Source organism: Scatophagus argus, chromosome 7 (genome assembly GCF_020382885.2).
Source record: "Scatophagus argus isolate fScaArg1 chromosome 7, fScaArg1.pri, whole genome shotgun sequence".
NCBI classification, from domain to species: Eukaryota; Metazoa; Chordata; class Actinopteri; family Scatophagidae; genus Scatophagus; species Scatophagus argus.
The window spans coordinates 24,632,396-24,870,243 of NC_058499.1; the positions used below are offsets into that span (position 1 = coordinate 24,632,396).

Genomic DNA, 237,848 nt, shown 5'->3' on the forward strand with positions numbered 1-237,848 from the left:
TTCTTGGACTTCCACCTAGAGCCTCTGTTAGGACAGAAATTCAGACTGGTCTCTGACAAGTTAACCTGAAAACAATTTTTTTGGATTTACATTAAGTTTATCTGAATGCACTCCAATCTTCACTTTAAAAGAAGTATCACGATCTAATGGACATACCGTAAAAATTTAGTATGCAGAATTCATGCCTTGTTCCAGGGCCATCCTTATGTTAAGTCATCACACTGCAACACAGGCCACCTCAACAGTTAGATTATCATAAAACTTTCAATGCAAATGCATGATGCAACAATTGTATCACACAAGTTCAACCAGCTAGATCACACTTTTGGTAAGACTTTAAGACTAGTGCAATCCTATCCTCAATCCTAATGTAACCACAGAAATTGAAACTCCAGTGATAATTTAAATGTATCTGCTTGTACCTTAATTTGGAGGTACCATTGAACACCGCTACTGAATAAGCCATTAAAAATAATAATAATAAAAATGTTTGTATTTATTGACAACAGTTTTATAAAGTGTTCCTGAGCCAGTGCAGTTATATTCCACACAAAGTGGTACACCTCACCCCGTCCTTGCTCATAAACGACTGAGCCCTTTGAGAATGCTCCTTTCATACCCAACGATGATCCTATCTCCTGTTACGAATGAACCCGTTTACCTGTGGAAAGTTCCAAATGGGTGACACAACATACCCACTCTACTGCTGTTCCTGTCCTAACCTGTTGCTGTCCTCAAATTTCAGAATAAGGATGTATTTGCAAAATCAATGAAGTTGTTGATGTAAAACATTAAATATATTGTTTTTTTGTACTGGCATCTGTTAAATACTTGTCAAAAAAAGATTAGCAAATGATCACATTGTGTTTCATTCATAGTTTATTCATGTTTTACACAGCGTGCCAACCCTTCAGGAATCAGGGTTTTTCAAGCTAAAGTTAAGCTAAATCTTAGTGTGATCAAAGTTTCGCTCTCGTGATCAGTATCAGCACTTGGTGCTCGGTCGCATACAAACATAAAACAGAAACAAACGGTAGAGCGGATATCGCTGACCACTTTGGTGTTTTAATTCCTTTTACGTAGATGAATGACTATCCCGTCTTACAAAACTTCCGCATGCATCAGTTACAAAAGTACAAACTTAAACAGCAGTTTCACTCCCCATCTTTCACAACATGACTCTGGTTAAAACTAGACTTTTTTCAGAATAGACTGCTAGAATTTTCCCTTATGCTGTGTTCCAGTATGTCACAACAGACAGTCATAAGGTGTTCACATGTTAGAACAAGCTCTGTTTAGGACACAGAGATGCTCATTAACTTAACGTATTTACTGTAAATGATGAGACACCATGGAATGTGAAGTGTTCCGCAAAAATAAGGAAGCTGAATATTGTCAGCTGGGCCACAGCAGATTCGTCCTGCAGCTTTGCAGAGCTGTAGGAAATCCTTTTTTAGCTGTTGTGTTATATCACCAGGGAATACACTGCATGTGACTTGTTCTTTTTCTGACACATTTCAGCTGGAGTGTGAAACAGTAGCAAAAGTGAGCCTTTCATTTCTCACATAACATTAAAAAAAATATCTAATTTTGCTGGTTTATCGGCTGAAGTACATGTACAATACATGTATTTACTGTCAAGTTCTCACGTTAAACTGCAGTTTAACACTTCATGTTCCTCTTAGCCATGCTCTGTGCTTAACTCTGCTAGAAGCTATTAGCTTTGTTAGCTCAGCAGGACCTCAGTACAGATGTGTTGTGCCATCTTGGTTTTAGCAGTGCAACATATTGCCAGCAAGATGTTTGCCAGTGACAGTCAACACAGTAACATTTGCTAGTCTGTTAGTTAGCCTGGTCGCTAAGGATTTTGTTGGTGACAATGGGATGCCGTTCAAGCTCTGCAGTCCGCTGTGGCAGTTTAGTGGCGCACAGAGAGCTCTTCTGATTGGTCGTTATAGAGACCACCAATCAAACTATATATTAATATTGAGGGGACTGAGATCAGCTGGGCACACACTCCTTGAATTGGGTTGACTGATGGGCTGAAATTGTACTGTGTGGATTGGGGGGGTATAGATTGTTTTTACGGGGAAAATCTGGCAGCAACTTGGATGACATCAGACAAGCAAAGTTTTGAAAGGAAAACTTGGGGCTGTATCATACCAAAAAAACAAACAAACAAACAAAAAAAACCAAAACTGACATTGTCATATTTTTATTTTCTGTGATATATAGTGCAATTTAAAAAACACAGGAATTTGGCTGACAGTCAGATTCACGTCATGTCACCAAAAATTCTAAAATAAAAATAAAACAGATTTGTTTAGACACTATACAAAGCAAAAACAAATAGTTACAAACAAATCAACCAATCAAAAGCTATATATGACTTGTCCCGCAGTCTCAACCAACGTGGTAAACACACTCTTCATTTTTCTCAACACCCCCAAAACAGCTCAGCTCCAAGCCATTTGACAACCAGAGAAAGAAGCACATCTCAAAAGTCTGCTCAGGGTGTTTCCACATATCCCCACAAACCAGCAACTCCAGAGAAACTCAAACAGGGAAACACACACATCTAATGGATTCCTCCTCTTCCTCCTCATGATTTGCCATGAAGTGGCCACAGAGTTGCGGACTTTACAGTGCGGTCTGATGCTGATGCTAAAGCTGACCTTTTGCTCCTCCACTGACCAAAAAACACAGGCAGCTCTTAGACGCACTCGCTGTGCAGGCAAAGCCAGCACTCACTAGCATCAGAGTTAATGCATCAAGCAGCGCAAAGGTCGTAGCATGAAGTGTTTGAGTGAATTTGACTGACTTGAAATCTCACAATGTGACTACTGCATATGTGCACGTTGCATCAACAACGCTGAGACAACATACTGTGCAGTCCTAATTCATAGTAAAATGTGAGGGCTTTGCAAGAGTTTCTCACCAGCAAAAGAAAAACAAAAGTGTTGGCAGGTAGAGTTTGAGAATTAAACTTTGATGGATAGTTTTGTTTTGACTGGGGTCCCAAGCTGTGTTTACATATTTTCTTGCACAATGATTCAAGAGGTGATAAACTATGCTGATTCCAACAGATTCTACAGTTTTCCCACACAGTACAGTATTTGTTTAGAACTTATTTCAAGCCTACATAAGTGTCTTTGATGTGTGTGTGTGTGTGGTGTGTTTGTATCAACACTCAACAAGCTCCACTGAGTGTGCCTCTGCTTTGCTGCCCCTATGCTGAGGACAGACAGCAGCAGCTGTAACTCACGCAGAACAAATGGGGTCAAGGGATGCCAAAACTGTCCTTACTGGGAAGCCAGGTCAAAGGTCACAAAGGCAGCAAAACATCCAGCCGCTCAAGAGTGTCACTCACAGTGACATTTCTTTCTGAGCAGGCTGGGCCTACACAGCTTTTCAAAGATAAAAACTAATTATCAAGTAAAGCGCTTTAATGTGCAAACATTCAGCGTATGGAGTGCATTCCGGGATTAGTTTGTTTTCTTTTATCACCTACTACTTCAGCTAGTGATTTCTACACTGTCCATGATTAATTTGCTGAGAAACATCTGTAGGCAGAGAGAACAAATGTGTCTGAGTATGAGATATCGTTGTTAAAATTTGTGACAACAGTGAAAAGAAGTGTGGTGAAGCAAAGACATACATATAGCCGTTTACTGATTTGATGCCCCTCTCAGCAAGAACACATGGTCTGTCTGCACCTTCAAAATCATTTTGTAGTCTGATGGTTAAGGTTTGGTTACTTGGTTAGAGTTAGGAAAAGATCATGGTTTGGATTACAGTTACTACTTCGTTAAAGGCCACAGACCTTAATAATCATGGTTACAATGACTGTTTCTTGGTTAAAATTGGGAAATTGTCAAAAGTAACCCTGCAAGAAAATGGTCTCCCAAAGCCTTGCATGTCAAAGGTGACGCACCTGTCCACGCCATCCTCCTCCTTCCTCTGCAGATTTGGCTCTCTAAAAACCTATAAAAACACCACAGGGCTCAACAGAGAAACCAGACTAGCTGCCCAGGGCACATAAACTATCATGGAAGGTCAAAGAACAGTTCAGTTAACTTGGAAACAGCAGTTTAATTTGGAGGTGTTAGAGGATAGGGTGTAGTTTGCCGCAAGTTTGAGAGTAAGGCGGATAAGATTAAATATGACAACTATCTTAAGTCTTTGTACAGTGTTGGTTGAGTCAGAAATTAGGGGACCAAGTTCTCATCATCGGACTACTGCTACAACCCACTCTTTGAATAAAGCTATAAATAAAAAGCAAAGACAGTGCCCACTGATGAGAGAAGGACAGCCGAGAATTTTGCCCTTGCATTATGCCCCTTTCTGGGTGTAAGCAGCATCTCTAATTTGACTGATGGGAAATGCAAATTTAAAGGTCATAGTTTTGCAATTTTAATAACATAAAACAAGGATACTGTATTGATTTTTAGTTTTAGCTGCCCAAATTGTATGATCAGCCAGGTAAAGAATTATGTTATATCCTAAGTTAAGAGAAGGAGAGAGCAAGTCGTCTTAACGCTCACTTCCCACATTTCTTTATGCCGTGCCATGCCATTCGTTATTAGAAGGCTGTTCAGTTCAATTAACTGTGATTTATTACTTTAAAAATACCCTCTGCTGCCAGAGATCTTTCAAGTGGACATACTGTTCAACCAAACTCCATTCTAAATGCAGGTATTTTATGGCAGGGCAATGAATTTTTACAGGAAAAACTTTAGTTACACTATCACATAGACTGCTGTTGATTTCAGTCATATCTACAGGTTCAAACGGTGCACATTTCATTTACTTAGTAACATCATTAACTAACCTGTGATGCAGTGTTTGCCACAGATGTACATGCATTGACCGGCCAAGTCCCAAGTTTACCATTCCTATACTCTCTGTAGATGGCCAGAAGCCTCAGATCTGTTCTTACACAGTCCTTCACTCTATGGGGAAGTAAAGAAAATCATGAACTGTTCTTTTTCTTTTTGGTGTTTATTTGCATGGTACTACTAGTTTTTAAATACAATATCAGCACTTCTACAGTGCTTGTTTTCACAAAATGGGACATTGTCCTTCTCACAACATTGAACTGATGCATGCCGGCTCTCATGTACCCTATCCTATTCCTGTCCCTGTTTTGTTTTTGTTTTTTTATTTCTTTGTTTTGTTGGATATCGAAACTAGAAATTAGAACAGATGGATGGTGTGAGTTGATGTTTCGTTGCTTGCATTTTTCTCTCTTCACACTGCAGCACTACGATTCACCACACATTCATCGCACAAATTGACAGGTCCCAAAATTATACTGTATAGTCTCAAAGAGGATGCGACAGGTTTTACACAGTTATGTGCACTGAGCAATAAGATCACTGTTATTGTCAAAGGCTGACCTATACTGAGGCTAGAAGCAGGAAAGAAAGTTGGTAAGTTGTCTGCCTTGACCAGAAGATTTCTCACTATGTGACTGCTACAAAAGGTCCCCTTGCACTCTGATTCTAAGGGTCAGACACCAAATTCTTGTTTCCCACTGAAGACAACAAAAAGTTTCTTTAGTCTTAACCTCGACTGCAACTGTTCCAAATATCTGGACTAAAGACTTTAGTCCAGACCACATTTGGCCACAGATCTTAAAATGCAAATTGACACACAGCAGTACTTTTAAAATATGTATCATGTCCCTCATGTAACAATACAGTAGTTAACTTGTCAAGTTTTGGTTACAGTTTAAATCCCTCACTAAGCAACAGACCACCAGTAAATATTACAAAAGATTAAGGTCCATGAAGACGAAAAGCAAAAACAATAAAATCCCATGTTGAGGAAAAAAAACCAAAAAAACAAAAACAATTTAGAATTTTTTAAAAAATGCCTGTAAACCTATAGTATTAAAAACATGTTTAGGTCAGCTTTTGTCCGGTCAAGTTATACAGGAAAAGGGTCTCGAGTATTAACCCCTGAACGGAGAGTCACAATCCTCAACAACTAGTGACTATGATACTTTAGTTTTCACAAAATCCCTAAACGCATACCTACAGCAGCTAGAAAGTACCAGTGCGTAAAAGTGGAGTCAGATTCGGATTCGGAACATGCCCTGGCTCAGCTGAAGACGGAAAAGTCGACAGTTAGCGATGCGCAGGGCGGCGCAGGCTGTTTTAGAAAGGTCGTTGGGTAACATATGCTTAGTGCGATGCCACGTCCCGGTGCTGCGGCGAAACTCCCGGATATAGTCGAAGCTTGTTCCTGTACACACGGGAAACAGCAATCTGTCACATTCAAATATTGGCATTGCTGTAACCCCATCAGAACTTTGTTGTTTTGCATGGCTTTCTTTCACTAACCTGTGTCCAGGTCTCCCACGACGTAAATGCTGGCTCCGATGGGCACAGCGCCGTATACGAAGGATGAGCTGGTATGGATACAAAGGTTCTGGTCATCCAAGAACATCCACCTGCACTCATCACAGAACAACAGATATGGACATCAAAACAATGACAATTTTTCTTCACTTTTATTGGCAATCTTCTTTGTGACTTTCTTGATTTCTGTATTCTAAAAAAAATGTTGGACAAGGATGTTGTTCATTTTGACAGCAAAGTACAATTACAGAATGTGCAGACTCAGCTTGTCCTTTATCTACAAAAAGATAAAATTATAAAAATAACATACATATATACATATACATATATATATACGTATATATATATATATATGTATATACAGAGTCAGCCAAAATAATGTATACACACATCAGGAAAAGAAAAGCATGCATAAATATTTAGTACTTCTATACATATAGATACCTCTTTCGAAGTTTTATCAAATTACGATAACGCTGTGTACTGTTGTACGATGTTTTCCCAACAGATGGCATCACCCTTTTTTCCTGTATGTGTATATATTATTTTGGCTGACTCTGTGTATACAAGCTATGAAAAAAAAAAAAAAGAAGATACTTTCAAATTTAGATAATTTCAAAGTTACAAGAATTCGGCCTTCTCCCAATAACTCTATTTTTGGTAGCCTTCAGCCTCCATCTGCTGGAAATTGTCAAAATCAAAATTGTCTGACATGGTTAGAAGCTCCAAGACATCTACTAAATGATCCCTGTGGTTCAACTGTTTGCTCAACTGCTGTTTCCGATGTGGAGAAAGATCTTTAAAACTCAATCCGTAGACCACCTTCAGCAGAAGTATTTCCATACTGACCTCCTCATCTCATCATGGTAGAACTCAGACTTGCAGGTCAACATCTGTCTCTGCTCTGGGTTGTCGTTCTCTTGGCTTCTAACTCCACCGAACACATAGAGCTCTAAGCCAACGCCGCATGCCACTGCACCAAACCTGACCAGAAAAATAACAAAACAGATCAAATCTTCATTCCACATGCATTATCACTCTTTGAAAATTTGGAATCACCTGCAACAAAAGCTTGAATTGGTACAGTCAGACAGCAGAGAGGATTGTCTTTGACTTTTGACTGACTTTTGTATGGAAGGTTTGCAAAAGAAGGGTTAGGGTTAGGGTTAGCAGTATACCAAATGGATGGATGGATGGATGGGTTTGCAAAAGAAGCAATGTTTAGCATGTTGGCGGTTCAACCAGGAAGGGCAAGTAAGAGCCAAAGATATAACAGTTAAATAACATAAGAAACCATAAGTCACTGGCAAAAGAAACTGCAAGCTTATCATCAAGATCTGAGCAGATTTTAACATCCAGTGTGTAGGATTTAACTAAGAACTGTTGTCTTTTCGTTAGCTTAGAATGAGCCTTTTATATCTACAGAGGGAGAAGCTCCTCTTTCACAGTGTCCACCATGTTTCTACAGTAGCCAAAACACCAGAGCAGGCATTTCAGTTCTTTAGTGGCCAGTCAGGAGAGGCTGAGACAAGTGTTGTTCAGTTGGCTGGGTGCAACCTCCCCACTCAATGGCTAAATCCTACACACTGTTTGTTACAGGCACAATAATCCTATCGGTATGACAAACTGGATTAACAGATGTGTTGCTTTAGCAAAGCCATTCTCAAAACTTCTCAAAAGAAATAGAAAGTTAGTCTGGCTAAGCTTGGCTATTTAGGGCTCCTCCTCTGACTATTGCTCACAATTATCTAATACAACCTGAGATATTAATCAGACATCATGGTGTAAATGATATAGCAAAAACTAACCCATATTTTGTGATATTAACAGTTGGGTGTGTTAGATTAGCAATCACAAAGGGGATTAACTAACCATGAAGAGAGACCATCACTGTCACCTTCAGCTTATAATCACAGGTTTCACAGCACAGTGACTAATCCAGGTAAAACAAGGCAAACATGGTCAGACAGAAACAAAATGAATTTTTAATCAAACCAAGTTGACATTTGGGACAAATGGGCCCCACTCAAAAGGTACAGACAGACTGGTTATCGGCCTGGCCGATGATTCATTTCTATCTCTTTCTTTTTGTGCAACTGCCAACAAAATAAATTAATTTTCTTCCCCCTGACAATAGTCACCACTCTGTGGTTGTACTCAGTGTCTCACCCACACTATCTGATTATAGGTTATGAGTAAGGTGTGCCTATGAGCATTGAGTTATGTGAACCTGCAAACTAACTTAAGTTGTCTAATAAATGGGGTGGAGTAAAAAGTACAGTATTTGCCTCCAAAAAGTAGTATAGTGCAGCAGAAAACTGAAATAGTGAAGTACAAGAGTCACAATTTTACTTCAATACAGTACTTGAGAACCCTATACTTACTTACAGCGCACTACATTCTAAATTTTGACTCAGTTTTGAATTTTGATAGATTTTCATTTTTGCAGTTCCAAATATTGGTTATCAGGTCGTCCTGATTACAAATAATGGGCGCCTGTATCAACCCTGAAAAATCAAATAAGTCAGTCCCCTTCAAGAATTCATTTGTAGCTAACCCATGGAGTCTTCAAGATCTTCAACACAGAAATGGCCCAACCAGTGCATGCTGTTTCTTCACACCTTTAGATCACAGGTTCTGTTATGACTACCAAAACGCACGCAGTATGACTCAACGGCCTTAGCTCTAGCCACTGTCCTTGAGAAACATTTATATTCATATGACTGTGGTGTCTTTTGGGAGGTTAAACTGAAACTAAAACTAACAGCTGTGGGAACCTAACAATGACCATGGAGCCACGTTTCATTTCCTGTTGTGCAATACAAACAAGAACAAAGTATAACAGGCTGAAGTTAAATGTACTAAACAGCACGTGAATACAACATGTGACAAAGACATCTTCAAAGGACAGAAAAGAGAAAATGACAAGACAATAACATGAGAAGATAACAGATACTGACTCCATATTGAAACTGCTTGTATGTCAGCTGATCAAATCATACATCCTCTTTCTTTCATCCTGCTCACCACAACAGCTGACACAATCAGACGCTGTTTTTACCTTCTCTCCTTCAGAGGACAGAGGCCTGTCCATTGTTGGGTTTTGGGGTCAAAGCATTCGACAGAGTCAAACAGTTTACCGTAGGAGCCCCCACCCATGGCATAGATCTTCTTATTCATGGAGGCATAGCAGCCGACCTGGAAGAGAAGTCAAAAATGGCTGTGCAAGTCACGGCATGTGAAGAGAGGTTCACTATGGAAAATGAATCACTTACTCAAAGTTCTGTCTAGTTTCTGGACAAGTTTGGACAAGGTCTGTGACAGCCTTGGTCATTTTAGTCACGCTGCTAGGAGTGTACTAAGACAATTGTCTTTTATGGAAAAACCAAAAAATATGCAACACTCAAATAAGAAAGAAGGAGAAATGTATTTTTATGTTGCTGTTATGTATTCCAGTGATTCACAGAGTTTTTCTTACGTCAGGGACCCCTCGACTTACACAAATGAAACCATGGTCCCACACATGATAAGATTGTTAATTTGAGATGTTTTATTACAGGAAGTGTGTGTAACCCATGGGCAAAACAGGATTGTTTATATTGTCGATTATTCCTACGATTGCTTTCATAGCAACTCATCATTGTAAAAAAAAAAAAGTAAAAAAAAGTCCAATCAACAGTTGGAAAGACTCAGTCATTTACAACCATAAATAACATGGAGCAGCAGCAAATCCTTCCATTTAAGAGACTGGAACTGACAAAACATTTCTGTTTTAAAAATGACTGAAATGATTAATCCATTATCAAAATACTTGGTACCTATTTTTTTTTCAACAGACTGAGTTAATCTCCCAATCACTGCAGTTCTAGATGAAAACAGTCATACATCCTGTTACTGTAATGTGCGGTTGTGTGATTGTACAGAGTTAATAGAGGGAGAAAATAAATTATCCCTTCAAGGACCCATTTCAAGGACCAAGTGATCTTAAATGTTTCCAAACTGACCACATTTTATTAGCAATTTGTACATTAAGGAAGGACTGAAGGACTGCCTACTCAACTGACGTCCTCTGAGAAACAAGAAAAAGCCACAACAACAAGTGAAATGGGTCATGCGCTGTCTGATTTCCATTTGGTTCGCTGTGAAGAAAATTACACGTTTGGTAAGCAGCAGATGTTTGTGAACACACTCTCTGTTTCAACTAGCTTCACCAGTGAACTAGTAACTGCAATATCTCCCTAAAACTCCCCAAAAAGCTGCGTAATTTTGAGAGCTGCTGAGTCCAGGGAAAAGGCAAGAAACCTTGTGTCACAGCTACAGCAAATTCTAAATCGATTGTGCTTCTTGTAAATCCAACACACTTCTTGTAAAAGTTCAACACATTAAGCCGTTTCTTTCCTTGTAAAAAGCGTCAGTGTGTTTACGTGTCTGTCTGCTTTGCGTCTAAAGTACATCCTGACTGTAAACATCTAACAGCTGTTTGTACATCACGCTTACATTGATTTCAACAGTACAGGCTACTCTGCCGTCAGTTAAACCCCCTTGAGAGGAATCACTCCAATCACAAGTGGTCACTCAAGACGCACGTGGAGTGTGAACTGAGGGATTGAAAGCTGTCCACCTGTGATCAGATCACTCAGAATGGATGTTAATAACAGGTCTGAACAGGTTCTGTGTCAGATGAAACTACAGACCTGTCCCCGCCACCCAGTATCAGCTGGGATTAGCTCCAGGCCCCGACGACCCTCCAAAGAATAAGCAATTATAGATAAAGAATGGATAAATATTGGCCCCCTCTACTATAGATCTGATATTTGTAAATGGAACTTTTACCGTTTACAACATTACATGTAATGAAGTTTCATGTTTAGTACTGCGCCGTGACAAATATCTGTGAATGTGGGTTGTTACCTTGCGGATCATGGTCATACTGGTCTGCATTTTCCAGGTATTGTAGTGAGGGTCAAACACCTCGACAGTGATCAGCTCTGTTTCTTTGGTCTCTCCTCCGAGAACGTAGATCAGACCATCCAGTTCCACCACACCAAAGTTCTGACGAGCCTACACACATCAAAACAAAGCAACGTCCTGTACATTCAACTACACAAAAGCTCTTTGGATTCAAATTCTCTATTCACATCTTTTGAAAATTCACAATACACTTGAAAGTACAAGTATAAGACCAACGTCCAGTGTTGATCACATCCTGTATTGGGTTTTAACAAACAGTTCCAAAAGGTAAACTACTGACAAAAAAAAATCTGCTGAGGTTCTGATGACGTTTTGCAAGAGTTTTGACTTCCCCTTTTGCTTTACTGTGATGCCTCAGTATTTTTGCATTTTAGGTAGTGGTCTATATGAAGTTATTTTAATCTGGTATTCTTATCTATCAAAATATGAACATTAATCATAATGTATTGAAGTCTGTCTACATTACATAAGTATTATTTAGTGTTCCACAATATAAAATGTCATCTGGTAGCTGTTCAGTCTGTCACATCTGCCTGTTCTGCTAAATGGGATTGAACCTGAGCTTGTACTGCTCCACTGCTGACACCTAGTGGTCATATACAGTGTAACACAGTGGCAGAAAAATGGTGTAAATGATGGGATAATAATTCATCCTGCTTAAATAAACAGCAGCAAATTCCAATTATAGTTTTTCAAACCTTCTCGTTTGTTTGACGGGCTCAACTTTCCCCTAGAATTCAAGAAAAATGGGGACAGAACTTCTGCTGCAAAGATCACTCTCAGCTGCTTATGCTCTTGTAACTGAATTAACTTCTGACACCTAAGGATAAGCAGAGCTACACAAAGGGCTGTGTATACCTGTAGCATGGGAGGTATGGGGCTCCAGCTGTTAGAGTCTGGGTCATATTTCTCTCCACTGTCCAGGACTGTGTTGTGTTCATCTGTGCCACCCATCACAAACAGAAAGCCCTCTAACAGACAGAAAACACAGTTAGTATTATTATTTGCAGGACCTGCCAGTTGCACTGTTATAATACAGACTCTTACATCTTAATTCTGACAAAAGAATCATTCAATGATATGGCTTCCACAGGTGTTTTCTGCATCATTTCACTTGTGGGTGTTATTTTCCTGGCCTAAACCCAGCACTGACCGGCAGCGACCACCCCGTGGCCGAGGCGGGCTACGCTCATTGGCTGCAGCTCGATCCAGGCCTGTCTGTTGGTGTCGTACAGCGGACACATGCAGCGTGTCACAGCACTGGCCTTCCTGCTTCTGTACAGGACAAAGTCCACAAGACCAGACAGGATGTGAGCCGATATAGAAGAACTAAGCACTTATTTAACCGCTTCCTCCTGTTGTGACTACATTTCACTTAATAATAATCAATATTTTCTTTGTCACTGAGGGCCAAAACTGTTCTAATGGTCCTTACGAAAACTGCTTTGATGTTATACATTTTCATGCCAAAGAAATTCTGTATATTTAAGCTGCTTAGTGTTTTCCCCAGTGTTTTATGGAGAAGCCTCTTTGTGGGTCATGACTGGACACTAAAGCTCTCCACTGTACATCATTAAATTATGAATGGTAATGCTGGTGATAAATAATTAAATGAAGTCCAAACAGAACATAAATTATGGTGGAAAGTGACTCACTGGCGATCTTCTCCTCCGGCGACCACGATACATTCTGAATAACCTCTGGGTTTGAAGGTGGCGAGCAGAGCCTCACCATGCAGCTGACCAACCTCCATCACTGGCTGACAATACTCTCTGATCACCTCTCTCATCAGCGGTTCCCCCATGGCCTGATGGGACACCATGTTATTACACTGTTTTGGTAATATTAAATAGCATATACCTACATTTGAAGAGCACTTAAAGGTTTCCATACCTGCTCTCTCAGGTAGCTGACGTCAAGGCCGTGCAGCCACACAGCAGACATCACTTCCTTCATGTGCACCTGCCAGTAGAGATGGATTTGGACTCATTTAAGTTTACAGAAGTTTGCAGTGCATACAGGCAAATTAATTCAAGTTTTTCTCCACTTGGGGGTGTAGGAACAATCTGTAAACACGATAACGACAAGCCATAAAGTCACTTTATTATAAGTTGGGAAGAAGTGGCTTATTTACACATCTGGCAAATGTAAGTCCAGTATTCGCTCTCCTTAAAGCTGTTTTTCAGACACTTTGCTAAAATAGAACTTCAGAACTGATTCTGTTGGAAACAGGCTTGTTGACTGCAGGGAAGTGGCAGGCACTAAAACTGAAATAATGAGCTGGAAGGCACTAAAATGGACCATAGGAGCTGAGGGGGAAGTGAGAAGTTAGTGATGAAACTCCAGGTACAACCGACCGTTAAATCATATTTTCACATTATGACAGTCATTATGACATGAACATGCGTTATCAACTCATTGCAAAAGACTGTCTAATACGACTGCCTATTATTTTTTACATACATCATGCACTTACACTCATGTGTAAACATATAGCTAATCAGATGAAGCGCCTGCAAAGCATCAGCTCCCCTAAGATTAATTTAGGTTAACTTTAGGTTAATTTTATCGGTTTATTCATCGGAAGTGTATCATTTCCCAATGTTGTGCGAGCCTATCACAAAGTCAACTGATCAATACAATAAGTGGGAAAATAAATTATAAAAATGATTAATTAATTGGTTTTTGCAATACCATAATGCAAGGAGTGCTACTTCTAAACTGAAAATATTTCTATGTTTCAACAATGCTCAGGAGGAGTATGACTCAAAGTAATAAATGGGAATCGTAGGACACATAACCTACAAAAAAAACTGCAAAATGAAGGGCTATTTTACTAAAGGGCCGATACACATTCTTTAGGCTTTTAATATAATTCTTTGCCACCTGTTGTTCCACAGAGCCAATGGTTAAGACAAGTTTGAGTTGTGAGTAAGTGAGTCAAGTGCAGTCAGATTTGGAAAGTCTGCACTGCTATGAGTTACATGTCTACAACAAAAAAGTATGTGTGCCCCATGGATTAGCTCTGCTAATAAAAGGCATGTTCTTAATCAGTGATCAGTTATCTTGGTTTTGATGGGAGCTTAGATTGCAAAATGTTTTCTTATGTGAATTTATTTATCATTTAAATGTATCTGTAGCCCATGCAATTATACATTAACAGTGGGATTTCATCTTTGCCATATGTCAGTTGGGTCTGAATGCAGCATAACACATGACTCCTCAACTTCACATCCACTTCATTTATCCACACACACTGAACCTGAAAGCAAGCATCACCCACCCTGCGATCCTCTGGGTCATGTGCAAACCATCGCACCACGGCCTCCAGCACATGCTTTTCATTGCCCACATTCAGCTTCTCCATGGCCAGGACCTCGCAGAGTCGGTCCGGGGGCAGCTCCATGAACTCTTCAGAGCGTGCCACATCACCAAAATGTGTCTGCAAGAACTCAGTGGCAGCGTAGTGTACATGATAAAGGCAGTAGTGCAGAGAGAAGAGCCTGATGCCGATGCAGTTCTCTGCAGCGATGCAGCTCTTTAAGAACTGGCAGCACAGGGACTTGAGGTCAGTCATGAGGAGCAGGTCAGATGCCTGCACCATGTCTTGGATAGTCTCATCACTCAAAGTGATCTGTGCGTAAAGGACAGAGACACAAGCATGCATGTGGTGAGACAGAGAGAACAGGGGGCAATACAGATCAAATGGACACCTACAAGAATATATTAGGATCAGCAGGAAAAAATGTCCCATTCTTACCAAACCCGAACACTTAAGTATGCCAAAGTATGTCACTTTGATTTTAAAATCCTCCACACTCACTTCACCGCTGAAGACATAGTCCAGGATCTGTTTCATGATGGGCATGGAGACCCCCTGCAGCTCAATTCTATATGTAGACCCATCTTCTTTCGGAGGATTGTAGTTCAGCTTGGTCCTAAAAGAAAACCATTAACACAATTAAGCAGGACAAACGTGAAGATAAAAATTAGAATCCTGAAGCAGTGAAAGTGGACACACCCATGTTGCTTTAACACAGTCAACACCAGCCAGCAATAACAAACGCAAGATCGTATCTGGGCTGCTGAAAAATCTGCGCACGCACTCGCTGCCAAATGTTCTGACCTGATATAAGGGCTAGCAGCAGCCAGGATGTTTTTCTGGACAGGGAGCTCCTCTCCATCAACCACCAGCAGGGCATCGTGGAAACTTTGCTCTTGCCAAAACGTGCGAAGGACCCTGAGGAGTTTCTGTGAATGTTGTGGGTCCGAAACCTTTGAACCGGCTTCACTCTCAGAGTGGGGCATGTCAACGCTTGACTTAAAACAAATGGACAGGGAACATGCTTCAATTCGGCTTGCACAAACGGCAACACACAACACTCATTACATATTATTTTTTTTATATAATCTACTCCCCTAATAACACCCACTAAAACACGTCACCGTGCATTGGCGGCTTTACCAATCTTAAACTGTTAGGCTTCTAAATTAAGTTTGGCGAAGCTGCTGAAAAACATGGTACGTAAGAGCTAGGCTAGTAGCAAAACAACCGTGAATACACAGTAGCTCCTGTGCCAACGACGACACAATGTCGCTAGCTATGCTGATTACGTTTCAGCAGTGGGAGACGTAACTTAAGAGCTGAGCTAACGTTAGTCTGCCTGAGTTATCCAAATAACTGGCAAATGTATAAAACTACAGATACGATGCCGTGGACTTGAGCCCTACATTGTATATGCACAATGGTTCAAACTTAATTAGTGCCATTTATTTTAACAGTTCAAAATGTACTCTTTTCATGTGTCTTACCTTAAGACTACGTTATGCTTCTTTCTTTTTATGTGCACGGGGAGTAACTAACTAACCTACATGAGTCACGCCATATAAAAATGTTGGAAGTGGATGTGAAGTCGAGGAGTCATGTATTATGTTGCATTCAAAACCAAACCAAATATGGAAAAGCTGAGATTTTCGTGTAAATATACATGTGAATGGGCTACATATAGAATTAAACGATGAACAAATATATTCACACGAGAAAACATGTGGGATATAAGCTCTCATTAAAAAAACACGATACGTTGATATGTTTATTATAAACATGCCTTTTATTATCACAATCAGTTCGGTTAAAACATTGATGTGGTACTTGAATGCAGCATAAGGAAGGCGGAAAACATGTAAACAAGGTTCCAATACTTTACGATCAACCTGTGTAGCAGCAGATTTGTAGCTATGTTCTGTGCAATAGATATTAGTTCAGTTATATGAATTCATTTGTGTAAGTTATCATTATAAACTACGATAAATAAAACTGCTTCCCGTGTTAATGGTCTACATTTCGAAATGGAGAATACAACCAAACCGAATTTCCGGTGTGAATAAAAATTTCTTGACCAAATAAGATAGTGTTGGTATACTTATTTGCAATATAAACCAATAATAAAAAATAGGAATTAGTAAATCTTATTTTCACAAAATATAATTTCATGGCCATTAGTTACTGTACGAGAGAACATATAGACTAACCTTTCTACTTTTAATTTGAAGGGAACCTCGTGTTCATTGTGTCCGTTGTTAACTCTCGCTAGCTTGGATTAACTGTCGTCGCCATAACTGCATAATCCTAAAATTATTATTCTTTACACAGGATTACATAAAGGTAAGGGTGCGGTCTAGCTTACTGGTGGAGACAAGGTTATTATTACGCGCTGGCAGCTAACTGGGAATCACTCCAACGTTGCTGTAAAACTAGCTTAAATAGAGATGTCTTTGCTGTGCCAGTTCTCGCCCAAGAGTTTCGCGCCTGAGTGATGACTTCTTCAAACGATGTAACCACAGTATGTCGTGTTACTGAAGTAAATTAGCATTTCGTAATGGTTCATGGGTTATGTTTTTTCGCTTTTAGCTCCAGTGATGATGCTCGGATGAAGGAACTACTGGGAATCGTAAATGTGTGCCTGACGGAAGGTAACTGCTGACACACAGTTTGAAACTACAAACATGCCTCGACCTGCTCGGAGCAGATTGTCTCCGTGGATAGAGAATCTGATCCTGAGCTATGGCAGTGACGAGGGGAGCGGCAGCAGCGGGCGGCTGAAGGCTCATGTCATCGGGGTGGGTCAGATGTCTCAGTCCCAGGCTCAGGGTTCCGACAGCCCCACAGGGCTCCTCTTCCTGTCCGATGGGGTGATTCAGATCCCCGCCATTCTCACTGCCTCAGCCTGGGAGCATCTTCAGGATCAGGAGGACCGCGAGAGTTTCACCAGTCTGGTGAACACAACGGTTTGCATTCAGAACTACCAGCTGCAGTTTCACATGGTCCATGAACAGACTAAATGCAGATTCTTCTTGTCAGTTGGAGAGCTGGCAACGACTGCAGCCGGTCCCGTTAAAGACAGCACCCCTTGCTGCACCTCGCTGCCCTCCGTCAGGCTGAAAATCTGTAAGACGTGGAAGGCTTTGCAGCATCAGGAGGTGCTGGATTCTCAGATGAGCCAGTGTGGATTTGATCTGTCAGAGCTGCTGGGAGAGTGGCAGCACGACTGTATGCAGGCTGTTCTGGAGGATGTTAAGGAGAGGCTGATGTTCGTAAGCAGCCGCCCTGTGAGTACGCAGCCTTCCACCTCGACTTCCACCTCATTGCCTACCCACCCAGACACATCCACTGCCACCAGCTGGGATGTTGACAGGGTCAGATATAAGAGAATTGAATGTTTCAGTGTGCCCATAAAGTGTCTTCAGATCCCAGAGGAAGATGCTGAACAGATTCAAACAGCACCGACTGATGGACGCAGGACACAGAATGAGTTTTCTGCTGCCTCTGAAGACAGAAAGAGAGATCTGTCACAAGTCTGTAAGCCTCCAGAGACTGCACAGCCTTCTGTTGACGAAGTAGAGTGGCAACTTACCAAGCAAGTACTTGTAGAGACAGACCAAGATGCCAGTGAGACCTCACCCCCACCTGTGGAGAACAGCATGCTTGAGCACATGATCGCAATTGACAGCGACATCAGACCTTTATCCAACCCCTGGGACATTTTTCCTCCACCATGTGTTAGCTCCTCGCCCTCTGATGTGTCCTCAGAAGCAACACCAACCCACTCACTGCACAGTCCCAGTGCTGGTCAATTCAAGCCTGATCATGCTGCCATGTTAAGCAGCACACAGTTTCCTGTCTTCAGCTCGAAGGAATCCAAGACATCAGAGCACAGTACGGGGGAGCAGAGCTACCTACCACCATACCAGAAACCACCACTCTCAACTAGTTTCGCCACCACTGTCTGCTCTTCAGCTTCAACTTCTGTGAGTCCGCCAGAACCCTTCACCAGACCGTTATTGCCTGCCACAGATGAAGTCCACACTGACACAGTACAACAAACAAGTCAGGCTTTGGACCAAGAAAGAGTGACTCTGGACAAGGCCACGGAGGAGACTGTTGGGAGGAAAGACAGAAAGGCAAAGAGAAAGAGAAGTGAGCCTTCACCAGAAGCACTTAGCACCTTAGTGGATGAGGAGGAGGAGGAGGAGGAAGCTCTGATCAGCGTGAGTCCTCCATCTTGGCTCTTTGACACTCAGGCAGGCTGTGGGACTAAAGACGACCACAGTCAGCAACGAGGTCAGACTGGAGGGACTGTTCTGAGACAGACTCCCACTGTTCACAGCGATGGCAGACCGTTTTCTTACTCTTACCAAGTGTGTGGACAGAATCTGCAGGATTTCAGTCAGTTCAGAGTTGTTGAATCCTGGCTGCACTGGGCTGTGAAGTATCTCGTCGCTCCAAAGCAGACGGATAATCCACACAGCGATCAAACGTCGTCTGACCAGACTGAGGTCACTCCACTGTAGGAACAAATGTTGAATGACAGTTAATCGGGTCTGTTATTGTGTCAGTTGTTTTGACCTTGTTGGATATTGACATTGTGTTGACTCATGTTCATGTTCCACAGCAGGTCTGTATAGCTGAGTTTATTTTTATATGGCACAAGTAAAAAGTAAAATGTTTAAGAGAAAAAAGTGGTACACTGTGAACATTTTAAACTTTTGCTACCAAATAACTTATTAGCAAATAGTTGCCTGCTAACTTTGAGATTCACCGATTGTGAAATTGTAGGCCGATAGCAATGGCTTTCCTGTTGTTGGTTATTCTTTGATTTTGTTCTTGTTTGTTCCCTGTTTTGTGTTGTGGAAACAAAGAGATATTCTTTATGTAAAAATTACCGAATTGAAGTCACTCAGTCTTTATGCTATTGTTTAGGGCTGTCACTGTTATTGCTATTAATCGCTTTAATCTTTTAGTCCATAAAATGTCAAAAATTGTGAAAACATCTGATTACAGTTCCCCAAAGCCCAAAGAAACGTCTTTAAATTATATCTTTGTCCAACCACCAGTCCAAAACCCAAACACTCTTCATTCACAATCATAAATGACAAATCAAAGCACGTCGAAGAAGCTAGAACCAGCTGATGTCTGAGATTTTTCCTTGAAAAATAACTGAAACGATTAAGTGAATAGTTGCCAACTCATTTTCTTTCAGTTAATCAACTGCTAATTGCAGCTGCACTGCCATTTTTGATTGAGCACACAAATTTGATCATACAAAGTTATGAAAAAATCTTAAAAATAATCTTTTGTATAAAAAGTGCCTGCTCAGTGAGAAAAAAATTTCAGTGCTCACACCGCCTTAGAGACAGATGGAGTGGATGTGCCAGTGAAAAATGTATGTGGCACATCAATATGCTATCAGTTAATGTCATCCTATAAGGCTGTCAACAAGGCAAATATGAGCTGATAATCCAGATGGAAACGGGGCTAACGAGGCTGGACGGCTCGCTTTCAGGCTACGAAACCAAAACGCTGATTTAACTTTTATACCGTGTGTGATATGAAGTATGCTAATGTGCTAATCAGTGTACTGAACACTCAGCAGGGCATTTATTCAACTCATGATTTCATGTTACATGTTTAATAGTCTGAAATGATAACTGGAATCTTAAAGTGGCTTGAAATTGATTAAACTTTGATTAAGTTAATGATGCCAAATTCCTGCATGTTGTTTTATTTTTACCTGAACACCTACAGTATGTGTACGTATACTGTACTATAATAATATAAATTCTGAGATTAGAGCAATTTTCAATTTGTCCAGAAGATGTCACTAAACACCACACATTTGAACTTGCATTAGTCTTGGGACGAAGCTGAGAGGTTTAGTGCACTGCGAGGGTTAAATGCAAAAATGTGACAGCTGGTCGTGTATTGGAACCAACATGGATTTTAGATTAAAATACAATATAATACATAAATTCAGCCTGCAGCTATGCTCTTACACAAAGTGATTGATTAAATCAATATTTCTGCCCATAATTTAATCTAATATATGCAAATTGGGTATTGAGACCCCGTCAGAAACTACCAGTGGATATAGAAGTTGCTATGAACTCAGCGGTTAAATGGTTTGTCTGTGTGTGAATGTGTATTCCTGTAGTTGTGGGGACAAAAATCTTCACACAGTCACATTGTGAGGACCCGCCTTACTTATGGTGACAATATTGAAGTCCCCACAAGGGTTAGGATTAGGCAAGTTATGTTTATTGTTATGGTTAGGTGGTGATTAAGCCTCCAGGAAATGAATGGAAGTCTATGCAGTGTCCCCAAAAGTTATGTGTATGTTATGTGTGTAGTCGAGTAATAGAGGGTCTAAGAATTGGCTTCAGTAGATGCTTGCTTACTGATTATTAAAGAGGTTGATTTTTTTTTTTAACCAAAATTAAATTTAACGCTTTCTTAATGATCATTTTACAAGATGCAAGTGCAGAAAGTCAGAGGGAAAAGCAGTTGTTTTCAGCTCAACTTTTTATTTCTTCACACATCGCTTCAGTTCTCATCACATGAAGGACTCCAAAGGCTGACTCTGACTCAACTCATCATGCAGTAGTGGGTGAGTATTTGTAATTAAATGAGTCCTAGTTTTATGGTGGGTTTTGTTTGTTTGTTGTTGTTGTTTTCCGTTTTTCATTATTTATTATTGAATTATTGCATGTAGCTTCAGCCTGTGTGGAGTCCAAAAGGTCCTCTGCTCAAAAAAAAACCCCCCATCTTTTTCTTATTGTTACGTCAGTGGGATGTGTGATCTGTGCACTGTGACTTGTGGGCAGAGATTTTACCCCAGGAGATGTCTGAAATGTCTTTCCTCAGTGTGTGTTTTCACATACCAGACGTTTCTAAACTGACGCAGCATCGTGTTTCTTTTCTGCAGCAGATGAAATGAAAGACTTCAGTGCGATAGTACTATCCTTTCATGTGCCACGTGAACATAATGAAGATCAACAACTGACATCTTCAGAGTAAACCTGACTAAACTCACTAACCTAACAGGAGTAAAGACAACCATAAGATCCTTGGCTTTTCTCTTTCCTGTTTGCCTTGGTCAGTTTAGGGAGAACTTGACGAGCTCACTGCCTTTCATGTCATTTATGTAAGTATAGACAGGTCAGATAACAGGAGAACTAAACCTAAATGCTGGCTTTTGTCGAGATTTATTTGTTATAATGGGTTTGATCAATCCACCAGGTTGGTGAAAAAGCAAAAAAAAAAAAAACAAGCTGTGGCAGTGAGGGTAAATAATAATGCATTTCAAATGAAAACCTATTAACAACATTTTAACATTATTTGACTTTTCCCCTAAACTTCAAGCTTTATATGAAATAAGCCCTCACACTGACCATTTAATGTTAATCATGACGGGCACAAGTAAGTTGTGTTATGTATGGTGCTAAATGATATCAGATCCAGGAATGGTTCTGCAGTTGGGTAAATGAATGCTCCTAAATGTTGAACATTTCTGCAGAGATTATCCATCTTTAAGACTTTAACATTAACATTGGCATGAGCGGTTAACAACCCTCTTACCCGCTCACACAGACTCATGTCTTACACACTGGCTGATGGATATAAAACGCTCATATATATTCCAGAAAAGCCTCCCAGCAGAGACCCTTTGAAAATGTCAAATCCAGCTTTCTGTAGCTTGTACACATCTAATACTTGCATGTTCGTTTAGTTTTATTTGCTAATGAATCACCGTCTGCTGAGAGAGAAACAGAGAAAAGACCAACTTCTGAGTTTATCCAAAGAAAGCTCCAAACCCCTAATGTAAGCAGGAGCCAGCTGTGCGCACTTGTAAAGTTGTTATAATCCTCCTTTGACCTATAAACAGGAAAATACATAATATAAAGCATCATGCTCACATCTACAAATAATACACTGTCTGTGTTGTCCTTGTAAGGTAATACAGTCCTCAGCGCCTGCCTGCACCTTCTCCAAGGACAATTAAAACGTTTCATTTCATTTAGTTCAGCTTTGATATTTTCTGAACAGATATCTGCTAACAGAGCCAGCATCTACACCACGCAACGTCATCCACGCCATCAGGTAGACGGCGGCTCTTTGTGAGTAACTAACAGGTTCATCTATCGTTTTATATTTTGTGTAATCTAATTGTATATTTTCAGGGGCCTCTTGTATTTGTCAGTTTGCTTCTTCCTTCCCATGCAACTATTGTGGTCAATTGGAAACAATCTCTGAACATTTATGTCTCACATATGCAGTAATCATTCTTTGTAAAAAATAAATGACAGTATCTCTATGTTGTCAAAGTGAAGAACATAAATTCTCAGAATTTTGTCTTGATAACTGAATTTTTAAACCCTGATCTGAGATCTGCTTCAACATACAGCATTACCCTGGTGGTTACCTTGGTCATAATGTCAAAGCATGAGGTCTGCGATTCCTCACTTGACACAATCATGACTTGTTCTTGTGGTTCAAAGTTGTGGGTTTGATCCCTGGGTGATGAAGGAAGAATCATACCTAACCAGTCATGACCCCCTGCCCCGCTGGTCTCTTCACAGCACACCTGACTCAAATGATGAGCTTGTCATCAAACTGACTGAGATACACCGGATTAGAGATGCATGATTTTAAGGTTTAATCCATCATAATGTTGGTCCAGACAGTTCTGCTGATGGACCCTCCTGGATGTCTCATTTGTCTTCTTTCTCCTCAAAATGCTCAGACTTCAGCTCACTGCTGAAAAAAACAATAAAAAATCCTCGACTCTTCAACAACTGACTCTACATGTCACTGGCCTTGCTTTGTGTACGAATATTCTTCCTTGTAATTTATCCTGCTGATATGGTGTGTGTGTGTGTGTGTGTGTGTGTGCGTGTGTGTGTGTGTGCGTGTGCGTGTCTGCTCGTGATGGACTGCGTATCCTGTGCTGCTGTGCTCGTCTCCTGTTTGTTCTTCTGTCACTGTGTGTATGTTTAGATTGTGGCTTTGAGCTTATTCTTGTACAATATATATATACAATACAATACATAATACAACTTTGCAAATAAAACACAAATATATGTATACACCAAACAGTACATACAAAGTACACAAATACCAAAAATTAAGAGAGGAGTTGGAGGATGTTAAAATGAAGTGCATTATGAAGGATGGAAACAGGTGGTGGGTGAGGATGTCATAATCACAGTAACAATGAAATAAATTGTTGCCTTTTTAATAGATTTCTTGGTGTTTGAACCAGATGGGAACTGAATGAAAAAGAGATGGTTGAAATGTGACCAGACCACAAAACCACAAAGTAAATCTAAACACAAGGTCCACTGTAACCCCCCCAAATGGAAGCTTTTTAGTCTGATTCTGAATTGTGTCCTTTTGTTTTGACTGTTTTCCGGGGAACTGAACCATTGAATACATTATGTGAAATGTTACAAACTTTATGGTGCATAATCCAACATTTCCTGCTCTTCTTCTTCTTCTTCTTCTTAGCATTATTATTGTTTTGTTGTTGTTGTTACAGGGATGCAAAGTTATAGTGATTATTGTGTATAGATTAGTTACATAGATGGATAGATAGATGCTTTATGGGTGTTACTGTGATGATTAGAATATCCATCATTCTTTATTTAGCGTGTCCTCAGATATTCTTTGAATACAAGTGCTTGGGACACAAAATCAACCCCTCTGCATCCATTTTATCGGTCTGGAGGCAAAGAGGGCCAAACCAGAGTTAAAAGAGATCGTTTCAGTTATTTTCCCTTTTATACACTTTGTTTTCATTCGAGCGGACCAACAGCAACTCCCAGAAAGGACTCGGCAATGTTTGCTTGTTCTCTCTGTGTGAGCAACTCTCAGCGTCAGGGGTGGACGTGATATTTCAAACAGCACATCAGTGCGTTTATGTATTGGGTGCCCGGAAATTTTTCCAAATAAACACAGCTTGATTCAACCTGGGTGGGCAGACTTATCAAGCGACTAATTCTATAAACAGATGAGGGAATAAGCCGGCACCTCATTGGTTGTTGGGCAGAGGGGGGGAGGACATAAGGGAGTTTCAGCGCAATGAAATTTTAATTAATGTGGGTGGGCTGAGAACACCACCGACTGTTTATGATGGACAATTTATTTCCCAGTGCAAAGTCAACATAACATAGCAAACGTACAACAATTATTAACATTTTCTGGGGCCCTCATGAGGCTGGGGAGTCAGTCAGTGGAGGAGAGGAGCTCCGGGAGCAGGCTCAACTTTCCCCGGGACACACTTCGGCGTCATGACTCTCTACCACGGCCGCCTGTCATCGCTCGGAGTGCCGTCCTCGGCTCTGAGCCTCTCCGGTCCCCCGTTGATCTATTTGTACGGAGGGGACAGCGGAGGGGTTGTGCCGGCTGGCTTGAGTTTTGTGCCGGCCCGTCAGGAGCCCCCACAGAAGCCGCCCTACAGCTACATCGCGCTCATCGCAATGGCCATCAAGAGCGCACCGGAGCAGCGCGCAACGCTCAGCGGCATCTACCAGTTCATCATGGACCGGTTCCCCTTTTATCATGATAACAAGCAGGGCTGGCAGAACTCCATCCGCCACAACCTCTCCCTCAATGACTGCTTCATCAAGGTGCCCAGAGAAAAGGGACGGCCCGGCAAAGGCAGCTACTGGACGCTGGACACCAAGTGCCTGGATATGTTCGAGAACGGCAACTACCGCCGAAGGAAGAGGAAGGCGAGGAACCAGCAGGAGGCTGTGGACTCCAAAGCCACTGGACAAAAGCGATTCAAGGGTCCGGGATCATGCAAGGACCCTCGGTCCTCTCCGAAAAATCACACTGACTCGGGGATAGCAGTGGTGTCAGCAAGGCAGAATGAAAGGATGGAGACACAACCAGACGCAAAGGCAGTTCTTGTCGAGTGTAACCACACCGAGCAACCGCAAAATCCCTCCATACAGAGACTGAAGGTGTCCCAAAACCAGGACACGCTGTCGTCCAGCGAGACGAGGCGTGACGCGCCCGAGCCTGATCCATGTCCCGCTCCGAGACACGCTCCGCTGTGGATGGACGGCGTGCATCTCCTCGGCGCGTCCCTCCGCCGGGAGCAAGAAGAGAGAAGGTCAACATTCAGCGGAAGAGAGAGAGGTCCGCTCTGCGCAGTCAGCTGCGCAGGAAACACAAATCTGACTGCACTTGAGCAGGACAGACCCAAAGGAAATGTCCCGAGCAGGGACAAACTGAAAGGGTTTAGCATCGAGAGTATCTTGTCGAAAGGTGAAGACGAAATGCGCAGCAGCATCCTCGGATTGTCAGCCGAGTCCGGCGTAGAGCGCCAAAGTCCCGCTTTCAGTTCGTCTGTGGTCCTCGGGGCTCGGCCTCATCACTTGTACCAGATGGGCTTCCCCTTCTGCTCTTACATGTCACTCACCTACCCCGACAAAGTACTGCATTTTAAATGAGTACAATTCTGAATTTAAAACTCTCCTGAATTTTACGCACAGATTCGTAAAAGTGTAAAGTCTGTTATTAGCTTTGCATGATGTGTTACTATGAGACAGGTTAGTGTTCTGCTCTTTTCAGAATCTCTGCAATCTGCCACATATACAGTAATGTTCAGAGTATGACAAAGAGCACCAGGGAGGCCTTTAGATTCATTTTTACGCATGCGCAATTGTCAGGTTTGTGATTATTTTCCCAAACTGTTGCTCCTCAAACTTTTTTAGTGCTTTATACAACAAATGGTAAAAATATACAAGGATGTTGTGATTATGATGTGAGTATTTAGGGGAAGCTCATATGTAAAGTATTTCTCTCTTCATCCATGATATGAAAACCCTCAGAGAAAGTGTGTTTGAATAATTTAAAGTTGAATTTTGAATGTCATGGCTGGGCCTGTGCAGCCTACACAATAACGTGGAACTCTGGAGATGTGTATAATATGAGAAAAAATGTTTAGTACTCCAAAATGTAACCAAAGGCTATTTTGCATTCCACTCTGCTCTGAATTTCAGAATAAAATTTAGTTTGGTAACAAAATGCCAGCATGAAGAATTTAAAATTGTGAGCCAATATAGAAATACTGACATGTCACCCAAATGTACAGCTTTTTTAGTTCATTAACAAAAAAAGAAAAAAAAAAATCAAAAAACAAAAAACCCAAGAAAGGAGAAAAAAAAACAGTTAACCTATATCACTGCATTTTCTTTTCACTTCTGGGCCTCTTCAGGAGACTTAGACTGAAACAGGAAAATCATTCTTGTGCTGAGCTCATCACAAATTGCTATTATATTTTAAATCCACATACATTTTGTGGTTCCACACATGGGGGTCCTATGATAATAATGATATTGATAAAAGTGATATATTCATTCGCTCATTTTATGATAAGATAATTATGAGGTTGAGGTATTTCATGTTGGTGAACTAAACAAATACAATTAAACAAGTCACTTTGATACTAGAAATACTGACCCTGGATCATTTTGAGAGTAGCAGCATTCTTTGAAATAAGAAGACAAGTTGACAGAATGACTTCATGCTTAGGAGCAAACTTCTAAGTAACATCTTTAAGTAAATTTGTCAAAAAAAGAGAGTGGAATGAAGATCTACTTATTAGCTCTTCACGAGTGTCCAACCAAACCTCAAGGTCTCGCTCAGCATGTGAACTTTGCTCAGCTGCACTCTCCATCTGCACTTCTGTTTTTGTCAAACTTCTATTTCCGTGGTCGAGAATGAGCTTTGATGCTCAAAGTCAGTGAAGTATGAAGAAGCTGCAACATGGATCATCAAACACCCCAGACTAAAAACTTGATCACGTAACCTTAAATGATATGTGAATAACCATAAGACTCCATCAGTGTGGTTCTCTTTTTTCAGTCGTCATATCTAGTAAAATCTGATGGCACTGAGAGTCCTAAATGGGCCTTTCTGAGCTCCAATTTGCTGCAGAATGACACCTGCATGAAATCAAAGAGCTCTGCTGACAGCACCATTACAAACAGAGAGCAACCATGTCTAAATATAGGCCTATAGCTTAGACGCACGCTCGTCTGAGAAAGCCCGACTGTGTGAGGCCAGTGCTTTGCAAATGAGGAATGTTTGTTGAAATAAATAAACTTCCCCACATTTGAGGAGAGGAACTCACAATCACAAGCATTTCCTGTGTATAGGATTCTTTTGGTCAGACGTGTAAATAAAACATGATGAAAACCTCAGAAGGGAAAGAATGGAGGAGAGGATGAGGGAGGAGAGGAGAGGGAAGAAAAGAAGTGAGAATTATCGGCTTAATGTGCCACTTTTTCTCTGTGGGAGCTGGGTGCACTTCATGCTAACACATGGACCACTGCAGCTGGTTTCCACTGGCTCCTCATCCTCAACTAACCTCCAAGGCCTTCGAAAAGCTAAGCGAGTTAATAAATGACGGTCATCTGATGGTGTTTTAACAGTAAAAGATCCTCATGAGAAATCGTCTGAATCGACGGGAAATCCTCCCAGTTTTATTTGTTATCTGAGAAAACAAACTGTGCTGACGGCTTGTGGTCAACCGTCTTTAACATACATCAACCATTAGCACCAGAGTCAGCTCTCCAGCAGGGACAGGGATGTCCTTTTGGCAAGGCAGCAAATATCAAGAGACCCCCCCTTAAATTGATCCAAAAAATGACTATGCTTCAACAAGCAACCACACACCACTGTCCAAAATCATCACTGTTCATCAATCTTAATCATATCTAAACAAATTTCCATCATTATCAGTACCAGTTCTAGCGTTACAATGTAGGCTAACGCAACTCTGTATGTAGTTTGTCCAAGCGGTGTTGCCGTACCCTCAGCAGAAGCAGTTACATGACTCCTGTGAGCAGGAACAATCAGTGTCAAACTCTGTACTGTTTTTGTGTTACTTTCAAACGCATTAAAAAGTATAAGAGGACTGTTCCATTGGCTGTATTACTGTTGATCCAAAGTTATGAAAACGGTGGTTTTATGAATGGGAGACGAGAGAAGAGACGACTGCAGAGGAGACTACAGGACCAGAGGAGAGGAGGACAGAATACGACGAGGAGAGGAAATGAGTGCAGAGCAAACACCCCCCGCTGCCCACCCAAGTTTATTTGTAAATTAAAAAGAAAATTAAAAAACAATAATTTGCTAAACCTTGGCCACAATATCTACACTTTATATAACAACACATACATTTCTGTATATATAATTATGGTTGTGGTTGCACTAATCTCTGCCATTACATTCATGTTATAATCCTGCCACACTGAAAACTTCACGCTTTATGTGTGGTGTGAACACATGGGAATTATTATTCAACAGACCAGAGAGATTTGAATGTCTGACTTATTTTCTATACTCTCATGTTGTATATGACATTGTGGTAATGTGTTACTTAATAATGATATTAATATTATGTAAACCAAAATCCCACTGAGTTGTCATGATACATCATAGGATTAGGATTATTTGAAAATATCATATAGAAATACATGACTTTCTTTCTCATAAATGGCCTTGGCGTGTCATGACATCATCTGCCATCATGCTAAAGTGCTGGATTAGTCACGCAAATCTGAGGTGTTTCAAATTTAAACACAGTTTGGTGTTTACGCCTCCTGATCTCGCTGTGCTTTTGTTTCTAACATCGCTTCATCACAGTGGAGAAAAACTACATGAACCATCTCTAAAGCCACTAGTTGCACCTTTTATAAAGGGTGTCTTGTTTGAACGTGGTACTGATTTATTTATTTTTTGGTCACTTTATCTCAAAGGTCAAAAATGCACTGTCACATTTATGCTCCTTCCTCCCATCAGCCGTCTAGAGATCGCCGCTCAAACCGAGTTCTTCTTCTGTTGAATCAAAACAAAAACAGAAACAGAAAAGGCATCGCTTCCTGTTTGACAGAGGAAAAGACCCCCCAGACTGTTGTAGCAATCACTCATGGCGAGCAGCAAAATGTGTTTATATGAAAATACTGTGGATTACTGCAATCAAAATTTAGTTTTCAGATTGGCTGGGGAAGAAGTCCTCGGAAAAAAAACCAAAAAGAATGTCAATTATTGATTATCATTTTTATTGCAACATTTTTGTTAAGGTAGATATTCAGCTCACACACTGGCTGCAGACTCAGGCTGCGTTCAAACCGACAAGCAGCCACCTCTGGGGCTGAAAAATGAAACCGATGCAGAAGTGCCAAAATCTGCAGTTCCTCCAGTATCCACTAGAGTCTGGCTCCAGAAGACAGTCAGTCACCAGCGACATGATCACAGTGCCCAGCAGCAGAAACAAATCTGCCTACAAGCTGGTACAGAAAAGGTTTTGGTTGCTAAATATAAAATCCTTGTTCATGACATTTGTACAAGGGCTGAATCTTTATATAACTCATTAAAATTATATTAAGGCTTCACGTTATGCACACTTTAAAGGTGTGGCTACATTGAGTGACAGCACTCCACATGCTGTTTGCTAGGCTTCGTTTCTGCTAATTTGACTCACTGAAATGAACCTTTAAGCTGCGGTGCTGGAGAATTTTAATAATTTAGTTCCCTGTGCAATCAATTGTACTAACAGACTGGAGCAGAAGGACAAACGCTGGTATTTTGGACTAAAGAGCAACCCCAGTTGCTGCTCAGACAGCTGCTGCAAGCTGTCTGACCGGCACTGAGCTTCTAGAGAAATAAACACTTCAAATCAAGGAGAGCACAGAGGTTATTTTGTACACTTAAATTAAACGCTTGATTTATCTTCACTCTCGTTTATCAATCTGTGCAGCTGAATTTAGGGGAACTGTACTTGACTTCACAAATGTAAGAGAAGTGGTAATAAGAAGAGGTAATAAAAGGCAGTGTCAGATAACACAAAGAACAGGAAGCTTAGCTAGGTGACAGAGCTTCAGCTACACTTACGCTTCACCAGATTGCCTACTTTTTGGATTACCTGAGGATTACGACTGATGACACGGTGGCACAGATTGGCTACTCTACATTGCCCCTAGGTGTGAGTGTGTGCATGAATCGCTGTATGTCTTTGTGTGTGTCAGCCCTGCGGTTGACTGGCGACCAGTCCAGGGTGTGGATAAGAGGTATAGAAAATGGATGGATGGATGGATGCATTCCTTGATTCTGCTGTATTTACCATCTCCACCAGATGATCCTCAATAGATCACTCCGGGCCAGACTCTGATTTTGAAACCTATTTGGAAGAATTCTTGTATTCTAGCCTTTGTCTCCCTGTGCACAGATACACCTGTACCCGTACACTCGCTCAGCTCATGTTTTCTGCTGCTCTTCTGTTTGGAACGCTTCCCTGCCTGTTTTGATGGCTTTTTGTACTGTTTCCTGACCATGCACACTCACCTGCCATCCGAGCTTATTGGTCCTCTTGGTTTGGTTTTGTGTAATTTGGGAGACCTTTTTCAGTTCTTCAGTTAAGACTTTCTCTTCAACTTGCTGCTTTTGGGTTGCAGTTTTGGACCAGTGTAAACGATCAAGGCCAAAACAGGAGAATGCATCCAGTTTGGCAGCAAGTTTTATCAAAGATCGACCACTATGCATGATCTCTATCACAGCTAGCATGCTACCAGTGTTCCCTGTATGTCAAAAGCAGCCTCCCATTTATTTTAATGAGGGTAGCCTAACAGCGGCGTGGGGGTGCCAACATACACTCAAAGTACAAAACATAAAATGAACCAAAAAAGTTGGATGATACAATTTTGACTCCAGTCGTCAAAGTGCTGCAGCGGCCAATGAAACAAGAGAAAACCCTCATTAGGTTAGCGGTTGGTTAGCCTCAGAAGCCGCAGACTATCGGAGATGTCTGTTTATAGATATGTGTTTTAAGACAGCGTAAATGAGCTCCTGCAGTCTGTATGTGGGGCACTTCTGGGATTTGTTCAGAGCATTTGAGCTACCTTTAAATATCTTCTCCATGACTCATTTTTAGACAGAGCTGACAAGCTTCTATAGTAACAGAGAGAGAGAAATATAGCTGCAACTCTGGAAAGTGTCGCTCCCTTTCGTTTCATGTGCAATCAAGTCCCAGCTCAGTGCTAAATCACAGTTTAAAGCTCGCTGGTTCAAAAGGCCTCCTAATCCAAGTGTTTATTATATTTTTTCACTCTCTACATAAACTGGCTACACTTGTCCAAATACACACTCAGCACTGGGGGAAGGTGGGGCCATGATGAAGATTGATGGGCTTGGTTCAGGCCACATTAGCTGCTAATCAAGTTAGGTTTCCTGGCACAGAGCTCTATGCATCATTATGTGCCTCAAATGTCCTCCAGATCAGGACTGATGCTGTTTACGACCTGGACACAAACTCAGAGAGAGAGAGAGAGGGGACAGCACATGTGGATACACAGTACACCAACATGAGCACCTGTAAGATCTCATGAAATTCAACACAACACACCTGCAATGAATCTTGACTCTGCATTGCTGTGGCAGAGAAGTCCTGTGGTTTGTGCATGGGAGACATGAAGCTCCTGGAGGTGGAAAAGCACCTTCCAAACTTTTTTGCCTTTATCTCTAATTTGTCACCAATCTGTACATATAATTTATTCGCCTACATGAATTTCAGGAAGTCAGAGTTACTTTGGAGAAGGAATTAATGCAGATAAATTCTACCTTAGCGGAACTTATCACCTCAGCTTTTTTACTAAGTGAAGGAGCAATGAAAAAACAAGAGTATTATGCTGAACTAGTTGGCCTGTCTACAGAGGAATCAAAACACAACAGAATGAATAAACATGAAAACATGACTTATTCTTGAACAATGCCGAACCCAAAGAGCAAATTACACAGCTGAGATGAAAGAAACGTGACAAGATGACAAGACAAGACTCAAATGATTTGATAGAATCAAAGGAAACTGTATATGGAGGCTTTGCTTCCTTTAGTATTTTAGTCACTCACACACAGCTGCATATAAAAATAACTCACACTGAACACCTATGACTACAACATCTCTTCCTCTTCATTCTCCTCATTGTCCATCACTCAAGGCTGGACAAAGGAAGGGAGAGCACACATGAGCTGTGAGTAAAAATGCGTTTATTTTACGGGACCAAAAGAGAACTGAAAACAAACTAAACAGGACACCAGCCAAGGGGAGAGATTAAAACGGAATGCGTGCCAGCAGCTCATATAGTCACGCAGACACACAGGTGAGTTAAATCTCCTTGACGACCCATCTGTGTCCATCGGACTCCTGCAGGGAACGTCAACACAGCAACAACGTCACTGATTAAACGGACCACAAAGGGAGGAAACACATCTTAGTCACATACATACCACACGTTTTTGCTTTTTTTTTTTGCAGGTGAAATACTGAAATGAGACAATCCAAGAAATGAAAACTAGTCTTTAGTTGAAATGTTCACGATTCACTTTCATTAGGGGTCATAAGCTGACATCACTTGCTTTTAAAAGGTCACAAGCCAAACAGGTTGAGAGTCAGTGAGTTTTCTTACCTCTGAAACCTTTCTTACCGCTAACATAAAAGTGATACCTGTGTTTCATCAGGGTAAACAGCTCAGTGTCACAGCTGCGAATAAGGAACGTGCAGTTCATGTGTAAATATGTATCAAACTCCTCCATATCACACACAACGCCTCAAAACTGAGTGGTCTGCCCATTCAGAATGTGTGTGATCTCAGTCACAGAGCCCTAACACACAGCACCCACCATGGCCTGGGATCCCACTCACCCACTTAACCCACTTTTCTCCTCGTTCCCATCTGGCTGCAGAAATCAGCCTGTAACTTGGAACAGAGCACGTTTCATAAAAAGCTTCGTCCCTTCAGCCATTGAGGCCGAGTTATTAGTGTTGTTCTGTGTGAGGTGTTTCTGTCAGGTGTGCTGTTACTGCATGTGTGTATCCATGTACTGTATAGCATCTTATGATGCATTAAAGCCTAATGCCATTGTGTTCACTTTCATTGCATGTGTGACTATAAGCCCAAAGAGTTTTCATACGTTTACAGTCATCCAAAAATCAGCCCCAGTGCTCACAACAAGCACATACAGCCCTCTCTAGTTTTATCTTATGATTGATTTTTGGGATTTCCCACCCTAATGGCAAGTCAGCTGAGATCACAATTGAATTACAAAAAAATAAATGATCAAAATATTTAGATTAACAGTATGTTCAGCCTTCGTTATCATTCATACCAGCTGGTTAGCTTAATTGCACTCTGTAAACTGTGATTATTTTTCTCAACCTATTGGATACTCAACTCAAACATTGAGATTATATGATACACAAATACATCCTAGTAGTATAACGCGCAGAAACAAATATTTATTTTATGTTTAACTTTAGTGTGTTGCAGTCAAAGCAGCTTTCTCTAAAAACTCAAAACCTAAAGACAAAACATTTCCAACCCTGCAGATGATGGCGTCATTCCTAACGAGCCGGCTGGCCAGTGAAATACTGCTCTCATCAAAACTTTTCATCATCAACGTCTCTGTAGCTTTGCTTTCATGAACTGTAAATAAATACACACGGTCTCATGAGGACTGTGTGTGTGTGTGTATGTGTGTGTATATGAACACTGGCAGGAGGACTTGTACACAGCAGCAGGATTACCACCCCCAGACTGGGACCACCCTGACTTTAACACTTAATCCAGGAGGAAGTGGAACTGCATCACAAGCTCACTTAGGGCCACCGCCCCCTCTGCGCGCACACACACACACACACACATACACACACACATACACACACGCAAACGTCTTTACAAAGTGGTAATTGTGTTGCAATGAAGTTTAGAGTAATAAAGTTTGTGTCCTCACTTACACACATTTGCAAACATACACACACTTAATTTGAGCACTTAAGCTAAAACAAAACAGTTAAGATTTATACTGCACAGCTGGTCTTCTACAAGCCCAACATGTTTGCTGAATGTGTTATTGTCAGAGTGACTGTGAATGCATCATAGTTATGTTTGTATGTACAGAGTGTTCCTGGAGTGTCAGTGTGTCTGTAAAATACATTAGTAAATCTGCATGTGCTCTCTCTCTCTCTCTCTCTCTCTCTCTCTCTCTGTGTGTGTGTGTGTGTGTGTGTGTGAATACTACATGCACTTACACGAATGTTTTTTTTTTTTATCATCAAGAAGAAAACTGAGGGCAAAACAGAAAGGTTTACTGAAGGGGAATTCAACTTTAATCACCAAAATATGTGCAGCAATATGAAATATATGTGTTGTGTTGAATGTCATACAAAAGCATAACAGATGTGGTCTTAAATACAACATAGAATAGAAGTCGGCCTTCACTTGTGAACCACTTTAAGGGCTTTTCACAGTGTATTCTTAGTCCGGATCTAAAGCTAGCCCTAAAGAGAGTCAGGGTCAGCCCACTTTGGAATGTGCCAGTGTGAATGCTTATGCATTTCATCTGCTTTCACGCACAGCTGAAGTTCCTCATTAATGTCATTAAGAGCGACACAAGATGTGCAACACGTGCATCTTTAACACGCTAACGGCAGTTAAAACCGAACTCGTCTTGCACATTTGCAGAGAACGCGTTGAGATGCTCAAACATGCGCTGAAGAGACTGGATGGAACATATAATTTTACACATGTAACCGCACTTAGAATGTGTGATGGTGGAGTCACATGTGGAGAAAAGGTGACAAAAGGTGACTGGCATTGTTGCAAGAGTGTGCCATGTGTGTTGAGGTCTGGTATTAATTAGATGGAGGAGGGTGTTCATGGTGTGACACTGCTGACTGGCCTTTCACAGCTCATTACATGGTGTCCAATCAGAGCACAGCAAGCGTGACTGCTGTTTATTTATACACAGAGATGGAAATGGCAGAGTGCAGGCAGCTCAGACTTAACCTCAAACACTGGAACACTTCAGCACATTGTACTGATACAGAGGGTCCCAATCAACAGCCTGCTCTTATTGATACAGACATATACAAGCTCTTAGATCAATAAAGTCTGCCAGTCAGACTGGTCCATCGAGGAAGAAATATCATTCTAACCAGGGAATATAACACCTTACATGACACTTTAAATCTCAAATGTTCGGATGTAAAACGAATCACAAAATGTGTTGTTAGCAGCTTCGGCCAAAAATATTACTGGTCTCTCTACACGCTCGCAAAAAGCTTTAGGAAAGCATGTTTCACGATCCAAGAAGAGTTCACAAAAAGTGACATCGAAAAATGACATTTATTACAGTACCAGCAACTTAAATCAACATGATAACAAAATGTCCAAGCAAAGCATAAACCGAAAAACACATCACAGTAAAACAGGCTAACACCTCTGCTGGACACGTCAGATAGAGCAGATAGCAGGATAACACAGGACGTGTGATGCTAAAGATTCCTCAGTCAGTCTGACACACGCACACATCGTTCACCTTGTGTTCCCGGTAAATCAGGGGCTCCGTATGTCACATAGCAGTTGGCCTACGATTTCTAAATGCATCATTTGCTTTCAGTTTCTACCCAGGCAACATTCAGCAGTGTCATTTGTGTTGCGAACACCTCATCACAGCTAAACTAATCCAAGACCTGTTCGCCATGGTAGCAGTTGGCTAGCAATGATGAGGATTTAATGCACATTAAGTGGGTCCCACTGTGGCAATAACATTGATATTGTCACTAGCGCTACTGCCACTTTCACTGGCAAGACCTAAATTACCGCGTCTGCCCAGACTCATATAAGTATTGGTGACTTTGAAAGAATTTAAGGAGAATTGTTATATTTTAAACCCTGGTCGCTATAGTTACATAATTCTGTGTGTGTACCAAAAGTTTTGGAATTAGTCCAGCAGATCAGCTCAGCTGGCAGCCCTAACTGCATTAGCTGCAATGTAATCCTCTGGGACAACTATGACCGTTAAAGTTATGTCCACTAAAATTGCTTTTGGAGCTACTCACAGGCTGACATTATTAATCCAAGTGTCTGACAACCTTACAGAAAGGATCCTTACAGAGAGAGACCTTTTTGTTAAAGAGTAAAATCCCTTTTCTTGTGAAATGGAAGTTATCACAGTATTGACACTTGGACATTATTTGTACAGAGGAGCTTCATCACATGCTGCAACAACAATCACCTGAAGCGCAATAGCAGCAAAGCCAATGAGCTTGTGGTGGACTGCTGCTGCCTTCTACGTGTTCACAGGCTGGGACAATAAAGTTGATTCTGACAGAACACAAATTTGTGGCCATGATGGTCGGCGATGCTTTAAATAAGGATGTTGGTGTTCAATCTAGCAGCACAGGAGATCTATACGATCAGCACAGGAGATCTATACGATCAGCACAGCAGATCTATACGATCAGCACAGGAGATCTATACGAGCAGCACAGTTTCAACGTGGACACCCAAATCTGGTCTCAACAGCTCACTTTGAGTCCAACTGGACAAATTTGGAGAAATTCACTCAGTGTGCTCCTGAGACGTCAATAGGACACTGTCACCAGTTTGGAGGTGTAAAAATGAGACCTTGAAGCTGCTCTGCCTCTGCTAATTTTCAGGCAAAAATTTCTGTTTGTTGTTTTTTTGCAGAAAGTGACAGTGTTAATCTACTCCTAAACACAAGCATGCTCACCTGAAAATGTAAAACATTAACTATGGTGAATTAGGTCCTTCATTTTGTTTCCAGTGAATCGACTGACCATTCATCTACTTTAACAACATGCCTAGAAGAGCTGTTTTTGCTTTAAATCATTCTGGTTAGCTAATATTACTCAGTACAATGTAAGCTGCAACATGACGTGGAACCCCAAAGTAATCAGGAACTGAGAACACAAGGATTTGGAGACTGAATTCTCATTATCACATGAGTTAATCAACAGGGCAAACCCCCAAAAACTTAAAGCGATACTTTAATGCTAAATTTCACTTAGTCGATACTTTACACAAAGTCAATATGATTATCTATGCAACAAAAGAATCTACTGTCAACATTTCACAACCGATATGGTCGATGTCGAGACAGAACACGCACTATAAAACACATCAATGTAACATTTTTCAGAGAAAGATGAGTAGTGTGAGTGTAGAGATAACTGTAGTGCACATGGTTCATGCTGAGCTAACAAGTACAATAAAAAGGTCAATACTCGAATCAAGCCAGAAGGGTACAAAGCTGTAGAGAATGATAACATTTACATTGCATATGCACAACACGATATGCTAATACTTTGAATATCTACGTCAAACAGAGTTGGGGGTGTACGGGAGCACTTCAGGGACATTTATTTTCCTCACGGAAACAAGGCTCACAATGCACTAGTAACACCTACTGTTGATACGCCTGCAATTAAAAGACCCAGAATTCACAAACAGCAGCACGTGATCAATTCTTACAACATAAAGAAACATACAGTATTTACAAAATGTCTTCATCAACACAACAGATTGAAACAGATTATCAATTTGAAATGGGATTCCATCTGACAGAAGGTGCAAACACGAAGATAAGCATATTTTATGATTTGAACATTATTTAAAAAGCACATGTTGATATATACCTGAAACAGCTATTAGGACTTCTTTTGGGATTCAGGAGTCACTCATTGAGAAGTGCTATGAGTGAAGAAACAATGTTACCCCCTAGTGGTAGGATGAAGTAATACAACTAGTGAATGTCACTTCACAGTTTCAGTCACTTGTTTTACGTTTGCTGGATGCTGTTTGCATACACTAGATAGCTAAACAGATAGATACACATGCAGAAGGATGGGAAACAGAGTGTATGGTGGGACAGTCTTTTATCCAGGTGACATGTTTAGCTTTACTGTTGGCATCACAACTACCACTACCACTTAGATCCATCACTGAAAACTCAGACAGCGACACAATGAATTTTATTTGCATGCATAAGTTGTTCATATATCAGGGAATGAGTAAAAGAGTGAACTGTGCAGGCTCTGCATTAGTGTTTGGTTGGGCAGTCAGTCATAGCATCAGAGGATAAAGAAGAGGACACTGACTTTGATGGAAGGCACTTTGGATGGATCAGGAGGCTCCAATGATCTCAGGGTAATAAAGTTTTGAATTAAAAAACATAAAATGAATAAGATTAGATTATAAATATGTGCCAGAGTAAAGGCTGCAAAAATGGGACTAGGATAGGCATTAACATTTCTCTGAGTAACTACTCAAAAGGAAGACTTTGTTCGTTTCTTTCTGGCCCAGATTCCATTGTCTGTTTAACATGAGGCTGTCACAGGCAGACGGTTAGCTTAGCTTAGCTTAGCTCAAAGACTTGAAGCAGGGGAAAACAGTGCGGCCTGTCAAAAGGTAAAATGTCCACCTGCCAACACATGTGATTAAAAGCTGATATCTTTTGTTTAATCCACACAAAACTTGTGTTAAAATGACAAGTCATGGTTTTGCCTCTGAAAGCAACCCACAGAAAACACCTTGTCAGTTTTCCACTTTGCTTTTGTATGGACGGAATAAACAAAATATGTGTTAATTAATAAGCTTAAGAGGTACTGATAGGCAGATTTGTTCACCTTATATGGAGCCAGGTTAACAGTTTCTAGGCTTTATGTTATGCTAAGCTAACCATCTCTTTTCTGTAGCTTCATATTTAGCACAAAGACATGGGAGTGTTAATGTTTTTGTCTAACTCTCTGCAAGATAGTAAGTATACTTCTCTGAATGTTGAACTTGGCGTGGATGGATACTGTTTAGTTATATGTTAAGTAATTATTAAAGCTGCATTTTTTTGTTGTCGTTATTGTTCTCCCTGCATGGATAAAGCGATATAAAAACTGGATGGATGGATGAAAGTTATTGTTTTTGATTCTAAAATGATTCTACAGTTTTATAAAAAGCACAGACAAGCATAAGTTATTATTGCCATGTACTATCACAACCCGGGTCTGGTTTGAAATGCATGTAGACATTTATGTCAAATGGAACAAGGCAGGGAGATACTTCATACAATGGCTGTTAGACTTTACTACACTAACATATAATAAATATAGTTGCCAAGGAAACAGCATAGAGGATAATATAACCTACACACCATGTATATAATGTGTAAATCCTCAGAGTGTGTCATGATACAGATCCTGTTCAGATTTTACACTGAATGAGAGATATTCGGGTATACGCCAGCTGATGATTATGTATTATTGCTGATACAGGACTGGGTGCAGAGGAGCACTACCACTGGATAAACTGGGTTTGCTACAATATGGCACAGTTCAGTGCAGCAGGTTATATTTTTCAGCAGTGTACCACACAAACACAACATCAGTCAGAAGGAGAGTTGATCACTGCGATGTTGAGTTGGAAAGAAGTTGCTGTTGTGTGTGTTCTGTCTGCCTTCGTCCTGTTGTCTTCAGACTCACTCTGCTGCCATTTTCTCTATATGGTCAGTCAGCAACTTGTACTGTTCTGTAAATGGGTAAAACAAAGACATGCTGTAAAGTGGCATTAGCATTACTGTTATGTAATGAGGCCAAGACTCTATTTCGACCTTGCATTAACTTGCAATTTGTAACTGGATTCATTATGATTGAATCACAATATGCAAATTAGGTAGATGGAGCTGACAGGCTTGTAGACGAACATCCTTGGGTGAAGGCTTTAGACTAATTCAGATAAAAGATCCAGATGAAGACCATATGTTAACACCAGATTTGGCTGAAAGTAGATAGGATGGGTAAAGTATCAAGTTTTACTTTTACTGAACTTTACTTTACTTTGATGCTCTTCTTCTTTTGCAGCTCATTCCATGCCTGCAGATGGCAAACATTTCATATGGCAACAAATTTTACTGCCTTTGCCAGTAGGAGGCGACATTGACATGTCTATATTTCTGTAGATCTAAACAACTGTGGCTGTTATTTTCCTTCTCTAAAGGAAGCTCAGACTTCTGTGTGTAGAGACTGAACGGCAGAGAGCGTGCAGCTTGAAAAATGCATGTGGGTTCATGAGTTCCAGTGTTTTACTCTTGTGCTTTACCTTCATTCAGGTTCCCAATGACTGCTTGCTTCTTCAGGAAATCATTGCAGAGCTTCTTACTGAGCCCAAACGCCAGCATGTTATGAGTGAACGTCCTGAAAATACAGACACACACCTCCTGTAACAGCTTCATCCTTCCCCAGATGGTGAGATACTTTACAAAACCCTGCGGTGGCTCCCTCACCCCAGCTGGCCGAAGGCAATGTTCTCATCGATTTTGGAGCTGTCGTCTCTCTCCTCCTGGGTCATGTGACACCACTTCTCCCTGTAGAACGGACACAGTCAGAGTCAGGCATTAATAACAGTTTCCTTTTGACCTTCAGCTTCTCCACAGAAACAGGCCAGAGATGGGTGTCAGAAAAAATGTTACCTGTCAACATCAGGCTGACTTATCAGCTATACTACAAACAGCAGTGGTAGAATAACTGTTGGCAATGTACGTTTCTGCAAAGGCACATGCGGCAGGTGTCACTGAGCAAAAAGGGGAGGTGCACCAGATATAGTATAGGAGGGAGGCAGTTCGCAGTGCTGGTTTAGGTCTTTAGCTGATGTCTCAGTTGAAGTGGTCTCAAACAGCGGCCTCTAGCTCTGCACGCCACCACTGTCCTGAGTCAAGTAGTTTGAAAGCAAGATGATATCTATTGTAGAAATGTTGTTCACAGAAATGCACAGTGCCGACATAGCCACTGGGCTTAGTGTCCACATAAATCTTCAAAATGTTGTACGGCGGCTTCTCTCACATTTTTTTTTTGTGAGCTAAAAGAACATCTCTATAAACCTCTATAACGCGACATCCATCCCTGTAACTGCTGCGTAATGGGATGCAAAAAGAGAGATTCCATTACTCAGCAAATACATCCAATCATACCAAAGGGCACATTAACCAGCCATCAGCAAAATAATAAAAACAATGATTCATTCACAAAAAATTATTGTCATTAACAAGCAGATGAACGCCGTAGATTTGCACAGTGTACTCACTGTAAAGCAAATATTTAGTAATAACCATATTTAGCAATGTTTTCATGCCTGAATTCACCAACGCCACTGAAGTCAAAGCAAACTGAGTAAAGTGAGGATGTTGCTGCGCTGCACATGACTATTCTTCTTTTTGCAATGTGTCACTGAGGTATGATCTGACTGAAGTACTTTCCTTTGGTCTCTGGAACTGTCCTGAACATTGAAAAAAAAAACAGATTACATATTGATGAAATCATAAAATAAGAAGACAGTATTAACCAGCATCCCTTTCTTGCCTAATCCAGTGGGGGTTCTTTAAAACTCAGTATCAACAAACAGAAATCCTCTCTCAGATTGTTGGACATAATCAACCTGTGATGTTTGCTGCATTCCAAACTTCATTCGGTGATTCTGTTCACCCCAGCGGACAAGTGGACATGTTAAAGTTGCACTAATCAATACTTTCAACTTTGTGTGCAGGGGGCTTCTTACAGTGATGAACCCACAGAGGATTATCACACAACACAACAGCTCCAGTGATCTCAGTCTCTGTTCTTGCATGTAATCCATCTCATTTTCAGCAGCAGCAGGCTACTGATTCAGAAAGAAAAAAAAAACCTCCAATAAACTCATTGTAAAGGTCCAAAACTAAATGCTACACAAAGTTAGCGACTAGCTGGTGAAAACGGGGGAAAAAAATTAGCATGCTAAATGAACGCTAACATTGCTCTGTGCCTGCTGGATATTTAAATATGCAACTGTATATTAACACATTCACTCCAGCACATTTATATGTTAGTGCTGTAATTTCAGTTTGGTCAGTGCTACTCCTGAAACAAAACTGTAGCTGTGACATAAGTAAAAGAATGGGGTCACTGTAACTATTTTGCCCCCCCCAAAAATGGAGAAAACTGTATTGATACATTTAAAATCAACCATAAACACACTGATTTTAGAAAGCTGTGTTGACCGTCTTACAAAGAAATATCGCAGATACAGATAGAGATATTTTTGGCTCTACAAAACCATTACTCGTCTATGGGAGTACTCTGAATACCTCAACGTGACATCACCAACAGTATGTTTGGCAATGTATAGGAAGGAGCACATTTTCAAACTTGAGAACTGACCAAAATGCAATGTAATACAAAGGCAATTACAGTTCTTGACTGTTCCAACGTGGATATTTCTAATTACGCATGTTTGTTCATCTGTTTTTTGTGGCATGTTGAATTTTCACGACTGGGCAACAAAGTATTCATACTCATACTCCTATATGTATTTGTATTATGGCATGTACAGCGTATCAATGCAATCAATCCGCAGTAGAAACACAGAAGCAGGCAGATAGAAAGAAGTCAGAGACAGCAAAGGCAACATGCAAATAGAGGGAGAGAAAAAATATCACATGCAAGAGATAAACGGTAAGAACATGCAGCGAGCTGCGAAGAGGAAGAGAACACCTTCAGACTCTGTTTCATGCTCTAGACATAAACACCATCCCAGACGTTATGCAAGTCTACACTTTCAGGATTGAAATGTGGCCGTGATGCTTTCACTTGTCAAAGAAAAAAAAAATCATTTCAACAGCAGCATGACAAAATACCTAACCACAGCAGCATGCCGACAGAAACCAGATGAAGACAGGTGAAAGTCACAGAAATATGTAACTGAATCTGGTGATGAGCCCACATAAAGCTTTAAAACAAAACGGGGTGCACCATAAAAAACCAACATTTACTCACAGTAACAACACACAAAGTAATCCAATCATAATTACAAACAAACCACTTCCAATTTCCAATTGTGGTTGATGTGGACATAATTGTCCTGCTGTGATTAAACAGATTCTATCTTTCAGTTTACACACAACACAGTCTCACCCTGGGTTCCTGTTGTCCAGTCTGATGAGTTACCATCACAGACTATGCTATCACTGCTCACTAGAGCGCATCTGACAAGCTGCAGATTAGAACCAGGGCAGACTCCCAGCCCTTGAGCCTGGTCCCTCAGCACAGGGCTACACACCATGCTGCTCTCACATCAACCCTGTTTCTGCAGATGTCTCACTGTGTCCCTCAGCTTTTCATGGTTCTCTTACTGCTTACTTTTATGAGTCTCACGTCAGAGCTGATGAGGAGAATGTGGGTTATCATTATGGAGGTCATCGATCTTGGCAACAATGGAGTCCTGAGTGTGCCATGAGAATAATTATAGACTTTTACCGTACTTGATTATACTCAGCTACAAATAGATTAATCAGATTTTCCTTTAGTAAACTCAAAGTGCATAAACAAGTAAAATGAATCAACTAACCCTTCTGAATCTGATGAAAGTATTCCATCACATTATGAATATGCTTGTGAAACTGTTGGTATTCATCTTATCAACGCTCTACAAAGTGGTACATGAGCTAGCTGGTTAGGATGCTAACTTCGGTAGACATCTAGTTAATGTCTTCTTTGATGTTACATTAATACTGTTGTTCCTGGTGACAGCATTAGTTCTTTCTTAATGTTTTAAACTAAAATTCCTAGTATATTTAACAAATTTGCACCTTTAAATATGCTCATGAGCTGGCGGTTACGTTTGTAACGTTTACGTTTGGCTTGCTGATAACATTGTAAATGCTGCTACTGCGTCCAAAAGACTCAAAAATATTTTATGTTTTGTGCACACACTACAAGCAGTCACTGTCTTCTAAGACTGGTGGCTAGTTAGTCCTCAGAGTCAACGAGCTACCCATCTGGCTGGGTGTACAGCCTAACCTCTAAACACAATTCATTGTGTTCAGACTATGAACAAATGGGAAAATGTAAAGTAACCAATTTGCATCACCAAACAGAAATGTTTAATACTGTCATTATCATTATTATTACTATCATTATTATTATTATTTTAGCTAGCTTTCTTTCTAGTTAGCCTTGCCATTATTTCAGAACAACTGAACCCCCATGACAGGTACCAGACGCTGTTTCTAGAAAATCTATGATACAACTGCAAAGCCTCTCCCCTTCTTTGCCCCCTCTGCCTGGGTTCTTTATGTTTTGCTTGTTTCTGTTTTAGGGCTGCGGACAAATAGAAGGACAGACCTCTCGACCTTCTCTTCATCCTTCGTTCCCCTGCCCGGCAGCAAGGCACAAGGAGACAAAGGGTTAAAGTCAACATGCAGAAAGAAGGAGAACAACAACAGCAGTGTTTAGACAGGAAGAGAAGAGAAGAGAAGAGAAGAGAAGAGAAGAGAAGAGAAGAGAAGAGAAGAGAAGAGAAGAGAAGAGAAGAGAAGAGAAGAGAAGAGACAGTGTGGGGCATCAGAAGATATCAGCAGTAGTGTTAGGCTGAGGCATACTGAGCACTGTGTGATTGTCTTTAGATTCTGCAGTACATCACTCACACCTTTGTTTCAGTTTCAGCAGACAGGTTCAGTGACACACCAACACACACAGAACAACAGCCCACTTTTGTTTTAAAAAGATACTACATGTTTTCCATAATCAGTGCCACTGTTTATTATGTGACTAAACTGTTTCATGTAACTGACTAGATTTGAATTCAGACTCACCTTGTAGTTGGTGATCTTTTTTTCCTCTCACAGTGGACAGCATCAAAAAATGCAGCATTCCAAAATCTTAGTGTATGCCTGACACAGAGAGAGCAGAGGTGACATTTAATTCCTGTCTAATCTACTTCACAAAACCAAATGACAGACAGTGATTACCAAAAAATCAAATGATATAATTATCGGCTTGGTCAAACCTGTCATATTTTATAATATCGCTGGGCAAAACATGGAGGCACGTGGTCACTAAGCCGTGCTATGATTCATTCTACAATGTTTTGATGCATGAACCCAACAAGATGATGTCCTAAGATAAATTTGGGGACAACAGAGGTAAGAAAAGAAAAAAAAACAACAAAACACGCCTCTCCTACACTGACTTTTCCCTAATTCTTGAATTTTTCCTCTTGTGAAATACTTCACACTTTTACCCAATAAAGCCACTAACTCATAACCACACAATGGCCTCAACCTGTGATCTGACTCAAGTAGTCACTACTTTTTTGTAAGTGGTCACAAGCCAAAAAGGTTGTCCACTACCGTTCCAGTTAAAAAAAAGTAATAGAATAAAAAGCAATTACATTGAATTCCTATAGTGACAGAGAGTGGAAAGACATGTCACAGTGTGTCAAAACATATCCTAAGGTGTATTCCAAAAATGACAAAACTGGGAGCATTCCTCACCAAAGCAAGGGCAGAGATTTGCATATGGATGACATCCCTACCAGTATTCGACATTAGATAATTCCAGTATGCCCTCACAGACACAGTAACTATAAGTTATGCATGAATCAGCTCTGAGTTCAACCAAATCTGCATGTACACATAACCATCCACCCGCCACCCACCCATACTGGATTTTGAGATAAACACCTACATGGACATTTCTTTGCACTCTTTAATGACTGGAGGGGCTGCTTTCAGTAATTGAAAATGTATGTGTGCAGCACTGCAGCAAATATCACTGGACATTTCAGCAGAAAAACCAAAAGCTGTGGTTTTAAACTTGACAAGACAGAGAAAGTCTCCAGAAGAAACACAGTTAAACTTTGAGCTTCTGAAATAAACATTTCAGTTCTGTAGCTCAGGATGACAGAGAGAGAGAGAGAGAGAGAGAGAGAGAGAGAGAGAGAGAGAGAGAGAGAGAGAGAGAGAAGTTCATAAATTCAGAAACAACAGTACTACTCGGCCAGTGCTCTTGTGTGAGCATTCTGATTAATAAATGTATTCTTTTCTCTTTATGTAAATCATTTGGTAATCATGGTAACACATGCATGTCAGCACAGATACTTCCCCTGATTAATAGTTGAATAGCTGTTGAAATTTAGGTAAAAAAAAAAAAAAATTGCTAAAAAATATCCTACTTTGTACTGTTGGTCCATTAAACAGCATGACAGAGCAATCCCACAGCAATAATCCCTGAATCTGTCTCCTTTTCATCCTGTCTCTACCTGTTCCCACCCATAAAACCAAGTCAAATTAGACAGTGTCACTCACCACCCTTTTTGTTATGTCGAATAATTAATTAAAACCAAACTTAAACTCAATAAAATGAGCATGTCAAATTATTTGATGTGTACTTAAACCACCACCATCTGCTAACAGATGCTGGTGGTTTATGAACTATACTGCAGTCAGCCACCAGGGGGCGATCAAGATATCTTGGCCTCATTTTTGGGGGTCAGTCAATATTGTATATACAGAGCGAGCCAAAATAATGTATACACACATCAGGAAAAAAAGGGTGATGCCATCTGTTTGGAGAACATCGTACAACAGTACACAGTGTTATCGTAATTTGATCAAACTTCAAAAGAGGTATCTATATGTATAGAAGTACTTATACAAATTAAATATTTACGCATGTTTTTCTTTTTCTGATGCGTGTATACATTATTTTGGCTGACTCTGTATATATATTTACTGAATAGTAAATGGGTAAAATTTCTAACCTATCTGTTCAGGAGCTGCAGATGTAAAGGTTTCTTACATACTTTTTGGACACAAGAAGAGGAGGAAGAGGAAGTCATTCAGACTATTCCTTCTTTGCTGGTTTTCATAAAAACTCAACAAGAAATCTACAGCTAGTTCAGAAGGCTGGAGTCTTAACTAAAGCAACACAAATGGGTCATATTACTCTTCTGCTTAAGACACTGCAGTGACTTCCTGTATCTTTCAGAAATCATTTTAATTCTTTTATTCTTTTATAAAGTTTTGAATGACCTGCTCCTCCTCCCTGCATTCTGTCCCTAAACTATGAAACTCACTGCCTCTGGATATAAAAGGAAATTTAAGACCTATATTTTCAATCTGTCTTTTAATTTTAACTTAGAGTAATGGTACAGCCTTTGTTTTGAAGTTTTAATCACTGATTTATACTTTAAACAGTCTCTGAACAATTTTTAATTTTGATTTTAATTTTAAGTTCATGTGCCGGGTGTCACAAGAACAGCATTTTATTATCTGCAGAACACCTCAAATGTGAGTGCGTTTCGTTCTCTAAGCAATACACAGAAACTGACACATGCTGTTCTAAATTCCAGGCCAGACTGCTGTGACGTTCTCCTTTCTGGTCTACTGAAGAATACAATGAGTCAGCTACGACTGATTCACATATCTCAGTGGCCAGAGTTTCCTCTACTTACCAGATGGGTTGCTGCTTCAGGTGGGTGTACAGGTAAACCTTTTCTGTTTTTTTTTCCACTGGAGCCTCAGACACTGGGGTAGAAGAGAACACATGACAGGAAATGGCACTGCTCAGTTCATGTCTAAATCATATTTTATGAAAACTAACAGAGCAGTGGAACAGGAGAAAGAAACTGCTTTTTTGTACTGTCTACTGCACTGTAATGCAGCTCAAGCCAAGTTGATTTTACGTGCAATATACCTGGTGACATGGGTTTGGTCTCAACAGGGCTCTCCCCATCCCTAGAAATAAGAATGCAGAAGAGGAAAAGAGTAAGAAATTGAACAAGTATATGTTTTGTGTAAATGAAAAGTATGCATTTGCTCACTTTGGAGCGATTGAGCTTCTCAGCTTGCTCTCGAGGCCTCCAAAGAAGCCTTTGACGTCAGTCTTCGATGTGTTTTTAAGGAGGCGCTCAGCAGCATCCTTCTTTCCAGACAGCCAGGAGTTGGCCTTGTTGAGGTATGAGTCCAGACCAGCTGGAGGACCACCACGGTCCAGCAGTTCTGAGGGAGAGGGCTGGGACTTCCCTGAACAGGAAAGTGAGTTCAAAATAATGACCTCTAACTGTATATCATTAATCTGCCTTGTTCACTCAACGTCCCTGTGGTATTCTTGGTCTAAATTAATACAGACTGGACAGGCTGATAAACAGTACATACATATTATTCAGTTGACAGGCATTACCTGGTTGTTTACCCTCTGAGGTAAGGTTAATATCACAGGCGGTCACATTGTGAGACACCCCGAGGCATTTAGAAAAAAGGGCCAGTCTACAATTTGATGGACCAATTAGGTTCATGCAACTCAATGAGCTGGAAATGAAAACAATAATCAGCCCCTCAGATAGATAATTATATTATAATATATTATATTGTTATAACCATTAGCCTTGCAAAACCTTCCCTTCTTTTCAATCTCACAAGTTTCTTTGCGGTTTATTGTTTGTAGCTGTCATCATTATTCAAAGCTGTCTATAGTGCATTTAACAACAATCTAATTAATATAATGCAATAACTACAGCAGACTTGACTGCAGACAGATGTTGATGTAATGTGCTAAGCTGTGGTGGTACACTAATCACTCAAAGCTTCCTGCTTGCATAAGTACAAACAGTACTGTCTTGAAAGCCCACAAAGGCATTGCATATGTTTGTGGTGTTGCAGCAAGAGAAACCACAGCACAAACCTGTGGCAGAAACCATGTCTGAATCAGCACTGAGGAGGGACATTCAGCACAACATGCACAGCTCGGTTTTCTTTTGCTGTCCAACTCTTTTCTCAACTCGTCTAAACACCATGCTGAGTTTATGTTAAAAATGACTTGACGGAAACAGAGTGAAGATGAGACAAATCAGACCTTACCTATGTAGTAGTATGTGAAGCACATAGTCATGAGGTTTTTGGCTGGAGTGTAGTCATCCATCTGATAACATCTGTAAACACACAGTTTCTTTAGAGATGAGTCCGTCATCACCTCAGTGCCAGAACTGACGTAATTTACTGGAGATTTATGACAGAAAGGGTAAGTAGGTCATGTTCTATATTTTTTTAATTGTCAAGAAGACCAAACCCAAAATGAGTTGATCTTGTTAACAAGTACTATGTGTACATACACACTGACATATCTTCTTCCTCTGTGCTTTAGAGCTCCACTGTTACCCAATAAAAAACCATCAATGAGGCACTCTGTTGCAGAAGCTGATGTTCCTTCATTCCCATGAATCATATACTTTTTTTTAGTACTATTTACAACTAAAGGGCTAACTGTCACATACAGGGTTAAAATCAGAAGAGATTTTTGTCTTTTAAGAGAACTGCTAACTAGAGGTTATGCTATCTGGTAATTACTGTTTTTTAACAGTAAAAATATGTTAAAGTATTGAAGTATATTTAAAGCTCTCCAGCCAGCTGCTGAGAGCTGGTGAGCTCTAGAGGACAGAGTTTTTGGAGGAATAAAGAACTACAAGGTACTCTGATCCAGAGCCGTTCACCACGAGAAGGAGTGACAAAAAAATGAGAAAAATGGATTCATCTTCACTCTTATTTCTCAAGCTGTCTGCAGCAGTGAGCCGTGGTGTAGTAGGCTACTGGAATTAGTCTCTGTTCATTTTGTTGATTTCTGACTAGAAGGGAAATGTCCTTTACTACATGAATATAAGGGAAATATAACTAAAGTCTCTGGTGAGTAATAAGTTCAGACAGAGGCAACACACACACTTGATCATTGCTGTTGCTCGCTAGCTTACGGCTAACGTACAGTAAGATATTCTGGCTGTTTGGAGTTAACACAAATTATCCTGTGGTAAAACATAGCTAAGTAATGCAAATTTAACGCAAACGAAAATTTGATTTACTTTCTGAGTGGACACAACCATACTTTGAATTAAAGGTGGAGCAATTCTGGAGAAAGACAGTTGACAGTAATGTATGGTAATGACTTTTTAGATAAATGTAAATACTCACTCAAACAGTACAACTGCAAAAGACTGCACCAGCCTGTAGAAGGTGGCTTCACTCACGCATTTAGAGTGGCAGCGCTGTGAATGCAGTACGACAGTTACAAGCTTGCATAAGATCAAGTTACACACAGTTAAAAAATTTCAAAGATTCAAAAAATTATTTATTATTTCATCACATCATTTTAGAGCGATTGCCTGTATTCATGTAGGGATTTTTTGCACTGAAATGAATGACTATTTGTATGTATTTTCATTCATTAATAAGAGACATCCATCCCTCCATTTTCTATATTGCTTATGGGGGGGCTTACACACTCACACCTAGGGGCAACACAGAGTAGCCAATTAATCTGCATGTTTTTGGGAATGTGGGCGTAAACCAGAGTATTTGGAGAAAAACCACGCAGGCACGGGGAGAACCTGCAAACTCCACACAGAAGGGCCCAGACTTGAATTTCAACCTGAAGCCCTCTTGCTGTGAGGAGACAGTACTAACCACCGCACCACCATACTGCCCTAAAAAGGGACAAGCATTCAAAAACAGTGTACTCAAACACAAGGACATTAGGTTCTTGTTTACAGCTTAACAGCCACTTAGAAATATGAAGTAAGCATTTTACAGTAAACGGTAAAGCAGAAGCTGATCTGTGCTGGCTTTCTCACTGTGTGCTTACGGTTCAACAAGAACTGGTAATTCTTCTCTGACTAGTTACCATTTCCATCATTTCCCTATAACTCACCTGTGCGCTGACATATTTGGCAAACCACTCCCTGCCTTTGCCATTCTCTCCACTGCACAGCTCTCCAAAACGAGCCTTTTCTTCCTGGTCAAAGTCCTCCCTGTAAAAACACACCCCCAAAACATATTACAGAACAAGAACCTCATATAGACTCTAAGTCTGAAACAAAAATTAAAGATGCATTGAGCTGCTTATCAAATTTGGATTGATACAAGCTACAAAAAGATAACATAAATCAACGTACAAGACTTCATGAACAAATATCTACTGCTGACTGAGTTGGGGTGTTTTTTTCAGTCCCACTTATACATATTCCTGACCCTGGAAGGATTGAAAGACCACAAACAGGTGGAATTCAGTACACTATATTTTGTTACACAACTGGTCATCTCACATAATGAAGCTACTTCTCAAAGTCAAGGATGCTTCCTTGGTAGGTCAGGTCCTTAGAAATCAAGTCCCACAGAGACTAGGCAAGGCTCCTTCCCAGCATTGGTAAAAACAGATCTTTTGGCAGAAGCTAGCATGTGTGCGTCATTCAAAAAGTCCCATCTTTAAAGCATGTTGTGCTGCTGAGAAGCTGTCCAATGGCTCTCCTTCCCCATTTATAAAGAAGTCTGCCAAACCTTTGTGCGCATAGGCCACAGTTGGTGGCAATAATGCTCTACCCAACTGCTATTAGCCAATAACAAGAAGAAGGACAAGAAGAAATGTGTGCATAGGATTATGGGTAATTTTGAGGGATCCTAGACATCGGAAAAGTCCTTCAGCAGCTTTTAGTGACGTAGCTTTCTTAAAATTCAGCTGTTTGAGGATCCTCACTTGACCTTGGGACGGACCACTGGGTGAGGATGATCTGGCAGAACCTCAACAGTGTAAATGCATTTGTTTTCCATATCCCATCTATCTATCTTCATTGTTTCTGTCTCTTTTTTTTCAGATAGGAAGGAGCTGATATATGCTAACCAGTCATGAAAGATGACTTTACTGTTCCATTCAATTCTTTTAGACAAGATGGATCATTACATTATGGGGTCAATATGTCAATTTGCTGTGGGCTACTGACCGGAGAGGTCGGTGACCAACGTGTGGTAAATTACCTGACAGATTCAGGTATTCAGCAAGGACAAAACAATTGGGCCTGCAGTAAAAATGCCAGATAAAGTTCAACAAATGTCTGTCAAATTAAATATGAAGGTACAATGATATTTAGAAGCACCCTTTTAACATTTCAGCCTGTTCACATCTGATCTCTTGTCAAATACTCGTCGTGCGTTGGCCAGACTGTTGTCCCCGACGGGCCTCTGCTGGTGAGTCATGAGAATCTGTGAAAGTGTCCTCATCATTCCGGGTGACAAAAATGGAACACTGTTGATCTGAATATAATTGAACACATATTTTAAAGTAGGATAAACTGTCAGCACCAGTGAGTGGCAAAAAAAATACTGACAAAATAAATAACGTAAACAGTACAGGAGAACTCACACATTCATTAGGAACACCTGTGTTCATGATTTAACACTAAGGTAATGTCTCTTTCACTTGGACCTGGTGGGTCCTGATGGGCAAAAATGAGTCATACAACCTAATGATACATGGGATTATCTGAGCTTAATGAGAAGGCTGTGTGGCTGCAGAGTATTAAAAGCAGACCTGAAATCTGCAAACAGCAGTCTGGCGTAGGTATTGGAGTTTTCAAAGTGTTGCAAAGAAAAAGTGTATTATGGTTAGCATTGCATAATCTTTGCCCCGACTGTAGTAACACCCCTTCAGAGATTCAATACCGTAGGTGGAGCAGATAACAGTTTTAACAAGAGGTTTGCTTAGATGGGAATGAGCTGAACAGTGCTGCGATCAGAACTGGACAGCAGCCGTTTGGCTCGAGCTGAATATGTGTTCTGGATATTTCCATAGCATTTGTCAAGAATTTTACTTTTCGCAGTATTACATTTAAAATAGTGTTCAAACCAAACTTGATCTTTCGAATTAGTCTGATGTGATGGGACAGTTTTTGTTTGAAGAAAAACTGTATAATCCAGGTGAAAACTTGTCAATCATGTCTTTTAATCATTTTTTTACAGGTTGTAATGATTGTGTTGTGCAAATGTCAGCAGACTAGCACTGTCATTGTGAGCATGTCAGCATGATAGCAAGGAGCACTGCAGTGTCCAAGAGCAGCCTGACAGTTTGCATTCCATCTGTGATAAATGTTTTCCAAGTAAATTCATTTGATTGGTGTGACCTCATACTGGTTTATTACAGAACACATGAAGGGAAAAAGCAGTTTTTCCTTACTTTCCATGGAACACCTTCTCCACATAAGCCTTCATGAACTGCCTCCGCTCCACCGATTCAGCGTCAGCCTCCTCTCCACTGTGAGTGGACGAAGACGACGACCTCCTCAGCTCCCACATGTGAGAGGGCGGGTCCATGTCGTTCTCGCTGTCTGCCGACTCTGTGGCATCGCTGTTACTGTCTCCCTCCTCTTGGTGGTGGTGATGGTGAGAGCTGGGCTTGGTTGGTACCATAGGCTCTGGCAGTAAAGGCTGCTGGTGGAGTCCCATGGAAGACGCTGGCTCTGGGGAGAAAATGTTTGTATGGCCTTGGTGTTGACCTCCATCTATGCCAAGAGCTGTGGTCCCTGAGGGCAGGTCAAAGTCTATTAGGTTATCCACTGTCACGCCCTCCATGCTGGAAATAAGTCTCTTTCTTTGAGCTCTGTAACAGTGGTTTTAAAATGAGCTATTTGGTGCTCTGCACGAACATGAGAGTGATCACAGATGTGGGTGCTTGTTAGAGGTTTCAACTGAAGTCACTTGGATGGATTTTGATTGTGCAGACCCTCCCATCCTCTGAGGGTGCTGACATCAAGTGAACCTACAACCCACTACATCTGTGAACAAAGAAAGAGGAAAATTAGCATCGTGGTCATCTTAAACATCCAGTCAAATACAGTGGACATTTTTATATTTGCTAATAAGGCTGTAGAGTCAAAAGGGTTGACGGGTTTATTAACATTATATCCCTGTGTGCCTCAAGTCTTTGTGTTGACTTGTATCCTACACTTGTTGCTTTTTCAGTTGCTATTTTATGGTTTTGTAAATTCAAGTAGCGAATCAGAAATTATATAATCACATGTATTAAAAAAACTTTTTTTATTTAAATTTAACTTAGTAGTACAGCAACAGTCCACACCTTTGAATCACATCTCCAGTCTTATCAGCAATCAAGCAGACCTGCACCAGACCTATCAAGTAAGTTAAAAGGTCTGATTCAGGGCTACAACCAGCCTTCCAAGCCAGCCTAAAGATATTCTATTTATTATATTGTGATTCACACTCAGAACATAAGAAATGTACCATTCTCGCCGCAGCTTTAAACCTATTTTGTCTTCTTCTTCTCGTATTTAGGAAATCAAATGACTATTGAAGTTAAGGATTAACATTCTAACTAGTTCCTTTTTTTCATACCTTAGCACTCATATCATGCAAATAACAGGAAGTTGAAATCAATAACTGAAAACCACAAAGAGCGGAAATTCAAATCTTAAACTTCATGTCTGATCTGTTCAAATAATTTCCCACAGTCAAACAGTATCTGTGGCATGTCTGTACATCTGCAGTGTAACGGGACTGTACACAACCCTGTTCTGATTTTGAATAAATAACCCATCACTGCACAATATCCTACTGCTACCTTCCACTCAGGGCTTCCCACAACTCACCATAGCCTCATTCACTTTGAGGGAAAACAACAGCTGTCCATCTTTCATACACACTCAGTCCTTGAGCTAATCTCCTACTGCTCCTCGATCACAGGGCACTGTTGGTCTTCTGACTGAACATACGTGCGTGCGCACACACACACACACACACACACGCAACCCCAACACGAGGAACCCTCGGGCCTACTGTCGTTCTGGCTGCAGCCTCTGAAGATGAGGTAGTTACATAATGCAGTATTTAGTGAGTGAGACCCAGTCTGACACACAGACACACACATATACAGCACAAGGGCAAAGATAAACCAAACACACACTTAAGCACACATACAGCATGTAAACTGTACAGATATATGCAAATTATCTCAATGTCTCCTTTAACCTAAATTTGGCCGATATTTAAAGCCAGCCTGCATCTAAACTGGTCAACCCACAACCAAGTGAGGACAATCAGGCTTTAGATCTGCTCACAGTGAAATCACAGCTGCAAACAGCTGCATCTGCTGTTGATGAAGACACTGTTAATTCCCTTGATGAAAAGAAACATTGAACTGGACTAAAAAAAATCTGTTCAAAGCTTTTGATAAAAATATTTTGTTCCATAAGCAGCTTTTCATTGGCTTTGATGATTCTGCTTAAAGAGGATTCATGTAACATCTTTCTCGTAGAGTTTAGACTCAAGTCCTCAGACAGCTGCTAGATGTCCCACAAGGATTGATATCAGGAGCCCTGTTATTTTCTTTAAACATGAACATTTCTTTTCAAACCTATGCATTATGATCATTTTTATGCGCACCATAAACATCCAATAACCATTGGCTCTACCATAGACTGAGCTTTACGTGCGCTGGTTTTTCTACCTTTGAAGAGCTCCAGTGTGTGCAACAAGGGTGATGCCATACACTTCTGTGCACCAATCAGGATTAGATTTTATTACACCTGAACAAAGCTTGTTTCTCTTTCAATAACATGGAAAAAATGTCATACATTTCACTATGTATGTATCGACACAGAATTTTGTTGCTATTCTGTCTGCTAATGCGGCTGTCATTCTTAATCCTCCGCCTCACAATGGTATGATCTACTGACCCCCATGACTGGTGGTTGACTTCTAGTAGTTCAAACGAAGGATATGTTACAAATCTCTTTACTTCTAAAACTCAACAACTAGAAACAAAACCTGAAGACTTTTAAATTCTGTTTGTTGGTGTGTTTTAATGTGTATGTCTTTATGTGTACAACAACTGCCTTCTATGACGTGCTGGGAGGTCGTACACAGTAATTTTCACGTCTCTTTTAACACAAATCTCCCTGAATAAATAAAACCTGAGGCTTTCTTTCATGTTGAAGAGGCAAACTGACTTCTCACCAGGAAAACTGAGGATATGGCACACAGTTCACCAGTCTTACTGCCCATACCAGAAGTGTGAAATGTCACTTGCCATGTCTTTATGTGGAGGCATTAGCCAAGCCAAGCACGCAGCATGATTTCCTGCTGGGAATGGATGGCAGCACTACAATCACCTGCTGGCCAGTGACGATATTTGGCCTGATTAATGTGCCTTGGCCTCCTATCCTCCTATGTCCACAGAAAATACACACACGAACACATGATGGGGGACTGAGTAAATCAGTGTTTCTTCACTCAGACCAGCTGCAGCATTGCTGCTTCCATGTTCAGGAAGGGAAGTCCGCCCCCCCGCTCCCCCTGAAACACCTCTCGCACACATGCAAAAACGGACAACCTGCTCCTGCAAAAACACTTCGCTCCTATCACGATGGAAGATAGGGAGCCAAATCCAAATCCATTTCCTGATATTCCTTGTATCTCTGAATGCAGTGGTAATTTGTGCTCCACCTGCTGGCGCTGAGGTGACAGGAAGACATCAGGAGAATAAACAGGAGAAACAGCACAGCCTGATAAAAATACTGGCAAATCTAATACACTGACAAACCACTGTTTTGTTTTAAACTGGTAGATAATTATAATGTTACTGGTCCTTTCCTGTTGTACCTGCAATATATGAAGTGATGCTAGGGTTTGTTTAAGCAGGAAGAGCAGACTAGCTGTTATTTACTAGCTAGTTAACACACTGTGACCTCCGCTCAGTCAGACTGTGTGATGAATGAAGATATCACACTGGACAAAGTGAATATTTTTTATTGGTATTCCAGCAAAGCTGCTGTGCCACTTTTTCAACTAAGCAGATGCAGTGAAGCTTGTTTGACTGAGAGGTGATTAGACTTGCGTTAACTTGTTAACCCTGTAACTTAGTCTATATTGTTAGAATTGCAGAAGCAGGCTTAGCTTTTTTAGCAGGTGAATGTTTCAAAAGTGAGCTCCATTGTCAGTGTATACTCGACAATTTACCTCCATAATTAGCAGTCAATCTCTGACCACTCATTTGCTGTCTCTCAAGCCCTAGCTCATCTTCAAACATATATTTGGAGTAGAAATAGAGGAGAAGGCGCTGCTGAGCCTGCTTGCAGTGCTCCCCCAACCATAAAAACACGAGTGCTGTCTGGCACATTTCACAGTCAGTAAAGATCCAAGATGACCTGTAAGTGTCCACCGAAGCGCACAAATGCTGTCCTGCAAGTCACTCTTCTACATCACTTAGCTGCTTTTAATGCAAAAACAAAAACATGATTGTTTTACCAACTTAGACTTTTATTCCAACACAAATACAAACAGATACAGATACAAATACAAATACTGAGCTCTCTGCACAGCCCTAAGGGATCTCTCCTTGCTGCTATTAGCTGTACAGCACAACAGCACTACGAGAGCTGTCCTGTACACTTTTCTCACCATTTTCAGTGTATGCTGCACTTAGTATGATTCACACATGGTCGGCAGCACCGTTATGCAACGTGCCCCAGAGCCTCTCCCACCCCCAGGAAATATTATTGAGCACACTCATCCGCGAAAACATCACTTGAGCAAGACATGAGCGAGACGCTTTTACCCTCAACACTCATGGTGTTTCACAGTTCATCTATCTCTGACACCCTGGCTTTATGAGCAGGATGTGGCACACACCAAGCAATTAATTGGTTCCTCTATTTGAGCTTCACTACTATAGATAATCAATGTGACCAAGGCGCTTTCAAAGTCCCTTTCTCAGGCTACTGGTCCATTACCCAAAGTGCTTTCTTAGGCATTCCTGAACAAAGCTCAGTCTAATCTATGAGGAACCAGTAAGGAACCAGAACCCCACTGGGGACTTCCCTGACCTACAATCCTTTCTCTTCCTTGTGTAATCTGAACGGGGAAGTTGTTCGTAGTCCTTACTGTTGTGTCTTTTGGGACCTCTCAGTCACCAAAACATGAACAGTGAGTACATTCTTTGTTATGGCACTTTTGATACTTTGGATGAATATGTCCAAGAAGCTGTGGTTGTTTCCCATCCCCCGTAGTTTCTTTACTTAACCCCTTAATATGTGAATTATCTTCCCTCTCTTCCCTGTAAGTGGCTTTAAGGTTATAATCTTATTCCACACTATCTGACAGTATTGCAAATATATTCTCTAAACAATTCCAATTCTTTGTTGTTGTGTTATTTTACAAAAATCGTCCCAAAAAGTCAGCCCGACATATCTGGAAACTACGGGAACTCCACTTGATTGCCTCATAAATTTCATTAGTTTTGAAGTGTTTGACTGAACACTAAGGTCGGGAAGCTTTCTATCTTTGAACTGGTCTGGTCCAATGTGCAAGTGAGACTGAATTGATTTTATGTGAGCACTTGTCAGGTGTAAGTGGAGAAAGCTAGCAGGACGCAGCGAGTTAGCAGGAGCGCTGGGATAGCTGATTAGCTCAGCATCACAGGGTGGTCTAACACACTACAGTACTTTAATACAAAGCCTTGTCTGGATCAGTTTATTCTGTTAAAGTTACTGCATTATGCTGTAAATGCAAATCTTTGCTGAACAGTTAAGTTGAATGCTTGCTGTGAGAAAAAAACCACACAACTGCTCACTCAGCTGCCCTGATGGATTGTGGCGGCACCCTTGATACGCTCTTATTCATTGACTCTCAATATGGTCCACTAAGAAGCATCTGAGTTCATGTGACATCCAGAAGCAAAAAATAACACAGTATTCTATATAACAAAGTACTCTGCACATTGTGTGTACTTTTTTGTTTTTCATTTAAATTAAAAAAGGTAAAGTAGTGTTCTAAAACTCTAAAGAGTGAAACCTACTCATTACATAATAGATCCTTTCAGAGCGCATTATCGTTAAGAAAATTATATAATTGGTTCCCCAATGGTGGCACATTAACCTCTAAGCAGAATTTTAATGTTGTAACAAGTCAAGGTGCAGCCAGTTATAAGTACCTGATATATTGTGTGATATTTTAGAATCTTATTATTTCAATCAGCATAGGAACTAAATAGCTATGGCTATGAAATCATTTCAGGGGAGTAGAAACAAACTAGATTTTACTCTGAAATCCTGTAAAGTAGAAGTATGAAGTACTAATTCTACTTTATTAGAACTTGTCCTCTTTTTGTAGTTTGTCACAGAAAACATTTTAACATGTCATAGTAAATGGGAGTGTGTAATAAAGCCCTGCTGAATTCCCTTTAGCTGCTACATGCTATCTCACAGTAGCAATGTAACAGAGCAATTGTTGGGCAATTGTGAAGTCAAACAACACCAGACTATATCAGACAGAGGTGTTTGTGTGTGCTCCCTGATTACAGGCGTTAACATGGGCGGCAATGACTTTTATCAGCTTCTGTCACCAACAAGAAGGAACTACTGCTCTCTGGCATTGCTTTGCATGACTGACAACAATAATAAAGTCACATTTTTACAATACAGCTAGAGAGCCATAAACCCCACCACTTAGCCAAAAAAAATCTGTGATTTACTGTCACTTATATTATGGAAGTTTTGTTTTATGGACCAAAGAATATTTAGATTTTTTGGGTACACAGTGTGATCATATGCTACAATAGGTGTGTGACAAGCAGAAGTGGCTGTTGGCAGATAAGCTAGGTGTAGAATCTCAGCTGAGCTTAGCCAGTGTAACAGCACACATGGAATCTGCTCACTGCAGGAAAAACACTCCACACACAAGAACACTGAATATGTTTAAAGGGGACAGATTGGATTTCTGTTTAGAGACCAGCTTGTTTTTTGTTTGTTTTGCTTTTCAGGGCTAATACCCATGTTATAAACTGATTATTATACATTTGCAGCAAAAAGAAAACAATTAACGTCAAAATTTAGAATAACTACTGCTGGAATATAGAGTAACTAACTCAGTACAATTTACTGAAGTACTTCTGCATATTTATGTACAATTTTGAAGTACCAATACTTTACTTTACTTACTTTACCATTTCCTGCTGTTTTAGACTTGCACTGAATTCTGATGGAAAATATTGTAGTTATTTCGCCACTACATCAGAATCAGAATCAGAATTCCTTAATTTATCCCCGAAGGGAAATTCTTTTTCGTACAGACATTGCAGCATTGCAGCATTCCCAACCAAGAAAGTGAAAGGTATAAAAATAGGATAAACAAAACAAGTGTTGATTGAATTGATGAGTTTTTAAAAATTAATTTATAAGCCCTTGGTGAGGAAAAAAAGCTGACACTGATAATCAAAAGAGTTTAGAAAAAGAGTAGCACTTGTGTGCTTGCGCATTGTAAGACAGTTATCAGTAAACTTAGTTTGTTTGGAAGTGACTACATTCTGTTTTTACTGACAATTAATTTTTTTAGGATCAAGGTTGTACATTAGGAGTGAAAAACAGAAACTATTAAGGTTTGGTTTTAATGCACTTCCCAGTAAAGACACACACTTAGTCACAACGCAAACAAGGTCAAAGAGGACATCTGAGCGGCAAGCAGTTCAATACCGACACTGTTACCACTTCTCGACCTAGAAAACAAATCTTTTGTACATTTTCTTCCCATGTCCCTCTGTTGTTTGCTTCCCATCCCAACCTAAAGCCCCAGACACCAAAGACTTCTGCCAACAACAAACCAGCACATATGCTCTGCGCCTTTCTCAACTTTGCAAGAGGAAATTGTTCTCCATACCAGCAGGTGGCGCTAGTCTGCATTGGGCATGCAGACTGTGATTATGGACATACAAGCTATTGCTACTGATAAAGCAGCATTTTCCTTTACTAGTCCCCACTTATATGACTTCATTTGATCTTCAGTTGATTCATTCCAGATGGCCACATGGTTGTGAAAATATTTGTATATTGGAAAGATCAGTGACAAATGAGAAGAGCCTTCTGCATGTGCCCTCTTCACTCTGGTCATTTGATGGCTTTCCTCACTTCTGTTTCTCTTCTCGTGCACCGATTTGCTTAGTTGAACAGCCAATTGGAGTGATTTCTCTCACAGTCAGGCTTCAGCATTGATTCAGTATGTTCAATCATGAGAGACACTGCCAAAAAGGACCAACTAGTGCTAACTATTGCACAACGCAGAACCTAGACACAGACAGTCACTGACTGCCTGCAGCATTGTGTCCTAACACCTAGCATAGCAAAACACAAATAGAGACGAATTGCCTGCCTGTGCAATTCAAGCTGAATATATATTGAATATAACACATTTTCCAAACGTCTCTATCTTTTCAAGACAAGTGAAGGACAAAAAAAAAAAAAAAAAAAAAAAAAAAAAGATAAGCCCACAGCCATTAATAGTTACAAACATGCACGACTAAATAAACACTACAGTGTCATGATGATATGAGCCAGGAAGTTCTCCTCCATGTGCTCTTCAAGATAACTCAAGCACTGTCTTCATCTGTCAACCCAAAGAACTGGAGTTTGTTAGGTTGGCCTGCCCTTCACTGGCAAAGGACTAGAGAAGCTCTATAGTCTAGACTAATATAATGGAATCAGGTAAATGGTATGAGAGCAGATTTTGAAGTGCAGTACTAGGATTTATAATTTAAATCACGCACGACTGTGTAAAATGACTTTTACTTGCATATTTAATACAGATATGTCTCCTGTGTGTGCAGTTTTTCCTGTATATGGTTCTCATGTACTCATCGTGTACTGCTTTGTTTAGGGATATGAATCATCTACCATCTACTTGGGTGCTGCTACTCAATTGTATGTGCAGAGAACGTCACGCCAGACTCCATTAAAAAAATCTGGTAATTTTATAACATATCGCTTTTCAGAAAGCGTGCATACCTGATAAACCAGAAAATGATCGTCGCTGCTAATCTAGAGGAGCTATTCTCCAATGCGGCATACGTAACAGTGCTATAAAGCAGCTCGTCTGTTCTAACTTGCTGTTATTTTTCGACACAACTCGCTACAACCGACCATGTCCACGATACAGTCATTAAGTAACGTCACCTTATATTGCAACCTTACTGGATGACATTTGGTTTATGCTGTCGCCACATAGGACAGCCAGAATCTGTCATGAATTAAACAAAAAAAACATGAAGAGTTAACAAATATATGAAAGGAGCGCACGCTAAGACTCCCAGATCATAGCTTATTATTTAACACAAATGCTGACCAATGAGTTCACGTTGGCTGGGTGCACTTGACAGCTGAGATAGGAAACAGCACTGAATAAACACAGTAAAGGCTGGAGTTTCCTGTAACGTTAAACGCTGGTGTGTCCAGACAAACAGGGAAACCCCACGTCAGTCATGGAGGTGAATCTGCAAGTGAACCCAAATACACATCCAAACAACTCTAATTAAACGAGTGCGGCCGAAACGACGAGAAGAAGGTAAATAACCATCCGCGTAGAGCCCAGAATCATTGAAATAAACAGAAATGCCATGCAAAAATGCCGTTTAACTTACAAGATGTAAAGAAAATAAACGTATGGTATGTGTAAAATGACATTTTATGACACAACAAAGTAAGTAACAGCTGTACGTACATGAAACGTCCCATGCAGACCGTGCTAGTAGACTGCTCCTAGCTACTGCTTGAGCGTCGTAGGTTTAGCTCGAGACTCTGACACTCAGGCAGGAGTGCGCAAGCGCAAACAGCGAAGAGCGTGATGAGGGGGGGAATCCAATGACGTCGACAAGCAGCACAGCCAGGAGAGAAGCAGAGAATTTCTAATAGGAGAACTCCCGCTCTCAGAACGCCTGTCAGTGCCTTTAATGTTGCAGCTCATCAGTCTATTTCATTTCATTAACAAAATGACAGATAAACGGAGAGTCGACGAAGATTGCTATTTTTTCAAAATGACAGCTATATTTTTTTTATAATCAGATACTATAGTCTCAGCCTGTATTACTCAACATTGTTCAGTTGCAGAATAAATATGCTTTGCAATTGTCGGTTAACTGTCTGTCAGGTGGGCCAAGATATAACTATTCAGAATAATGCCATTCCTTAGCACCCGATGGTGTATTGCTATATTTTTCTATGGTGAATTTCAACAAGGCAATTTGCACATATTTTGAATAATTTACATATGTCCACTCCACTTAGCTACCTGATTTAAATTTGCTCTAAAAAAAAAATCATTACAAATTGCATCCACAAACCATGTCATTACAGTGCTTTAACAAGAGACACACCGTTTCACTTTGCAATGAAAGGGTTTCCTTTAATTATGTTATGTTACAAACTGCATGTCCAAAAAAGTCACTTACAGGAAATTAAAAGGAGAGTATGGTAAATCCACTCTAAAACATTATACCAGTTAGTATTGCTGAGGAGGCGTGAAAGCTTGCAGCTAGCAGAGATCAGTTTCCAGCGTTGGCTGCTGCTAACTGTTGCAGCTTCTGAGGAAGGGTGACGGTGGCAAAATGGACCCTGTCCTCCTTCAGTTTCTGTCTCACCGTCTGCGTCAGGCCCAGCTCCATGTACTCCTGTTTCTGCCTGTCATACTGAGGCCAACTGACCAGACCAGGACTGTTGGGAGAGCTGAGGAGATAATCAAACATACCAGCTGCAAATGTTAGGCCAATCTATTCAGAAAATAAAATCATCTCATGTTTCTCACTGATTTTATCTGATTATTTAGATCATTTTCTCTTACTTTGTTGTTCACTGGTTATTGTGACAATAAATATAATAATATAGTAAAGATAATAATAATTTAATAAAGAGCAAATTAGCTGATCTATTTGACATTCCTTTCAAGCACAGCCTGGCAACTGCAGAAGTATCCTGTGAAGTACATGTACCCCTGGATGGAACTCTTTCATGTAAGGAACATACTTTTGATTCAGCCTGGAGTATTCTTCCTTAAATATCTCAGATCATGTTTGATTTGACTCTATCCAATGAACAACTTATTTTCTGCTGCAACAACCCAATCTGAACATACTGTTTTTATCCATATACACACACATTCTGATGAGTATCACCGTGTTCCCATGGTGCATCACAGTAGGTGTTATGAAATGAGTCTAAAACCAGGAGAAGGATCGAAAATAGCTCTGGACAAACCAAAATAACAGACAGGGGATGGGGAGAAAACGAGACGAGAACAAACCACGATACAAGGAAGGCAGGACACAGGGAGAACAGGAAGTAAAACTGAGTAATTTAAAGGTACATCAGCCGACCTTTTTTTGGCCACTTGGCAGTTATTGGAACAAACTTTAAACATAAGTGTGACATCTCAGTTGCTATAGTGAACACGCAAACAGTTTATTCATTATTCAGCTTGTATGATACTGTGGTTCTCAGTGCTTACTCACCCTGTACGGGCAAAACTGGCCCAGTATGTCATCATGGTCCTGCAAAGTCTTTCATCCTCCTTGGTGACATTACCTGAAGACGAGACAGGAGGAGCTCTATCACAAAATCAAATACTGATACCCATTAAACAGACTGGAAGTGATTCTTTGTGTTGTAACAAACAAAATTGTAACCTTAGACTTCACAAGTATTTAATGGGAAAAGATGGGAGTAGGAGCACCCATCTAATCTATAAATATAAACTATGGGTAGCATATTACATGCAGCCTACCTATGATTTTTATACGTCCATTCCAGAAACATCCACCAAACATGAAGCCGACATCATCTGCATGATCTGCCTTCACAAAGCTGGGCCTGGTGTGCTTGTGTATCTCAGCACGGTATACAAACTCGTACATGTAAACTGGAACGCCTGCATCTAAGAAGCCAAAAGACAATCAAACAAGTAGTTACTACAGAGCGATGTGTGAGGTCTATGAGGTGCCACACTGTATGTGACACGTTTGTGTGCATGTATTCACAGTACTCTACTTCAGTGCCTCCGCCCTCCTGACCTGAGTGATATCCAGCCGCCATGACAACCGGCAGCGTCATCAGCAAGTCTCCCATGACTTCAGTGAATCCATCCCTGATCTCCTCTGGGGTTTTAGCATTTTTCAGGTATTCATCTATGATGAGCTGGTTTGTAGATGAGGCCTGTACCAGGGAGAAAGATCGGACTATCACATGTTCCTCTGAGGTATTTTTCTACTGGAATTTATTTTAAGCTGATTGACAAGAAGACAAGATCATTTCATGACCTTACCAGTCACTGACCATGTATTTGTAGAACAGTGGTACACCTGGAAAACAGGTCTAACTTATGTAATATTTTAGAAAATAAAATAACTATCTTAAAATATCTGTGCATTTTTAGTTTCAGATGTATGAAATTTAATGTAATAATCAGTCTTGCAACACACATCTTTTTCCAGTCCGGTCACAGACGCAAGCTGTATTTTAAAGCCAAGAATACTTCATTAGGGTAGGGTCTTACAGAAGCTTTCTAGTCTTTGGAGAACGCATATTTTAGAACAAGCTAGTAATTGTGTTCCATTGTATCACTGAAAAGGTCCCATTTGAATGCATACTGAGCTGTCTGTGCTTTTGTCCCTTCACTCTTGTTCACCATTAAAAAAAACGATCGGCAAAGCGTTGTGATATAGCGTTTACCCAAGGTGATATTTCAGTCACTATACAGCCAGTTAGTTAAACAGACTGGCTTCCTATCACAATTTCTAGTACAGCTTCTAGGTATACTCATTTTGTTTAACGTTTGAACATTGTAGTTCCAGCAGGCGGACTGGAGCTGCTTTCGTGGGACAGAGTTCAGAGGATCACACATGACTGATGAGTAGCATCAAATAATAATCTGACAACAAAGTGGACGGCAAGCAAAAACTCTTAAGCTGTGGTAAAGTTTTCAAAGTTATGACGTTTAGTGTAGTGTAACCGTGTAGTTTGTCTAGTGCTGCTGCTTTACATGACAGTAAGGTTAATGGCACTTGGTAGATTGGATAACTTAACTCTTTTGCTTTTTGTCCACTCACACTCACAGGCTTTTACATTTTCAGAGGAGTCAATGAAGGAAGTAGGAGATAGGAGACACAAGCTATGATGTTATGAAAAGTCCTTTGAGACAAACTGCTTGTAAAAATGGGCTACACAAATAAAGTTGTCTTGTCTTGTTGAGTTGAGTACTTGCTTCATCCCAAATGTTTCCAACAAAATTCAGAAGTGTGATTTTATTCAAGCTAATGGTGCATTTCATTTGGTCGCCTGTCTCTATAACCCGGGAAAGAGTCAGAGTGAGGAGGGATGTTGGTGAATGTGACTGAATGCAGCAGGAATAAAACTTTCAAACGCATTTCTGTGTGTCATGTCAGATTTTCATCAGCACTGGGGATTGTTTAACACTGAAGAAAACATCTCAACTGAGTGGCCTAAACTGCTTCACAAGCAGCCAGCATCCACACAGACATCCACACACTGGTGGCAGGAGATGCCATGCAAGGTGCCAGCTGCTCACCTGGATAAGCATTCACACAACCACACAATGAGCAGTTTGGGATATTGAACCACTGACCTCCCAATTAGTGGATAACTGCTCTACCTCCGAAGCTACAGCCACCATCAGCATAAATCAATACTGTGCCTTTAAACCAGTGCCACCAGGAATGTGTGAAATTACTTGCACGAGAAAGAAAAAAAAAGATTATACTCTAAGAAAAGTTATGCAGTGTTAGAAACAGATATTCAGCAACGGCTTTGACATACCCTTTGACATCTACAAAATCACATTGTGTATTTCTGGACAGGTTTTCATTGCGTAGATGGACTTGTTTACATGTGCTTCTGCTGGCAAACTCACTTGTCTCAAATCGCCCCCTTGATGAGCAAATTAAGTATTTAACATTAACATTAAACTTGTTGTTATAGACAGCCTGCTAACATCACATTTTGAAGGAATGGTGTGTGTGTGTGTGTGTGTGTGTGTGTGTGTGTGCTCACCCCTGTCGGATTGAACATGTTCACCACTCCCAACACAGCTTCTCTGCTCATGCCTTGCTCCCAGCCAGGAGGGGCAAAGCTCTGTGATCAGCATGAGACAATGTTCAGTCCTTTTCTGAAAAGACTGCCACTCACACACACACACACAAGATAGGAATAATATAACAGTCACAGGAGCTTGGCAAAGTATATATCTGAGGCAGTGAGAAATGTGGGACCTGAGGCAGGATCCATCCAAACTCATGGTTGGTTATTCCCATCAGCACTGGAACCTTCAGCACCTCTTTCCTCTTGAGGAGCTCCTCTGCTGTATCAGTCAGAAACACGCCGTCCACCACGGCTCCCAGGTATACTTTCATCTTAACACAAGACAGAACTTACTGTTGAGTGTCAGGGGAATTTTTTTGCCACTTTTAGCCGAATGGACGACGGGAACCCAAACCGTCAATGACTGTTTTCCCAGACAACAGCGTTCACAGGCTGCCATCTTGTGACCAAAGTCAGGCATGACACCTGATATTCTGACTGGGACTTGAGTATGGTAAAAAAATTAAAATTCCCTTTTTGGTGAGGTTTCATGAGCAGTTAGCTTTTACAAAATCAGGTTGAATAACTTTGACTAACTGAATAACTTGAATAAGCTTTTTTTTTTTTTTTATTTCTGGTCAGGAGTTATTCAGTGCTCTTCCATCAGGAAAAAGAAACTTTGTAAAATAAGAAGACTTCAGTGGCCTTTAAAAAATGCAACACACACAAAAAAAAAACACAATTAATTTGAAGTTAAATACATGCCATTCTGTCTCCAAAAAGACAATGTACCTTTTTAGTCGCATCAACGAGTTCATCTTTGCTCCTTCCTTTCATGCACTGGACCAGTTCCTCTGTGCTACTGCGGTCACATTCAGTAAGGTTGGCAACAATCTAGGTATAAGGAAGAGAATAACATGAGTAAATATACACTGTTGCTCTAGCTTCATTTCAAACTTTATTTTACAACAAAGTCCCATTGAGATTAAAATCTATTTTACAAAAGAGACCTGGCCAAGATAGCAGCCACAAATCACAACACACTAAAATCGACAAACAGCACATTACATACCAAAATCGCAAAACTAAACACAGCTAATAGCTAAATGGCTATTTTAGGTGGCGCTCAAGAAAAACAATCACATGCCTCCTTCACCACATATTCTAATAATCAACTTAAATTTATTAATGGATACAAATGTATCTATTTTTTTTGCAGTTTGTTCAATGATCAAGGTACATGATTCTCCAGGGTGCATCTTTCACTTTGGTAGACGTCTGAAAGTTGCTATGGAAAGGTGCTTTTTATCCAAATGCACAAAAGAGCCACAGCAGGCATATCCAACATCTGCAGAGATTTGGTAGCTGCATCGTTGATCAGCAAAACAAATTTTAAGCTCCAGTTTATTAATTTGGAATATTTTCTTTGGATTTGTGCAGGGCAAATGTAAAATGAGTTTGTTTAAAAAAAAAAATTAGAGACCACTAAACTTGTGGAACGAGTTCTTTGTGGTCACTGGCACAGGCTGATAAAGACGTAACTCCGGTTATAAACAGAGACCAGAGCACCGAGCAGGTAGCGTCTGCTTCTCTGAATTCAGACAGTGCATGACATTTGCTGTCTGGTTCCTGAGACCAAACAGTGTTTATAAGACTGGACTCACACACTCCTCAGAGATCATGCTTTCTTTTGATCTGGACAATCAGCAGAGAAAATCTGGTTGCTGTTCCCACATTACACACAAATCCATGGCTTGAGTTGTATTTATTGAATGATCTATTGATTGCTTTGAAGTTCTTATATTAGCAGTTCCTCACAATACGTGACTATTTGTAAAGTACTGCTAATATAAACACAAATGACTGTAAAGCACATAGAGAATCACCATCACCTCTACAGTTCTGTGGAGATTTTCAGTCTACCCTGTGGCCATTATTTTGGTTTTCTGGCATGGAAGTGTGCTCTCGTTGACCTCTTTTCCGACAGCTGTAAGCAGCTGTGTTTAGTGAAAAAACTCTGATAGGCCAAATATTTTTCTCAGTAGTTGGTGGACATGAAAACCGAATTAGGAGTAGAATGAATATTGGACAGTTGTTAATATGTTTACTAGTGATAATATGTTAGTTTTGTGTTTTTGTCTTAATTTTTTTTTGTCCTCCAAAAAACTACTTACTACTACTACAAATGCATGTTAAGAACAATGGAAACAATGGGCAGATGTTTGTTACCTTGGCATAATTCAAAGGATGGTTTGTAGTGTAGGTCCCAAGTGTTGCCACTCCACTTTGAAAAATTGCCCTCTGAAACAGTCCTTTAGCTTGTGGAGACAGAGTCTGCTCAGGAGGCAAGAGACGTACGAAATCACCCAATCAGTGGACGTGATAGTAAGAACCGGAAGATGCATACAGACATTCATTACACTATAAATCATTATAGTTGGGTCAAAAAGTGCGTAGATGTGTGGTTGAATTCAATACATCAGCACAGGCTGGTTGGGTTGACGTGATGGTGAACTTATTTTCTTTGTTCCAGTGATTGTATTTTTTTACCAGTATGGATGCGCTGATGGCTCCTGCAGATTCTCCAGCGACTGTAACAGTTTGTGGATCGCCGCCAAAGGCCTCGATATTTTCCTGCACCCATCTCAAGGCAGTCAGCTGATCCAAGAAACCCCAGTTTCCCTGAGCATGTTCATCTCCGGTGCTTTGAAACAACGAAAATCAAGACACTCGCTTTGGGTTCTTAAAGAATCATTTTATGAAGAAAAGCATGCAAAACGGTTTTAGCTTATTTCTTACAACACAATTCCTTACCTCAGGAATCCCAGAATGCCAAGACGATACTGAATAATAACCACCACTATGTTTTCATAAGCAGCCAACGGAGAGCCGTCATACTGAGAGGCTGCACCCATTGCCAGACCTCCTCCATGGATCCACACCATCACCTGACACACAGCACACACAGGATCCTGCTGTTTACGCCGGCTGCTCTACACACTACAGAATAAGCTACTCTAACAGTTACACCGTGATTACATTACAAACACAAGATTGGATCTTGTCACTCGAGGTGATTCAACTTGAGGTCTTTTTTTCAATCTAAACGTAGACAGCGACCTCTGGCGGAATCGAGCAATACAGACTCACTGTACGCATTTGCTCCTAGAGTCATTGACATAAAGCTCCCTTGTATTGTTATTCTGGTGATATTTTTATTTATGTTTGATCATGCATTCAGATGGCCCACGTGCCGACCCTGAGGCGGTGCTTTGCCAGTTGAATTGTAACTAAAGAAAGGGATGAAAACATTTTAAATGTGGAAAGAATGAAAACACCTGAAATGTAATCTGAAGTGTAAATACTGTAAACTCGAAACCAAGGTGGTAGTTACCTGCTCCTCGTGGTTACTGTGCTTCTTAAATCTTGCTCAATAGTGAGACAGTTGATACGTCAAATCAACCAATAAACCGAGCTGATATTCTCCACCGAATGTGTGCTGCTGTGTAGACACTTGACTGGTGACATCACACATACACTGAAGCTCTGTTTGAATCAAGTTCATGTGCAGCCGATACACCCTCTACACCCAGCATGAAGGCAGAGAGTGGACAAAGTGATATGAGCACCTTAGGTTGGAATTAAACTAGTCCCTTTGTAAAGCTGGTGTTTAATGCAGGACTTGTCTTTACACTGTAGACAGACTCTGTTATCTTGTCCACAGCAGTATACACATGCAGCCTCTTTAACTTACCGGCAGTTTGTCCCCTTTTGTTGCCTCAGCCGGAGTGTATACATTCAGGTACAGGCAATCCTCTGAAAGCTCTGGTGGGGTGTATTGCATTGACATGATCCTAGAAACATTCACAACTATTTCTAAATCCTGGATACACCTGCGACAGAGAGAGACGTAGAGGTGTGTGTCGCTCATAGAGGAAAAACTTAAAGTCTTGCCATGTTCAATGCCCCTTGGTGATTCTGGGGCCGCAAAGATCTTACATGGGGGGCTGGTGTGTGCAGTCTCTCTCCCCCTCCCAGGGCTCCACAGCCTGTGGAGCAGCCAGGCGGAGAGGCCCCACAGGAGGGCGGGCAAAGGGGATTCCCAGATACTGCTTCACCCTCCTCTCTGTGCCTTTCGCCGTCATGTATTCTCCTCTGATTCGGCCATTTTTTAGAGACACCACAAGGTCAGCGCTCCCTGCTGAAGATACAAGTTGGCATTTTGTGTGGTTCAGGGTGTATGAGGGCAATTTGTGTTTACACTGGTAGCCTTATGAAATCAAGCACACTTAACAGTCAGAATGTTATATATTTAAAACACATTTGTCTGTTTGTGTGCTGTTCAGCTGGCAGTGACAAAAAGGAGTCTTGCATCACTTCCTGTTAGCGCCAAAGGGTGTGATGGATTAATTTTTTTGCAGACTAATGCCAAATATATTGAATATAAGCATTTTATTTACTAGCAAAATTTCCATCTAATTTTATCACATAAGTTGAAAAGATGAAACTTGAAATGAAATAACTTCGGTGTGATTCATTACTAAGAACTAACTAAAAACTAGTTTGACATGCATTAAAGTTTATGTATAATAGTTAGAATTAACACATTTTGTACAAGCTTTATATGTGCTGATAAACACAAAAGTTTTTCTGTATATATTTCCATTAACTTAACTAAGCTGGACATCAAATATGAAACTTTACGCTGATTAGGTAACAAAATTACGTGTGAATTTGGAATGTAATTGAAATACTTAAAGTCAATATTTTGGACATTATTATCAGTGCACACAGAAGAAATGGCTTAAACTGTAGCTATAAGAGTCCGTTATGTTAAATATTTTAATTAATCTCTCTCCTCCTCTCCTGTCTCTCTCTCTCTCTCTCTCTCTCTCTGAACTGAATTGAATTAATGAAAGACAAAAACTTGGCTTTTGCATTAAAAAAAAAAAGTGCAGCCATCATTTCACCATATTTGTCTTGTTTTCTCTTTGCTATAAAGTCCAGTCCATAAAGCAGGCTGCAGAGAATGGTCAACAACAGCAAAGTTGGTAAAACACATTCATTAACATGAATTTATTTATTACAAATGACTAAACTCAAAACAAAAACTGTAATGTCAGACTGAGGATTACTTGGTAGGTCTTAAAAACTCCTTAATCCACTTATTGTTCTTTGAAACCCTTTCAGAATTCCTCAGAAAACCGGTGGTCAAGCCACAGCCAGGCTGTTACTGGTACGTCCTGAAGAGCTGACAATGCGAATGGGGTTTCTTCTAGTTATGACCTGATCACGCCTCATGTAATTTATTTTTGTTTGACTGCCCTCGACATTCCTTGGGCCTCTAAAATACAAAACAATCTTACAAAGAACCTACACACACGTCAACCACAGCTGCTGTCGCATCAAAGTCCTGCGCGTTAGCATGAGGCAAAATAAAGAGATTTCTTACCTGGTGTTGCCTGTGCTAGTGCTGTTAGTGCAGGAAGGAGATAAACAATGAACAGCGCTGTTCTCATCGTGGCTGGCCGGAGAAAACACTGGGAGAATTTCAGTGTACTTTGACAGATAAAGCCCTCTGCCCCTGTTCTGGCCCTCTGGTACCACCCCTCCCTCCCTCCCTCCCCCTCTCTCTCTCTCGCTCTCTTTCTCTCTTTTAAAATTGTGAATATATGCAAACAGAAAGTGAGTGCACACACTTTCAACCTTAAACTCCCCCACAAACCACAAACTCATTATGTCAGAGCCACAGCTCAGCATGAAACAGTAAAATCTTCATTGACTTAACCTTCAGTGCACCCAAAGCAGAACTCTGACCGCTGAGTCAAAAATGACAAAATCCTGCTCTTTGACCACTGCAGCTGCAAACCATCAATCCTATACTACTTTGTATACTTACACTAAACACACAGTGTTGTCTTACTTAAAGATATTGTTAGTTGTTATTAGAGATTTCTGACTCTCGGTGGTTCCAAATATTTTGACAGCTGAATGACATTGTAGCATTTTGTCCTTCACTAAAAACAGAAGAGAAGAGAAGAGAAGAGAAGAGAAGAGAAGAGAAGAGAAGAGAAGAGAAGAGAAGAGAAGACTGGCTTTAAAGGATAATACAGGCAACACAATATATTCCTGTTGAACAGATTGCATGTGTGTTTGTGTTTATGTGGTGTATGAGTGTATGTTTGTGTGTGTGTCGTGTTTCCATCACTTTTGAACTTAAATTCATTTCCTAGAAGCTTAATCACCACCTAACCTTAGGTTAACCAAACCCTAAGCTCAACCTAACCTTAAAGCAAGTCTTCACCCTAATATTTAATGATTGTATTGTATTACACCTTATTTGAATGTTTCTCTGTCTGGACCTGAGAGTTCACAGTACAGGAACTTTAGTGTACTTCCTTACTTGTTTAGGATGGGGCAGTTGTATAATGAACACACACACACACAGAAAGAAAGAAAGAAAGAAAGAAAGAAAGGCAAGTCACTTGGATACTGATGTGCTTGTGGGACAAGGAAAACATTTTTCACTGATGTGAATTTTATTTCACAACATCTTGTAGGGGCACCGTTTCAGCTCCTGGCACCCAGTTTTATTTTCCTAAGCAAATTTAACTCTGGAGAAAGAAGAATTAGGATTTACAGGGGAGATGTGTCTGGCAAGAAAGTTGGCCACGTCAGTGGGACTGGTTTCCTGGACAGCAAGTCCCTGGTGGGTAGACATCAGCATGGGAAAAGATGTAGCACTTAAAAGAACACTGAAACAACCAGAAAACTCTGGGTTTAAATAAAAATTCAGACTGATAGTATTCCTTGCAAACTTCCTCATAAGAAAGTACCGAAAACAGATCTTTTTACCTTGCACATCACGTTTCCTTCAGTAAAATGCCATGAATTTGAAGTGGATCGCTTTTACGGGGCATTGTAAATGTTGCATAACTTCCTCTCCCTGCTAGGAACACAATGCCACAAAGGTGTGACAAAAGAACCAAGAAAGCATATAAATGAGATTGTGATTTACTGGAAGAGTGGAAAACATTGTTATGTGCTCGGCAAGGTAGGGAATACTTCATCAAGATTCAGACTGGGAATGGAACTCAGCAAGCAATGGAACAATACAGGAAGTAGCTGAACGTGTTTGTCACACATCACACGAAGGCGGTGACTGAGTACTGCTTGAGCCTGAGGTGTTGCCAGTGATCCTCAGAGAGCCCTAATTTGGTGAAAGAGTGAACAGATCTTTGCTGGTCAAATAAATCTTCCACCCCAAAGCTCAGCTTTGGCAACACTGTTTATCTTTTTATAATGAGTAGAGAAACAAGGTCAGGCTGAACAAACATGATGAGCTCTGTGAACTTGAGGAAGGAGCAGTAAGGCCATGTTGTTGTAAATATTCAACCTACTACAGATTGTAGTCTGCTGCTACAAGGTGGAGTCATTCATGGATTGTATAAAAGAAGTGGATGCAGCTTCAGATTCCTGTGAGAGAGGGCTGTCTGATGTAAGGTATTACAGAGAAAATATTCCAAATATAGCATACATTCAAACTGATACTGACTTTTTATACATTTTAAGTGACTGAAATTCAATTTGCTGCTGCCCCAGTTCACAGCAGTACAATGTTTAGTGTCCTACACCAGTACTCCTGATGCTGATCTACTCTTCGTCAGTTTACATGTCATATATGTCACAAGTCGTACTAATTCTGATTAACCTGCCAGGTTTGTGAGCAGCTTGAGCAATTAACTTAATAATTAACTAACTAATTAAATATTGTACAACGGACATCAACAGACCTTTTGACAGCACACATTTTGACTTTGACAACATGTAAAACACAGGTGTAAATAATAGCATTAATGGATGCTCTGTTCCTACCTGGGAATGTCAGCTAACCATCACAAGACTCATTTCATCTCACTGAGATACTTTACCTTGCTTTTATCTTGAGTTTTCCTTGGTGTGATATCACAAAATTGGCCCAATCCACAGACTGAGTGGGCGGTCCTGAACTGCCTGCTTGTACCTTTGCCTGATCTTTGGACCCTGGACTCCCAGCCTACCCCTTGTTGGATAAGTTTGCGCGTTCTGCTCAGTAATCTGGCTTTGTCCCTTGCCTCCAGTAAAATCAACTTTGAGTTTACCTACTCAATGTCCTTCTGGGTTCCTGTCAGCCTGATTCAAGCCGTTACATTTTAGCACCCTAACATTTACTAATTAGCACTAAATACCGAGTACAGCTGTGGCTTGGAGTGAAACACGTTTTGTAGCTATTTGTTCATACACCAAATTATTGGGTAAACATGAATTTTGACAAGATGAAAAATCGGGAGTTTGCTAAAAGTAATACTACTCATCCTGTAGAAAATGGTAGCAGTCTGAAATCTGTTGGCATCTCCTAAGCCCCACCAACAGCACTGGATTTATGCATGAAAGTGCCCCGTTCCAAACTTTTTGTCTTACGAACCCTTAATGCGAAGCAATGCTCACTTGCAATTCTTCATGATTAAAGTGAACATTTGAGGGATTTTTGGAATTGTGACTCAGAGTGAAATGGGATGGGTGTACTGCTTTGACCAATGTTAAACAACCTGCTCTAAAACCTGAACCATGGCTGATGACTTACTAGACATTATTGGATTTTTGAAAGGCTTTAACAGATTTTATTGAATTGAATTGCCACAATAAATACACAGACAGCTACGTGATGCACTCTTATTGCAACACACAACAGAAAATCTTAGTTAATATAATTTTTCTGCAAGACCCAGAACAATGTTACCTACAACATTCATTTCCTCAAAGTTACTCATTGTTTGGTTGCATAGAATTCCAAAAATGTGTCCTGCTGTAGTTTGCATGACTTTCCATGCAACAGCAAAAGTCTATGCTCTCTTTCTTGCTGTTATGCCCTTGAAAAGCAGACAGAAGGGATTCATACATTCATATGTGTCATATCACTCATTCTTGGCATAGATAAGAAGTTGATGATAATTTCACTTGCAAACAGTGTTAGGTTGCTTTATACATATTGCACAATGTAACTAAAATCTGTTTTTAAATTCTGAATTTTAAAAGGTATACATGCTAATAAAACACAATCTGACAACCAAAAACATTTTGACGACAAATAACAAAGATTTCCAAATCAAAGGAATGATGTGATGGTTCAAACAATATATATATATATATATATATATATGGAGAAAAGGTGAAATATATAGATGGAAAGATGGCCACTAGGTGGCACCAGTGAATTAGCTGGTAAGTAGCCAACTCCAGCTTCTCTCCATGTTAATGTAAAAAGGCAGTGGCATCTTTGGAAAAACAAATGTGTGGATAGAAATAATTTCATGGCATGAACCATTGACTGGAGGTTACATAAATTACTGTTCACTGACTTGGTGGAAATTTTTGATTTTCGGTGATGTACTGTTATCTGATTATTAAAAAAAAACAAACCTCATAACAAACTTGAAACCTTTTCATCTTATGAATCTTAAAAATGTATGTTAAAACCTTTCATTCCTAATAGGTGCTAATTATACATTTACCAATGAATCTATTGTGCCTTACATAATAATAAAGATGTTAAGACAGATCATCAGATGAGACTGTTCATGGTCTCATGTTGATTTTAGAGAATGAAACAAGTTCAGTAGTATTTTGTCTATAGATAAACATCCATTCACACATGTGTGTATCTAAACCCTCAATTTATATCTTGCAGTGTAATATTGCTATCATACTATGTGGATACGTTCATAGTGCAATAACGTCAGTCTGAGTCATCCATGCAGGCAACAAAAGCAGCCTGCCATCAGCCCAAAAGGAAATCCTTGCTAATCTCATGTCTGTATCACATTTAAACAAGAATCAAAGTACAGTACAACAAAGCACTCAGCAACACCATTTGACAAACATAACAAAACAATAGTAATATATGTTATCAGGTTAAGTGGAGTGACACACTTTCCAGGAAATTATAGGAAAATCAAAATTTGGACAAAATTCAAATATTTTGAGAGCTCCATGTCCAGGAACTGCAGCTGTTTCTTTGCCTCCCATTGGAAGACTATAGCAGAACATCAAAAACATTTCTAAGAATATTCACCTTCACAGTTCATATTTACATTTCCTCATAAACTTTTGGATACGGAACCTGACAAATGCAATACAGATTAAATGTTATGTATTTTAGTTTCTATTAATTTACGTTGACACATTAAGAAAATGCTTGTTTTACATGGGACAAGTGTGAACCAATAGGACACGAGTGCGGTGCCATACGTCAGACGTAAGGGGCGTTCCAAAGGCGCGTTTTCCCCCAGTAGTAAGCAGAGTTGACTGTAGGGCTCGAGCTCCATTGAAAGTGGCTCCCCGGTTCAGGCACAGTGCAGGCGGACAAGGGGGCGGACCGGCGAGAGGAAACTTGACAGAAAACAATAGCAGTCATTCCGCTGACCGCCATATAACTGTTATTATTTATCAGTGTTGTAGTTCTGAGGATAGACAACTGCTCGCTGACAGACGCGCTAGCGGTTGTGACGGAGGGGGCTCAGCGAAGGAATCACAATAGCCCGAAAAAACGAGAGAAAGGTGAGGTGAAGGCACGTTTGGGAAGAAGAGAAGGAGGGCAGTGACAAGTAAGCGGACTCACAGGTAGCACTTTGCTAGCTGTCGTGGCAAAAGATATCAAAGTGCAGCCGGGTCATGCGGGTTTCTCCGGTCGCTGATCGGAGCGCCGCGTCGCAGTAATAAACGGAGGGCAAAGAGAAAAGAAGCAGAAAAACAGAAGAACCAGAAGGCTTCTCTGCCACTCTTTCAGTCCGTCCAAGCGGACTCCTCGTCACTGGGAAGAGCAGCCATGTCCCGGAGAAAGCAGAGCAAACCAAGGCAGATAAAACGTAAGGACTGAACAAGTTCATTGCTTAAAATCTGTTGTTTTTTGGTGCTGGTGTGAGTCGTGATCCTGTGCGGTGCGCCATGCGCGCGCTGGCAATAAGCCGTATGTTTGTGCGGCGCTTCAGCTGAACTGTGCGTTCACTATAAAGTTAATAAGTAGTGTGAAACCCAACCGTTAACGCCTGGCTGTCTCGTCAGTAGTTTCATGACACCGGTTTATGGGCAAATATCCCCTTCAGTACAACCTAGACAAACACAGAACACTTAAAGTAAGCTACAAGTTGCACAAGCTACAAGAGTCCACCTTCGGCATTTTTACACCGTTCTTTGTATTCAAACGCCACTTTGGCAGCCTCGCTATCTAGACTGTGCAAGAATATATAAAAAAAGTTTTCGTTTATTACCCTGTAAAGAATGTTTTGTCCATAGGCAGCTAAACTGTAGCCGCGGTTTCCTGTTTAATTCTGTTGTGGAAACGTCAGTGTTCTCTGAAAAAGCCGATGTGAACAGAGATAAAGCAGCGATCCGATGTGAGCCCAGATAAAGATTAAAATTGGATCTTTTTTATTTGTTTTCTGTCTGAGGCAGCGCCGAGGCCGCCGTTGCATTTTCCCCCTGGCTTTTCACTTCTCTTTTCCAGAGATGGGGCGTCAGATAGGCCGCCTGGCTGATCTCTCCGGCTGATAGCTGCTTACAATTGGATCTTTTTTTTTTTTCATCTATCCTTTTAACTCAATAATGCATCTTAGGTCCGCTTGAAAGGCTTTTTTCTTGGTCTGGCGCTTGGCTGGTCTCCGTGCTTGACGAGTTCTTCCTGTTTATAAAATGTGTGAGGTTTATCGCTGGTGACTGATGTTCAAAGTTGATATAAAAGCATATTAATGATGTTGTCATTAACCCCTCCTGGCGCTTTGTGAGGCCTAAACGCTCTGAGCTGATGAGGAGTCTCAGTCTTAATCTAATGACATTATGCTGGAAATGAAAGATAAAGGAAAAGTGGGCAGGTATTTGTTTGGAGACAGCAGCTGGAATGGAAACCATGACATCAGTAGGACAGTTTGTTTGGGAAGTTATCACATTGAGCAAATAAAAATATCTTGTCATCAATGATTGTGTCACTGTGTTCCCAGAAACCTGGTGTCTGAAAGCAACATTTGGATGTTTAGGCTGTATGGTATCACATTATACACTTGAGTGAGTTGACATTTCTGACCAAAATATCGTGGCTCTAGTGACAGCAGGGAGAAAACACAGGAGAAAACGCATCACTGTGGAACTTCAGGAAAAATAAGGGAGCTTGGATGTAGATGACTGACAGTTTTCTCTCACATGATATAGTTGATGAAGCTTGACCCCCTAAAAGCTCCAGGACCCAGATCTGTGAAGCAGTGTGTCCTGTCAGTCTCTGAAGCCAACGTTAAAGCAGCTAAAGTGCAGAACTGTCAAGAGTATCATTGTGGGTCATCAGGATGGTGTCAGACATTGTCAGATGTGACATACTTTTAGTTATCTTCTGCCCTAACACAACACACAGCCAACACAATATATTGTCACCCTAAGTGGTAAACCATTTAATGATTGCTAATAGATAGTAATGCGATGCTACTTTTGAACAGTTGATTATTATTATTATTATTATTATTACATTATTGATGTATTGTTAGTACTGATGTTGGATCTGAATGAATGTGGGCTGCATTTTGTCTATAGGAAAGCTAACCAGGTTTGCTCAGAAGCTGTCTTCCTCTGACTGGTTTGAAAGAATAGCCCTTTGAGGAGTTCCTAAACAAGAATTATTTTATTTGTGATTTTGCTTGGTGCAAACACATCTTGTTTGAAACTGTTGACCGCCATTACACACCAGGTTTTTACTCCCCCAAATGTTTACAATTTAAATTGTAATTTTGGCATAGAAAAATCACAGATATTTAGTCAAACCCTTCAGCCGTATTGCTTAATTAGCAGCATTAGCCGGACAAATGTAATGCTCTTTGTTGTTCTTTGCAGATGACGATGAGGTGTTCATTTCTTTCTTCCATTGGTTGCCCCAAATAGCACAGAAATTAATGACGTCGTCTATCGTGATCAAACATAATCTGCTGGGCTGCCATTAAGGATTTCTCTTATTGAGGCTTTCTGGTGTGTCACTGCAAGTAGTCTGTATAGTTTGTCACTTCCTGCTTTTTCATTTGTTTCCATAGAGGGGGCCTCTCAGCTGTAAACTCCCAGCAGACTTTACCTACAGTAAAGCATGGAGATGTATTCTAGACCCTGAAGCTGATAAACCAGGCTAGACTTGGTGTATATAAGAGAGAGGGGAAGAGAGAGAGAGAGTGCATGTGTGTGTACATATGTGTGTCTCAGGGGTGTCATGGCCGTCTTTATCAGTGCTTCTGGTCCACTATGCTTCCCCGTGCACCAGGCCCCGACTGTGGTCGAGGCCAGCCAGACTCTCAGCCCTGTGACTCTCTTGTGATTTGGCAGACATTTTGATAGGAAAGAGTGAAGAGTGATAAGGACTTTGTTCAGCTGGGGTGTGTGGGGATTCTGCAGAGGTGGGGGCTGCTGGTGCTACCACCCTACCACTACTGGCATTGCTGCTAAGGCAGTGTGTCCACCATGTTGTTTTGAGCACGCCGCCTGTTGTTACTGATATGAAAAATTCCAGCTAGGTCACAGTGTTGCTGGGTGGAGTTTTCACTGTAATACTCCTTGGACATCCTTTGTGAAAATGATCCATGGCGCACATTGGTGTAGCCATGTCACTGTTGCTTTTGTAATTAGTAGTGAGTTTCCGATCTGTTCTTTGCGGTTGGAGTTGACTTTTGGTGTTAATCTGCTGTTAATGCAAACTCAACTCTTCACTTGCTTCCAAAATGAGCTCATGCACACTTGCTTTGGTGCAACCCAGTTAGACATGTTTCGGCCTTATCATCACAATTGATCGTTGCCATTATACTATTGCTGTCAGTGAGTGTTTTATAATTAGGCTACATAGGCTCGCTCTGAATTCATTTGAAGTGATTACGTTAGTTCTCATTCATGTGAACTTGATCTTTTGGCAGCCCCATGATAAAGTCTAGGCTACAGGTGCTTCCTGCAATTGGTGGTAAACCTACAGTATAAACTTCATAATCAAGGTAAGCATGTGATAAGGGCTGGGTATTTATCAGTAGGAAAAAAGCCTGTACTGAAGCATCGCATGTTTGGTCAAAGTTGTATCTTGAATCAGAGGATCATGACTTCAGTAAGTTTCCAGTTTAAGACTATTTTATTCAAGTTCTTATTCAGTAGCAAGTATTGTTTTGTTAGTCCAAAGTCAGGTATCCTATCGAGACTATACTGTGATGTAGTTTGGCAGTGTGTAGCTCTAGAGGAGCAAAGCTTTTCCCCCATTCTCTGACCTGAAGTAACTTTTATAAAAACCACCATAAAGCACCCCCCAACCACCACCACCACCACATGCACAACAGAGCAGTATATTAAAACATAGCATGGATATCTTTTTCAATTTTTTTGCCCCACAACAATGGATTAAGTCCAGGGCTTTCTGGACACCCGTAGTTGAGAAAGAGAAGTGGGTGTTTGTGTAGCAGATAGATATTTGTCTGTGTCTCTTTGTGCGTCATCCTCCCCAACGGTTGGTGATCTTGCAGCCTGATAAGGCTGCTCTCCTTGATAGAGAGATAGGAGGAGGCAGGCAGGCAGGGAGCCCACTGAGGCTGGATCCCTGGGCTTATATTTTGGCGGTTGAGATGGGAGACATGATAAAACTTGGCGGCGATTGCTGCTGCTGATATCGCAGAAAGCAAACGAGAGAGAGGGAGAGATGGAAGGTTGGGCAGATGGAAGGAGAGATGGAGGATGGAGGGCACGTTGTAATTACATCTGGCTGTCGCATGCCATTTTCTCAGCATTGTCGTGTTGTTGTCGGTGGTTTTGTTTGCGATTGACTGGGGGTGGATCTCTAGATAATTAAAAGAATAGAAAAGTAGAGGGGGGGGGGGAGTGCAGTGATAAGAACGAGGAGAAGAGGAGTGGAGGTAGATAGCGGGAAGAAAGATATAAAGAAAGAGTGAAAAAGTGTGTGGAATACATAGCTGACAGATGAATGTGTTGTGGTGTGTTTTTAATGGCAGCCCAGTCAGCTCTGTCACTCCCCCTCCCCTCTCTGAAAGATGTTTGAGGTTGATAAGGAGGGCTGCTGATGGTAGATAGATAACACTCTGCAGATCCACACTGCTGATTGGACCTCTCTGTCTGCGTGTGTGTGTGTGAGAAAGCTTAGTTCCTATTACATCAGTGCTAGAGCTCAGAGGTCAGCATGAATAATACGCTGCCTCCCACAGCTTAAAGCAAACCAGGACGCCTGCAGTGGCCAGACAAGGAAACCACCACAGTCACCTTCTCCTCCTTCTCCTTTCCTTCTACGTCTACCCTTTCTTCATCATTAAACAGCAATGAAACTTTTTGTAAAGCTTATAGGTGTTTTTAGAGACGGGTTCCAGTTGAGTGTGCTGCAGCTGTGTGTGAAAGGAACGGTTACTCTACTGTTTGTTTGTTTTTATCAGCAGTCTGACAAGGCTCATATCACGTGGTTGTTATATGGACGCACGATTGGGAGATTAATTCATTATTTGTGAGTCAAAGTGAAATAAAAAAACAAGCATGTCTAAACTCTAAGCACACAGGCACGCACACAAACACACACCCAGAAGACTCATGCAGCGCCATGGTGGCTTTCTCTTGTGTGTGTGTGTTTTTTGTTTTTTTTTTTTCTCCTTCTTTGTTCTGCTTTTAGCTTGATGTGAACTTTCGATAAGCCGCGGGGCCTGATCTCCGGTGCAGATAGAGATCGCCAAGTGTGATTAGAGTTGTTATCAGGCTGCAGCAGGCAGGAGCCGAGGCTCCACCGCAATAACAGCAGGCCCAGGCAGGAGCAGCCAGGGTCCGGACCCTGGCAATCAGTTCCAGCCCTAATGGGATTAATGTTGTTGTATAATTAGATGATAGGTGTGAATGCATTTCTTTTCTCTCTCAATCTTTTCTCACTCATTCAAACCCCCCTTCCGCCTTTCCTCGCCTCATCTCTCTCCTCTCTCTCTCCTCCCTAACGAGCCTTGTCATTGATTAATTTAATTAAAATTAATACCACGTATTACTCATTACAGATTATGTGTTAGATAGCGTAGACGTGTTGGGAAATTTTGGTGTTCGTCGATGATTATCTCCAGGGTGATTTTTTTTTTTTCTTTTGAAATATTTTTTTCTGTTAAGGGTGTAAATTTGAAGAGCTTTCAGTTAGAGCGGTGTTGGGGAGGTGGAGGGAGATGAGAGGAAAGTCAGCATCAGCAGGATGACTCGTACTGGGTTAATGAGAGATATTAAACTAGCTAGATGGTGACTGATTGTGGATTCAGCATCAACATTTCTCACACTTATGATGAGATAGCTTGGTGTGAGAGCTGCTTGTTGCAGTCATACCCATATATGCGTGCACATGTGGTGTCTGCAAGCGAGTTGGCAAAATACAGTTTACAGTTTAAACCAGAGATGGTTAACTATCAGTGCAAAGCAGGTCTGATCTGATCTCAACAAGAAAGCCATTAGTTCTCTGAAAGTTGAAGAAGCTGAAAATCTATTTTTTGATAATGGTTCAATAATCTCTTTGTCATGTGACCTACACATTGTTGAACTTTACATCTTCACATCTTCCCTTAAACTATTTGGAATTCTTTCAATTCTTAAAAGCATCTATTTTCAGTCCTTATTCATTGCTTGTGATCCAGATACCTTGTGTATGTGCCTGTTTGCTCTCTGCCCGATATGTTGGCTTCTTTTCATCGGTGTGTGTGTGTTTGTGTTGTGACCATCTGAACAGGGCTGATGGAGAGTGTGTATGTGTGCACGGTCAGATACGCCAAAGGGGGAAGTTGACAGGGTTACAGAGGAAACACCATTTGTGTTCGGTGTGTGGATGAGTTATAACCCTTTCCTGCTATTTACCCAGGGGATGGCCTTGTGGTGAATTATGGTTCTCCAACTCAGTGCAGTTGTAAACGGTTTCACCCTTGACCCTCGGCTCTGACGACTCAGTAGATGAGAGAAGGGGGAAAACATTATGCCGAACAACAGTAGCGTAATCTACGTCCATACTGTTTGCTCTAGCAGTAATTACCGCTCTGCTAGCTCTTCCCAGGGAGCTTTGTGAGGACTTGACTCATGGCTGACGTGCTCTCTATTAGACGCAATGGATGTTAGACCAGAGCAGCCAAAGAATCCGAGCCTCCTCCTCAAGCTGCTCGATCGATGCATGAAAACACAAGTTTGAGGACAAACGATGGTGCAGTGATTTTGTGATGCAAGGTTTTCCTCATTTGTCAGTAATGTTTAAATGGTTTCAGAGATTAATAACAGTGCCTTTTGTGTGGGGAAGAATCCCAGACTATAAACTTCACTTGATCAAAGTAGACCAGGTAAGCCAATCAGTCAAAATTGGATGTTAGTAGACTGAAAAATATACAATTTCACACAATACTATTATCATCACAATAGTGATAAAAATCACAGGTATTTTTCCATTTTATAGTCAAACATTTGCGAAAATAAAAATTAAATGGCGACACAAATACCCACGCTGAAAAAGTAAGTGTGAGGTTCTTAAGTAATCCTTCACATGCTTGTGAGTACTTGAACTATGAGCAGTAAACGGTAATAATCACAAAATAACGTGGTTTAAATTAGGCTTATAGGGAAAGGATTTGAATTTGCTCATCCTTCCAAAGTCAGGATGAGGCCCCTGACCAGCTGTAGGGTTAAAAACACTTGTCCATAGCTGTTGATCTTTAAGTTTCCTATTTCTTTTTTTAACTTTACTCAACTCAACTTTACTTGAGTTGTTGTCAAGTCACGCATACGGTTACCTCGCCTTCGACACTTCACTGTCTGCACCGCGGCCTCTCTGCTCTGCTGTCTGTTGTGTGTGGGTGGGAGCTGAGCCCTGCCGTCAGTCAAGCATACAGAGGAGAGGAAGGAGAAGAGCTAGCCCCATAAACGACAGCAGAATGTGGTAGAGACTTCTCAGTGTTTTTTTTTTATTATTATATTTTTCATAGATTAAAATACTGTGAAAAGACACTTTAGTGCTCTACCTAAGTTTAGAGAAATCGACGCAGCAACTGTGTGTCATTGCTGACTGTAGTAGTTGTAGTTGTGTGTTGTGGGCCACGTGTCTCTGATCTCTGGTCCCTGGACACTCAAAGGACAGAGTGTTTGTGTGAATGTATGTGTGTGTGTGTGTGTGTGTGTGTGTATGAGAGAGAGAGAGAGAGAGAGAGAGGGAGAGCCAGTCAGCCAGCCAGCCAGTGTTATGACAAGGCCCCCCCAGCGGCAGTGATAAGACAGACCATTTACTCCTACTGTGCTGAGCACTCTGTTCCGGGATGTTAAGGCAACCTGGGCAAACAACACCGCCTGACCTGCTTTTACAGCTGTGCGTGCACACACACACACACACACACACTCCACTTCACAACCTCCCGACAATAAATGCAACTGTAGCTTGAAACCGCCAAGCTCGAATTCCCAGATCACCAGCGTTAAACAGGAGAAACATTAAGAGGTCAAGGGTCAAAGGTTGTAGCCGCCCGACAATATGGAACAATATTGTGCTGTCTTCAGACAGATCATGCAGTGCTGAATACACACACATTAGTTTGCATGGACCTTTGACCCTCTGTACACCTGCTGCCTGTGCAGTCAGTCGTCAAGTTGAAAAACAGAAAAAGAAGCCTTGCAGGGCCACATCATCGCTCTCGTATCTGTTAAGTTTTAGTATATATATATATTTACCTTTTTTTTTATATAGTATAGACAATTGTGGCTCAGGAGGTAGAGCAGGTTGTCCACCCAACAGATAGTTGATGGTTCAGTGTCCAGCTCCTCTGATCTGCATGTCCTTGAACAAGAACCACTGAACCCCAAATAGCTCCTGATGCTGTGTCATCAGTGTATCAATGTGTGTGAATGGTTAGATCATTTTTTCTGATGGACAGCAGCCTCTTGCATTAATGCAACAGTAGGATAAAGTGCTTTGAGTGGTCAGTGCGACTGGATAAGCACTATATAAGTACAGTCCAATTACCATTTATTTCTGTAGTCTATTCTGGTTTAATGGGTAAAAGGAAAGATTCTGTTACTCACAGTAATCCTCTAAGAGAAATACAGACATTAATACAAGAGTCGATCTCATAGAATTATGCTTAAAGGAAAGGCAGAAAGGCATTTTGAGATATTCTGCGCAGAAATGTGTGCAGATACCTCATAATGTCTTCACACCAGTCGTGTTCTGAAATCTTCAGTGTAACCCACTGTATTTTCCAATTTCATTAAATAATAAAAATCACATCTAAAACAATATGTTACTGCCATTTTGTGTCATATTTCTTATTATAAAATTGTTTTTTTTTTTACCAGATGCAAAAAAAGTAACAGCATCATACCGACTGCCCTGCTCTCCAAATGTCGGTATTGTAGGTTAGTGAAATAATTTAGTCAGCTATTAAGCGGGAAGCTAGAAGTTTCAAAGAGAAAAAAAAAACATAAACTCATAATTAATGTGTGTTCTGGTGTTCTCAGAGTCATATCATTATTCTGTCCATTTACACTTTCTCAAGCTTTTCACACAGTATGAAGTTCAAGTTCAAGAACAGTTTTTACTACCTGGATGTTCAGCCAATCACATATCTAATCTATTATAATCATACTCTGAAAGTTTGGGATAGGTGCACTTGGCTGACCCTTATGAAGCACATATACACAACAGATGGTATTTCTTTGTGGCAAAGACAGGATAGAAAAGGTGAACAGTCATCGTATGTACAGGAGAAGAGGAGGAAGATGAAGGGACAGTGAGGGAATGAGGAAGCAGAGGTGGGTTAGAAGGAGGAAATGGGGAGGATAGGAGGTGATAAGGGCGACTCGGCCTCCGAGACAATGCAAGTAGAAAGAGGAGATGCTGGAGGAGCCTCGTGGGAGTCACCTTAACAGAGGAGGTCTAGACCAGTGGCTCCTCTCACTGTCCATGTGCACACACACACCTGCTTTCATAGAAACAGCAATGTCTCTTTGGACCAAGTCCTTTAGGGATCCAGATTCTTGCAGAACAACTATCGTTTATCTTCAGTCGTCCTTTTGTTCCGAAACTCACTCTCTGCCTGTCTCATAAGGCTGTTTGCTTCTCTGTGTTGTGAAAATGCAACTTTTTTATCAGTCAGTCAGTTCTGGACCTCTTGAAGCTACTCCAGTTGTTGTTGCAGTTCCATCTGGCTGCCAACAGAGGATGGTAAAAGTCATAAATAACTTGTTTTCCGTTCAAGTGTTTATGTGTTTGATTACATTTAGAACCTGACCAGGGCTATGCTGGTGAGCATACATAATATAACAACACCCCCCCACACCCTCTCTCCCTCTCTCTCTCTCTCTCTCTCTATCTCTCTCATGTCTCAGTGTGTACATTATGAGTCATGCAAGCCAGTAGTGTTGCAGTGATCCGGGCCTTTGGATTGCTTTGTGCTTGTGTAAACCATGGTGCTCTGGCTCCCTGACTGATAAGTGAACTGCCAATCAACTGCCTCTGTGTGTGTGTGTGTGTGTCTGACTGTACAGTATGTGCTACAGGTGAAAAGACATGATATTAGGATCATATAAATTGTATGTTTTAATTGTACATTCTGATTCCCCTGTGCTCTGTGACATGACATGTCTTGTTTTGTCTGAACCTCCTTCACAGAGATACTTAGTTTACAGTGACTGAAACTGGAGCATTTGGGAACGTTTGACGTTTTCAACCAGAGGACTGAGAAATGTTCTGTGTGTGTGTGTGTGTATCCATATACATATATATATGGTACTGTTGGTTCAGAATATTTAGTCATTTCTGGTGTAAAAATCTTCATGTTTTTTCTCTGTAAAGAAATGTTGATGCAGTACCATTTTATGGAAAAGGGGTAAAATCCATTAAAAGGGGTATTTTACCTAGAAAGGTCAGTTTACCAGTCACAGTGAGTATTAATCAGATTATGTTGTTAAAGGTGTACTGCGACCCTGTAGAAGCTTTCCAAAGTCTCAGAAAATAACCCCAGTATGGCCTTGAAGACTAATGGAGGATCTAGCAAAAACATGCTATTGGGTGCATTACAGGAAGTGCAGGGTCCAGAGTTTTTGAAGCTTGGCCCATACTAGGATCTAAATATTGAAATATACCTGCCTCATTAGTCATGAGTCCCTCAACTTTAATGGAATCTGTGTTACAGTTGTTACAGCTGTCAGATGAAAAGTCCACATAAAACTCTTTTCAGAATAAATACTAACCTCTGTCTTTATAATGTTTTGGTTAAGACTGTTGGGGAAAACACATTTGTGGAATATCTTGACACAATGTTTCATCTTCTCCTTCGATATAGATAGAGATAAAGCCTGAATGATCTATACAACTAACCTTCTGTAATCTTTCAGATTAATGAAGCCCTGTTGAAACATAATTTATTATGGGTGTGTTGATCTAATATAACTTAACAGCCAGGAGAGACAGGAAGTCAGACAATAAACACTCCTCCAGCATGTAGACTCAACAACAGAGTGCAACACAATGTCACCACACTATCACGTTAAATAACAAAGCCTAATATTTTTTTTGAAAGTTTGCTTTGATTTTTGGATGTTACCATTACTCCTCAGCCCTCACCCCCTTTGCTCCCACCTTCTCTCCCATTTTTTTCTTTTTTAAATAATCCCCTGTTTTTTCTCTCACCCGTCCACTGCTTTTTTTAACACTACTCCTACTATCTCTACCCCTCCACCTCCACTTCTCTATCACCCCTTCTTTCATTCTGTCTATCTGCCCCCACCCCCCCTCCCTCTGTCTCCAGCCAGACCCCTTGCCTTGGCAAACCAGGTCTTGGCGGTATGATAATGTGGAAAGTTGAACTGGCCCCATTACAGCGAGGCTGATGGCAGGGCAGATAAAACTGTTGATAATGGGTGCAGATAGCGCTGACACAGCGGTCCAATAGCCTAGCCCTGCCCCCCCTCCCCTCCCTCTCTCACCCCCTCAACCCACCCCCACCCCCCATTATCATTCCTGCCCACCGATGGGCTCCCAGAACGCTATCTCCTCTCCATTTCCACTCCTGCGACAGATAAGAATGGAAATACTGACTTCATAGCTGACTGATTAAAGTGTCTGCCTTTCTTGATAATACACAGATAAATTATGTTTTTTTCTTCCTCTTCTTCTTCTTCTTCTTCTTCTTCTCCCCCCCCCCTCCATCTATCTAGAAAAGGGTGGGGCACAGCAGAAAGAAGAAAAACCCTCTCCTTTTTTCATTTCTCATCTTTTGTGGAGCTTTTTTTTTTTGGAGGGAGGGAGATGACGTGCAGAGAGGAAGGAAGGGGGATTGAGAGATTCTGTAGTGGTCATACGACTGGAGGTAGAGTGTCAAGATGTGGAGGTGCATTATATCTGCAGATCCTGTGGTCTGTGTTGGTGTGTGAAAACAGCATCATTGCAGAGTGGCCATAGCCTGAGTATGAAGAAAACTTGTATTACTGGCTTTTCAAGTCATTATAAAGGCAACAAGAGTGTCCCGGAGGGGGTGGGGGGGGGCATAGACATAGAGATGAAGTGATAGAGAGAGAGTAGGGGCACACAGGCCTATTTGCGGCCCACTGAACTCCCACTACAGCTACAGCGTTTCCAGGTTGACTTTTATCACTGATCGCTCCAGTTTGATACCAGGAAAGATCCCTGATGGATATGCTCTCTGCATCCAAATCCTCTAACCCATTTTCTTTTTATCCCCACCCCCACCCTCCCAACACACACCCAGTAACCTCTATCTCCCTTCCCTCTCTTATCTTTAGCTCTTGAGCTCTCTGTCTGTCCAACTGAACTTCTGTCCTCTTCCTCTCACCTCCTCCTGCCTCCTTACCATCACTCCTCCTCGTCATCCTTGATCAGGATGATGATGGCGATGTTGATGATGTTGCCTGTCCACAACTGGTCTTCCATTCGAGAGTTGGGACGTGGGTTTTGACATACGGCGCTGTGGGGATGTAAGAAGATACAACACACTCGAGTGATAGTATGATTTGTGATACTGGCAATTCCCAAAAACTGTCAATTGCAAAATCTGTGGTTCATGTTGTGTTATGTTTAAACCTCTGACTGTTAGACAGCAATGATGCTGTCTTTATCCCTCTGACTCTTCTGCTCTAATGAAAGGTCAACTGAGCCAGGACCAAGTAAGTTGTGGTCTGAAGCAAGTTGAAGTTGAAGTGAACACACCTGTGTCACGGTTTCAAGAGAAATGTAGTGATGTAAACATGTTTTTTCAACCTGTTCCTTTAAGCTGCTCACAGTACATTATATACTTTGGACTGCTCACTTCTACCTTGATGTCCCACTCAGCCGTATGGGCTGTGAGCACAGTGTAAAATTATCAGCATGTCTGTCAGTAATAGCAATGAAGGAACTAATGTTTTTGTTTGTTTGTTTTTTTTTCAACATTAACTTTTAAGACATGGGACATTTAGTTGAAAAATAAAATCACTTGCCCATAATTCAGTTTTATTGTTGTTCTTTTTATTATTTTTATAGTACAAGATGTTTCTTCAGTTAAAAGAAACAGTAGTTTTCAGTGATGACAGTCAAGTTCAACCTCAGATCAGTTTATTACGACACAGCAGTACATTTATTATTCATCCGTTAGGAGCATTTGGGTCAGTCAGTCAGTCAGTCGGTCAGTCATCCTCCCAGTGAACCAGTCAGATGTTGTGTTCTCTAGCAGGGAGCAGCGGGATGGAACAACATGCTGTTTGTCCGGGCCACACTAGCTGACCTTGATAGATTAGACCCAGAGAGGCTTTTCTGTCTGACACAGAGCAATGATAAGTCTGTGTGTGAAATAGTTTTTCCTCTTCTCAGAAATATGGCTGCAGTGTCGGCTGGGACAAGATTGTGTAGGTGTGTGTGTCTGCTTCAGTCTGCTTCTACCAACCAATCTTCCTGTCTGTGTCTGCTAATAAGCAACTCCCCTCCCACTTCACTAGATCAGGTATCTGAACGTATTTTCTATTCCAGGCTGCAGTCTGCTTGGTTATACGTGACCGCTTCCATCTCTTCAACGGCGGGCATACCCCTGCTCCTGAATTTGACACATTAACCAGAATGAAGATGCCGAAAAATCAGCATTAAGTTTAATTCGCTGCTGCAGTCTGGCTTTAGTTTTTAAGGACAGAGCTCCTTTTTTTGTCCTGTGAGTCCACAAAGAATGGGGAGTGGAAGGCTTAGAAAGAAGGAAAGAAAGAAAATAGAAGAAAAAAACGAAACTGTGATAAAAAGCCCAGATAAGAGAATGACTGTGTTGTGTAGGAGTTGATATCAATGTTATCTATCTGTCTTTTTTTTCGCTCTGCGAGCCCTTCTGTTGTTTTTTAGCTCTTATCTTGCTCTACCAAAATGCCAGGAACAAAAAGGGGAGAAAGAAAGAAATTACCGTGCGGATTATTCATGGGGGTTGGCTGATAAAATGTTGATGCCGAAATTAAGACCGATACAGGCGGTGTTTTTTTTATTTGCTCTACAAATGTTTTTCATAATGATATTTGTGTTTTTTTAATGTGTGTGTAAAGGGTTTTGCATTGTGTGCAAGCTGTGTGTTGATAATTTTGTGCCGTTGCTTGCTATTAGCAGATTAGACCTCATTTAACTCTTTATGCCCCCTCTGACACCAATTCATTACATGTACTACACCCTCTGTCCCTGCAAAGGCGCACACACACACACACACACACACTTTCACACACATTCTGGTGGGACCAGATAAGCTCAGTCCTCAATCTGTCGCTAATAGAGAGGCACAAACCAGCAGCGGACAGGTCTGAGTTTCCACAATGACGGGCCCAAATGTCTCAGTCGACAACGGTGGCAGGAATAGGGTGCTGTGATTGGTCGCTTTGTGGCACAGAGCCGTCCGCTGGCGTCCGATCAGAAGACATGGAGACAGGGAGGTCAGCAGCTTGACCCCACTTTACATCTGAATTCCTAATTGCTTCTGTGCTAATACAATAGTTTGTAACTCCCAGCTGACTGTTTGTATGTGTGTGTGTTTGTGTATGGGTGTTCATTTGGTATTCACCCTCTCATGGGTTCAGTGTTTAGTAGGTGAATTTTTAATATTAGAAATCCACATTACTGATCAGACTGTAGTCTGATAATGACTGTTTTAGAAAATCAGAATTCCTTTATTTATCCCTGAAGGGAAATTCTTGACTTAAAGCTGGACTTAAAGGAATAGTTCTGTAAAAACAACTGCTGTGTGCTGTGTTGGATCTATTTTCCAGCAATACAAATACTACCCAAAATGTTGAACTAGTCCTTTAATCATTCAATAATGACTTATTTATCGAGTTTTTTTTCTTTAAATTGTAAGATGACAGTTCCCTAGAGCCCACTGGGTACCTGTGTTTTAATCTAATGTGTTTTTTACAAGAGACTCTACCGCCAGTTGGGAGTGTCAGTAAGTGATTCATCACTTTGAGTGTCTGTTGCCCTGCTGTTACAGTGGCTGAGCTGACATCACTGTTTGTCAGATCCGCAGGGCTGCGTGCTGTAAGCTACAGCTCACATTGAACTGTCCTGCTCAAATGTGCTCAAACTGATCCCCGTCACATACTGCACATATAACATTTTGCTTCTGTGCTGACGATGGCGGTGGCTGGAGGCATTATGTTTTCGAGTTGTCTGTTGGTATATTCACATGGGTGTCCCTTTCTTGAGGGAATTTCTTTAAATTTGGTGCAGGATGAACTGATTAGAAATTGACAGTCAAACATCAGCGTGGCCTCATAAAACAACATTTTTGGCCGCAAATCAAGAATTCATGTGTCATTTCCGACAAAATTTCACAGAAATGTCAAATTGAATAAAGCGATAAAGACTTCATCACAAACAACACGAGATCTTGTTTCACTTTCACTGTTTGTGCTGAGCTGAGTGAGCGTCATATTTGTACTGCATGTACAATGATGACATTAACATCTTTATTTTTTGACTCTAGGTAAGATGGCAGATGTTGACTGTGTTGACAGCTGAACCTGTTGCCTGTTGCTCTCATGTGGACCTGCCTGAAGAGTTTTTTCAAACTGCAAATCTCATTGCTCATTTGCACGAGTGGCACTTCATATTTTATGTAATTTTAGACAATAATGCCTTTTTTATCATGATGGAGTATACCTGTGGAAATAGGATGGGAAAATTCATAACTGAAATGAGAGAACGCTGCGGGAAAATTAATGAAATTAAATAAAGAAAGAAAAACCATTAATGTAATGTATTTGGAGAGATATTTTATTAGGTTATATTTCTTATTTTCGAAGGTTAGATTTTTATTAGGTTATTCTATCTGAGATTAGGATCTCTTAGAGAGAGTTGGATTTTATTAAGCAGTAAACTGTGTGTCGGGGCAGAGAGAGGGAGGCTGTTTGAGAGCTCCTGAGACAGAAAGTGGTCCTTGTGTTTCACATTTGACCCTATTTTTAACCGTAGGTCACCTGGCGCACTACCTTCTGCCCTCCCCAACCCTACCTGCTAGCTCAGGTTACCCTGGTGTGTGTGTGTGTGTGTGTGTGTGTGTGCGGGCGCAGAATTTAAATTAATACTGAAATGTTTAATCACTTGGTTTATATTCTTAATTTGTTTGAACTAGGGTGCTCACATAACATTAACAAGTTTACAAACGTGCGAGCCTGTATTCCCACAAATGATTGCAGAGGCAGGACGAGGACATATCGTACATCGGCTGTAATTTCCCCCAGCTCATCGCGGTTTCCTTGCCCTTACCCCTTTGTGCCTGTTTGCCCCCTTCCATCCACCTCCCCTTCTATCACCAGCAAGCCCTCTTGTCTGTGTATTAGTATTAGCAGCAGCAGCAGCAGCAGTGTCCCCTGAAGTAAAACAATCTGCTGTAATCTATCAGCGTGTTATCGGCCCTATCTGAGAGCTGAGAAAGCCAGGGCCGGGGCTGTGGCGCCGCTCTCTGGAGCTGATAAAGTTTCAGAGTTCAGCGATGATGAATGTTAAGAAACTACACCCTCGTTACCGACGATGTGGACTTGGCAAAGCGGAGCGATGGGGAGGGTGTGTGGCGGTGGAAAATGGAGAGAAAGGGGAGAAGAGGAGGGTGGAGGTGGTGATGAGAAGGGAAGTGAGAGAGGAAAAAGAGGTCTATTTGGCATCAGTCAAGGGTCAGGGGGTCAGGCCCTGGTGAGTGTTTTTTTGTTTTCGCACACACAAACACACAGTACATTCCTTTCTTGGGTTTCTCTGCTTCTGGAATAGGGCACACTTTCTGCTTTTTTCGCCCTTTAATAGCCAGGTTTTTATGGGGCTGTTATTGTAGCAAAACTAATTACAAATGTGAGTGGAAAGCTGTGTAGGTGTATCTCAAATCTCTTAATACACAGAGGTTCATGAATGTGTACAAGGACCTACAGATGTGTATTTAGAATAGGTGCGTGCGGAATTTGCGAAACAATCTACTATTTTTAATTTATATTTCCAAGTGTATTGATATTTGTAAATGTATAGACAAGTCCATAAATGTTTACATATGGCTGAAAAACTTAAATATTTTTCTCCAGTTTGTCTCATCATCAGTTACAACTCAAGCGGGCCTCTCTATTGGCTGTCTTTTTGCATGTGACTACACTACTGCTGTGGCAGAGATCTGCAAATGTGCATGGAGCTTTGTCTGTGTTCCTCAGTCACTGACCAGTTGACAGTTTATGACAACAGTAACTCTAAACATTCATACAGACCTCTTTGTGATCTCAACAGGTGTCATGTCATAGTTATTGTGGTGTCTTCTGCACACCATTTCAGATGTGTGTTACCAGACATTTTGCCCCACAGATTTCTCTTTTTCTTTGCATTTGAATGATTTTTAATGGCCAACCTTAGAGCTTAAACCTCTGTCCACCTGTGAGAGTCTCGTCATCCTTGTTTTCAGCACTGACCCTGCCCAAACTTTAAGATAAAAGTGCAGAATCTCCAGAATGTGTCAAAATACAATGTATACGAGTATTACTAACAGACCTTCTGGTGGAATGATAAACTACACATTATTCAAGTGATTCACTTTCACCTGTGTGTATATATATATATATATATATATATGTATGTATATATGTATATATTGAGAGAGAGAGAGAGAGACAGTGCATACTAGATATTTGAGTTTCAGTAAATTCTACCTACCCTGTCTGTAGATCACCACTGCAAGCCCTTAAAAGTGGTTCACAAATATATATTTTCATTTTTAAAAGAGGTCAGTAATTTCTTAAAACATTGTCACACTGTAGTTTTTATTGAGCATAAGTCAAACAGGAGGTGTTTAGGGCAGCTGTGGTAGACTGGTCGTCCACTAATAGGAAGGTTGGTGGTTCCATACCTGGCCCATGCCTAGTCTACATGTTGAACTGTCCTCGGGCGATACACTGAATCTCAAAATGTTCTTCCATTGATGTGTGAGTGTGAAAGGGTATTGCTCCTAATGAGCAGGTGGCACCTTGCATGGTATCCTCTAACACCAGCGTGTGAGTGTGTGTGTGTGAATGGGTGAATGCTGGCTCGCACTGTAAAGCAGTGGTTAATCAGACCAGAACAGTGCTATTTAAGTGCAGTGCTGTGGGCGGTATATGGAGCAGCAGTATGGTGTTTGAGTTATCGAGTCAAATTAAATTACAGTGTGTGTGTGTGTTGATGGTAATGAAGCAATATGTCACTCATGTGGATCATTGATGTGTTTTTGGGCAACAGTGAAGCTCCAGGAAGAAGTTGCGCCAGGCTTTGATAGGTACATTGTTGGTTTTGCTTTTTAAGCATATTCATTGACAAAAAAAAATATAGAACACCACCAGTCTTCTAAATGAAACAGCTGATTTAAGACTTTACACTATGGTGATATTAGAGGCACAGCCTAAGGCTACGGTTATACTGGTCAGCTCCCAGTATGAGTGAATGTGAAGCGGAATGTTGATCAAAGAAATGTATGAAGCTTAGTCAGTTTCTCTTCTATATATTGTATTTCTCACCATTGTCTTTTTGTATATGCATCATCTACATCCAATCTTTGACTTACGTGCACACGCACATACAGACACACAAGGGGAAAGTGACGTGATTCTCAGTTCTTAAGCGCACAAAAGGAGACTAAAAATGTGCAAAAAGGGAGAATGGGGGGAACCATTGTGATTGTGACAAAGTTCATGAGCGTATAATAGCAGTTAATGCGTGGCGGGGCGCGGGCAGCTTTGTTCGCCAAAGTGCCGAGCTCTTAATAGAATCTGATAGATAGACGCCTGTCTCCTCAGGCCTGTAAGGGGGGCGTTGGGTTGGGTTCCACTCATCAAGCCAATAGTCTCTCTTCCCTGCTCTCTCTCACACTCTTCTCCTTGTCTTACTGTCATTCTATGAAGGAATAATTTGTCAATAATTGGCCGTGTCATTCTCGTCAAGACGGTTTGATAAAGCGGCGGCTCTTCGGGGGCCAGGCTAGAGAATATCTCAAATAAAAAAAAAAAAAAAATAGGGGAAGCGGGGAAAAGGCAGCATGTGGCAGCAGATCTGAGGAAGCGATAGGGCCATTAAGCGCTTTAGAAGTATTTTAGCTGAATTCACACAAAGCAAAAATAGATAAATAAATAATGAAAGAGGAAAAAGTGGAGCGTCAACTGTCAGGGAAGTGATACAGACTTTAAGAAATCATTTGGGAGGGTGAAAGATAAAAGATTATCCCTCTTTTCTGCCAACTTATTGCCTCCTCAGCCATCGCTGAGGCTAATTCGCTTACTCAAGCAATCATGTGGACATACTGTGTCTGCGTGTGTTTCCGTGCGTGGGCATGTGCGTGTGCGTACCACAGCCACATTGCCTTCAGAGAGCTGCTGGAAGTGCTTATACCAGCAGCTCTGTATATGAACTGTGTGTACGTGCGTGCATGTTGCCTGTGCGAATCTGATCCTGCCTTCGTCCACATCACTCAGCAGTGTATGGCATCCATTATCTGCTCCAGTGTAAGGGGCAGGAATTTTCCAGAGATATCCCTGAATGCTTATTATCTCTAAAATATCTTTGGATGGCTGACACTCATCTGATTGGCTAAATCTGCCTTCCCGGGCACATTCCTTTGACCCCCCCCCCACAACCCCAATGACTTCAGTGTTGGGAGACCCGTCCTTATTCTGGAGCTTAGGCTTGTGTGAGAAATACAATATAATATTGGAATAGTAACCGTACTAATCCGGTCATCCCCATGGAAACAAAATGTGGAAAAGATATTCGATAAAGGACACGAAACAAAAAAAAAAAAAAAAAAATCTGTATAGCATCAGAAAATTAAAGTGCCAGTTCACTAGAGGTATCTAGTCATGCAGATTTGGATTTCCTTGTCCAAGTTTTGAGATATCAAACAATGGATGTGAATGAATTATCTGAACTCACAGCATTTAGGAATACATTTAAATTATCTTTTGAATCTAATTCATTGAACAGGTTGTATACAGTTGATACGGGGACAGTTGTTTGTATTATAACTTGGTTTAATTAAAAGTAGAATTGATACACTACACTGTGTCGCTCATGCCATTCAGTGCTGCACTTCCATAAGTAGGACTTGTGTAAATATCAGACTGGTAAAGGATGACACGTCCTTAAGGTCCTGATCACCATGAAATCCTCGGACTTAACAAAGGTCATTCAGAGTTGCAGAAGACATTATATCACTTTTTCAAAGTGGGAGCTACAACAATTAATCGATAAATTGATTAGTTGATCAGAAGAAAATAAGCTGCCAACTCTTTTCACAACCAGTGAATCGTTTCAGTCATTTTTCAGGCAAAAATGATCCTAGGAGTGGGATGATGGCGTCCTCTGACCTACTGTAGGATTGGATCTTGTGACGTTTAAGTTCCTCTTTGTTTATTACTGAGTTGTTAAGAAAGTATTGAAAAGGGGAAAAAAAGTTACTGGTGGCTAAGAACAACAATAACTGTTTTTGACACTGAAAATGGATATGTAATCACACACGACATGCAATGTCAGATCTACCATGATGGATTTATTTTACGACGACTCCAAAAAGACAGTACAATAGTTATCTTTTTATTTTGTATGGTGCACAGGACAGAGAAAAATCCGGAGTCAAATTCCTTGTATGGTCACACATACTTGGCAAATAAAGCTGATTCTGATTCTGATTCTGATTCTGATTCTGATTCTGAAAAGTCTCTCACTTTTGTTTTCCAGAGATATTTAGGGATAATAACACATTATATTGTATTTGACTTTGTCGACCTCAGAGTTAGCTTCTATAGTGTCCAGTATGTCTCATCAGTCCTGCTTAACGTTTGGTGGTGTGGCAGCTGATACAGTGCAGTACAATGCGCAGTAACACTATGTTGCATTAAATATCACATTCATTTTTCACTTACCTCATCAAACAACTGCATGAGGCATTTCACTTTTCCCGAACAGAGTTTCCTTGCCCCTGGCGTTAATGCAATATAGCTTTAAGATCTTCGGCTAACAGCTCTGCTGGTGTTAGCGCCAGGTGGAATATAAACAACATCAGTCTACGGAATCTGGATCAGTCACTGGATCAGTGACATCAGTCCGATATCTGATGAGTGAATGAGGTCAAGATCCGACCCTGATGCTGATACTAGATCTGATCAGTCCCAACGACAAGTAGGACATCAGTACCACTGTAACCCACCAGTGGAGGTAAAAGGGAGATTTCCCCTTTTGGCATAGAGAAGGAGTGCCCCTGACCCCCCTCCTCTATCAGTTAAGGGATCTGGCTGATAACAGTAGGCTGAGTGCTGCTAAGATCTTTTTTTCTGCAAACCTACACTGACCTTTCAGTCAACTATTCCTGCTTTGCATACCAGCTCCCATTTCCGTGGCATGCAAATGGAGGAGATACAGAGCAGGCTTCCTAGGAGTGGGGAAGGCCCCACTCTGGGCTCAGTGGACTCACTGCTTAGGAGGAGGAGGCAGAAATGCTCCATCTGGACCTGGACTCCTGTCCACTTAAAAGTGACCTGAGGAATGTGGGGAGAGAAGGCAGGTTAATGGGGGGGGGGGGGGTTGCTAACAAGAGGTAGGGTGTCCCACAAGTTTGACGATTAGTCAATTATTTATGAAAATAAGCAGTTGATTCGTTGACAGTTAATAATCCAAAATACTGTACTAACTGTACTAATACTAACTACATATTATGTGTCCATTACATGACGAAAGACCATTTTTCAAAGTGAGATTTTAGGTGTCCTGCCTTCTAGGCAGTATAAGTTAAATGTCAATACTTAAATAAGATGTTTTTATGTAGTAGAGAAATGTTTCATCACATTCACACCTTAATATATCTTACACTATCTCCACGATGACTGATTTTTTTTTTTTTTTCCAGTGAGCAGAAATTTGTCACAGACGTTGACCAAGAACTCCACTCAGTTTCTTATTTCAAGTTTCTCTGATCGACAATGTCGTCCCCGTGCCCCGCCACTCTAAAACCACAGGCGTTTTAAAGTGAGGAGGAGGTAACCCTGGAATCCAGCATTCATTATTCATCAACAGATAGCACTTCCACAGCATGGCCCCTCAGAATGTAAGGGCCATGGTGGGCAAAAGCTGAGTGGGTGTGGGAAAGGGTGATGTTAATATTCCCTATCCTCAGAGAGCAGCTCTCGGAAAAGGGAGACATCTATCGCTGCTTCCCGCTGCTTTTATTTCACTTTCAGCTCATCTTAAATTTCCATTATTCACCACAAAAAGCCAAGCAAAGCCTTTTCACAATGACTGTTTGACACTGACGGGTCCCTCCTCCTCAGCACACACACACACACCTCAGAGGACCATGTGGAGGGCTATTATTAATCATGCTCTTATCAGTGCCTCACATCTTCAGCACTATTTGCTGTTTAATCACTAAAATAATACGAAGGGGAGGGTGATGGTGCCGGGGTGGGGGTGTCGGGTTGCTATGGTGACCAAAATGGAAAAGGTCAGGCGTAGTTTATCTTATCAGTGATAGGGAATGGTTACTAATTACAGATAGGTACTACCAGCGCTCGGTCCACAGGGCCCTGCCTTAAAACACTATCAGCAATCCACACCAGTCTGATATTAAAATTATCTCTTAAGTCACACACACACAGACACACACACACACACACACACACACCTTGGTTAGACTAGACTGCACGACCTCAGAGCACAAAAAGACATCAGACCAGACAGGGCAAGGCCAGACCAGGCTTAGAAAGACAAGACATGGTGCTATCATCATGGGTGTCACCTAATGTCCAGATACTGGATCCACTATGAGTTCATCCAGTAGACAAAGAGTCATCCTGTCACTGGATGATGAACGTTCAAAGTCATTTGCTGGCAGAAGTGCTTTTGAGCAAGACACCGAACCTCACCCAGATCCATAACTGCTGCTGGGTAGCCAATCCAGGCGTTAATGAAAGAAAGAAAAGAGTGTCCTTTGTTCAAGGATGCTGCAACATTGAGATTTCAAAGTCAGCTGGTCAAAAGCATCATTACGAGGAGCCATGTTGCCAGAAATGTTAACTTAAATAGCAAGTAACAGTAAGAAAACATGGCTCTTCTGAGAAAATTATTTGTCTTAACATGGATGTTCTTGTGCATGAATAAGGCTGCGGTTCACTGACTGATTCTTGAATGCACCGGGAGACAAACTTTTGACACCTGGGCAAGATGGGTGCCCCGCAGTAGACCACTGTTCAGGACCACCTGAGAGTAGATGTTTTGGACTTCTCCAATATTGTTTGTGGCAACGCAAGTGGATGTTTTTGAATGAGATGTTGGCACTTTTCCAGTTGTGTTTGTGATGACAAACCAAGGTATTTTTTCCTGACTCTTACCAAGGGTTTTCTGTGCCTAACCAGACCAGACAACAACAACAACAACAACAACAACATTAAAAACTGAAACATAAAGAAAAGCTGTAACATATCCAGAAACGTACATACAAATTTAATGTGTGAAATTTAACATATGAAACGTAGCGCAGAAACTTAAAAGCTTAAAAAAATAAACAGAAACGTCATCACGTCATCTTGGTTGGGATGATGCTTCCTTAATTTAAAATAAAGAAAATCATAGTGTATGACTGGGCCTGTTGGCTCCAAATTGAACAGTTGTGAAAACTGTAATAATCACTTGCTTAAACAGTAACAGGCTATCTTTTTTTAGTAGCCTGTCATTATAACTGTAGCAAATAAACCTCTCCCATGAATAATTGCTTTGGTCCAAAGATTGTTTACATGACAGGTGGTAAAGTTAACTCAGACAAACAATAAAGCATGCAGATACCATTTATAATATCACTTGTGTACACTGTTGGCAGTTAGAAAGGGTTTAGAAAACTGGTTTTATGTCTATGTAGCATATTAAAGCCAAAGGCTTGCTATCTGCTGCTTATTGAAATCTTATTTGTTGGAAGGATTATTGGCATGATAACATTCAACAAACAGACAGTGAAGATGATTCATTTCATTACTGAGGAACTCTTGATACACTATTTGCACTAGTATTAGCTTGTGAATGTGGTTGAATTCTGAGATTCAGTCTCGTGTTTTACACTACGAATTCTGAACAAGTTACAACCTCAACCAAACTCTTCAGGATTATTTATGAATGTCCTACGCAAGGGCTACCCAAAGTTTGAAGTGAAAAGGATTATAACACAACAGTTTTATCTGTTGTGAGGTAAAAAATGTAGTAGGATACCTAATTATTAATCATGTTTCATTATCTGAGCACGGCAGACAGAGTGACAATTTATTCAGAAATCAGTCAGTTATGGGAACTCGCGATGCTAGTACAATTTATTACATCTTAATAATACGATACGTTGCAAAAGGTGCTTGCCTTTGGCCCACGGCTCACCAACACATTTCAGGTTTGGCCCTCCAGTGGAAAGACTTGGGCTCCCGTGGCCTACACATTGTCTTGCTGGTCATGTTTTACAAAAACACCATCATCAGAAGAAAAGGTAGAGTCTAACTATAAAGGTGATGAACTGATAAAGAAAATAATCACTATTTGTGGCCCAAAGTGTAATATAGTTATAGTATAGTATAAAAATCTAAAAATGTGAAGACTTTTGAAAATTTTGCTGTCATATTTAACTCAGAGGTTGAGCTGAACTGAACTTTTGTATACTGGCAAAAAAAAGACTTCCGTTTAGTTATGAAAGGTATGTTTTTCAAAGAGTGTTGTCTTGATTGTGGATTATTTGATGTCAGCTTTGATAGAGTCTTCAAACACAGAAGTGACAGTTGTAGCCCTTGTGTGTGTGTGTGCGTGTGTGCGTGTATTTGCATGTGTGCTTTTATAAGTACAAGTGAGTAGGAGAGTATTTCTGTGTCCTGCCTGCCTGTGTTGTGTTTGTGTGTGTGATCTTGTCTCTGCACCCTTCCATTTATCATCTTTGACATTTGGCTGTACTCCCTCTCTATCTGACCATCATCTGAGGAAAGCACATTTTTCCCATCAGAAATCCTGTTGTGACTTTTTGCGTTGGAGGAGGGGGGGCACTAATACTTCCTTTGGCAAGGAAGAGAGATACATAGATGTGAGCAAACCCATCTTTTCTCGGATCTGCTCCTTCCCTGTTTGCGTGTGTGTGTGTGTGTGTGTGTGTGTGTGTGTGTGTGTTTTCTCCTCCATTAGTGTGTGAAAGTAATTGTGTATGTCTGGACTTGCATACTTGTGCCTGCGTGTGTTCGATCAGTGCTGTAGTTATGGATATATCTTTTGCACACACACACACACACACACACACACACTCTTAACTTGGATGTTATCTGGGCAGTGAGGGCTCCAGTGATGCCCTGCCTCTTGAAAATACCCCCTTTCTTTGCTGCTGCCAGCCATGCAGCGGGTTATATTTAACCAGCTATCTCCTTTACATCCCCTCTCCATGCTCCACGGGGCTATCGCACCAACACTGCTGCCACCATCTCACTTTATTTTTATTTTTATTTTAAGCCTTGTGACAGGAGGCGGAGATAACAGATGCAAAGCCAAGTTGTGAGTGGCGCCCACCCCCCACACCCCCATTCCTTCTCTATTTCTGCTCTCTCTCTAACAAAAAGACTACCCCCCCCCCTTTTCGTCCCCCTTGTCTCTTGTTTTTTCTTTTGCTTGGCTTGTCTGTCTCTTCATCTTTATCACTTCTCTGGCCTTTTATCTTGCCCCACCCCTACTCTTTCTCGCTCTCTGTCGTGGTATTTCTCTTTACTCCTCAGAGAGGGTTTCCTGGTAGAAGCTTCTTCCACTTCTTGGCAGCGGGAGAGGCAGACGTACAGTATGCAGCTGGAGATCGCACAGATGTACAACACTAGGATTCTGTCGTGCGGAACGATGGCATATTAAATTTTTTGTGGTTCGATCGGTGCTTATTTATGCATCCACCTTTTGTGATGCTTGATTTCAAGTGCAATCCGTGCTTTCACAACAAAATTGCAAACCTATTAGAAAACAGGGTGTTATTTCTGTTAGAAAACGCTGTAGCTGGTAACCATTTAGTACGGCTAGACCAATCAATCGACCACGCTGATATATCTTTCATGAAATGCGCCGCCTGTCTGCATCAAAGGCAGTTATGATTTGTCTATCAAAGAAAATTAACTGCAGGCTGTTCTGATAATCAATTAGTCCTTCACTTCCTCATTTTTTGAGGCAACAATATCAAACTTTTTCAGCTTTTTCAATGTAAGGATTTGTTGCTTTTCCTTGTCATTTATGATAGTAAGTAAAGAAGAATCTTTAGGTTTTGGACTGTTGGTTGGACCAAAGAAGTAATGTGATGGCATCACTTTCGGCTGTGGACAATTGATAAAAATTTCCTGCATTTTCAGCAAGGTCTCTCCTTAGAAATCATGACAGCTACTGAAGATTGTACACAGCCCGGTGGAAACTGTTGTCTCTGTATCATCACACAGAAGGAAACATGCATCAGCTCATGTATGAGAGCCTAGCTAACTAAGCTAACTAGCGTTCCACAGCCTTTTGTGCTCAAATCCATTCTGGGATTAGGTAGTTGAGAAGAGAGAAAGGGGATGTTTAAAATGATTTATGTCCATTAATTTATGGAATCGAATCAATACTGCAGTGATGATTGCAAAAGAAAAGTGTGAGGACAAACAGTAACTGGTACAAACACAATCAAGCATCATTGATGAAGACAGCTCTAAAAGCCACTGCACATTTAAAAATTCAACGGGTGCATAGGCGTTGTATATCGGAGGTCATGCAATTGACAAACTGTAATTCAGAGTATTTTCACCGTTAATACATCAGTTTAAATTGTACCATATCCAAGATAATACAGATAGATGATACCAACTCATGAAAATGCCTCTCACCCTATTCCAGTCTGGTCTGTGCATATCCCACACACACACACACACACACACCATTCCCCAGGGCAGTTCTTGTTGCATTCTCAGTCATGTTTTTGTCTGTGTTTGCTTGAGCTGTTTTCTCTCCCTCCGTCGGTGTGTTTAGTCTCTGGGACGAGTAGAAACATCTGCGTTCGTGTGTGTGTATTGGTTCCTCCTGTGAAGCTGTACGGTTGACAAGAGGTTTCAGGGTTGACAGTAAGATAAAAAGCAAAAGTGAAGGCCATTTTACTTGAGAGGGAGATCAGAAGGAGGAAGATGATTAAGTGAAACTAGGCAGACTTAAAGAAGAAGAAGAAGAAGTAAGTGAGGAGGAAGAGGGAAAAGGTGAATGAACGTAAGAATACTAAAAAGAGATGTGATAAACCACTACAAAGTTTGTTATTTTTCTAAAATAAACAATGGATTATAGATAATAAATTCAATAATTATCGTCTTTCAACATTTAACACCTCATCATTTGAAAATTTTTGTTTTCTGTTGCATTAGCATCATTTTTCTCTTCAACATCTGTAACATCACAATGACGTGAACACAGAACTGGTTCATGTCAAAGATGTGGTGTTCGGGGATGCTCAGACAGGGAGGGTGAGTGAGGGAGTTTCTTCCTTTCTTCCTGCATACCATTATAATCTTTCATCTGCCTCATATCTTCATTCACGGCTGAGATCAAGGAGAAGGGATTGCATTCAGGTGGATTATATCATGCATACACAATTAAACACTAATCACTCTAAAAGTCAAATACACACAAATACGTGATAACAAATTATCCCCCACAACTAGCCTTGCTATTAGCCAAGCATAGTTGCAGATTGTATAATAACATCTCTTAGTTTTGCAGCAAATTAATTTCATTACTAGTATCAGTTCTCATTTGTGTATACTTTCATAGGGATGAGGTTAATCCATGCACATTATATCGCTTCAGTTCAACTTTGGTGGAAAAGTGGTGGAAGCTGTCATAAGCTATTGGAATTGTTGCACCATCCACTTTCATTTAATCATAAAACCTGAGTCAGCAAACTAAAAAATCTAATATAAATCTTTTATATATGCTGAGCCAAACTTTTGATTTATTAATAAAATATACAACATAAGCTGTCAATAGTATGATACTTAAACACATTTGTAATACCACATGTTTATAAACAATACAATATCTGCATTCTATAGTATTGAAAGTACCAAAGCTATAAAAACCCTTCTTCTATCCTTCTACCATTACAAATGTGTATATGTTTAGTAACAAAAATGTTGTTATGTGGTGTGCCTAGAATTGTTTTTGGATTGGATTGAATTGCTCTGGACTTCTAGGTTTGCAATTCTGGAATTGTGACAACCATAGTATAAGAAACAAACTACTAGGATTAGAGAAAAGAGAAACTAGAATAAAGCTCCAAGACCTACTGTGGCTAACTAGCACTTTCCTGATTGGCTAGCATGACCACCACTTACCTGAGCCTAGCTCGCCAACCTTATTTTCTATATACAGTGTGTATTTAGAAAACAGTGTATACAGTAAAACCTAAATGTGTTAGCTCAAACAACATTTCATGTGCTTCCTTTTTCAATGTAACAGTCAGAATTCATTACTAAAACATGCATTAGTGGAAGAGAAATAAGCTGTTAGCATAGCAACTTGGTGTGCTAGCATTAAGCAAGGGAAAAAAAAGTACTGGAAGAACTGCAGCTTAAAACTGCAATATGCAAACAAAATATTTGCACTTTGGATTTTCACTAAATTTTGACAACATTTGCGGCACTAATATAAGCAGCCTTGTGTTATATGGGATCTTTATCTGACTGCTGTAAAGTTTATTTTCAACTCACCGTGAAGCATCAAAACTTCTGCCGAAATTCAAGTAAATCCTAAATATATACAGTCTATGTGCTGTTTGTCATCATTGGTGAATTTTTGGACACACTTCTATTGATGAATAAGAATCTAGACATAAGGGTCATACTACTGCCAAAGAACAACTGCAGTAGATCTTGTGAATGATCCCCATCGATAAATTTCACAGGCAAAACCATGTCAGATAGGGCAATGACCTTATATTGTGTGTGTGTGTGTGTGTGTGTGTGTGTAGAGCCTAAGTATGTTAAAATTCTCACCATTTTACTCAAGGCCTCTTTAGTCCCTTTATATCAGCAGCGATATGGAGTGAAACATTGTCTCTGATATGATTTAGGGATGCAGAGAGGTTGGTTAGACTTCACGTACTGTATGACCTTGGGCGTGTGAGTGTGTATGTGGGCATGTCTACAAAAACCAGTTCTTCCTAAACCTTCTGACCCCTCCGTGAAATCGTTAGCACTGTTCGATCTAAACTCCATCCGTCCGAAAACGCGTATCACATGACCATTCATGCACATGTGGATATGTGTGTGTGGGTGAAAACACATTGTCTACTCTGCAGTTTGTTGTACAGGTGCAGAAAATAGCATGCACAGTCTTTGCTTTGATTTCTCTTTATGTATCTTCTCCAACTTTAACTTTCTCATATGCATCACAGATCAGGAGGACGAAATTGATGAGACGGTAAAATGCTGAACGATTCTATTTTGGTTAAAGCATTGTCAATACTATATGCTTTTGTTTTTGTTTTCTATATCCTTTTTTGTGTTTCAAAATGCACACAATGTAACATCTAATGCTATTCCATCCAAACTCAGATACTCCACATTATCATGACACACACTCCCAATTTCCAGTGATGCTTATACCTTCTGTTTACATTTATGTACTTTGAATTGTATTTGGGTTACAGCTTAGTAAGCCTCTCTCTAATTTCTGTAATATATCATTAATTTACAGTAGATCTGTATCTGACTGCATCACTAAACGCTAACAGAAGCAAAATAGCTGAACACTCAATCTATTACATGCTAGCACACCTTTAAACATTAATGCATAAAACTAATGTGTGTGTGTGTGTGTGTGTGCGCACCATTCTTCCGTGAGTGGGTTGGTTCCTGCTGATCATAGTATTTATCACCGCATTAACATCTGAGTTTGCCACAGTTCCTAGAAGAGTTGTGGAATTGTTTAGCAGTGGGAACCCTGTGTGTCTGTGTATTTGTATGTATTAGTCTTATATTCCCGTTCCACGTTTGGCCTTGCCTGGTTGTTGGGTTTTTGGAGAGGGGGTTGGGGGTGGTGGTGGTTGCAGATAGGAAAGGATTCAGTAAGTAGTTGAATCAACCCCTCCTCCCCCTGTGGATCTTAGGACGGTGGGAAAGTTCAAATCTGCTGCTATTTTCTATCTTTTATCAGTGCGGCTTATCGGCTGGCTTTCTCGTCTGCATGCCTGGCTTCAATAGTCCAGGGTCTCAGCTCAGGGTGCATGGTAACTGTTCTCTATATTGCTCACTCCAAACCCCTCCCCTTTTTCTCTTTTTCTCGCTATTTAAAATGAATGTTTTTTAGAAGTTGTTGATCATGTAAACTGCTAAAAGAAGCAGTTACAGGATAGTTTATCCTACAGATCATGCAAACACATCTAACGACAAAGCAAGAAATCTCTGTCTGTCTCTCTGTGTGTCCTCCAACTATTTTGAGAACTGTTCATTCGCTCTGCCTTCCATTGGGCAGGTGTACTGCTGGAAACCTGCAGTTTTAAGTACATTCAGTATTACTAAACTAAATAAACTGCTGTAAATATGGGACGGCCACACAGAGACAGACGGCCGGAGACATAAGAGAGCTAGAGATACGTCATTTCACATGTTGTGCTTTTCAAAGAGACAGCAAACAAAGCTTACGGTGGACGATGAAGGCAATACTGGTGTCAGAGGCTAAACAATAAATGTACTGCTGCTGATCAGGGCAGCTGCAGCAAAGCACATTTTAACCACCTTGAAGGTACAAAAGAAAATCATTATCAGTTTATGATATATCACCACACTCTAAATTTCTGCGCTGCTGCTGTTAAGGAAACGTAACATTACACCTTTCATCTGATGATATTATTCGGCCATTTCCTATTTTCTATTTGCTTTAAAAGCCACATAAGGGCGAGGAAATGGCTGAACTTAACTTATATGTACAACATTTAAGTTATTTTACTTGCTTCACTCTCATGCAAAAATACATTTGCTTGTGAATATCCTAAGTGCATATGACTCCAGTGATGAAATAAATCCATGTCAGAACCATGTGAAGTTTTAAGTAGTGAAGTAAAAATACCAATTCTTCTTTCAGGTGAAAGTTTGCTGTGCCACGCAGTGATTAAATTAATCTGTGTGTCAGTAGTCCTTTAAATGAGGTCCAGTACTTTAAGGAACAGCTGCCTGACAAATAGGGTCTATTGTTATTATAAGCATCATAACACATAACACATTTTTTAGCATTAGGCTGTTTTGAGTCAATTAAATGTGGCTATATTATTTAAGTAATTGATAAGTGAGTCATTAGATTAATCCTGTGGATCTCAAAAGGGGTTCCAGTGGGTCCCCAGCGAAAAGAGGAGTCATTTATTTTCACTATAATTTCACTCACTCACTAATCTTAAATGTGTCAATTTAGAGGTCTTTGACATGAAAAAATTTTCGACTGATCAAAACCACAAGATTAATCATGAGATTAATCATTAAAAAAAACATTATGATCAAGTCCAGCCCAATGCTACATTATTCACAAAGCCGTGTAGTGAGAATAGGGCTACCCTTGCTCTCAGCGGCACCGCTTGTACCTTGAAGGGTCATCTAATTTCAGTTTTTGAGTGGTTCTTGAGAATGCTGCTACTAGCAATAGAGGCTAAGCAAGTCCTGGAGAAGTCCTTACCATGTCAGTCTTATTTCATTGAGATTTAGGGCCTTGAGTCAGAGTTTCTCAGCCTTGACTTTGGAACCAATTGCCCCACTTAATATGCAAATGGAGTCAAACATACTGATTTGTTGAAGCATTTGAAACAACTAAAAATGTTTAACCCTACGTTGCAAGTGATCCATTTCGAGCAGCCTCTATTCCCCTGGAAATAAAAGACAAAAATCAACCAACAACAACAGATGTGTTGAAAAGTGAAGAATCCTGCCATGGTTCTCCATGTAGGTAAATTTAGCATTTCCTGTGCAGTCAAAATGAACTTGAAATAGCAACAGTGAAAAAAAAACATCAGCTGGGGGAAAATGTTGGGATTTTGGGGTTTTGTAATTAATTGAATGTACATCTGTTCCTTTAAATTCATTTCAAGAAGTCAGAAGCATTGTGGGTGTCTTGGTGCACTGCAAAGTCAATCAGTTACACTAAGTAGCTTCTCATGGGACAAAAACTGAAATCATTTTTTTTTGGGGGGGGGGGTGGGTGTCTCGTCTGTCCAGCGTCGAGCTGTCCAGTTCGAGGCCAGGAGGTTGGTATGGAGCTCGTCAGCTTGTCATCATGCTCACTGAATACACGTATTAATGTGAAACATGGTGAGCTTGTGCCTCAGCGACAGTAACAATAAAAGTGGAAGGTTTGATTGGATTGAATTTAAATCCACGACATGAAAGATGGTAGTTTTTCACTGTCATTCCCTTGTGGCCTTATCATAAAGCACACATGTTCACATTTCATTAGATTTTCAGAGGAAGACACCACTCATTTTCACTGTATTCAAACTGTAGACTGCTGGTCCTCTGTGATGTATGTGGGAGTGAGGCGTCCTTGACGAACATGAAACAGTCTGTCGGGCTGAGTGCGTCTGAAGTGCTGCCAGAGAAGAAACGGTCGTGAAACAGAATACCACAAGGAAAAACTTGATCCAACACATCATGAGGTTTTTCCACACTGTGCATTAGGCAGGAAATATATGAGGCAATTCAGTGATATAGTGGTACACATACATCTTATTCCGGAAAAATTGTTATGTCCAGAGACAAGTTTCTATTGCCCCCAAAGACAGGTGGCAGAACAGAGATGGTGAACAGGGATGGAGAGAGGTGACTTTGTATTGGAGCCCACTGGCCATTGATGATAATTTAGCCTCTGGGAAGAGTGGCCAGTGTTTCAGGGCTGCCATTTTATCCAGCGGATATCCAGATAACATATATCTGGGCCAAGACTTCTCCTCTGTGGGGCAGTGAGTGTTTACAGTCCGATTAGAAATTTGAGACACGCGAATGGAGTTGAGATACGACTCTTAATGTAGTAAAAGATTTCAGACAATGCATTCTGCGTCTTTTGCTTTCCACATGAACTGCTAAACTGCATGCAAACAAAACCTTCTCAAACGTCATTGGCCGGTACTACTCTGAGTACAGACAGGCACCAGAGCTCTTCATATTTGCATTCATATGCAGATCTCTGTTTAGAGATTAACATTAGTCAGATGATCCTGATGGAATCTCTCTGTCAAAGGTGATGAAATCTGCAGAAATGCAGCGTCTCCAAAATCACATTGTTGTTGCACCGTTCCTTGATGGTCCCGTGATCATTTTCTGTTAATTGATGATGTTTTTCTGTGGGTGCACAGTTCCTAGAAGAAATCCCACTTTTTAAATAGTCACATTAAGTCTTTAACAGTGCTAAGCTAAACTGTTTCCACTAGCCTTATAAAGAAGAAGAATCACACTGTCTCCTGCTTGAATACCCTTTACTAAGACCTGCAGTGCCAGCTGTTTTTAAGAAATCTGATTTTTAGAAAACTGAACTTGGAAAAATTAAGTTGAGTCAGAAAGTATGAAGAGGAAGACTACCGCATAATAAGTATAGAATAACACCATCCCCTGTCTGCTAAACAAATAACTATGTAAAAATTGCAGCAATAATATTCCAACAAATCAGAGGGTTGTTAATAGCTAATAGTTAATGAAAACCACTTTCCTCACCTGTGTGTTCCTTTGGCAAAGGTGTGTGTGTGTGTCTGATGCACTGTATGTGTGAGTATTTACAGTATTGGCTGCAGCTGTAACACGGCGGGACTGCTATCAAGTCTGGAGCAACACGGTGTTCCAACATGGAAAGCAGCAGCAGGGAGATTTATTTTGCTGGACGGGCTGGTGAATAGTCCTCCTGAGAGGCGCCGGACTATCAGATAGGCCTGCTGTGAAGAGGCTGCTGATCCTCTTCTCCAGGGCTAGTTTTTCTCTCCGGGGGGCATGAAGGATACCTTGACACTGGACCATCCATCAGTTCCAGTGCTGATGCAAGGCACTGTGGGTATCTGTGGCGCTATAGGGGCGGTATCGCTGCTATCAGTCTACCTGCCCTCCTCATGCCCAAGAAGCAAATATCTCCTCAGAGGAGGAAGAGGGAAACTAATTGTTACCCCTGCATGTTGTCAAGTCACACTCATTCTATTTCCATTACACCCCATCCCTCCATTTGCTGGCCAGCTCTATCGTCATCTATCTCTCCTTGGCTGTCTCTATGTCTATCTCCCAATGTTCAGCCAGTGTCCCACCCCACCATCTCCCCAGGACCTTTATCAGGGAGACAGCTCTGCTCATTAAGGAGTTAATTTTCTCGCTCCTATCTCTGATTAGTATAGTCAACCTAAAGCACTGTGAATTCTTTAAATTTTCTTCCTTGTTATCAAAAAAGGAGAGGGAGAAAAAAAAGATGAGAATGGGGGGATATTTAATCGGTTAAGTAGTCTTCCTGGGGAACTAGATTTCTCTCTCTCTTTTTTTTTCTCTTCCCAGCAATGTAAAGAAATCTCGCTGAAAGCCGGCCCAGCTCAGTAATTCCGTTTTTAAAACACGAGGATGGAGGGAAGGGGAAGGAGGGAGGTGGTGGAGGAGGGGTGAGGTGGGGGGTGGGGGTGGCAGGAGAGGGAGGGAAGAGAGAAGGAGAGGGGAAAAAAAACGACTTGATGAAATTCCGCTATCAGCTCCGAACCAATATGCAAAATATCTCGCTGGAAATCAAATAGCTATTATGTTTTCATTTCCACGTCGGCGTATTTGCTTAATGAAGAGGAGACAGATCAGACCGGCAGAGAGAGTCTGCAGGAGCCGATAACCGCCAACGGCTCCCAGCTATCCGCACAGAGTGACGCTCCCAGTCACTACGCTTTTTCACTGAAAAAAAAAAAAGGGATGTAGGGGAGGGAGAGAAAGAGAGAGGGACGGAAGGTGATGGAGTATAAGGAATAGACAGAGAGCCTGAGTGATATTGAAAGGGGACAGAGAAGAAGAGAGGTGGTGGTGGTGTGGGGGGAGGGCGAAGAGGGGATGAGGAATGGAGAGATAATGATAGAAAGAGAGGAGGAAGTGAGAATATAAAAGTGAGACTGCAGGTTGGAATGGAGAGAATTGAGGGATGAGAGAATATTTTTTCATTGAGAGTTGTACAGAGCTTAGAAAACAGGCTCCTAAAAGTATAAAAATGCCTTGAATTCTTTTTTAACTTAAGGCCTTTAAAGGTCATGAACACAGTCAGTTTAAGAATTTAATTTAGTGTAATAAATGACTTGTGAAGGCCTTAAATATGTCTCTAGGACGTACCGTTCAGTAAGTCATGCACAACATGCCATAGTGTGTTACATGTTTACACCGTGTTCATTTATTTCCAGGCCTTTGATGTTTAGTTTCCTGCTGCCTTCAAGTGCATCAGCTCATCCTTTTATCATTGCACTGTAATCAGCTACTAACCCTTACAGTATATATTTTCCTGGTGCTTGTGATGAGCGCCTTCTTCAACCCGGGGATGAGGCAGTAGTCTGAAGGTGCCACCCTCCCCTAGTGTTGCCACCATATAAGCCCTTGACACTGAGGTTGCGGATGTTTACACAAAGATTGATGTCCATGTTCTTGCACAGTGCTAACAGTATCACAAAGTATCACAAAAGCTTTAAACTTCAAACTCGCTTTCAAAGAATTGGAGCATTTTGACAGACAGATGCAGTCACAATGACTGAATGCTTTTTAAAACAATTTGTTCATTGATCCAAGCTGCCTTTCTAATTTCTTACACAGATGCAAGTGTAAGGGTTCCTCATGGATGGAGAACTACAAACACTGCAGAGTTTTCGAGGTGATTTGTCCATGGGTATTTATCTTACCATCACAAGGGATAAGACAAAGAAAAGCTGCAAATTGGAAGAATGGAACAAATAAATTTGCTGGGCTTCAAAAATGACTAAAAAAATCAAAATAGTTGCCTTTTCAGTGCATTGCTCAGTTGTTTCAGCTCCAACACGAAAACCATCTACAGAGCAAAGTTTGTGGAAAGTTTTTTCCCCACTCATGCCAATGTAATATATTTTTAGGTTTGAGGTTTCTACATATTAGACATGCTCACAATTGTAAGGTAGTAGCTCAAGGCTGCAACAATGCAAAGTACAAGTGTAGTGGATCATTGTACCCAAAGGTCCTCTATGGGACAAACAACAATCAGGTCCAACTGCTAGGGAGTGGTCAGCACTTTTATTTTGAAAATCTACTGTAGGTCAAAATTGCTAAGTCACAATACTTAACTTAATAGACTGTGTATTGATTACGATACATATCACAAAAGCGATATATTGTTTCATTGGCCTGTGTTCTTTGTGTTTACGCTAATGATGTGTTCGTACTTCTTCCTGTGTCAACTGGTGTGATCAGTCAGAGTGGAAGAGGCAAGTGGCTGAAGACAGATTTCGTCACTACTGTCTAAAAGTAATATCACAGTGAACGATTGATACAGTGATTGATGCAGTATTACGAAACATGATACTCAAGCGCATCAGTATTTTGTAGTAATTTATCAACTGATTAGCAGATCGTCAGAAATTGTAAAAAGCACAATTTTGATGACTGATTAAAAGCAATTTATCAGAAAAAACAAGCCAAACATCAGCTTTTTTCAGAAGCTGCCGCTTGTCTGTGTTTTATCTACGTAAACTGAATATCTTTGAGCTTTACCTGTTGGTCGGGCAAAGCGAGTCACGTGGAAACAGATGGGCTTTGTTCAGTATCTTCTGAAATTTTATTAAAAAAAATAACGATTTAGTGATAAATCAACAAAAGTGACCTCATGAAAATGGTTAATTCCATCCTTTGTCCTGCATAAGGTCAGTCTGACATTTAAAAAAAAAAAAAAGATGGCTTAATGATTTCTTGCAGTGTGCTATTTGTTGTTGTTGATTTTCTCAAGCACACTGTATGTTCATTTGTCTTTCGATTTGGTAACAAAAAAATGTGCATCCTGTATTAACCAAAGGCACATTTACAAATTCCTGCTGCATTCAGTGTCATTGAGACAAATGTGACAAATAGTTTCAGAACATCTACGCGACGCAGCAGATCAGAGGACTGGCAGAGGTCGATCAGCCTTACCCTCACGCTGACCACCATCATGTGCACTGCAATCTGGGAACTTCATCGCCATCACATTAGATGTGAAGATGTGCAAGGACGGTCAATAAGACCCGAGGATTTCAGATCTGTCGAAAAATCTATTGCTTTGCTTGAGCTTGTCATTCCCAGAATAATCAGTGGATGGTCATTAGCAGCTCAGAACCTAAAGGCTGAGGAGAAAAAAGCAGATTTTTATTGAAGCTGAATATAACGGATCGATATCATGGGCTGTATGGATGGTTCCTATTGTGTGAGTGTTGATGGTAGAGAACTGTGGCCATGAAACTGTGATAAGAGCCCATGCAGTGTTGAGGGAAATGTTTAAAGTGCAAAGTTGATTAAAAGTATTTCCTCAGCGGTGGGTAATTCTCTTCGCTCTGATCAATAAGTGGCCCCTCTCCAGCGTGTGACTCGATGTCAGGTACCTTAGTTTCTCTCAAGAGCCCGCACATCCTCCTCTCCTGCTTAGTCTCTCCTCATTTCTTTCTCTAAATATCTTCTTTTAATGTTTCTCTTCTGTGATTTTCTGATACAAGCGTGCCTCTCCCTCCCTCTCCTTCTCTTGCTTTCAGGTCTAATGTATTTTTTGTGCGACGGGTTATTAGCGTGAGAGCAGCGAGGCTTGCGTCTGTTTAATCAGGCTTGTTGAGCATGCAGGTTTGATGTGTGTTGTCTCTGTGTTTAATCAGCGAGCTGCTCGCTGCAGGTTTGATGTGGACGGAGAGTTAATAAAGCAGTATCTTTGGCGCCTTCATCAGCTGCAGCACTTTGTTCTGCCTCTCCTCGCGCCTCTAAGACAGACAGCTGCAGTCTGTGCTGGAGCTCGAGTACTCCTGGGCTGCCACATCTGTCTCAGCCTCGTCTTGGTGGTGGACCGAGTTTTCCCTCAGCCCAACATGGCCTCATGATTTCATTTCAAGACCCCTGATGTTCAAACTGTTTTGATCTTAAATACCTTAATAATGACTTTTGTTCCTCTCAGATGTCAGTGGAGGAATTTTGCAAACTTGTGGCAATCAGAGCCAATCACATCTAAGCTCCATGTTATGGTCATGAGTTTAGTCTCACCTGATTATGAGTATTGAACCTCAATACCAGCTGAGATATGTCTATGAGGGATCCAACTAAAGACTATTTTCATGCTTTAAATATTGATTTGTGGCCCATTTAATGTGAGAAAATAGTGCAAAATGAACATAACATTTTTCCGGTTTGCTTGTTAGTCCCTTCAGCAGTTCAAGACACAAAATATTCAGTTTGTTATCAGATAAAAAGGCAGTAAACCCTCACAATTGCTGTGCTGGAACCCGTTTTTCTGTGGCTCGATCAGTTTCAGTTTTTTTTTTTTCCTGCTGCAGTTGATTGACATCATTTTTCAAGACATGCGTCGAACAAAAATACCAAACATTAGTTGGTTGAAGTTTGTATTTTAATGTTGTTTTTAAAGGCTCAGCAAATTGCATCAAGAACCTTCAGGATTTCAAAGCTGTGGTGATCAGATTTATTCCCTGATTATTTGATATCTATCAAGATCAGCAATTCAGGAAATTTTATTTAAAGAAATAAAAGGTTTTGTGGATGTTGATTATTTTCTTTGATTTTAAATTAAGTCCAGCTCACAGTGAGCACAGCTTTTGGTGTGAAAACAACTTCTTTAATGAATACTAAGCAGTCAAAAGCAGTGGCTTTTAGAAATCTTCTCTGTCCATAAATGACCACTCTCTGTCTACAGGAACACCAGACTTTCTCTGTCTCAGAACTCATGTAAAGTACTCCCTGAATTTCATTTTCAAGTTTTATTTCCCTGTAAAAATGAAGTTTGGATAAATGAATAAAAGTAAGCTTTAGGCTTTTTTTTTTTTTTTTTTTTTTTTAGGCTTTTTAACCTAGAAAGTTCAGTGGGGCTGCTGGATAAGTCTCAGCTTAATTGATGTCCCTCCTACAGAGATACACATATGGGCTATGTCTTCTTATTATTTCTCCATCTCTTGAATGAGTTCAGTCCAATTTTCCTGTGGATATCACGCTGTAACAATTAATAAGGCTTTAACTTTTAAACTGGCAAATGAAGTAGAATGTGCTGCACTTATCACACGGGCCCCCGCTATCCTTTCTGCCAACTATCCGCGACAGGAAGAGAAGTGGAAAGAGAGAATATTTCTCCTTGGATAAAAGAGGGGACAAAGTGGAGCTGAAACTTTTCCGCACCATTTGATGTCTGAAAGCAGTGATGCAGCGATTGATTCATTAAACCAGAACCGTAATGAGGAAAGAAATCATAATTCAAACTTACATTTTAAACAGGAAATATAATTGGAATTTTATACAGAGAAGTCCCTTTGTACAATTATGATTAAAGGAAAATTAATTGTAGAAAATGTCCTTACAGATACTGAAAATTAGATCTAGCAAAGCTCAGGCGACATAGACCTAATTCTAAAAATACTGTGTATAGGATCGATCTTTTTTTTTTTTTTCATTCTCCTCTACTCTTTTTTTTTTTTTTTTTTTTTTTTTTTTGTTAAGGTCCAAATCTAGCTGTGTTCATTTTATCTAAAATTAGAGTGAACCATGCAGGCGTGGAAGTTGAAATTAGCCTAAAGATGTTTCATTTACAAAGACAGAAACACTTTGTCAGCCGGCGATTGTTTCCCAGCATTATCTCTGCCTGCTTTTAATTGCTTTGGAAGTGAAATTAACAGAATTAGAAAAATTGCCTCTCCCTTTTTCTACAAGCTTCTTTATTCATGGGTATTGTTGTGTGCTTTGTATAGATTATAGACTTCTTTTGTTCCAGTATTGTAAATATATACGCCCCGAGTCACGGCTTTAGCTCCGAAACAATCCCTCTGTTCGTTCGACACAACCTAATGAAAATTAATTTACAACCTGTCTTGACTGGGGGAGAAAGGCGGGAAATGAGAAAAAAAAATGGTTTCCTCTCAGTATTAATTTCACTCTGATTCAGTTATTCAAAAACAATGTGCCCACCCTCCTTGACTTTCCAATACGTCATTATTATGTATGTGACTTGTTTTCTCCCTCGGCAGTCTGCAGCATATTAACCATTTCTGCTTTGCTCCCTAATCCTCTTAAAAGAAATAGTACCCTGAATTAATAAATCTATCATGGTATCCTCTCGGGAACTGAGAATGAGGGATTTCATCCGATGCAGATGAACCTAACAGAAGCTGCCTTTTGTAATCAGCAAGCCATGAAACACTAATAACTCAGTCGTTAGATGCAGAGAAACAGCCGGTAAGTATGACAGTATACTCCAAGGTTTAGAGCTCTTAAAATACCATATAAAACAGCCTGGTGAATTCATCTTATAGAAGCAGTATTATTAATGAAGCAATTTAAAAAAAAGTCACATTAAATCCATATTAACTGACTTAATTTTTTTGGGATGTAATCTTCAAAAGGCTAAAATAGATCAAAAGTACTGTATAATTACTGTGGTCAGCAGGGATTATGAAACTGTAATTGATACAGATCAGCCCTACACTAATCACTCTTTTAGCTACAATTTTAGGTATACTGTAATTTGGCTTTAAGGTCCCCCTTGGCTTCTTGCTATTAATCTTTTGGATTAGACCGTTCAGCGTGTCCAATTGTTGAAACCATTTTTTTGAATGAGTCCAGTTAAAGCAAATGGATCAGTGTGTATATGGTATTTTTCCTCTCCTCTGCAATGCATACAGTCAAAAGTAGCTTGTCTAATAACCTCACTTCCTTTTATTTTTCACCTCTCCTGCTCAGACTCAAGGCCCATGAGACGAAAATTCAACTCAAATGCTTCTCCTTTTGCAGACCTCAAGTGTTGATCTGTGATTGTGTCTCTAGAATTGTGCACATTGGGGAGCATTGTTTTTTTTATTATTCATGTTCATTTTGTGTCAAGACCTCCTAATCTAATAGGTATATTTCACCTAAAAAAGTGCAATTTGGCTCTGATCTGCTATCGTGTCGTTAAATACACTCTGTTTCATAGTATAACTGCTTTGAAATGTCTCTTCGTCCTTCCATATGGCAACATTTTTCTTTTTTTTCCTCAGGCGCAGTTAAACGTATCTCAATGTGATCCAGCAGGAAGCAGAATGCAGCACATTAGACTCATATGAAGTGCACTCACCTGCTAATTTTCCCTCTTTTTCCTCCTGCAGGTTCCCTCGGAGATCTTGATGGTGGTGAGGAAAACACACCGGACAATATCAGCCTATCAGGAGAGGAGGGAGGAGCCTCGGACCCAGATGATTCTGCAGAAGGTGACAGCTCTAGCCCCCCGCCATACACACCACTGTACAGTGAAGGTAAGGGGAGCAATAAAATGCAATTTTAATGCCCAAGTACTTTGTGTCAAAAAAAAAAATCTGAAAAATATATTCAGCTTAATTAACTTTGTGTTAAGTAACTTATTTATTTAGTTTAGCTTTTGGTTGCTCCAAGCACCAGTACCATAGGAGTGTGAATACAAGTGCATTAAAATCAAACTGGTTCAGTGTGTAGAATTTAGGAATTGGACAGAAATTGAATATAATGTTCAGAGTTTAGTGTAAGATCATTGTCATATTGCACTGCCTCTATGTGAAGTCTTATTTTTTGTGTGTTTTTATTGTTGTGTATTATCATTCTGATTAAAATGACTGCTGTTCACCGGCAATACACAACACCCTCTTGAATTGTAATAATCCGGATGTCTAGTTAATAGCAGTTAATAGTAGTTATTACCAGATTTATCCCCTGATCAAGTCTTTCTTTCATCAGCTGACATCTACCTTCTATCTGTCAGGAGACAGTTAATGTTAGACAACTAAAAAAGACTGAAGAAGCATTATGGGGTTGCAGCTGTCCACATGTATCACTCCTTTATCTTCACTGTGTCTAAAAAAAAAAAAAAAAAAAAAAAATTTCCTGGTTCAATCTTGGCTCCCATGAATCTGCTCCCTCATGCACCTCTTATCCCGAACCTCCCCCTCGTACTGTGTGATAGCAGAGTTTTCACTCATATTCTTTTGACTTATTCAAGATTTCACTAGCTGTGTTTTTTAATCTCAAAAATTCCTGCTCTTGTGAAATTTTGGGGCTGGAAGTGATAAGCGTCTGTTGGTTGGCTTGGTTTGATAAACCCATGGAAATTCTGTCAGGTGCTAATCGAGACAAGATTAGAGATTAGCTGTGTGTGTGTGTGTGTGAGGGAGAGAGAGACTGTGTGTGTATGAGGTGAGGAGTGGGTCACGTGTGTATTAGATTGTATAAAAAGAAGAAGATGAGAAAACTTGGGCAGACTGACGTTCCCCACACCCAACACACATGTACCCCTTTCCCCATCACACTGCTGATCCCCCCACACACTCTCTCTCTCACTGGACTCTGGGGTTCCTCGGTTGCCCAGTACTGCCATTATCAGTTCTCTGTAAATCAGCCATGTTTGACGAACCTGCTCTTTCAACCTGGGATCAATACCAGGTCTTTATCTGGCGAGCTCTGGCTAATAAAGGCAAGGCCTCTTATCCGCCATCTGCAAGAGAGAGAGAGAGAGAGAGAAAGGAACACACACACACACACACACACACACACACACGCACATAGACACAGACGCTGGCGATAACTGCTCTGATAACTTTAGCGAGAAAAACACATTCTACCAGTAACAGGAGCAAGCTCTCTGTTTTCTCCATGGCACACTCTGCAACCTGACAGAGAGCACCACTGTATTAATGCTGAAACAGTGGATCAACACACATGCAAACACACCACGGAGGCTTCAGCATCTGTTCAGTATGCCTCACTCTCTCTGTTGTGGTGACTGTGTTTTTTCCTCTCTCTTCTCAGAATTGATCTACAGTTACAGCGACTCGCGGGAAACACATGAAGGTCCCTTTTTTTTGCGTAACAATCGTACAAGATCACAGGAAACCTGATAAAATTCACTTCTGGGCTGATTAGTCAGTATGTTACCTCCTGTTGACCTCTAAGCGTCATAACCTTGTACCAATCAGAAATATTTTTGTAAATCCTCAGTTTTACTTATCCTACTTTTATTTTTTTTTGCATTAGAATCTGATTAGTTGCGTTGGAGAAAGTGTGTGTGATGCATAAACTGAAAAATGAGAGGTTAGAATCTCTTCTGGTGTCCTCAGGACGGAGAATTACACACTGTACTGCACATACGCAGTAGTGCTGAAAATGATTAGCTGATCAGTCAATGGGAAATTTTGAATAGAGCTATTGTTTAAATGATGTATTAGGGAAGGCAATTCTTAATGCTTCAGCATACCAACACATTCTGGACAATGTCATGGTTCCAACTTTGTGGCTACAGTTTGGGGAAGGCCCTTTTCTATTCCAGCATGACTGTGTCCCAGTGCACAAAGCAAAGCTCCATAAATACGTTGTGGGATGAGTTTGGTGTGGAAGAACTTGACTGGCCCACACAGAGCCCTGACCTCAACCCCATCCAACACCTTTGGGATGAACTGGAACACAGATTGTGATTCAGGCCTTTTGGTCCAACATCATCGTCTGACCCAGTGATGTCAAGTAATGAAGTTCAAATACTTTGTTACCTTACAGAATTTTAGGGGATTTCTACTTTACTCCACTATTGATTTTTCTGCCTACTTTTTACTTCTATTCGTTACAATTTCACACAAAAGCTGTAGCACCATCCAGATAGACACAATTCGATGAGGAGTAATAACATATACCATTCAGGCATCCTATTGGTTTGTATGTGGTATGTCTCCTCCGCATGTGACAAATGAACACGCCTAGAAACAAGAAAGACGGGCACACACGCAGTTAAGTGGTGGAACTGACAGTAGAATATGTCCGTGTCAGAGAACCCTGAAATACCATTGAATAATAAAATATAATGGAAAGGCTACTCCACTCCAGTGTTCCAGTTCAATTTTGTTACATCCCTGGTCCTCACAGATTCATGCTACCTAAGCAGCTAAGCTCGGAAATGCTTTTACATTCCAAGAAAGTGTGTTCCATATTCCATGCCTACAATATTTAGGCGTACAGGTCATCATATCGTTCACTGTAACATTTGTTGATGACTCTCAATACGCAGTCGCTATAGTGATCTGAATTTCGCCTAATTTTGCCCTTATTTATTTATACTTTAAAGTATTTTTCAAACCCCATACTTCTGTACTTCAACTTGAGTAGAAATTTTGTGTCAGTACTTCAACTTTTATCAAACTATTTTTAAACTCTTGTATCTATATTTCCACTTGATTAATAAATGTGTGTACTTCTGACACCACTGGTCTGACCTCACAAATGCTCGACTGCATGAGATTCCCACAGAAACACTCCAACGTCTCGTGGAGGCTGTTATAGCTGCAAAGGGGGGACCAACTCCATATTAATGTCTATACTGTGTAATGGTCAGTTGTCCCAGTACTTTTGTCCATATAGTGTATTTGCTCATTTGTGGATCTGAACATTAATTGACATATTAATGAGTTGCAGTTCTATGCAGGGGTGAGGCTAGAACTTCTGGAGCTCTGTTGTTACTTGGATAGAGGAACAATCAACAGTCATCAAAAAAATATTTTTCAGTTTCCAGACATCCTATCCTTATCCTTCATGAAAAGAAAAAGCCTTTTTAGATATAAAATAAATTACTTTTCCCTCTGCTTCATTCAGACATGATGGAGATTTGTGGAAAGAGGTGCGCGTTTGTGTCGTAGTTGGTCATCTGGAGGGCGAGAGAGAACACACAGAGAGAGAGAGAGAACAGCAGTGAATTTAAGAAACTCTTCTCTCACGGATGGATTTTAAACTTCTTTTGCTTTTGAAGCCTTCTTGAAGGACCATTGTGAGCATGATCACTCCTCATTGTATGTTCACTGAGACACTTTCACATTCCAAACAAGTGGCAAAACAACCATGCTGGCCTTTTCTAGCTCCAGTTCCCAGCACTGCTAACAGGCCTGTTTTAGTTGCTGGTCTCATGTCCGTTTGATAGGACATATATGCAAATAGCTTATTTTATATGTGACCTGAAATGTGTTCCTTTACTTACTGTAAAGCATATGCATCACTGCATTGATTGTGTATTTGGTTGTGAGGTTTGCCAAAATGTTGTCAGACATTGTGTCTTGAAGGTGGAAGATTTAAAGCTCCATCTTAAGGCTTCCACAAGATCGGATTTGCGATATGCACAATAATAATATTACTGCGATAGCTATGGAATCTTTCGTGAAAAAAAAAAATTATATCAGTGAAATTATTTTTCAACTTTTGTATTTTTTGTCTCTTGGTTGTTTTGTAAGTTACGTTCAAATTACCCTCAAAAGTGCCGGGAGGTAGAACGCATCTGTAACTATAGCTGTAAAAAAAATGTACCAAAAAAATAAACAAATAAATAGTGACAAGCCGTACAGCTGAATTGACAAACAACAAACAAAAGATCCACAAGGCCTAACATCTCTTCTGGGTTATTGGTATTGTTATATGTGTGTACCTTGATCTATACCTTGGTTTTGTCCAGTCATCTGCTCCACCAAACTGACCAATATGGAGACAGTAGCAGAACATGTGTTGAACCTCAAATATGAGGTTATGTAAAGAAAAGACACAAAAGACAAACAGTGGCATTAAAATCAGAAAGAAAAGAGACAGAACTGTATAGAGGGTTGTAGAAGTTAGGAGGCGAGATTGTTGGGTGACTTTGCCCTGCAGGTGTGACAGGGGAAGTTCAGCTTATCAGATTGATGGAGACTGTCTCGCTATGGGGGGAGGGAAGGCGGTACAGAGGGAGGAGGGGGTTTGGCAGAAAAGTGTCTGTCGACTCCTCCTGATACCTGCCTCCCTGTCTGAGATGATATGGGAGATAATATTGATAATATTAAACGCAATAACTGTGTCTCCAGCTCCCCTCCTCGCTTCAGCCCCTGCAGGATAAAATCAATGTGCCATTCAATGTGATTTATAGCTGAAAATAATGGCACTGTTTAGGCAGGGGGGAGGAGTGTGTGTGTGTGTGTGTGTGTGTGTGTTGGAGGGGGGGCTCTGCTTGCTTTAGTGTGCCTACAGAATGCTGCTGCGTATGAGTGTTTGTGCGTGGATGAGGTTGAAAGGTGGACGTGACGTGAAGATGGATGGTGTGTGTATGTGTGCATCTGCTCCTCTTTGTGTGTTGATTTATTTGATGATGAAGATCCAATCGCTCAACTGCTACATTAATAACAGCCAAGTGTGATGGCGTCACGTGGCCGTGGGACGTTTATGGCCGGTATCGATCGGGCGCTATCGCTGTTTATCGGAGCGGGAATGCAAGGGTAAACACGGGCTTTGTGCAGAGAGCTCAGGTGTTATCGGGGTGGAGGCTGAAGACGGGGAGGGATGAAGGGGGGAGGGAGAGCACAAAAGAGGAGCCAGGAAGAAGGAAGTGGAGAGAAGTTATAGGAGGAGGAGGCGGACAGAGATTCGGACAAAGGACAGAAGAAATGAGGAGAGAAGGTTGTAACAATAATGTCTTCTTACCAAACCTGGAATTTTCTTCAACATTTGCGATGTTTTCTTTACATATTAACACTTTGAACAAATGTGTATTAATTAATTTAATGATCAGCCAAACTGCACTACATGTGTGTCAGACCCCTGGACTAGCGCCTGTAATAACTCTGTTCCGACAGTTAACATCACTTCTGTCTGTTTATGTACTGGTGGATAACAGTTAAACACTTTTGATAATCTCTTTGGATTGTGTTTTTTTTTTTTTTCTTACTTAAGACTAGTCCTGAGCAGGGCGTTTTCCTGTTTAAAAGAAAGGACTTCAGTGCTCTCTGGTGAACAAACGGCATAAGGGAGACAATGTGTCTGCCTCAGAGGTATTTTTTAGATCTCTCTAGAATGAGATAATATTCGTCCTGCCCTAGTTCATCACAATAAGGTAACTTTTATCTAGTTTTACCTAATTTAACCTACTTGGAGAATCATTTCCACCAGAATTTTACCTAAATTTGTCATGTGTTCATTATTTACATACATGTCTGACTGTAACAAGCGATAGAATTAATTAATTTACAGAAGCACATTTCAAAACAATTTCCATGGGTCATTTCATTTTATTATAGCTAAAATTTTAATAATAGTGTGTAATAGTGACATGTAGTCTTCCATGCAGTCAGCTTTTGTGTCACCCTAACCCTTGGCCTGATGATGATGCAAGACCAGAGAACAAGAAGAGAGAGATGTTCGGCTAAGATAGCCTGAGGTGCTGTGATGTAACTATTAATCTAATCTAACTAATCACAAGTCCCACTAATAGGGAGGGACCCAGCAGTGTGATGAAGCAGCTGATAGCAGCAAGCTGCACAGGCAAAGTTCAGGGTTCACATATGTGCATGCTGGATAAACACATCACACACACACACACACACTCATCCAGGTGTGCAGATTCTCACACACACACACACACACACAGGTTCAGCCATGTGCAGAACCACACACAGATCTCTTTGATCAGCGAGCAGAAGGCTGTGTAATCAGCTTGATCAATAGCAGGGGGTATCAATGCTGATTAGAGGAACAGAGACAACCTCAGTCTCTGTTGAAGGTGACAGGCTGAGGGGATGGAGGGGTGCGGATGGAAAGATAGAGAAGAGAAAGACGAGCACAGTGAGTTCCACCCAAACGCTGTAAAGAGAAAGCGAGGGAAGAGTGGCGGACATTGACGAGGAGGTGGAAGACAGGTGGAAAGAGCCGACCAAAAGAGCAAACTGAAGGTGGAGAGTGACGACGTTGTTTCTGATGAGTCTTTGATTCTCTAGAGTTGGAGTGAAAATCAAAGGGTCCATCTCTGCGTGGTGAGGAGTTGTGTTACACAGCCCAGGCAGTCATTTCACCGCTGCCTTTGATCAACAGACAGGAACAGCCACTGCCCAGACACGCGCACACACATACACACATTTCAGCTGATGAAGTGTGTCAGAGGCTGATGCTGAAGCTTAGGGCTGAAGCTGCTTAGAGTCGGCTTGATGTTTGAGTGTGTTTAATTGTGACCGTTTGTGTTGTATATGCAGAGCCCAGGACACAGGACTCACGAGGAGGGCCTGATGATGAAGACGAGGACGGCGAGGAGCAAGGTTCCATACACAGCAGCAGGGAGGAGCAAGAAGAAGGCATAGAGGAGGAGGAGGTGTTACAGTGGAAGGGTCCAGGTCAGTGTGCTCTCAGCCGGTAAACAAAACAAATGTACTGAAGCGAGAAAGTGCACCGTGTTTTTTGGCCCTGAAAAATCAGATTTGGTTTTATTCAAGGTTTGCAAAAATTGCAGCTTCTCTGTGTCTGTACAGGAGGTGTTCACATTCTGAGTTTTAACAAAAGAGAAGCAGGACTTTACAACACTTAGTTGTAAAGTATTGACTTGATTTTAAATTCAGTCAGTCAAGAAGTGTGCAATAATCATTAAACCAATAACACTTATCAACCTCACTAGGCCTTTTTGAAGGCGTACATTTACACAGCCCGTGCTTTCCCATTCCCCGATCAGACTGCCAATCACTAGTTGACTTTTTCCCCTCCCTATGTGAAGGTACTAATTAGTTACAGAAAATAAAATATGAAATCTGCTCCCTGCTGTGCAAGTACGGAAGCTGTGAAGTGGTATGCCCATGCTCCTTATTTCAAAAATGGTTCAGTCTGTGTGAAATTCACATGTGAATATGTAAAAAGCCCGTAATTATTAACAGTTTGTCTAAAATAAATGTGATTGACACACATCAGGGTCATCTCTACATTGTCAGTGTTGTTAGCAATGCCTAGAAACAAAGGTTCCTCAGAGCTGTGCAGTTGCTAACTGTACTGTGGTGTGGCTAGTGAACTACACCGCTTTCTGGTTTTCAGGCACTTCTTGTTTCACTTAAGGCTTATTCAGGCTCTTTTTTTTATTTGATGGAGCTAAATATAGAAATTATAAATGAAACACAATAAATGCAGCTTAAAAAACATAATCCAGTATATCTTGTAAGTTTCTGACAGTGTGTTTTAGTGGCATGCTGCTTAATGCACTGGCATTTGAAATGAAGAAATCAGTCACAAATGAAATCAGTTTAGTCAGTTTGATTTGGAAGGGTAACCTAAATATACAACTACAATTACAACATAAAACTGTGGTATGGTTAAGATTAGATTAAAAAGAACACAACATTGTTAGCATAAAAAAAATAAACAAAAACAAAACAATAACAGTCTTTGTTAAAACTCTCTGAAAGCTGGACGTGCTGAGCCTCCGTCCACCGGCCCAACCTCCACAGCCCCACGTCACATCTCAGTGTCTGTGCTATGCTGCAGAATAAACCAAAGTGACCATTCATACATGCATCATCTTAGCTCTTAATATTCTCCAGTGGATCTGACCAGCCCTGTATGTCCATGTCTTTGTGTCTTGGAGGTCTTGGTCTTTACGTTGTGTTGTCCTACTTTTCTCCTGAGCGTGAGATGTGATTGTTCAAGCTGGGAGAAAATGTATTCACAATGTAACAAAAACACACCAACGCACACACACACAACTAAGCGAAGATAACAAGTAAATCGCCATAATTTTATTATTTATTTCCTCTCTTATCAAGGTTTGTTTGGTTATTTATTTCTCTCTGTCTGTTGTCTTCAATGAGTTAAACAATGCAAGAAGATTACCGCACTATCTCACATTATTTCCTTTTCAAGCTGCACACGTTTTATGTATGTCTGTGCATGTGTGTCCACGCAGCAATGAGTGTGTGTATGTTTACGGTTGTTTGTGTGTATGTGCGTGTATTTTAATTCCTCTGCTGGGGAAGAGAGGATGTGTTCATTATCGTCCTGTCCCAGCCTTGTCCCTTTAACAGTAATTGGAGCGATATTAATTGCTGCGCTGTGGCTGGTTGATGGTAGCACCATGATGCTGCACTGATAGGGCCCGTGGTTTGTTTTTTTTTTTTTTCTTCCTCCTCTCCTCCTCACAAACTAACTGCTGGGTGAGCGAGGCGGACGGATGGAGGGGGGGAGAGAGAGTAAGGGAGAGAGATAGCCCCTCTATCAGCTCCGGAGCAGGCGCTGTCTTTATCAGGAGCACGATTGGCAAAAAGGAAACTTTGACCGGTCTGAATTTTTCTCTTATCGTCAAGCCCCCCCTCCTCCACCTCCCTCTCCTCCCCTCCTCCCTTCCTCCATCCATCCACCTTCTCCTCTTCTGGTCTCTCCATCACCACTAACAACCCCACCAGCAGCCCCACTCCCCTCCCCTCCCTCCTCTGACAGCATACATCTCTCCCTCTTTTTCTCCATCTTTTTATTGTTCTTCTTCTTCTTTGTCCTGCGTGTCACAGTGGGACTGGAGTCACTGGCTAATGTGCTCATGTTCGCACAAAATGTTCACCACGTATCAGACGTTTCCCATAAATAGATGAGAGAAGTGTGCATTAGCAGAGATGGAAATAAACAGGGTTTTATCTCCTCTGGGAGTATTGGCATTCCACTCGTTTCTCACTGTTGTTGCCTTTAGACACTTCTGCTCTTGGGACCACAAGTTTCTAGTTTGTCATCTTATGAGCCTTGGTTGCTTGAGGGCCAATCATGCCATTGGTCCAACAATGTCACTTCAACCTTCATGCACAGCACCCTGTTTTCTATTTACAGTATGTTTCTTTTCTTTGTTTATATTTGTTGTCATTGGATGTCCAGGTACCATGATGGATCAATTATTATTTTTCCTTCTTTTGTTCATTTTATGAATATTTGGAGTGTGTTATGTATGTTTTTACTGTTATTGTTTTCAGCTGACACAGAGTGATCCAGGAAAGAGAAAACAATTACATCACTCTTGACCTGATATGTCGCCCATCACATTGTTCTTAACGCCTGCTTACATGTAAAAAGAGAAGTGCTGCTACAACTACTTGGTTAAGCAGTTACCCAGTTGATATATTTAATTTACTGTTAAACATTTGCTGGTTCCAAATTTGAGGTTTTTCTGCTTTTTCCTGTTTTATATCACTGTGCATCTGTCAAGTGTGATTGATGAACCTTAAAAATAATTAACGGTATAATCAAGAATGCAAATTATCGTAATTTGCCAGTCTAAATAACACAAGAATTGCGAGTTTTGACAGGTGATAATTGCGGAAATTAGAGCAGGAAGCAGTATTTTCCTTGCCGATTGAATTTACGGACTGTTCGCAACTGTTTGTCTGCCAAATGTTAGAAAACATGACAAAACGCTGACTGTAACATCTTATGGTTATAGCTCGTTTCGCTTTAGGCCCGTGGCCTAATAAGTTTACTTTCATGTTTGAGTTGGAAACCTGGACTGGCACAATAAATTGATTATCAAAACAGTTGCTAATAAAATAAGCCATTGATTGCTTAGTTTGTCAACAAAGTAATCCTGTCCTGGTTATCGTTTCATTCTAGTGAAAAGAAATTGTTCTTGGCCTCTCATAGGCAGCTTAGGAGAAAATGGACAGGGATAAGGGATACATCCTTTGTTATGCAGAAGTCTTTTTTAGTGACCAGTTTGATTGTCTTTCAGAGCACCTCAGGGTTCTTCCACTTCTTGCATGTTAAACTGATTGAGCCCTTAGCCTGTCCGCTCTGTTAATATGACGATTTGTTACACCCTCAGGTGTAGTAAACAACAAACAAAATACCACGGACTGACTAGCAAATAGCTTTAGAATAGTCATTGTGTTTTACAGCAACTGTTTTATTACATCTTTGAAAGAACAGTTCTTAACATGTTACAGTAATACATTCATTTTTTACTTTTCATGCGCACTTTTCAACCTTATTTCTTCCTCTTTTCATTTGTTCTTCCTCTTCAAGTCTTCTTTCCTACCTCTTCACTAGTCTATACCCTTGTTTTCTTCTCTCCTCCTTGTATGTTTATAGCTTTTTCGTATCACAAGGTGGGAAATAGCAAGTCCTAAGCTTAACTTGGTTAGCCTGTTATAGTATATACAGTTTTCACAAATGGTTTACTTTATACGTTTGATGTATGAAAGACTAAATTCATTGAATATTAATCCACTAATTATAATTCAGATGTACAAAAATATGTTTTTTTTTCTGTTTGAAATATTCCTAGATAGGAATTATTTTTTTTATTTGCCTTTCCATGCACAGTTTGTGCTCTAACCTTTCGATAATAATCTCTAATTTATTCAAATAATTTGTTCAAATAATTTTTTGTCGCAGTCATTACTGTTGTCCAGACAGACTGATATTAACATGAAACAGAGAAAACAACAACAGAACATTTTAATTCATCCTCTCTGCCAGTTTTTTTTCCCCTCCTGCTAAAAGATAATGCAATTCATTACTGGACACGACGGTTTTCAGTCGACGTATTTGACACCGTCTCCTCAGTGCGTAATGAGTTGTTTATGTGCGAGTTTGCATAAACTCCTCAGTCATAGATGATAGTGCAGGCGATTCTTTTTGTGTTTTTGTGATTCTTTTTTTTTTTTTTCTGCCGTTTTCTGCCAGCAGTGGTTAACAAAACTCTGGCTTTGTGGCTCCCATTGATATGGGGGGGAAAAAAACATTCAAATTAAAGAGATGATAAACTTCGAATGGATTAGAGGCTTCAACAATTTTCAGTTTCTTTTCTCTAATGTGTAGTTTGTCTTAAAACAATCAAGATGTGTGTGTATGTCTGTGTGTGTGTCCTCAGTCAGTTTGATGAGTGTTTGGCGGTGGCATGGTGTCGAGGAGAAGTCTAGGTGGGAGCTGCTACCTATCAGGGATGGTATGATATGCTAAAGCCGCCTTTTTAATCTACAGCGTGTCCATACTGCATGATATGCAAAATAAATTATGAAGAGAAGAAAATCTTTTGAATGACCTTGCAGGCTGGAGGGTTCGATATTTTCTCCCTCGCTGCTTAAAATTCTTGATATGCAAATGGGTGTCACAGTAATCCCTTGTCATTTGCTGGCTGGCTTGCGGTCTCCTTCCAGTACTGTGTGTAAATTCATTGTTAGTAGCCAACACTAAAGGGTGAAAGTGTTTCATATCCAAAACAAGAAAAATATCTACAAGTTTATAAGCATGAATTTATCTTAATAAAGATACAAGAGCTTTCTTCAGTAAGGAAAACCTTCACATTTACAGGACAGGTTCAGTGGTGTTTAGATCTACTGACTGAGATGATGGAAGAGTGTGTGTGGCTTTATTATCTGGGAAACCTCATGACAAGACAAGGTGCTCATTTTGCTGTTTTAAAGGTTATATTAATTAAAAGTCATATTAATCATAGTCATTTGGTCTTATTTTCCAGATTATTTGTTTAGACTAGAAAATTGCCATCATAGTATTCCAAAGCCCCAAATTGTCTGTTTTTTTGATTAATATTCCCAAGATATTCCAGTTTCCATATCAGACAAAGAAAAGAAGTGAATAGGGAATTTGTTGCATTTCTGATTGAACAAAACAATCAGTCTCTCAAAATAGTTTCCAACAAATTATGTGTCAATTAATAAGTTACTGTAGCTGACCAGTTGTGTATAGTAATTGATGCTGACAGAGTGCAGCATTAAACATATTTTGTGGCTGATGTTGATTGCATTACAGTTTTGAAACTGAAAAGCATGTTCTTGTATTATATTTATTATCTTTTACCATCTTCAAAATGCGCACTGCTTCCCAGCAACAGTAAAATCACTGTAAAAAGTGGTTGAAGTGGAGCAGCCAAGAGAAGGGACTGCATGCGTCCTTCCTCTTTCCAGGCTTCTCCTGTGATGTGGATGGTTGTCCAGGCACATCCTCTGATGAATTTTGTTGTGTGGCAGCCCTGAGAAGCCAGCTGAGCGAGGCAAGTGTTTTCCTGCTTGCCCAGCACTCCTCGCTCCTTATCCTCCCCTACAGAGTTATTTAAATTACCTCAAATAAAGCATTTATAATGGCAGGCATACTGATGGTTATTCCTATTTATCAGGCCGTGTGTGTGTGCGTGCGCGTGTGTCTGGTGGGTGGGTTATCATACAGTAGTTAATTATAATGGAGCATGAAGGCACACTATATGCATATTATCACGGCTGAGAGTCTAATTTATTTGGTTTGAAGAAAGAGAGATGTTGGTTGTGCCACATTTACATACTGTGCATGGCAACTTTTCCCCCATTGTAGTTATCATTAGTGGCTCAAGGTGCACCTTCAACATTTTTTCCACATGTGATAAGACCTTTGTTTCTCACTTTGATCTATCTCTTTGTAAACCCAGCACCTCCGAAACCTAATGTCTCTAAAATGTTTCTGTCCAGTAAAATAACCCCTCCATCCACACAAATGCACCCCCCCCCTATTTTTAATTATTGCTGGTGACCAGTGTACTGAATGGGATTTACAAGGTTTAACAATAATCAGCATCCAAGGTGGATCTATCATTATTTCAAAAGCAAACTGGGTAGTTAGCAAAATGAAATTATGTAGGTTTTGCATTTTAATGAATGCTTGAATGTGAGAATCTCCTCCCATTTAGATAAAGTTTGTGTTTGCCTGACAGGCACAGTGCTGAAACCTGAATATCTGTGTGTGTTGCATTTCTGTGTGTGCTATCTGTTATCTGCTAAACCAGGAGCATAGACGGTTAACTCCCAGCGTTGAAACAAGATGTCATCTCCAGGCTGGTGAAAAGAGGTAGAAGGGGGTTAAATTGGGATAGAGGGATGAAAGGTTAGAGAGGACTAAAAGAAGAGAGAAAGAGAACGATATGAGGGAGGAAGAGGAAGAGAGAATAAAGGGACAGGTGAGAGGAAGCGAGGGAGGAAGACCAAGAGAAGAGCTTAGGAATAAAGAAGTGCAATATTGAGTTTAGAGTGCAGAGATAACTAATGAAGGGTGAAAGAGGGGTGAAGGTTTAAGGATCAATGAAAGTGAGAGATGAGGGGTTTGAGATTTTAAGAGGTGCAATTCTGATAGTGAAATTAGAGGTGAAGGAATGGGAAGTGGGTAAAGTTAAGAGATAGAAGGATGAGGGAGATATAATATGATGAAATGGCAGTCAGGCTGTCCTGTTGGCTCCGTGGGCTGAAGAATAACATTTTTAGCTTGTCTTCAGGATGTCTCCCTCAGAGGATCATTTTGGTGTGTGTTGGTGTCTTGGGTTTATACTGTATATTCCTAATTTGAAAATAAACATACATTGAGGGAGAATGTTATGCTACCTGAATAAGTGTTTAGCAGCGTTAGCAGCATAGCTAGCAGTTGCAGCCTGTTAACCATCAGTTCACCAAACTGTGATGTCAACAAAAAAAAAGATGGATTACCATGTAAGTTTGTGGAAACATTCATGGTCCCTAGAGGATAAATCCAACTGACTTTGGTGCTAAAATGCAATCACAATACAATCACAATATGACTTGCCATAAATAAATAATAAAGTGCCCATTTGAGGTCTTTTCTCCCTCCTCAGCCATAGTGCTAACTTGCCTCGCAGTTAATCTGAGTGTAGCTGACTCCAAGCTGGGGCTTCATCTCAATGACCGAATGGTGTGAGAATGCAGGCCCACGAATGCATGACTCCATCGAATAGGTCAAATGTTCATGCGCTGAGTTTGAGCGTGTGGTACGAGCAAATAAGATGATAAATTGAAATGTGAAACAGATATTCAAGGTCCATGGAGTGTAAAGTCAAATGACTTTGGGAATCTTCTGACCTTTGCTCTCACACCACCAGCAAGTCAAAGTTTCCAGTACTTTTGTGAAATAGACACTTACCAAAGACACTTACTCTCATAAATTACAAAGAAAAGCATAAAAATCCTTAAATTTAAGAAGCTGGAGCCAGCAAATGTTTGTCATTTTTTATTTGAAAAATGATTAGAAATAGATAGAAAGAGATTTTAGTTTGACTAATTGCAGCTTTAGTGTTAGGTTAGGGTGTGGCAGGATAAGGACAATAACAAGATAACTGTGTTTACAAGGTAAATTTGAAAATCACTCTTACTGTCTGCTAGCTAGTAAGAAATCTTTTACTAAATACTGTTACACATCAACTGTGGTCTCCTTTAGAGCAGGGCTGACCCACATCCATCCATCTATCACACGCTTAGACATATTGTACACTCACTCCGTCTTCTCTGTAACTTTCCTCCATATCTTCAGCCAGCAGACTCCCATGTCTCTCAGAAGGAGGGTGTCCCTGCAAGCATCCTGTCAATTTCCCCTGTCAATCAAAATACTCTGGGACGATGATTGGCTGTCATGTGTCCAGAGGGCTTGTCTTGTCAGTGAGGCTGAGATACCTCAGAGTACAGTCTGCAATTGGAAATGAACTCAGCTGAAGCTCATTTTGGCCCCATGAACACACAGTACAGGCAAAGTTTTGCATGTGGATCAGCCTGAATGCAAGTTCATGACTTCATCAATATGTAAATGTGTTTGATTCGCAACAAAGCGAAGACAAAGAATGACTTTGTTAACACCCAGTCACATTAAAGCCCTGCTAGCAGGTTCTTCTTTAATTGGTACAAAGCGATCAGCTCAGTAGCTGAGATATTAAGGCGTGTAAGCCCACTTGTTATGGAGTGCATTAAAGGACTGTCACTTTTTCCAAAGAAAGCTCATAGTAGCTCATAGCTCTACTCAAAGTAGCTCATATACAGTGAGAGCAACCTCAAAACAACAGGTGTTTGTAGTGAAAAGTTTAAGTTAGATGGTTGCACTTGAAGCCAGCATCGCCCCCCCGCTTCCATCATCCACTCTTGATCTACTGCACATATTCTGACTGACACACACACTCTGTCACACACACGCTCCTCTCTCTTCAGCCTGTCTGTGAGGTGTCACTCCCCTCCTCCATCCCTGATGATTGATAGGCACGCGGCCCTAATCTAAAGGAACATTTCTCCATGCTGTCCAGCTGCTATCAGCCCAGCAGCTCCCATACACCCAGTATGTGAGCCCATGGCAGACCTGCTGCTGGTGGCGGGACTGGACATGCTGGGCGTGCTGATTAACATCAGATTCGTGGCTTCTCCTGCAGCCACCGCACCACATATTGCATACATTCCTCCCACAGATCACAGCATCATCCAGAGAAAGGAAGACTAACAAACACAAAGAGCTTCACGGCTGTAAACTGGCAGTAATGTCTATCAAACGCTGCAGTGGTGTGCTCTAGTCCTGTGGTGATCTGTGGAGCCTCTGGGTCGGATGCTCAGTGCCTGCAATATTATACTGATACCCTTTCTCTTAAGGCTATATGTTACTGTATCATGTGATAAATTAAAGCTGTGATTAGTGTGGAATAAATCGTGATTTAAAAATACAATACTGATGACTGACAAGTAGCGTAGCAGTGTTATTTTTCAATATGTGATCATGGTGATAGAAATTCCACAGAATCATACGCATGTACAGCTCTCTTTTAAATACCAAACTATCAAATATAGTGATATTATGGGAAAATTAATCAGAGCCTGAAATGATAAAGCAGGTGAGCTTATGTATAATGTTTCAGTACTTGTTGATGATGATGCTTGAACATGCTGAACATCCCACATGTCCCGTAGCCTTAATGAAATATGTTAGGAATATTCATTAACAAGCGTCAAGGCTTGTCATTTATTTGCCCATAAAATTGGAATTGATCAAATTATTCATATAAAGTTGTGAGACTAAGACTTTGAAATGGACACATTCCTTTATGTCTTAAAGATGAACCATTGTCAGGTTTCTGTCAGCCGCTGTAAATATTAGTTTGTCTGGAGCCTGATGGTTCTCAGTGGTCAAATTTGTGATTAAGTTAAACTGCGATGAGGCCCATCATGCCAGCAGCTGAGACCACTAAAGGAGGGACTACTCTCACAACTTATTATTTTTAACAGCATGTACTGTTCCGACACACACACATGCACACTGCTTCATGCTCAGTCTCCATCCTCATAATGTCTCACTCTTATCATGTACTGTCTCTTTCTCTCTGTGTCCTCTACAGTATCTCGCACTGACCAGTTTCCTTCCTCTATAAGACAACAATCACTCGTTTTCAAAAATATTAAGAGAGTTTTTGTGCCTGCTGTTAGGCTAAATGTGCCAATGTAATTTTGTTTTTAGATTGTATATTTTAGAAAAATCAACTCTGTAATAGTTTGCGCCAGTCTGTCCAGCAGCTTTTATTCTTTTCAGGATTACAAGGCGCCTGTAAGTGCTTTTTAAAATGAAAGCACACAAAGAAAAGAAATTACTGTTCACATAAGAAAATCCTGTCATGAAAGGTTGCTGCAGGTGCGTCGGAAAATGAACCATTAAGGTAAATACTAAAACTTACTGTGTTTTATACAGTATATTGTTTAATTTCATAGACAGGAGAGAATGGAAACACAAACATATGTTGTATCGTGGAGAAGAAATGAAAGAGGCTGAATCCTAAATATCTTGTCAGATTTCCTTAGCAAAGCCTCTTTTCCCCTCCACTTGTTACCATTAAACAGATACATTACAGGAAGATGCTTTAGCAAACAGTATTTATGTCCTCTCTGTGGATATGGGCACTGACCACAGGGTCAAAAAATCCCTTACAGCCCTTCTCATGTTCCTTTAGTTTGTTCACCCTCACTGCTCTCTTCTTGCTCTCGTCTGTTTAATTGGGAAACCTCTAAATGACCCAGAGTGTGTCAAGTGAGTGTATCGTTCTTTAACTTTTCCATGTCTCCTTTTCCCAGCCCACATTGCCCTGATTGAAACGTCCTTTTTCATGGGAGCCAGAAGGAGTTGTTAAAGCAGACATGAATTAATGATTGAATTAATTATCGGAGTCACATACCGTACAATTAATTTTGTGGCTTTGCCTCAGTCTTTTTTCCCCTCTCCCCATCTGTGTGTAGAGAATGTCAAGAAACATTTTCTAATTAATTTATGTGTGATTATCAGGGATAGTTTCTGGAAGGTCTCCACTTTCAATTTGTGACAGGCTGTAGCAGAGGAGAGGGGGGAAGGCTTGGAGAGACGGAGGTGGGAGTGTGTATGAGTACGTGCCCTCTCACACACACATACAACCATTGAGGTGCACACACTCGTGCACATCCGTTTTTTTTTCTTTCTATCTGACACACAGTTTTTAGGATTCCTCCCAAGAATTCATTCCTTTTCCTAGAGTCTGTGCTCTGCAGTCAGTGTTGTTTTGCATTGAAACTGATTTTTGTTTTGTTTTTGACCTATTTCTTTTAAACATCAGGACACACAGCACACTGACTTCATTTTCTATACGTGTGTTTGACATTGTCTTGAGTGTAAAATTGGTAGAATTATTTCCACTTTGTTGATGGATAGGATTGACCATTTTCAGATCAGTTTGTTTGTTGGAGTCTTTGGTCGCTGGAATCATTCTCTACATTTTAGCTGTGAAATGCAACAACGCTGCGAGAAACAGGTGACAAAATCCAAAGTACGCTCAGTTGTCGCTCTGCAGCTGACAGTTCAGTATGTGATATATGCAAGTTCAGCCTAAATTGTAAAGCGTCAGCAATCAAATCAGGCGGGTACCTTTGTCCTGGCAGTCATGTGTCGGGTGTCCTCTTTTACGGAGTAACAAGTTCACTTGACAGAAACTCAACCGTAACCCTCAGATTCCAAGGAACAAACTAAAATTCTTAAAGCTTGCTCGTGTCCATGGAGGCTGCACTGTTTATTACAGCGTGCAGTATGACAGAGCCAGATGGAAGGAGAAACATATGTTATTTTATCAGTCTCTCCAGTAGTAAAGCTGAAAGTGGCACTAAAAAGGATTGCCTGAGATTTGTATGAGGTGCTAAGAACAGAATACTCATGCTCATGGGGTGCTGAGAGCCCCTGTGGTTACATTACCAGCTAATGCATGGGATCACTGACAAAAAATAAGCACATTCTTTTGGAACAAGCAACAAATTCATGACCTTCTGCATACTGTGTTAGATAACCTTGTGTGAGAGTGCATTTGCGGTTGTTAACCATTCTCTGGAGTGCATGAATGTCCTCAGCAAATTTCATAAAAAAATGCAATTTAACAATTTTTTTTTTTTTTTAGTTTTTCTAATGCGATAGATCTGGTTTAAAAATGTATCAGGCACTAATTGGGGTATGACCTGGAACAAAACCACGCAGAACACATTTAGGATCACACCGGTTGAAACTGGTTTACATAATGTTAAAGCACACTCTATTTTCATTCATCTGTCTTGTGACTAGCTGGATAATGTTAGACTCTCTCTCACACATGCACACACATTCAGACGTGCATTTTTTTATTTTTTTTTTATCAGCAGTAAATAAGGCTCTCCACCAGCAGTCAGCTGATTGAACTCCAAAATGAAGTTTTTGCATGTGAATGTCAGTATTCTTTGCATTTGTTTGTCTTCAGTGAGGATGAGGAGGGGAGGGGGGAGGGTTCATCTCATCAACAGCAGCCCTGTCACTTGTTCTGTTTTCACCCCCTTCGTCCTCTGAACAGAAAAAAATGCTTTTAGTCCCCCCCCCTCATTTTATCTTTCTTCGCATATTTGTGAATTTGCATGTTTGCTTCTTGCTCTTTTCTGGTGGTGTATGTATTTTGTAGATAAAAGTTCAGCAGTGCAGTTAAGAGAAATTAGTTGGGTAAACAGTGGTAAATGTCAATGATAAAGTTCTGTTGAAGCTCATCTGATTAGCGGGGCAACGCAGGTGTCTTATCTTGCCTGTGCAACAGAGGGTAAAATGGAAATGATTGCGTGGTCCTGAGCAGTAGATGCCTATCCCAGAAATGTCTATCTGCTGCTGAGCGGAGCCTGCCGGACTCCAGGGACCCAGGGGTGCTGCGTGGAAGATCATGGAGAGAGAGACGAGAAAGGGAAAAGGAGGCGCAGTCGGGTCTTGCTTGTTGTTAGACTGAGGCCTTTTATCAGTCTGCATTATAAATGACGTGAGTGGTCATTAATGTGGAAAGCTGTCTAGAATTCACAAATTCTAATTTTTGGCTTCCCGTGAGCTTTAATGAAACAAAGTCCATAAATTGAGACTTTGGTGATTGAACATTGATAATCTAACTTAACAGGATGGCGACAAATTATTTTGAGGTTATGAGGTCCGGATTTATATGAACAATTAAACCTGCCGTTGCTTTGTGAAAAGCATCCTAGAAGCTGTCAGGAAGTCTGGTTACTATCACCACTTTAAATGAGTCTTTACAGACATTTTTAAACATTTGCAGATACCTTATATAGAAAATGCATTGTATGTTTATTCATTATCTTAAAATGTTAAATCTTAAAAAATGAGAAAAGGCTTAAACTGTATTAATCAATTTGGGTTTTTTTTTCTGACATTAGATCAAATTCATATGTGTGATGTGAAAAGGTTTGCTCATGGTGGCAAACCAACCTACCAGCCAACATCACCTTTTCCCAACTGAACGCTGTCTACTTCAAACCTGTAAAACAACCCAAACTGTTTTTCAACTTCGGTCGAAGGTAGTATGTTGAAGTTGAAGTTTTCTTAGCCTTCAAGAAGCACAGATTACTAATGGGAGGGAGCAAAACACGGATTTACTTCTTTTTTCATTTCCCTTACAGCCCTTCATGCAACCAATCAGGAATGTTGCCAGTGATATTGACCATATGTACACCTGTAATATACACCACACCAGAATATATAAAAGCAATTGAGACTGTAAGCAAAAACTGTCAGTAGTTTCCTCCCCCTTCCCATATCTGTATTTTGAGAAGAAAGCTTTTGTATTTTTTGCCAGATGTAATTAGATTTGACATGTAAACACAGAGTACAGAACTCCTATCTTTTTTAACATCCAACAGAACAGAGTATTTGTGTCGTGTTTCCCGTGAGGACTAGAGAAAGAACAGGAACGGGTGGCGACGAGATTTGTCATTCAGCAGAGGTTAAACCCCACCTATTAGTGCGGGGTCGGAGTAGCACGCAGATAAAGATTTCCTGTTGTGTGGTGTCAAAAAATCAATAGCTCCGCCACGATGTGCTCATTTGATATCAACAATAGTCTTTTTAAAAATCAATTAGGGCGGATAGAGGAGAACATCAGTGTTGGGTTACGCCTTGCTTTTTTTTCTTCTTTATTTTTCGTTGATATCCAATCAGGCAGGCTGTTTGTTGAAGGTGCTTGTGCCTAATGGACAGACCAGGTACAATACCTATATGGACAGGTTTTGCATATGTGACTTCTCACTCAACATGATTAGCTGACTTTCACAATGTTGGCTCTGAGAATGACACATGCAAGAGTCTACACAGTGACTTCAGAGAAGAATATGAATATAGATCAAAAAACCGTTGCCTCTGGAGACGGCTGTTTTCATGTAGTTGCATTATAAAGCCCTAAATGATATGTGGGCTGAAACACCTTTCTGATTTGCAGCTCCTTTCTGAATTGTCCAGACCACCCAGGTCATCTGGGACAGATCTGTTTACTGTCCCTAGAGAATAAACTAAACATAGAGAGACAGAATTCAGTTTTTATGCAGCACATAGGTGGAACAAACTGCTCCAATTCTTAGTTCTTTTGAATTTAGCGTGTAAGATTTTTCTGTTTGCCACTTCCTTTTCTTTAATAACATTCAGGACTATTTATTTGTATTTTACACTGTACTGTGATTTTTATTCCATATTTTATTCTATTATAACATATTGTAAAAACTTAAGATTTCTGTCTTTCTTTCATTTCCCTTACAGCAGATTATCCCTTATCTCTCTTTTGCAATGTACAACACAGTACAAGGTTTAGTCATTCAAATACATACAGAAAGTACATCAAGATGCAAAGATAATGAACAGAAAATTAAAGTGAACCCATGCTTCTCCCATGTGGGCCTCCGCATACTGTAATATATTTTTGTTCATGTATTTTGCTTCGGTCTTTATGTCACTAGCTACCGATGACAAACCATTGTTTCCAAAAAACATAAACAAATAGATTACAATAAAAGAGCAACTTGAGCTTCCTAACTAGCTGTTGGAAAGAGAAGAATCTGCCTGTCCATCTTTGGGTTAGAAATCTGTTTTGGATTCTTCCCAAAGTTGTGGACAGTTTCCACTAAGCAAGCATTTATTAATAATATGACATATCAGGTAAGATAACAGCTCAACTGAAGCTTTAATTAATTTTCCTTCCAAGTTGACTATACGTGGAGATGTATCATCTGAGAACGCAACAATTAATCTGCCTGATTAAGTATAGAATAACACTTTTCTCCCTCATATCATTTCCAATAGGACTGCATGTTTAATAGAAATTTTGATTTTTTTTTTTTATTTTTTTTTTTAGCAATGTCATAAGACTTGATGATGGCTTCACTGTCACTTACAGTGAAAATGTCCTCTTTTTAATGTAATATGTAATTTATCATTTTAACTTTTTTAACTTTAAAGTTTCTTTACTTGAGAGTTGAGGTATCTCCCTGGCAGTCTTCTTGATTTATTTTAAGCTTTATCTCTTTAAAGCATAAAGGATAAATGTCAATTCATCATTAAGCCATGAAGTGGTGTCACGTTCACTGACCTTTGCAGACTTGAGCATGTCTAACCAACAACTTCAGCAAGCCATCCATAAATTGACATTTTATGAGTGGAAAATATAATAAACAGTAAATCTTTGACAATATGTGATATACAATCCTAGCTCATAAATATCAGTACTTTTCAAGTTTAAATACTCTCCTCAATGGTTTAAAACAACAGAGGACAAACATATGAAGTTTTTGGAGTCTTTATTATCTCACACATGGAGGGTCCAGAGATGAAAGGACAGTTTTTGTGTGTCTTTGTGGCAATCAAGCCATTGCATTGACCAACATGCTAATTCTTAGCGATTTGAGTCTGACCTTTACATGCTGCAGTAGTTGTGTGACATGAATGAAACTTACTGTTCCTTTTGAAGTTTCTCCCACTTTGACATCAGTGATGCATCTGTTTTAGATTTCATTTTTTTTTATGTTTATATTTTATATTCATCAGCATCACAGTCATTTACGAAGTAATTTTCCAATAGTGGAACACACACACAATAAAACCCAATTCTGTAACAACATCATCAACACTATCCTGGCCTCTTTTAACAGCTGTCAGCCACCCCCTACCCCCCTGCCACTCATCGGTTAATTGTGTTAGTCATTTCATTAATGACAGACTGATTGTTTTATTGTGTTGGCTCGTCAAAGAGGCCTGGATGCCCCAGTGGCTGCTGAAGCGTTCTTATTGATAAGCCTTTGTGTGTGTGTGTGTGTGTGTGTAGCTGGTGACAGGCGGTGTATATTGATGTGATGGTGTATGGGCTCAGTCTGTGTTTGGCTGCCATGTGTCAACTTGTGGACCTGTGTGTATTTTGTGTATTTCATTGTGTGTGTGTATGTGTGTGCACGTCTCACTCCCTCCTTACTTATGTGGACAAAATGCAAGTCCCCACAATGTTATTAAACATTGGTGAATATAAGTGAAGGCTTTCTTTAAGGTCAGGTTGAGGTTAGGGTTTGGTTAAGGTCAGGGTTAGGATTAGACAAGTAATGTTTATTGTTATGGTTAGGAGGTGGTTAAGCATCCAGGAAATGAATGGAAGTCTATGTAATGCCCGCGTGCCCGAGTGCGTGTGTCAGAGCTAAATGTGTGAGGCAGTGAGGATACTGTGGAGTTGGCTGATATTTATAAATGAGCCCATCCAGCCTTGTGTTTTTAGAAATGGGTCATCTAATACTGACAGCGTGTGTGTGTGTGTGTGTGCATATGCATGCATTTCACATAGAGTGCAGTATACAGCAGTGATGGGGGTAATATCATGCAGTGATGACAGTGAGGGCAGTAGCAGCCAGTGCGGCCATATTGATAAGAAGCACTGGGTTATTATGGAGGTCCATGGTGGGCAGGAGGTGTAATTAACAGGGATTAGTTTTATTGGAGGAGTCACATTACCCAAGTGACTACAGTTAACCTGCTGGGATTAGCAAACAGCACTCATTAGTGGAGGTGCACCGACAGCGCTTCGTCTCCACCAATAAGAAAAGCCAGGGTTTTATTAGACTCCCTGACAACTAGTTAATCTATGGTGATTTGTGTTGCTTAGAATCAACTCCAACTCCCTCATTTGAATTTGCATAATTGTTGATTCTCTTACATTTGTTAATCAGATGAATCAATAGTAATGCTGTCAGTTTTTTATAATAACATAGAAAATAACTTAGACAATTTATACCCCAGGTTGAAATAAATTTGAGAATATCCTCAAACAACCTACGTTCCTTCATCCAGCTGAGCCTTAATACCTGACAAACTAATGTTTGTGTTGGGCTTGTTTGTAAGTTAATATCTGTGTGGGCTCACTGAGGTCTTCGTACTGTTTCACAATGAGGGTCAGTTTAGCTGGTCAGGTTGATAAGAGTCTCATGAGGTGAGGATTGGCCAATGGCACAGAGACAGACTGGACATTGATGGAGTACTGAGATAAGGAGGGTCAGAGTGGCCAAACTGAGGCCCCATAGGACGATAGGAGATAGGATACTGGCTGGACAGACTCCGGACTTGGGACTCTGCAGCCAACAGTTTAGACTGTCTGAGGAGTCATGCTTGGGTTGACGCTGGACTTGGTGCTGAAATGTGATACTAACCTGACTCGAACCTGGAACATTTGTGATCAGAAGGCCATGGACAGTCTGACAGCTATCAGAAGGCAGAACCAAATCCCAGCAGTCTGGCTGTATCTTGCCTAGTGTGCTCTAACAAAGGAATATGACTAAGTGTTCTTCAGAAACATTTGTGAAATCAAGCTACACCCAAAACTTGAGTCATCTAATAAAACATTCAGCCCAACCTGACCCAAGCAGCACAGGTCGGGTCAGGTCTTATTGCATCTGGCGTCAGTGTCACTCTCCTCAGGTGCACACAGGCAAGCGAATGAAAAAGTAGGCCTAGTTACAGTGTGACATATAGCATGACTGGTAAGTGAGGTGTTACAAGGGCAAGCACTCAGTAAAACACATGAAGTTTTCCTCTGAGTGGACAGATTTGGGTGGATCAGCGTCGATCCTCATAAAACAATTAAAAACATTTTCTCCATAAAAAGTTGTCCCAGTGTGGCCTGTGTGTATTATTCACTGTGTTGTGTAGAGAGCTGTGAGTTAAGAGAAATTATACCACTTCCTGTGTGGCTTTGCCACAACAGCCTTCCCAACAGTAAAACAATATTTGCAACAGCTATTTGGCATTTAAGGATATGTGTTTATTAAATTAATGTCTACTTCTCACTGCCTTGCGTCCCTCCTACTTTCTTCTTTCAAACCACACTCCTTCCTGCCCTCCCCCTCCCTTTCCATAACCCCCACCACCACCACCACCACCACCACCATCTCCTCCACTGGCTGTGGGAAAGCCATTTTATCAGCGTCTGTCCGTTGTTCTCTGGTGGGGATAGATACAGAGAAGATAGATGAGTGTTTTGACATGGAGAGTGTTAGACAAACAGTCTTATCAGACCCGCCACTTTAGACCGACCCCCCGAAACAGTCGCCTGAACCATAGATGAGATGAGGAGGGGAGGGAGGGAGGGGGGATTTTGTATGTGTTTTGATCAGAGAGAGAGTTGAAGGGTCATAATGTGAAAGCTTCTCTGAGGTTGCTCATGGAACTGAAGCAGTTGGCACTAATCCCATCCGTCCAGTCACTGGAGTTCCCAATGCAGCAGTCACTGCTCAGACTTGTCCATTTATTCTCAGATGTGCCGAGGCCTCTCTGAACTGCAGACTGCTGCTCCTCCCGCACTCACAGTTTTTAAATAGATGGATCAGTCCTCCGTGCCTCCGGGCTAACTGGCTCTATCTGGGCTGCAGCTTGCTCAGACCACAGCCATCACTGCCATCCTTCTACAGTTATCACTTTGAGGAAGTACACGGAAAGTTTCCCCTGTTTGAAGCAGCCAGGACAGAAAGTGCTCAGCTTGTATCAGACTCCCCCTGCTGTTTAGCTGTTGAGTTTTTGCTGTATGGTCTGAGCTGCTTCAAGGGTTCAGGTCAAGTTCATCCCACATGCTGCTTTGCCAGTTGTTGTTTTCTTTTTCCTTTTGACTCTGTCATGTGGTCTCTGCCAAATGCTGTAGGTCATGCTTTAACCATTAGGGATTTTGAAGGCTGAAACCAATATTTTAGTGAGATATCATAGTTTCTTCCGATCCTCAGTATCTTTAAATGTTGCCCTGTTGATGCGATAAATAGTCCCGAAGTGAGAAAACAGTTGAATTGTTCTTAAGAATCTTTACTGGTAAAATTTCATTTCTAAAAGTGAGTTCAGACTGCAATGAAGCAAAAGTTGAATGCTTACAAATACTGATACAGAGACTGTAATTTTTGAAATGTTTTTTTTCATCCTCTTTGTGGTTGATGACAATGGCTCATAACAGGTGTTGAATGATATGGTTAATAATTGTTAGACACGGTAACAGTTGGCAGCTTCCCCGATGTTAATCACTTCTCTCCTCCCTCCAGATGACCTTGAGCTAAGTGAAGAAGCGGATGACAGCAGGGTGGTGGCTGGCAGGGACCTCCCTCCAGACACAACATGGGGCCCCTATGCAGGAATCCTCCAATCAGGGAGCAGCACAGATGATCAGGAGGCAGAGGTAAGAGCTGTAATGTCCAGTAACCACTGTAAAGATTCTGTCATGGTTACTGAGACTGAGTTGTTCTAACTTTATTGATATCGGTGCATTGTAAGCATGGCTTTGAAACTTTGAAATTTGAGAGTTTGAGTGCTGATGTCAAATTTAAAGAAATTTTTGGGTTTGTCCAATCAAGTCATTTTACATTAATTAGGCTTCAAGTAGTTTTATTTTCTGAATTTTAAATGTTTCTGCTTTTGGTGGGCTTGTTTTGCATTGTAATTAAAGTCTTATGTATTGCATGTAAGAAGAAGGTTGCGAATATTGTAAAGTATAGACATTTCTGTCCCATTATGTTCTTTGATACTTTGAGGATCTAATAAGATGCAAAGATGTCACAAATACAAAACCCGACCCTGTTGATGGGCCTGAATTTCAGTCCAGTTGACTGACTGCGTTTGTATTATTATAAATTATACATTATGAATTATTATGACAAAGTTTATTTTTTATAGTTTATTTTCAATTGAAGAATTGTGATTATCCACTATTCATTTAAATCATATATTTTAAAGCTGGCCTCACAAAATGCAATAAAATAGCTCAAAGATGAACTTGCTAGTCCAGTAGCAGAAAATTAATCAGAAAGAACTTTACATTCTCTGCTTCCAGTTTCTCAAATGTGAGAATTTACTTGTTGCATTGACTTAACAACATTAATTAATAACATTGGAAATCAAGCATTTTGTTGACAAAGCAAGCAAACTGGAGATGTTGCCCTGAGCTCTGGCAAACCTTTTTACCAGCAAGACTTCTGACTTTTTATGCACCAAACTAAATTTGATCAAAAAACATGTTTATAGGTGAATTGATAATGAAAATACTTGTTTTTTCTAGCCCTAATATTTGAATGTTCATTCAAAACACACATCATGATAGAACAAATATTAGCTTTTTGTCTTTTTTCAGGTTTTTCAGACAGGAATTAACAGGAAATTAAGTAATCAAAAAAGATTCTGTAAATTATTTGTCCATGAAAATGCAGCCTTAAATAAGACAAATCAGTGAATGCTGTAATCTTGAGGCTTTTTACTAACATATCTTACAGTACACATCTTAATTATTATACGGGTGAGAGGTGAGAGGAACACCGCAGCAGGCCTCAAAGTAACTGAAGGGATTTCATTCGGTCAGAGGTTGGACAGGCCAGTAACAAAGAGAGACAATGAATAAACACCTTATCACATATGTGTGTGACAGAGAAATGAAAACAGCTGTGTGTATCTTTGTGTGTGTGTGTGTGTTCACTGCGAACAGTGTGTTCACTGGGACCGGATGGAGCCCTATCGGACTGGGTTTTTGCATCATGTGCAAGTCCATCTAATCATATGATACTGATGTTGGGAGAGGCTTCCTGGCATGGAGCACAACCTCAGACAAATACATGAACATTCACTTGTGCAGATCCATTCACACGCACACACTCATCGCGCGTTCACACGCACACACGCAAACACACACTTGATCCTACCTCATTTTTTGCATTTGATCTATCTTGCTATACCTGGTTAGCTTGTCTTATCTCAAGCTAATTTCAGTTTTTTTTTTTTTTGTTACTTCAGGTGCCAAAGGTAGCTCAATGTATTTTAGTTCAGCTCAGTCCAGTTTAACTGTAGTCCACATCTGGGTTCAAACTGGTTCATATCTGAAAAAAAAATCTACCCAGTTCAAATGAAGCCAGATGAAGTTTGTACCACACATTAGGCATTTTTTCACCAGTCCTCTCTTCTTTCCTCTCAGACTCCCTCTCCATCCTCTCCCCTCTTCTCCTCTTCTCCTCCTCTCCTCCTTTCCTCCCAGCCCTCCCCAGACGTCCGCCTGTCTTTTATCTCCACATGGCGCCATCCTCCTGGACAACAAACCCCAGTGATTGATTCCTGCTTGATAGGCTCTCATTTCTAAGATTTCGTTTATTATCAGTGAGGTTCTGAGTGTACAGCTAGATGTCTGCGCGGATGTGTGTGTGTGTGTGTGTGTGTGTGTGTATACGAGCACACGCTCACTCACCCATCACCTTTTGTTCTTTCTCTCCATGCCGCTGTCCATACCGTCCTATTCCTCCCCTAAACTGAAGTCGCTTTCTCTTCTTTCAAGGGCTCAGCATTCATATGGAAAGCATGTCATTCTGACTCTTAAGACCGATTTTCTCTCTTATTCCTCAACACACACACACACACACAATTTGTGGACTGAAGAAGTGAGGAGACGGACCTTCGGTATCTACTGCAGATAGTGGCTGTAATCTCACATTCCTCCTGTGTTTCTCTCCCTGTCACTCCACATCCTCCCCCTCCTCTGTCCATCCCTCTATTCCTCCCTGCCTCCGTTCCTTGCGGGTCACCAGGGGTCAGGGCTATCCTCTTCAGTGTTTCAGAAAGGAGAAATCTGCTCATCCCCTGCTGCGAGGGAGGGACATTTAATTGCAGTTTCACACCACTAAACTTCCCATTATAACCACAGTCTGATCTAATGTGTTCCAGTTTTATACTGGATGCTACTCTGGATGCTAACACTATATAATATTATACTAATCTTTCTACTCAATCACCCAGCAAGAAAGCTGATTTCCCACTAAATCAGCTTTGGTGTAATTGAGGTTAAAGGAAGAGTGTGATTATGGTTATAATTAAATAAATAACCTAAAAAATAAAAACAACTGATTGTCTTTAGGTTTTTTAGTATGTGTACTGCCTTGTGTATAAGTTGTAAATGCACTTAAAAATGGACGGCTAGAGGCTCACACTCACACATTAGTCTTCCAGAAGTGGCGGGGTCGCCCAGAAGAACAGTCTTCGTTGTTACCTTATTTCTCATCAGGTTTTTGTCAGATGTTTTGCTGATTAAATTGCAAACTTCTTGGGGTGCAGACAGTGCAATTTTAATAACATTATAAATAATGTTTGATTGGCATGTCTCTGACCCTGCTTCGTGTCAGGCATCATATTACATACATATTGCAAGTCGATGCAGTTCAGGCACTGCATATCATTTTGTTCTTTTCAAAACCATTTGAGACAAGATCTGTTGTAGAGTACCCTTCAAAGTGAAAGAACCACCATTTAGATGGGTACAAATAAACTCTTACGTTCACCATGCTTCCACTCTGTAATGCTTCCATTTGACCATATAGTGGATATGGACAATAAATGATTGAAAGAATTGTATTATTAAGCATGAACACACAGCCAAATGAACAAGAATGAGTTGCAAAGACAATGGGAGAAATACATCCTAAATCCAGAAGTAAGTTTTAATTTTGTTTTAATTTTAATTATGAAGAGGGACAAGTTCATTATCATTTTGAATAATGTGATGTTAGTTTTTGGTTTTTGGTTTTTCAGGCATCGATAGAATACCCGTGTAAAAGTGGAAAAACAATTGTGAAAGCATTTTCACTTTCAGTATCCTCCTCTTTCTCCTCAGTAAAATGTTTTACCTTTGGCTTGACATAGGTTGTCCACTATCATTCATCTCCCTGCTTTGGACATGCTTTCACCATCTGTTCACCTCTATATATTTTTCCTAGCAGATCTTTCCAAGTTGTCTCTCCTTCCTCACCTCTATCTTACTTCTCCCGCCTGTTTTCCTCAGTCGTCAGCCTCACTAGGCTCTGTGAAGCCCCCAGGCTTTGCCCCCCCACCCTCATCGCTGGGTGAGATTGGCATGGCCTGTTCAGCAGTCATGCCCCTTCCAGCATCGCCCTCTCTCTCTCTCTCTATCTCTCTCTCTCTCTCTCTCTCTCTCTCTCTCTCTCTCTCTCTCAACTTCTCTATGAGCAAATTTTCTCCTAATTTGGACTGGACAGATAAGCCATCATTTTAATACAAGGCCTATCCAGCAACACAGCTACATCAGGATGCATTTTGAATGTGCATGCCCACTTGAGCAACACCTATACATGCATACACAAAGAGACATATCAAGTGCAACAACTTTCTTACCTAAAACAATTACGTCTTTGAGGTTGTCTTAGATTGTGTCAGCGTTATCATATCTGTGGGGGAGAGTTTTTCAGTTCTGAGAAATCAGGGTGGAGCAGAGTGAGCAGATGAGATCCATTCCACGCTCTCCATCCAACAGATCTCCTTCATTAGATTAGTGCCGTGTTAACTGGCCTGTGTCATATGGAAATCCTTGCATTTGCATCTCTTGAGAAAGAGGCGTAAAACCATTTATCTATTTAAATATATTCTGGCTGATATGGCTGTTGGACTTTAGAACAGGATATAATAATGTTTACTGATCAACTGATCAGCTGGGCTGCTGATTCCTCACAGTTTTTGGTTGAGTGAACAACCATGTACTCCTCCGCAAGCCTCCCATGGCAACCCAGAAGCAAGCACACCACTGCTGCAATTCTGATTGGATCATACATAACAAATCTGATATTATATCTCCTCTCCTTATGATGGGATCCTGCTTTAATTAAACGATAATGCAAGTGCATGTGATTGGACGAAAGTTGCAGGATTGTTGTTAAATTTCAGCTGATTGAAAGTGAGAGAATGGTGATACTAAAGTGTACATACACCTAGCTTTCTTGCATCAGTTGCGTCTTCCCAAAGGACATATGTCCAAAGTGAAGTGTCGACTGTAAACGCCACTTACAGCATCATCCCTATTGTTTTCCCTCCCTCAACAGCACCCAGCAGCTCACCCCACCCCAATTCTGTCTTTCGTGGAAAGGCAGCCTGAAGGCACGATCCTAGAAGGAGCAGAGTAGGGGAGTTCAAAGCGTTATCACGCGCCGAACGTCTTTTCATCATGTTTTAGAAACAAGCGTTCGCACTAATCCCCCAATAATCTCTCCAGGAGAACTGGGGCGATAAGGCGCGCCACCCACGGCTTTTCAAACACTTTTTGGGTAGTCTCTTCTCACTCTCTATCTCTCCTCCCTTCTACCTCCTCTACTCTCCTCTTCACTTCTTCTTCCCTGACTCCCCTGGAAGGACGAGTGAAGGTGATCACTGTCTCCTCCGTATTCTCTCTCGAGCTGTTTTCTCTCTCTCTCTCTCCCTTTTTGCATTGACTCTGAGCTGGTTTGTTTACATCCTGATTCTGATCTTTATATTTTATCTGGACTCATCAACAGTGTTTCCCTGCCTCTCTGTTTCTCCCTCTCCTCCGCCCATCAAATTAGAATGTTAATTAAAATGGTGCTCCTTCAGAAGATGACAAATCGATGATTACGGTGAGTGTTGAGGCACCTCCTGTGATGCCCCCACAAGAATGCTATACACAAAGAAAGTTCTTAAACAGGAACTAGAAAGTATGAACAAAAGTTCCTTTTAAGAAAAAAAAAATCACATAAACATTTGAACATTTTCAAGTTCTTAAACACTGTCCCAGTGTTTTTAAGTATTTGTATGTAAATGTGATTTGGAGCTTGACCTCTACCATCTTATCAAAGCACACTTATCTTTGTTACATCATGGTTCAACATGGTCATGATTACATCGCTAAAAGTGCTTGTTTGAAATGTAATTTCTTTGTTACCTTCTTCTTAAACAACACATATGAGGTGGCTGAGTAAAAATGTCTGAAAGGTGTGGAGAAAGGATGTCTTAAACAATCTAATCCAGCAAGAACTTCAGTTGAAACATAATAACAACACAACATAACTAAGTCCTTAGGCCTGTAACAAGAAAAGAAAAGCAGGTATAAATAGCTTGGTCAATGGCCAGTGTCGGGACTTCAAAACAAAACTTGCTGGCAGTTCACATTGGATGACATATTATGACTTTTGGACTTTATCACGCGACGTGGTTGCCATTCTATTTTGGCGCAAAAACAAAATGGGAAAAGTCCTGTGTTAAACTCACCCAACAATCCCAGCCACAACAAGGGCTAACTACAGCATCATGCTAACTTTACGCATGACTTAAAGTCTCCTTCTGGCAGCATATTTGGGCCAAAACGTCATCATCCCATGAATGATAGTTATGTTACCTCACCTGTTGGCCCTGTGCATCTTAGCCTTAATAAGGAGAGCTAACTTTTGTCTGGTGATTGAATCAATGTGCTCAAAGGCCATTGTTGTATAATTTGCTCACATGATGAGAGTTTGACACTCAGAGAGGAGCCTGTCATTCTGAGAGGAAGGGAGAGGGGAGAAAAAGTAGAGGAGAGAAAATAATAAGAATAAGAAAAATATTCCTCAAAGAGAAAGGTCCATCAACTGAACCAGAACATGAGACAAAAAGAAATATGAGAGAGAAAGAGAACTGGAAGACAGGCAAAGCAAACGCGGAAGAGGAGGGTTTAACGAGATGGAAGGAGGAGGCGTTCATCACTCAGTGGCAATGACTGGCTGGTATCTGCATCTCCCTGTCATCTGCACTGGCTTCTGCAGGGTAGAGAAGGAAGGAAGGAAGGAGGAGGAGGAGGAATTGTAAGAGAGGAGAGGGAAAACCTCTATCCTCTCTATCTCTGAGCCTCATCTCCGGCAGTTCAGGAGCCTGCTTTCCAAGAGTGCCTCATTTTCAAATCTCTTATCTCAGCCCCCGTTTTAAGTATCGCAGTTTTATATTTTTACATGTCATTTGCATGCAGCTCATCAAACCTGGCTCTCTCTATTTTTTTCTCCTTCATTTTTGTGCTTCTCCGAGGTGTGCCCTGATATGAGCAATGCCTGCACAAGGGAATAAGCTTTCATTTCACTGGCAAGCCCGAGGCTTGTACTGTATTGACGATATTTATACCTTGTGAGCAGAATATACAGCGTTAAAAAAAAGAAGAAGAAGAAGAAGTATCTTGTGTCTCTTGAATGTTAGAGAAATGCTTTGTGTGAGTGCAACGGAGGTAAAGTGCGTGCTTGTGTGTGTATGAGAGAGGCGGATGAGAGTAGGTTTCTGATTTTTATCTGCCTTCCTTTTCTTCTTTGTATTTTTGGAGGATTCACACAGTGACCTCTTTGTTTGGGACAGTGAGTACACCCCTCCAACCCCCTGGATTGGGAAAGAAACCATTTCCTGTAGCGGAGAGATCGAACAAGAGACAGAGCGAGAAAGAGGGAGAGATAGGATGGAGAAGGAGGTGCAGGCAGACAGAGCGGTAGGAATGAGAGTTGGGGAGAGGAAGAGAATTGGAGATTAAGACAGAAAGAAAGAGAGGTGTATAAATGGCAGTAGACATGCAGAAGAGACAGTGAAAGATGAGAAAGGAGGAAGAGGGTGAACTGGATGATTGAGCGAATGATTCTGTGAGAGAGGTGAATGAATGAACGATGGTTGAAAAGGTCAGGAGAGGAGCAGGATGGCTTATTAAATTCCAAGCAAGAAGAGCACAAAACGTTTGAAAAGCTTGATGCGGGAGAGGACTTGCAGACTTTTAACCTTTTGGAATGTGGATAGAAGGGTTTGACAAGAGCTCAACATGGACAATTTCTTAACTTGTTGCCAGTGAATTTTATGGTTAATTTAGCTCCAATGTTAATTTTGAACTCCATGTCATGACAGGCTGAAAAGCCACTCAGACTACAACTACTCAAATTAAATCAGTCACTTTATTAGTCCTCAAAGGGTAACAGGTTGCACACCATTAACACAATAAACACAGACACCCACCGATGCCTCATTACCTTTATCAAAGAAAAGGCACTTTAGCACCCAGCAGTCTCTTCATTCTATACCTGGAAAGGATGTACACATCCAGTATTTGATGATATCTACCATCCATCCATTTTCTATACCACTTATCCTTCAGGGTCACGTGGGGACTGATACCTATCCCAGCTGATTACAAGCGAGAGGCGGGGTACACCCTGGACTGGTCGCCAGTCAATCGCAGGGCCAACACACAAAGACAGACAACCACACACTCTCGTACTCTCACCTAGGGGCAATTTAGAGTAGCCAGTTAACCTAATGTGCATGTTTTTGGTATTGTGGGAGGAAGCCGGAGTACCCGGAGAAAACCCACGCAGGCACAGGGAGAACATGCAAACTCCACATAGAAGGACCCAGAAGGAATTCAAATCTGGAACCCTCTTGCTGTGAAGTGACAGTGCTAACCACTGCACCACCACTGCTGTACGATAGTTACCTCTTTTTCCTGAAAGTGTGAATGCGCTTATTGTAGGCCAGTTTGAACAGATGCCAAGTGAGTGTGATGTAATGTATTTTAAAGATTACAGTACATTAGGGTGTATGTAGGAGGTAAGAAGAAAAAGATATAGTGAGAATGAAGTAATTATAAAAGCCTCACTGTTTGTTGTATACCAGGAGACACTGACACCTTTAAAAGGTCCCACTTAGTACACATTTTAGTCACAGATTCATACAAAGTATTAGATGTCATAAGAATGTTTGAACTCTACTAATAGTGGTATCAGCATTGACCTCAAAATCCAGCATCAGTTGGGCAAACTATAATGGACTAATAGGGCTGGGTGTATTTCTCTGTTTTTTATTGGCACTAGTTGAAGTATGTAGTACTGGTATCATGTGTTTGGACAGATCTCTTCCATTGTTTTTTGATCAGTTTGTGATTTCAAATGTGTGGTCTTTTTTTGTGTTGGGGTTATCAAGCCAAACTTAAACTTTAATCAAAACTCATCTTTTATATTTGCGCTAGTATTTCAAATGAGGAATTCTTCAATGCACCTTTTTTTCTCCTGATACAGATTACAGTGCCTACAAACTCCAGGTATGTGCTGGTACAGAGTACAGACCACTGCAACTACATTATTTTTTTAAAAAATTCAAATCTGTATAATTCACACTGAAATCATTTTTATGTACTGTAAGGTGACATGCAGCCAATGTTTGTTGTGACATTCAATAAAAATGTAAAACAATGCAGCTCACCACAACTGAAAGTATATAAATGTCCACAGAATATTAGTGTATAATGACATTGACAAAGCCGCTGTATTTAATGTGGATCAAGTTGTGTCTAGCTAATACCCGATCTGACAATGAGTGTCTTGGTGCCAAAGAAAAAGAAAATAGATGTAAATATAGAGAAGCCTCTTTAACCACTTTCATGGCAAAGGGCACCTTATAGCAGTACTATTGAAGCATTTAAACCAGCTATCCCTTTGTTTTTAAAAGCTTAACAAAGACAGTCTTGTGTTGTTAAATTCTACACATCTCACCTGTTTTTGATAGAAAACAATATCAGTCACACCGTCAGCCTGAAGCCATGTCTTTAAGCGTGCACTAACATGGATTATTGGCCTGGGTGTTTTAAATTTAGTGGCCATTTCAGCCCATTATAGAGCAGTGTAAACCACATTAGACAATGTGAAACACTATACACCATAGAGACATAGATGCACTAGATGTATCACCAGTGATTTGCATATACAAACATACTTATTCCCCAGTGGTAACAGTGAAATTGTGACAGTTGACAGCTGTACAGAATAATCTTAATCTGTTGATCTGCAGGGTAGGGTGGTGGTGTGGGTGGGGGGGGTTTTCCTCTTTTTAATTGAAGCGTATATAGCACAAGGCCATGTGAGAGAGGGTTATATGTTGGGGATAGTTCAGAGAAAGTTGTCTACATCCCATCGCCACCATCATCACCAGTGTTTGGCTCCCCAGACAGAGAGAGAGAGAAGCCATTCTGATACTGAATGAGGGAATGGAGGAAGAAAATGAAGAAATGAAATCAGCCTGGCATCATTTGCATTCAAGTTTTATCAGCATAGGAGGAGGGCGTTTTTGGGCCTGATAAGGAGAGGGCGTCGCAGGCTGTGCTGGAGGTGGAGGGGGGGGATTGGTGGTGGTGAGAGGTGTGTGTGTGTGTGTGTGTGAATGTTTTATGTGAACTGACTTTGGCAAAAGAAGGTGGCTCTGGAGTTCAGTTGATGTGTGCTCACAGTAACACACACACACACTGTATGTGAATGTTAGAGCAGCTATAGTGAGGACAGGGCATTGGGGGTGGGAATGGTGTGTGTGTGTGGGGGTGTGGGAGCGGGGGGTTAATATCAGACCAAATAATTAGATTCGCTATCGTCTCGGCGGCAGCAGTGCGGGGATCAGGCAGATTAAAGCCGGGCTCGGGGCTGGTTAATATTCATGAGGGGACCGGGGTCCGGGCGAGGGGCTTAGACTGAGGCTCAAAGACTCTCCTCCGGCTGATGGGGCTTAAGGCAGTGCTCTCAACCAAGATGGAGCTCTGCCGGGGAGACCTGACATCCCACTGACAGATGGAGGGCTGTGCGGATGGTTAGGATGAGCCGAGAAAAAGAGGGTGACGACGGATGTCAGTGCGCGCTGGCGCTCCATGCACCTGCATCCGTGTGGATCTTTACGCCTTCTTGTTGTTTTTATGAAATGCTGTGACCATTCAAAAATTAGTCCTACCGGTCCTCCTTCCCTCTTTCTTACTCTCCAAACTATCTCTGCTCACTTCATACCATCCTGACACTTGTGACCCCGGAGCACTCATCTTCTCCTCTTTTTGTTAAGACGAAGCACACATAGTACATGAATACATTTCCATGTTTCAGGCTATATATAAGCTCAGACTTTTTATCTTGTATTAAACCAATGATTGCTGACAGAACGGAGTTGAGTAGCTTGTTACAATATGTCTCACACACTGGCATTCACTTGTATGTTGTAAGTCGTAAGTACAAGTGGTCAAAAGCGGGACTTCCTTTTTGTTGCACACTTCAGTTTGGGTGACACTGAACAGCCTGAATATTCACCCATAAATTAAAGAGTAACTCTTAAGTAAAGAAGCACTTCGATCTTTTAGGGTTGGGTAAATGTCAGTACTTTTGCAAACAAAGAAACAAACCTGACAGTCCCAGCAGGACACTGCTTACTTTAATGTGTATAGTCCATTCTCCTGGTTTGTAGTGTTTTCATTACTTGGCTCTGGTGGAATACACTGTTTGGCTTCTCCAAAACTTTTTAGAGCAGCGTAGTTTGACTCTTTGTTGGTGCACACTGGTTCCTCAGGTGCCTGTTGGCCATTTGAGTCACTGAGGTTGGCATGAGATCAAGAGAAATGAAAAGGGTTTTAATACCATCTCGTGGATTCTCCGTTCTCCTTAACTCACCCCCACACCTCTGTTATCTGCATTCTATACTGACCTGGTTAATTACACACACACACACACACACATACACACACACTCTCAAAACTACAGTCTGATCCTGCAGAGCCTCTCTGATTCTCATGGTCTCATTTGAAGCTGTATTGTATGTAGATTTGTGACTGTAAAGTGTGTAAAGTAGCATGTGTTTGGTCATGTTAGGATTTAGTTCTGTGAGTTAAATCCAGACCTTTGCTTTCTCAAAGTTAAGCCAACAGCATCTCTAATCTACTTTAAATCCACCTGTGGACACACTGAAGACATGTTGATTGAATGACAAGATTTCCAAGTGATCTCTGAGTTTTCACACAGCGTGTTTAACATGCCAACACATGCAGTATTTACATGCTACTGTAGCTCCTACAGTGTTTCCCGAATCTCAGTGTGTCAACAGACAGAACCCCTAAATAAAAACATTTTCCTTCAGTCCTTCAGGCTTCCTGTCTTCACATCTGATCCTGAGCTACAATTGGCTGGAGGGGCTCTTTCTACTTGACTCTGCTTGTTTATGTGAGCGCTGATATGGGATTAGGAAGTTTTCTGAAGTGAAATAAGATCTTAAAAGCAGTTTACAGTTTTGAGCATTTCCCCTAGAAATTTCCCCTAGTTATTTTCAGGATGGAAGTAGGTTTAAAAGACATTTAGCTGCTGCTATGATGTCTTTGGACAGATATCAGGTATTCCATGGTGTTACATCAAGTTGGATCATTACCTTCTCTGTCATGTTTCTTTTTCCTAGAGGACAGTAAACCTCTGACTTTACCATGAATAAAAACATCGACGTAGTGGTGGTCAGACAAGAAAGTTCATCAGGGAGAAATGGATGAGAGTGACTTAATTCTCAAATAAGCGAAGATGGCAGATTATCAAACTCACAGTGAGTCATAAGAGTAATTACTTAATATTTTGGATCTTTGAAGATAGAGCCTGTGTGTATTTCTCTTTTTTCTCTTGCTTTGTTTATGTGTGTGTGTGTGTGTGTGTGTGTGTGCACGCGCACGTGCATGCATGTGTGTGTTTTCCACTTGCGTGTTGAGCTCTCCCCATTGCCCTATCATGGTGAATTCCAAAGCTGTGGCCGTGATGAATTAGTCTGAAACAAATTAGCAGTACTTACAGCTCAGACGGCTCCAGCATTGGGTTACAAATTAAAACAAAAGCAGCCATATCTCCACATCAGCGCTAGTTCCCCATGAAATCCAATACGCTCTGCCTCAATCTTCAACGTACTGAGAGGCTTCCTTCCTTCTGTCCTTCCCTTCTCTCTCCTCACTGTCTTCCCAAGCCGCCCCAAAGACAGCGTCCATCTTCTGATATTTCATGATTGTCTGATTCCACTCTACACAGGTAGACAGACTGCTTGTGGAATGGCAGGATGCAGTACTGATATACTGTAACATATGGATCAGTGCAGTCTTTCATTTATTGATCAGTGATGTCATATTTTTGGTCTCATTTGTGTTTTTTTTTAAAATTTGTTATTTCTTAGAATATCTATTAGGCTATTAATGGATTATAATTAAATTTAGTGGAATTTAGTGGCCATTTGATGTCATAGTCCATTCATTCCTTGTGTTTTTTGGCATGTAACCCTTTTTAAATTGTTTTATTTTAAATGATGAACATGATGAACATGAATGAACATCCAAATATCTAAAACGGTACTGAATGTTCTACTGTGACTGAACTGCTACAGTCACAAGCCATTGCACATACTTCCTCACCTGCACCTTATACAGATAGAGATGAAAAATATCAAGTTCATTGAATGAATGTAGAAAATTGTATGTATTGCCCCTAATGAGGGGGGTTTTGGGAAGAATTAACTGGGAAGGGAACCAGGTTTTTGGCCATTTATTACAGATGGAAAGAATGGAGGTCAGATACATATGCAATGAGAATACTCATCAGTGTGCATCGTCATTTTTTGTCCAAATGCATGAAATGTGCCAGTTTGTGTGAAACACACTTCCTGTTCTTGGCTTTCTCTGGCTTTCCCCCACATTATGCTATCCATTGCTTAGTTTCCCTGTTGGATCCCTTTACCACTCACTTGGAGGTTTATTGCCACACTGATCAGTCTGTCTTTAAATGCAGCAGTTTTGATAATGCAAAGTAAAAATAGGAGTGTAGGTAGAAATTAGCTGTTAAAAACGGGCAATTTTAAAAAATCTGAAACAACTGACATTTTTTGGGCAAGATTAACTTTATATTGGAATACAAAAATAATATAATACATCAGATACATTATGCCAGTCATATAATGTAACACCCAGGCCACAGCAGGAGACTTGTTGCTCCAACTAACTTTTCAAACAAGCAGCATACACCATCATGCCAACTTTGACCCTTATCGACAGTAACTGCTATGTTAGTGTGATGGGAGGACTCTCAGGTCCAGTACTGGGAGAATGCTGCCTTCTGGTGGACATTGTGCAGTTCTGCATGAAAGACTTACTGTGTTTGATACAAAACAGTATCTACCATTGCATGGACATGCACAGTATATTAAAAGTTTTTTTATTATTATTTTACATGAGTTAACGTAAGAAAAGAAAATAGACCAGAATAGCTGAACCATGTCTTCACGTCCACAAAAAGAAAAGAAGGTTCTAAATGAAATGCACCATTACCTTTTTTTCCTTTTTTTTTAAAAACAGATTTATCTGGATTTGAACATTGTTGGAAACATTTGGGATAATCTAAGTATATAACACTTCTTCAAAATATAGAAGAAAAGTATATTGAAATCTTTATCTTTACATGTCAATGCAGAACTGCTCTTTTAAAGCCGGAAAAAAAAAAAAAATCTAGTTTTTATCTGCAGGACAGGTAGGTGGAATCCAGCAGTTTTGGTGTTTACAGTACCTCTATTAATAATAATGAACAGTAGGTTTGCTATATTGATGGAATGGAAATTTAGCACGATACTACATGTGGTAGAAAGCTCTCCTGACAAACTTGCCTTGGACTTCATAGTGTCTGCAATATAAAATCACAGTAAAATAAAAGCAACTAAAACATTCATCCATCAATTTCATATACCCACATCAGAAAAAGCACACACACGGTACAGCATCAGTAAATAAACAGCTATCACCTACAGCATCCACATCTTTGAACCTAGGTGGTGTTAAGAGCTTTAATAGACAGAGGGACAAAGGAATGTTTGAAACCGTCGTGCCTGCTTAGAGGAACCCTCTATTGTCTGCCTGAGGGAACGAGCTGACACTTGAGTGGAGAACACGAGTTGGCTCTGAGATGAATCATCTCGCCAGTTCACTGAGAAACTGTGCTAATTAAGAGATTATTGGATGAGATGATGTCTAATGGTATTTGCTGACCATGATGGGATGTTTAAAGTTGACATTTTACGCAATTTTGTGGTTAAAAAACTTGTTTGTTAAAGGGTGAGAGTGGCAGAGTGTGGTATGTGAGGGGGAAAAAAGGTGTGTGTGTCATGGAGACATGGGATAAGCCTGCGTCCTGGGAGTGATCATCAGAGGGAATTCTCCTGGTGGCTCATGTGAACAAAGAAAAGCTTATTCTCAGGATATACAGGTGTGTGTGTGGGTGTGTGTGTGTGTGTGTTTTACGTGTTCTCTCTCTCTCTCTCTCTCTCATACCTCCACACATACAGACACTGGATGTTGACTCTCCACTCTTTGTTCAGTGTATCCACTGTGGATCTTATTATGGCAGTCGGCTGAATAGCAGCTTCTCGACCTCATCAGATCTTCTTTCTCTTCCTTCTCTCACCCTCTCCCGGGGTCTCTACTCTTCCTCTTTTATTCTTCTTCTCCTCTTTTCTTCTCTCTCGTCCTGTATTATCTACACAGCTTTGTTCAGTCCATGCTTCCCTCATTTCCTCATTTCCTTTTTGGGTTGTAATCATACTCTGCTCGCTGGCGTTCTTTTTAGAAATGAGTGTTTACCACTGGCCACACACTGGACAGTACCGTGTTACTGTGTATCCCCAATTGAAAGCAATTAATGCTCTGGTTTTTTTTATTCATTTTATTTTTTATTATTATCTCATGGCCTGCATACAGTAAAGCAGTCCAATTAAAGAAGAGAATGAACAATTGAAAGTGACAATGGAATGTATTTTAAGAGCGTCTCCGTTTTAAAACAGTTTTGGGGATATGAAGGGAGGGTGGAGAAAGTGAACAAAGGTGTCTAATGTGTCTAAAGTGCCCTGTGGTTAAAATAATTCAGATACAATGCACGGCAGACTGTCATTTGTTCATAGCTCGTGGGTGAGTTTTAAAGGGATGATCTATTTAATATCAAGAAATAGTGAAAATGTCATCAGTGAGTCAGATTTCAAAGTGGCATTTACAAGTTGTTTGTTGATCAAAAGATATTTTACAGTTACTATTATTCATACCGTGGTCTGGCTGAACGCACATGATTCTGATTGGTTGCACTGTCAGTTCATCCTTGATAATGGATGCATGGACAGGATGGCAACAGTAACTGACAACACATGGCCTCTTTGAATGTACTTTGTGGGCTGTTACACAAGAGATCAACTCACATGCCTTTTGCCCCCCTTTTTTTTTTTTGGCCTTTTGGGTGAAAACTTTGAGATTGATTTGGGGCCAATGACATGCCTGGATAGCTAGATAGTTTTTTTTTTTTTTTTTTACTCTCTAATTATATTTACACCTTCTCGACGATGCAGTGTTACTGGCTGAAACTGTTGTTTTAGCACTCAAAGTAACAAACCAATACCTTTTTTTCTGGTGTATTTGACATCATTGTTAAAAATGAAATGTGGTACTGTCATCAAACTCACTGACAATTACCAAAAAAAAAAAATTATTCTCAAATTTTTCCGTATATCTTTAATCTTACTTTGCACCATGTTAGACACACATTGTGAGGATAAACTTTCTGCTTCAGTACATACTGCATAATTCAGCTTTGATGAGTTGTGTTCATTCTCATCACCTTTTCTCTCTGTGTTTGTTTATGTGCAGAACTCAAGGTTGACCGTGGTGTGTGAAGATCCAAACTGTTGGATTACTCTGCTCCCTCTGACCTCTGAAGCCTCAGCTGCCAACTGTTCAATCTACAGCCAAGGTGGGTTTGATAGCAGAGAACACCTCAGTATGTTTTTGTGACGTACATTATATTCCAGTGAACCATTCATAATGTTTTCTAGCTGCCTTGAATTTCTGAATTCATGCATCATCTTTCCTGTTGCCCAGTACAGACCCAGTCTGTTGCTGATACCCTTTAATCAGGTGTCAATGCCTTCCTCAAATTCATTATTGAGGGTTGGGGGAGTGTACATCATTCAGTACCTAATTTCTGCTGAACTTAACTTTTAAATAATTAATTTCAGATTTGATTAGTGATAGCTTTATTACATTCAGGTATGTCAGTTCCAGAAATTTCCTTGTGTGCTCACCGATGAGCCATCATCAGTGATATTAGTTCCAACGGGGGCAGCCGTGGCCTAGAGGTTGGAGAAGCGGCTTGTGATCGGAAGGTCGCTGGTTTGATTAGCCAGCTGATGTGCCCTTGAGCAAGGCACTTAACCCCCAATATATGCTCCCCGGGCGCATGATGCAGCCCACTGCTCCTGTGTGTTTCACTGCATGTTGCGTGTTGCATGTTGCATGTGTGTGTTTCAATCAGTGATGGGTTAAGTGCAGAGAAGTAATTTCCCAGCTTGGGATTAATAAAGTAACTTAAATTAAACTTTGTGGTTCCTGCTATGACAAGTCAATATGTCTCCTATCTATCGGAAAAATAGTTTCAGTGTTGTAACTGAGAGAGTATGAAAAGCAAAAGTTTGTTGTTACCATATCTACCAAGGATTACACATGAACCTGTGTGTTTTCAGGTGAGGAGTTGTTCTGTAAGGTGACCAGGGAGCTTGCAGCAGGTGAAAGCCTTCTGGCTTTCCTATCAACCCCTCCGGGCTCCTCTACACCGCTGGCCCAGCTATCTCCTCCACTCAGCCTTGTCACCCAGAAACAACCTGTGGTGAAAGAGGAACCGCTATACCCAGCAGCACTGCGCTCAGACATCCAGCTTCTCCCGCAGCAAGCTGGCATGGCCGCCATTTTGGCTACTGCCATTGTTAACAGTGAGTGTGATATTTAAGGCATAAAATATTTTTTAAATTTGTTTGCAGTATAGATACTTCATATATATATATACACACACACAGAGTCAGCCAAAATAATGTATACACACATCAGGAACAGAAAAATATGCATAAATATTTAATTTGTAAAAGTACTTACATATTTACTACTAGGTATCTATACATATAGATGTGCTACCAATTCCCACAGATGTCCCAACTTTTGTTGGAACACACTGTGGTGCTATACCCTTGTGAGCAGTATTGGAACAGTATTGTACTGCACAAAGTAGCGTGTTGCTATAGAAATAGCAAGAAAAGGCAATCGAAGGAATTCTGATTCTGATTCTGAAGAGAGACAGACCATCATAACACTTAAAAATGTAGGTCATTCCTGCAAAGAAATTTCGAAAAAGTCAAGGTGTAAGTGAGTACAGTTTCCTTCACCATCAGGTAGCTCTCAGATACTGGGGGAAACTCTGACAGACGTCATGTCAGAATAAGAAAAAGAGGCTTGCCTGGGCCATGAAACACAGCCAATGGACTACTTAAGACTTGAAGAAGGTGTTATGGACTGTTGAATCAAAATTTGAAATCTTCAGTTCATCACGCAGAATTTTTGTATGCCATCGAGTACATTTAAGAGTACAATGAGACATTAAATGACATAATTTTCAATAAAAAACTGGAATTGGTAGTGTGTATATATAATATACATATATACATATTCTGTAGTATATCACTAGATTCTCATCTTTCATGCTGTACTTTTTTTTTGTACTTTTTTGTCTTGTCAGCTTTTATAGCTTTTATCTAAGCATTGTTTTTCTGATCACACCAATGTTAGCTGGTTCCTGAAGGCCATTATAATATACTGTAGTTTACTATTTAATAATTTAATTTATTTTACTATTTCTCTTAAAGTTGTAATGTTCTCTGTGGCCACAAGATGACACTGCAGCTCTTTAATAGTCATCACTGTTGCTCAACTGTATGTTCCCTCCTGCTGCTGCTACACCTTAAAGTTTCATACTGGCCATGTGCTGTACTGGTGTCTGTGGCTGTTGCCCAAACACAAACTGAAAAAGATTTACTTTGAACATTGCCAGTCATCCTGGATAATTATACATTCGTACGTCTGGTAAGAGCGCAGCAAATAATTTGATGTTGTTAAAAATAACCTAAATGCGTAATCAGAACCTATAACTTGTTGCCTTGGATACTTGTAGTAAGTGTGTGTGTGTTTATGTATGTCAGACTATGATTTCTATGATATACACAGAAATTTTTGATATATTTGCACATTGTTAATAAGGGTACAGGTAACAATTATTAGATTAAAATTAGAGCCAAATGTAGCACTTGAGGTACTTAACAAGTTGCTCAACCAATACTGATTTGTTGTGCTTCTGTTAACGTCAAATAACTCTAAATTTATGTTCTGTCTATCAGAGGACATTTTCCCATGCAAGGACTGTGGGATTTGGTATCGCAGTGAGAGGAACCTGCAGGCACACCTAATGTACTACTGTGCCAGTCGTCAGAAGCAGCCGGCCGCAGCCTCATCCCCACCACAAGACAAACCCAAGGAGTCTTACCCCAACGAACGCATCTGCCCCTTCCCACAGTGCAACAAGAGCTGCCCCAGTGCCAGCTCGCTGGAGATCCACATGCGCACACACAGTGGTAGGAGCAAGATTTGTTCATATGCCAGACAGACAAAGAGTCAACAGTTTTGAGGCCTAGTATGTAGATACTTGACCAGTGTGACTTCCTCAACAAATTCATCAGGTTGTCTGGTAGATGAACTTATTTTTTGTCCTCTGTGCTTCCACAGGTGAGCGCCCATTTGTCTGTCTAATCTGTCTGTCAGCCTTCACCACTAAAGCAAACTGTGAGCGTCACCTTAAGGTTCACACAGACACACTGAACGGGGTGTGTCATGGCTGCGGCTTCGTCTCCACCACCAGGGACATCCTCTACAGCCACCTGGTCACGAGCCACATGGTTTGCCAGCCTGGATCTCACAGTGAGGTCTACTCCCCAGGACCAGGCCTTCCCAAGCTGCCCATTTCCACTGGTAAGTCATCATTGTGAAAACTTTTTATCATGTGAGTTGTTATTACTTGGATTTGACTGTATGATGATACAGTAATGTGTCAGGGTTCAAGGCTGAAATCTTGTTATTCTAAATCCATGTAAATGTAAGCTACCGTACTGTACTGTACTACTGTACTATACTGTATTGTATACTCTCTTTATTAGGTCTCAGTCCAGGAGACACTGGTGTGGTGCTGAAGTGTCAAGTGTGCGGCCACAATTCTGAGTCCCCTGCCCAGCTTCAGCAGCATGTACGCACCCACCTAGAGGTCAGGGTTCCAGCCGAAAGAAGCCCCACCCCTCGTCAAAGTACCCCATCATCAGTTGACCACCCCCAGCTCCAGCTGTCTCCCCAGGAGAAGGAGCCCCTGGTTTGTGTCCCTAAGCCAGATTCATCCAGCCCAGGAGCAAACGGCGGCTCAGCCACGCCTCGAGACTATAGTCCCACTGATGCCCAAACCAATGACCTAAAGATCAAAGAGGAGCCTTATTCAGATACAGAGACAGAAGAGCGGCAAATGGAAGTTAAGGAGAACGGAGAAGACACGGTGGTTGGTGAAGATGAGGGAGATTCAGAAGCAACGAGAAAAACAAAAGAAGGCCAAACCGCCGCCTCCTCGTGTCAGACATCAGATTCTCCGAAGAGTCCATCCACCACAACTGTAAAGGCAGAACCAACTAGTCCCACTCCTGGTTCTAGCCCCGCCCATGTGGGAGGTGCAGGGTCAGTTCTTCCAGGAGGAGCAATGTTCTTGCCTCAGTACATGTTTAATCCTGAGGCAGCCATTTTGCCTCAGGCTTCAGAGATACTGGCTAAAATGTCAGAAATGGTCCACAGCCGTCTGAAACAGGGCCAAACAGTTCCTCAGAACAACCCAGCGGCCTTTTTTCCCTCTGGACCTACTGCACCTACAGCTACAGCCACTCCGCCTCACAAAGGAGCCACCTGCTTTGAGTGTGATATCACCTTCAACAACATTAATAACTTCTATGCACATAAGAGGCTGTACTGCTCTAGTAGGCACCACGGAGAAGCTGCAAACTCAGCTTCAGGCCCTGGATCAACAAGGGACGCAGCCCCAGCAACAGTGCCTTCCAGCGGGGCACTTGGCTCGACCACATCTCCTCAGGATGGAGCAGCAAGTCGAGCAGCCTCTGCCTCTCCCACCGACTCTGACCCTCCTTCAGGGAGTGGAGCAGCAGAATCTAGGAGGGTGGTGGAAGTGAACACTGAAACCCCTGTAGTGAGAGAGGGAATATCATCCTCTTCTGAAGGGGAAGGTGGAGGTGGAAGTGTTGGAGGTGGTGGAGGAAGAGCAAGCGAGGGCAGCCAGAGTCCTGCTAGTGGTTCTGCAGAGGACCTAGAAGATGATCCCAATAGAACCTTCTGTGAAGCCTGCAACATCCGCTTCAGCCGTCATGACAACTATACAGTTCACAAACGCTTCTACTGTGCGTCCCGCCACGACCCATCCAACCAGCGATCTGTTCACATGTCTAAGGCAACCAGCACAGCAGCCTTCCTTCCTCAGCCCATTCGCACACGCAAGAGGAAGAAGATGTACGAGATTCACATGGCCAGGACTGAAGCCTTAGCGAATGCTGCTGCCGCTGCTGCTGCCACTGCTGCTGCCACTGCTGCTGCCTCTGCCCCATCTCCCTCCATTCTGGGCTTGGCAGTGAAACAAGAAGTTTCTCCCAGCGGAGCAGGCGGCTCCAGTCCAGAAGGAGATGGCCCGATTGATCTGAGCAAGAGGCCACGTCTTAGAGAAGTTCCTCGACACAGCAGTAGCGGTATTCTCCCTGCCCTGCCTCTTAGTGATTATCACAAGTGCACCGCCTGCAGTATCAGTTTTAACAGCATCGAGAACTACTTGGCTCATAAAACATATTATTGCCCTGCCACCACCCTCCAACCCCACACCTTGGAGCAGCTTCAGAGGCTTAAGAGATCGGCGTCTACCTCTCCCAAAAGCAGGCCTCAGCAGGAACGCCCAGATCTTCTGCACCCTATGGAGGCTAAAGCTCTACCTGCTGAGTGGGTTACACAGGCTCAAGGAACATCACCAAGTCCTCACCCCTCTGCCTTGCCTGCCTCCAATACCACACCTCCGCCTCATGCGACCACCACACTTGCAGCTACCCCAGGAGCTGGAGCCAAAAGTGTAGGGACTGGTTCCACTCAGATGATCTGCCCATACTGTCCAAACAGGTTCATCACCTCTGATCTAATGGAGCACTTCAAGACTACCCACGGCCTGGTTGTAACCATTCAGCCACCGCAGGAAGCCCTGCCCCAGCCAAGCAGTACAGTCAGCCACAGCCCTAGCCTTAGTCCGAGTGATGGAGCTACTGCAACCACCTCCACTACCCCGACTGGTCAGCCAAGACTGGTCTCCCGAGTGCACAGAGACAGCATCAATGGACAAGCAAGGAGCAGTACAACCTCTCCTGTTTCCCCACTGGTAAATGGCAGCCCTTCAGCTGGGGAAGGATCACCTTTAGCCAGTTCACCTCTGCCCGTGTCTCCCCCAAGGGCTCCCTCTCTGTCTTTGTCACCTGTGCCTGAGATCCTGAGGGAGACGGTGGGATCATCTCACCCTCCAAACAAGGCCACCCCTACTGTGACCTCCCACACTGTCCCCACTCCCCAGTCTGCCCCCGTTTCCGGCCCTAAAACCACGGTGATCTCTCCTGTCCAGAACGGTAACTCCCGTTTCTGTCGGCTTTGCAACATCAAGTTCAGCAGCCTCTCCACATTCATAGCTCATAAGAAATACTACTGCTCTTCCCACAGTGCCGAACACGTCAAGTGAGCCAAGTAATTTTCTTCATCCTCTTCCCCTTCCCTCTCTTTATCTTTCTGAGTGGAGACTTTCTTTCCTAAGTTCCGAGAAGCTCAGACGGCCTGCTCTGCCAGGCCTCCCACATGGGTGCAAAAATGGCACTCAGCTGGCATGATCATCAGTGACAATGAATGACTGTTACTCACCTGGCAGGGCCCGATGCCCAGCTGCTCCACAGTGGACTCTGCAGGTGGTGTTACTAACATATGTTAACTGATATTCCTCCTCCTATGGGTCAAAGTTTGTAGTACACTACGAGGTGAGACAGATTCTACCTGCACACACCGGTGTGCCCTCGTCCCCTTTATCACTCTCTGTCTTAGTACCCCTATCTGCAATTAAACATTTACCACTCCCAGGCCTCACAGTATGTTGCATTATGGGACGTTAAAAAAAAAAAACTATGTCAGCAACCTCTTTTCTGTCTCTCTGTTCAAGTGAGTTCATAATGGCAGTAATTAGATTTTGACTGTTGGAGGTATTTCTGACTGATGGCGATTCAGTGATGATGATGATGATGATGCTGAGTGTGATGACTCTCCCGTCTTTTCCTGAGCTCTTAATGTTCCAGACCTAAACAGAGGGATCATCCATGTTGTGTGGAAAAGACTTGATCATTGTTAATGTTTTTACTATCTGTGCATAGTGTATGATGTCTGAAAAAAAAGAAAAGAATTCTATAATGCTTTTGGTTTCAACACTGGCTCCTTTTTGCTTACTAGGGAAGCAAAAGCGTTTTTAGCTGAAAAATAACTAGGCAGTATCACAATGTTACTAATTACTGAAGGATAATATTTCAAAACAGACCGTTTTTCTTTTCTTTCATACACACAATTTTTTTATTTTCTCTTTAAAATGCAAGGGAGAAAAAAATGTGAAATATATATCTTCTATCTTAGTCCTCACTGATTTCATGTCAACAGAAAACTACCTACCTGGCGTCTGAGAGTATTTGTATTTTTTATTTGTATATTTTTCATACTGTTGGAAGGAACTATTTGGATCCGGGTGTGTTGAAGTGTATTTTCTAAGTGTAGATATGTAATATCTTCTCACAGTAATCACTGGAATCACATTGAACTTTATTATCACATTAGCAGTTGGTGTTCTGTTTATGTAGTCTTTAATTGATGGTGAGTTTTGAAAACCAGCGCTGTGTTCATTTTAAGTCCCCTCTTGTACCTTGCTGATTAACAACACCATTAGATCAGAATAGCCTCTTCACTTAGCTTTTCACATCATAAAGTTGAAGAGAGCACTTCTGATATTGTTTTGTTTAGATTTTGGTGAGAATGATGTAGCCTCCCAGATTTTAGGGTTGTACAAATTCCAAAATTTCAATCAAAAGCCTGTCCTAATTACCGGTCTCCATATCGTGCAAACTATGACCAGCTTTAGATTCTTTGTTGCAAACTCCCATTTCAGACCTATGCTGAAAGATGCACAAAACACATCAATGTTTTCGTGTCTAATCCACATCTTATTAGAAGGTTGTTTTTTTGTTTGTTTTGTTTTTTTGTTTTTTTTTTAAAAAATCACTGTGTTTCTCCGGTAATGAAGGCATAGCAGGTAATAGTTACATCTGAGTATAGCACCTCACACAGTAGAGTAAGCACATGTGTAATAATCACTTTTTGTGGTCCATGGTGTGTGTGTGAGAGAGAGACTGTGCTCTTCCTCTCTCACTTTATTGCTCTCTCACTTATGCACACATACTCACACACACAGTTTACCCCACATGTTCCCATGCTGCTGTTGCAGTTGCAATACAGTGTTCACTAGAACTGTGAAATAGTTTTTTTTCCCAATATTGATGCACACTTACCAATAGATGGCTCATCTTAAGCTTTGTAAGGCCCAGACATCCAGACATTAAATTGAACTTGGCAATAGCCAATATGGCAACCAAAAGCTGAATTTGTCACCAATTTGGTCTTTCTGTTCCTCCAAATTCTAAACAATAAAGTTTTTCCTCAGGATTTTACTCTTGTCAGTGTGCAAGAGCTGAGGCCAATCCTCTCATACTGAAGGGAAATGCTCACATCAATCTAACTGTAATGCCACCAGCACAGGACAGATCTGGACCTTTGTTTATTATCATAGCATTAAACGTTATCCTGTTATTTGTCTGTTCCCAAAACTGGAATCCAAGTGTAAAAGTGAAGGATTTTTTTTTATTATCATTATTATTATTTTAAATAAGATGCAAAATTACTGCTTTGATTTTCTGCTCTGCTGTGGTTTGAAACAGCGCTGTACCAGACACCTCTTATTACTATGTGTTTACAATTGTGCTGGTCCATCTCTCTGAGCTCTTAAGATGAGAGAGAATAAGCAGAAGAAAGTCACAAAGTCATGTCAACTAGTCAGAAATTAAGGAACTAAGTTCTGGAACATCATCCTTTAAACTCAACCCCATTTAATTGCACTGTGTTGTATAAAAATGTGCTGAATGTTTTAGTTTTAGGGAGTTTTTTGTATTGTATTTATGTTATACAGAACTTTGCCCCATAAAAAATGTGCCATTGTTCTACCTTGAAGGACTTTCAGATTTTGAAGATTTTAACCCTTACAGAAAATCTTTTTTTTTTTTTTTTTTTTTTTCTCGTTGGTTCCAAACACAACTTGTTAATGATTATCTGATGTCCGGTCCATAATGGAGAAAAATCACAATGAATGTCAGAATTTTTATTTCCATATCTTTTATTTTCATTTCACTACACTCTTGTCCAAACTATGCATGGGAAATAAAAAAAAGTTCTGAGAGACACTGATGAAAAGTGTGACCGTACTTCTTTTTAGCGACTGCAGTCGTGTTCGTATTAACGCCTATGCGTAACTCTTGTCACAAACCTGAGTAGGAGTCCTTGACTTTTGGAGGCGTTGAATTGACTGTCATTTTTGTATAGTCACTCATAAATCACTACCTTTCATAAGAATTTTTCAAGTGTGCTGTTTTTGTTTGGTGCTGGCTTGTGAAGAAAGGCTGAATGAATCATCAACTTCCCTTTTTGATATAACATCAGTGACTAACAATACCTGAAAGAAGAAAATAAGCTTTCTGTGCACAACCAGAGCTCCAAGGCTACTCCAATCAATGACAAAGTACACCAACAGTAACACTGGCACCTTCAATTTGCACACATTAAAAGTGAATTTATGCATATTTCCAAATGACCTTTTGTTTAATCCATCCATTATGGAAAGTAAATGAATGTCTCTTTGTATTAAATTACTATACTTGTATTCTGGGAGCAGGATCAGCGGTCAGTATGTCACAAGTGTCATGTTAGCATTAAAAACATTCATTTTGTGGAGTGGAAGATACCATCATCTCTGCTGCATCAACTGCCACGATCATCTCTCTGCTGCATAAGTCTGAAAGAGGCAGGCAGCACTATGAGAGTCATGTTTTTTGATGTTTCCCATGCATATGACCTGCCCTCCTCAGTATTAAAGGGGGCAGCCGCGACCGAGAGGTTGGAGAAGCGGCTTGTGATAGGAAGGTTGTCAGTTTGATTCCCCCACTGGACAGGCAGGAAAAAATTGGGTGTGGTGGAGTGATTAATGCGCAAAATGCTCCCCCCCTCCATTAGCCTTTGAGCAAGGCATTTAACCCCCAATTTGATCCCCGGGCGCTTGATAGTTGCAGCCCACTTCTCCTGTGTGTGTTTCACTGCATGTTGTATGTTGCATGCGTGTGTTTCAATCAGTGATGGGTTAAATGCAGAAAAGCAATTTCCCATCTTGGGATTAATAAAGTAAATAAATAAATAATAATAAAAAAGATCTGACCTTTATTTTCGGGGCAGCCGTGGCCTAGAGGTTGGAGAAGTGACTTGTGATCGGAGGGTCATCGGTTCGATTCCCCCACCGGACGCCAGGAAAAATTTGGGTGTGGTGGAGTGATTAATGTGAAAAATGGTCCCCCCCTTCATTAGCCGGCTGATGTGCCCTTGAGCAAGGCACTTAACCCCCCCAATATGCTACTTAACCCCCCAATATGCTCCCCGGGTGCTTGATGATGCCCACTGCTCCTGTGTGTGTTTCACTGCATGTAATTTGCCAGGTGTTGCATGTGTGTGTTCAACTAAGGATGGGTCAAATGCAGAAGACGAATTCAGTGTGTGTATGTAAAAATATATATACTGTCAATAAAGCTGATTCTTCTTCTTCTATTAAGCTAGCGGACATGCAGATGGACTTTCCACTATAGTGGCCTGGATTGCTAACTACCTCAGGTCAGTATGGGAGGCTTAGTGCAACATGTTAGACTGAATAGTGCGTAGCACACAGGCACCTAAGAAGACAGCCCTGTCTCCTTTTCTATTCATGCTCTGCACTTGGGACTCTTCAGGTGACTCGGGTATTATGGGCTGTGTCAGCAGGAGACAGGAAACTGAGCACAGCAATGTGGTGGAAAGTTTTGTGGAGTGGTGTGAACTGAATCATGTGAAACTCAACATCACAAAGACTACGAAACTGGCAGAGGATTTTAGGAAACAAAGAACTCACCAACATCAAGAGACGGTTTTACGCTAGTGTGCAGCACAAGTAGCCTTGTTATGTTGTTGACCAGTGAGTGTACATGAAAGCATGAGATGGATAGCATGAGAAATAGCCAAAAGTGAAGCCAAAACATGAGTCATCCACTGACAGCAGGCTGCAGTACGGATCATAAACACCCTCCCATGGGACGGGAGCTAAACAGAAAACTACATGTCAAGTATATCAATTTGTCAATGTAACACCGCCATGTCTTTTACTTACATACATTTCTAAGAATGAGGGGAAAAGAAGGAATCGGGAGACTGAGAGAAGGGGGAGTGAGTGTGAACAAAGAGAGAACATGACTGAAGTGTGGAAGGGAAAGCTGACACCAGCCAGTGCTTGGACCCGCTGAAAACATTAAAGGGATGAGAGAAAATCACCAGAAAAGCAAAGGTGGAACTAAGAAATTTCTCAGCTCTCAAGAAAATTAGGGATAAAACAGCAAAGTTTTTTAAGCAGACTAATGACAAAAAGATGTTACATTTAACAGTGCCACAAGAAGGCATTAAAATTCACTTTGCTGATAGTCCAACAAGTTACAGGTTTAAGCCTGGTGTGTAGACAGACCATCTTTGATTTCTGAAAGCTGTGTGGAGACACATTTAGAATTCAGAATGTGAGGGGACATGGGCCTTTTTCCTCAAGAGGGGGAAATGTCTTCCTCTTGTCCTCTTGTCCATGGCTGAGGTGGTGAGGGTCTCATTGACATAACGGTGATAATAGAGAAATGACAAAATAAAAAAACAACTTAATTTTTAATCATGGATTTTACACAACATTACACTGGAAAAGCGGGACTTACTTACATTTATAGATTTGTCACAAAACTTTACTTTCATAATAATACGTTTTTTTTCCTGAAATATTCTGACTTTATTACAACTTTATTCTTGTAATATTACAACAATCTATTTTCTGACTTTCCCTTCAAAAAATCTGGACTTTTTAGCTTTATCAGACATTATCAGATTATTCACCTTATATTACAACAACTTTATTACATTTTTTTTCAGTACATTGCAACTTTATTGTCAAAATCTCTGACTTGTATTTAACAACTGTGGCCCTAATTTTCCAAGTATGTGGCTGACAGTTAGCTCAGGAACATATAAAAGCAAGTAGGTGAATAGTCCATTTATTATTATTATTATTATTATTATTATTATTATGTACCCAAACCTGGTAAACATCAAACAAACTGAAAAAAAGAATAATTTTTGGCCAGTAATAGTTGTGGACAACATGTTCTTATCCTAGTTTTGTCCCGCCCTTTTGCATCAAAAGGCATTAAAGTACCTTGAGGTGTGTGTGGTCAACGCACAAAGCGTTAATACATGCTTAATATGAAATGCCACTCTGGTTAAGTTTAGGCACAAAAACAATGTATTTTAGTATGAGGCAAAATTTGGCGACGTGTGTTTACCACAGGACACACACTCCAACCTCCTGGTTGAAAGTCGCGCGTGTGTGCCTCACCAATCAATTCACCTCCAACCCTCTGGAGACATTCTCGTTTTGTAAACTACGTCGCCTTGTGCAGATGTTCTGATTGTCTGATAAGGAGGCAGATGTGTTTGCACTGGACGTACATGTCACAGCCTCCAGCCAGACTTCAGAATGTTTTGCTGTGTTTCCTGTCTTGTGTGTGTGTGCTATTACCATCTGTTGTATTATTTTCTGTGTTACACTTCCTGCCTTTGTCTTTTCCCTGTCCCTGATTGGTCTAACCTGTGCCCTGTTCTCTAATGTCTGTATATACCTGTGCTCCCCTAGTGTTGTTTGCCCATTCGTCATGTACCATACGGTCATACATGCCAGCATTGTTCTTAATGGTTTGTCAGCTCATGTTGTTGGACCCCTGTCTGACCATCGTTTTGTGTCTTTGTCTTGCCCTTCAGGTTTGTTTGCCTGTTCTGACCTTTTACGGCTCAATCAAAGAATGTGAGTGTTTCTCAAGTCCTGATCCAGAGTCTTGCTTTTGGGTCCTTTCCTCTGAGCCATGCCCAGCATTACAGTACATTAAAGCCAGATGTGTCTCATCCAGATGCTAAAGGATACCTTCAGCATCTGGATGAGACACTGAGGGACGTGCATAAAAGACAATAGAGACAACAAAAGACAATACTTGACAGCCTGGGAATGATGACATAAAGGTCAGTAGTTCATTTTGTTTACGAATATTGAAGAATTTAGCAAATTTACAAATGTTAATATAATTTCTTGTGAAGTACAGTACACAGGCCATATGATAGAGATGCATTCTTCTAAAAAAAAAAAAAAACTGCTACAGTGTAAAGGTATCAGTTCTCTGACTCTCTTCAAATGTCATTTTGCTCTGCTCAAAATGTCTCTGAAGTTTCTTGTAGTGATGGAATGAAGGCAGCACACAGCAGTAATCCTGCTGGTCCGAAGCTATCAGAAGGCCACGCTGACTCCACATGGAAATGACTGAATGCCTCACTACTATTCCACTCAAGCTTAATGAAAAGGGCTTTTTATCTTAGCATCTGCGTTTCTCTGCTCTTTTCTCTCCTGGCCTGCACTACACTTTACAAGTCTGATTAGGAATGCAGTGTGTGTGGACAGGTTCAGGATGTGCCCTGCCTGCTGTTCAGGAAAAAACAGCAGCTCTAGCAGACAGTTGCCATGATTGTTTCCTGATTAATTCATCTTCATTGAAAGAGTGCAGAATGGAGGGCCTCATTGTTGGATATGGCCCTGTGAATGAGAATTACATTTTAATAAGTTTCTATCAGACAAACGCTGTGCAGAGACACTTATATACTTGATTAGATTCAGATCCATACTGAGTGCATCCCTTTTCTTTAAGTTTTAAGGCTGAGATAAAAGTTCTGAGAAAGAAGTTCACCACTGTTGTCTCTGCCAGTAATTTTAGCATTGCAGGATTTTGAAAAGAAAAAATATCATCTTTATGGGATTCATCTAATTCATTCAAACATTCCCACAGAGAAAGAAAATATATGAACATATATGTTTTTTATCTATGCCACATACATTTTCCAACGTATGTGCACATATTCGAAATTGTCTTTCAACTATATGTACATATATGCACACATATATGTACAGCATGATGCAGCGCCGCCCTGCTGTTGCATCATGTACATCTGTCCATCCAGTCTGATAAGCTGGAAGACTAATGAGATACAGAATAAGGTACAGACATTAGGTTGTTTATCTAATCTTATTCCACTTCCTGTTACAGATATGAGATGTAGTTGAAAGCTCCAAAACAGTAGTAATTGTACCTTTAAATCTGTTATGTTAAGTGTTTTCAAGGTCTGGAATGAACGTCCTTACTGAACAACATACTTCTGTTTTGTCAGCCATATGGGGATATTTTTTAAAATGTTCTTTATCACACACTGGCGGGAATATATGACAACACTACGATCTTAGGCTGCATAAAATATTCTAAAGTCCACTTACTGTAATGAACTCATTTTGTTAGGCCGTGAAACTCCAGCAAAAAGAGGAAAAACCTTTGTGAATGTAAAGTGTCCAGCTGCATGGAGACACCAGGACCAGCTGAGGTCTTTGGCTTTGCCTCCACGTTGGAGAAGAGAAAAATGTCAGCCCGTCGTTTGTTTTTACCGAAGCGATCACGTGAAGGACGGTGGCAGTTAACGACACCGCACGTTTGCGCCGTGTTTTAAATTGTTTAAACAAAGCAACATAACACAGCTTGAATCAAAATAAGTACAATCATAAATACATTTTGTTTGAACATATAAGCACATCACATGATTTGCAAATGAAGTGAGATATAAGCAATATGTATGGCATATATGCAACAAGTCAGACATATATGAGCTATATATAAGGCATTATGTATGACAAATATGCACCTGACTGTGGCATATATGTTGATATATATAAGTCATATATGACACATATATTTCCTATATATCCACATACATGCACATATATGACCCTAAATACATGCAAAATATATTCTGCATATATTTGGATATATGTTCATATATTTCCTTTCCATGTTGGTTAATCTAAAAATCCACTAAAATTAGAAAAAAGGGAAAAAAAAATAAACAAAAAAAAACCAGGTACAAATACATAAACATGCGGACCAGCCCACAACATTAATAAAAGTAGAAGTTGTATGTAACACCAAATTATCAAATTAATAATAATAATAATAATGCTACTTTCAGTTGGCTATTTTGTGTTAAACACAATATATAATTTGTCCTTGATGAGCTTGATGACTTGGGGAAAGAACAGTTTTCTTTAATGTATTCAACATTTTCAACATGCTCATCTTTATCTGAACTCACACCCGGTGAACAACTGAGTGTAGAAATATCCAAATGACCAAATGTGACTGCAGTCAATTCATAGTTTTGTCAAGAGGCTAACTAAATCAATACCGAGTCACAATGTGCAGCAATATGTGGCTCTAAGGGACAAAAACAACAACAACAACAACAAAACATCAGACAAAATCAGGTGAGATGCTCTAAACAAAGACAAAAATCTTGTGTATTGTAGATAAACTGGAGGGCCCCCTTAAACCAAGCTGATGTAATGTTATACTTTCATCTCCTGCATGACGAGTTTAATTGGTCTCCACTCTTCACTCACTTCTGATCCTAAAAGCATAAACTTTGCAGCAGTGCTTAAAGAGAAAGATCCTTACTAAGTCTGGGGAATTATCCCCTTGTTAGCCTGTTGGATGTAGATATTTCCTATCAAATGTTTTTAAAATTCTAGCATTGAGGTCATGCAGGAAAAATCACCACCCCAGAAAGCCCAAAAAAGAAAGGACAAATGGCAGGACCATTCATTTCACGTATGTGAACAACAGTCATCAGTGACCAAGTTGTGTCTGATATATTATGACTGACCACACGACGTCCAATGCAAGCTTGAGATAATGAAACGGGACGGAAAGGCAGAAAGGGAAAGTGTGCAGCTGAAAGGAGACAAATCAGTAAGAGGGAGGGTGAAGCAGAGCTCAGACTCGCTCTAACGGCACAACTGCTGATGCTCAGCGCTGAAAGTGCACACCCACACACCTTCCACTCCACTCCAGTAGATCAACTGATCCACTCAGTCATTTACAGAAATGGCAATAAAATGGAGCAGAACAATCGAATGAAATCAGAAGTTATGTTCTACTGCAATGCTGTGTGGTTCACACCGCTCACCTGTTATGTATTATACTGTCCTCTAGCACTGAATAATGGGGAATGAGCCTGCTCAAAAGGATCGAAGAGAAAAGGATTGTGTTTACTGGAGACATTTTCAGTACAGGAAGTGTTAGACATTAGAGTCAACACAAGTCACGTATATGTTTTACCACAAAATGACAGAAACCTCAGCAACTTTAATAATCAATCAATCGATTAGCCACAGAATTTGAACAACTGTGCCTTTAGGTAACTAAATATGCACACAGGGGATATGCACAGACATTTTGCAATTATAGTTCCTGTCTATTAACCTACAGGCTGATTCCACTTTTAATCTCTGACTTCACACACTTCAAGTACTAAAGAACAAAGGACAAACTGTCCACAGTGTCTAAACTGGTCTACTAATACCTACTGGCACTTTTATGTTTTCTACCAAGTCAGCTTTGGTAAAAGCTTTTTTTTTCACTCTGAAGGCTGGCTTCCAGTGTTCCTTTCCACCGGGCTTATTTCTCTGCCTAAGAGTCCCCTCTTTAGTGAGAGTGCTTTTTACTTTATGAACTAAACAAATGGATGTCTTTGTTCATCATGGTTGGTGAACAAAGGCATGCATGAAAAGTAAATGTCTCTCAGACAATAAGAGAAAAACTTTAAAAGAAAATTAAAAGCTTGCCAGTATTTTTAGTAGAAAATGACAAGCTCTGTCACTGTGGAGAAATAATTTTGCTGTGCTGTAGATGACTAACTGAGGGGATATTTTTTCTTTCCACCAAGTGTATTCTCAGTCACTACTGCCTGTCTCAACTTTACATGCACATGTGAATAACCCCCCCCCCAAATAAATCCCAAAACCATAGTCCATCATCATCTCCCACACTTTTTATTATCTCTTTCTCCATACTCAATTCCTCATCAAAAAAGTGGAACATAAAGTTCTTCTTCAAAAAATGAATCTTTTAAAATTATAGTACAAGTACATATTGCTCCTTTCTCCGTTTTCTGTGGCATGAAATCATCAGCCACACAGATCAGCATCAGCATCATAGCAATGTCGGTACCTGCTGTAAACCTAGCGAAACCTGAGTGAATGAAATGGCCTTAACAGCTGTTCGCCAACACTCCCACACTCTCTCAGTTAGTCACTGCCACCCACCTCATCTGACTAATACAGACTTCTTCTCAGCTTCTGCCATCAGATCCTTATACCAAACTGCCAGCCGAAACCAGAATAACATCATATGGAACAGCATTCACATCTGTCATTCAGATGATTTTGGAATTTTGGAACAGGTGAATTAAGGAACATACAATAATAAAAATAAGTTTGAATATAATATTAATTAGTATCAGAATTAACATTGCTTTAATCTTATACATACTGTATATGGCATTGTTTTGAACAAATCACAACAGACTACAATGTGAAATAATGAAATAATAATTTTACTTAATGTATTCATACATTCAGTCTGATTGTTTACTGTGTTTCCTGAGCCCAACATTCAAACCTGCCCACCTTAATAAATTAACAATTCAGTCCCATATAAGAGAAAATACTTTGGACAGATCATCACAGATTATTGAAGTGTAATGGAATATGTTGAAATAGTAACACAAACCTTTTTTGGTTGATGGCATGGCTGATGACACATGGGGCTTTGGCAAAAACTAGCTTTCTCTTTATTTGTGGACCAACTAATAAACTTTCTGTTTTCTCATAATTGATCTGCATCCATTTGATTGGTTGGTCACTGGGATCCAACACAATATACAACTGTGCATCATCAGCATAGCTGAGGAAATTATTCTCATGTTCTTTGACAATGTCACCAAAAGGAAACATGCACCAGAAGGCAACTCTTATTGAGACCTATTGATTGTAGAGATTTATTACTTCTGAACAGCCTTGTCTATTTATAATCATAACTTAATAGTAGTGGTGGAACGTAACTAAACACATTTACACAATTACTGCACAAATTACAGTAATAATACAATACAAATACTTTACTGGTACTGTGTACACATTTCAGAGACTCGATATTGTAATTTTGATTCCACTATGTATTACTAACATCTATAGTAACTTGTTACTTTCCATATTAAGACGTTTCATTATTTCTTCAAAAGATTTCTATGTTACATGATCTTCCTCAGTAACAAAACCATCTCCGCTAAGTGCAGAACCAATTTAGAGGATGCCAAGAAAAGCCACCCTACTACTTATTCTGATCAGTTATCAAAGGCAGCACTTATTTAACTACTTACTTATTAACTAAGTTAGACACATTGTTGGCGTCATGGTGACATGTTGTTATATTTGTGAAATTAGCGCTTTTTCTCAAAGTGGCACAACTGCACTTAAAATTAATCAGGCTGCTATTGAGAAAATTGACCATTTCATCCCCTGAGCCATTTATATTGGATAGACTGAATACAGTAACCAGCTTAGAGAATTTACACTAGGTTTCGTGTCTAGTGACCTTTTGCAAACAGTAATTTTTTGTGTTTGTGGGTGCTGGTTAATGGGGATAAAAAGAAGACACAAAGTGATCTGATCAAAAGAAACATTAGAAATAATCCCTAAGATATAATTCTATCAAGGGCTGGGTGACATCTAGGTTAGGTAAGGTTGTGAAATCGAGTGTCCATGAGTCATCTTGCGTGAGATCATTAAAATGTATGTTAAAATCACCAGTAATGACAATCCTGCCATGGCAGACAAGAAACTGATTGGCTTTGGGAGGACAGTGAAATTTGTACCTCAAAGCTTATAAAATTGACAGAAAGCTGAATACATGTACAGCTCTTTATATTTTAAACGTGTCTCATTTAAAAATAAATAAACATCAAGATGTCTGGCAGTGATTAAATCATTTAGGATCAAAATAAATGATGTTGATGAGGTTCCCAGGGCCAAAATTTCAGTGTAAATAGGTACAGTTGTGTGTTGTTAAGGATGAAAAGCATGTACAGTTCACAGAGTTCATTTTCCCATCACAGTTTAAAAAAAAAAAAAGGCAACCTTCCCAACCCCATGACTCAGCCCACCCTACCTTCATATGGTTGCCAAGGGGAACATTAACAAGTTACTGTTAATGTTGCATTGACTGCTGTCTTCTGATGTCTTTTTTCACACTCTTTGAGCCAATATTATGCATAATCAGTAGTGCAGCAGCTCCCTGGGGATTTTAACCCCCACTGGGACAGAGAGATGTTTTCCTCGGTGTCTCTGCAGCCATGCCAGCAGATGCACACTGATGCTTCCAAATGTCAAACCCATCAACGCCTACACTGCATGTCTTATATGTGTACAAGGTTAAGGCATGTAGTGTATGTACTGTGCACCAGAGACTGCTTTAATGGCATCAAGCACAAGTTTCCACACTGTTTATCGTTGAGCTCAATAACAGGGGACGGATTCAATTGAGAGAAAAGACAGTAAAGCAAAACCTCAAAGGAAATATATGTGAATTATAATTTTGCTATGTCCTCTTCTGTTACATCTAAACAAATCATCTAGTGTGCAAATAAAAGTTTATGTCATGCAAACCCCAGCAGATTATGTGCAACAGTTTTTCTTGTATGCTGTAATTAAGGTCATAATTTTTATTTCTTATTGAAACAACTTCTCTCTCATCTCTACAAACAAACTTTATTGTGATCATTTTTGCTGTAATTACCTTCATGACAGTTATTCTGACAACATCACACTTTGTTCCACTAAGACTCGGGTGCAGAGAGACACAGGAGGCCGGGTAAATTTCCAAACACCGCGGGCTTGATGAGAACAATCTAGAATCATACACAAGTAAGTAGTGCGACTAAGACTAACGATAAGAGGCAGGGAGAGGGCAAAAATCTCCCAAAAATCAAGTGGCAATCTGAAAAAAACAAACCAAAAGAGCTAACATGAAAAAAGACTGGAGAGCAATGCTCACATTAGTAAGATATTATAAGATACAAAAACAATATGGCAGAGAACAATCATGCAGAAGAGCAATAGTGAGGTCAGACACTGATGTTGGACCAAAAGGCTCATAATCTCTGTTCCAGTTCATCCCAAAGGTGTTGGATGGGGTTGAGCGTCACCAAAAGTTGGAAGCATAGCATTGTCCAAAATGTCTTGGTATGCTGAAGCATTAAGATTTCCCTTCACTGGAAGTAAGGGGGCCACACCAATGCCTGACAAACAGCCCAATCCCAATACTTTTGGCTATATAGTGTACTTCAAACAGAGGCTTTAATTATCATTGGTAGTTAAATCAATAGCTAACTTTCGACACTGACCACTAAGTGTGAAGAAAGACATTAGATGTGCCTTAACCAAAAAACTTTGTAATATTCCCATTATTGTTAAGGCTGTAATGTGTCTCGAACCCAAAAGCAGGCACAGAAACAATAAAGCGCATGGTGGTGATGGTGGTGGTGGTGGGTTTATTTTGAAGAAATGGAGCAGTAATAATGGAAGCAGTTTTGGTTGCCAATGTGACAGTTTAACTCGTGGTCTGATTAAATGGTGAGATTCTCAGGTGTTGAAGGCATGGCTTGAGGATCTCCTGTCCACTAGCAAGAAATACATTCTGATTACTTTTCTCAGTAATGCATATGTATTCATAGTCATTTGAATGGTTTGTACATCAGTATCTTGCGCATGGATTCAGGGTTCTCCAACCTGCAAAATAACTGCAAGGATCATAAGGAATTACAGTGCAGGAGACTGTGCCGATGCCTGTTCAAAACACTACAAACCTGATGTTGTCCGTCTCATTTGTATCATTTATCTTTATTAACCCGATGTCTAGTTGATCTGAGAACTGTTTACACAGCCTTGAGGGGCATGGGGGGAATTGGATTGGACAGTGATTGGACTGCACTTAGACAGCGATTAGACACTGATTAGACACTGATAGTGAGATATAATTAAGGTCAGTGATAGTGTGTGAGTAATTAAAGTGTGTATCTGAGAGAAGCTGGTGCTGAAGGTTTGTTGTTTGTGTATGTCAATGGCAGTTTGGGGTGTCTGTATTTGTTATTTTGCTTGTTTATTCTGTTGTATTTAGAGATGGGAATAGAAAGGAGTGGGGCAGGGCTAGATAGATTAGACAGGTAGAGGTAAAGATGCATACTATATGGATCTGAGAAGAGCTGAGAACTGAGAAGAGCAAACTGAATAGAGCGGGAGCCCCGCCCCCCATCATGCACGCCTTCTACAGAGGCACCTTCGAGAGCATCCTGACCAGCTGCACCACCGTGTGGCACAGCGCCTGCACCGTGTCCTGCCGCAAGACTCTGCAGCACATCGTGAGAGCAGCTGAGAGGATCATTGGTGTCTCCCGTCTCCCTCCCTTCCCTTATGGACATCTACAACACCATCAGAAGCCATCAGGATTGCGGGTGACCTCAGCCACAGCCTGTTCAGCCTGTTCAGCCTGTTCAGCCTGCTGCCGTTGGGGAGGAGACTGCGGAGTCTCCGGTCCAAAACCAGCAGGCTCAAGGACAGTTTTATCCACCAGGCAGTTAGGAGGCTCAACTCCCTCCCTACTCTGTCCCTCCTCCCCCCTCAGTCCCCTGCCACAGACACACACACACACACACACACACACACACACACACACACACACACACACTGAACTCAGGGACTGCACATTACACTTTACCCTCTCATTGCACTATTCTGCATTCTCTTTTGCACTATACCACGCTACCTTACCTCAACTACTATAGACCTTGCCTGGTTCTTTCTTACTATATCACTTGTGACTGTGATCTTATGTCTATTTTTATATTTATATTTTTAGAGTTTATGTTTTTATGTATTGCCTGTTTGCAACGTGGGTCCGAGAAGACTGAAATTTCATCTGTGCTGTCATGCATGTATAGCATATTTGACCATAAAGTTGACTTGATCTCATAAAACAATGATCACCTGCTGTGGTACAATTTCAAATAAATCAAATATTATGACATTAATAACAGATGGAGACCTGTCTGCAGGAGCAAGAGTAAAAAGTCAGAGTACCTGGCAAAGAGTACCTGCAGAAGAGGCAAACTCAGTCTTTGAGGTGTTTCACTGCAGTCATTTGTGGAGATTGAAGGGTGAACAAAGGGGACAGAGGGGTTCACATTCAAAGAAGTACAAGAAAATGTAACACAGATCAATAAATAAATAAAGCAAAGAGAGAATCCACAAAAGAAAAGAAGAGAAAGGCTGGGCGTACAATTTTCATATGGGTGATCTGGTCCTCTGCAAAAATGCAAGCCATGAGCAAAGAAGAGAGACATTATATCCACCCTGAAGAGAAGATACCTGCCAAGTTGAAGAAAAGTGTGGGATCCTTCTCTGCTGGCTGGTCCATCACAATCAACACAACAACAGACACACGTGGACCGCATGTTGACCCTCTGAGACGACATCCACATGCCACAAGGCCCCAGCACCCTCCAATGATCCTGAAATTTGTGAGCAAAGTTCAACAAAGTACACCCTAACTTATGCATTTCACAAAAAAAAACTCGTAGTTCTTTTCCTTTACAGTACCTGTGGCCGAAGGTTGGACCGCACAAAGACTCCTTAGAAAATCTGGAGGACCTGTCCCCAAGGAAAGGAGTAGAAAACTGAAGTACTTTCATTCTTTTTATTATTATTAATGTGATATTCCTCTTTTGGATATTTAGAAAAACAGATCATCTTGTACTAATAGATTGTAAATGCCTACCTTTCAGCTGTGGGATGCAAAACCAGTGCATAAATAATCAGCACCTACACGCTGACTCAAGTCTGGCAGGGCTCTCAAAAATATTTCAGAAGAGTGAGTGTGATGTTTCATATCAATATAGTTTTATATCAGTAAAATGAGACTCATGACCTTTTAAAACCTGATGTGGGAGAGACGCTGGATAGTCCTTATAAGTAATCTTAAATGTTAACAGATTTACATAAAAACCACAAGACCATCTGGTGTGAGAGGCGTTGGTGATCATGTTAACAAGTCATCATGATTTTAGTTAGCAGAAATCTTTTAGCTTGCAGAATGAATCCTTCAACAAGACACCGTCCAGTGCCCTGTGGACCAACAGGGTGTGACCTGATGGAGGCTAGACAACGATCTTGCTGAATGACACAGGTATGTTGTACTCTACCAGGTGTATATGCTGTGTCTGTATGGTCATGAGACCACAGAGCCATTGAAAGTGTATGGTATAAGTCACCAGACTTGCTTGCCTTTGCATTTTATTAAAACATTGGCACAGCTGAAAGAACACAAAAACACACTGACTCCACACACAAGGGACCACAGTTAAGATTTAAGTCCAGTACACCCATAATATAGTAACGCCTAGTGACAATTAAACTACAGGGGCAGAGGAGTGGGTGGAAACAACAGGTGAGTGAGATTAAGGGACTGAGAAAAACAAAAGGACAGGGACTGCAATATGACACAAAAGGTAAGCAACACAATAAAACTGACAGAATACCACATCTAAATGTGTTTATTTTTGCTGGTGTGTTAAAGGTATGATTTTGGTGGGTCTAAATGAGCTGGGTGCAGACAAATTCAGGTTAATAAAATTATTATTTTCAGGCTAATAATGAGATATGATAGGAAGACTGACAACAGAGAAATGTTGTAGACATTTTATAAGAGACTAGAATATAAGATATGATTGATGGTAAGATTTTATATCACAAGTTAATATTACACTGCATTCAACCTGTGCATAAACACACACACATAAAAACACACACACAGACGTGAGGTGACTTCATTTTCAGTGCGAGGTAATCGAGTGCCAGTCACAAAGTGCAATTGTCACCCTACATTTTAAGGGATATTTTACACTGTTGTTCCTCCATATTCTTCAGTTCTTGTAATTACATATAAATAAACTTTCTCTTGTTGACAGTTCCCTCCACCTTATATTCAGTCAATGAAATCAAAGAACATCAAATTTCACCTGGTCGGACTTCTTCAGCTTTTACTACCCTCTACTTTTCATCAGGAAAATGTCAGCCCAGTGTTTTCTGCACTCAATTAACCTCCTCCTCCTCCTCTTTGAACTGCAGTCTGCCGGTCACATTGCATGCAAAAACACTGGAAACCCTAACAGAATATTTATTGAAAATACCGTGCGATGCCAGCATTTGCAGAAATGTCACGTGTGTTACCTGGTGAAATCTGAATAAAATGATGGACTGGATGAAAGTGTCATAAAAGTGTCATATAAGGTAGGTGGAATGTAGTCTTACAGAATGTGCTATAAATGTAACACTGTAATATAATCTGGACAGTTGTTCAAAAGAGAAAATATTTGGAAAAAAATACTGTTTCAAGGGGTTAGCAGAGGCAGGTAACCTAAACAAAAAGCCACACAACTGTAATTTATTATAAAAGCCCAGCGATACCAGGAAGTGGAACATTAAAATTCATCCTCACGTTTTCCCCATTCATTTCTATTGACGTTGGTCACTGGGCCAATATCATCAACCTGCAGTGCCGGAAAGCCCCCGCAGATCTACTTGCACGTGTGAATAAAAGATCACACAGTTTTAGATGTATGCGTGGGTTCTTTTAATTCTCTAAAGTAGCCACCATCAATGAATGTCACACTATGCTCTCAAATGCCCCGGGAAATAGCTGCAACAGGAATTCGTGAATTTTCTAAATGGTAATGATGGAGGTAAATATTTTATTCATTCACTACTGTACCTGGTTGAAAAACCTTTTAACTTTAAAACTTTTTTTAACTTACTTTTTAAGGCTAACAAGCCCCGCAAAGTCGTGTTCACACAAAAAGTGAGGCTAAGTTTTGCTTCGTATCATTCACAAGTTTATCTGTGGTATCATTTGTGTTAATTCTTTAATTCACCTCAATAGCAAGAATACTTTAGTGTGCGTTGGCCATAAGCTAACAAGCAGCAGCAGGCATCAAGGGTCTCTGTGTTCAGTGTATCCTCTAGTCCAGGGGTTTACAACCTTGACCATCAAAAGCCACATTTTTACTTCCTCTTCCACTAAATAAAATTTGTCTGGAGCATTTTAACAAATGCAGTGTGGTTGTCCTGAAAATGTCTTTCAACACTACATTTTTTGTTGTTTGGTAATTTCTCTCCATATATCAAGCATACAGATAAGCCAGCATCGTCGGCAGTGAAAGCAAATGATTCCGTCCACGCAGAATTAAAGTCTCACTGAGACTTTTCTTCCAGGATTAGCTCATCAAGGGCATTGATCAGAAACTTAAGATTAGCCACCTGCAGGAAAAAAAAGGCACCAGGCAGTAGTTGTTGTAGATGTGATCCACATTTTAGATGACAAAAACATTTTAGTGTCACATTATGACATCAAGATAAGAGGTGTTCCCTTTGAAAGACTGTCTACAGCACAACATAAAAGCAAATAAAATACAATAAAAATGATCATTATTTCCTTTTGTTTTCATCATCATTATTATTATTATTATTCTTGACAAAGATAGAAACGGCAAAGGGGCTGTCAAAGGTAGCTCCAGGGGTTGCCGACATCTGCTATAGCCTAACTAAACTCAGCACTCTTCAGGGACTCCAGTTCTTTTTGTTATCCTCCAGTGTCTTTTTGTCCCTATTTTCTCCCTGTATGTTTATGAGTGTACAGTTCATTTCCCCTTTAAAGGGGATTTCAGCACTTCCACGGATCGCTGCTGCAGAGGTTGAGAAATGAGACAAGATAAATCCACTTTTTAATCCCAAAAGGTTAAAAACTTTCCTTTCACCAGTTAACACCTTGTGATCAATGCCAGAGCAGAATCCGGTGACCTCAGGTGTTTATTCCACCAGAGGCCCTGGGATCCACCCATGGCTTTCTCCAGCTTAAAGCAGCTGTCTTTCAGTCCATTAGTACAATTACTTTTGCAGCAATCCCGATTATTTTTCCAATATATTCAGGAAAAAAACACTTTCGGAGTCAGCTTTTGGCACTTCAGCCTTAGCTTTTGGAATTTTACATGCAGCCACAGTACACATTTTGAATCTGTTCCATGTCCCATTAGTTAGCTTTGAAGTTGCATTTGTATGCCCTAGCTTCTGGAAATTGTTTCTGGAATTTCTTGAATAGGTCTCTGATAAATGTGACTCTACCTTACTGTGTACATGGGTGCTGAGAAAGTGCACGTTTGCAAAGAAAATCCAAACTCAAAAAATAGGATATTGCCTGAATGAATATCATCATTGCAGTTTCATCCATCCATCCATCTTCTTCTGCTTATCCGGAACCGGGTTGTGGGGGCAGCAGCTTAAGCAGGGATGCCCAGACTTCCCTCTCCCCAGACACTTCCTCCAGCTCTTCCAGGTGGACTCCAAGGCGTTCCCAGGCCAGCCAGGATGTCCTGGGTCTTCCTCAGGGCCTCCTCCCGGTGGGGCATGCCCAGAACACCTCCCCAGGGAGGCGTCAAGGGAGCTTCCAAAATGGATGGAATGTAGACTGACTGTTAAACTGAGACCTTCACCTTACGGCTCAGCTCCCTCTTTACCATGACGGACTGATAAACACAACCGCATTACTGCTGTTGCTGCACCGATCTGCCTGTCAATCTCACACTCCCATCTTCCCTCACTCGTGAACAAGACCCCGAGATACTTAAACTCCCCCACTTGAGGCAGGAACTCTCCTCCAACCTGGAGGGGGCAGACCACCTTTCCTCTGCAGTTTAGCTTGATAAATGATCTAATCTATAGAAATCCTCGTGGCCAACCCCTGCTAGCCATCTTGCTACTCACTGAAGAGAAGATGCCCAACACTGTATTTTAATTTATTTCATATTATATTATATGTTATTAAATATATTTATTCGATTTATTTGATACATGGTTACATTTCTCCCACTTTGAGCACTGGTATGATCCACTCTGAAAGCCTTATAGCTCCAAACTATGTAAGCTGTTAGCCATGCTAGTTAGCATGTGCTCTGTTTGTCAGATGTGAGCATCAAAGTGCCTCATAGCTTTCTCTCCTGAATTGTCCTCCATATACTTCAAAACACTCTCTTTGAACTGGAATTGGAATTGGAATTGAAATTGGAATGGGAAGTACAATGCTGCTCAAGTTCACTCTTCACTCTCACTCTAATTCAAGTATAGCTACTGCCATCTATTGGGACATTACTACAAACTATAACACACACAGTAACACACACACCCATGCAGTGTGACTGAAATGGGATGACAGTACGTCAATGATTAATCCAGAAAAACAAAGTGTTGAAAAAAGCGTGATTATATTGTAGAATTTGTTAAATTAAAGTGGTAGAAAAATACATTATACTTCAATGATCATTACATGACAGCAGCCAGGAGTTCATTCTCCATGATCTGTGTTTGGGGAGCAGCCTTTTGTTGTTTGTGTCTCACATTATCAACATTTACTTTGAATTGATTAGTGTTTTATTTGAGGAAACATTGTATTAGCTTTGAGAGATATCCCATTAATTGATACACAACATATTTGCCTTAGACACCAGTGTGTTTGCTTAGCTATTATCTGCTATCTGTTCTTTTCTTGAGCCAGCGTCAGCCAGAAACAAGGTAATGCCTGCAAACGATAATGATGTCCTGGTTTAACAAGGTCTGGGCAAAGAAGCACCCAAACATTGTTTTATAGTCCACTTTTAATGGCCGGTTGTCTGCGCACAATCTCGTGGATGGACACAAAAGTGCACGTACACGGATACTGCCACCTCCCAAGTGGCTGTGAGAAGGATGATAATGATTCCTGTGGTGGTTGTTTTCCACATGGGTTGAAGAGATTCAGACCTCATGCAGAGTTGTTTAGTATGCACACAGAGCACGGGGTAAGACTGACTTAGGTTGTCTTTTTAAACACGTCACTGTCATCGCGCTGTAAAACAGTCTAAAAATCTTCCATGATGAAAACTTACCAAAGTTGACTCATTTAAAATGATTGGTTGCATTAGCAGGAGAAGCAACAGCTCTCAAAGCTGTTTTATTTCCTCCTGCGGCAGGTTTACCTCCTTATTGGCAGATAAACTTTATTATAGTTTTTATTGTTGTAACACATGAGGGTAAAAAGGTATAATAAGGGTAAAAATTATATACTTCATTTGAACTTAACTAATGCAAAATTCGTGATTTATTGCATGAATTATTGCAAGATGTATAATGAATTCTTGTTGCTCACTATTAACAAGTGACCATGCTGCTGTGTAACATTTGTTCACACTTAATAGCTTACGTATATAATTTGTGCCCTTATTATAACGTGTTATTCAATATTCATTTTTGTACACAAAGTGCACTCATTGTGAAAACAAGCAAGTTAATATCCAGCCACCATCAGTAGAAATAGAGTTCCAAATGTAAGTATTATCGTTTAGTAGCCTAGATCAACTTATAATAGCTTTAACCTTTAACTTTAAGTGACCGTATTAAGCTATGTTCAAAATAGATGAATGAAGACACAGGACATTAGGAAAGTTAAATTTACAAAAGGAAACTGTAATGAATTTAACTTAAAGAGAACTGAAGCAGGCAGGGGAACACTGAGAACTGAAAATGGCTGGAAACCCAAGAATAAAAGACCAAGTCCAAACAAAGAATAATCCAAACTGGGAACATCCAAAAACAACAAGAAATGAGTCCAAAAAAGGGAAACTAAAGAAAAGCAGCAACACGAGGCAAACACAAAGCGCAGGATGATGAAAATGACACAAGAAGACACAGGTACCACAAAACACATAGATGAACTGACAAACTGAGGAGGGGGCACAAAGACTACATACACCTGGGGGGGGGGGACAAGTGAAACACAGGTGAAACTTATGAAGAGAGTACAGAGAGAGACAAAGACAGGAAAAGTAAAGGAAAACAGGACACAAGGGGAGAAAACTGCACAATCAAACTAACCACTCCAAACCATGACAGGTGTTTTCATGTTGGTGTGTGTGTGCGCACATGCTGATGCACTTTGAGATCATTCAGTCTGTCCTCTAAAGAGAGACTGAGACAAGAGAGAAGGGAAAGAGAAGGGTGAGACGGGTCAAGGATGGGCTGCAAAGCTTCTGAATCACCAACACACTTCTTGATTTTGGAGACTTTGCTTGATGCAAATGACAGTAAGTGAGAGGTGGTATTAAATCGGCAACGAGGAAAAGATCTACATCATCCTCCCTCTTAGTTTACTGTAAACCTCAGCTCAGGGATTTAAAAGAGAATTTGTTGCTAGAGTAAAAAATATTTGGTGAAGAACCTACAGATGGAGAGCCAGCACTTAAAGTGTTAGTAGTTAAACATGCTGCTAGATGGAATGAAATGAGGTTTTAAAATCTAACACATATTTGATTTACTTATGTTATTTAAGGATTTGCTAATTTTCTTAAATTCTGATGAATTGCCAGGGGTATTTGTAAGCATGAACAAGTACAAGTCAAATTTGACTTTTCTAATCTATTTCAGACGTTTATGTTGTTGTTTCCTGAATTTCTGCTAGTCAGTCAGATGATTGGTCGTTTTTGGCCTTTTTCCAACATGAGTCTGTGAGTCTGAGCCCATCTGTGCCTGGCCTACTTCAAACCAGTGAGAGTGACATAAACTAAACATTTCATTGCTTTTAATGACCAAAACTCATAAGATAAAACACTTCAGTGAAATCCTTAAGGGAAATGCTACCACATGATGTACTTAACATACATGTTTATTCTTGGTAATTCTAAGAAACTGTTTTAAAATAATAACGAAAATGATTCATTAGAGAAAGACAGACAAAACTCCATCAGAAGATACACATTTTTATGGCATCAGACCATGTTCAAAATGCAGTGTGAGTAGTCACACTGTGGCTTATTGGTGAGGATTAGAATGTGGGTTGTTCAAACATCACTGTTTGACAACGTATTACTACTCCATGTCTAATGAAAGCAAAGTGTCATGTAGCACTGTTTTTCTCCATCCAGATGGCTGTGTAGACAAATGAGACCCTTTGCAGCTGACACTTATGAGATATGAAGCCATGCAACAGCACCAGGATCCAAGCGCTGTTCCCTCATGATGTCCCCCAGATGACAAAGCCTTCACTCACACACACACACACACACACACACAGTGGCTTTAGTCAGTAGATGTAAACAAACTCTAATGGGGCATATTGCGAATATACAGCTCCTTCGTCCCTCAATAAAGTTGCTAAACTTAAGACGTTCCTTCTTGAACGTTCCAGTACGCGCACACAAGTTGCACAGACCCTGCTCCAAAGGCAAAGCATTGCCTATGATCCCTTTTCAGTGTGTTCATACAGAAGTTCCCATCATTGTATCAGACTTCCTGTATATAAACACAATGTACCTAACTTTTATCTCCCAGCTCTTTGGATCAATTTACTATACAACACATTCCTACTGCCGCAAAGACACTATACATTATACATTGCCATGGGAGATTTGGCAGCAGTGTTATTATTAGATTCATTAATTCACTGATCACTGTTTCTGCCTGGCTGTGGTTCATTAAACTGAGCTGTCACAGAGAAAAATGCACCATGGTTCAAGTTCCTGCTCTTACAAAGGGAGCTGTGAGATACCGGCACAGGCTTGTGTCATCTCCAAGCCCCGGTCTGTTCTCTCGGTCTCTCACACGCCTCTGTCTCATTATCTGCGTCACACACATATGCCCACACATGTCCGTCTCAGCACTCTGAGCTATTTTGGTCCTGTTTTATTTTGGTGAGTGTGTATGTGTGTGTGTCAGCGGGGTCGGGGTACACATTTGTTAAGAATTCCTGCAACTCTCTCCTGCTTATTAAGTGTGAAAGGCACTGGTCCGCTGGCATTTAATCTCTTATTAAATACATATTACATGGGGTTATGTACTGCTCAATATTCCATGTCTGAATCCCTGTCTGTCAAGGCTGACTGCAATGTTCATCCTAACAAGCACAAAAATATATTAAGCCGCTGTAAAAATCAATCTCCTGGAAAAAAGTCGTGTAAAGAGAACCAGAAAGACATTTAGCTCCCGATTTCACAAAATGGCCCTGTATAGTATCAAATTTTAGTTTTCCACGCATCTGATCAACATCAAAATGCTCCCTCGGTGCTCACTGAAAGGTTCAGCAGCTGCCTATTCTACTATCTTCCTATAAAATCTCAGTGAGACACCAAAATGATTCAGTGGTAATTTTATAGAGAACGACAAGCCAAGTCTTCCGATCCAGTGCGCCTAATGAAGATGTCAGACGCCATCAGGAAGCAGAAACAGAGAGGAATTAAGAGAGAGAGACAAAATAAGTTCATGAATAAAGACCCAAATGCATTATACAGTGCTCACTAATATTATGAGCTTATCTTCCAAATAGCACAAAGGCTGTTCCTATTGGAATACTTCATAATGACAGAAACTGAACTGCTCTGCACACTGAGCCTCTATCTTCTTATAAAGACTAGTGATATGTTCTTTTTATGGCCTGCTGCCGCTGAATTTAGATACATAGTACATAAAATTATGGCTCTCAGGAGGCTTACTGGCAGAGGCCCTGTGGTTCGTCTGCCAAGGCATAAGTGTAGTCAAACAGATGCGTGTAGATATTAGCCTTGGGATGGTAAATGACTGAACAATGGTAAAGCGTGGAGTTGAGGAAAATTGAATTATTGCCATGGGAGTAAATCACTTTTTGCCTGAATGGTTTATTTGGTTTATTTAATAATCAATACAGACAAACTGGAAGCGTTCTTTATAGTTTAGTATAGTTTTGGCATGAGTACAGTGGGATCTGGAAGGACATACCTGTCTTTTCTAACATGGAAGAAGATCCACTCCTATTGCTCTTCTCATTTCTCATGTTATACATCTTTTCCTTGCCTCCTCTCCTCATGTCTTAGTCTGTCCCACCTAATGTGTGAGCAGAGGAGGGAAGGAAGAGGCTTGAGGAGATAGGAGTTGAGGAAACAGACATTTAATAAAATGAGACATGTCCATTACTTTGTTATAGCAAAAAATAACTGAGTTCTTAAATATTTACTGTAAACACAATTTATGAATGCAAAAGGAACAAGAGGAGTCCTGTTCCTGTTGTGGTTTGTATACCCCAGCTGTGTGTCACACCTCTGTTATGTCCCAGTGCCAAAAAGAACTCAAAGGATACATCTGTGCATCCCTCCATCCAGCTCCATCCAGCTCCATCCAGCTCTATCCGGCTCCATCCAGCTCCATCCGGCTCCATCCAGCTCCATCCGGCTCCATCCGGCTCCATCCAGCTCCCATCCGGCCTCCATCTGGCCTCCATCCGAACCTCTTCTCTGTCTTCGCTCCTCTCTCCTCGAGATGCATTTTATGAATTGAGACGTCATTCAAGATGGCCCGCTGAGATCAGTTTCCACATCACGGGCTGGAAGACGGAGGAGAGAGGAGACGAAGCACAAAATAGAAAAAGGAGATGAGTCCACAGACTTCAACATCAAAGTCTGACAAAGCAGCTGTCTGATGTAGTGTATAGCCTGTTGTCACAGTTAAGGCTGAGGGTCAAATGTTACCCTGTGCAATCGGGACTAACAAGAATTCACACTGAGTTAGACAGCAGCTGTAGCATGAGTCATGCGTATGCGTGCGCACACACACACACACACACACACACACACAAACAAGACTTGAAAGAGCATTTTACAGTTTCAAACAGTCATCCAGCATTAAACAACTTCAAACTAGTTTAACTTTGCTTGTTAATAACAAATGTCAAAATAAGACGTGACAATTTGTGAGAACTAACTAAAAATGAAACACTATTGTGCTTCCATGACCAATACAAAGCAAGTGTCGAAAAAGCCGTTATTTGGCTGCTTTTTTAATCAGCAAGACTGACCAGTTACAAAATTAAAAAAAAAAAAAAAGATGGTAGTGGCTCTATAACGAAGCAAGACCAAGACACAGTCACGCATCTGCTTTCTACTGACACACTGCAACTGAGTCAGTGTTCAGATCAGCACCAATTAAATTCGCTGTGAAACAATACTGGCCTCGTACATTTTGCAACTTGGCACCCAGTGTCAAAGTGAGATTCACTTGTACAGCGCTGTTGTACTGAGGTGGATGGCAGCATCTCTGAGCAGGATTCTTATATTTTATGGAGAAATTATTTACTGGTTTTCCCCCTGATGTCTTCAGACTGCTCTCTGTGATTAATGCAGTTTCCTGATGGACAGATCGCTATACTCGTTGCTGAATTAACTGCCAATTGCTGTTAAGTATAGCTGCTTTTGGCTCATTCAGCCATGCAGCAAAGGACCTATTAATTGGCTCTCTGCACCGCCCCACTTCCAGTCACATCACCATTCCACGTCCTGGGCCTGAAAACCTCTTCCTCTAGGTGGTCCAAAGCTCCTGTGCTAGTAAACCCCAGCATTCCCCCCTGTGTTCCGAGCTCCCAGTAATCAGTGATGCCAATCTCCCAGAAACATGTTTATTATTTTTTAACATTTATATTTTTGTGTCTTTTCTGGTCCGATAAACAGTAAAATTGATCAGTCCCATCAAAATCCATTGTCCCATATGGCTACTTTCCAAGCTAGTACAGCTGTCATATTTCCCCAGACCTGGGTGAGTGTGCAGGTGGGCGATCCTGGAGATCATCACCCAGGATTATAAAATTATCATTTAAAACCATTTTTCTCTACACCACCAAACTGCTTGAATTAAGTCAATAATAGCCACCAGTACTAGTCTAGATTAGTTCCACTGAGCATGTAATTAAAACAAAGAGTGCATCAAGAGTAGTTCTATATTCTGTAATGACATTATGCAGCCTATCCTGGCAGGTTTCAGGCTGTTAAATTAAGGTGAAGGTCAAACAATTAATGATAATGAAATAGCCTGACAAAACCACATTATATAGTTTGGATAATTAAACCTGGTGGAACAATGTCAAACCTGAGTGTTGCTATTCTTAATACTTACAGTCCATCTTTACAGTCTAACAACTGCCACAAAGTAGAAACGATCTGAATGAATTAATTTGCCCTACAACAACTCTTAAATTCCAGTCCCACCTGTTTATTTTACAGACAGGTGGTAGCTATTGTAGCTACTCAGTGGCACCACTCGTTGGTTTAGTGGTAATGTTATGCAAAAATGACTGACCAACTTCAAAAGCAGATCATTTTAACTTACATTATCTCAAATCATTGACTTTTGAAACTCCATTTGTTTTCCTTAACATGTTCCTCCAAACATTTCACAATAAAAACCTTCAGGAATGAGAGGTGTGTGAATAAAACACTACAGGGCTTTTCATTTCAAATGAATACAGGAAGCTCAACACGAGCTTGTATTAACAGTGTGATGCAATAACTTTAAGTGGATCAGAACAGGGCTTTGTTCTGAAATATAACCAAATATACTTAATGAAATGATTGAATTTAAAATAAAGTCCTATTATTATAATAGCGATGTTGAATAAAGAACTGACTCTTTGATTCAGGTCCTTCTCACTGCATTATCTCGTCTGATGAGAGAGCTAATGTTATGCTGTTAAGCAGGAAAAGTTAGCCAACAAATAACTTACAGATCAGTTTAATGTTTTGACAACAGTACAGTTCTACTTCAGTTTCAAGTCTGGCTGGACTCAGTGGATCTTTTCCTATGTTCTTCTTACAATGTTGCTCACATGTTTTGTTTGGTGTTTTTTTATATATATATATGTTTTGTATGATCATTGTTGGAGAGAGCCTGAGAACAAAGAATTTCACTGCTAGCAACTGCCTCAATGTAATGATTGTGCACACGAGAAATGAAGATTTTAAGCATTTTACAATATTGTTGTCCATTTGCTCCAGTATTTTGCTTTCAGACTCGGCTGGACTTTCTCGGCAATCAGAAAAAGATAGCAATTAGCTGATGAACACAGTGGACATTTCTTTTTCCAGGAGTTGGTGGATGCCACAGAGATAAGAGCAAAACAAAACCACTAATTGGACTTGAATTTGCAATGTAGCGAAAAACATGACCGCAAATTAAAGGTGAGGCTGCTCCATTTCAGCTGGATTAAATAAATAAATAAAAACTGACCACACAGCAAGAAGTTTGCCAACGGAAACAGCAACATCATGAGGTGATGGAAGGTCACTGTTGCGCTGCAAGAAATCAGTTATTGCTGCTGTCACTTGGAAGATGTTGGACAGTAAAAAGCAAAATCCAGACATCACCCAAACAGTAAAGAGCAACACTCCGCCTAGAAAAAACTGCACTAAAAACGTTTGATCTTTTCAAAGATGTGGTCCCTTTGGTGTCCTTTGCTATAAAAAACATCACAGAGCAGAGGAGCTGGTAAACACAGGCAACGGCAAACCTTTTAGGGATTTTAGAGTTTTAAACTTCAAACAGCCCTTCAAACACAAGGTCTGTGTTAAGGTGAGCTTCCAGTCCAGTGAATTCAAAGAATAGCTGCAACTGAATCTGTTTAGATGAGTTTGAACTGAAGGCCTCCAGCCCTTACTCAGAAATCGCTCTAATCACTCAGTAAACTCACCAGGGCTGATGCCACAGTCTTGTTGCATCTTTGGGATTTGCAGATGACATCATCTCCACTGTCTGTCTCTCGACTGTTCATCATAAAAACAGACTGGATGTGTTATTCTTGTAGAAACACCAAATGAGGGAGCGTGTGTTATTTCTGCGGAGGAAGATGATGGGTTTTCAGACCGTAATCAGTCAATCAATCCAGATAGGCGCTGTCCGTGAGGTGTAACACCTGTCCGTTAGCAGTTCCAACCTGGTCTGCATCAATTCCATCACTGGTCCTAATAGAGACTGAAGGGAACAAAGGAAGTGGAGGCCTGGACAAGAAGACGACCATGAAGAGAAAGAAGATGTAAAGTGTCATGGTGTGTAGCTGAGCAGGACAGGGTTGCATGTGGTGAGACAGACAGACTTGAACAGATAGACTAACAGTTACTTCCCGCCATACCCTGGGGCTTTCCAGTTTGTTTGGCTGAGGACGAAGCTTTCTGAAGGTGTATTTTATGGACTTTCTCTGTCCCTGCTGTCACCCTTTGTAGTTCAATTCATAAAATCAATAATAATCTTTTTTTTTTTTTTTTTGTCTGCAATGCCGTTTCCATTTTCTAAAAAGGATAGCCAATGATGGTAAAAAGAAAGAGGGTGGAGAGGGTAAAAGAGTTGGTGGAGGACCAGAACCTTGAATAAAGATTATAATAAAGACAGCCACTTATGTCTTAAGTCTTTGTGACTTTTTCAAGTAAACAAAGTGGAGAGCAACAACATCAAGGACATCCTGAGTTGTAACAACTTCACTGCTTAGTCTTATTGCTAACTGAATCCTTGTTGAGTGTTGTGTCACTGGAATACTGTTTATTGCAGTTCTGAGCTGCACAGGAGAGACATTTTTTTTGCTTTCTGTTGAAGAATAATGACTTATTTAAATTGCTGTATGCTATGCGGGCGGCACGGTGGTGCAGTGGTTAGCACTGTCGCCTCATAGCAAGAGGGTTCCAGGTTCGAATCCCGGTCTGGGCCCTTCTATGTGGAGTTTGCATGTTCTCCCTGTGCCTGCGTGGGTTTTCTCCGGGTACTGCGGCTTCCTCCCACAATACCAAAAACATGCACATTAGGTTAATTGGCTACTCTAAATTGCCCCTAGGTGTGAGTGTGAGAGTGTGTGGTTGTCTGTCTTTGTGTGTTGGCCCTGCGATTGACTGGCGACCAGTCCAGGGTGAACCCCGCCTCTCGCCAGTAGTCAGCTGGGATAGGCTCCAGCTCCCCCGCGACCCTGATGGATAAGCGGTATAGAAAATGGATGGATGGATGTATGCTATGCAGAAATAGCAATGAAGTCAAACTTAATGCTGAAGGTCCAAGGTGTTTGATGTAGAATTGTAGACAAATGCACTTAAATTGTGCCAAAATCAGTCAAGTTCAAGACAAAACCCTAAATTTGTGGACTGAATCTAAACGGGGTTCAACAAATAATGAGTCCAGCACAGAATAAAGCTAAGTTTTAACTCTGTTACACACAATGTTATAAACTTACTGCTCCTGAGATTGGCTGATGTACATTTATTTACAGTTGTTGTTCATTCGCCTGATATCAAACAGAATAGTCTTGTTACACATTCTCCATATCTGCTCTGAAGTGGGTGAGCTAGTGAGCAGCACCTTTCGCATTGGAGCCAGTGTTAATATAACAGTATTTATCAATGCACCTTTGAAAACCAAAATGCCAGATTCAGGCCAAGAATATTGTATTTAAATGTTACATGCTGTCCCCATCTGAACCACCAGGACGCCCCAGTGGGTGGCTTTTTTTTTCTTTGCATCATCAGTCATTGTATTTTGTTTGAAGACCCCCTTTTGTGCTGCACGTCAATGAGGCAGAAAGTGAATTAAAAGTTTCACAGTAATGGCCTTGGTGAAGAATTGTATGGCTAATTTTCCAAAGAGCTGCAATCACAAACATTGATTATCTGAGGACCAGCACATGTAAGTGTCAATGTGGGCCTTACATTTGATAGCAAAAGGATCTCTCTCTCTCTCTCTCTGTCTCTCTCTGTCTCTCTCTCTCTCTCTGTCTCTCTCTCTCTCTCTCTGTCTCTCTCTCTCTCTCTGTCTCTCTCTCTCTCTCTCTCTCTGTCTCTGTCTTTCTTTCTCCATTAGCAACTGATGGAGCCCAGAGACACGACAACCTAAAAACACAAAAATACTGTCGGGTCCCAATCCCATTCCTCCATTGTGCACTGAATCCATTTTTGTGTTCTCTATTTGCCCCTAGCGTTGTCTGTTTTTCCTCTGCCGCTCCCTTCCAACATACAACAGACACACACACATACACATTTGTTAACATGTAAGAACACGAGGAACTGAACCTCCACTGTATAGATTGCAATTATTACGCCATTTCTCTTGAATTTCCCTCGGGATCAGTATCTAGTATCTATCTGTCTATCTAAACATCTGTCACCTTGCAAACTTTTTTCCACCTCCCAAAGACATCATTTGCCATTGGATAATCTGACAATTGAGATCCACTCATTCACTCATTTCGCTAGACCAGTGGCATTCACTGTGTCTTGTTCATGCACCATTCTCATCAGGACGATCACGACAGCCTCCATATTGTACACTTTGGAGCTGTGAAGGCAGCAGCAGTCACCCTCGTGAACATTTTGACATGTACTTGAGATGATTGAAATCATCATTAAATCATATGATATGAAGACCCCAAAGGAAGAATATTATGCATGCTCCAGATAACTCTCCAAAATTGTGCAAGGACATAAGTAACGTGATTACAAGGCAATTAGACACCAATCTGTGAGCTGAAGAGGCAGTACTTGCCTAGAGTGGCAGTTAATGTGTGTGCCTCTGTGTGCCCTATTTGCATGTGTTAATTGCCTATATTATTTTGCTCCTGTCTACCTGGCAATCTCTGAAATCTCCCAACCCCACTACCAACACACACACACACAGAAAGAGAGAGAGAGAGAGAGAGAGAGAGAGAGAGAAACCCTCTTAGACTTCTGCCTTAAGGCATAGTGCGTTGAACTTGAGTCTACATTTAGAAAAATCGGGAGGGGTACAGCAGTTACATAATGACTCAAAAAACTTACTGATTGGTCAAAGTAAGGTAACAAGTGGAATGTGCCAGACAAAACAAGCTGGTTCTTCTTCAGTGAGGAGCCTGAATGTGCTCTGCAGTATTAGTCACCATAATGATGCATCACACAACTGCTTAGGTGCAAATTTTGGTATACGGTAATAGCCTGTTCTCATTGCTACTGTGTCAAATAAGGCAGTCTGGTCAGTGGCCCTTTGCTTCAAAGCATGATGCTCTCGGAAGCTTTCAAGCATCATTTCTGAAGGCGCCTGTCTAGGAGAATAAAGAGTGAGGCCGGGGAGGTTGGACCAGGGTTTGTGTCCCATGCATAACCAAATGTTTCTGTCCAACAGTCCAAAAGTCTTAAAATGTACTAATATTTGAAATGTTTGTCAGCACGCTTTATTTCAAAAGTTTGATCAGATGTGGCATATGTATTATTGCTAACTTAACAGCAGAGTCCTGCAAGGGTGAGTAATATGTATTATGACTGATTTATGAGAATTTCTAACATCCACAAATTCTTGTAATTTAAATTATCTCTTAGGCCCAAAGAAAATATGGACATAAATACATACATACATGCATATTACAATCACTCTGAGGGAGAGGGGATAGGTTACATGGAAATTCATCTGACAGTTGTTGAGATATTTCTCAGAACTCAAAATCAAAATGTGATCACCAAAATCAGAGGACTGTACCCTCAGGTAGTCAGAATGTTCATACAGAACTTCATAGTATTCAATTCAGTAGCAGCTGAGATGTCTGAAAAGACCAAATGCGACTGATCAAAGCTATTGCCATCTCCAGAACCAAGGTGCTAGCAAGTAACTAAGTGAATTAGTCAGCAAGTCCCTGATACGTCTATGTAAAGTCTTTTGTCAGCCGCACAGGATATACTAAATGTTCAATAATTAAATCATAAACAGCTAAAATCTATTGACACGCACACATTAGTGTTAAAGTGAATGGCCTCAGTTAGCAGGTGTTATTTATGGCACACAGCGTTTGACCCATTGCATTTAAATGTGTCAGTTGTAATAGGTTGGCCTTTCCTTCAGCAGTTCCAATTATCCACCTTGTCATTACTGTGAGCGCTCATGTGTTGAAGCATGTGCAAATGATCACAGCCAGAAGTTCCTAGATCCAGAACCTGAGAAAAAAGGTTCCGAGGAGTAAAATGCCAACTATTTCAGCTCCTAGAGAAGCTCTATAGCCGAGAGGGAATTGTTGTGCATCTGTTTAACCCTGAAAGTATTTCATCACAGGTATGTTCTTTCAGACTGTGAGTTGCTGTGTTCATCAAATGACTGGGTGTCTTCAAAACAGAATTTACCACAATTTGCTTTTCTCATACACAGTACAGGCCTTATTAGATGAGGACAACAATCAAACTTCTCTCTGACTTATCTATTTGTAAAACACTTCTTTAAATGTCTGTAAGCAAGTGAGGATGGTGATGTGATCTACCGTTGATTCACTTAGAAGGACTGAACAATTCTATGAGCACACACCTGCAAAAATAATTTGAGAAGTGGCGCCACTGAATTTATCCACCGTGTTAATTATAGCCCTATGGTGGGGACCAATGAACAAGCTCTACTCTTGCATTCTGAGCATTCAATGTAGTAAAACATGGCCTCAGTCAGGGTTTCTGTCTAAATTCATCAATGCTGGGCCTAAGCTTTGGGATTTATGGAAAAATTAATTTTGTAAATGGTAGTTATAAACATGATGGCCAATGAAAAAGACAAAATTCTGGCGCAAGGTCAGTGCAACACATGCTTCAGTTATCTTGCAATTCAACTTCACAAAAGGCATAAGTTAAGTTATAAATTACTTTATTTGTGATATGAACGTGAAGTATATTCTGAACTTTATATATACATTATCATCCAGAGATGATAGTGAATGCACACTGCAGCATTAAAAAACTTAAACCAACTCTGGTGAATCTGAGCTCAGATTGTTGATGGCCAAATTAATTGAATTCTACCACCAATAATTGACTACTTTCAGCTGAGGTCAAAAGATAGTTCTGCTTGGTACTAAGCCTTGTAAATAGTAAGAGTAAGCTACTTGCTAGCTTGTGAGCATTGTTATGACCAAAGCAAGAGGTGTTGTCACTGTTAAGGAAAGTGACTTTCACCCCTGACTTTACATATTCACCCCCAACAGCCAAAGTACAGGTATTAGCTGTGGCTAGCTGAAATACCTCTAGTTTAGTTGTTGTTGACATGCTACTCAAGCCCTTTCTCCTACTAACATAAAACCCTGTTCCATCATCGAGTTCAGTCCTGTAACGGAGTCTGCTGAGTCCACTGAAGAAAAACATAATTCCAGCATCTAGTGTTTCGACCTTTATAGTGAACATAAAGCATTCTTGGGCTCTCTATGAGCACCAGAGTAACAGAAAGTTATAAACTGCAGAGTGAAATGTGAAGGACTTTCACCAGGCAAAAGGAATCTTAAGAAAAGCAGCAGTTAAGTTCCTTTATGTGAGTTGTAGATTCCAGTATTTTTCAATTCAATGCAGTTTATTTATATAGCGCCAATTCACAACAAAAGTTATCTCATGACACTTTCCAATTAGAGCAGGTCTTTAATTAAGCTTTAATACAGAGAACCCAACATTCCCCCAACATTTTCGGAGCTTGAGCCACACTGTGGAATAAAGGTTATGGCACCACAGCTTGTGGTGCTTCACTTTCGAATATTCTCCTTTAATCAATCTCTTTCTATGAGTCTCTCAGGGGTACTAAATACTAACTGCAGTACATGCTTAAGAAACACCAATATGCTACAGAGATAGAGACAACACAGAATTTACACAGGCAAAAAAATAAATAAATAAATAAAAACCAGAACAACAAGAAATGTAAAAACAAAGTCAAATATAAGTCAACACAGGAAGAAAAAAGAAAGAAAGAAATGTATTTGCCCTCAGGCTAACAGCCAGCTGTATTTGCCTTATTTACTGCACTTCCCCTTGACTGAGCCTCTAAATAAAGTAAGGTCATCCATTGCATCATGCTTTCATTTGCATGGATTTTGTAGCTCAGTATTCCTTCTTCTCTTGCAGTGTCTGCAGCCGCCTTATTTGCAGGCACATTTGTAGATAGATTCTCCCCCCTTTTGTTCTCTCCACTTGGTGCAGCATCCACCTTTCCATCCACTTTCACCGCTGCTTTATTTATTATCCATCCTCAGTGGGGAGCAAGTGTGACTGCCTTCTGCAGATACAATGACACCCATGTATAATTTATGGAGAGAGGGCGTATAACGGCAGTAAGATGTTATACCGGCCTATGTTATGCACTCAAAGCCTGGGAGGGTGGTGACACCACTTTAACTGTCACACTGTCGCTATGACAGCCAGGTGCTCAGTTCAATTCAAAACTCCTGTTTTTCCATGTCATTTCATGGATAGATAGATTTATCTGACTGTCATAAAATGCAAATTATACTGCTTTACCTGAAGATGGTTATCACATACTTCCCAGGGTTAAATCACACAGTTAAATCCACAGGGTTATTTCCATGGTGATCCTCAAGGGGCTTGCAAGATGCCAAGCTTGTCTCTTGGAAACAGGCAGTCTGCTTACTTACACATTTGGTGTAAGTAATTAAGAATAGACATGTAGATTTATTAAAAGCATCTTTCAGAAAACTTCACCTGTGTGAAAAGATGTGAAGATAATGACAGTGAAAATGACTAATATTCGTATGACATACAGTATATTGTCATATGAATATTGTGTCATATATTGTATATTGTCTACCTGCTATCGCACAGCACAATTTTTCCCCATTTAAAGTGTAATTATTTGTGCTAAATGTTTACAGTATACCCTGACATGTACATATACCTAGAAGGGGGCAAGATGTGAATTTATTGAAAAAACAATCTGTGATTTATCCATTTATTTATTTTTTACTGTAGGTATTTTTTAAGAAGATGATGGATGGCATATTATTATATTGGTGTATTTAATCTTTCTGAATGCACATCCTTCCATTATCTTTGCATGCTTTGCACCCTCTATATCCTGTTTGCTGCTGTAACATTGTAATTTTCCAGCTATGGGACTAATAAAGGATTATCTTATCTTATCTTATCTTAATTAGTCCTGCAGCTTGATTGGCATCTAATGTAAATGCTCAATATTTGTGGGTGATTCGACCATTTCATTGCCAGGTTGTCAAATACCCATATTTTAAGTTGGTGGAGATTTGACAATCTGAGACTCAACTGATCAAAGCCATCAACAAAATTTTGAAATCAATACAAAATAAAATGGGCAGCCAGCATAAATCAACTAACACAGAAGTCCTGTTCTGTACTGATTCCTGTTCTTAAAATTCAGGTGGTATTATTCTGCATAGTTGAAAGACAATGAAATAATATCAGCTTAAAGTGCATTACAGGCAAGAAACATAAAGGTATAAATGATGCATACATAAATAAATAAAATTAAAAAAAGATCTGAGTTTAGAGATTCTTAACCTGAATTAAAACAGAGAATTTGCATCTCATATTTTAAGGTAAGGGAGCTATCATTGAAATCAATGTTTTTTGTGGGGAGGGGGGTTGCATGGATTTTGGATTAGATGCCTGAAATTTTTGATTTGCTGCCTGAAATAAGCTCCATGATATACCAGGAGGGTACACACCTTTTCCAGAGACATGAAACAAACACTGATGATGGAAACTCCTCTGCTCACCAGTCCGCCTTCAAAGCCTGATTGTGTTCATACTCGCACTGCTGAAAAGTATTTCAACTCAAACGTCCCAACTTTGAACTATGAGTCATTTCATAACTTTAAAAGTAATTTCAAACAATTAGAACTAGAATACAAAACTTGAAAAAAAATCACAGTTCATCACTTTCGTGTCCCTCAAAAACAGTTCCATGGAAGACATTGTAACATACTTGTGACCTGTTTGCAGCTCTCAGGGATGGCCATGTTCATATTACAATGGATATCCTGTGATTAAAAATTGGTACATTGTTCATTCAAATAATTACACTTGGTGTTCTTGGGACGATAACAGTGGCAGCAAGACTTCAATTAGGAGGAAAAGTTTGCAAAGAAAAGATCTAACCTTGAAAGCTTGCAAACCTGCTGTTTCCTCATGAATATAGACTCCAGTCCACTTTCTCTACAATCGGGCTTCCACACTACGACCTGTGTGGCATCTAATTGGCGAACTACATTAAAATGTATTTTCTTGTTGCATTTTGTTGTGAAGCACTGTGTAAGGCCCTACAAATATTATTATTATTATTATTATTATTATTATTATTATTATTATTATTATTATTATTATTATTATTATAATAATAATAATAATAATAATAATAATAATAATAATAATAAATCAATATTGCTAAATCAATTATTGTCAAGCTTCTGCATTGGCAATGCTGCACACATCACAACTCTGCGTGAAATTATCTCTAGCAATGTCCAAGGACATCAACCTGTTCTCAAACCCTTTCTCTGTTGGTGTGGGAGTGTATATTTATATATTTATATTTTATTAAGAAGTTATGTTTTATTATATATCCTTCCACTTAGGGTCTAATACAGCATAGCTAGTGTAGGGTATCTTGAGGTCATTAGTTGCTCTCACCCGAAAGACTATAGACCATAGCTTAGCCTGGTCAAAAACCTTTTCATACAAACTGTTGGATTAAGGTAATGTGAGACCCCATCCAATACTCCTGCAGTCTAACTAAAAGTTTATGGCAACCATGGAAACTCCCCAGTAAATGCTTCAGTCACCTTAAACTCATCTGATGGTTTATGAACCCCTTCCCCTTGGACCTCAGCGGCAGCTAGTTTAATGTTAACAGAATCTTACAGAATTGTTACAAAATCCACTAATCATCCAAAATAATTATAATAAATTATAAGTGGTTAGCACTGCCGCCTCATAGCAAGAGGGTTCCAGGTTCAAATCCCGGTCTGGGCCCTTCTATGTGGAGTTTGCATGTTCTCCCTGTGCCTGCGTGGGTTTTCTCCGGGTACTCCGGCTTCCTCCCACAACACCAAAAACATGCACATTAGGTTAATTGGCTACTCTAAATTGCCCCTAGGTGTGAGTGTGAGAGTGTGTGGTTGTTTGTCTTTGTGTGTCAGCCCTGTGATTGATTGGCGACCAGTCCAGGGTGAACCCCGCCTCTCGCCCGTAGTCAGCTGGGATAGGCTCCAGCTCCCCCGCGACCCTGACGGATAAAGCGGTATAGAAAATGGATGGATGGAAATAAATAATTACAATATAGTGTTCTTAATAAAAGAAGAAGAAACCATTCTTGAGTAGCCTGTTTGTTGTGCAAATTTACTTTGGGGAAAGACTTGAATTTGAGTGGACCAAATAACAAGAAACTGACCAGCACTAAGTGACCAAATGCAAAATTTCAGAAACAGCACCCTTGACAATATATTTATATTTTGTTAGCCTGCTATTAGAATAGAGAAAAGCTAAATGTAATTCATAATTTCACACACTGCTTGAGCTGAACATTAGAGTCTTCCTTTATTTCAATGACCTCATTTTGTGTGTGTGTGTGTGTGTTAGTTGTACTGTACCTGACCCCCTATTTTACTCAGCATGATACACCTACATGTCTCCATGCTGTGTAAATGATGTAGCACTTGACCAGCTAACTCTTAGCTGGTCAAGTTCAGTGTGGTGGGTTAACAGTAGTTGGTTGCAGGTATTCAGTGTGCTTCGCCTGCTGTACTGGGCTCCACCCAATGTACCTATAGAGTCCAGTAGAGGGCAGAGCCTGTGTGAGATAGGACAAAAGGTAACAATACTTTAACCCCTTGTTTTATAAACACAGGCGGAGCCTCTACCTACAGGCCCTCCCGCTTCTGCACTGCTTCCTGAAGAGGATTCAGGGTTTTTGGTGGCTGTTTTCACAGGTTTAAATATGGTTGTGTCCCTACATATTAAGTTAGGCTGTCCTGATTGTCTGGTTATGTTTAGCAAAATACATAATTGTAATAGGAGAAGAGAGATACCCAGTTTTTTTTTTTAGCAATTATCCCTTGTCCTTCACAAACAAGAGTACTACCACCCCCTCCTCTTTATTCTTCATTTTCATCTGTAACCTTATTTTTCTGTCTGTGTATGTAATTTATTTCCACTGTCCCTCTGTGGATGAAGACACTTGGTTGTCAACAGGATTTAATTTAATGTGAATTATTAATTACAGAGAAGCAGGAAGACAAATGTTTAATGTCCTGAGCACTTACATAAGCCTAAAGGCCACTGCACGTAATGGCCTGTTTTTGTCAGCAGCCACATTCAATGTGATGATGTGGTATGCTTTAGAAATTACAAAAACTGTTTAGTGGGCAGGATTCAAGAGGAAGGAAAGCACAATTACTAACAATTCAGCCACACAAAATGAAAAATAATGGATGATAGAACAAGTGAAGGATAAAGCACAGTGATAACAGCCACCCGAAAATCCTGTAATTTTCTTGTACGATATATTTAATGTCTGTTGACAAGCATAATTGAAATCAGTATCAGTACAAAAGGCTTTTACTGCCACGTCTGAAAACATTTCCAATATAACCAAACCTTTAACTGCTAATTTGGTTTTCTAATGCCAATCTGTATTAAGACACATAAATTCACTTCCTTATTTCTTGCTTTTTCATGTGGTGTAAAACTAGGCGAAATCCATTCAAACTGAAAACATTTCAGCTTATCCCAAAGCTATTTGAACTCTCTCAGAGTTCAAATAGCTCACAGAGAGAAGTTAAAAGGACAAGGAATGCAGTCAGACAGTGCAGACACAGTTGGTGTGTACTGTGCATGTCCTGAGCAGATTATATCAAGGTATATTTTAATGAAGTATATCAAATTTTTTCTTTACTCCGCATTTCAGTCCACCTCAGCCTGATAATGTTGCAGCGCTGTTCTTCTTTATAAAACTCTACAGTGCAGACATCTTCACACACTCAAATGAAAATTAGGCATTGTGAATGTGAAAAATTATTTGGGCGCACAGGTAAGTCACTCTCAGTTCAGACAATGAGGTTGGTTAATTTCAACACTAAGGAATCTGTCGGCAGGTCATATCAACTGTTGCCTATTAATGTTAATTCCATCAGTAACTTGATGGCAGGTCAATACTAAAACTGTCTGTTACTGAGTTTAAGTGTTCTTTGAAAGCCTTTGTACTCAGTACTTAGCTAAATATGGTTTGTGAGGGACAACGAACTACTTTGTTGCATCATAGAACATCTACAAATGGGAAAACTATGGCAGAAAGATATGTCTTCTGATTGCATCTCATCTCATTGTAGTTTCAGGATTTTTTTCCATCAGATTAAACAGCTTTTCTGCAAAAAAAAGAAAAACAAACAAACAAAAAAAAAACAGACTTTAAGCATTCTTTTGTGGATGCATTCCTTTTTGCTTTTCCTAAAACAGCTTTCAAGAACAATGGCACAGAGAGCAGGTAAGAAGAGCTTGTTAAAGTTACTGTCCTGGGTGCTGAAGAGCTGGAGAGCACCACGTACACACTAACTATACAGTTCATACGGATGAAAACAGTATGCAGCAGATCACTGTAGTGTTCCTGAATGCACAACGAGGGAGTTAGCACAGCAACTTGGTAAGAAGGAGAGTGATAGTTGTGAAAGAGGTTTTATCAAGTTTGAGCTGAGTTTGTACTGTGACTGACAGTTGTCCTGTCCAAGAGATGAATGTAGTAAACAGTCCAGTATCAGTATCTGCCTAGAAGCTAAAAAACTCTTTTAAGGCACATCACTGCTTTGTTTGTCTTTCATTTTGTTTGTCCATTTGAACTTGTAGGTTGTTTTCCGAGTTGTTTTCCGACTTCCAGTACTAAGTAGCCCTTTACTATGGAGAGTCACTCTGTATGTACCTGTGGAAGACACTATATTTAAGGGGAGATGATAAATAAACAGCTTCATTGTTGCTAACTGTAAACACCAATCTCCACCATGAGAATCAGCATCTTTCATTATGAATATTGATAGGCACCTTTTTAATTCATCTGTTGAAACTTGAATACATTTATCTAAAGTCAAAATGATCATTGATTGAATTTAAAAAGAATGCTCAAAATTAAAGAAGGAGACATTCTGCATAATTTTAGCATTCTTGTCCTTTTTGTGTCCAGTTTTGTGCCCAGCTGTAGACACAATACTATCTTACTGCTGCCTATAGGCACATAGCTATGTCTTATTGGGCATGAAATACTACGTAACGTGTTGTTTATCAGCGTGTGCTGCTTGCAACAGGTCCATGTTGCTACAACAACAAGGGCTGAGTAGCGTAGTAGTTGTCTTGTGTTGTGGCAAATAGAAAGCATTCAGCTCGGTTTTTAGCAGATGTGCTCTCACTCTGAGTACGGAGTTACAACTTACGATTATAAATCGAATGCAGCAATAGCTTCAGGTGTTAGGCTTTAGTAAAAGTAAATGACTTATTTTAGTGAAACAATTAAAGGCTGAGAAGAATAAAGATATTTTGTCAGGTAAAAATAACTATATAATATTACATTTGAACCTGTGAATTGATAAGAACCAGAATCAACAAGCAGAATCAGGACTGATAAAAGTTCAATCAACGTCCAACCTAACCTCTTACTGATGTAGATAAGTGACTGTAAATGAGTTCTAGGTAACAGCAAGTGCATGCAATAATCATTTCTGATTCATGAAACAATGAGTGGATATTCTTCTTTGTTCTTTTTCAAATGAAAGTACATGAGTTTTCCCTCTGATCTGAAATGCAATTTGTTTGTGTGTATGTACAAGTGTACTTCACTTTTCTGAGAACTCGAATATCACATAAACAGATTCCACTTCAGTGTGGGACATGAAGGCAGAGGAGACCTCAAGCATCTTTTTGTTCCTCTCTTAATTATCATTACCATGGCCAACAGCTTTAACGGTCTAATCATATCCTCTCTGCTGTATGTATGAGAGCAGTGGTTCACTGCAGTTTCCATGTCAGCACACATGCTGGAGATGTCAGTATTGAGATGAGTAGAGAACAAAAGCGGCTCAAGTACCCTAGAGTGCGTGTGGTGTTGGTGCATTGTGCCTCGACCCCCTAGCTCCACTTTGGTCATCATCACCCTCGACAATGTAATTTAATCCACATTATTAACCCTTGTCTGCATGTTATTACTGTAAATTCCAAGCCTGGGAATCAATAAAGTCTATCTATCTATCTATCTATCTATCTATCTATCTATCTTATAGTGAACTGTAATGCTGATTCTTGTACTCCTGTAACCCTTAGGAGTAATGATTTTATGCCTTTTTTTAATGATAGAATTTTACTCATTAGAGACAAAATTCATCACCTCCTTACCTCAACTAATACTGACCTACCTTCAAACACAGAAGCCTTGGAAACAGCTGTAGGACCAGATAATTATCATGACTGCTTCTCTCACATTGACCTTCACAAACTAAATTCACTGATCTCTTCACCTAAACCAACAACATGGCTCTTAGACCCCATTCCAACTAAGATGCTCAAAGACATATTACCCCTGCTTAGTACTTCCTTACTAGACATGATAAATCTGTCTCTAATAACAGGCTATGTACCACAATCAAATCAAATGTTATCAAACCTCTCCCTAAAAAGCCTACTCTTTCAGAGGTTCCAGAGGTTTTGGGCAACTAAAGACCAATATCGTCGAGAAAGCAATCGCTAATCAGCTACGCAACTTTCTACATAACAATGGATTATTTGAGGATCTCCATTCTGGTTTTAGAGCTCATCACAGCACTTGTGAGAGTCATAAATGACCTTCCACTTGCATCAGACATGGGTCTTGTCTCTATACTCGTATTGTTAGACCTCAGTGCTGAATTTGATACTGTTGACCATTATATTTTATTACACAGATTGGAACACTCAACTGGCATTAAAGGGACCACATTAAGCAGGTTTCAGTTGTATTTATCAGATTAAACCCGTTCATTCATGTTAATGATGAATCCTCCTTACTCACAAAAGTTAGTCGGATTCCCCCAAGGTTCTGTGCTCAGAACAAAATTATTCATTCTATATATGCTGTTTGGTGACATTATAAGGAAACGCTCCATACATTTTCACCGTTACACAGATGACATGCAATTATATTTATCAGTGAAACCAGATGAAGCCAACCAAACTTGACTTAAAGACATAAAAAAAACCTGGAATTATTTGCAATTTTCTACTTTTAAACTCAGACAAAACTGAAGTTATTCTGCTGGGTCGTAAACAACTTATAAACAAATTATCTAGATGGATGGCATTACCTTGGCCATCAGCCCCACCATGAAAATGCCTTCTTTCAACTTTGCAACATTGCGAAAATTAGGCATATTCTGTCGCAGAAATTGCAGAAAAACTAGTCAACACATTTATTACCTAAAGGCTGCACTATTGCAACTCCCTGCTAAAAGGCTGCCCCAATAAGTCCATAAAGACTCAACTAATCCAGAATGCTGCTGCATGTGTACTGACAAAAAATCATATTAGTGATCATATTTCTCTGTTGCACCGAGCTTCTCTCTCCTCCTCTAATTCTCCTTCAGACATATTCATGTCACTAACTTGACTTCTTCCCCAGAGTCTTTGTGCTTTCTCGTCTCTCAGGTTCCCATGGATCGTGTTTGAACCTCCTGCTGTGGTCCTGCTTGACACGGACGACCACCTGTTATATTTCTACATCATTATTATTATCATTATTATTATTGTGGTTCTTATTATTATTATTGTTAGTGGTAGTAGTAGTAGGAGTAGTAGTAGTACTATTACTACTACTCCTACTACTATCAACATTGTTATTGTTAACACTCTTAACACTCATATCTCTGTGTAGCATATCTCTCTGTCTCTCTCTCCCTCTCTCTGTCTCTCACAGCCCCACCGGTCAAGGCAGATGAAGCCTTTGAGCTAGGGTCTGCTCCAAGGTTTCTGCCTTCTAAAAGGCAGAATGATAGGCATATGAAGTGGATGAGTAGAAAATCAGCGTGGTAACATGTCAGGGTTAGTCAGGGTCTGTCTTGATGTGCCGACCATGCGAATGAGTGACAGCCATTCTTTAAACTGAACTCTCGTGGCACAAATTGATCACAACTTCAAGGATTCAAGGATTCAAGGATTCAAGGAGCTTTATTGTCATTTCACACACGTAAAACATGAGTGGAACGAAATTAGTTTCCCCGGTCCCAGTATCAGCCCAGTTACTTAACAAAATAAATATAAATATAAACAATGCTATATAGTATAAAAACAGTGTAATATAAGTGAAAAACAGTAGATGATATAAACAGACACTTGACTTGCACATGGACAGACAAAACACAGCAGCATAATGCAGCAGCAAGTTATTAAGACCATTGAGAGATAGTGAGAGATATTTAAAAATCTGTGATATAGTAATTTAGTCCCATGTATGCTGTAAAGCCAGCATACATCCCTCTCATACTGCCAGGAGTGAGGGTAAGATACACTGGTTATGGTGATAATTCTTTGTCTCTCACTCTGAAACTTTTTCATGACTATAACAGTCTTTTTTGTGTTGATATAATGCAAAATCGTGAATGTAATTGTACCTCAGTGCCGAAGTGTAGTAATAAATCACAAGTAAGAGAAAGCCTCAAAGCCACTCCTCTGAGAACATATAAATCAATGTTAAAAAAGGCTTCTCTGCACACAGGAGCCTGAAGCAAAGTTTGTGTAGCTTTATTTGACAGAGGAGCATATACATACTCTCAAAAAACACAGGCCTTTGCTCTTAGGGTTCTCATCTATTAAACTTTGAAATGATCATAAAAACATTTTAATGCTATAGGTTCAATTAATTATACTCACCAATAATATGAGTCTAGAACCACCACTACAAGTTTGACAATTAAATCTTTATCATGTATTTGTATTAATTCTAGCTCCTATTTATTCAACTGTTCAGCTGGTATTTTCAAGTGTTGTGAATATAGCTACCATATAAGGAAAGTTCCAAAACAGTGGATACATTTTGCAAACAAGCACGCCAAACACGCCAGTCTTTATTATTCTTCTGGCTGCCTGAAAGAAATAACAAGTAATGAAAATTGATTTTAACTGCTCATAAGAGACGTTTCAGAGTGCATATCAGATGTATTTTAATGCATGTAACTATAAGTCAGTTAAATCAGATGAACTGACACGATTGAGATACAAGCTGTATATTAATTCCAGGTAGAGTGTGAGAAGGTGAGCACCCTCCTTCTCACGGTCTCCCACGAGGGACGCGTTTTGATGGCCTGTGAGGCAGCGTCGAACACTTAAAATTAAAAAGACGTTTCGGACTTTGTAGCGCATATACGCGCTGACGCGTGTGTGCGCACACGCACACACACACACACACACTCCCAAGCACACGGAGAAATGGACTCTATCGTCAGTTTATGTATATGCAAATGCTTGGTGACATGTTTGGCGTGGCGTACGCCATGGACGCTTCGGCGCTGAAAGGTCAGCCCGTTGCGTCGCTCACCTTCCACAACCACAACTCACCCGTGTCAGTTTTCTCCCCGGTTTAGCATCCAGGCGTGTGGTGAGGTACCCACTACTCGTCCACCTCTTCAGTTCAGTTTGTAAAGACTCTGGTTTGCCATACATTCACACAGTCACCTGCACTCCCGGTCCGACTCCACTGCTCCTCTGCGGAAGCGTGCGCCGCTGCAGGGGCGGACTTTATTGGGCCCAGGGCAAGGGGGCACGGCCCATTGCACTCAGGGGGTTTTTATTTTTCTATGGTATTGGCTATGTGGTGTTTGTATAAAATTATTGTGTGGTGTGTACATATTTGGTGTGTGGGTAAATTAACTTGTGCATTATTTATTTGTTTGTATCCATTTATTATGATTATAGTATTGTATGGACCATTATGTTTATTGGTAATCCCCTCAATAATGGTTTGGACCATTTGGGCTCTACAAGCAGCCCTATTTAAAGGAGCCTCATTTTGCACTTGTTGTTCCTTGGGAGAACTAGTATGTGCTGTTGTGAGAGTTGGTTATCGGTGTTCAGTTCCTGCATTTTGTCTGCCTGTGAAAACCTTGTGTTCTGGGAGATTAAAAGGATTTTTCCTGGCACCTGACGCTTTGCTGCCTCCTGTTTTCAACCTCTTCCACCTGAATCCGGTCTTGCCGAGATCCCGTTATTCGGGGAGACCACTCTGGTCCCTCACATTTGGTGGCAGCGGTGGGATCTGTGGCCATCGGAGAAGCTGGAAAGAAGAGTTGGAATGAGAGGTCGAGCAGGGAAGCGAGGCCGTGGGGCGCAAGACAGCCGAACTGGGGTGAGCATGGATTTCCCCATCCAGACCCCAGTGGACACAGAGGAGGAAGAAGAGGTGCAGACAGACGGTGAGGTCGGGGCCCAGGCGTCGGGCGGAGAACAGCCCAGTGAGTGTGACCTAGCCACCCTGCATCAGCTCCTGGTCAGGAACCTTCGAGCCCAGGAGAGGGAGGCATCGAAGCAGGAACAGAGATGGAGGGGTGTCCAGCTCCAGCTGAATCAACTCAGGGAAGATGTTGATGCTGACCGTAGACGTCCACCTCCAGCACCACCTATGCATCAGCCAGGGGGTCTCCATTCCCCACCGGGTGACGTACCAGCAGTAGCTCCGGCAGCACCAGTATCTCCAGCAGCAGCAGGACCAGCTCCTGCACCAAGGGCCTGGTCCAGTGCGGCGATCCCCAGATTTGAGGAGGGGGATGACATCGAACAATACCTGACCACATTTGAGCGGCTAGCTATGGCTTACCGCTGGCCAAGAGAGGACTGGGCGGTGATCCTGGTGCCCTACCTCTCTGGCAAGGCACGTAGTGCATATGTGGCAATGGACATAAACCATGCAATGGACTATGATCGTGTGAAGGAGGCCATCCTGAATAAATATGAGATCAACGAGGAGGTGTACCGGAGGAGGTTCCGTGAACCAGACGTCAGGCCGGGAGAAACGCCTCGGGAGCTGTACACCCGCCTCAAGGATCTCTTCACCAAGTGGATTCGGCCGGCAATGAAGACGATTGACGAGGTGATGGAAACCCTTGTCTTGGAGCAGTTCCTGCGAACCCTGAACCCCGACATCAGAGTATGGGTGAAGGAGCACAATCCGCAGGATGGTCAGAGGGCAGCAGAACTGGTAGAGAACTTCATGGCAGCTCGGCGGGGCCACAAGACCTTCCGGATGGAGCCACCACCAAGACCAGCAGCTCGAGGTAGGTCTGAGGGGTTTGGTCATGGGAGTGGTTCAAAGATTAGTGAGCCCAGTAGACAGCCTGTCCGAAGTTCGTTGCCCACAGTTAGGTCCAGAGAGACCCGGGAACAGAAACCTACTGCAACGGTGGTTTGCTATCACTGCCATCAAGAGGGCCACATTAAGCCTGAATGTCCGAACAGGAAGCCCAAGCACTCCAGCCATTGCTGTGTCCCGAGACGGGAAGAGGGTGACACAGGTTTGGTGGGGAGGCTTCAGACTGAACCAGTTGTGGTTAATGGGAAGAGGGCTATTGCCCTGTTGGACACTGCAAGCACCCAGACATTAGTACAGCCTTACGTAGTAGAAAAAAGAGACTATTTACCGGATGAAAAACTGAGGGTCTCTTGTGTAAATGGGGATGAGCATGAGTACCCGGTAGCTGAAATATACCTGGAGGTCAGAGGCCAGACTTACCAAATGACGGTGGGGGTAGTTGAGAGACTAAGCCATTCTGTGGTCATCGGCCAAGACCTCCCTGTCCTGCTTGAGCTAGTACAGACAAGCCGACCCGTCAGCATGGTAGTGACGAGGGCCCAGAGCCGGGCACAGGGTCCTGAAGAGCCTGCTGATGAGCCTGAGTCCACTAGCCTGTCAGAGCTGCCATTTGCCGAGGAGGACATCACTCCTCCTGCCAGAGTGAAATGCAGGAAGACCCGCAGGCAGCGCAGACAGGATAGGTTAGTGGGGACATTACAGAAATCTGAGGAGCTACCGGTTAACCAACCAGATGATGAGTGGGTGAAGGTGGAAGATAATTTTGAGCAGCTGCAGAGAGAGGATCCCACTCTGCAGAAAGCTTTCGAGAAGGTCACCCACATTGATGATGTCCAGACAGAAGTCCCTTCCGCTTTGTCTGGGGAGGGATATATATTGAGAGACGGACGATTATATCACCAGCCAGGGGAAGGCAGGACTGAGCAGTTAGTGGTTCCCAAACAGCTCAGGGAACAGGTGCTAGCTTTGGGTCACAAAATCCCTTGGGCAGGTCATCTGAGCAACACCAAGAGCCATGAGAGAATTGCAGCCAGGTTCTATTGGCCAGGGCTCTACAGTGACGTCTTAAATTACTGTAAGACCTGTCCAGAATGCCAGTTGACCAGTCGCAGAAAGACTAGCCCTTATCCCCTTCAACCACTTCCTGTCATCGAGGTGCCGTTTACCCGTATTGCTATGGACATTGTAGGTCCCCTGGAGAGAACACAGACAGGCTACCGGTACATTCTGGTAGTCTGTGACTATGCTACGCGTTACCCAGAGGCCTTCCCTCTGCGCAGGGTAACAGCTCGCCCCATAGCACAGGCATTGTTGCAACTCTTTTCCAGGGTGGGCATCCCACAGGAAGTCCTTACGGACCAGGGCACGGCTTTCCTGTCAAAGACCATGAAACAGGTTTATAGTTTGCTGGGTATTAAGGGCATTAGGACCACTCCATACCACCCTCAGTCCGATGGCCTGGTAGAGCGTTACAATCAGACGCTTAAGAGCATGTTGAGGAAGTTTGTGGCAGCCAATGGGAAAGACTGGGACCGCTGGCTGCCCTTCTTACTTTTTGCTTACCGTGAGGTCCCCCAGGCCTCCACGGGTTTTTCACCCTTTGAGCTGCTTTATGGCCGACAGGTTCGTGGTCCCTTGGACGTTCTGAGAGAGGCCTGGGAGGGACCCAGGTCTCCCAAGTCTCACAGCATCTTGGCTCATGTACTGAAGATGAGAGACAAGATGGAGGAGATGGCAGAGCTGGTACGAGCGAACCTGGGGCAGGCCCAGATTCACCAGAAGGCCTGGTACGACAAGGCAGCCAGGCAGAGGAGTCTCCAACCAGGACAGAAGGTTCTGCTTCTTCTGCCCACCACTGAGAACAAGCTGCTTGCCAGGTGGCAGGGGCCGTACAAGGTGGTGCGGAAGATGGGTCCAGCCACCTACGAGATTGACCTTCCTGGGAAGAGAAAACCAAGACAAACTTTCCATATCAATCTCCTGAAGGAGTGGCATGAGAGGCAACCGGAGTTGCAACTCAGTATGCTGGCAGTGGCAGAGGGGGAGGAGAGTCCGGAGCAGTTCTTCCCCATCAGCCAGCAGTCAACCACCCTAGACCTGTCGCACCTGACTCCTCAGCAGCAGAGAGGGATGGAAGCGGTCATCCCTGCAGGTCTCTTCCAGGAGAGACCGGGCTTCACGACAGTAGTCGAGCATTCTATCCCCCTCAAAGACTCAACTCCGGTGCGGCAGCGGATGTACCGGGTACCTGAGCGTCTCCTGCCATGCCTCAAGGCGGAGGTGGAGGAGATGCTGGCCTTGGGGGTGATCGAGAAATCGTCTAGTGAGTGGAGCAACCCAGTAGTGCTGGTGCCCAAGAAAGATGGCACCATGCGCTTTTGTATCGACTTTCGAAAAGTGAACGCACAGTCCCACTTTGATGCTTACCCTATGCCGAGGCTGGAAGACTTAATTGAGCGCCTGGGTAAAGCATCATTTATCACCACCTTGGACTTGTGCAAAGGGTACTGGCAAGTACCCCTGACTAAGGAGGCCAGGCCCTACACAGCCTTTCGTACCCCTCAGGGGCTGTTTCAGTTCCAGGTAATGCCCTTTGGTCTGCAGGGGGCACCGGCCACTTTTCAGAGACTGATGGACATTGTGTTGGCTGGTACCGACTCTTTTGCCGCAGCCTACCTAGATGACATTGTGGTGTACAGTGCAACCTGGGAGGACCACCTCTGTCATCTAGGTGAGGTGTTTCAGCGCATCCAGAAGGCGGGCTTGACCATCCACCCGCAGAAGTGTGCCCTGGCGAAGGAGGAGGTGCGGTACCTTGGCCATGTTCTGGGCCGAGGAGTGATTCGACCGCAGCAAGAGAAGGTTCAGGCGGTACTGGACTGCCCGCGGCCCCAGACCAAGAAGGATGTCCGGTCGTTCCTGGGCCTAGTGGGGTGGTACCGCCGGTTTGTACCGGACTTTGCACGGCGAGCGGCAGCATTGTCGGACTTGACCCGGAAGTCGGGATCCTCCAAGGTCCAGTGGGGGGAGAAGCAAGAGCAGGCGTTCCTGGACCTGAAAGAGGCGCTCTGCAGGGACCCAGTGCTCCAGAGTCCTGATTTTGGACAACATTTCACTGTCCAGACTGATGCCTCCGGTGTTGGTCTTGGGGCAGTGCTGCTCCAAGGAGAGGGTGACAAAAAGAAGCCTGTGGCATACATCAGTCGCAAACTGTTTCCTCGCGAGACCAGGTATGCAACCGTTGAACTTGAGTGTTTGGCTGTGAAGTGGGCTCTGGACACTTTAAAATATTACCTCCTAGGTAGAGACTTTTCTTTGGAGACTGACCACCGCGCCTTGCAGTGGTTGGGCCGCATGAAGGACTCCAATGCTCGTGTCACCCGCTGGTTCTTGGCATTGCAGCCGTATCGTTTTACGGTGCGGTACCGGGCGGGAAAGGAGAATACCGTGGCAGACTTCTTGTCTCGCCACCCAGTTGGCGAGACTCCAGAGGGGTAGGGAAATGTGAGAAGGTGAGCACCCTCCTTCTCACGGTCTCCCACGAGGGACGCGTTTTGATGGCCTGTGAGGCAGCGTCGAACACTTAAAATTAAAAAGACGTTTCGGACTTTGTAGCGCATATACGCGCTGACGCGTGTGTGCGCACACGCACACACACACACACACACTCCCAAGCACACGGAGAAATGGACTCTATCGTCAGTTTATGTATATGCAAATGCTTGGTGACATGTTTGGCGTGGCGTACGCCATGGACGCTTCGGCGCTGAAAGGTCAGCCCGTTGCGTCGCTCACCTTCCACAACCACAACTCACCCGTGTCAGTTTTCTCCCCGGTTTAGCATCCAGGCGTGTGGTGAGGTACCCACTACTCGTCCACCTCTTCAGTTCAGTTTGTAAAGACTCTGGTTTGCCATACATTCACACAGTCACCTGCACTCCCGGTCCGACTCCACTGCTCCTCTGCGGAAGCGTGCGCCGCTGCAGGGGCGGACTTTATTGGGCCCAGGGCAAGGGGGCACGGCCCATTGCACTCAGGGGGTTTTTATTTTTCTATGGTATTGGCTATGTGGTGTTTGTATAAAATTATTGTGTGGTGTGTACATATTTGGTGTGTGGGTAAATTAACTTGTGCATTATTTATTTGTTTGTATCCATTTATTATGATTATAGTATTGTATGGACCATTATGTTTATTGGTAATCCCCTCAATAATGGTTTGGACCATTTGGGCTCTACAAGCAGCCCTATTTAAAGGAGCCTCATTTTGCACTTGTTGTTCCTTGGGAGAACTAGTATGTGCTGTTGTGAGAGTTGGTTATCGGTGTTCAGTTCCTGCATTTTGTCTGCCTGTGAAAACCTTGTGTTCTGGGAGATTAAAAGGATTTTTCCTGGCACCTGACGCTTTGCTGCCTCCTGTTTTCAACCTCTTCCACCTGAATCCGGTCTTGCCGAGATCCCGTTATTCGGGGAGACCACTCTGGTCCCTCACATAGAGAAAGATGCAAAAGAGTAATGATAATATTGTAAAGTTCCTGGGAGGTGGGCCTGTAGTTGTTCCCATGTTCCCATGGTTTCATATGCACTTATTAGCAGCAAAGGTGTTAGTCCTTAGCGTGGTCTTGTGGGAGTGGCTGGATCCTGAGGTCACTCATCGTGAACTTTGTGGACTGGTGTGAGCGCAACCACCTGTGCTTAAACACCAGTAAAACGATGGTGATGGTGATTGACTTCCGGAAAAGGACACTACCACTTACACCAGTGAACATCCAGGGCTCGGACATTGAGATGGTGAACAGTTTTAAGTATCTGGGTGTCCACCTCAACCATAAACTGGACTGGTCACATAACACAGATGGCCTGTACAAGAAGGGCCAAAGTTGCCTCCACCTTCTGAGGAGACTGAGGTCCTTTGGAGTGTGCAGGCCTCTCCTAAGGACTTTTTATGACTCTGTGGTAGCTTCTGCTATTCAATACGCTGTGGTCTGTTGGGGACCAGGACAGGAAGAGACTAAATAAGCTGGTCAGGAGGGCCAGCTCTGTCCTGGGCTGCCCACTGGACTCTGTGGAGGAGGTGGGTGAGAGGAGGATGTTAGCCAAGCTGACATCCATCATGGACAACACCTCTCACCCTCTGCATCAGACAGTGGAGGCTCTGAGCAGCTCCTTCGGCAGCAGACTGCTACACCCTCAGTGTAGGAAGGAGCTACAGCAGGTCCTTCATTCCCAATGCTGTTAGACTGACTGTACAACTCAACAGTCTAGTCCGCTTTTCGTCTCTTATGCGGACTTTTATATAGCTGTAAATTGTTAATTTATTATCTCTATATTTTTTGTAACTGTTTTTGCACTCTATTCTGTTCTAGTGAGCTGCCACGACAAGTGAATTTCCCCACTGTGAGATCAATAGTTCTTATCTTCGAGTAAACTGAGTCTCTTCTGGCTGCTGTTAGTAAAGTGCCTGTTAAAAATAAAAGTATACTGTCTTGCTGTGTTTATCATGAGCAGGCCAAAGTTTGCCACAATATCAAGAAAACCACACAAACACACATTTCATGCAGACCAGCTGCTGCTACCTGTACCTATGATTAGACTAGAGTGATGACAGAATTAAGTAGCTGTGTCACTTAAGCCCTGTGGAGTCTGTAAATGCCAAACTAAGCATGGCATTTAGATCATTGTCAGTCAGTCATTCTCTTTCTTTTCCAGCGCCTCTACCTGCTGTTCCCTTAACATTCTCCTACACACTTTGTCTGTATTGCTTTTATTATCCCTCTAATTTGCCTCCTTTTTGCCTCCCTATTCTCTTTAACACACACACACACACACACAAAGCTGTCTAGGGAAAAGAATCTTAACAACAATTTCTCTATTTGATACTGTGCAAGACAAGAAGACAAATTTAGGACAGAACCACAGTGCACCTATCAGCGCTTGCTGTGCTAGGCTAGTTTTTGGTGGTGAGAGCACCTTGTGTCCAGCAGTAGCTTCATTCTGCAGATGATTCGTGACTATTGTCATGAGGTCTGTCTCTGCTGCTTAGCCTTGCTTTATCATCATCTCATCTCTGTACTGACAAGTGTAAGGTTTGTACCTTTATAGTCACACTTTGACATGTTCATGTACTTCATATATTCATGATGTATTAAATATGAAATTATTCCCTAATAACTGTAAAACAAAACATTGATGGGATAGACATTTATTCTTTTGAATCACAAAAAACAATGTTGGCACCAAGGGTAGTCTGTCTTAATATAGTATTCTCATGTGTGTGTGTGTATACACTGATTCATGTTGCCATATTTGTCACTATCAGCACTAACCCAGGAGGTGGATACTTACTTAGGAATACTTACTCCTGTATCCCTCTTAGTTTTGGTTCTTTTGCGAGTTTTGAAATTCTACCTTTTAAAATGATCTGTGACAACCTCATCTGTTGCATAATTATTTATAGACCCCCCAGTTCCAGTATGGGTTCCCTCATTGAATTCATTGAGCTACTGTCTTCAGTTGCGCTCAAATTTGACAGGGTTATAATAGCTGGATGTTTTAACATCCACATAGACAGTCCTTCAAATCCACTTGCCATTGAATTTTTAAACATTTCTAGATCTTGTGCAGCATGTTTCAGACCCCACACATAACGACACACCATGAATGTGTCTCCTAATTCCCAAAACTGCTCTCCTGAACCAGACTATCAAAGATGCTTGAGCCACCTATTTCTCTAACCTAATTAAAAGCGATAGACATAACTCAAAGTTTCTGTTTGATACTAGTAACTGACTTGTTACTCCTCCTCCTCCTGCCACTCCCACCTCTTCATCGGAAGATTGTGAGAACTTCTTATCCTTTTTTAAAAGTAAGATATATGGCTTGAGGTCCACATTTTCACCACTCACTTTACCCCCCTCAAAACCCCACCGCCCAGCTCTTATCACAGAACTGGCTCCGACTACTCCGACTTCTCCATGTAAATCGTGAGAAAAACAAAACCTGTAATTGGACCAGATCATTTTGCCACCACTGTCGATCATTTTCTTGGACCACTTCAACATAAAACCCAGTGCATTGGTATCTTCGTTGATTGTTTCATGACCTTTGACCATCAGGTCACTAAGCTTGTACGGTCCTGTTTTCTTCACTTAAGAAATATTGCTCAGATCAGAAATGTTTTATCACCATCAGATCTCAGCCTTTTGAACCACACCTTCATTTTTTCCCGGTTAGATTACTGCAGCTCACTTTATACCTGTCTCAGCCAAGCTGCCCTAAATCGGCCACAACTGGTCAAAAATGCCGCTGCCAGGCTTTTAACAAGAACTAGTTTTACATCACCCCTCTTCTTGCTGCTCTCCATTGGCTACAAAAACATCATGATCATGTTTAAGGCCCTACATAACCTCACCCCTAGTTATATCTCTGACCTTTTGGTACCATATTCTACCTCTCGACCACTCTGTTCATCAAATCTTGGCCTCTTATCCGTTCCCCGCTCCAACCTCAAGACAAAAGGTGATCATGCCTTCGCTGTGCTAGCCCCAACCCTCTGAAACACTCCTTCCATTAGATTCGCTAACTCTGCCAACAGTTTTAAGAAGCTTTTAAAAACCTACCTCTACAGACAAGCCTTTTTATAAAACTCAACTCCAAACATAATGTTTTGCTCATTTTATTTGGATTTTATTTTACTGTATGGTTTGTTGTGTTTAATGCACTTGCCCTTATATGTGATTTCTTTTACTTGTTCTTTGTTTTTATTGTGTTTTCTTTATGTGAGTCACTTACATTACGTTACATTTATTTTCATGACTAAGAAATGTAATCTTTTCTTCTCATGAGAAAGAATGCATCTAACTGTAGTGCAGCATATTAATAGCCTCAGTATCTCTGCTCCTCTCTGGTTTTATCTCCTAAGCTATGCCTGTACCTCTATAAGAGCACACAGAGAGCAGAAATCAGGGGTACTTCTCAGTGCCTCCTTTTTATTTCTCCTGCCTCTGCTACCACAGGACTCCCGATGTTAAGATTACTGCTTTTCTGATGCGGAGACTGGGTGGCTGCTCAGTAGCTGGCTGGCTGGTTGCTTGGTAATCCGAAGGAGGGGATCACAGCGCTCGCTTTTTCCTGAGATTTGTTTTAGCTCAGAAAACACAGACTGAGAACGACATGCACCAAAATCATATTTACTGATGGGAACAGAGAAAGAAGGTGAAAGAGAGCAAAATGATTTGTCTCTTTCTTTTGGTTTGATCCTGGAGAAACAGTGTTTTTAGATGATGAAAAGGGCCCTTACTGTGACCATTTGCTCCACCTTAATAACACCCATTCTCACCCCTGCTGGGAATTTATCTGGTATACTGTATGTTTTCAAAGAAGTGCTGCATGTGGGTGGGAAGAGTTAGGGTTGGGCATTGTGCCTGGCAGTGTGATGAATAGCTTTGAGACTGACATTCTTTCTACACGTAGCAAAGCTAGGCTACTTGAAGTTCAATTTTTTGGTATGAAGCTGTGTCTGTTTTGACATATATTGACTATTGACTTTTGACATATATTGACTTCTATGCTTTCCCTTGGCAATTTTACCTTACCCGTGTGCTGTGTTTTATTTGTTTTTGTTTTTTTTAAACTAACCCTTAAAATGGGGACATATTAGCAACACAGGCTGCCCTACATTTTCTATATGCCTTTAGGTGCCACCAACATCATCATTTTTCACTTACCCTACTAAATATCTCAATATCTACCAGATGGATTGACACAAAATTTGGCAACGACATTCATGGTCCCCAAAGTCTTAATCGTAATGACTACTTTCATTATTCTAATATCCTAAAAAATATCCTTCTTTAAAACACATCTGTCTGCAATCTATCCACTAGACATAGTCTATGAAACATTAAAATATTTGTGTTTGTGTACTTCAGGTGTCATAGTTGAACTATTCTGAGCCCTGCTAGTATTTTCTCTTGGCTTTGTCCTTTGTTTGTTGCAGCGGCAGCCCAATTTTCCCTGGAGGATAAACAAAGTTTCACCTAATCGTATCAAATCAAGGACTGTGGCCATCAGTGTCAATTTACTGACAATTCAAAGGCACAAATAAAGAAGGAAATGACAGGGTATTTTTCTTCTCGACTTATTTACCGGGTTTTGACTGGATTTTTTTCCCCTTTCAGTTCAGGGAGCACGTTATGTGCCTTGTTAGTCCACCAGGTTTGTGACAGATTTTATTTACCCTTAGTCCACTGGCTGATATTTCACTGTCAGTGAATTACTATCTGTCACTCATTACTATCATGGTCTTGACCACCTGACCTCACTGAGTCAGAGTCCATGGAGGGAGAGGCGTATAAGCTCAATCAGACAGGAAGTCTTTCAAAACACACCAGATCATTTTGCAGTCTGTGGGAATTTCTGTCCATTCATGCAGTAGAGCAATACTGAGGTCAGGCACTGATGTCGAACCAAAAGGCCTGACTCATAATCTCTGTTCCAGTTCATCCCAAAGGTGTTGGATGGGGTTGAGGTCAGAGCTCTGTGCAGGCCAGTGCTATTCTTGTGCACCAAACACCAACCATGTCTTTATGGACTTTGCTTTGTGCACTGGGGCACAGTCATGCTGGAATAGAAAAGGGTCTTCAACAAACTGCTGCCACAAAGCTGTCAGTAAAATCAACGGTTGCTGACTAAATGTAACCTGCTTTCGTCAACTGCTGTCCAAAGTCAAGGAATAATTGTCTCAAAAATAACTACAAATATTGACCACTTCTGTTATTGTAGCCTGCATGTGTGCTGTGCTGATTTGTGTTTGACCAGTGTAACAACAGTAATGGAGTGGCGTGGGGTTTAGGAAAAGGTCAGCTTACATGGAATATACATATAACAAGAATAAAATTTACGTCAAATTATAGCAAAATTCATAATATACCACATTTACTTGATTAAGTAACTCTTACATGTACATGTCTTACATGTACATGTACAAACAGCAGTTTTTAAATTTCACTTGTTGCATACAACTGATATAGACAGGTTGTGACAATATTGTAAACAGATTTAGATTTGCAGGTATTTGCTAAGAGTTGACAGTAGAGCTTTGATATTTAATGAACAAGATTATAGTTTTCATAGCCAACCATGCACTGATGTTGTAGAAGACAGAGGTGTGAAAATATTCAGGAAGCAGAGATGATACCTTCCTCCTGCTGGCTGTGACTCCATAGACCTTCACAGTGGGGGTGAGTGACAGATGGGTGACACAGTGAGAAATACTCCCTGATGGAGAATGTCTAATGGAACTGACACGCTGTGGAGCCACAGCTTTTGTTAGGCCACAGCAATGCTGTATTATGAGTATTCTGGTGTTCCAGGGTGGCCTATAAAGACATCAGTGCAGAGGTGAAGGAGGATATGAGTACAGCCACTTCTGTTCCCTGTTGAGTTTCCAAACACTTTACCGATACCATGCTGTGTGGCTGTTGAATGGCAAAACTTTGCTATAAGATATTAACTTCAGCACATGAATGCACCACCAGGGGAGGTCAACAGATCACAATGCAATTTAGCCGCTCTAGAAAAACTGTAGAATAAACTTTAACAAAAACCAGACACATGTTTCATTATGATGAGGTAGCCACATGGAGCAAGTTCCAAGTCTCTGTTCATTGTGACAGAGTACTAAAACGAAATTAAGCCAATGGGACCTTGGAGGTAGGAAAAGCACGTTTAAAATTAGCATTTCAATGCATGAAATAATGCAACTTGTAAGCACATGATTTACCTCACTAGGTTAAAAAAAAATTAGGAAGTAATTCTGATTTTGCCAAATTATCCAAAGCTTGTTTGCCAAATAAATTGCAAATCCCCTTGACCTGCTGACAGCCAGATTTACCATTTACTATGATGTTGTCAAAATACCTGCCAGGTCATGTAACTGTCAGGTCAGGCCTTTATTTACTCTAATGATATACATATACATGTTTCACACTAGGACAGTTCAAATATTTGGAACAGGGAATGATATGTATACGTATTAGTATCACTGAATATAATGCAATAAATAGCGAGGCATCTATCTGCTGCTGCCATCTGATGCCAAAATCAATAACCAACCAAGGACATGATGACATTATTATCATTATATTATATTATATATATTATTACCAAGTGCAATGTGAAACTAATGGATTCTCTTCAAACATTTTAATTTTTTGCAGCAGAAAGTTAATGTTCCTTCAGGTGAAAGGTATGTATATACAGTATATATATGAAATATTGATTCTCATGTACCATATATAATGCATATAAATTATGCATAAATTGTGCTGGCTCCTGTAATGTAGGAGATCCATATAGGAAAATAACACCTATTAGTCATTCCTACTCAGATTGCATGTCTTATCAATCATAAAGGGTTTCCAGCTGTAGAATCCCACATGCCGCTGGACCTGACCATTAGTTTTTTATTGATTAATCTTATGATGGCTCTTTTATTAGTCAATTAATACAGTAGGTCTCAAGTTTTTTTTTTATGTCAGGGACCGCTACACTGACCTATACTACTTCTGCCACAGTGCTACTCATGGATGGATGGATAAATGACTTGATGATAAATGACCCATTTTTTTGAGAACCCACTGGCACCCCATCACTCCTACTTTGAGAACGATGGATTAATGACATATCACATATCCTTGAAGTTGCATTTGCAAGTTCACATTTTGCACCTGCACCTTAAGTCATTTCAATTTCCCTGCAGGTGATTCAGTGAATACAATTATCCAACAGTCTCTCTCTTTCTCCATCTCTCTCTCAGGTGCAGCATCCCAGTCACTGTGTAGATTACAGGCTGGAGAGCCGAGATTTTTGGCCATGACAACAAGATGGGCAGATAGCAGCAGATGAGTTCCTTAGAGTGGGACTAACAAACAAAAACACGCACACTCAATACACAAACACAGAATTCATCTATTTCTTATCACAATATAGCCTGTCACCCTGTAGCATTTTATTTATATCTTTGTCTACCTCTGTGCTTTTCTGTGCTGATGAAACAGTGCTTTCGATGGCCTATCTCTTTCTAGGGGAGCAAAACTCCTGAGAGAAACAGGCATCACTATCAAGCAAGATGATGTCAATAAGAAGAGGGACAGAGACATTTCTCAGAGGAAATGAAACCAAGAAAGCCATTTTTAACACCAAGTTCTTTGCTGGGCTACACTGGAGCTCAACAGGCATGTTTGATGGATCAAGGTGACACTAGAATATTTATTTTATTGTATATCATAACCTCCTGTCAGTCAAATAAGCTGCAACTGCCCTGTGAACGATGTAGTAGGGATGCCGTTGTCAGTGAGTCTGCTCCTGCTCCTGCTTGCCAAACACTTTGGCTCAGAGTGAGACAACTATGCCATTAACAAGACTGGTGTAAAACTTTGTGTGTTCACAGTCCTGTCTTAACAGTGAAGCATCTGGGAGCCTCTAGCCAGGGTTTAGACTTCTAGGTTTAATCCCAACAGCAGCCCCCAGCAGCCCCTGTGCCCCTCTTGCTGTACATTCACCATGTACAGGACAGTTTCCAAAGAGTCAAAGTTGTCAGTGAAAGCCTCTGATATCAGCATCAGGGTGTTGTCATTTTTTAGTACTCCATTCAGAGGCCTGAGTGCTGAATAGTTGGAGAATCATTTAACTTTACACATCAAGGTCAGTTATTGGCAGTAGAACTCAGCTAGTGTTAACTTTGTGAAGAAAAAAAACTATGCTAAAGAAATGTTTTGTTTTTGTGACAAGATGAAACAGGATTTAAATGTAGCTGGTAGGTTATCAGACATTCAAAAAATGTGTGAGATTTTCCTCCCAGAATCCCAGATGAGGAAGACGCCCTGTGGTTACGAATCAAGTGGGAAGAACCAACCCGAAGAGACACTTGACGGCACACCACCTGGCGCACCACCTGGCCATTAATGCCTTGGCAATTTAGCTAACTGTAAGTCCTAATGGTACCTGTGCATTATTAATTACCGTAGTAAGAAACCTAAGTCAATTACTGGGTAGTTGGCCAGGTAAATTTGCTAACAAATCCACGTTGATTGGCTGGGAGGCATTTTTTCCTCAAAAAAAAGTTTTCAGTTTGTTATAGCAAAATAAATAATGACGGACCTCAGTCTCTTGAGCAGCACTACACTCCAAACCTCACAGAGGTTACTAAACTACTGAGAACTAAACACAGAGAGACTTTTTGAAACAGATCATTCTCTCTAGTCACAAGACAAAGCTGAGGGTGAGGGGAGCTATGAAGTAGGATCGCAGTGTGGCTATCCCTGCATTCGATTTGTACTCGTAAGTCGTAACTCTGGACTCATAGTGACATCACATCCGTTAAAAACTGAGCTGGATGCGTTGTATTTGTCTGTGTCCCTTCAGCTAACATGGAGGGGAGAGGGGTTCATGACCTATACTGGAGCTAGCCATTAGGGGGCACTCAAGAAGCTGTCATGTCATCTATCTTTGTATACAGTCAATGACTGACCCTCATGACAAAGCCACAGTGGATCTATTGTTTTTGGAGCTTGATCCCTCTGGACTTAATGTCAGGATATCTTGCCATCTCCAACTTTGTTTTTGAGCGTTCGTTTTTAAATTCAATCAATGATCACTTTTTTTGGATAAATTTATTCACATTTCAATCGCTGCAATAAAAAGGTGCCAGTATCCATAATGAAACATGCTGATTCTCATGATGGAGATTGGTGTTTACAGTTAGCAACAATTAAGCTATTGATTTATCACCTCGCATCCGGAAAGTACTCACACTGCTTCGCTTTCTCCACATTTTATGTTACAGTCTCATTGCAAAATGGATTAAATCAAATTTCTCACACAAAATTCTACACAAAATATCTCATAATGACAAAGTGAAACAAGTTTGCTTGAATTTTTTGCAAATTTATGAAAAATGAAAAACAAATGTAACAGGTATATTATATGAATACAAGTATTCACACTCTTTGCCATGACATTTGCTTCCATTGATCATCCTCCAGAGGTTTCTACAACTTGAGTTGAGTCCACCTGTGGTAAATTCAGTTGACTTCAGTTGATTTGGATAGGCACACACCTGTCTATATAAGCCCTCACAGTTGACAGTGCATGTCAGAGCACAAACAAAGCCATGAAGTCAAAGAAGTTGTCTGTAGACCTCTGAGACAGCATTGTGTCGAGGCACAGATCTTGGGAAGGGTACAGAAAGATTTCTGCCCCATTAAAGGTCCCAAAGAGCACAGTGGCCTCCATAATCTGTAAGTGGAAGAAGTTAGGAACCACCAGGACTCTTCCTAGTGCCATTCTGTGGCACAACCAAACTACATCACCCTCTGGTCCCCATGACTTTTAGTGGTCTATAGGTAAGACATTCAGAAAAGTCACATTTTCCCAAAAAAGATGAATTGGTTGACTAATTAGAGCAGAAATGGATTAACTCTATCCGTCTGTCCCTATGTAGATTGCTACTGCTCTACTAGACCATTTCAAGGATAGAATATGTGCGAATGTCATATGCAGTACTCTAGCATATAACAGAGCATCTGTCAAAGCTTATGCTGGAACTACTGCACTGAAGGGCCCTCTTCATGTGGCTACATTTCTTATGCTATGCTCAGACCATTCGCTTGTAGTTTTTGAACTAACTCTAGAAGACTTTACAGCACACAACAAAAAGGTCTATTACACCAGATGCCTCTCTGAAGATAGTGTAGACAGATTTAGGGATGCAATCCCATCACAGCTCCCCTCAGCTCCATGTACCAGTACAACAGACCGTACTGATTTAAACGTTACTCCTGCAGTAATTGATTCCTTTGTCAACAACAGTGCAGCCACGTTGCACACAGTTTTAGATATGGTTGCCCCACTGAGAAAGAAGGTTAGAAATCATAGGAGGCTAGCTCCTTGGTATAATTCAAATTTACGAAAACTTAAACAAACATCAAGACGGATGGAGAGGAAGTGGTACTCCACCAAATCAGCTGAATCCCAGAGAGCCTGGAAGGATAGTCTATTGACATACAAAAAGGCCCTTCGTGAAGCCAGAACTGCCTATTATTCAACATTAATAGAGAAAAACAAGAACAACCCACGTTTTCTCTTTAACACTGTAGCCAGGCTGACCAAGAGTCACAGCTCTGTTGAACCTTGTATTCCTGCAGCTCTTAGCAGTGAAGACTTCATGAGTTTCTTCACCAATAAAATCAATAACATTAGAGAAAAAATCAATAAAGATCTTCCCAGAATAGCCAATATAGTGCCATCTCCAGTAATCTCTTTTAATCCTACTCCATCCCTGGACAGGTCCCTGGACAGGTTCCTGCCCATAGACCTCCCCGAGCTGACCTCCAGCATTAACAAATCTAACCCAACTACATGTCTCTTAGACCCCATCCCAACTAAGCTCCTCAAGGACGTCTTTCCCTTGATTAGCGTTTCCCTCTTAGATCAGATAAACTTATCCTTAACAACAGGTTATGTACCACAGGCGTTTAAAACCGCTGTTATTAGACCTTTACTTAAAAAACCTTCACTTGACCCAGACATCTTAGCAAACTATAGGCCGATATCCAACCTCCCGTTCCTATCTAAAATACTCGAAAGAGTGGTTGCAAATCAGTTGATTGATCACCTACACAGGTACAGTCTCTTTGAGATGTTTCAGTCTGGTTTTAGAGCCCATCACAGCACAGAAACAGCACTGGTTAAAGTCACAAATGACCTCCTCATGGCATCAGACCGGGGGCTTGTCTCCATACTTGTTTTGCTAGATCTCAGTGCTGCTTTCGACACTGTAGATCACAGCATTTTATTACACAGATTAGAACATGAGACTAGGATCACAGGGACTGCGCTACGCTGGTTCAAATCATATTTAACAGATAGATTTCACTTTGCTCAAGTTAATAATGTTTCCTCTTCATATATAAGGGTTAGCCTCGGTGTTCCACAAGGTTCAGTGCTTGGGCCGATCCTGTTCACTTTATACATGCTCCCTCTAGGAAATATTATTCAGAAACATGACATAAACTTTCATTGTTATGCTGATGACACTCAGCTGTACTTATCCTTAAAGCCTGAAGAAACAGAGCCGTTAGCCAGACTCCAGGTATGTCTTAAGGACATAAAGGACTGGATGACCTCCAATTTTTTATTATTAAACTCAGACAAAACTGAGGTCATTGTTTTTGGCCCCAAACACCTTAGAAATAGAATAGCTGATAATATTCTCTCTCTGGACGGCATTACTTTGGCCTCCAGTACGACTGCAAGGAACCTCGGCGTTATCTTTGATCAAGACGTGTCATTTATTCATCACATTAAACAGACCTCTAAGACCGCCTTCTTTCACCTCCGTAATATCGCTAAGATTAGGAGCGTCCTCTCTCAGAGTGATGCTGAAAAACTTGTTCATGCTTTTGTTACTTCTAGGCTGGACTACTGCAACTCACTATTGTCAGGATGTCCAAATTATTCTATTAATAACCTGCAGCTGATCCAAAATGCAGCAGCTAGAGTTTTAACAGGAATCAGTAAAAGGGATCATATCTCCCCCATCTTAGCTTCTCTTCACTGGCTTCCGGTAAAATTCAGAATAGACTTTAAAATTCTCCTACTTACATATAAGGCCCTAAATGGACTAGCCCCATCATACCTGCAGGATCTAATAGTCCCATATACTCCCAATAGATCACTCAGATCACAGAGTGCAGGTTTACTTACAGTTCCCAGAATTTATAAAAGTAGAACGGGAGGACGAGCCTTTAGCTATCAGGCACCCCTGCTGTGGAACCAGTTGCCAATCTGGGTTCGACAGGCAGACACCACCTCCACTTTTAAGACTAAACTTAAAACCTTTCTGTTTAGTAAAGCATATAGTTAGCACCAAATAAAGTGTGTAGGGCTGGTAGGCATAGTTTCACTCACCTCATGATATATAGCCACAGGTAGAATAGGTCTGACTAACTGTTAATCTTTAAATCTCTATCATAGCTAAGCTGCTATAGGCCTACGCTGCTGGGGGACACAAACATGATCCACCAAGCAGTTTCCCCTCCTCCTTCTCCTCTTCTATCCTCTCCCCTCGTCAGATTAACATGCAGTTCATTATTTTATGTCACTAACTGTGTGTCCAGTGCTCCTCGTAGTCTTGTGTCTCTCCCTCCCTCCCTCTCTCTCTCTCTCTCTCTCTCTCTGTATCTTTCTGCAGGTATCTCTCCATCCAGATCTTCAAGTTGAACTGTAGCCGGCTCTATGACCAACCCAATGTGTATTGTTGACATCTGCCTGTCATTCCTCTATGTACCGACTATGGGCGGGGTGGTTCTCCCTACGGGCCGAAATCGAACTGATATGATAGTGATTCTCAACATCACATAAAAAAAGAATACATGAATGTTACAGCAGTTCATTATAATTTTCATTATTATAATTTTCTTATAACTTGTGAAATGTTAAAATCATATTGAGGTGGTAGCAAAAAGTGAAACTAAACAGTTGAGATTTTGTTTTGCTTATCTTTTCAGTAATGTCATTTCTCATGTTGTTAATTGATTTCCTGCCTGTACAACATCCATTGCACGTCTGCCCGTCCTGGGTGAGGGATCCCTCCTCTGTTGCTCACCCTGAGGTTTCTTCCATTTTTTCCTGTTAAAGGTTTTTCTGGGAGTTTTTCCTTAGTCGATGTGAGGGTCGAAGGGCAGAGGATGTTGCTGATGTTATGTTAAGCCCTTTGAGACAAACTGCTTGTAAAAATGGGCTATACAAATAAAGTTGATTTGATTTGATTTGATTTGATTTGCTAATTTGTCCTAATTACTAATTGAAATAGCCAAATTTAACTCATACATCCAACCATTTCCACATTGCAGACGAACTACAATGATAAAGACAGACAGTAGCTCCACGTTGAAACAGCTGAAACAACTCGATGGACCTACAGTAGACATCATAAAGAGATCTGTGAAAGTGAGATGTCAACTTTAGAACAAAATGCAGTCAAAATGCAAAATGCAGTCAGCAATGCAAAATGATATTCAACACCCCATCATAGCATTACAGGATGCAGACAGATTGGTCTGGGACACATGAATTCACATAGACACTTTCTTTCACCTGGAGTGTCATCAAAGACAGAGGTCCCATCTTATTTTGCATAGGCCAGTAGGGATTACTGGAGCAGAGATGATCCCTCCTCGGTGTTCCAAAGAACACCCTCTCCTCTAAAGAAAACTGTTGTCAGTGAACTTCACACACAAATGTATTTTTATTTATTTATTTTTTATTTTTTTTACATTTGCTTTATTTTAAGTCCATAATGTTTTATGGAAGAAACACAATTTTAATTACATTTTTTATACTAAAAGACAATATGTGGAATATGACGTAAGGTGATTAATAATCATTCATTATTGTCTCTGAATAGGAAGGGAAAATAAAGGTGCAGGTAGGTCGAGGAAAACATTTAAAAAAAAATATGGGGATATTTCTGCCTTTTTTTAAAAGAAACTATACAAAAACATAGAATGCGCACACACACACACACACACACACACTCATACACACACAATATTTATAGTATTTCACAATTTTTAAATTAGTTTAAAGCTCCAAAAACGCCGGGGCCAGCACTGTAGCAAACACTCAATCTGAACATACTGACACTAAGGTCGTTCAAGAAGCCGAATCTGTGCAGAATCAATCTCTGGCGATTGCCACACAATGCATGCCAGTTAGATTTCTGTCCTACTTGATCCCAACCTGCTCTGACATCTTGCACGAGCAGGCAACGATAATCTTGCAAGATCGAGGCCTTCTACAGAGAGCTGTCCACTTCCTATTAATGCCTCTGTACCGGAATTGGCTGCAATTCACCAAGAGGGCACTCACGAGATAGTTCTCAATGAATGGGAGTGAATGGAGCTAATCTATTTTATTTTGTGTATATTGTGTCCTTACGTATTTTCCCAACGATAGCCACAGCAGACGCTAGAAGCGTGGTTAAAACAGAACAAAAACTTGGCGCTTGATTGAAGTTTGAAACCAGTGAAACCAGTGACCATAGTGAATGCTGTAACCAGGCGCATGATGCCACATATTCTTCAGAAAGGTATTTCACCACAAAAAAGTCATGAAAATCTAATCTAATGAGACTATATCTATTGTCTCTACTGCTTATACTGAAAACGTAATGAAAATTGGCAATTTTTTTTACCCCCCCATAAAAGTTATAATACATAATATATATAATATAGCTCCAATAGAGCTGTTAAAGAATGAATGGTAAACAGTGAGGCTGATATCAGTGAATTACAGTTATTGCTGGATTACATACTGCATGGTTTTCCTGTGAACCCCTTGCCATAGGTATTCATTTTATTTCTTTATAATTTCATATTATTTGTTTCGTTCTCTTTTTTTTTTTTATTCTACCACATACTTATTGACACTCAGCCTGACCAAAGTGACAAAGTTCATATTATGCACAGCTTATGAATTATGCTGTTGTTGAGCTGATGTTGCAGAAAACCACCATTCAGAATTAAAGCAGTAGTAGTTACAGTAGTACCACTAAAGACTATCCAGACAAGTTGAGACTAGGAGGTGGTCCAGCAAATGGTTTTTATTGACCTCTCTTAAAATACTAAAATAAAGTCACTGTACTGCACATGCATACTACGAAACAACAGACCAGAACACATTGCACATTTCTTAAAACAATAAAATATAAATTTTCAACAACAATACAAGGAGAGCCACTTTAAAAATCAACACATTGGACAATCTGCGGTTACTACTATTTAAAACATAAACCAAAAGCTTTCAAGGGCTAAGTCGTAATGACAGAATCAAACACACACTCGCACTAACACTAGCATGAGAGAGCACTACAAAATACTGCGGTTTTGTTCTGGGCATGATTTGAAGACAATCACTGATAGTGTGGTATGTGAAATGGTCAAACTTAAAGAGAGGACTTGATGAAAATAAAATACCTTTGAACTGGAATAAAACTGAATACACGACTTTTGGTATACGTTAAATACGTTAAACATTTGTGTATTTCAGTATGTGGAGTGAAACTGGAATTTTTGTTCCTCTTGTTACCATTGGACAATTCACTATACCAATCAGGAAAATTTCACTTAGCTGTGTTGAAACTGCATTTCTCTCTTTTTATGTATGCTCTCTTTTGATATCTATTTTCATTTAAGTTTTGCATGTACATGCAAATGCATACATCACCTCAGTCATAGTCCCAGCAATCCACCAGTGGATACTGTGTAAGTGTTATGTTAGCCTTGCATAGGCATGACAAGTGCATGTGTATAAAGAGGCAGCGTTAGATAAAGAGTAACTACTACAGTGACTATTAATTACATATGATCTTTTCCCAAACTTAACCAAACTGGGGCTGTCAGCTGAAATGTTTCTCAACCAGCTTTATTTTGATAGTCTAACAAGATTTTGCATATTTATTGACACAGCAGAATGAGACTGTAATTTTGTGTGCAACATGACACTCACACAGTGGATTGGTGAATAAATATTTAAAAATTACATCAATTGAATTGCCAAAGTACACATTAAGGTTACAAAGAAAATGTGTTGTGACATTGTGATTAATTCATCACCAAATGACTTGCTAGCAAACAATGTGAAACAATGTGTTTCATGTTTAGTGAGAAAATACAGTAGCCACTGTGCTAATGCAAACTTTAAAGCTTCACTATTCTTTTTAGTAAAGGATCAAATGATAGCATATAAGGGGAAAAGAGGTTACAAATTGTGATAAATCCACAAAATATCTACAACTCTATATTTCGCCTCAATTTTGTGGCGTGTTTTGTCTATGTCAAAACATTAACTGTGAACTTTCATGAAAAACATTTGCAGTCCAATAAGGCAAGGTAGGACTGAAGAAACCACTGTGCCTATCCAACACCAAACAGCAGTTTGAAAGAGTTAGCAATTAGATGCTACACATATTAAATAATTTAGCAAATAAAGAAATTTGAATTATGACTCTTGCCTCAAGTGGCCCAAAAAATCATATAATGCCTCTTTTATAGGGCTGAAAATGTTTTAGTCTATTTATTTTCATACACCAGCACTGTTAAACACATAGCACACTTAATAAATACAATAAATTATTAATAAATAAATAAAATTTCTCCACATAATCTTAAGTTTTACAGGAAAAGTTATTTACACTCAGTTTCTCACACTGAAGATCAGGTAATGCCAGAAAGCTAATCACGTATACATTGCACAAGTATATGTTAACTTGCTGTGGTATTACCAAGATAGAGCCAAGAATTCTTCTCATCAATTAAAGGGTAAGCCGACTCTTGGGATAAGTTTATGGAAGCAAATAACTGCCATATAGATTTGAATCCACATTTAACTGAACACCGTACAATAAAATGTAATCATTACTGAATAAAAAATTAATTTACACACAAAATTGTGGAAAAATCAAGTCATAAATCTGATAATTTGGCATATAATATTCGTTTACTAATCATCATTGACAATTACATATTCATTTGCTTATAGGATTCAAAACTGGCCTGTTTTTTTCTTCCATACATGTTCCCTACAACCTGGTGTAGGCTATTCCTTCACAAAATGCTGGCACAAGAAAAAAAAATTTGTGTTTTTTGAACTGTTGAGTTTTCAAACTTGTTCTCTTACAGAGGCAAACAGCTTCTGTAGATTATAAGAAATCATTACACCAAATAATAAATATGCAGAAACACACAAAAACACTTACGTAAGTAACAGTAAACATTTTAGAATCTATCCATCTTACCCAGAGCCTGTGCAAAGATTTCTATCAATATTGCCCATGCCCACTACAAAGATGTGTCAAGACATATTCAGCCTTGATTAGTGCAAACACTGGAACAGACTAAGTTGTTCTAATAACAGCTGTTTTTACAGTTCCAAAACTGTCCTTTTCTTCATTTAACGGTATACTGTATGAAGATATGTATAAATGTAACAAGAATGTTGGCCTCTCCCCAGCATCTCTTATACCCAGCTTAGAGTGGGAGACAAGTTAAGAAAGTTATAGCTGCAATGCATGCAGGGCTGCAACAACAATCATGCAAGAGTGCACAGTAATGTACAACGTCAGAAAAATTCATTCTTACTTAAGAGACTTTTTTCTCAACACTCCTAGTTTTGATTAAACAAGATGAGCAGGGTTTATAAGGATAACCATGTCAGACCAAGTATCTGTTCTCATTAGTACATATCATACATCAGCTATGTTTGTAAATTGATGAACTTTTGTTGAAGATTTTTCTAAATACTGCATTTAATGCTTTCACTTTCTGACCAATTATCTTTTGGAAAAACAGAACATTGTCCATATCATAGCAAAATCACAGGTTTATCCAGTGGTGGAATGTATAACTAAGTACATTTACTCAAGCATTGTACTTAAGTACAAATTTTAGGTACTTGTACTTGAGTAATTTCCTTTCATGCCACTTTCTACTTCAACTCCACTACATTTCAGAGGGAATTACGGTACTTTTCACTGCATTTGTTCCACTAGGTTAAATACTAGTTAACATTTTTATACAAAATGTACAAAGAGCTTAAAATTATAACAGAAGTATATTTTGTTATACATTAAAACATCCAGCAGTTTATACAACTGAACAATTAGTTGATCAACCAATTAGTTGATTGAC

At 40.8% G+C, this 237,848-nt stretch overlaps 6 protein-coding genes across 8 annotated transcripts; 3 read left to right on the top strand and 3 right to left on the bottom strand.

Moving 5' to 3' along the window:
• Positions 1–5,510: 5,510 nt before the first annotated feature.
• On the bottom strand, positions 5,511–16,299 carry gan (gigaxonin). Its single transcript, XM_046393760.1, has 13 exons — positions 16,149–16,299; positions 15,463–15,656; positions 15,160–15,274; positions 14,620–14,970; positions 13,230–13,298; positions 12,992–13,143; positions 12,490–12,611; positions 12,195–12,307; positions 11,277–11,426; positions 9,427–9,563; positions 7,215–7,349; positions 6,348–6,457; positions 5,511–6,249 (listed from the first exon to the last, which is right to left on the bottom strand). Exons 2-13 carry the CDS (start codon positions 15,642–15,644, stop codon positions 6,077–6,079), a joined length of 1,809 nt encoding a protein of 602 aa, XP_046249716.1. The 5' UTR covers positions 15,645–15,656; positions 16,149–16,299; the 3' UTR covers positions 5,511–6,076.
• Positions 16,300–16,544: 245 nt separating this feature from the next.
• Positions 16,545–20,377, top strand: acd (ACD shelterin complex subunit and telomerase recruitment factor). The gene is made up of 2 exons (XM_046393759.1): positions 16,545–17,001; positions 17,248–20,377. Exon 2 carries the CDS (start codon positions 17,343–17,345, stop codon positions 19,185–19,187), a length of 1,845 nt encoding a protein of 614 aa, XP_046249715.1. The 5' UTR covers positions 16,545–17,001; positions 17,248–17,342; the 3' UTR covers positions 19,188–20,377.
• Positions 20,378–24,723: 4,346 nt separating this feature from the next.
• Positions 24,724–28,603, top strand: foxl1 (forkhead box L1). The gene has a single exon (XM_046395293.1). The coding sequence runs from the start codon at positions 24,963–24,965 to the stop codon at positions 26,130–26,132; it is 1,170 nt and encodes a 389-aa protein (XP_046251249.1). The 5' UTR covers positions 24,724–24,962; the 3' UTR covers positions 26,133–28,603.
• A 7,245-nt stretch (positions 28,604–35,848) lies between these two features.
• kiaa0513 (KIAA0513 ortholog) lies at positions 35,849–62,780 on the bottom strand. 2 transcript variants are annotated; one of them, XM_046393877.1, is made up of 13 exons: positions 62,659–62,780; positions 53,336–53,933; positions 51,041–51,140; positions 50,305–50,378; positions 49,204–49,274; positions 48,168–48,369; positions 48,041–48,081; positions 47,799–47,871; positions 45,157–45,234; positions 44,687–44,716; positions 40,819–40,899; positions 40,635–40,729; positions 35,849–40,064 (listed from the first exon to the last, which is right to left on the bottom strand). In XM_046393877.1, the coding sequence occupies exons 2-13, from the start codon at positions 53,728–53,730 to the stop codon at positions 40,015–40,017; spliced, it is 1,290 nt and encodes a 429-aa protein (XP_046249833.1). In that variant the 5' UTR covers positions 53,731–53,933; positions 62,659–62,780; the 3' UTR covers positions 35,849–40,014. The 2 variants fall into 2 exon arrangements, with proteins under 2 accessions (XP_046249833.1, XP_046249834.1); XM_046393878.1 differs by lacking the exon at positions 44,687–44,716.
• A 538-nt stretch (positions 62,781–63,318) lies between these two features.
• Positions 63,319–72,618, bottom strand: ces3 (carboxylesterase 3). Of its 2 annotated transcripts, none has more exons than XM_046393875.1 (13): positions 72,475–72,618; positions 71,022–71,223; positions 70,777–70,915; positions 69,837–69,970; positions 69,573–69,726; positions 69,252–69,356; positions 67,815–67,916; positions 67,214–67,354; positions 66,996–67,076; positions 65,000–65,141; positions 64,714–64,863; positions 64,442–64,514; positions 63,319–63,659 (listed from the first exon to the last, which is right to left on the bottom strand). In XM_046393875.1, the coding sequence occupies exons 1-13, from the start codon at positions 72,539–72,541 to the stop codon at positions 63,479–63,481; spliced, it is 1,671 nt and encodes a 556-aa protein (XP_046249831.1). In that variant the 5' UTR covers positions 72,542–72,618; the 3' UTR covers positions 63,319–63,478. The 2 variants fall into 2 exon arrangements, with proteins under 2 accessions (XP_046249831.1, XP_046249832.1); XM_046393876.1 differs by having other exon boundaries at positions 71,022–71,220; positions 72,475–72,591.
• Positions 72,619–77,341: 4,723 nt separating this feature from the next.
• On the top strand, positions 77,342–170,244 carry zfpm1 (zinc finger protein, FOG family member 1). Its single transcript, XM_046395455.1, has 9 exons — positions 77,342–77,926; positions 118,913–119,059; positions 125,792–125,929; positions 145,193–145,326; positions 161,407–161,509; positions 162,279–162,524; positions 163,977–164,210; positions 164,362–164,604; positions 164,790–170,244. The coding sequence occupies exons 1-9, from the start codon at positions 77,887–77,889 to the stop codon at positions 167,438–167,440; spliced, it is 3,936 nt and encodes a 1,311-aa protein (XP_046251411.1). The 5' UTR covers positions 77,342–77,886; the 3' UTR covers positions 167,441–170,244.
• The last annotated feature ends 67,604 nt before the right edge of the window (positions 170,245–237,848 follow it).

Coding starts and splice junctions, on each gene's coding strand:
- acd (XM_046393759.1), top strand. CDS start 17,343: ATGCCTCGACCTGCTCGGAGCAGATTGTCTCCGTGGATAGAGAATCTG.
- gan (XM_046393760.1), bottom strand. CDS start 15,644: ATGCCCCACTCTGAGAGTGAAGCCGGTTCAAAGGTTTCGGACCCACAA. Junction 13,299..14,619: donor ATGACCCAGAGGATCGCAGG/GTGGGTGATGCT, acceptor CTCTACTGGCAG/GTGCACATGAAGGAAGTGAT. Junction 9,564..11,276: donor GTATGACCATGATCCGCAAG/GTAACAACCCAC, acceptor CTTCTCTTCCAG/GTCGGCTGCTATGCCTCCAT.
- ces3 (XM_046393875.1), bottom strand. CDS start 72,541: ATGAGAACAGCGCTGTTCATTGTTTATCTCCTTCCTGCACTAACAGCA. Junction 69,727..69,836: donor GGCATTCTGGGATTCCTGAG/GTAAGGAATTGT, acceptor GTTGTTTCAAAG/CACCGGAGATGAACATGCTC. Junction 69,357..69,572: donor CCATCAGCGCATCCATACTG/GTAAAAAAATAC, acceptor CCTCCTGAGCAG/ACTCTGTCTCCACAAGCTAA.
- kiaa0513 (XM_046393877.1), bottom strand. CDS start 53,730: ATGGAGGGCGTGACAGTGGATAACCTAATAGACTTTGACCTGCCCTCA. Junction 51,141..53,335: donor GAGAAGGTGTTCCATGGAAA/GTAAGGAAAAAC, acceptor GTGTTTTTACAG/GGAGGACTTTGACCAGGAAG. Junction 40,065..40,634: donor CATTGGGAACCTGAATGAAG/GTAAAGCACAAG, acceptor ACCCATTTACAG/AACAGTACAAGTTGCTGACT.
- zfpm1 (XM_046395455.1), top strand. CDS start 77,887: ATGTCCCGGAGAAAGCAGAGCAAACCAAGGCAGATAAAAC. Junction 119,060..125,791: donor CACACCACTGTACAGTGAAG/GTAAGGGGAGCA, acceptor TTGTATATGCAG/AGCCCAGGACACAGGACTCA. Junction 145,327..161,406: donor CAGATGATCAGGAGGCAGAG/GTAAGAGCTGTA, acceptor GTTTATGTGCAG/AACTCAAGGTTGACCGTGGT.
- foxl1 (XM_046395293.1), top strand. CDS start 24,963: ATGACTCTCTACCACGGCCGCCTGTCATCGCTCGGAGTGCCGTCCTCG.